This window comes from Cydia fagiglandana, chromosome 8 (genome assembly GCF_963556715.1).
Source record: "Cydia fagiglandana chromosome 8, ilCydFagi1.1, whole genome shotgun sequence".
Taxonomy (NCBI): Eukaryota; Metazoa; Arthropoda; class Insecta; order Lepidoptera; family Tortricidae; genus Cydia; species Cydia fagiglandana.
In genome coordinates this window covers 8,630,294-8,918,651 of record NC_085939.1, presented here as the reverse complement: position 1 = coordinate 8,918,651, position 288,358 = coordinate 8,630,294, and the positions used below count along the sequence as shown (strand labels likewise).

At 36.3% G+C, this 288,358-nt stretch overlaps 1 protein-coding gene across 2 annotated transcripts; it reads right to left on the bottom strand.

The window, feature by feature from the left end:
* Positions 1-163,382: 163,382 nt before the first annotated feature.
* Positions 163,383-268,814, bottom strand: LOC134666612 (uncharacterized). 2 transcript variants are annotated; one of them, XM_063523828.1, is made up of 8 exons: positions 268,540-268,814; positions 227,825-228,058; positions 187,646-187,869; positions 182,607-182,735; positions 181,818-181,911; positions 172,110-172,237; positions 166,549-166,717; positions 163,383-164,890 (listed from the first exon to the last, which is right to left on the bottom strand). In XM_063523828.1, exons 2-8 carry the CDS (start codon positions 227,901-227,903, stop codon positions 164,760-164,762), a joined length of 954 nt encoding a protein of 317 aa, XP_063379898.1. In that variant the 5' UTR covers positions 227,904-228,058; positions 268,540-268,814; the 3' UTR covers positions 163,383-164,759. The 2 variants fall into 2 exon arrangements, with proteins under 2 accessions (XP_063379898.1, XP_063379899.1); XM_063523829.1 differs by having other exon boundaries at positions 163,383-164,863.
* Positions 268,815-288,358: the final 19,544 nt, after the last annotated feature.

Genomic DNA, 288,358 nt, shown 5'->3' with positions numbered 1-288,358 from the left:
TAATAAATAATAGGTTTTAATATTACTATTAGAAGTATTAGAACAAATTAAATTATTTTCAGAAAACATTTTAATTTGTTTTTATCAACCTATATGATATATGGCATTTATATCAGTTTATAGGTTTTAATATTTGTAGCTTTTCTGTCACAAAAAAAAACCATAATTTACCTAGCTCTAAAACTGGGACCATAGGTACAGGAAATATGCTTTATAGTGTTTTGATTGAAAACTGAACGAAACCAATGAAATGTAATTATATCTCAATTAAATATGATTTTTACAATTGAATTTATAATCGAACTGAATAAGTAAAAGCGTTCTCAAGATTCCCGATTAGGACCGTGAGTTTTAAGAGGCTAAATAATATAAATATGTTTGTTGATACTTGTTTGAATGTTTGAAGCACAAAACAGTGTGTGGGGCGCCCGTCACTCAGGTGTAATGGCGTCACATAACGTCCCGAGCATTATTTGCATTAACTCTCGCCTGCTGCGCTGGAGCTGCGGTAAACGGAAGAACGGAACGCATAAAGGGTGACTCACGCTAGACCGGGCCGGGGCCGGGCCGGAGCTTCCGGCGCTTCGATTTCTATGCAAAACACATGTCATAGAAAATGACATATCGGACGCATCGGCCCGGGCACGGCTCGGTCTAGCATGAGTCATCCTTAATACTCATAGCGTCACTTCATCATCATCATCATCATCATCTCAGCCATAAGACGTCCACTGCTGAACATAGGCCTCCCCCTTAACAGCGTCACTTGGTAGGGACCTACTTTAGAGACATTCTTGTTTCTCATGCAGCTATTCAAATCTGAAAAGCTAACCCTCGATTTGAATTCCATACCTAACTTTAGATGTGAAGAATCCGACCAAAAATAATGAGAAATAATAATAATTGAACTATCTGTAAGTACCTAGTTATAATTATTATCCCCGTAATAAAAATTGTATTGTATGTTCCTTCTTAGTACACTTTCTAACTGTTATAACTAGTTCCGGATTTATAGTCTTGGTCACCCTTGATCGCCCCAGGCCCTGTAATAAGTACTTAGCTACCCCTTTGTCAACACCTACCATACTTATACATATAGTGCCGCCCCTAATGTCTGGCCGCCCTAGGCCCGGGCCTAGTGGGCCTTAGGGCAAATCCGTCACTAGTTACACATAGGCACTTATTCAATAGATAAAAATCAGCCGTTACTTTGTAGTAATCCATATGTGACGTCCCATGGTTAAATGTACCTTATGGCGGTTGGCGCTTACGCCATTATTAACGCCGCTCCAATATTATTGCGGCGTAAGCGCCAATCGCTATAAAGTACCTTTTGCCATGAAACGTCACATATTAATTGATTGATTTCATTGACGTTATTATTTCGCGGATTAGCAAAGTAATATTTTTGTTTTACCATACTGGGCTGGCTGAGATATAGGATCAGTCGCCGTTATACGCGCCACCAGCATGTGTATCCGAGGCACACGCCACCGTTTTAAGTCCACCGCCAGGTGGCTTGGGTTCGACGACGGTGCCGCCCTTCCACACATCGATTGAAACCACTTTTCTACCCTACCCACATATGTATTACCTAACCCTTTCTTTGCCTATGTACTTATGATTGTTTTAATGTAATAAATTTTTGGAATCATATTTTTGTTTTAACTTATTCCAATATTAATTAGTTGTTTAGTTGTTAACATTATAACCTGCCTCATTATTTCTGTAAAGATAAAGATATTCAAAAAAAGAAAAGATATGGCTTTGTCCATAATTGACAAAACCTTAGTAATTTAATAGTTAAGGCGGTAATTTTATTTTGCCGGTAATCTAGTGAGCAAATGATCTAATAAGCATATATAATCGTCATTAAACCCGGCTGGACGCAGAACAGAAGTAAAGCAGTAGTGTAACATTTTTATGGCGTTTAGTATAGAGGCGGATTGTAAAAGTAATTTTTGTAGGCACAGTAAATTTACTGGCATTTTTCGCCCACCTTCCAAAACTTTATAGCGGAAGCAGTTATAAAGTTGACCCAAAAAAATTTTATTAAGCTATGAGCTTCATCACATATGTTCCTTGAGTAATTCTAAGCATTTCAAGCCTGGGAGGCAATAAGAAATGTGTGTCTACTCGGATTTGTAATGGATTCAAACTTTCAACCCCTTTTTAACCCTGTTAGGGGATGAATTTTACAAAACGCTGAAATTACTTTTCCTGTCTTTTAATAATATCCCCAAATACAAAGATTCAAGTCCCGAGTTCGAAAATTTTTTTGATATCCATACAAACCTTCAACCCCTTTTTCACCACCTTAGGGGATGAATTTTCAAAAACGCTGAAATTAGTTTTCTTGTATTTTAATAATATATCGTTTTACGAAGTTTCAAATTCCTAGCTTAAAATAAAACTTGAACCCCATACAAACTTTCATCCCCTTTTTAACCCCCTTAGGGGTTGAATTTCTCAAAATCGCTTCTTATCTCTTGTACACTTTATAAATGTAATCTAGTGTGCAAATTTCAACTTTCTATCTTTTGTAGTTTCGGCTCCGCGTAGCAAAAATCTCCAACCAAATTTTTCACCTTTTTACGTTTTTCTTGTAAAATTACTATGAAACTGAAAAAAACAAATATCAGCAATGAATTCTACGTCTTTGGTTTATACGAAAATGATACCAAACTTGCCGTAGTACCCACCAGGATCAGAATAGATTTTTTTTAAAGATGACGGGTGGCGGCCGTCTTTGTACCCCACCCTCCCCCCCACTTCAGGCTAAAAATGCTTAGAATTACTCAAATATCAGATGTGATGAAGCTCATAGCTTAATAAAAAATTTTTGGGTCCTGTATGGCAGCGTTACATAACTGATTCCAGTATTAAAACGCGATGTGAATTTGATCTTTGTTCTTTCATTGATATGTGTTAAATTTGTTTAATGTCAAAAAGTGTCGCCAAATGATAGTTTTTACTCGAGTAGATACTCGAATATATGCCAAAACTCTATACTTAATTTTGGCATATATTGCTCCATAACTACGATGCATCCATAGTGTGAGTCCATAGCAATCGCTCGATAAGATGGCACCATAACAAATCTACACTGGTATCAACGTTGCTATTTAAATATTAATAAAATAAATTAATTAAAAAATTAACAACACGACTGCTGAATTTTAAAGCGAACTGAAAAGCTAAAAATAATGTTAATATGTTAGTTACATAAGGGGTCATGCACATTTATGACCGTGACTGTAAGTAGGTACGTGTACATTTAATTTCAATTACAGTCGGGGGACCTTCATTTACCTACTGCATTCTTTCATTCTAAAAAGGTCCCCCGACTGCAATCGAAACTAAATGCACGCGTACCTACTTACAGTCACGGTCATAAATGTGCATGACCCCTTATGTAACTAACATATTAACATTATTTTCAGCTTTTCAGTTCGCTTTAAAATTCAGCAGTCGTGTTGTTAATTTTTTAATTAATTTATTTTATTTTACACATTTTAGTGACAAAACTAACTAAAACTATTATTTATAAAGATTACCTACCCGGGCATTTAGTTTGTCCACAAAGTTCTCTTTATGTGGATATTAGCTCCTGGGACTGGGACATTTTAATTAAACTCACCGTTCCGGAATACCGGCGTCTTTTCTGTGGATAATATGTCGATGTGTTCACGATATGGGACATTTGATATTTTCCCATATAGCTTCTTAAAAAGAAGTAGAAGTTTTTAAAATGTCCATGATGGTTTGAAGGTCCACAGTAAAGACTCATAACTTTAACTCCCACTAAAAAAGTTATTGACTCAATTACCTTCGATGCGACTTTAGTAGGACGCACAGTCGCACATGGCCCTAGGCTAAATAGCACGTTGCTAGCAACAAATCGAACAACAATCATCTGCGTCAGATTGCATTTCATTATTCAGTAGTCTACGCGACGCTAACATCTTTATGTACGTGGCAGTAATTACTACCTACTTACAAATGATGAACTGGCGAATATAGGTAGGTAGCCCCGACAGACTAGATGCTGAGGGCCGACCTTTGCGTAGGGCCGAACGCCCAAAACGTTCAAGAGAAGCACGCTTCTACACGAGGCTCAAAGCCATGCTGCGGGACGTTAGAGGTGAAACACAGAACCATTGTACATGTGTCAAAATACGTAGACTGAAGACCGAGCTCTACGTAAGGCCCACGGGTGCAATTTCTTCAAATGTCTGACCGAGTTCCACGAGTACTAAACTCCCGCAGGTCGGTCTTCGGCGTCGCGTGGAATCGTGCCTTCCCAATTAAGATACTAGGGGAAATTGAGGATAGCGCATGTACCTGTCGGACGCTCTGGACCTTCGGCTTTACGCGGAGTTCGGTATACGGGCTTCGCATTAGACACTTGTAACATTGTATTGTTCTATGTTTAAATACTAAAGGTACGCCTCTCTCGGAGGCGTCGGGCATTCAGCCCTACGCGAGGTTCGCGGCCTTCCGCCTAGATACTTGTATTATTGTCTATATTATGGTATGTTGTTATTGTTTGAACACTAAAGACGGGTTTTTTTCGGATGATTCGGATCATTGGCTTTTTATTGGAAATTGTAGTAAGTGAGTTCCACCTGTCAGACGATCCTGGCCTTCGATCCTACCCCAGCTCGGACTTTGGCCTGCGCATCTAGACACTTGTTCTATTGATCCGTGTTTGAACACAACACTCTTGCAGCTTGGCCTTTGGCCTTCACAATTAAGATATTACTTAGGAGAAAGGTGCTTAGGGCCCTTGGACCCTACGCGGAGGTCACATTTCGGCTTTTGAATTTAGAAAAATGTCTGCTACTACTAGTTAGGTTAGGAATGAATAAAGGAAGGTTCGAAGCATTCGAGAAGGAAGGAAGAGATATAATATGTATAAACATTGTCACATAGATACTTCTTCTTTCTTCTTGGGAATATTACGCGAAACTCTGCGTAGGGGGCGCCACTATTACAATCCATCACAATCTCGCGCTGTACCGCGAAATAAGAAAATCGAAATTTCGCTATCATTCTTGCATATTCGGTAGAACATTGCAGTATCCCTATTATGAAAATTAGTTTAGTACAGTCAGCCAAGAAAGTGGTCTACCACTTTTCGACTCTATCATCTGATTGATAGAGTCGAAAAGTGGTAGACCACCTAAACCTACCTACCTACCTTCCTACCTACTAAAGTTAAGAAGAAATGATCGAAGTTGGTAGGTACCTACCTACGCACGTGTTAAAACAAAACCAATTTTTTTCGCAGGCGGGTTAAGTAGGTTTAGTGGGCAAGGATAATTTTATTCACAAGAAATATAAGAATCCAATAAGCCAGAAATTGTTCGAAGCCCATCGCTTAAATAGAAGTTCGCACGTTTAGATTTCAATAGCGCGATTTAGAACATGTTTGTGTTTAGTTCCTGTATTTACCTTAGGTATACCATATGATTTATATATATTTTATGATCAGCGGTAAAAACCCTTTCATTTGATAGCTCACTAAATAAGATAGAAGGATTTATTTTTCTTAGCATTTTTTGTGAATCCTTATTCTACCAAAATAAGAACTGAACGCGTATGTTGCATATATTTTTTAAATCTTCTTTCAAAGCTCTTCATTTTGAGGCCCCACTCGATAGGTTTGCAAGATTTTTTTTTCTAAACATCACGCAATATCATGTATTATGTCCGCCATATTGATTTTATTATGACGTCACATAGCCTATGTTAGTCAGGATGACGTAAGGATTCTAATGATATATCATTTATCTAAATCGGTTAAGGCATTCAGAAGTTATGGTGGAATAAAGAAACTCACATACAAACATGAACCCTGAAAACAATACACTCTTTTTGTTTGGGCAGTCGTGTAGGTTAAGTAGGTTTAGTGGGCAAGGATAATTTTATTCACAAGAAATATAAGAATCCAATAAGCCAGAAATTGTTCGAAGCCCATCGCTTAAATAGAAGTTCGCACGTTTAGATTTCAATAGCGCGATTTAGAACATGTTTGTGTTTAGTTCCTGTATTTACCTTAGGTATACCATATGATTTATATATATTTTATGATCAGCGGTAAAAACCCTTTCATTTGATAGCTCACTAAATAAGATAGAAGGATTTATTTTTCTTAGCATTTTTTGTGAATCCTTATTCTACCAAAATAAGAACTGAACGCGTATGTTGCATATATTTTTTAAATCTTCTTTCAAAGCTTTTCATTTTGAGGCCCCACTCGATAGGTTTGCAAGATTTTTTTTTCTAAACATCACGCAATATCATGTATTATGTCCGCCATATTGATTTTATTATGACGTCACATAGCCTATGTTAGTCGGGATGACGTAAGGATTCTAATGATATATCATTTATCTAAATCGGTTAAGGCATTCAGAAGTTATGGTGGAATAAAGAAACTCACATACAAACATGAACCCTGAAAACAATACACTCTTTTTGTTTGGGCAGTCGTGTAAAAAGAAAATCTTCCTATTCTGCTGTGTCAGTTTACTGTGTTAGTCAATTACTCGCGGTGTGATCTTGGCGCTGATTGCATATTGCACGATGCTTCTGTTATTAATGTATATTGCGCGTGAAATGTAACTGCTAATGTAACACGAGTAATCTTAATAAGGCGAACAATTGCTTCACTGTAGTAGTAACTGTGCTTATGACTAGGTACTTACACCAAATCTTGAAATGAGGCTCTTAGTACATACCACAAATAGTGGGTAAAACAATTTCAAATTATTTTGTAAGTGAATAAACAGATATCATAATTATGTACCTAGATGTAACTCCAGTCCATTCGACCTGACTCCTTCTTTCCGGGGTGCATCTGTACCTATTACCGACAGCCTGGAACTCCTCGGCATGGAGCTGAGTTCAGTCCTCAGCTTCGGCAGCTTCATTGAGTCTAAAGCACAAACTGCGGCCAGAAAGCTGGGCGTCCTAAATAAGGTGAAGCGATACTTCACACCTGGACAGCTTCTAACACTTTACAAAGCTCAAGTCCGGTCGTGTATGGAGTATTGCAGCCACCTGTGGGATGGCTCAGCTAAATAAAAACTCACCGCTTTGGACTCAGTGGAGCGCAGAGCCAGGAGAATGATTGGCGACAAGAAGCTAACGGCTAAGCTTCAGTCTTTGGCCCATCGGCGGAAAGTCGCCAGCCTGTCGGTATTCTACAGGTTGCACTTCGGGGAGTGTGCCCAAGAGCTACACGAGCTTATTGCACCGTCCCCATTCTACCATCGGACTTTAAGACGCACGGCCGGTTTCCATCCTTACTTGGTAGATATTCCACCAATTCGCACGAAGCGCTTTGCTTCTACTTTCCTTATGCGCACTGCCAAGGAATGGAATTCCTTGCCGGCGTCTATATTTCCGTGTTCTTATAACCCGGCAACCTTCAAATCAAGATTGAACAGGCACCTTCTGGGCGAGTTCGCTCCATTGTAGGCCACGTCTACGCCTCGGCTAGTCTGTGGCCATGAGTAAGCCCATTCATAATAAAAAACAAAAGAAAAATAAAACTAGGTTATTACAGGTACTTACGATATGTAACATATTGTACTTATTGTAAATTAATTTATACAGTATAACACATCAGATGACTTGCAAAACCTTAAATTAAAAACCCCGTTCCATTGCAATTGCTGAGCATTGATTTTAATTAAACTTTTCATACTCATATGTGCAACTGAAATAACGGTCGTAGTTTTCTGTATTATATCAGAATAATAGGTAATTATGTAGATAATAATGTAGAAAAAAGTAATATATTAATGCTGGCACCGTCCCACCTCCAACGGACTACTGTAAGAGCGGGCGGGGCGGCGGCGGAAAGCGCCGAAATTCTAAAACGTAACAAATATAAGAGCCTCGGTAGAGATTACCATTTTGTACCATTTGGAGTTGAAACTCTAGGTCCATGGGGTCCTAGCGCGCTTAAGTTGTTCGCAGAAATCGCGAAGCGTCTCACTATGGTTCGCGTAGAACAAGCTAGCTGGACAAAAGTCACTTTCACATTCCTTGGAAATTCTTATCAATACTGATAAACAAGACCCTGACGATAATGAGTCCACGTCTAATTATTGACATAATTACTTAATAAGGGAGTAATTAAGGTGAGTATAGAATGCATAGTGATATTTTTGCAGTAATCATTTGCAAAAGTGCGTTTGGATTGTCATCTTACTGTGTGTGTATTAGAAACCTTGTGAATAATTTAAGTGTTGAATATGGAGCATAAAGGTAAGGGCTATCTACTGATATTATTATTTTAGTAAAACTATTATCTATTATATTTTAAATCGGGTCATGTTTGCCAGGAGTAGTAGTTTTTTCCCTCTTTTTGAACTTCATTGGACAATCTATTACATGTACCCGCGTGTACCCGGGCCAATTTTTACATATATTGTAGAAAATTTTATCTACTTTCATATAAATGTAGTTTGACATTGCACACGAGAGTACAACATTATTTTTTTTATTTTTTTCTAGGTACCGTGTATGAAGTGTCAAGGAAGGACTTTTTTGAAGAATGGCTAAAACACTCAAAGTTAACCAGAAATTAAGATTTGTTTCGCTTTGTTTTATCAAGACATGACTTCAGTGGGGTTGCCGAAGAATCTATCAGAAATATAAAAATGAAAATTGCGAAAATTTCAGCTATTATTGATGAAAAATGGAAACACGCAGGAAAAAAACCAGAACGGTTTAAAAATAAGCACATAGAGTGGTTACAAGGTGCAGATTTATCTTTTGGAGTGTCAATAATACCTTGCTCCCCATCACGGTCATCAGATTGCACTGAAAAACCTGGTCAACCTAAGACAGATTTTTCAGATTCGAGCCTTAAAACTAAGCGTCGGCGTGTTGATGACTTGATCCAGACCCGAAATACCGACGAGTTAGTCTATGCTGCAGAATTATCAGTGCGTTTATCTGGCAAAAGAAATACCGCAAATGCTATAAAACATTTTAGTGAACCTTTCGAGTAGTAAAGAAATAAATAGTTCAAGTGAGCCAAGTGTAAATAGTCACGTATTGCTACGAATAGAGATTTACTTAATATGTTGTTGATAACCTCTGACCCTGTTATTAACAATTTAAGAGATGTACCGCGAAAAAAAGTTGGAAAGTTACCTTCTGAGGTTTTAGATTTACTAATATCCTCTAGTATATAGCGCTATCTAGTAGTAGCGGGATAAGTAATATAAGTTTAGATACTAACCATAATATTAATGTCAATAATTCTCACGATTATTCCCCAAATGATTCATCTGATGATAGTGATGACGGCTAACAATATTATTTGTATATTTAAGTAAAAAAAAATTGGAAAAATGCAGTTAGTAATATTTTTTCTATACATTTTTTATTTATTTTTCCAATAAATATATTTTTAGATGTATGTTTTCCATGTGAAGGAACATTAAATAGGTTAAGTATATTTAATAAGTTTTTTTGTAAATTTTTGAATACGTTTTTCCCAAAAAAATTTTTTTTTTCAATTAAAACCCTTAAATATAAAAAATAAAATAAAAAATAAATATAATAATACATAAGATATACATACCAACCGATATAAGTAATAAAATAATTTTGTCCAGCTAGCTTGTTCTACACGAACCACTGCGTCTGGTTGACGTAACTGGTGACCGAAGAGCTGGCGGCTACCTCGCACAACGTATCAGTATTGCGATACAGCGGGGAAATGCCGCCAGCATCCTTGGTACAATGCCTCAGGGGCCTATTTTAGATTTAAGCTAGTTATTAATTTCGTTTAGTTGTACCAATGTATATATATTGTATGTAAATAAATGATTTATGAAATATATTAATGCTTGATAAGATTCTATTTGGCTCTGTCAGGCTCTGAGACAGTGTCGCTAGAAGCAGGTTACATACATGCATACTGTAATACAGGCAAAAAAATTAAACAGTAGGCTGAACTCCTCATACTGACCAACCTTTGTTCAGCGACTTTTAAAAATAGCTTGTGTTTTGATTTTGAATACACTTTAAAGTTTAATTCTGTTATGGTTAAGGCGTGACGATAATATTTAAATTTTATGAAAAATAGCAAGTCTAAAGACTTTATAATTTTTAAAAGTTATTAAACAAAAGTGTCACCGTTTGAGGAGTACAATCTATGTTTTAATTATTTGCTCGTGTTACAGGCCACACGCGGTATAGTCAAATAACATGTCAGTACTGCTCGCTCATGTTAACGAATTTCAAAACATTGTTTAGAGGAATGGAACACAATGCCTACTTCTTCGTTGTGGCATTTTTGTGGTAAAATAGTTTACAATTGCGAAGCCTTTACTCCATGTTTACATCGGTGACAATCGAGGACTTTGAACTTCTGTTGTCAAAGACTCTCCTTGCTAGTAAAATATATTAGTACCTTCCAATGAAAATTCGCAACATGGCGAACGTCAGGGTATTAGGTTTAGGTATGCTTTAGTTTTTTTTGTGGCGTAAGCTGCGTCTGTGGATCTTCTCTAAACAATTCCAATACGAACCCAACTCAACTGTATTATGTTAAACCCAGCGCATCCTAGGGTCACGGCGGGTCGTTATCTTCTAAGATGGCTCGGTCAAATTCTCGTTTAAAACTACAAATCTAACAATAACACTCATGTCGCCATAATGCATGCTTTATATTCTGATCCGTGTAACAAGCGTTGAATTCCCATTTACATGGTAATAGTGGCATCGGGCCTTAATAATGTTTACGGTTAGTGTTACTGGATTGCTAGTGTAGCCACAAAGGCGTACGCTGTCTGGCGGCTTAAGCCAAAAAGCAATCACGACGAGAGCTATTCAGAGTATTCAAACATATCTACGGGAGCCGCATTCGAACTTTAACACGTACCTACTGTGTGCAGTGCAGCTGAATAAGAAATATACGCCCACGTGCAATATATCATCATAAAAGTGAAACAAGGTGCATGTAGTTGTAGCTGCCGGAGATCTTATCTTATTACACGTTGCCATGATTACGTTTTCCTGTGGGGCTAAGATGGTCGGCTCTTTATCATTTGCCACCATGCCTGTCACGTTCTAACAAATATGTAAGTGCGAAAGTAACACATGGCATGACAGGTGATAAAAATGCAACCATGATGATACCGATTCTGGGTCACCCTGCCACCCTGGTAAACCCTGCTTTTACGGCAGTTAAATTAATCAAATATAGAATTTGTGGGGGACAAGTAGAACGTTTTATATATTTTTTGTAATAAATTATACATAGGCCCTATATGTATATAGGTCCCTGAAAGGGATAAGTTCGCCTTTGTACTAATGATGTGTGTTCTTTCATGTTTTATGTTTCTTTTTGTTACAATAAAGTATTTTACTACTATGTACTACTACTACTACTACATAGGTGATTCACTCAAAACTAAATCGATGGACAGAGCGCATTTTTAACGTACCTACTTCTGCACTGGCGCTAATTATTGCTTGTCATAGGCGATATGTGTTAGTAAAAAAAATCTCGAGCTCAGACACTCATGCGAGCAGGTTTTGTTTTTTTTTTATCGCGGCAGGCGTCTAACACCTTAGTAACAGCTCGGGACAGAAGGCCTTGGTCACTTTACCTTAGTAGGTGTATGACATTTGTTTCGGTTTATAATTTACTTATAAGTGTTTCTATGTAGTTGAAATATTCAAATATACTTTAATTCAGTTTAATTTGGTAAATAATGATTCAGTTAAGTAATACCCCAGTCAATAGTTAAGTTAGGTAGCAGTTTAATTGGTTGTTGTTTTTAGTAAAACTTCGAACTCTCGTTAATTGAATTCAATAACGATTTGATTTGGTTTAATTTTTATTTCCATAAGGTACAAATCGTTTTCCTTATTGTCATAACTTGTTATAAAGTTAACTGTTTATTAATTTAGTAATTAAGTCCATAGTGGCTTGTTACTTTTTGGTGTCATACGGCAAATACCTCCCATGAAGTTACATACGCATTATTACATTCGCTTTATTATGTACATTAAAAATGTAATAAAATGAATGTTCTCAGAATTTCCCTATGAGATCGAATCAAAAATGATAAAAGCCACAGTCGGTAAAATGCGGCACAAAGCTCTCTTTGCTCTCTAACTGTCAGTTTACGTGGCGCAGGGCGTTTCGTAGAACCGGCGGCCATTGGGACAGAAAGGTTTGCAAAGCAGCTTAGGAAGGCCCACAAAAAGGAACCTCTAGATTGATGATTTAGTTAGTTTATTGAAGTTTCCAGTAGGGAATGATTTACAATAACAATAATGAGAATTGTATCTTTTTAAAATATTAAAGTACTTTCTCAACTATATTTTTTTTAATCAAAAAATGACTATCCAGTCAGCAAATTCTACCAGCCGTATACTCTTTCATCTGTACGTATAAAATTATCAGGGCAGAACTAGCAACCCCGATAAAATAACATTCATGAATATTAAAAACCTTAACGCGTTAACGTTTTTCACCCAGGCAGGTTATCTAATACTAGTATTAATTCACACGTGATCTTACTTATTTATACCGTTATTTATAGTCGGTCAAACACGTTTGTCAGTAAAAAAAACTTTGCCGCTCTTTTCTACTAACGGAAATGACAGACGTTATATAAACATCTGTAAATTCGAAAAAAGGTATTGAAAATAACTTTTAATTTTTCGTTTCTTTGACATTAAAAGACCGTGACGAGTTTAATTTAAGCATGCCTTATAAAAGTTATAATAAATTACCTACGTCTCTTTTGATGACGTAAAGCAAAATAAGCCGTTTTTCAATTTTACAAAAAGTCATCCCTTTTTAGCAAAAGGAAGGAAGTACTGGAATATACACGCTTTTGCTTGTCATGCCCATAGTACCTATCTATATTAAATCCACCTTTCAAATCCAACTTTTGTGACGGACGGCAAACTACGGAACTCTAGCCAGTTATTTAAAGTTTTATTTAGAAGAACTGATCAACAATAAAGTACAGTTCAGTAGGTATTACCTATTTTTTAAGGAATCATGACTTAGAATGATTATTTACAAAATAATAGTACATACACACGAACGTGTTAACTTGCAATTGCAAAGCCTGAAGTATAGTGCGACATAAAATAGTAGAAATTAAATAAAATTGAACTAAAACAAATCCATACTAAATTGTTGCCATGTTTGAGCATTTTACGTCAAAAATGTGACAGTTACGTAGGAAGTGGCGCCCTCAATAATTTTCTACATTTTCTTGTTAGAATTGTGCATCCTCGTAAAGTGATCTAAATTCAGGATTCTGCTGCTAAATTCTGCTTATATTATAATACCGATTGCAATAAAACATAGAACAACTGTTTCAAATGTTTTAATTAACGTTTATTATCGTCTAAACCTTATTGTAAAATATCTGTTCAATGCCCTTTCCAAGTCAAACTTTTTAATTAACTAGTTAAGTTACAAATAATTTTAGATAAGGTTCATGAAAATGATGAACAACGTTGTTTGATAGGTAAGTTTTCTCCCGTTTGAAGCGATGATTTCACATTATATTTTTTTTGGCATTTGAACAATATATCGGTATTGAATATACATGGTGTGTCTGACCATGGTGTGTGTCATGGTGTGTCATGGTGTGGCTTTAAATCCAGGGCTTGATTTTGCTCGCTAAACTGAGCTACTTTTACTATGGGACCAACCCTCAAATCGGGGAAAAATTTTTGGCTTTTCCATAGAAAACGTCGACATCTGATCAGCCAAAATGTATGAAAAAGTAAAAAAAAATCGGGATTTCGGGGTTGGTGCCATAGTAAAAGTAGCTCAGTTTAGCGAGTAGAATCGAGCCCTGGATTTAAAGCCCCCATGGTCAGATACACACTGTATAAAGTACCTGCGCGTTTGTCGGCCCATCGAGCCCTCGCTTACTTGTGCTACGTGATCAATCGGCGCCAGCATCCCGCCCTTTGTCCAGGAAACAATAAGCGAGAACTTCTCGAGAAAGATCTGCAGATATTTCACTAGGGTTTTGTCCGGGCGTAGGGCGAATTGAAAAAACCGAGCTTTATTTTGAGTACCGAAGTGGCCTGACCTTCTATTTTAGGTGTTTTATGTGGACTTGTAATAAAATTTAAGAAAGGGCAAATGGTGCCCTACGTGACAAATTGAGGCAACATACTTGAACGTAATTGGAGACTCCGGGAATGTTTAACCTGTGTTAGAGGTCAATTCGAACTTATACTGGGTCAAGCAAATCTTGTCAGTAGCAAACGGCGGCAAATTTGAAAAATCGCGGGTTAGCAACACTGTGTTCTAATAATTCGAAAATCGCGTGTCATCTGTGTTTTATCTGTGGAACGTGGATCGCGAATGACAGCCATCATCTTATTTGTTTACAAATGGTTTACAATGTTTACATTCTGAATCGATTCTATTTCAAGAGATATTTCTGCTGTGTCACCATTAAATACCAATATATTAAATAAGACTGTGCTTAATTAAAGCTAAGGTGCCTACAATGCCTACAGTGCCAACTGAAAAATCTAATAAAATATGAAAATCCATCTACATATGACATCTACCTGCTGAAGCAATGATTTTATTCATACATTCTTGTTTAACGGCATAGTCCACTTACAATTTTATTTTGAGATCTTCAAATTAGTTAATATCAACATCACACACTGCTTTTAAATCGTCCGTCCATACGTATTAATAACAATTTCAAACATTTTCAATAGAGAATCCGCGAGTGACAATTTGAATTGACGTACGTGACAAGGCGCGCTCAGCGGAAAAAAAAGTTTTGTTTCGATGTACATTGTACATTGCTGCTTTTCTTAGCGCAATACTACTCTTTGAGTGTTGCCCTACTTTAGTTTGCTTTACATTGCTACTGACAAGATTTGCTTGACGCACTATAGTTTTCGTGCGTGCGTCAATATATGTGGGGACGCACAAGTATGATTTTTGGGGTTCCGTACCACAAAAAGAAAAAAACGGAAGCCTTATAGGATCACTCGTGCGTCTGTCTGTCTGTCTGTCCGCCTGTCACAGCCTATTTGCTCCGAAATTACTGGACAGGGACCTGTCCACCCCTTCCCAGAAAAAAAGCCTTTAAATGGCTTCAGTCGTTTATCCAATAGCCCCAACGATTAGCATTCCCCTTGAATTGCTTACCAGTTTATTTGGCTTAGCACTAGGAAAGAGTTCCCTTTCAGAGATACTGCTAAAACGAAAGGGTTTCCCCTTCCTAATTCAAAGAATTATGTCACATGTCCTGTCAATGCGCTAGATACCCACTTTCACTTTAAATATAAACGAGCAATATTTGATTCTATTTTTACGAAGAGAAGGCTTAAAATGGCATAAGCGTTATAATTTATAATCGATACCCCTTCAAGAGGTTAGCGCTTAGGTATGGGTATTCAGCTACCCATATTAACAAGCGCTTAAAAAGTCAAATGAAAGGGTTTTAGTTAGCAACGGCTTTGGTACGCAAAGCCTTATGAAATATCCCTTCCAAAACCCTCGAAGTTGAAATACAGCAATTTCTAATATTTCAGTTATTTTTCTACGGTTGTAATGATATTAAGTAATGTGTAAGGTTTCTGTTTCAAATATGGCTAACACTTGAAAACACATAATCCGTAACTATGTACTTTATTGTCAGAATTCACCCATTATTATAAGAATACTTATAATATAACGTTCCTTTCAGATATGCACCTATTGATAAAGTTTTTGCATAAAGTTACCAAAAAAATTAATAAGTAACTAATCTGTTAAAAGCTAACCTAGAAACACAATTTACCTACCAGTTTTCACGACTATTATCGCTTCTGTAATGTCGTACCTGTCAAACAGTAGGCAAAAATCCCTGTTACCTATATAAAGGTGTAGAGCCAAACCTCGCTTGAGACGTTACGTGCAATTTCGCAGGAAATAAACTAAATTTTCTAGGAAATAAAACGTTAACGCGGCACCGCCTCGAGACAAACTAATTCTTGAATATTTGCCAAGCCGTGTTTCGCTGACCTTATACCGAATTCCCTGGGCCCGAATCGCCTCCAACACATAAAGTTGTAAGTCCCGTAATTTCCCGATAACATAACTCCCTTTCACCAAATTGGGGCAAAATTGCACGCTCGCGTTTGTTACAGTGTATGGCCGAAGTTGGGTTTCACTTTATGATACCGTTTGTTATTGATGTGGCTTGTTAAGTAAAATGTCGGGCAACCCATTGGGAAAGCTGGAATAGTTGATGCTTCCAGAAACAAATCCAAACGAGTGTTTCGTATCTGTTTGTGATAACATTCAGTACATATTAATGTAAGTATTTATGTAGTTACATTGTACCTATGGTCTAGTTTAGGTAGATAAAGCCATTCAGCATGATTTGCGATACTGCTCAACTAGAAAAACTATAAGTATATTATTTCTTGATTGTACACAGATTGTGTATAAATAAAAATACTATTTCATCGCACTCGCCCATTAAGAATACAATGTGTTTGCACTCAAGGGCTCTATAATTTTGTTTTAACTGTTTCAGTGTTACGCGGACAGTTGCTTGGTATAATTTTTATTCACTATGTACATGCGCTTAAATCCTACGTCATTTATAATTTCAGTTTTAATAAGTAATTAAAAAAATGTATTGAAAGAAGATACATTGCTTAGTGGTAACTAGTAAGTACCGTAAAATGGGGCGAGTTGGGATAAATCCGAAGTTCAATGACAATCTGTCGTTTAATTTTATAGATTCAACGATAAACAGAAAATAGTAGGAAATCCGTAGTCGTGGTTAGGGGGGATAGGAATTGAGCGAGATGGGATAGTTGCTAGAATTGAAACAATATTACAATAGCTTGACTTCTAAATATAATAAAATATTAACGTAACAATGTGATTACTCTGGTCTAAAAATACCATCTCACCCCCCTAACATCCCTCCTCACCCCATTCATAACCCAACTGCCCTCGTAATCCCTAGTCACCCCATTTTACGGTAGGACAGGGAAATTGCGAAGGTAGTGTTTCGTTATTTATAACTATATTAAACACTGCATAAAACTTACTATTTGCAAAAAAAGATAGCCCAGCCCTACTGGCATATTTTGTACTGAAAATGAACATAATTTTTATAATAAAAGTATACAAATCGTACAAATTTCTAATGAAAAGATTTTAATAGAGTGCAATTAGAGGAAAAATACCCGTCACCGGCGTGCCGACCATCAATCATGTTTTGTTGTTCAGAGGGCGCTTACTCGGCATTTTTCTGACAAATCTAAACAGCGAATGAAAAATTAAATAGACGCATCTAATTCATTATGTTTGCACAGTGTTGCCACTCTGATTTCAATTTTCTTGTATTCGGGCACAATTGTTTAGAGTACTTCCATCCATTCCAGTCCACATTTTATTATTCATATTTTCATACTTTTCTTTGTCTTTTTAGGGTTCCGTACCTCAAAAGGAAAAATCGGAATCCTTAGGATTGGATTGTTGTCCGTCTGTCTGTCAGTCAAACCTTTATCTCGGGAACGCGTGGAGATATCGAGCTGAAATTATAATCATATATTTTATACTCAAGACTAACAGTCCCTTGAAGCTGTGAAAAAATCAAACTCTTAGAAGTTCAGGGGAAGGCGGGGTAGTAACAATTGTGTACGGACACTTGGAAGGCGTGTACATCTGTGCAGAGGCCAACACGCAGATGCCTTTTAATTACTTTTTCACGCCACTGTTCGGAAATGTGGCAATAGATGGTCTAAAACCAAGCTGGAAAGTAGGCAATAGCTGTAGCACCTGAACTACCACTACTACAATGTTTCATTGTTATCATCATCTGTCATTGGTGACAGTTCGCTACAGCAATGAGTATCATTTAAAACATAAAAAACAATAAAAGGTCTTTTTTTGCGCAACTTTTTCCTTCAAAAATAAAATTAGGTTATTTATAGAAACCAATTTCTTGTTTAAAAAAAAAAAGAAATGACAAAACCATTCTCTTCATTTTTTTTTTAACAATTATCCATTCAGTTCACGCTTAAGGCGTTTTTGACTTTTGTAGCTGTTTGTGGTTTTTTTAGCAAAAACGCTACTAATTTTAGAGTCGGTTTGAAGGCAATCAACAGAAAAACGCCTCTTAAAGTGGTAAAAAAAGTAAAAAAGGCGGGATCTGAAAATAATTACTGAATTGGATAGTGTAAATTGTGTTTGACTAAAAAATATAAGAAACGCGTAAACGCTCGCTATAAAAATGAGTTCTTCTAGTGAAGAAAATGATATTCTTACGCTGACGCCTACCGAAATTCAAGAGACAGTACAGGCAGTGGCTAGTAACTTGCTACCAGAGAAATCGCGGGCTAGTACTTATAGTTATGCAAATGTTTCTTATTTCCTCGCAGTAGTCGTGAAAAGCACTATGTAATGCCTCGGCCGGAAACGCTAAAGATGGACTCGTATTATTCGAGGGCCTCCACTGACGTGTCGGCCCTCGAACTCACTCGTCCATCTTTTAGCGGTTTTCCGTCCTCTCCTACAATGTACTATAATGAAATGTAAGGGGTATACCGAGAGGATGCTATCCTTGCCTGTGCCACGAAATACACGCAGAGGCAGCACCCGTCAGGGTGTAAGGTCTATTAAGAGTTTATGGAATCTAAAATGAACTAGGTTATTGAGTGAAAGTGATGAATACTGGGATATAAAACCCGATGCCTGCCTATTAAGTTTGAACTTATTCCGATCCGCCTCTGTATACCAATTTGCTGACGACACTTGCCTTATAACAGCAAACTCTAATATAAAGATCGCGGAGAGTCAAATGCAAAGCGAATTTGATAAATTATGTAAATGGGCACATGATGTAGGACTATTCCTTAACTATAAAAAGACCAAAATTATGTATATCCACTCACCATATATTAAGGTTACCACAACTCCTAGAATAATAGCCCACGAACATTCGTGTATGCACTCTCGGTTATCAAGCTGCAATTGTGAGTCGTTAGAGATAGTTGAAAACCATACTTACCTTGGTTTAAAAATTGACAGAAAATTCAACTGGGGGCCTCACATTGACAATGTGTGTAATAAACTGAGGGCAATACTTAGTAATTTAAGTATACTCAAATACAAAATGCCATACAACACACTCCGCTTGCTATATATGGCCCTAGCAGATTCCATAATTAACTACGGTATATCTAGCTACGGACGAAAATACAATACATACTTGCAAAAAATTTATAATATACAAATAAGAATACTAAAAACCATAGTTCCATTAAAAATAAAGCAAAAGTATAAGCATAACTATGATAAGCTGTTTCAATATTGTAGAGTACTTACTATATTTAATAAAGTAAAACTGGCTGTGATTCTTGAATACAAAGACTTATTAGGAAAGCTGGATAGATACCATAGACCGACCAACCTCAGGCAATTACCCAATGAACCTCAGTTTATAGTCCCCAAAACAAATAATGAATATGGCAATAGAGTTTGGAATTCATACTTACCTACTATTCTAAACAACTTTCCTACGAGCCCCGATGCATATGTTTTCGTCTAGTTCCGCGCAACAATTTTGTTTATTTTAATAAATTTTACACATGAACATATAATGACCCAGTAATGGGAACCATAATAGCAATGTTTAATGTAGTTTATTTTGATCGGATAATAAAATTGCATAAGACTTTTATTGCTGAAAAAAAGGACTTTTCAAAAACGTTGTCCAAATCATATTGTCCTCTCTTACAGCACTGCTGCATGCATGGGCTCGAAACAAAATTGTCAGTACATTGGCAGAGCCCTATTGTTTTCCCTGGTAATAGCCCTTTTCACATATGTTGTAATCCTACCCGTCAAAAAAAATATATAAAATCATTATTTTTTTTCTTTCAGTACAAACGGTATTTCTTGTATTTGGATTTAATTATTGCAGAGTATTACCATATAAAATTAAATTACATTAGTATAAGCATTAAATATTAGAAATTATTAAACAAAAACATTAGTTTTGAACAAACGCGAGAACCTCAAAAAATGGGGTCACCTGACGAAAACATATGCATCGGGGCTCGTAATAGAGTATTACTAGAAATAAGTAATAAGCCTAATAAGATTAAGTATATAATAAAAAAAGAACTGAATACCATAGTACAAGAATAATTATTAGTTAAGTAAATAAATATAATACATATACCTACACATAAACATACATAAATACATAATGATAAGTAATAAATATATTAGAACTTAAGATTAGGGAATAAATATGTCCCCCTCATCCTAGTTACTAAAATCTTAAATATTAAAGATTATAACTAGGTTAAGAACGTGTAATGTTTTTTATTTGTGAAATAAACAGATTTAATTTTTTTTTTTATTTCTGTCAGGGTGACTCGCCCCTACAAAAAGCGATCTAAGATAGCTTAAGGATAGGGTAGGGGTGTAAAGGCTGAGGGTAGAGAAGTGTAACTGGCCTTGAAAAATATAGCCAACTTGCCATTAGTTTTTAGGGTTCCGTACCCAAAGGGTAAAACGGGACCCTATTACTAAGACTCTGCTGTCCGTCCGTCCGTTCGTCCGTCCGTCCGTCCGTCCGTCCGTCAGTCACCAGGCTGTATCTCACGAACCGTAATAGATAGACAGTTGAAATTTTCACAGATGATGTATTTCTGTTGCCGCTATAACAACAAATACTAAAAACAGAATAAAATAAAGATTTGAGTGGGGCTCCCATACAACAAACATGATTTTTGACCGAAGTTAAGCAACGCCGGGCGGGGTCAGTACTTGGATGGGTGACCGTTTTTTTGCCTTTTTTTGCATTATGGTACGGAACTCTTTGTGCGCGAGTCCGACTCGCACTTGCCCGGTTTTTTAATCTATTCTATTACGGTTCGTTGACTCTTTATCATGCATAATTACCTGTACATAATTGAAAACTAAAATAATCTGTTTTATTTCGGCACTTCATTTCATTTCATTTCATTTCATTTACTTATAATGTAATATTAGCATTAACTTCGTGTTATTTAAAACATTTTATTCCTTATTTGCTCCAGTTACTGTGGCTGGGTTAATAAAAATACCACTAGCAGATAGAAACCGGAAAACACAAGAAATTCCTTTCCAAATTGGTAGTCTCGTTCACTGTATTAATTCGAGGAAAAGAAAGTCGAGCTTATTCGTGAATCCGGCCCAGCCAGGGAACTCGGAATTTAAAGTCTTCTTTTAAACAATAAAAGCAAATTGAATAACGGCACGACTCATAGCAAAGACTAAAGCGGGAAAATTGTAAAAATATATATATTCATTGTACCTATCGTAAATTTTTAAATTACTTCATTAGTTACTAAGGTGTATTCGAGTTATGTCGAAAATTATATTGTTTACTAAACGGAACGTTACCAAAATGTGCTTTGGCATCTTTCTGATGTAACGTAATTTAACTAACTCTCTTCTTTATGCAATTTCCTTCCGGGAAATCAGGACGTTACGCGCTACCGGTGAAACTACTGAAGTAGTGGCGGTTCATTTGGGTAAAAGTGTGGTTTTTCTTGTCTGCAAATCGTCACCTACATCACCATCTGTCTAGTGTTGTCCCGTGAGTCCGATTGCTAATCCTCAATATTGGCATAGGTACAGCCAGCAGCAGAAGCTGCTAAGCGGGCCTGGTATTCAAAATGATCTTGACGCGGCTTTATTGTTAAGAGAATAAAAGCGTGTCAAGATAATTTTGAACACTTCGCCCGCTTAGCAATTTCTGCTGCTGACTGTACTAGTTTTTTCCAGAGCGACTGCCACCTGACCTTCCAACCCCTATGAGAAACTAAGCCCTATTAGGATTAGCCCGGTTTCCTCGCAGTGTCTTAATAATCTTATTTACTAAATATTCCGCTCTAATGTTCTCCCTTATCCACAATCTAGGTAAAGGGTATTTTAGACACTCGAGCGTTTTAATAGAGAATATTATGGGCCCGTCATTTTCGTTACCGATTATTACGATGAGATAGGGTAAGTTCATTAAATTCGACGTGGCTGGCATTTTGTGCTACCGATAGATTTATAAGCAAGTCTGAGCTCGGCTCTCATAATATTTACAGGAGTTAGTTAGGACAACGGGTACAATTAATCTACGTTGAAATATTTATACCATTATAAAATGAGATAAAAAAATATATAACAAGTAGATATAATGTAGGTTTTAAGCACAATGTATTTACCCAATATACCCCGATTGCGGTGTACCTACCATGTCATAATTTTTGGACATGTGAACTATTTTTTGTTTGTAATACAAAATACAACAGTTTCATTTCAGAAGTCTTAACATCAATATAAATAATATAATGATATAGGAATCCATTGCATATAACAGGCATAACGGATAAAACGACGTGGAGAAACAACAAGGGTTACGTGGGCCATACTGAAAGCTTCTGTATTCTGATATATGAGACGACTTATTTTTTCTAAGTGGCCAGTCCAGGAATTTTCAGTATGCCCTAAGTATTACGTTGCCTATGGAACCCTAAAACACGATGATAGACCTGCTCCAGGCATTTTATTGCGAGAATTGACCCTGACGTCAAAATGTAACGGTTTGAGCGCCTAATTCCGACGGGGTATCCGGGCGGATATTAAATTTTATTGCTTGTGCGTCATCGAAGGTATACTGTAGGATGATTACGTGCGAGAGCCGTTAATGGAGGGTCGCGTTCCGACGAGACAGGTTGCTAGTGATGTGTTGTCGGCGGAGTAACGTCACAGGAAGACTACACCTCAGCTGATTGCCCCGGCTGAATATTAGAGCGGCGTTAATAGTAGCGTAAGCGCCAGCCGCCATAAGGTATCTTTTGCCTTGGAACGTCAAATATCTTTACTATTTCATATCTAGTGAATCTCTAATTCATTTCCCGAATCGCGCCAACATTCATTGCCACTAAGTGCTACGGGTTACGCTCGTAGCGCGTAACCACGTCTTTGCCGTATGTAGCGCGTAATCAAGGTAATTGAATAAAATTCGCGTTAGACCCGTCTATAAATGTAAGTCAATAAGTATTAATCTAGTTGGAAACTCAATATTTTGTAATATTTTTATGTGTCGATATTTTTTCCGAGGATGGCACATCACTACCAGTAGACATACACGTAGGATTATGTCGTTCTAAGTAGAGCTTTTATAACCTTAATGTGCTTTGAGATCAATGGAAACGCTTTCAGAGAAAACTACAGGCCTAGACAGGTTATGTTATGGGTTAATGAAGTTGTGGTACCTATGGGCCCGATTAGGATTTTGAAAGAGACATCTATTAGATATATTTTAGACATCACCAAGATGCGATAACGATATGTTTAAGATCTAACCTGTTAAATTTGACATTTGGGCGATTCTGGAGATACTCTTGAACGATTTTCACAGGATATGACTTAGAGATCTAATTCACATCTAATAGATATCTTACTCTATCTAACGTAAAAGTGACATTGGTTGCCCGAATTGCGCTGCAAAAGAGAACTAGTTTATATCTAAACTATAACGTATCTAGAATGGATCTAGTACGTGTTGTCTCTTGTGAATATCTTGAAGTTCGAATACGGCAGTTAATTATTGTATGTATTTTTTACCATGTACTTAAATGCATATTTCAATATATAACGTTCTCATTATATCTGTATGATGTAAGAAAGACCCCGATGAATGATTTTGACGATTAGAGTAGGTAAGAGCAGTTAGAGAGAGAAATATAATTATGCATTATTAATTTAAATTGTTTTTTTTTTTTCATTTTTATTTTAATGTAGGTATGTATCATGTGATTTATGGAAATGGTTTTGAAATATATGTAACAGTTTAATAGGTACACAGTTACTGTAGGTATATGGTGTGAAAAAATAAAAAAAGATATATGTAACCTTAGTTTATAAACTTTAGTTAGTAATGAGTTGGAATAAAAGGCTTTTTTATTTTAAATTGTTTATACGACAACGGTTTCACTCACTTGAATTTTCCTTTTCGGTTTCACTTGAATTGTCGGGGGTCCTGAGGAAGGACCCCCGACGGGCCCGAAACATGTCGCCAATAGCGACTAAAAATTCAAGTGAGTGAAACCGTTGTCGTATAAACAATTTAAAATATGTCTCACGAAAGTTTAATATCGCTTTTTTATTTTATTTATTTATATGGTGTGACATCATTCCTTATGATACTCGAAACTGACATTACATAATCTTTTTCTAGTAAAAATTTCATTTTAGTTGCTAGTTTAATAAGGAAAACATATGAACATTCCACACCAGGCCTACATTTTCGTATTATATCAAATTCTTTCCCAAACTAACCTGAACTTTTGTAAGAATGGCTTACTTACATTTGCCGAGTAGAGATTCCTAACTTTTATAAATGTTTTTCTTATCTTTCCAATAGTTGGTTAACTTGATATTTTGTGAAAGATTTTCAATTACTTTTGACCCAAAACTTACTCCGACGAAAGAACTGACAATTACCTAAGATTTGTTGTCTAAACGTGATGATATATGACTAGCAATGCACGCACGAGAACTCTCCAAAGTTGCGAAACATTCCACATGAGAAATTCTCGGTAACTTCTGAGAATGTTCTCGAGAACGAGAATTTATTTATTTATCGTAGTTTATACCATGAATATTCACGATAGTTTAGGTGTAGTCCATACCCCCAGAAAATTCCGACTTTTGGTCGTCCGCTTCCGGTCAGAAAAATGTATGACGGCCCGGCCAAACGGTCAGACTTAGGTGGGGGGTGCTCGACCAAATGTCATAGACGGACCCTGGCAGTTTTTGACGCCGCCATTTTTTTTCAATATGGCCGACTTTTTTTTTTACTTTTTTAATTTTGTCCTAGCGCGCTGAAACTTTGGTCACGGAATCTCGGGGTCCCCTAGATACCGATGAAAAAAATTTTTTTGGAAAAATGCTACAATTGCGGGAAAACTGGTCATATAATATGACATATAAACATATTCACGCGGGCACGATGTTTCACATATCGCTTCAATAATACTTTGCAGAAAAAAAATACCTACATACCTACATCCATTCTGTTTGTACGAAACCATACTCATTTCACGCATTTAAATGTTTGTTTGTTATTGCGGATATAAAAAAATCCACACCGCTTGAATCGTAGGCATTTGAAGCCAATAAAGGCTCACTGTATGGAAATAACTGGAGAGCTTTATGGGAAACGTGACAACATTTCTATTGAGAAAAGACGCCGCGGCATTCGCTTGGAGACTACATCACGTTGAAAAACCAGCATGTTCATTACGTATTAACAGCGAGTAGTTGTTGCCTTGCCAACGATGCCTTGAATAGAATTCGGGATATACCGGGTGTGGCCTGTAATATGAGCAAAAATTTAAACTGTATGCTGTACTCCTCATACTGTCCAACATTTGTTCAGCGACTTTTAAAAATAACTTGTGGTTTGATTTTAAATACACTTTAAAGTTTATTCGAAGACGCAATGTATTGCGAATTTTGTTATGTTTAAGGCGTGACAAGCAACGTCAATCACAATGAAATGGCGTGGCGATGGCGTCCATTGAAGATAATATTTATTTTGTATGAAAAATAGGGAGTCTAAATATTTCATAATTTTTAAAAGTTGTTGAACAAAAGTGTCACCGTTTGAGGAGTGCAATCTATGTTTTAATTATTATTTGCTCATGTTACAGGCCACACCCGGTATATGAAAGCTGCGAAAAAATATGTACCTTTTGAGGAAGCATAATGACGTACGTTAGTAAGAACAGTTAGGTACTTAATAAAATAGATATATTAATAACGTTACTCTTCCAAAATATATCAGTTAATTTGATGATTACTTTGCCAGGAAAAGTGGAGATATCCTTTAGTAACCTGCTAACCTGTAACGTCGCCTTGTCAGCGATATTACAGCCTTATATTATTATATTTTACATAAACCAAAAAGATAAAAAGATATACATCTTTTTTTTTATTTACACCTACTGTCATTGAAATGAAAAAACAATGTAAAAGTACCACTCCAGTAAGTCAATTGTGAACAGGCAATGAAAAGCAGATACTAGTAAAGTGATTGTGTTGTTATCTTTGTACTAAGTCAAAGCTCTTTGCTTGCATCTTAGAGAGCGCCTGAGAAATAAGAAAATGTTATGAAATAACTATTCAGTTACATTCTGAATGCTCTTAAGAAGTAAGACCCTTTATTTTTAAGCAAAGTCAAAAAAGGGACTTTTTTATAAATTTTCTTAGAAGACTGAGTAAGTGAGTAATATACCTACATGCTACCAAGTTATATTAACTTTTAAAGTTTTGTTTTTGCAGAAATACTATTATTGGTACATAAAAGACAGATTATTTGATCAATAGTACCTAGTACTCATTGATAAAAACAAAGTGGAATCAATTAGAACTATAATAAGTACGAGTACATACCTTATTCACATAATGTCACTAAAACCCTCCATATACTAAGCTGGCTTTCAAAATTAAAGTTCCATTAAATCAACTTATAAATGTACTTAACTAGATAATGTATGGTCATATCAAGCAGAAAACATGAAACTATTTCGACTTGAGAACCCTAACTAAGGCGTCCGACATGTCATTTTCTATGACGGCTGATCGGTGATCACGTGGTGCTTTCCATAGAAAACGAAGCGCCGTAAGCTCCGGCCCAGTCCCGGCCCGGTCTAGCGTGAGTTATCCTCTATATTGAAATTTTCATGTATTTCATTCAAGATTAGTTAAGTACAAAAAAAGTTAAAATCGAGTCCCTCGTATAAATATTTCACAGATTCAATTATACTCATACTAATGTGCAATCACAGGGCAGGTTAAATGCTGACCTAGTTTCTGAGACATCGATAAAAGCCACTCTTCCTATTGAAAATAGGTAACCTAGGCGCTCTGTACCCGACTAACTCTTGACACGGAAAATGGGAACTCAAACTTTGAATCTGTTCTACATTGAAATGGATTTCATGGAACTTTAATTTTGAAAGCCAGCTTAGTATATGGAGGGTTTTAGTGACATTATGTGAATAAGAAAAATGTTTTATTTTAAATATATTATAAGTGTATGTTATATGTGTAATATGTAGGTATATTTCCTATGAAATGGTCTGCATAGAGTTACACCAAGAAAAGTCTGCATTGATTTTGATAGCCCACGCAGTGCAACTGTTATTTATACGTCATAATTTCATAGAAGTTTGACGTTTAAAATAACACTTGCACTGCGTGGGCTATCAAAATCGCTGCAGACTTCTTGGTGTGACTCTACCTACGGCCTACTTACTAAGTAAGGTAGATATTTTAATAAGTACTTGATGCTTTTAAATGCTTGTTGTTCACGGCCTCCTAGTTGATAGTGACCCTATCTACGAAGCAGGAGGTCCCAGGTACGAATCCTGGATAGGGCGATTAATATGTATGCTTATGACAGACTTGTTTATAAGTTATGGATGTTTTCAATGTTCTGAATCTTTTTCTATGGTCGTTTAAAAAGTTCTGTATTCGTTAATCGTTAATATGAATAATTATTAAATATTATTCATGAATGTAGGTATTTATTCATATAGTTTTACAATACAATACATTTTATTGCACACCTCACATACACGTAGTTTACAATAAATGTACAGAAACATAAACAAAGACAATAGAGGTAACAACAAAGGGGTCTTAACGCTTAATAGCGATCTCTTCCATACCTTTGGGTATCGGAGACAATAGAATTACTAATTTTACTTATAAATAATGTCAAAAATTGACGTTTTCCCAGTAATAAGACCTAGATCGATTTTTCGCCCCCGAAAATCCCCATAAAGCAAATTTCATCGAAATCGTTAGAGCCGTTTCCGAGATCCCCGAAATGTGTATATAAATAAATATACAAGAATTGCTCGTTTAAAGGTAAAGTGTCATTCTTTAGAACTTGCTAACTATGTAAACAAACCGCCATATTGAAACTGTCACTGAATGATGATTTCAGTGGCGGTTTGTTTACATAGTTAGCAAGTTCCATAGAATGACACTTTATTAGATAGTGTGATATTTGAGAAAAAGATACTCAGATTAATTAACTTAGCACTTTATTATATTTTTGTTTTTACATTCAGTCGGCCATTAATGTCTACGTTTTTATATGAACGAAGAGCGAGACAACGCGGCGCGATAGAGACCGCATATTCGGTTGCGTTCATTATGGATGCGTTCTCACACTCTTCCCGCCTTTAATACTTAAGTAAGAGTACAGCTTAAACCTAACATATTAAATATGATACAGAATTGTAACTTATTCTACACATCACAGTTAACATCTTGCTCTCCACATTCAAGCATTTGGTTAACGTGTCTTTTACAAACCGAACCATTGACATCAACTAAATATGTTGCTCCGGGTACAGACTCCTGGACTATAATTCCCTTAATCCATGGTTTGCATCCCTTCCTGTAATCTCTAACCATAACACTCTGTCCTATTTTAAAATCTACACTGCGGTCACCACTACTATAATTATTTTGTTTGATTTTATTTTCATATTGTATACAAGATACAGGAGGCGGTCGCAACAGTGAAAATCTGTTCCTCAGCTCTCTCCCCAGCATTAATCGCGCTGGCGTCACGCCATTGCTTTTGTGCGGTGTGGAACGATAATCTGCCAAAAAGAGATTCATTGCTGTTGTTATGTTGTACCCACTGTCCATTATTTTAGTTATATGACTTTTAAATGTTTCCACAAATTTCTCTGCAGCGCCATTGGTGGCTGGATGGTAAGGTGGTGAGAATGTATGTTTAATTTGAGTTAAATTACAAAACTGTTTAAATTCGGCGCTGGTAAAACTTGTGCCATTGTCTGTAACCAGCTGATGTGGGTAACCATACCTAGCAAATTAAATTTTTAAAAATTTCTATGGTGGTTTTAGTCGTTATATCATTCATGATAAAAGCCTCTGCCCATTTTGAATAACTATCAATAATTACCAGAAACATCTTTTTTTTATATGGTCCAATAAAATCGGCATGAAGTCTGTACCAAGTAGATGGCGCTACTGGCCACAATTTTACAATTTTTGTTGGATTTTTACTATTGCTTAGACAAGCCATGCAGTTTTTGGTAATTTGTTCTATCTGTTTATTGAGTTCAGGCCACCAAAAGTATGACCGGGCTATTTCTTTCATTTTTACAATCCCGAAGTGGCTTTTATGTGTCTCCTGTAATACCTTGTCTTGTAGTGAATGTGGAATTATGATGCGATAGCCCCAAAATAGGCAACCCCTATCTGTACTAATTTCATCCTTTCGGTTGAAGTATGGTAATAAATTAGGATCTGTCATTTCCTTACTTGGCCATCCATCTATTAAATAACGTATTACAGTTGACAAATTACAATCTTTTATTGTTTCTTTCTTTATTAATTTCCAATCTAGCACTTCCAATTCGCTACTATCTGTATAAAATGTATTCCCTATATCCCCTTCTTTACATAGTTTATGTAATTCTACATCATTTTGGCTCTCCTCAACGGTGCGAGACATATAATCTGCAGGGTTAAGGTTTGTTTTAATATGTCTTATCTTATATTTAAATGCAGACAAAAATATTGCGTAATGCTGCAATCTTTTAGCAGCCATTTTTGGTATTGACTTGTTAGGACCAAATATTCTGACTAAGGCTGCATTGTCTGTTTCCAGTTCAAAACTGCGCCCATAAGTATAGTTATAAAATTTAGTCACACCAAATATGATTGCGAGCGCTTCTTTATCTATAACTGAATACCTTTGTTCTGCTAAACTCAGTTTCTTACTAGCAAATGCAATTGGTCTGACAGTACCATTTGACTCCCTGTTTGAGATCACCGCTGCCACCCCCACATCTGATGCATCACATGTTAATATCAAGGGCAGATCTGGATCATAGTGTCTTAAATTTTGAACTGAAGCAAGTTTTAACTTGATTGCATTAAATGCTTGTTCACACTGAGGTGTCCATTCAAATTTATTTTTCTTTGTACAGTCATATAGGGGTGTTAAAATGCTAGCCATATTCTTTAAAAAACGCGAATAATAATTTATTTTGCCTAGAAATGATTTCAATAATGTTAAATTTGTCGGCGGCGGTGTTCTCAGCAGAGGGTCAATATTTTTTTTTATTACACTTATTCCATTACTATTTATTCTATAACCGAACACATCAATGTGGTTCTGAAAAAACCTACATTTTTCTGGTTTAAGTTTAAATTCACACTGTTTTAATTTTTCTAATACTTTACATAGTGTCTCCATGGTGGATTCAAGGTCTTTGCCTGACATATAGATATTGTCTATAAACACTATTACATTAGGAATGTTTGCCAATTTGTTGCTCATTAATCTTTGGAAAGATCCAGGGCCGGTGTTCACACCATATGGAAGATATTTGTATTTAAAAGTTCCTAACTCTGTCACAATTGTAGTGCATTCTTGTGACTTTTTGCTTAGTGGGGCTTGCAAATAAGCCTCTTTCAGATCTAGTTCGCAGAAGTATCGTCCATCCTTTAAACAATTAAAGATTTCTTCTACATGGGGTAGCGGATAATGGTCAATCTCTAGGTTAGGGTTAAGGGTTAGTTTATAGTCTCCACACAGACGCACTGACCCATCCGGCTTCAAAATTGGAACAACTGGTGTCCCCCATTGACTATGTTCTATGGGTTCTATTCTTCCATTAGCCAATAACCTAGAGATTTCATTTTTTACCTTGTCTCGAAGAGAAAAAGGCACCCGCCTTACCGGTAGACATTTGGGAGTGGCATCTGGTTTCAGTTTTAAAGTTATTTCCTCGCCTTCAAAGTTTCCCCAGCCAGGTGAGAATACTTCTGCGAACTTCCTTTTAATTAATTGTTCTGCCTCTGAAACAGTTTTAATAAGATTACATTCTTGAGTATTAAAGTATTGTGATTTTTCTTCTTCTTGACCCTTTAATTTAAGTGGCCATTGCTTTAGTTGGTATAACCAATCCCGACCTAATATACAAGGCATCACTTCTTTTCCCACAAAGCTAGTAGATTTAATACAAATTCCGTTAAATGTTATTTTAAGATCCTCAATGATACCTATGGGTTGTGATAAACTTTGGTCAAAATTTTTAAAAACTGTGTTACACTTTTTTATTTCTTTCTGTGGAAAATATTTTTTTACATAATTGATAGGTATTACAGTAACCTCAGATCCGCTGTCAAGTTCAAAATCTATATTTACACCATCTATGTCCAAGGTTAAATATTGTGCCGGTATTTTACTTACACCTAGTGACCTTACTTCATATTCTTGAAACAAAGGCGCTAATGAGCCATCAAAAATGTCTTCAGTGCCTTCATCTTCTGGTTTGTGCTCGTCCGTTGAGACCATGTTAGTGGAACGTCGCATCTTGTTGTTCGGGCACATCTTATATATATGCCCCTGTCGTCCACACTCCGAACAATATTTCTTTTGAAGTGAGCACTCTGCACGGATATGATTGTTTTTTCCACAGCAATAACACATTTTTGAATTTGCACCTGCCAGTCCGCCTCGGCCTTGTCCACGTCTGGTATTTGTGCTTCTATAATTAACCGAGGTGTTCTTAAACATTGGTGTTATGTTTTTTGATTCTGTAGTCTCTGTGGTCTTCAAAGCTGCTTCAATGCTGCGAGCCAAGATAACTAATTTTTCTAGTGATAATTCTGAATTTTTCAACAATTCAAACTTTATAGGATTTGAAGTCAATCCGTCAATAAATTTTTCTTTTATTTGATCTTCCATGTCCTTGAATCCGCATGTTCTAGCAATTTTCCGTAATTCTGTGATATATTGATCAATCGATTCACTTGCCGTTTGGTTCCTCTTTCTGAATTCAACTCTGTTAATTGATGGAGCTTTTGTATTTGTATAATTTTTCTTTAGGAGACTGCACAACTCATCATATGACTTTGTCAGTGGTGATACTGGTTCACAAATGTTAAGAATATTATCGAAAACAGTAGTGGTTAATTTTGTAATTAGTAGTGGCACTTTCTTTTCTTCTGGAATGTCGTTTACTAATAGTAAGCATTGCAATTGCTTTTCGAATGCTTCCCAATTTGTGCCATCGAACGGTTTGATATTTGTGTCGTTGTGTGACATTGTTTTCTGTGGTTTTTGGTCTTGAGATTTGAGTTTTTCGCTTATGAGTTTTCGAAGTTGATCCACGGTCTTATTAGTACTGTCAAGTTTTAGGTGGCTCGCTAATTGTAATAGTTGTTCTTTGTTACAGTAGTAAATACAACCTCTTTTTCCTTTGTTTAATTCTTCGATGATATCTTCAACACTACTATCTTCTGTGATTTTACTCATTAGTCTATTTTGTAGGTTACTTTTTCACATGAAACAATAGACAGTCACGCCGGTTCGAGCACTGGGTTCGACATAACACTTATTTTATGATTTGTGCACTGCAATTATTTGATTTTTCTTAATTTTATTGAACGTCCTCGTCGCCAATTGTGATATTTGAGAAAAAGATACTCAGATTAATTAACTTAGCACTTTATTATATTTTTGTTTTTACATTCAGTCGGCCATTAATGTCTACGTTTTTATATGAACGAAGAGCGAGACAACGCGGCGCGATAGAGACCGCATATTCGGTTGCGTTCATTATGGATGCGTTCTCACAGATAGATAGACGTTTCATTGTTTTAACATATGTATATTCTAATTATAAGAGAGATATTACGACTGCGACGCGTAGAGCGCGAGTTGTTTCAGCTGTCATGTCTGAGTTTCATTAAATATTTATTATCATTGTCAACACGGTTAAAACGAAACTCGGGATTAATTAATCATCTAACGAAATAGAAGAACGTTTGTCTAATATTTGTAGAGTTAGACCAAGAAAAGTTTGCAGCGATTTTGATAGCCCACGTAGTGCAAGTGTTATTTTAAACGTCAAACGTCTATGATATTATGACGTATAAATAACACTCGCACTGCGTTGTCTTTCAAAATCGTTGCAGACTTTTTTGGTCTAACTTTATGTTTATTTGACACGCTTTGCCTTTGCTTGAGGCACAGAATAAATAATAGTACTAGGTACAGAAGACTCACTCTCTAACAAAACGCGTCTGTCACGATCAGCATAGATATGGCCGCTAGGTGGCGACAGCGCCACGCGCGGCTTATGCCAAACCCCATAATTGGGGTCGAACGGATGTACTTTTAGCTACCTGTAGCAAAGCGACAAAATCGCGGAGTGAGCCACGCCTGCTTGAGGCATGTATGTACCTATATTTAAATGACTCCTAAGGGCAAATATTTAAATGACTCATCAGCCAACTCATACGGATAACAGTCCCTTCGAATTTATTATAAAGATATTTGCCACTCATCTCAGCGATAAGCTTATTAACTAATTAGATACTCGTAAATGGCTAGGCGAAGCTAAAACAGATCAGACACATAAAACTATCTATTTTATCAATCCATCAAATTTTCGTAAAGTGTGTTTATTCTAACCGTTAGAATCTAACGCATTCAACCTTATACCGCATGTATAACGGGGAGTGCTCCGCGGAATTGTTCGGGAGACGAAACAGGAGCGGACGGACAGGACGGAGGAGAGTTTTAAATACTTTAGGTAAATATACCCGTCTCGCCAACGGAAGCGGCTCCTAAAACTAGTGCGATAAGGACAAGGCGAAAAATCCTGCGTAAAAATCTCAAAAATCGAGGTTTCGTACTCGACTGTTTCCTCCTCCAAAACTTAACCAATCGTAATGGAAATCTAAATGACAATGAAATTATCTGTGTCGGACCGTTTTGCTTTTTTGGCTAATTGATATCAGTTTTGAATACTACGCCTCTCATTGCGGCATAGTCAATGAGGCCATTTTGGCCATTTTTGTAGGGTTCTAGCGCCTGAAAAAACAAAAATATCAAAAAAAGCAAAACGGTCCGACACAGATATTGACAATATTAATTTGTGTTGAAAAAATCATTGCTCTAGCATCAAGACCCACGGAGGAAACAGTCGAGTACGTTTGTATGGAGAAATGACCACTCCTGTTGGCTCTTAATGCCTGCCTCTTCTTTTCGCCATCGCCCTACGCGACAACATTACCATCTCCATCACTTGGATGGTTGGCAGTCCTCAACTGTGCGTTTCTCCAGAAACTTCCTGCCTCGCACAGCCAAAATGTGGAATGAACTGTCGCCTGCGGTATTTCCGGACCGATACGACCTTCAAACCTTCAAGAAAAGAGCGTACTCCCTCTTAAAGGCCGGCAACGCGCTTGCAACCCTTCAGGTGTTGCGGGTGTCCATGAGCGGCGGTAATTGCTTACCATCAGGTGATCCGTCTGCTCGTTTGCCTCCTATATCATAAAAAAATAACGGATAAAAAACTCTTAATACCCACTTACGGCCTCCAACGGATCGTAAAGCACGAACTTTTGCACTGTCATTTTAATATCCGGAGACAAAGACTATTCTGACCTTGCAAACACGTAAAAGAGCATAATCCACACGGGTTTTTAAGCAACATACGCCTTTTTAGACACAAGCAGTTTAATGAAAAAGGGTTTAAAAACGCAATTACGAGATGAAAGCTGTGTTTAATACTTTAACGTGGTCAGCGCAAACATGTAAAGCGACGTTAAGCGTTAAAATTACTCCATTAATGGGAAATAATACGGTTAAGGGAACTGGTACCGGAGCATGGCGTCTCGATCGGATCGGGGATTCGACTATTTCTGTCTCTATCTTTCAGCGTAAGAGTAAAGGAGACATATACTGACGCTCTATTGAATAACGTGCCTCTAACGTCATTATGATTGCTTGTATGCTACATTTAACGGTTCATTTAGATGATGGTTTATTGGTTTTATGGGGTGAAATAAAATGGCCCCTTTTTATTTTAGGTACATTTACTTCCTATAGGACTTTGAACTTGAGAGTTTTCGTATACCTATCTCTGTTTTGTTGTATAGTCATTGTCTGAATAAGATAAAAATAGGTAACCAGATTCCTAGTCTATGTTCAAAGGTAAAAGGAAGGAATCCTCTAGAACGAGTTTAGAGCAATTATTTCATGCAACCGATGATGCCAAAAATGCGGGGGTGCGCGGGACGAGGTGAGCGAAATCCCGTGCCGTGATTGGTCCGTTCAAAGACACGGACGTCACACAAAGGCACTTTCGACTCGAACATGGAGTAAAATTACCGTATGCGTGGCAGAGGGGGTAGCGCGACTATGCTCGGTCTAGAGGATTCCTAGATTCCTTTGGATGGCAACTGCGGCCTTGACGTTCGGTTCGGAACCGAAGGCCTGTGCACACCGGCTTGCGTGTGCGGGACGTCCACGTGCGCTAAAATGCTGGAGTTGCACTCGCACACGTCACGCAAGCGGTGTGCCGTCTCTCGTAAGGATCTGTATACTACAACGCCGCAGCCAAATAAAAAATAATGCGTCGTATGAGAAAATTAAAAGACTGGCACAAGAAATAAATTATTGGCGATTACTCCACCGAAAAGAGCAAAATTCTTAAGTTATGATGATGATGATGATGGTGATCATCATCACACCACGCAGTCTAGTCCTTTATTTAATAGGCGCTGTTGTTATTATTAATGCAACTTTTCAAATTATGTTACCTTACGAAATTACTTTGTATGTACAAGCGTAACGGCAAGGTTAACATTGTTTATTCCTGTACACGTTTAACGCCGTCTCGAAGCTTAAGGCGGTAATCCCCAGCGAATGGAACACGTTAATATTTTAATTAACTAAGGAAAAGTGATGTGCCGCGCGCGTGAATAATGAATAATCTCTTTTTGGGAATATTACATAAAATAAGAATACAGCCGGGTTATTCCATGTGAAGTTAATTGATGTGTGATTTTTATATTGATGTTTTAGTAGAGTAAAAATTGGAGTCGGACTCGCCCACCGAGGGTTCCGTGCTTTTTAGTATTTGTTGTTATAGCGAGCATTGTTGTTAACAGAAATACTTACATAATCTGTGAAAATTTCAAATGTTAGCTTTCACGGTTCATGAGATACAGCCTGGTGACAGACGGAGAGTCTTAATAATAGGGTCCCGTTTTTATCCTTTGGGTACGGAACTCTAAAAACTATACTATTTCAAGATGAGTTTGGTAATTTACTGGATGTTTAAGTGAGACTACCTACTAGTAATACTATTTAAGTATTTATATTTTTTTACTAACTTCTGCCTGCAAGTACGTCTACGTGGAATGATGAGTAGGTATGATTAACAAAAACTCTATGGACATAGGACCTCAAACAATTTCCCTGTTAAATTTCGACGCAATTGGTTCAGCGGTTTAAGTAGGGATTAGTAGGGAGTTGATAACAAATCGACTTTATGACAAGAAAAATAAACGTACACGTAAAAATACACGTTAAATTACAAAATGTGTCAAAATTATTATACTACTAAAACTAAATAATATAAGCTATCTATTGGAGAAAGAATAGAGAGTTTTTTTTTTAATTTATTGTGAAAACCAAACAGTCATATAAACATATCAAAAATACAATACAAGATGTACTGCAACAAAAGATACAATAAAAAAGACCTGGAGGTTCATACATTTTTGACGTGATAACGTCTTATAACTCGATGAACACCGGTGGTAGCACGAAAAAGTGTCACGTTGTGGATAAATCTTCATGGTAACGTTGTGGACATATCTCCATGGTAACGTTACTTTATGTAATTGTAATGTTTACTTATGACGTTATTACGCAAAATTATCGTCCGTAAATAGACTTTACAGACAACCAAATTTTTTTTAAATCTTTAAAGTTGCACAACAACAACAACAACAACGCAACGAAGAGCAACAACGGGAAAACGAAGGTTAAAAATTGGGACGGCAAAAAACGACACTTGTACTTTGAAGTTATGGAGTGGTTGATAACAAAGTAATCTGCATACTTTCAGGATTCTAAATTAGGCAAATTCATATCTTAAAAGTTGGAATGTGAAGGAATGAGTTTGTCTTTTTCTTTACTAAATCTTAGGGAAGGTCCCATTTGTCGATTATGTACGTGCCGGAAATCATTTCAAGACTGCGAAAAATCTATTAAAAATTGTTTTTCTAGTCTAGTTTTAGGTCGCCATCTGAGCCGAGCTTTTTGTCAAAGGGAGAATAATGTGAAAGGTGTCTCCTTCGTATTTCCTCCGAAGTCACATCACTACTACTCAATAGATATATAAGTTAGGTTCACGGTGTATATGCAACATTTTCATTATACAGTAAAAACGGCTTTACTGGTTATTAAACAAGAAAACGCTAAATTTAGTAATAATCTGTTGAAACACCGAGTAAGAGATTAGGGTCTGTTAATCTTGGGGAATGGATTAGCTTTATAGAGTTTTTAATGAATAGATGCTGTCAAACTAGTCAACCTATGATATAATCTACGCTTCATATTTTATAAAATTATTTTCTTCAATCCATCATATGAATCATTATCCATCAACAGGGTTTTTATAATTATTTTTTCAACAAGATCTTGCTTTCAAAAATGTACCCTACAGTTGGTAATTCGCTGAAAATTCACGAGTTAAGTTAAACACATGTGGTGTTATAATAGTGTCGTCATAAATATAACCTATTATGGCTTTTTATCTTTTAATTAAAAATATGAGTGTTACCATAATTCTTATACATTTGTTTACATAAACGAATTTAAAAAACCGGTGCGAGTCGGACTCGCCCACCGAGGGTTCCGTACTTTTTAGTATTTGTTGTTATAGCGGCAACAGAAATACATCATCTATGAACATTTCAACTGTCTATTAGCTATCACGGTTCGTGAGATACAGCCTGGTGACTGACGGACGGACGGACGGACGGAGAGCGGAGTCTTAGTAATAGGGTCCCGTTTTACCCTTTGGGTACGGAACCCTAAAAATGTCTTTAGTGCAAAAACATCCCTGAAGGCATGAAGGCAATGTTGGCTAGTTTGACTGTAGGTACCTACTATTTGTATTTATAAATCTCTGTATATTTATATTGGAACCTAATTAGGATAAAAATTATAATTTATATTAAGTTCAATGTGCGTGATTTGGTACTTGATAGTGCTGGTACAAGCGATATAAAAAAAGGATTCAATTCGGTTGACGGTAAATTTTCATTATTGTTTAAGAATTTCGTGTTGTTTTTTTTTCAGTAATATATTGTTACACTTACACGTTCACTACTAGTCGATTAGACTCCGCTGTCTCACCACGACATGCAAGCCCCATCAAACTTGCCCCGTCTGACAACACTTCTTTCACAATAAATGCCTACAAATTATTAAAAACCATACGCTATACGCTATAAAGTTTATTTTCAACCAGTACAAACCTTCACGGCGCTTCTTCAAAGCAGTTTATTTTTTAAACTGAATTGAGCCATAAAGAAAAAGCTTTAGAGTTCAGATTGACTTGCGTGGACCTACGTGTGGTTTTGGCCTGTTCCAATGACGTATAGGAGGTTGATTGTAGAATAGATAGCTCATGTTTGTCGCCATTTAACGGCTCATAAAATATGTACCGCGAAGTTTCAGTTTGATTTTAAATGCTTTCAAATTGAGGTCACGTTAAAATAGAGTAGGTATGCTTGCGCAGATTATATATCTACATTTCGTACCGAATATTAGTTGCACCGGTACCTACTTAAGCTGCAGAACTTGACATTATACAATCGGCTCGATTCGGAAAATGAATTAGATTTCTACTAGACTTCAACAAGTTACGATATGGATAATTTAAAGACATTTGAATTTGTAAGATAGATATTATATGTCAAATTTGACGTTTCCGCGATTCTGGAGGTCCTCTTGAACGATTTCGACAAGTTATGACTTAGATATCCAAGTCACATCTAGTCGATATCTAATGTAGATCTAGTTGATCTCTAAATTGTCTCTAGATCTTGTGATTATCTCGAAATACGAATAGGCCTGAATGACAAATACATATTAAAAAATGTATCTGTCCCAAATGTCTGCTTTGTGGCTACTTAGATAATCTGGTTTATGATTTTGAAATATCAATGATTGAGTCCAAAAGTCTTGGGTAGCGGCAAGCCGCCCTGCTCCTATAGGTACTACAATATTATTTAAATATTTTTTCATCTCTTTGTAAAACCTTTGATTGATCGGAGTTTTTTCGATTTGTTCACTTTGGAAAATAAGAAAAGTCCGTTAGAGTCTGTGCGGAAATAGAAGAGTCGTGGAATGTATGGTGTCCAATACATTCCGAACAAATTCTAACTTAGCATATTGGATTACTTATTACAACTTTTTGACACCAAGTACATACCTTAAGGTTAAAGTTGTTCAGTTATTGAAACCCACGACAACATACCTACGTAGTTGTGAGGGGATAGTTTATAGATTTCCAATTCACATCTCACTAACTTTCTCGAGAGCTCGACTCGACAGAACCAGTGAGATGAGAATACACGTGCCGGGTTCTCACAGTTGAGTGCCAGGTCGATTAACTTTTTACACGTCATTTTGATTTCCAATGTCTTACTGTCTAGAGATTTGAGCACATTTGGTGATTAGGTTTGCTTTGGGCGAGCTCGCTCCATCGTAGGCCACGTCTATGTCTCGGCTAGTCTGTGGCCATGAGTAAGCCCATTCATAATAATAAGCCATAAAAAACATAAGAAATTGTTACATCAGTTTTTCATTTAATAGGGTATTAGATGGAGTACTTAGGTATTATAGGTATACCAGGCAGAAAAGAAAATCAAGAAAGTCAGTCAGGTCACGGGTGCACTCGGCTGTTTATTGCATATTGTGCATCTTTGGCTGCCAGTATGGTTTTGAAAGACACTGCGAAACGTCGTTTCGCTCAAATATATGTATTTAGGTAGGCAGGTACTTAGGTACCTGGAGCAGCTCAACTTTGTGGTAGGCATCTCCATCAAATATTTTGAAGTCTGCTCTCATCAATAACCATTTATGTAGTCTTACAAATGTATGATTATGTCAAAACCAAAATCATACTGGAGGGCAGAATTGAGGAAAAAATAGGAAGAGGAAGACCCAGAATATCATACATGAGACAGATAAAAGAATGGTGCTGTAGCCACTCATATCAGGAGGTAAAAACGAAAGCCCAGAATAGGCTGGAATGGAAAATGCTGCAGCGACAGAGGGCCAGGCCGTCTTAATATTGATGACAAATGTATATTAGAAGCAATTCGTGCAGTAGTACGGTGATAAAATTGTAAATTACAGACATAAAAAGTTTGTATGAGACATTTATTCATAACTTTAGCCATATCTCTCGTATCGCACAATATAAGTACCATTACCATTACGCAATAAATATTGTCGGTAATTGCGATTAGTAAACCGTACATGAAAGCGTTAATTACGAGTACCTATTCTCGATTCTCGAATCTCGTCTCGATTGTGGAACTTTTATAAATTATCCTTATCAATGATAAATATTAATACTGACAAAATTTATTTTGTTCGGTTTGGCCCGAGATATCCTGGGAATATATAACGAATATAGGTATATATAACAAAGTCAGATTAGTTACACTCTTCATAACTCAAGAAGTCTGTGAGATGTGTCACAAACGCGGTTTTCTCCAAACCATGTACAATAACTTGAAATTAACTTCACAGTAAATGTTACAATCCAAGAAAAAAAAATCGGTGTATTTGAAACGGTGTGGTCCTGGTCCTCTAAGTGGGTTACTAAGGGATGAAATATGTTTTAATACAAAAAAGGAATTTCAACGTTTTTGCAAAATTCATCCTCTAGCGGGGTAAAAGGAGTACTTATGGTAGTTTTTATATGAATATTTTCTAACTGAGAGACTTCCAACTTTGTATACCTAATTATTTACTTTGTATCAGAATGAAATTAAGAATATTGGTTTAGTGTTTATGAAAATTTATTTATCCGAAACGAAATATTTTAATGAGATACTTGAAACGAGTAAGATACCTACTCGTAGATAGAGCTTTCGTCGAAATGCAAAACATAAATTCACCATTTTTTTAAATAATCCTTTGTGGGTTTAAAAGCGCATAAGAGTAATATTAACGAGGAAAGAGGGTTGTACCGGGAACGAATATTATAAATAATTGTGGGACTTTGTAACAGGCTTTAGTCAGAATACGAGAAATTTCAGAGATATAGTAAATTCCTTAATTACAGGGTTTCGAAAACATTCACAACGTTCAAAGGGCTTGCTAGATCCTTCCATGCTAACTACGCACCTACTTTACAGTTGCAATATACCATAGTACCTATTATTATTTCTGTCTGACCGTGGGAACCCGTTTATCCAGATTAACTATAGATATATTCACTTGATGATTTTTTCATATTCAAATATCTAAATACTATCAATAAATATTTAGATATTTGAATATGAAAAAATAAAAACCCTTCTCCTTCAGAATTTTTATGTTTGAATTTTGAGTCACTTCTATGCGGCACGTTCAAAACATTCTTGCATTCGACAACAATCATAATTGCATGCCTAGTCATTTGGACGTAATAAGAATCTGAACCACATTCCCGGGTCCCGGCCGTTGGAGCCTTCCACGCCTAATATAATGGGACTAAGGTGTTGTGGTCGCCGCACCGCTCGCCGCTTGTTAGATAAAGGCTAACGAGCCAGGGGAATCCCTATTAAATGAATTGCCATGCCCAAGTCAAGTTCGTTAAGCGGCCTACGCATTGCTATTGCTTAGCGTGTATGTGAATCGAACGGTCACATTAACCAGAATAACTTTGGCCTGGATATCTTTAACAACTATGCGTCACCAAACAGCGCAGTTATACTGGTGTGCCTGATCGTGTCGTTAGCAAGTGCTTGGGACCGAAAGTCACCAGAATAATCGTGAAGTCGTTGAAACCACCGGTTTTGTAAAGATTGGACCAAATCTCTGGTGCTTTTGTGAATTACTATACTGTGTTTAGGTAATTTGAATTATTGCCGGATTTTTATACCTCTATAATGTACATGACTATTGCAGCTCGAATAACACGCCAATACCTAGTATTGGGCACTTTCTACTATTGTACAATTACAGATATTTTTACATTTCCAGTTTAAAATGATCTGCCACAGGAAATATCACTATTCTCGTCCTTTGATGTGTAGTCTCATACACTGACCTGTAGATACTTACATTGACTTAAGTATTCGTAATTTTGTATTCACCTTACTTTTACATCACTTCAACATAAACATACATAAAATAAAAGACTGAAAAGATAGACAGACATTCTATGGTTTTTATTTGGCTATAGAGCGAAGATTATCTACTCTTAAACTTCAAAAGTTACGCGTATGTACAAGTCGTTCTAGAGTATCCCTGTCACAAATCGTCAATCGTCGAAATAGCACTAGAACTCAATTTTATTACGCTAGAAAACTTCATTGAATTCTGGGCAGAATAAATCAAGTATAAAAATTCCGAACACGTCCCGATAACGAGGCCAGTAGCAAAAACATCGGTCGAGTATCGAAGCTGCACCCGATAATAATTTCATGAAAGCAAAAGACAACGTAATCGACTGTCAGGGCAAGAAATGGATCACTGTGTTGCCGTTACATGACAAGAACATAGTATTATGGATTACCGTTTCTAAACCTCTTAAGTCACTCCTTAGTTTCATAAGAATACATACCTTATTCTTTCATATAAAAGGTTAATTTAGAAAGCGATGTAACAAAACGTATCTAGTTTAGTTGGTTAAGGATATATTGCGTGTAGCAGAATTTATATTATGTATTAAGTTACAGCAGCGCTATGCTAATGTGTGTTCGATGAAATTAATATAGGGTACCTATCTCCGCTCCGCCCCCCGCATGTTGATGTTTGCTGTCTTGGATTTTTAATATCTTGATATTGGGCAGAGCTGCGCAATATGACGCGCTAGAGACGCGTTTGACATTTATATAATAATGCATAAACAGCTAGATGTTGTTATGTTTTATATCTCGGTGTTTCACACAATATAATTCTAGGTATTTTCTATGTTTTTAGTTATTGATTGCTGCTTGTGAAAACTATGCTTTTTCCTTGTGTGAGCCGTAACTAATTTTTTTTTGCCTTAAGTCGTCAAACATTAATAAAAACAAATGCCAGCGTAAGCTACGTGCGATGAGGTTAGCTGATAACACAGGAAAAACCGTAATACCTGTATGTAGCAAAAGCGACTGCGAAAGGACAAACCGCCTGGCGGGTCGCTGGCAGCTGAATTAGTTAAATAAATATTTTACACCTGGCCTGGGCCGTAATAACATTTTAATAGTGTTTAAATATCGTTGAAATTATTAAGTAAGAATACCAACTGACTTCTCATTTCAAAGAAGAAAAGAAAAATATTTAACGTCAGAACGTTTCCGAAAAGTTGAATGAAATCAAAATAACAACCGGTATTTTTTTAAGTAGGTGTACGTCCTAATAATATGTCTATAGTCTAACCTCTAAATTGTATTCCTTTTTCTCCAAGAAAAGCTTTTTACATCGTATCTCTCACATTTTTACAACGGATGTCGAAAAATTTCATTTCGTTTAATAAAAACTTCGTTATATCTCTCACTTTATTATTTGTGACCTCGAAGCCGGCCGGATCTCATTTCGAGACACTCAAATGTATATTTATTTTAATATAAAAAGACTGTCAACAGAATAACGAAAATAAAAGGAGTGCTAGTTAGATCCATAAAATTATAGGTACCGTTACTCTTAAATACCTACGTAGGTACCTACTTTCGGTCTTCCTTAAATTAATAATGGCTTAATGTTTACAGATAATCCTTATAAAGTAAAGTTTCCAGGAATCAATCCAGAACTTCAGCGTAACTTCGCGGAATTTACAATTTGATATCGACAGTTAATCAACAGCTACCGACATACGTATACAACATGTTTGTATATTTTTGGCTTCAATTAGAGCTGAGAAACGAGTGCGTTCAAAGTTGTGGAGTATAAATCAAACGTGGCATGTAACCGCGGAAACTTCTCACCGTTTGCTCACGACAAGACAGCCTGGGGGTAACTCCTTCAACTTTAGAACTGAAAATTTATCTCTTTGAAAGGCAACATTCGGTTTTGTGGCGAGCATTTTGCTATTTTCCAAGTATTGAGCGAGATAAGGTTACAGAAAATACAATAAAGACATGGCTTTCAGACTCATTTGAATCAGATGGATTTGCTTTCTAATGGAAAGAAATATAGTGAAAAAGTTAGTAGCCTGCAGCGCATTTGTTAGTTCAATAACATAAAACTATGGGTAGGTACTTTTAAGTTATTGAACCTGATAGTAATTTCCTAGGCAGGCCTAGAAAATCAATAATTAGGATATTGCCATGATTCTAAGTCATGAAGAATCTAAAGTAAAGATACAATATGTGACTTAGAAATTTCTCAGGTCGGTAAAATTTATACACGTTCTTGCAAAAATGTTAAACTTTGCTTTTCACTTTAAAATATATTTATTTTTCAGAAAACTAAATGGCAAGCTAATTGAAATGAGAGGAAAACCCGGCCAAGTGTTGCATCGGACATGACAAAGCTATATGTATCCTTCATATTATATGCAGCGGAGGTTTAGTAACAGGGTTCTACATATTTAGGTAGGCTAAAAACCACACATTTGCATGCAAAATACATAATATAAAAAGTTTAAACTCATATAGTAAGGAATCTATACAGCTATGTAGGTATTTGATTACAGCAATAAATCTTTGTCAGAAGCTAACTTCTGGTAAAGATTTACCTGAATCTAAATTCAGTTTTGCTGATGAATAGGTTTTGAGTCCTAAGACAGCTCCAAGCTCTGCATAAACTAATTTAAAGTTTTAATGTTTGTTCAAAGAATATAAAATACGAACTACAGACTGGAGGCAGTCACATGAAGACACATAGGAAAAGTAGCAGTAGACGTCAGCTAAAAGTTTGTAAATATTGGTTAATTATTGACTTGGTTTTTTGTTGATACTCGTACGCAAAAAGGACGCAATGGGGCTGGCTGGTCGAAGTATTAAGCAGTTGGCGTCAGCATAGCTTGCCATGTCCCTAGAAATGAGTCATTTTTTTACTGAAATTTTATACCCTGCCTAAACCTCATAGATAGAGTCGGACCAAAAAAAGCCTGCAGCGGATTAAAATAACACTTTCACTGTGTGGGCGATCAAATCCGCTGCAGACTATTCTTGGTCTGACTTTAGACAAAGGGGCAAGCTATGATGGCGCCATCTATACAAGCCTTTGACAGTTGCTAACCCCACTAGAAAGGGGCGTAAAGTCGTGTTGTTTTGATTATGGTTAAGGTTTTGGTAAATGTGATGTGGATGATTGAATAGCTGATTAAATATTTTTACACAATTTTAATAAAATTCAAGGTTGTATTCTGGGTCTCTTCCTTACATGTCTTCACGTCAAACAATAAACAAAATGGCAGGCATTCTATTATAATTTTAACGTATTTAGCACTTATTTCACTTTTTTTTTCAATAATCATTTTGTGTAACACTGGAGGCATTAAAATTTGCCCATACACCTCCTTTATTGCACATGCATTACCTATATAACTGAAAACAGGCTGCCATAATATCGCTACTTTATTGAAATTGCTCTAATAAAGCAACTACAACAAATATGGAGCGCACCTGATAGAATCAGACAAAACGAAACGAAGTTATTTAAAATGAGCCAGAGTGGCTACCGCGAAAACCGAAATCCGCAAATTGCGTGGATCTTTCTCCTTCACTCCAACGAAGGCGTAATTAGAGTGACAGAGAAAAATTCCCGCAATTTGCGAACTTCGATTTTCGCGGTTATAGCCCTGGTACTAGCAGTACTGCTGGTTTAGTAAGCGTATAATGTCATGCCGAGCCGAGGCAGGTAAGCTTTGTCATCGCCGGAGGGCGCTTCTGTTTTTGTCCAGGAAGTACAGACCATTCACTATTTTTGTAGGGTTGGAAGTTGGAACTAACAGTTTTTCGACCAATTCAGTTCGAGATACAAAACTAAGCTATGTGTGTACCTACCTATGTGTGTGTGCATACAAGTGTATTTAAATTATTAATCAGTTTTATTTAATTCAATCTGGTTCGATGCATCGCAGAAAAAAAATAAAGCAATAAAATTATGAGCAGAAAATATGTGAAATACTTAGTGAACCTCTGAGAACTCTTTGTTAATTTTCTTGAAACGGCTGAGAATACGTTTGTGCCATCCGCCACTTACTCCTACATTGGCGACTTTTCGATCATAATGTAACATAATTTATCCACTATCAAGAGTTCTTGAGTTCTAATATATGGCACTATCCCTTTCGGCTATTTAAGGTTGTCAAAATTCAAGCCATTATCTTATCTGTGGTCGTGCACGCAAAGGGACGTCAAGTTGTGTCAACCCTAATAATTGCTCGGAGCAATGCTGAGCCGATCGGAGCCGAGTTTGGCCGAAGTCAGGAGTTTCGCATCCCTGGTAGAACACAGTTGGTGGGTTTCTCTGGTGAATTCTTCGGTTGTTAGAGTTCTAGTCCGGTTATAGTCACGTACGCAAGGTACTCTCATGAAAATTAAACGCAGCGTTTTAGCAGACTACACCAGGGGGACTCGTCGTCGGTGGGGTTTACGTAAGTAAATCCTTACATTAATAATTCGGAATGTATTTTGTAGCTACAAGTTTCTTACTGCCCGATTCGAACTTTATTATAGGTACGTCAATTAATCAATTAATAGATCTAGAAACGATATGGATTAGATGTGTCAGTGTCAAATGTGACGTTTCTCCAAACAAAAACTGACGTAACACCTTCGAACTGGGCCGTTAGTCAACTATCAACCATTGCCTTAACTGTAACAACGAAACCTCTATTCTGTACCTACACAAGTAACACTGAAATTTCTTAGAAAATACCACATAGAAATCATATTTAAATGAGAAAAGATGATATATAGTTGTGTATAGTTTATATGAACTAGCAGTTTTGTCTATGGTACAGTCACCTGCAATAATATGTTACACAACGAAGGCCGCAAAAATATCTGACACGATCTTATTTGTAGAGTCATAAGCACGTGTCACATATTTTTGCTGCCTTCGAAGAGTAACATATTATTGGAGGTGACTGACTGTACTAGCAAACATGGACGCAAAGTTCGACATGCTATACAATACAATTTTTACCATTTGGGAATCTAACCCTAAAACGCGTAAAATTAAAATTTTAGACCCGCTTAAGTTACAAAACATACATTTTCATGTACCTACTGAATGAAGCGCTACGTTAAATTGGCGAGTGTGTACGAGCTAACGAGCCGTGGCGAGCGCTATTCTTCCAAGTACACTCAGTCGGACCTTTTATTCCGCTAATAGCTGCGGTGGGCTTGAGACTTACCTACAGTCATGCGTATTTTTAGATTTTAATTTTTCTAACTCTATGTTCGTTCTTTTAGCATTAGAAAGAACTCCACAAAAGCAAGCGTGCAGTTTTTATCAGGCTCTTTAAAGGGGCCTACTGATTAACAGTCCGCCGGACGGTATCGGCCTGTCAGTACGAACAAAATTTTGACAGTTCCGAACAACTGACAGGCCGTTATTACCGCTATAAGTGTAGGATTTGTAACCACAAGCTTACTTCTGCGAAGTTCTTTCTAATGGTAAAAAAACAAACTATAACTAAAGGAATCAAGTGAGTTTGAAGCTATGTGGAAAAAGAATGGTTAGACGGGCGAGGGAGACAATAGGAAAAACCTGTAACTCGAGCTACCAAAGATTGACGAGGCTCGGAGCAATATGACCTAACTGGTGTGGTCCGTAATAACGGAAAAAATTGCTCGCAGATCAAGATAAAATTAATACAATAAAATTATAGTAAATATATCAAGTAGAGTCGAATAAATAATTATTCGACGCGACACGTAAGCATAGGTATTAAGTAAAGCGAGTTAGTTCATACGGCGCGATGCGGGAAATGAATTAGAGATTCACTAGATATGAAATAGTAAAGACGTCACGTCACGTTTCACGGCAAAAGGTACCTTATGGCGGCTGGCGCTTGTGTTATTATTAACGCCGCTCCAATATTCAGCCGGGGTAATGGTACCTTTTTCTGTGGAACGTCACATATCTTGTGATTTTTTTAATATGGGTACATGAGTTTATACTTTATGTTCCCTAAATATAAGTGCTCTTGTGGCCTATTTACTGAGCTAACAAAAAAGTACCTAGCTAAACCGTGTAATAACATTTTTATAGCAATATTCAACATAAGAGTACCTAAGTGTAGAGTTTTTGTTGCTATTCGGTCGCGTCCCGTCAGCTAGCCAAAGCAACAATAGTAGCACTGTTTGTAAATGATGAAAGTTATTATGCTAAGGGGCTGTCCTTAAATTGCGTCATGAATTTTTGAGGAATTTTGACCCCCCCCCCCCTAAAATCATCCAAAAATCATGCTTCGAATGACCCCATTTCCTCCTACTTCATGCTACCATCATCCGATGTCCAGACCTAATTTGAAATGACGTAATTTATGAATAGCCCCTAAGTATCTGACCCATTATGGAACGGCTTATAACTCGAATTTAAACTTTGGGCTTATAACTGCCATAAACTTATTTTAAATACAAAGTATAAAACCAAGGTTGCAAAAGTGACCCTGCGACCGTAACCATGGTAACGATCGACGAGTTGATTTACCCACACACTTACCCAGTTTAATAAATTAAAATAAAGTGTTAGACCAGTACCTTGTCCTGACACTCAAATAAATCATAAAATGCAGTATGGTCCATGCAGTGCTAATAAATGTTACCTATTGGTTACCTAGTCGGTCAATTTACCTTAGTATACCTAATCATCAATAGGTCGATTATAAAATAGTTAATATACAGTAGGTATCTACTCAATTAGCTTGCCAGACCCCGGAGCAATCCGTTCCAAGTCAATCAGCACTTAGTCGGTCCGGATATAGATAGCCCGCAAATGTCACCTGACCTCAGCCTTCCCGCTCGACCTACCAACCACACTAGGCACCTCAACTCATTACCAGTAAGAATAAACACAGCTCAATTTATATAAGGTGAGCAAGTTTTGTAACGGCTCAGGAAATGATCCATCTGCCAAAGCAAATAGATTGACAGCATAATTTTTGTGAGTAACCTTTGCTTTTTCTAAGGGTCAGATGATTGATCAGGGACCAGGGTCTATTTATTTTGTGACGTGCAAAGGTATATGCAAAAATGATAAAATACATTATAAAACGTCTTTGTTACTTTTGTATTACCAGGCGTGGCTCACTCCGCGATTTCGTCGCTTTGCTACAGGTAGCTAAAAGTACATCCGTTCGACCCCAATTTTGGGGAAAGCCATAAGCCGCGCGTGGCGCTGTCGCCACCTAGCGGCCATATCTGTGCTGATCGTAACAGACGCGTTTTGTTAGAGAGTGAGTCTTCTGTACCTAGTACTATTATTTACTATGTGGTATTACATACAAGCTTGTATGACAATGTTAAAAATAATAAAAAATATCTTTTGCAGCTTGAAGCAGTTATGAAATAGGATTCTATGAGAATTTCACAAAATCATTTGTGAGTATTGGCTTTTCTATTCCGTTCTATGTGTTACGTTTCTATTACGTTGTTATTCGTGGTTGGAAACTTGAACGTTGTGATTATTTATAGAATTCTATATTAAGTACCTACCCAGTGATTATGTGGTTACTTTTCAAGCAACACAGTGGTTGTGGCTAGCTATAGTTCGTTTTTTTAGCATTAGAAAGAACTTGCAAGAAGGTAAGCGATCTTAATATGACTTTTAGTTGAAAAACGCCTTTTAAAAATCAAAAACTATTACTTATGAAAGCAGAGTAATATAAATGATCGTATTAGATTCATAATTGTTACATATTTGCAGTAACTTATTTTTAAAATGTGTTTTTCAATTAAAAGACACATCAAGATTGTTTACCTTATTTCTAATGCTAAAAAAACGAATTATATTTAGTCTTAGTTTTTCCTTAAGCTGCCACGATCGTGCGATCTATTAGTGTACTACAGGAGCAAAAAATACTGCCTCACCCTACCGATAAAATTAGGTTACAATAATATTAATTCTATTTTAAGAGCCAAGTCACGTTCGTACCCGGTTTAAGCGATCTCCTGCGAACTTTTGCTCGTTATTTTCTTTCTTTTATTATTATACATCTTAGGTATATTGGTTAAACCAAGTGACCTTTCTTGTTTCGAAGTTAGTGGAGTTTTCTCAAGGTTTACTACACCTTAATTAGCACTTACTTACTTACTTATCGACGTACCATTAACATGTTAAACATTGAAGCGAGAAAAAGTGTTTTTACGAAATTTATAAGATAAAGGGGATGGGGGAGGGTAGTAAAAGCAACTTTGTTATATTCGAATTGTTTAATGTCTCTATTTTTGGCCTTCGTTTAATCCGTACTGGCAGCATAGCCAAGATGCCAATCGCTCACGCTCCGTAGCGATCGAAACGCAACTGTCACTGTCGCACTAATATGGAAGAGTGATAGAGAGACATAAAGCTTTTAGTTGTTGAAAGCGATAGTAATTGTAACCTTGGCTAGACCGGCTGACCGCAACACTATGTAGGAATTGTACAATATAAACAACTAAGCAATGTAAAATACACAAAGGTTTAAAATATGTAGATAATTCGGTTTAATTATAATTTAGTTTAAAGTACCTACTTTACTGATAATTGTCCAATACAATAGAGTGTGTATCACATAACTACAAGTCGATTATTTTTGTACTGTACCAGCTCGAGCATAAATCGAGCTCAGTAACTACTGAATCCTCTATTCGTACGAAAAGTCTGATATCGATAAAATAATCTAACATTTCATCTGACCGCACTCGCGGTATAACAATAACGGTTCCATTCGAATTTTACTCAATGGCATGAAATTCTTTGGCGTATTTTGAAATTCAAATTGTGTGGCGCATTCAAGGAATCTCAGAATTGACATCTCGTTTCGTTCGGATCAGCAAAAGTCAAGTGGGTTCTTTAGGCTTTCTTATAAGATAAGTAAAACGGACGGAGGAAACTTTATAATGAGGGCTTGTAATAATGTTGGCTTATGTGCATTGGAAATTTGATCTGTATTCATTTTGTGTATATGCGATATTTGCTTGCATATATACAAATCTGTGTATTCTTAGAGTAGTACTCTAGGTACTGTCACTTTTTGTTCTTGCTGTGGTGAACGGATGACCAGTATCGAAAAATGGGGCTGTACATGCTCTCGGAGACGGTTTTAAGTATTAGATTGTCTGAGTTTCTCAATCTCTCCCAGAAACCTGCTATCCTACTTCTGATGATGGCGAAGAAGTCGGGCACCCCTGCCTCTGCGAACATGCTCGATGCGCTACAAAACCTGGGTAACCTCAGTAGAATGCGGAAAGCGTCATTGTATTGAACCCGCAGAGTTGAAAATGCTTTTCTACTGAAGTTAACCCAAAGTTGACAGGTATACAAACACTGACAAAATGCTCTGAACAGAGTCACTTTGACATCATTTGTACACACCTCGCAAATTTGCGCGCGAGCATGTTACACCTGATGGACAGAGCTCGTCTTTCTCGTTCCATGTCAAGGTCATCTTTTAAGTCACTGCACAAGACGTGTCCAAGGTATTTATATGAAGAATACTTTTGACTTTGATATTTTTATCTGTATTCATGAGTTTAAAATTCAAGTTGTAAATAGACATTGAAAGACGGTAAAATTAATTCTCACTCTTTGTGTCAACTTTTGACACATCGGCACCTCTGTCAAATTAATATCTTCAATAAACAGGGAGCTAAAAATTGTTGACCATCACCAACACGACTTTTGAGCCGTGGGAGTAATTTATTTTGGTAAAGCAAAATCTTTCCTGGAAATTAAACAAAGAAAACATCAAACATAATGATTTAATCCTTTAAAGTGGGCGCAGCATGGTTCCATTTTTATCGCCTGTCACTATGCCCGTCACTTTCGCACCATAGTATAAATTTTTTATAACCTGACATATGTACTTATACTCGCATATCCCAATAAGGTTTACCCTCTGGGTTGAAACTTGAAAGGTTAGATGGTAGTCGCTTTCGTAAAAACTAGTGCCTACGCCAATTCTCGAGATTAGTTTCCATGCGGGCCCCAAGCTCCCATGAGCCGTGGCAAAATGCCTGGATAATGCGAGGAAGATGATGACGTACTTACATATCTCATAAATGTTTCCAACTTTATTTTAATACAAAACTTACCTACACAAAAAGAGATTTTTTGCTTTGAAATTCTAAGTTAGAATTTGAATTTTACTAAATTAAACAAATAAATTTAATAAAACCTCTTATGTCTAATGTATTTCAACATCGAAAAGCACTTATTCTGTCTAAAAATTAAATGAGGGCCCGATTCGGATTTTGAAATAGACATCTATTAGATATCTTTTAGACATCACCAAGATACGATAACGAGATGTTTAAGATCTAACCTGTCAAATTTGACATTTGCGCGATTCTGGAGATACTCTTGAACGATTTCCACAGGATATAAGTTAGAGATCCAATTCACATCTAATAGATATATCTTAATCTATCTAACGTAAAAGTGACATTGGTTGCCCGAATTGCGCTGCAAAAGAGAATTAGTTGATATCTAAACTATAACGTATCTAGAATGGATCTAGTACGTGTCGTCTCTTGTGAATATCTTGAAGTTCGAATACGGCAGTGAGACGGTGCGCCGGTATCTTTATTATCCGACTAAAAATCTAGTTTTTATTATCTGTTGTCATTGAAACATTTAATACACAGTGTAATGAACTAAGGCAGCTCATTCAATTACCTACTGATGGATGAAAATTGATATAAGTGCTTTTTTTTAATTTAAATACCTACCGCGCATTGGGCATTGGCGTTGGTAAAATTAATTAGCACAAGATTCGGTAATATATATCCGACATTTCAATCGAACATTGCCATTAATTTTCACCTTTGTGGAATTATTTTATTAATCGATCAAACTGTTTATTCATTAACCCCCGACGCAAAAAGAAGTAGGTTGTTATTTTCTTATTTTTATAAATATTTTGAAGTCTTTTAACCATACCTACCGGGTGTGGCCCTTAACAGCAGCAAAAACTTAAACTGTAGGCTGTACTCCTTAAACTTACCAACAATCAACCCCCGATATATGGGATATTAGTTCCCGAGTTGTGGTTGTTTTCTATATACATATGTAAGTATTTATATATTATATATATCGTTGTCTGAGTACCCACAAGACAAGCCTTCTTGAGCTTACCGTGGGGCTTAGGGCAATTTGTGTAAAAATGTCCTATAATATTTATTTAATTATTATTTATCAACATTTGTTCAGCAACAACAGAAATAATAAAGGATTTTAAAGCCAAGAAAGAGAAAGGGTTTACTCAATACTATTTACCCAGAAATTCACAAAATACAAGTAAATTTAAATATTTCTAGTCATATATAAAATATGAAGCGAGAATGGCTGTTATATCATATAAGTATAAGTATTTATGTTCATAAAGAGAATCAATTATGTCATATTACAGTATATTTCCGAGACAATAAAGGCGTACTTACGTTTATTGCAATAAAATTGAACTCCCGTTTGCGAGCCTCATAAAATGCTCATTATTAGCTCCTAAAAAAGATCACGTATAATGTGAAATGTATAATTTTCAAAGCTATGGCTACACGTGGTGACGTTTACACGGATACAGTATTCATTATTATCAAATTAAGCATTATGCTAGTTACATTACCCTATATTTATCGCCCCTTTATTAATGTCTTATCAACTTTTCTATGAAATAATCCACTTAAGAAACTGTTTGACTAACCAGGTTTTCAAATACATTCACCAACGCCCTTAAATAATACAACACACAATACCTAACGACCTTGAGCTCAATGATTAATGTACACCATCAAATTGAGAAAACACGTATCGAAGATCAATGTCTGTACGTTCAAAAACCTATATTTACCGCCCTATTATTAATGTCTTATCAACTTTTCTATGAAATAATCCACTTAAGAAAAGATTTTCAAATACATTCGCCAACGCCATTAAATAATACAACACACAATACATAATAACCTTGACCTCAATGATTAATGTACACCATCAAATTGAGTATTACACTTATCGAAGATCAATGTCTGCATGTTCAAAAACCTATATTTACCGCCCCATCATAATGTTTTATCAACTTTTCTATGAAATAATCCACTTAAGAAACTGTTTGACTAACAAGATTTTCAAATACATTCAACAACACCCTTAAATAACACAATACCTAATAACCTTGACTTCAATGATTAATGTACACCATCAAATTGAGTATACACTTATCGAAGATCAATGTCTGTACGTTCAAAAACCTATATTTACCGCCTCATTATGAATGTCTTATCAACTTTTTTATAAAATAATCCACTTAAGAAACTATTTGACTAACAAGATTTTCAAATACATTCACCAACGCCCTTAAATAATACAACACACAATACCTAACGACCTTGAGCTCAATGATTAATGTACACCATCAAATTGAGTATACACTTATGGAAGATCAATGTCTGTACGTTCAAAAACCTATATTTACCGCCTCATTATGAATGTCTTATCAACTTTTCTATAAAATAATCCACTTAAGAAACTATTTGACTAACAAGATTTTCAAATACATTCACCAACGCCCTTAAATAATACAACACACAATACCTAATAACCTCGACCTCAATGATTAATGTACACCATAAAATTGAGTATACACTTATCGAAGATCAATGTCTGTACGTTCAAAAACCTATAATTACCGCCCCATCATAATGTTTTATCAACTTTTCTATGAAATAATCCACTTAAGAAAAGATTTTCAAATACATTCACCAACACCCTTAAATAATACAACACACAATACCTAACGACCTTCACCTCAATGATTAATGTACACCATCAAATTGAGTATACACTTATCGAAGATCAATGTCTGTACGTTCAAAAACCTATATTTACCGCCCCAATCAATCTATGCGCGTTCAATAAATTTTACAGGCTTTTAGGGCGATGTATTGGTGCGTTCGGGATCGAGGCTAACGGTCTACAAATTGCCGCTAGTCCACTCATAATGTTGGATACGTGCTGTGGTTTTTGAACGGGCCGAAGACGGGTGTTTGAACGCGGCGTGTTTGGAGTTGTGCTTCTAATTTTGATTAGGCAGCGAACTGGGATTGAAATTCAATGGGATAGTTCTGATCTTGGACGGCAGTTATAAGAGGCTCTAAGATGTTGAAGCGTCATATGAACATTATGCCTGAAGTACAACTTATACAAAATCAATCAAATAATCAATTTGTGTAAAAATGTCCTATAATATTTATTTATTTATATTGAATATTGTTAATTCTTAAGCGCTGGTGGCTTAACGGTAAGAGCGTGCGACGTTCAATCTGGTCTGGAGGTTGCGAGTTCAAACCCCGTGTAATGTGGAGCGTTCGGGTAGCAAATAATACTATGAAAGTCTGCTGAATACTGAACTCGTTTATTGAGTAAATTGGTGCTTATATACTAGTGGCCTACGTGAGTGGCATTTAGGTGACCTTTATGAAATGTACTTAGAATTATTGTTTATTTTATTAAATATATTTTCTATTTATTAAATGTCACCTAAATGTCACATGACGTGTTGACCCTAATACCCAACACGTCATGTGCCTACTCACCGTACACCTTCCCCGTTTTTTTTTGAGACAAAAATAGGTTACAATATATTTTTGTCGTAATTTCAGTGTACATAATAACTTAATCTAAGACATTAATTTCAAAATATTCCAATACATGCCAACCTTACAATCTAAAACAAAACGTATATGCACATACAAATAAAGACACTAAAGCTACCTTTAAAAAAAAGAAACAAGCAAGGTTATTTTAAATATTAATTAGAATATGATTTTAATTAGGTATCTATTGTTAAATAAAATAATTTAACGGATCATTTTAATAAGTTGATTAAAGATAAATTACGGTTTAAACAATTAAAGGTTTACAATGTTGGAAATATTTCACTTAACATATAATAAATAAAAATAAAAAATTGGTTAACATATGACAGATTAATAGGTTCTTAAAATTATCTAGTTTATATTCTAAATGTAATTACAATACTTGCTTTTCACTTCCCGTTACGTATTTCTACTATGTTATTTAATTACAATAAACACCTTGGTGTCGTTGTTTATTATTTTGCTTATTCTGCTATTAATTATCCTAAAAGGTTACATGACTATATTTATCTTATAGCTAAAAGTGCGGTATTGACATTTAGTATGTGTCTTACAATTATTCCTATGTGACATTAGATATAATACTGTAAACAATGCGTTGCTTGCTTTCTTATGTTCTAATAAGGAAGATGGAGATCCTTTTATGGATTCTGTCGGCTTGGTAAGTTTAAATGTGATCGGTTTTCAATTGCATTTTGTAAAATAAGAAATGTGGATTGTTAGATTATTAGATCAGTTCTGTCGCTTACTTCGCGGATTTGTGTCGATCATGGAACTTGCAATTACGTTTGAATTTGACTTGTGTGTTTGTGTGTGTATGTGTTTCTCGTGTCTGGTGTGCCGAAGAGGTGAGTTTTAATGGTAATAGTGCTTTGTTCTGTTTTGGTGTGCAATGTTTTCTTTTCCTGATACTAATAATTTTAATGTTTGACCTTGGTGTTGTGCTACTGTGTAGGGTTCCGTGTATACTGGGTCCATGTTATCTCTATCTTCCTTTTTTTTTTTTTAATATTAAGTCTCCTACGTTATAGTTACATGAATGTTTTTTTTATATATATATATATTTTTTTTTGTATATTTTTGTTTTTTAACTTGTTTTGTCTTAATTAAATTATGTCTAGCGTCCTCCTGGGACTTTTGCGATCTATACTTAAGTTCTAGGGAATAAGGGTTAAAATTATAAATTGGGTCTTATTTGTTATATAAAATTACGGTTTAGTGTAAATTGATATTTTTAGATGCCGAAAAATATAATAATTTGAGAATTTGATATATAATTTTTATAATATGTCATTGACTATGTAATGGTTGCATTAATATGTGTGTTGTTTTATTTTAGTGCTGTATGACTGGGGGTTTTTTTTTTTACAATCTGTTCTTACTTAATGCTAATATTTGTTCACTGATTTTAAATAATAGTATATGGCTCTTTTATACATTGGGTAATAATAACATTAATGACTATGTGGTTAAAAATGATTTTTCTACATTGATGACGAAAAACTCGTATTGTAGTATAATATAATACTTTATTATTTTATTATTTGTATTATTTTATTTATTTTATGTTTGTTTGTTTTTTTTTTTTATACATTGACCTATTATAGGTATGGCAAATAGGTTGTTAGGTATCTTTGAGAATTCTCTTTGACAAGTAAACTGGTCATTAACTTATTATTATACATATTATGGACACAATACAAAGTGTATTTGTATTGTATTTATATTTTACACGTATGATTTTTTTTGCATTAATTTAACTTATTTTAATTAAGTTCGTTTTTTTTTAAATTGATTTGTTTATTATTATCACTGTATTATCAATTGTAGGTATTTATTTAATGTTGGTATTACGTTTTTTTATAATTAATGTTATTTGTCTTAATTTAGTTTTATTCATAAATATATTTAGTATATCATCTATTGTATTAATTAATTATTTTCTTTTCTATTTTGATTTATAGTTGATTTTATTTATTTATTGAGTATAATGCTATATTTGATATTTGTATGTATATAGGTATATATATATTTTTTACAGGCTGTTTTTAACACATGTTTATATTAATAAACATACTATGTGTCCAAGGACCTTCATGCTAGGTAACTCGACCGTATCATGATGTCTCAAGGATTCAGTGCTTGTAAAAAAAAAATGTTTTTCTGTGTTATAGTGTCTATTATTTTCCCTGGGGTTTTCATTTATTATTATTTTATTTTTTTTTAGAATTTAGTTTGCTCGTGATTTGTGGAAAATTTGTTTATTATTGTAGGAATTGATCGCCAATGAGCCATTTTGTAATGTCTGCATTGTGACCTAATAATGTAAGCTGACTTTGTGATACCTGTCACCTGTCTTTTAAAAAGTACACAGCGCCTTTCAATAGCGCTCTCGGTCGGCCGACCTTTTTTACATACAACATATTTATTAAGGATACAAAAATTTATTATTTATTATAGCGCGCTGATACATATTACGCGTAATATGCATTGCCAGACAGTTATTTTCACACATCGGAACAACAAAAAACCTTTCCGTGTGCCCAAGGACCGCTGCAATTGAGAGCTCGCTCGAATTGTTTAGGTTTCAAGGGTTATTGCCTGGTTGTATCCTGGTGTACCTTGCTTACATTATTTATTTCCACGAACTACCCCGTTTTGAAAGGAAATCATCACTTTGAAAACTTAAAGCATATAAGAGTCACAATAACTTTTAGTTGATCAGGCTAATTGTTGGTTGCAACACTTATCTGATTTAGCTCTTTCAATGTGATGTTTAGATGTTTCCTTCCCTTTTATTTTGTTTATTTGTCTTTCATTATATTTATTTTATACCTACTCGTATTACCTAATTGATGCCTTAATTTTTATATCATATGTTGTGAATAATTTTTTAGTTTAAAACTCTAATAATGCGTCAAATGTATGAACTGTTTATTGCTTTTTTTTTTCCTTAATTTATGTACTCGAAATTTAAGATGACATAGCATGTGTTGCATCCGTATTGGGTGACGTATGACGAGTACGCGTGACGCGGCCTTCACAAGGCTGGTGCATTCCATTAATCGTATTTTTAAATAGATTAGTATTTAGTGTTGTTATGTGTTACTTTGTATGTTTTGTTGTTATTGGCAATTATTTAGATGTGAATATTAATGATCTAATTAAATTTTTGTATTATTCTTTATATTTGAATATTATAAGGATATGAGAGTGGTGAGTGGCCGATGGTATTTTCTTATTTTTATGCAATAATTAATTAGTTAAGTAGTAGATTCGTGGCTTGAATAATATTGATATATAAATGTAAGTTAATGTAAGAATGTTATTTATTTACTTTAGGAAAAAAAAAATTACTCAGATTGGCTATACATTTTGATTGACGATAACCATGACATGTCATAGTAATAAGCTATACTGTTAATTAAAAAAAAAAAATGATGTCAAATTTTTAAATTGAGTGGATAGTAATAATAATTTAAAAAGAAATAGATTATAAATCGCATTAAAGGTATTAAAATATATAAAATAAAATTATTTAAATATATGAATTTTTTATAATATATTGAAATTATTATAAGTTGAAATTATTAGTCCTAATATAATAATGATATTCTGTGTAAGCAATGTTTTCATGTATAAAATATTAATGTGTTTTGTATTTAGGAATAAATTGTTGACATGTAAAATACTTCTATTTTACCAATAAAAGTTTGTTTGGTTAATAAAATTGCAATAGTGAAATGATTTGATTAGGTTTTTTTTTTTTAATTTTTTAAGAGGGCATTTGCAAAAATGTATTAAATATGTTACCTACTGAAAACCAAATGGTGTGAAAGCTAAATTTTTGAACGTTAAATTGGATAATAATTTGAATAGACCATAAGTGATGTTGTTTAATGTGTGGAATAGTAGATTCTAGTGTTTGTCAGTTAGTCAAAGTTACTGTTAGGTTTGTTTGTTAGTGGTTTTGTCTTTATGTTGGGAAATAGGTTTTGTTTTGAGATGTTAGGTTAGTTTGTTAGTGTTAGTGTTGGCTATTAGTGGGTTAGTGGGGTTTTGAAATGTTAGGTTAGTTTGTTAGGGTAAGTGGTGGGTAGTAGTGGGTTAGTAGGTTTTTGAAATGTTAGGTTAGTTTGTTAGTGTTAGTGGTGGGAGGTGGTTGGTTAGTGGGGTTAGTGGGTTGTTTTGTTTTTAACGAAGCTAAATAATGATATTATGATGTTAATGTTAGTGTTATTGTTAGTAACGGGTGTTTTTTTTTTATATTTCTTTTATAGTCTTTAAAATATATAATATACGTTAATTGCAAAGATGGGAATAATGGAATGCACCCCCGTGTTTGATATTTAATGTTGCTGATTGTGTAAAGTTTTTTGAGTTAACCATGCGACGCGTTATATGTGTATTGTTTGTTTAAATTTTTGTTTATTTGTTTTAATTAACGAATGATGCACTGGTTGAAATTATTGATGGATATCAGAAAATGTTTTTGCGTTATTAATTGTTTTAGTTTAACAAGTTTTTGATATTTAATGTTATCTATACGTACATAATTATATATATTTTTTTTTTACTGGGTTTTTTTTTATGTTAAATATTAAGTAGGTATTATTTAAATTTATTATATTTCGGCAATTACTTGGACTCGTTCGGATGTACTTTAAAATTAATTACTTGTGGTCAACTGGTGAATATATATTTTTTTAACATATATTCATGTTTTGCTTTTCGTCATCAAGTAGTAATCGTAAATTAATTATAATTAATAAATTAATAGATAGTAGAATTTGAAATATCGCTCATAGACGTATCTGCAATATCTGCATGTTTAAAGAATAGTTTATACATTATTAAGATTATAGATTTGATGCATAGATTATATTTAATGATAATTTTCGAGGGAAAGAGAAAAAAAAAATGTTTAAAGAAGATTATTTAGTTTGATGTGGGTACCTTTGTCCAGTCTTCATCCTGATCTTCTATTGAAGTATTATTGGTGGTTATGGTCGCTTGGATGTGACGTGTGGCTCGCCCTTTATTCTTCTTCCTTGACGTGTTGGCTTGGTGGTATTGTTGAGTACGCTGTACTGGCGGGGTTGGCGGTTGGGGTCGATGGCGGGTATGTGGCTGCTTCCTTGTCCATTGTGCTGTTCTTGTAGGCTGTCCATCAGTGTTTACCGTTATTGTTACTGTGATCTTATTGCCGCACTGGGCTGAAGCTGTGCTCGGTTCCATAGTTGTTCAGGGTCGTAGCTGCGTGACGCGGTCTAGTGCTGTGCTTAGTGGTGCTGGCTAGCTGGCTTGCTGGTTGACTGGGTGGCTGGCTGGCTGGCTGAATGGCTGGGCGGCGCAACTTAGACGATTCCGAAGGTGGTGATACCAGAACTGCTGAGCAGTTCCACTGGCAGGGTCGCCATGTAATGTGGAGCGTTCGGGTAGCAAATAATACTATGAAAGTCTGCTGAATACTGAACTCCTTTATTGAGTAAATTGGTGCTTATATACTAGTGGCCTACGTGAGTGGCATTTAGGTGACCTTTATGAAATGTACTTAGAATTATTGTTTATTTTATTAAATATATTTTCTATTTATTAAATGTCACCTAAATGTCACATGACGTGTTGACCCTAATACCCAACACGTCATGTGCCTACTCACCGTACACCCGGCTCGTACCAATGAGTTTTTCGAAACTTATGTACGAAATATCATGCTGCCTACTGACGCTCTGCCTCTCTGTTTACTGCCGTTCGGACTCCCCGTTGCCAAGAGAATCTGCTATAAGCTTTTCCTCCGACAGTTTTATGGGTTATGTCCAGCCCTAGCCACTATCTTTATGAATAAATACATTACAACTTCATTATAAAATATAAAGTAGTACATATTTACTTTCAAGGGTCGGCAACGCTTAAGTGGCGCCTGTGATGTTGCTTGTGTCCATGGGCGACGATGACCGCTTCCCTTCAAGCGGCTCGTCTGCTCGTTTGCTGACTATCACAAAAAAACTTCCAATAACAACACATTAAAAACTTCTCACCTTTTCGAAATTATAATATTGAATTCATATTAAGTATAAGTACTTGGGAGACCGAGCAAAGAAAACATATAAAAACTTAAAAATGCGCCTTATCGCAGAGATAAGACTTAGCTAGATGGATTTTTCGCCCCCGAAAAACATAAGGGTTGTTTTCATAGAAACAATCCTTATTGTGGTAACAAATCATTTCCACTGAGTTATAAAAAGCAAAGCCTACCTCAAATACCTCTTTCATCGACAAGTCAAATAAAACGTAATATTTTCTTTGTTCTGTTTCGTTTATATATTTATTGTCTTTATGCCCAGAAGGCCGTTATAAAAATTAGTTGAAGGGAATTGTTCAAAGGAATCTTAACACAATGTAATAAGTTTTCTGGGAACAGTTTCCAGAAAAAAATGCATCGGGATCCTTAAACGGCGAATTGCGTGACTTCACATAGCGTGGACTTATCGCAGATGTGGTCCCACGGCAATCGCAATAACGACATTATGACGTTTATGATGTTTACGATTTATGACGACAAACGGAATCTTTTACGTCAACGAGCGATTTTAACAACATGTATTTTGCTCCTGTGTTGTGCTATTCTTTTTGATGTATTTACCCGAGTGATGTGGAGAAATAGGTCTGGTAATGCATAGCTACGAAGTTTTAAGACCCTAACTGAAAACAAATGTTTTCGATATAAATCTCAGCCTCCTCAGAAGAAACTTTTTCTAACTGCTTAAATATTTTTTCTTGTTTTCCAATAAGTAAATGTTCTTGCTCATTTCTATTTTTAAAATCTACTTTCATATTTGTGTTAATCTATGTATGAATTTCATAAAATATTAACACCAAAAGTATAGGTTAATATCACCTTTCATAAACTTGAGCTATATGATGACGTCTTTGATGCATCCGATCCGCCCTATGATTTATGAGTAGAATCAAAATATACGAAGTAATCATCATGTTTTGTATGATAAATGGATACCGCACGTCATTGTATTTAGACACGCCATTAACCAGGCGGTACAAGACGCGTACAGAACTTAACCGTAACTATAAATCAAAACCTGTAACTACAATTATACCGCTCAAAACAATAAACGCTACGCACGTAGCACCTCTCGACGTAGACGTCTACGGCGTAGCAATCAACCAATCTAATGTTCGAATGCCATGTCAAAGGAATTCCATAAAACCGACTCGGTGGAAATACCTTTCTTTGGATTTGGACGAATTGAACGAAAGGTGAAAAAAAGTTAAGCGGCACTTTGCGTGACCAAACGTGGTCAATGAAAATTCGGTCAAGCATTAAAAAAATAAAGATTTCAGTAAAGTTATATAACACTCTACTTATTTAATATCTTAGAAACTTAGATTGTAAGTAAACCTTCTTTAAAGTGTTTGGTTTTGGTGTCTTGTATGTTAATGTCTTGTTGTTGTTGTGTTTTGAAGAATCCGTATTTTAAGGTGCGGTAACGATAATAAAATATATTTAATACTAAAAATTGTACTTGTGTATTAGTATAAAATATATTGACAGATTACATTTCATTTTCACCAAAATCCAGAACTTATTTTTTAAGTAACATGTGATCTTATAATTTTTTTTTAGTTAGAAATCACTAAAACTGTGAAGAATATGACTTTTGTTACCGTTTTCCCCAATTTAATTATGCAATACATACATGTAAGTTTAAAGATGCACGGTTTGCGGATTTATTATTTAAGATTGATTGATCCTGTCTATTTTTAATTTAAACATCGTTAATTTTTTTTATCACAACACCTAAATTTAGAAAAAATGCTGCGTATTACCATACCATAAATACTCGAGTCGGCCGTACCTACTTTAAATAATTATATTAGACCCCTGGAGTCTTAAGCGCATTAAAATAAGGGCCATTATTATTTTAGGACGCTTGAACGATCGTCGATCAAGTATTCAGATTTTAATGATTCAGGTTTTATGTTATTTATTTAGGTACACCCACTTTGCCTCGGGAATAAAATTGAGTTGGTGAACCGCGTCATTACAATATCTACTTATTGATTTTAATTAATTATCTAAGGTTTTTAGATCAGCTTATATTTAAACTAAGCGTAGTAACTAAGCGTAAAAGCGGTGGTGGCCGAGTGGATATGACGCCCGACTTTCAATCCGAAGGTCGCGGGTTCAAATCCTGGCTCGTACCAATGAGTTTTTCGGAACTTATGTACGAATTATCATTTTGATATTTACCATTAGCTTTTCGGTGAAGAAAAACATCGTGAGGAAACCTGCATACATTTGTGAAGAAATTCAAAAGGTGTAAATGAAGTCCCCAATCCGCATTGGGCTAGCGTGGGGACTATAGCCCAAACCCTCTCGTGCTTGAGAGGAGGCCTGTGCCCAGCAGTGGGACGTATATAGGCTAAAATATTATTTATTCAATTTATTTATCTTTCTTCTTAGGCTAGGTCATTTATAATATGAATATAAAAGTAAAATATAAAAACACTTACAAAACAATAAAAAATACATATAAACACATTATAAAAAAAACCTAACCTAGGGTGCCGCCGGCAGCGGGGCAGGGCCCAAGCTGCCGGTGGTCAGGGCCGCAGAGTGAGGAACCGACGTACTATACGCGGCGTGTCCAAAATTACCGCCTTCTGCATCTGACCCTTGATCCAGCCACCTAGCGAGAGTCTCTCTAGGTGTTGGTCGAGACTCTTCGCTATGAGACCGTTCGCTGACACGACTATCGGAACAATGATCGTCGAGTCAACATCCCACATGGCGGTAATCTCATGAGCTAAGTCTAGGTACTTGCTGGACTTATTTATTCTATTATTATTATATTAGGCGTAGTAAACTGTTAAACACTTCTTTTGTTTGAAACTCGCCCTACCTATGCCGACATTTCATTTTCACTAGATCTAATGAGGCAATGCCATTATCAGTGTGGCTCATTAGATTTTACGTTCCCTAATTCAGGCGACCTCATTTAGACAATTGTGCGAAACGAGTTTGACCTTTATGCAAATTTAATTATGACTACTAAAGCGGCCATTGTCAGCAAGTGAACTAAGTTAATCAGTTTATCGGTCGAGCAGAAAATCCCGTCAACAAAAGCCTTCCGTAATGCATATTTAACACGTTAGTGGAAGAGATGCTTTATGAGCTAACTCTCTCTCTTCAATCGGTCCCTCATTGCTGAGGATCGTGACTCCGTTTGATTCCGTCAACTAGTTGTCTCCATCGGTCCCGTTCTGTAGCTTGGTGGAGTGCGTCGCTGACAGGTATTTTTAGTTCCTCCGCTATTTGGTCCGACCATCGTTTGGGACTTCTACCCCTAGGCCTTTTTCCCTCTATTTTACCGGTCACGATAAGGCGTTCCAAATTGCTGGTATCCCTGCGTGCAACATGGCCAAAGTACTGCAATATTCGTTGCAAGCAGGTTGTGGATAGACGTTGAGTCTTTTCTATTTTTAATTGTTTTAGAATAGATATGTTGGTGCGGCGGGCCGTCCATGGTATTCTTAGCATACGTCGCCAGCACCACATCTCAAAAGCGTCGAGAGCTAAAAGCAGCGTTTTATGAGCTAAAAGCAGGTCATAATAGACATGAAAAATCATCAATATTACTAAGGACGTTTCCTGAATGGTGCAGTCAACTGTAAAAGAATGGGTGTAGCCAAATCTCAAAAATATGTCCCCATAGCTCTTATGTCAGCGAATTAATAAGTGTGGGACATATTTTTGAATAAGTTTGCTACACCCATATTTTTATAGTTGACTGTACCAGTAGTCAGGGAATGTGATTTGTGAAACTGAAAGCAGTTAATCACGAGGTTTTCGAATTTGTTGTTTGAGTTTTTTTTTAGAATTGGGCGATTATAACCCAAAGGACTAATTCTTGATAGTACCTCTCTCAGACGTTTTCAAAGTAAAATACATTTGCTACAATACGAGACTTAAATTGTCTCTGTAGATCTAATAGTTTCCGAGATAAAGCCTTTCAAAATTTATATTTAATCGACCTTGAATTCGTAGACTAACGGCCTGATTCGAACTTTAAGATACGTCAAATATCTATAAACGATATGGATTAGATTATGTCAGTGTCAAATGTAACGTTTCTTCAAACAAAAACGTCACTTTTGACACTAACACACTAAATCCATATCGTTCCTATATCTATTAATTGACGTATCTTAAAGTTAGAATCGGGCGGTTTGTGCAGTGAGTATAAATACCTAATAAATAGAGCGTAAATCCCAAAACACAATATTAATTTATCAAAGAGCCATCAATAACAGAACTCTGTTTGATATTCTCTTGGTTTTAAATTTCGAAATGATAAATTATTAAGTTAATCAGATCAGAACTACATACGAGTTGAAGTGGTACACTTCATTTGTGTTAATTTTAATGAACAAATATGGAAACATGATATTAATTTGTGGTGCGAAACGCTATAAAAGGCTGCCTATTGATTACTTGCCAATTAATTGAGTTTCCGTATTTATAATGAGGAACAGTAGGCGAAGATTTTAATTACGTATTAAATTATACATAGAATACTCTGGAATGGGTAATCCTACTCTTGTTTCATCCGCTTTCAGTTTCTAGGTCGCATTTAAATATAATCATTTCCATAGAGGTTTGGATTACTACTATTACTAGTTATTTTCTATTTACCCGGAAATTGGTAATCCGGGCTTACAGAAATGGTTAATATTGCGATAGGATACTAAAAGCCATGATCGCCAGTAGGACTAGCTAGGTAAATTAAGTTTCAAATTTTGATCTATATTTTGGCAAAAGTCGGTGTCAGTAAAGCAAAAGCAAAGACAATCATAGGTTACCTTACCATCGTATAATAATATACTCCGCCTGGTACTCTCTTCCCGTCTTTTCGTGGTCACGTGACTGACACAAGCCTACGTCATCATGCGACAGCGCTATATGGTAATATGCGTTAGTGCTATATATCGCGGCCATGTTATTGTGACGTAGGCTTGTGTCACTCTGGGAGGAGAAGACCATGTTTTATTAGACTATGGGTCCTTACTGTGTTTTACTAGTCTTATAGCCACAAAGAGAGAGATAGTAAGGTATCTGCCTCAGTTAATTTTTTTTAAGTATTTCTTTAATTGAAATGACAATGCAAATCCCATGTTAACATAGTGTTGATCTGATGATGCAGTCGGAAGGTAGCAAACAGAACTCAGCGATGGAAAAACACTAACAGTCGAGTTTCGGCTCATTAGTAAGATCTCGTTAACGAGATTAGTAATTTATTAATAAATACTCTACCGCCTACCATCAGTTTGGCATTGATATAAACGCTATCCTGAACGTAATTTACTTTCGATAGGTAATTTACCGTTTACTCGTACTAATTAAATAATCATTCTTGCTCTTTTTAGGGTTCCGTACCCAAAGGGTAAAACGGGACCCTATTACTGAGACTTCGCTGTCCGTCCGTCCGTCCGTCCGTCCGTCCGTCTGTCACCAGGCTGTATCTCACGAACCGTGATAGCTAGACAGTTGAAATTTTCACAGATGATGTATTTCTGTTGCCGCTATAACAACAAATACTAAAAACAGAATAAAATAAAGATTTAAATGGGGCTCCCATACAACAAACGTGATTTTTGACCACAGTTAAGCAACGTCGGGACGGGGTCAGTACTTGGATGGGTGACCGTTTTTTTTTGCTTTTTTTTGTTTTTTTTTTTGCTTTATGGTACGGAACCCTTCGTGCGCGAGTCCGACTCGCACTTGCCCGGTTTTTTTTAGTATAGTTAGAAAGGGACAGTATCGTTTGGAGTGGAGTGAAGTTACGCACATAAGACCGTAAAGAAACGTAAAACGTGCCGTATGTCACGTTTATTCACTGAAAGTAAGTGAAAAATACTCTGCCAACTGATGGTGGCGCGATTCGGAAAATGAGTTAGACATTCATTAGATATAAAATAGTAACGATATGTGACGTTTCAGGGAAAAAGGTATGCTATGGCGGTTGGCGCTTAGGCTCTATTATTAACGCCGCTCTAATATTATTGCGGCCATAAGGTATATGCCGTGGAACGTCAAATATCGTTACTATTTCATGTCTAGTGATTGTCTAATTCATTTCCCGAATCGCGCCGTTAGGTACTGTTACGTGGGCAATACTGAAAGTTTCTGGATTCTGATAAATGAGACGACTTATTTTCTCTAAGTGGCTTGTTCCAGGAATTTTCAGTATGCCCGACTCTCCAAATATAGAACGAGATAAATATTTACTAGGTATTTTAGGTTGCTACGCCTATATTTTCTGAATTCAAAGTATGTTTATAAATATTGTAACAATGTGATCTAAATTGCCTGCCGAATAAAAATGAATATTTATGAAAATTAAAATATTTTAAATAATTGAATTACTGTATTGCTCACATTGCGAACACAACTTCTAGCTATGGATGGAACCGGCTGGGCTGAAATTAATTAATCAAGAAACGTCTGCGGCAGGCGAGCCTTCGATTTCCTTGCCAGCCTTGCATTTGAAAATTTACTTGTTTCGTCCAACAAAGTTCTAAGAATTTGATATAAAAAGTTTTGCATTGCATTTGACTAATTTTTACCGTTAATTAAATTTGTTATTTACTTATTTTATTTTTAGTGGAATAGATAGATATAGATATAGAATAGACAAAACAACATCATGGGCACCTTCGCACCAGGGAGCGGTTTGTTTTGATAGATTTATGGTTTTGGTATTCATTTGTAAGCTTTATGTAGTTGTAAGTAAATTTGTAATTTGTATCCTGTGTAATTTTATTACAGAATTATAAGGTTATTCTATAAATATGTCAACAATTAATCTGTCAAAGTATCCAACAAAAATTCATCTACTCGTATATTGTAATAATATTTCTCATTTAATAAATGATTAACCTAATTTAACCTGACTTTATACATATTAAAATAAAATAATGATGTACGAGTAGGCATAATAAATCTGATGAATAATGATTAAAGGAATTAGGATTAGCGTATATACCTAGTATAAATTGTAAGAAAATATAATCCTGAAAGTTACATAAAATATTAATTTAATACTATTTATATTCCGATCAACAGCTGTCACGTTAATTATGGTTAGGGAGGCGAATAGGGGAATTTTCGGCAATACTCGAGCGTGGCAGTTTAAGATATGAGAGATACCTTAGACCTAATAGAACAACCTTGTAAAGTATTTAGCTCTATATGTAGTGACGCGCGCCTAGGATAGACGATCAGATTAGTAAAAAAAAATGGATAGTCTGAAATACTCGAGCGCGTCAGATTAAGATATTGGGGGTTGATTTTAGTGTTTAAAGACTAAATTTAACTAATCTGACGATAAGTCCTTGACGCCGCCGAGTTATAGGGTCTCGAACTTGTAAAAAAAAAACGTTAATCCGGCATTCTCGAGCGCGATTTTTATTTTTTTTATTTTGAAGAATATAATCTAAAACTTACTAAAAATACAAAATCTGCCGGTTTCCGCATGACCGGAAGTGTGGAGGAGCCATTTCGTCTTCCTAAGAACGCGTTGCGGCCTATAAGTCGCGAACGATACATTTTACAAAAAAAAAGTTTAAATAAACAAAAAAGGTAATTTTATTTTACACAAAAAAGGTCTCTTTACATAAGAAAGGAAAAAAAAGAAACCAAACCAAACCAAAAAACCTTTTTCGGTCAGATTAAGAGAACCCACCAACATTTTTGTCAGATTAAAAAAATATGCTTTCAGGATACCGAGATAAACCTCTTCTATGAAAATCTGACGCGCTCGAGTATTTCAAAAAAACTTTATTTTTTTGCATTTTCAAAAATTCATCGTAACTTATCGTCACGCCGAAATCGTCAGTTTTTTTAAAGGAAGCTTCCTTGGGGCCTACTTAACACCCCTTCCGAAAATCTGACGCGCTCGAGTAAATTTTTTTTTTTTGCATTTTTGACTACTTTATATGCCTACCCCCACCACGCAAACCGGCAGATTAGTATACCGTTGTTATCAGAGGCACTCGGGGCATACGTAGTATGAATATCTGACGCGCTCGAGAATGCCCAAGTAACTGTTTTTTTTAACATTTTTGAAAAACCGTACACGCCAAACCCACCGCTAAAATGGTTTTTGCCATACGAGCTTTTCTTTTCGAAATTATTTTATCTTTCGATTTTGATAGGTCTCGACGGCGCCGTTGAATTACGCCATTTAGCTACCTCGCCTCCCTAACTATTATTGTACTGGCACTCAGTTGTCTTCCATTTTTAAATTACTCACTAAATACTAACAAATTTTCAGCGATAGTTAATTAACCTTAACCGCATCGCTCTGTTGTCTAGTTCAGAGTTTGGTACAAAGTCTGAGTGACAGCGGGATTTGATAAATTAAATATTGAACTTAAAGGTGACGTTCAGATGGCAACTACAACTGCATTACGTTTGCGCTGTCACTGGCAGTTATTTTGATAAATTGACGGGCTTGTTAGAATTTTAGGTACCTAAAATGGGGTGAGTTGGGTGAAATTTGACTTTAAAACCTCGATAAAATGTTATTTTTACATATGAAAACTGAATGGTGTATATAATAAGTGGTTCGGACGTTTGTATTTTAGATTGTATTTTATTTTGGGTAGTTCCATTTCATAACTTTGACGATAAAGAGGAAAACCCACCTCACCCCGTAGTGCCTCGTATTTGGGGTGAGAGGGTTTTTCATACGAAGGTGATTTTGGAAGATTGTTGGATCGATCTTTTTTTATTATGCTTATTACTATAGCTCCATTTTAAATTGGAATACATTATTTTTGTAGCAGTAGTCTTAAAATTTCTTCTCACCCCCCTCTCAAACCTTCTCTCCCCATTCATAACTCACTTCTCCCCGCGAAACCTACTCACCTCGTTTTACGGTATTCGATCTATTTCCGAGATGATACTGATCTGTCAGTCAATTTTGATACTAACTTTGGACAATTATAGATCAGTATCATATCGAAAACAGATCGAATAACTAAAATTCGAATACGCCCGTTAGTGACGTTAGTGACGTTAGTGACGTTAGTAGCCGCAATAATGCCACGGTATGAACGTTATATAAGTCACTCATTTTATCAAGAAAATTACAGTGACAGCACCCACATCACGGCCGCCTCAGTAATGTAGCAACAGTAATGCAGCTGCTATTGCAAATTGACAGTTTTAGTGCCAGTGGCAATGCCACGGCAGTAATGCCGCAATAGTAACGATGCTGCATTTTTTATTAATTTACAAAAAATAATAATATTATTTAAAAAATGGCTTATTAATATTTAAGAAATCAAGAACAAATATTGTATATTAAGTATATTAAGCCACAAAACGAATAATAGTTTTTCAAAGTTTAAGGGTAATAACTAGTGTAACCTAAATTAATCAGTGTACAATAATGTTTATTAACATAGATTCACTATCAAATAATTATATACAATACTTAATATAAAATACAGTCCCCGTAGACAACATGCCAATGCTAACGCTTGGTAGCGAATGAAACGCAACTGTCACTGTCGCACTAATATGGAAGAGAAAGGCATAAAGCGATTCGATGGCGAAGCGCAAGCGATCGTCAGATTGGCTAGGCCGCCAGGAACGCTTTCCTCTTGTGGTAGACGCCATACAAAAACAATGAGCATTCGCGTGGGAGAACGTTACGACTCACAAACAACTCGCCAAGCAAGAGGGTACAAATAACAAGTCTTATTAATGCATATAATAAGATCCTTATTCTTTATACCGTAAGATCCAGAATCAAGTGATCGGAGAAGATCGATGAAAGTAATAAGAAAGGCTGGAATATGTCGAGAGATCGAGATATCTATGCTGTTAGTGGTAGAACTGGAACACACCCACGATAAACCAAGATTTATTTAGTATCGGTCCGCTATTTGTTTACGGTATAAACGGGTGTGATTAGGAGCTATTTTTACTCTTTTATTACCGCGGTAAAATCGTAGGTTATATTTACGAGTTCAGAGTGACCTACATTTGATTCATCATCATCATCATCATCATCATCTCAGCCATAAGACGTCCACAGCTGAACATAGGCCTCCCCCTTTGATTTATAGATAGATAGATTGATAGTACCTATCAAATTTAGTATTACTTACCTGTACCTATACAGGGTGGCCTAAGAATAATTGTATTCCTGTTGCCAGGGAGGTTATGGGATTATACTAAGCAACTTTTACTATGAGACCAACCCCGAAATCGCGAAAAAAATTTACCCTCACATAGACAATGGACCAGCCAAAATGTATGAAACATCCTTTTTTTTCGTAAAACTTATATCTTTTTCGGCGCAGCATTGTCGCTTTAAGGGGATCTGTTTACCTAATTGGAATTGATAATAGTACTATTATAAGTATTATGAGCCTTGACCATCTCACTAGAAATTGTTTATAGCAATTTCTTACGCTTGAACAAAATTGCCACAAAATTTACGAATTTTCGACTAACGTAATGTAGTGAACATATAATATGACCCATAAAACGTGAATAAATGGCAGCTAATTATAATTACCTACCTATGTAAGATGTCCCCGATATTTATTTATTTATTTATTTATTTATTTATGACTTCAGGTCAGACCCAGCTGGGAGAACGCCGAGCCAGCGATAGCTGAGGGCCCTTGCATAGCCCCCTTTGTGCCTTTGCGTTCTCTACTTGGTCCTCTCAATGAGTTGCTTATAACTAACCTCGTTTAATATACTTGGTTCATAAAAATCAAAGGCAAATTTCCTGGGAAACAAGAGTACATTAGTGTTTATTTATATATTTTCCAAAAGCTATGAGGGTAGATCAAGGTAGATTAAATCACTATCGAAACTAATTCATAATCAAAACATCGTTTATGCTAAGATATTTTAAGATTTAGGATTTTATGAGTACTTGAGTAGTCTTTTTAATCCACTACTTTTGTTCCGATTTACCCTATTCCCCAGTCTATTCTTCAAATCATACGTACATACATACATACGTACAGTGTGATGTAAATACAAGACAATTTTCGGCCGTTTGTCAAACATTCAAATTGCTAAAATTTAATTTTATTTATTTAGGTAAATATCATATTTTTTTATGTTTCTTTTAAATATAAATAAAAATGTAAAAACAAACGGAAAAAACTACTTCATTAATTAGTAATATAATTAAAAGAGAAACACAGCCACAGCCGCAGGGCAGGGGCGGCAGGGCCAGAAGCCAGTTCAATTAAGAATAAAAATACCTTTTTATCAACATTTTTGTAATTATTATTCTCTTAGTCAAAGTTAAAAGCAGAGCCCACCTATAACCCTATAACTTGAGCATTTATAAATAGATTCTTACATAAAAAAAGTAAATTCTAAACAAATCAGTAAATCTGTTCGTACGTTTGATAATTTGAAACAATATATGGGATTAGTTCTCCTTGCAAGAAATAGTTTTAAACTTATTTACCTAATTAAAGGGACACACACACACACACCCTTACTTACCCTTTGTACACATTTAGTGTATTCTCTCTGTGTTATGTACTTGTTTTGTGCAATAAAGTGTTTACTACTACTATTACTACTAAAGGGAGTCCGCTGGATGCGGGTGGCGCAAGACCGGTCATTGTGGCACTCTTTGGGGGAGGCCTATGTCCAGCAGTGGTCGTTCTCTGGCTGATATGGTGATGATGATGATGACCTAATTAAAGCAATAATAGTGTTAATACCATTAACATGCTGCTTTTTTCTTTTTTAATTTACTCTATAGTTATATTTCTCTCTCTGCACCAATTGTAGATATCTCTGTTTGGCCCTATGGTTGACTGGTAGAGAATGCCATTTGGCATTAAGTCCGCCATTTGTACATTGTTGTATACATTTTGTGCAATAAAGTTTAAATAAATAAATAAATAACATATATTAGGTAAAGCAATCTCACACTAACTCGTCTATAGTCGACTAGTCGTCATCATTTTTAGGGTTCCGTGGCCAAATGGCAAAAAACGGAACCCTTATGGATCCGTCATGTCTGTCTGTCTGTCCGTGTATGTCACAGCCACTTTTTTCCGAAACTATAAGAACTATACCGTTAAAACTTGGTAAGTAGATGTGTATTCTGTGAACCGTATTAAGATTTTCACACAAAAATAGAAAAAAGCGGCCAAGTGCGAGTCGGACTCGCCCATGAAGGGTTCCGTAACAGCAAGTAACATAATAAAATTGCGGTTTACGATTTATGACGATTAAAAAGAAACTGCTTACTAGATCTCGTTCAAACCAATTTTCGGTGGAAGTTTGCATGGTAATGTACATTATATATTTTTTTTTAGTTTTATCATTCTCTTATTTTAGAAGTTACAGGGGGGGGGGACACACATTTTACCACTTTGAAATGGTCTCTCGTGCAAACTATTCAGTTTAGAAGAAAATGATATTAGAAACCTCAATATCATTTTTGAAGACCTATCCATAAATCCCCACACGTATGGGTTTGATGAAAAAAAATTTTTGAGTTTCAGTTCTATGTATGGGGAACCCTAAAAATTTATTGTTTTTTTTCTATTTTTGTATGAAAATCTTAATGCGGTTCACAGAATACATCTACTTACCAAGTTTCAACAGTATAGTGCTTATAGTTTCGGAAAAAAGTGGCTGTGACATACGGACGGACAGACAGACAGACAGACAGACAGACAGACAGACAGACAGACAGACAGACAGACATGACGAATCTATAAGGGTTCCGTTTTTTGCCATTTGGCTACGGAACCCTAAAAAACAGCTGCTAAACTAGAGCTGAAACTCAAAATTTTTATTCATCAAACCCATACGTGTGGGGTATCTATGGCTATCCCATAAGACCTATGTCTTCAAATATGATATTGAGGTTTCTAATGTCATTTTTTTCTAAACTGAATAGTTTGCGCGCGAGACACTTCCAAAGTGGTAAAATGTGTCCCCCCCTCCCCTGTAACTTCTAAAATAAGAGAATGATAAAACAAAAAAAAATATATAATGTACATTACCATGCAAACTTCCACCGAAAATTGGTTTGAACGATATCTAGTAAGTAATTTTTTTTTTGTACGTCATAAATCGAAAACCGCAATTTTATTATGTTACTTGCTGCTACGGAACCCTTCATGGGCGAGTCCGACTCGCACTTGGCCGCTTTTTTCTTTTACTACTATAACGAACCAGTAGGTAGCGATTGGTCGTATGTAACTTAAAGTATTCATCAAGCTACTAAAAATCACTTTATTAAATCACTGACTAAAGTATTTATTCAACAGATACTTAAATTACCTATACAAATATTCGTTTTGTTAGGTGTGTAATATAAAGATAAGAGTACATACTACTTTTTCTGACTACTAATTAACAAAAAAAAGTATTAACAAAATAATTAAACTAAATATTAAAATTAAAACTAAATTCTAAGAACTATATACACATTTATTTACTACTAATTAACTACTTTTCATATTATTTATTCTGGTTAACGTTGGCAGTATTTACCGCCGCTATCGGATCTCAATGTTAAAGGTGCATTCAGGTTTCTATTAGCCCCATATCGCTATCAGCCGTCCACCTTGTCGGCCGGAGATTGCTTTCCTAATTACGTAGAAGGAGCGAGTCGTGCAATTTGTCGACTGACAACTCTGCTGATGCAATGTAGTCACGAGATCCTTGGAAAGAAATGTGCGATTCTTGTTTTACGAGCTTGTACATACTTCTCTGTATTTTTGAACTGTACTTGCTATCGTGCGTGTTAATAATATTTATCTTTTTTGCGTAATAAAATGCGTATAATACCCATTACAAAAAAGGGCGTCAGAAAGTCAACATCGCCTGAGGATGCCTCGTAGAGAGGCGAAACACGTGTCGAGTATTGTTGTTTTTGGTGGTGGTTTGTTATATTAATTTGCGTATTTATTTTTACGGTGGGAGGGCGGGAACATTATTGCATGTTAATACTCGTAATACAAAAGTACATATAATGTGTTAGCAACGATTGACTTGCATGTTATCTTTTCGCGAATTAGCAAAGTAATATTTTGGTATAAATTGATTCTTCTTGATTAAATATAACATTGTCAACAAAGCTTTAAATTAGAACAAAGTGCATGAGTAATTTACCTGAGTATAAACCAATAGAAAATCAAAATTCAGCGCAGTAATTATATCTACGTATAGTACATTTTATATGCAAAGTCCGGGAAATGGCAATTTGTGGAAGAGCGTGCGACTTTCAATCCGGCTCGAACCAATGAGTTTTTCGGAAACTACGAAATAATTATCATTTGATATAAATTTACCTGTCGCTATTCGATGAAGAAAAACATCGTGAGGAAACCGGACTAATCCCAATAAAGCCTAGTTTCCCCTCTGGGCTGGAAGGTCAGCTGGCAGTCGCTTTCGTATAAACTAGTGCTTTCGTCATTTCTTGGGATTAGTTGTCAAGCGGACCCCAAGCTCCCATGAGCCTGGCACAATGCCCGGATAACGCAAGGAAGAAGAAAAGATTTACAACATATTTCTTATAGATATTTTTCATTGGTCCTTACAATATAAAATTACCTACCTGGGAAAAGTATCTCTTCGATGTACCATTTCATATTTCAACAGGGATTTCTGTAGCATCAAAATGGCCAACATTTTCTATCCCTGATTTCGAATTCAGTTGGAACGTATCGAAAGGAAATGGAAAAAAAATCATACGTGCAATGTTACATTTTCCTTTTTAAATTTATACTATAGTAAGTGTGAGATATTTTCCCGATATTTATGATCAACAGACTTTTATACCTACCAAAAATTTGAAACATTTTATTCTAAAGAACAATTCATGCCGCATGGCTGAGCACTCTAACTTTATAATTATTTTGCTGTAATTTTAATTATTAATAATTGATTGCCTATATTTGATGTACTTGATTGCCGTCCTAAGTTGCTTGTATTGTCTTGGCAATCAATGTACGCGTTTGGAGTACCTACTGCATAAGATTTTACTCATGCTGAATGCCTCAGCTTGAAGCGCATATTATTATGATTAAAAATCCGCACTAAATCCAGTTTCAATTTCACAAAATACTTGCAAATCAAAGCATGTTAATGTTTGCTTAAAAATTCTACGCGCCGTTCAGAACAATGCAGATATGGATAAGAGATATCCAAATTATTCATATACGCCACACCGGTACTTACAGCAGTATGTTTACGCGGAACACTCCCCTCATTTGACATCCCACGCCATTGAGGCGTCAGGGTTCATTTACGCTTGTCACCAGTTTAACGAGACCTCACTGCCCTCACTAAGTCCTCCTCATATGTGCAGATTGTAAACGATACTGAGGGGAGGCAAAGGTCTAATAAAATCGGTTATGGCCTGACATCCTCGAATTAATTAGGCTCCCACATGCTTTTTATTGACGTTGAGATCAAATATGATTTTCATACAAGTTGAAGGTAGTTTTGGCAGAGCCTTTAAAACTACTTAATAGTTTATTGAAAGTGAAAAACAACTAAATTTAGATTTGTTTAAAAAAAATCTCCGAAAAATTAGGAAAAATTTGCAAGTGATAAGAAATAAATAATTATATTGTCGACATGTATGTGAGGGCATGGGAAATACTATAGGAAAAGGTAAAGTGGTCTGTCGGTAAATTCCGGTCGTATCTCAATTATAACATTTCTTAAAAACCAGTGCGTGACGACGATTCTTAGTTTAAAATCTCAACATGTTTTGTGACGGTTACTTGTAAATTAGGAAACTATAGTTAAGGGTAGGTACTTAATTCTTTGTAATACTTTATGTACTTAATAAATACATGCCTGCAATAAATAGGTGTTTAAAATTAGTTTGTGTTTCAACAGACATAATTAATTCAGACTAAGCGCTAGCTTAATTTAAAATTTATGTTATATGTTAATAGTATTAAGATAACTTAAAGTGGTAAGTAAGGTAATGCCTTATAAAATAAATAAGATAAAAAAACAACGGATTGTACTCCGGGAGTGCCGACAGAAGTAAAAACTCAATGACTAGTCCAAAATGTCTGCAGCACTATGTATAATTGACCCATCCTCCTTTCTGTTGAAAAACTTTAGTTCCGAAATTGCTGGTCAGTGAGCTTGTTTAAAATTCGAAATTAAAATTTGTAGCGGTAATTGTTTAAAATTCGAATAGAAATTGTTTGGTCATGATATTTTGAGTTTTATTCACCAGTACTAGAGTTCATTTTTATTAGCGATTTCATCAAGATGTAGCTTTATTGAATTATATTTGAGTGATATAAAGTTAGAATGTAACTGTGAGATCCTCGTATTTCAACCCGTACAACATTAGACCCTTTTTCATGTAGGTAATGTCATTGAGTTTTTATTTATTGATTTAAATGCCATCTAAATGAGTGGCCGTCTAAACGTCGTTACGGTCACGTGATCGCGTTACGCTGTCTCGAGTTTAAGTATCATTTTTTCCCCACCTCAAAAATTGCCCAGCGACGCTAAAGAAGTGTTCATCTTATTTATTTTTGAGGGGTTGCCATGTGATAATATTTACCATTTTTAAACTTATTTTACCTTTGTTTGCAATACACGTTTCATATTAGGTATAATTAGTTATATACCTACCAAACACAAGAGGTTTAATTTATTAAGAAAAAAATACACATTAAACAATAATGAAATTAATAATCATAGTAAGTAAAAGTTTATTTATGATCACTAATGTAAGACCGTTGAAAAGTAATCTCAAATGAAAATCTAATGGCTCACGGAACCCTGCTGGCGCAATCGAGTGTGGATTAATCGATTTTTATCAAACACTTGCTAGTCACGCGATTTTCCGGAATTCCTCGACAATCGATGCTTTGGAAATGATGTAAAGTGTTAGTAATCAGGCAATAAATGACTTGTGCCACATGTGCTGAAAAAAAAATTAAAATCAAATTAAGAAGTAGGTAGATTGTTTGACATGAACTAGGTACACCTATAGGTACAAGTATGTACAGAGGCGTTCAAAAGTGCATGTATAGATGTCGACCGTAATGCCTTAATATTACGGTTGCGGTAATTACGTTACGGTAATACATGCACTTTTAAATGCCAGTGTAGTTTAATACATGCACTTTTAAATGCCAGTGTACTTTAATACATTCATTGCCACTAAGTGCTACGGGTGCTCTCGTAGCGCGTAGCCACGTTTTCGCAATATGGAGCGCGTAGTCGCTACGAACAGTGTACCCGACAGTCGGGTTCTTGGCGCTGAATGTGTTAATTCCGCAATTCGCGCTTAACCACATCTGCCGCACCATCACAGACCTCAAGCCATCTGCGCCCACCAAGCTGTACCCACTAGCTGATGTGCCCATCGTATAGGTACCAACAAATTGTGGAAAAATGGGCTCAAAATTTTGGATGCCTTCAACTTACATACATAAATTGGGTACCTACGAATATTGCAAGTTAAATCAAAGCGTACAAAAAGTACCAAATCTTATGTAGAAATGTTAAACATTGAATGAATGAAACATGAATTTTAAACGGTACAAAGATAAAATAAGCCGGAATTTTGGATCACAATTTGAAAACACGATGAAAATGGAGACTACGGTAAACGGAGCCGGACAGGCAATTAGTGTTGCAAAATTTCAAGTAAAATACGACTTCGGGAAAAAGTCAATTCAGGATTTCCTGTCCCATATTTACACAAAGGTTTTTTTGGTCCGTTGTATTTATTTAACATCGTAAACATTGTGAAAAATACAGTGTAGAAGTTCAAAGTAAAACGGATATCCGAAAAAAAAACATATAAAGACAACTAAACTATTGAACAGAATACTAGAAAATAATGTTTATTGTATGTACATCCATTATTATTTCAAAAAAGTTGGCGGATGATTCTGTTTATTAAATGGCTACCTTTAATTTAGCACTGACATAAATGTAATCTACTTTAAACAAAAACTATTTTTAGTCATAAATGTCGATTATTTGTCGACTGAGTCTAGCTTTCCATGGAATATTTTAACATAAGTACCTACTTAAAGCGTCAAAATGAAAACAAAATCAAATGAAAGCGTCTCATTTCAGCCTTTTATTAAACAGACGTCAGTCATCGCCGGCTCGCCTATAAACATTGCTTTTCTCGACCTTCCTTTAAGAAGCTGCCCAAGTCATGGAAAAGGGCATGTATTCAAATACAATAATATACATATATTATTTTAATATGATCCACCTAAACATATTATGAATGTTACAAACATTACTTCCACTTAAATGCTTAAATATCTGCGGTGCCTAATATTAAATAAAATTAAAAATAACTTATTTGAAACTGTCACAATATACAGGGTGATCAATCTAAATGGGTCAGTATGGAGAAGTCAGAAACTATAAGAGATAACAAAATCTGTTCTTAGGAACCATGGCTTCGATTTTAGATTTAATCATAATGGCATTCAATTTTTTTTTAATTCTATCATACATAACCGGGATTCGAACATGGTCAATATTCTTGTTGTTTGTTTGTATGGCAACTTTTAAACGATGCGTGATAGGTGGGGGGTGCTCGACCAAATATCATAGAGGGCCCCGAGACAAAACAAAGTACCTTAAAAAAAATCAAAATGGCAGACTTTTTTTTTAATTTTTTCAAGTTGGTCCGAGCGCGCTGAGAATTGGCATGCGGCGAGCCTGAAGGCCCAAGATTACAATGTCAAAAAAATATTTTTGGAAAAATCCAAAATGGCGGCGGACACGGGCAAAGACAAATTTCCAAGTAGGTTAAGCGAGCCTGAAGGGTGAGCTTCAGGCCGGGAGGCCGAAGGCCGACCCCGGTGGAGGGCCGAAGGCCCGAAGCCTCCACCCCGACGCCCAAAAAGCGACTCCCAATAGGAAAAGTGTTGGGTCGTGTTTACGCTCCAACTTCCCTCTCGTGTGACGCTTCGGGCCTTCGGCCCTACGCAGAGCTCGGCCTTCGCAAGCCTCGACGCTTCGCCGTGCGGCTTCGGTCATCAAGACAGTTAACTTGGTAGAACGCTTGGAAGCACCGAATTCACGCAGTTCGGCCTTCGGCCTCGCATTTTGGGAGTCGGGGTGGAGGCTCAGGGCATTCGGCCTTCCACCGGGGTCGGCCTTCGGCCTCCCGGCATGAAGCTCGCCCTTCGGGCTCGCTTATCCTACTTGAAAATTTTACTTTGCCCGTGTCCGCCGCCATTTTGAATTTTTCCAAAAATATTTTTTTGATATTGTAATCTTGGGCCCCCAGGCTCGCCGCATGCCGAATCTCAGTGCGCTCGGACCAACTTGAAAAAAAAAAAGTCGGCCATTTTGATTTTTTTTATGTACTTTGTTTTGTCTCGGGGCCCTCTATGATATTTGGTCGAGCACCCCCCACCTATCACGCATCGTTTAAAAGTTTCCATACAAACAAACAACAAGAATATTGACCATGTTCGAATCCCGGTTATGTATGATAGATTTAAAAAAAAAATTGAATGCCATTATTATTAAATCTAAAATCGGAGCCATGGTTCCTAAGAACAGATTTCGCTATCTCTTATAGTTTCTGACTTCTCCATACTGACCCATTTAGATTGATCACCCTGTATATAGTTGAAAAGACATCAGAAGACTAGACAAAGAAAAAGAGACAACGTCCTGAATGGTGCCCGTGGCATTTAGGTACCTAAAAACCTAACTCAATAAAATCTTAGTCCCTAACTGCGATTGTTACTAAAAATTCAAAGTCTGTATTCTGGACATATTATTATGTTTTAGGTAAATTCGCTAGATATTTTTATCCTAGATGACCATGGGTCCTATCAATATACTACAGAATGTATGTAGCTAGCCGTATGCAGTATGACGCCCATGTCAAAAGTCTGGTACTGTTTAGTTTTGTAGGGTCGGGTGTTCATCAGTTAGCCACTAGTACACAAATAGCCAAGCGAATATCTGGCGAACGCGACGTTGCCGCTTGATGCAACCAAGGGCATTAGATACCTAAGTACTTGCCTGCCCTACTCCAGTTAACAGCTCGCTCACTCCATCTACGGACGAGTGAGACAAGAATTTTAATATTTCGTAACAATTTTTTGGGAAATCAAGGTAAGAATAAGTAGAGTAAGTTATTCTCAAACTCTTCCTTATTGGACCAGAGTCTATCTGACAGGCCGGTAATGGTGAAGTCTAACACGACACTTATTGCTGAAATAAATCATCAACCCACGGCCACGTTATGTTGAACCTTTGTGCGTTACTTTAAATTACTATTTTGTCGCTCAGTCGTTTCTGGTTGATCGGGCCTGGGAAACAATGGGGGCACGTGCGTCTGTTGTTACAAGCCAGTTAACTGACCTGGCCTGTGCAAATTGTTCCGTTGTTCTTAGTTATTTGCGCCTTTGTTTTATTCTGCCACGGTTTTTCTTTCGTTCGTTAGTTTGTCACGTCGTATGTCAAGTAAAAAACGATTAGATAAGTAATTTTTTTATTTGCCACTGCCTACCTAAAGGTGACAGTCCATTTCCAACGACAGCTGCACTACTGTTCATTTTACTATGGAAATTGACAATGACAGCGACGCGTTCAGTACCGGTAGTGCAGCTGCGGTTAGAAATGGAATGCTACCATAAAACTGAATAAAAATTGGTCACACTATTTCAATTTCTGTAGGTGGTTCATTGGGTAGGTGAGGATATAAATAAAACTTTGTATTGATCTAAAATGTCTGCTTCTACCGGGGTTTAACCCCAGTTAATTGGGTTAACGAATGATTCCCATTTTAATTAACAATCCTCAGAAAGCCGATATTGGAGGATAGGTAGATAACAAAATTACTTAGAGGGGGATTTAATGCTTCGTTCGCTCTTTCCCTAAGGAAAATATCGCTCTACATCTACATAAATACAGATAGTAAGTAGTTTAAGATTGTCGTAATATGCACTTCTAAAATTTACTGCGCGCGGTATCAGCATGGTTCCATTTTTGTCGTCCGTCACTATGCCTGTCACTTTCGCACTTACATACTTGTTAGAACGTGACAGGCATGGTGAAGGGCGATAATAATGGAACCATGCTGCCATCGCTGGTCCATATAAGTAACTCAATTGTTAATGATAAAATCTTACATGTAGGTTAAAAAAATCAATCAAATTAAAGTTATATCATATTTGAAATTTTTAATAAAGCGTATGGTTTGGTAAGACTCTGAAATTTAGTATGGAGCCTAGTATTTACATACAAAACTAACTTTCAACCTATGAAGAGGGTGCAGTTCTGTATAGGTACAAAACTAGTACTTAGGATACTTCCCGATGTCCTAGACAGCTATAAGATCTTACAGAAAGAAACAAGATCTCACCAATAAACCATAATTATTAAGGAATAAGCTGGAAAGAGAGGAAAACAAATACGGAAGTATTAAATTTGGTAGGTGAGAAGAGATCTCTGCTAAAAACAATTGAAAACAGAAGGGGAAACATGTTGGGGCACCTGATACGTCACGATAATTACATAAAGTCTATAATTGAAGGCAGAATAGAAGAACAAAGAGGCAGAGGAAGACCGAGACGTGCATATATTGACCAGGCTAAAGAGAAAATTAATGTAGTGACGTATCAGGAACTCAAAACAGTGGCAGAGAAAAGAACGGAATGGCGAATACTCCACCGACAAGAGCTAGGCTCTTAAGAACAATGATGATGATAACGCATTATACCAAAAAAACTTATGCCAAAAATTCCTTACATACTTATTACGTAATGCTCGTAAGTTGCTAAAGTAATATCACGGGTTGATATTTATATTTATACAAAGATATTGATATTTATTCATCCCTACGCGTCAAATATCGGCCGATATCAACACACGTGTCAAACCGCAATTTTCACAGCCCAATTCAGCATTCCTCATGATATAAACTTTATTATCATCCTCTAAAGCTCATAATATCTTGAATGTTGGATTGACATACGTGAATCCAAAATGACTTAGCCGAGTTAAACTTTTCGTCACTTTCCAATAAAGTGGATGTAAACAAAACCCTTCCAAACAGACGGCAAAATTACCGGCAGGCACGGAACTGTTGGCTAGAATAAATAAAGAGCCGAGAACCTCGGGTCTTAATTAAACAGAGCGTTAAGTTTGTGCAGCCCTAGTAATGGGAAACCTGACGCTGTCATACGTATATGTAGGACATGTACGAGTACGTAGTTTAGTTTAGCTAGGTAATAGAGTCGGACTAAGAAAAATCTGCAGCGGATTTGATAGCCCACGCAGTGCAAAGTGTTATTTTAAACGTGAAACTTCTATAAAATTATGACGTATAAATAATACTTGCACTGCGTGGGCTATCAAATCCGCTGCAGACTTTTCTTGGTCCGGCTCTAGGTATATTACTAGTAGCTACGTGAATGAATTAGGGTTATTTGTATTTCTTTTCAAGCTTGAAGTTGAAGCCATTTTAGGATTAAAGGGTAAACACGGGACCCTATTAAGTACTAAGACTCCACTGTCCGTCTGTCCGTTATAGCTCGACGTTGAAATTATCACACATGATGTATTATTTCTGTTGCCGCTATAACAAAAATAGATACTAAAAAGTACGGAACCCTCGGTGGGCGAGTCCAACTCGCACTTGTCCAGTTTTTCAGTTTTGTTGTGGTAGTGTCACGTGTGCACTTTGGAGCGATTAGTCTGTGCTGTTCATTGACAAATATACCTTTAACTTGCCTTCACCTGATAAAATATTGCAAAACGAGTAGTAGTTACTTAATTATTTGCCCGTTATGGAAACTTTGTATTTCTGCGAAAAATCGATAAATGGAATAAAGTTAAAAATTAAATTAAATGCATTTGTTTCCCTCGGTTCTAGTCCGTTTGTTATGTAGCGAATTACTTCTTTTATTTCCGAGAATATACGACATGGATTTCAGTTTTACATTGTATTAATATTAATAGTTAGAATTCATACAATACAATTAAACATAAGAAATAAAGAAACAATCAATAAAACCAGCAATCATCTAATACATCAAGATAAAGTTATATCATTCATTTATACAGGGTGATTCAGGAGACGTGAGCAGGACTAACACTGCGCGTTTCGTAAATTATAAGCAACTGTTTCGTATCAGTATTAGTGAGATTAACGTTAATTTTCTAGTCGTGTTAAAAAAAAAGTTATTAATTTATTTACGACATGAATGGTCACCCTACAATTAGAATACTTAACTACCGATATTCTGTGTCAAATTGAATGTCATCACGGTCTGCTTACTTTTGAAAACTCGTATCTCACTCAAGTTTGACAGTTTATTTTCTTCGTATTCATGATGCTGTCATTACGGTTAAAGAGGTTTTATGTTTATTAATTAGGTCTTGTAGGGTGACCATGATTGTAGAGAATTAAATTTGCCCTCGCCAAAAAGTTAAAAAAATAGGAAAAAGTGTGGTTGTTTCACCTAAATACGACGGTGATCGATCAATTATCAGTTACTGAGTGTGCAGGATTAGTCCTGCTCACGTCTCATGAATCACCCTGTATAACTAACATTTAAAAATAATCAACAAAATTTACAAATCTATGTAACTATTTTTAAAGCATTTATTTACATACAATATATATACAGTGGTACAACTAAACGAAATTATTATTATTTCCAAACTAAACCATAATGAGTTTTGAAACGTTGACGCGTAAATGATTCACGGACTGGATTATTAAATCTAGCTTTACTCACGTAAGATCTAAGCAATCTCATGGTCGAGTAAAAAGACTGCTTCGCATCGTCGCAAGCTGAAAATTTTCTCTTCATAGTATTTTCACTACGCGCAGCAGATCTCTCGCCCCAATCTAACGATGCGTGAAAGGTAGTTATTAATTACTCGTGAAGCTATACTGATATATATGTCACCATCAGGAAACCGGGTGACATGGTTAACATCATGATCTCCTACCATTGGCATCCTTATACGAATGTTTTTACGAATGTTGTCACGGCCAGCTGTTGTAAATAGTGAACCTCTCACGCATTAATCCGTCAAGTGTGTCGATGAACTTGGTACGTGCCGTATATCTACCACTACGGAGGTGATTGTGAGCGTCAGTCCAACATCACAAGAGAAATACCTGTTTTTTGCCGATGTAATAAAGTTTTTTAAATAAAACAATGATTGTGACAAACAGGAATACGGCCCGCCCGATGGTAAGCGATAACCGTAGCCCATGGATGCCTGTGACGTCAGCAACAATGAGACTTGTCGAATTGTCGCACCTGTCACGTTGGTGAAATAGACCTCGTATATGGTACTCTAGTTAATAATGTAAAACATGGAAGATATTTCGATTAGTTTAAATTATCCCGCAATTTGAATTGACCCCCTGCACCTTATTCATTTTTTAGGGCCAGCTCTCCGTCTAAAAGTGAAGATACCTTCTCCGACTGCTCTGACATGACTTGACGTGGGTTCTTATAGAGTGCTATATGACTGAGGAAAGGATTGTATCTCAAAATTACAATGTAAACATATCAAGTTCATAGTATTGTAACTGATATGTTTAGCTTTTTTAACTTACTTTTTCAGTAGGTACTAGAACAACCATTAAATTAAACCCTTCGTTTTACATTTAACCTTGTTTATAAAGGTTAGGTTAGGTAAAGTTGCAAAATTTAATGTGAGTCCGCTTTAAAGCGTGCATTTTCTCTCGGAAAGCACCAGAACAGCTTTCAATTTGATTGATATTTGGTATTTCCTTTAAATTGTCTGCAATTATACAATACTTTCGCACAATTTTAGTACCGGCATCCGTTTCCCGACTACACCAGTGGGCGCAGCATGGTTCCATATTTATCGCTTGTCACTTTGCCCGTCACTTTCGCACTTACATACTTGTTAGAACATGACAGGCATGGTGACAGGTGATAAAAATGTGACCCTGCTACCGCCGCAGTACGGCTTCCTCGAGTTGGCTTTTGAAATTGACGTTAGCGACAGTGTAAACTCAGGGCCCGATTCGGATTTTGAAATAGACATCTATTAGATATCTTTTAGACATCACCAAGATACGATAACGATATGTTTAAGATCTAACCTGTCAAATTTGACATTTGCTCGATTCTGGAGATACTCTTGAACGATTTCCACAGGATATGACTTAGAGATCCAATTCACATCTAATAGATATCTTACTCTATCTAACGTAAAAGTGACCTTGGTTGCTCGAATTGCGCTGCAAAAGAGAACTAGTTGATATCTAAACTATAACGTATCGAAACGTATAGAATCGATCTAGTACGTGTCGTCTCTTGTGAATATCTTGAAGTTCGAATACGGCAGTTTATCGCAGTCCATTTCGCTTAAACTAATGTAATGGTAATGGTGCGATAGAGTTCACGCAGCCTCTAATGTAACTATGAACTCGTGGTACGGCTACTGACCATTGTTGTGTGATTTTACCTATGCGACTATTCAATTCCTTGCGTCAATGAGGCTGTATTCAGCGACGGAAATTCAATAAAATACAAATTTCATATGAATACGACTTCGTATCGCTCGCACACGTTTAGCCGATAGCTGCTTGACTTGTGTTATGTATGTGTGACTCGCAGACCATGTACGTCTAGGATAAATCACTTGTGAATAAAAGAGATTACGAGTACATTAAACAATGATAGCTTGCGGATAACGAAAATGTGGAAGAAGACGAACCTCGTGGCTCAAAAACCTCAGGTGCTGGTTCAAGATGAGCACCAGATCGCTGTTTCGAGCTGCAGCGTCAAAAGTGAAAATAGCCCTAATGATAGCCAACCTCCGGCAGGAGACGGCACCATAAGAAGAAGAAGAAGCTTGCGGTTTTTAAATATAAATAAATATTATAGGGCATCATACACAAATTGACCAAACCCCGCGGTAAGCACAAGAAGGCTTGTCTTGTAGGTACTCAGACAACGATAGTAATATATTATAATATATTTAATATGTATTTAATACATAAATATTAAATATGTACTTAAATTAATAGGTAACAACCATGATTCAGGAACTAATATCTTCGGTTATATAGATAATGAAATGAAAACATTTATTTTCAGGCAACTATTGGTCCATAGATAAATACCTTAAAACTAGCATACATATTATTACAAAATATGTCTTAAAACTAAAAACACAATTATGGTTGCGACGCAGTTCGCAACCCCGCAGTGTCTAGGAGCCGGCCGCGGAACCGCCGGAACTTGACACCCTTCGGCCAAAACTCCTCCTTGGTGAAAGTCGCTAGATGTTCAGTCGGAACGAACGCTCAGCACAAAATAATTAAAATTCACATTGTGTCGAGATTCCAACTTCGGGGGATAAGGTCCACTACCCACTAGGCCAAACAGGCCGTCATAAATAGGACTGAAGATGTGATGTACTTACTCGTTACATAAGCAAATGTAATATGAAGCAACTCAATTAAGTGAAAAAAAATGGTTACGTCAAACTCACATTCCAGAATCAGGCGCCTGAAAACAGGAAAGCTTTTTTTCTAAATAGATAGCGACAAGGAAAATGTTGTTTCATGTTAGATTTGCAACGGGTAAATGGGGTAATTGAAATTGACGTGCCCGGGCGCTTTTTTTGGGCGGATTTTGTTGTTATAGGATATAAAATTTGTGTGCCTTAATAAATTAGGATTTGTGCTGAATAGGAACGCATATTAAGTGGCCCACAGTCCGCCGGACGGTATCTGCCTGTCAGTTGTTCGGAACTGTCAACATTTTGTTTTAACTGACAGGCCGATACCGTCCGGCGGACTGTTAATCAGTGGGCCCCTTTATATTGTCGTAACAAAATAAAAGTAAAATACTTTCCAATTAGTAACTATGGTAAAAGAAATCTGGTAAAATGTGAGAAGGACAACACAGAACTAAGGGTTCCGTTGAAAATTCATTCTGAAACTATATTATACCAATTGTTTGCAGGGGTGGAGTCTCAACCAAAGCATACTCATACCAGTACCACTTATAATAGAGTTGGCACGATAAGAACAAAATACCAAAGCATGTTTTTTACTCGTCGACTTTAACATGTATTAAGATTTCGCATACCAATCTATAATCGCATAATACTTGTAATTATAGGCTCCCGACTCAATTATAATTACTTTTAGCTGGCTGGGGGGTTGAGGGTACGTTGAGTTGAGGGGTCTGGGACTGAGCCATCGGAATGTTGGGAGTTGAGGAGTCAAGGGTTGGGAGTTGAGGGGTCGGGGGCTAGGAGTTAAGGGGTCTGGGGATTAATGATTGGGGGCGCACACACCGCACTGATCAGGGGTTGAGGGGTAATGAAGTTAAGAGACCGGGGGTTGACGGATTCGGCACGTATTGTAGACTTAATATAATGCTCATTTTGTCTATAGTATTATTATTTGGTTTATTTATTTAAATTGAATAACTACTCATTCTTAATTTTAGTGAAAAAATCGCTATATAAACACATTAAGTATACTGAAGAACTAGAAACACCATACTAAGGAACTAGGTATTTCATCTAAAACTGAGAATGAGAATTTGAAACGATCGGGTGTTTTTCCCGGTATTTTCTTACCCCACTTGGAATGTTAACTAAGTACGGCAAATAAATTAAACGGACCCGATGCGTCACTTAAGCATCTCAGGATCTGGCAGCTAACTCAGCCTTCCGACATTCAATCAAATACTGCTTACGAAGAAACTGGACCGCAAATCGCATCGGGGTAACCGCATTACACAGAATATATAAATGTTTTTCGGTATCGTCTTGGGTCGTCCCATTCGTTTTTCGTCAAGTTCTTAAATTAGTCCTATTCTGCTGTCGTCACTCATTCTACATTGAAAGCCACCGACGATTGTGACGAATGTAGAATGGGTGACGAAAGCAGAATAGGACTAATTTAAGAACTTGACGAAAAACGAATGGGACGACCCAAGACGATACCCGTTTTTCACAGAATATAAAACCAACTTGAAATTGTTACAGTACCTTCTTCTGTTACATTTGTAATCTACTTAGAGAGTTCTTTCATTTGATAGGTACCCTGTGGGTATCGGTATGTAAAATAATTAAAATCTTTTTACTGCCAATATTATGACGTCACAATTACTACCCCCACCATTTTTGCGCTTATAATATCATATATTTGTATTCAGGACATCATATTGAATCCATTGATACTACTCGTATATATGCTCACATCCAAGATGACTTGTGCCAAAATCGATTTCTAGAAGATTTTTTGACGAATTACCGATCGAAGTACTATACATTTACAGACATTAGCTTTATCGTTAGAGAGTGTACTACTAACCTGTGAATTAATGTAAAAGTAGTTATAGTAAAATAAATTCAGAGACAATCTTACACAGAGACCAGAACCCCAGCAAATCGTGTAAAAAATTATGTAAGTAGTACCTTGTAGTAGCTTATTGGTACTAGGCGTCGATACTAAAAAATATATGTTAAAAATATAAAAATAAACATGTATTATGATTATATAGAAAAATAAAAACATGCATTATTGGGATACACTTAATTTTAGCGCTCATCACACAAATATATGCCCCAATTGAGAATTAAACACCACCACTAGCTTTGTTTTGTAGAGACACGATAGCCCCTAACTAGGCGAAACTCAATGTTGTGTATATTTGTATGTCAATGACGTAACGTATTAGAATTCCAACGACATAACTTTTTTTTTAAGTCAAATAACTTTTATGTCATAACTAAAATAACACATAATTAGTAAATAGTTGCCATAAATGCCTTCAGATGATCCCGTGCATTACCTGCATGCGGATGGAAAAAAAAATACAAGTACGTACGACGGACAATCTTTTTGATGTACCCTACTCTTCCGATTTTCAATCTGTGTACTGTTTAGGGTCGAGGGGTGCGCTGACGTTGCGTAACTGGGAGCGTGCGTACTGGTGGGAGATTATCTGAATGTCTTATCTCTGAATCTTACTTTAGCCGCATTACAAGTACAAATAAATTCTCTTTGCAATTTTTAGTGTTCTTATTCGTCAAAAGCTCGAAGCTGTGCAATGCATACTTTTTATTACAAGCTTTTATTTAGTTTCACCTGACCGTTATCTGTCTGTCTGTCTGTCTGTCTATCTGTAATCAAATCTTCCAAGTTTTTGATCCACTTCCCGGTTTCCGATTGAGTTGAAATTTTGCATGCATGTATAAATCGGATGACAATGCAATATTATGGTACCATCGAGCTGATTTGATGAAGGAGACAGGAGTTGGCCATAGGAACTCTGTGATGAAACAACGCAACTTAATTGTGTTAGGGGTTTTTAGAATTGTCTCGATGAGTATTAGTTGTCTGTCGTAAGAAAAGTACAGTCAGCGATAAAAGCTTGTACCAAAAATGAAATTTTTGCCAAAAACTTGTTTTCAGTTAATTCTGAAATATGAATTCAATTTACCTATAAATAGTATACACCTAAACGCACAGCAACGAACAGAAACTAGATAATTGAGAATGGTAAAATGCCTGCCCTGCCGCAAAATTGTATTGCGACTTATTGAATGATTTCGTTCAATTCATCTATAAAGTGGATGCAATTTTGCAGCTCGCTGTACATTGTGATTACCTTTTTAGGGTTTCGTAGTCACCTAGAAACCCTTATAGTTTCGCCAGGTCTGTCTGTCTGTCTGTCTGTCCGAGGCTTTGCTCCGTGATCGTTAGTGCTGGAAAGCTGCAATTTGGCATGGATACATAAATCATGCATTGCGACAGAACGACAGACCCAATAGGGTATCGTTGGATAAATCTTTCAAAACGAATAAGTGTGTCCTAAAACAATTTTTTGATATAGTTAATATTTTCGGAAATATGTCATCATCATCATCATCATCATCTCAGCCATAAGACGGCCACTGCTGAACATAGGCCTCCCCCTTGTTATGGGGGGTGAATGCTATAATTGCCACGCTTGGCAGGCGGGTTGGCGATCGCAGTCGAGTAGACTGAATTTGAGGGACGCTGCTGCCCGTCCACCAGTGGTCTTGGACGTAGTTTAAGGACATACCCGGGTCGGAAATATGTGCTCCGAAAGAAAAATAATATGTGCCCCCCCTCTAACTTTTGAACCGCGGGTCCAAAAATATGAAAAAAATTGTGAAACAAGAGCTTAATAAATACTTTCAATGAAAACTATAGCATACATGATCGCTTAAGTCGATTGTGACTTATTGCAAAAAATCTTCTTTTCTTAGAAAAAAGACGTAATGTACAAAACGCTGCAAAGGTACTCCCCTTATGATACTTACTAATAGCCCCCGTTTGGCCTATTATTACAGAAGGGTAGCTACGAAACCCTACGCTGAGCATGGCCCGACATGCTCTTGGCCGATTATTTGTGATTAGTTTCAAGTATAGGAATATCAAAAAATTACTGTAAAACCTTTCTTTAGTTATTTTCATTGTGTAAGCAGTATACTTAGTAGACCGTCGGTTAGTTAGTTTAGTAGTAAACATTGCCACGCATGTTAAAAAAAAAACACTAAAGATATGTATATTTATACCTTGGCCGGGATAGGAATTACCGGCCTTGTGTTCGTATAATGGCCTCGCTACGCTCGTCCGTTCTTGTAACACTTGATCGGCAAGTTTCTTTGACGACCTTGACGACCGGTCTGGCCTAGTGGGTAGTGACCCTGCCTGTAAAGCTGATGGTCCTGGGTTCGACTCCCAGTAAGGGCATTTATTTGTGTGATGACACAAATATTTGTTCCTGAGTCATGGTTGTTTTCTGTGTATTTATATAAGGTGCTACTTTATTAGTTGCAGATATTTTAACAGATGATACTTTACTTTAAAACAATTAACTTTAAATAGAAATTAAGAATATTTAATTATTATTTTTTTGTTTTAATTTACCGAACAAAAAATTAATTAATAATTTCGCCTAAAAATAATCACCATGTGCATTTAACTGACAAGACGTTTAACACTATCTGTCATGTCACTCATGTCAACAATTGTTTGTCTTAAATGTCATTATGGTTCGGCGGGAAAACTGCAAAAGGTTATTAGGATGGAAAAGTAAACATTTTGGGAATTCAACTTTTGTTCCTTAAGCGGATTTTTATTTTGTGTTCGATTTTTTTTGCGTCAGATTTGAATTAAATTTGGTGGGTACGGGGAGTTCCTTATTCTACGCTGGATAGATACATAATCCCAAAAAAATTGTACTGAATTTTTAGTAAATCAGTGGAAGAAATTGAAGGACATACCTACTGGGGAATTGCACCTGCGTGTTAAAAATCGACAAGATAATAAAAATCCAGCCCTTAGGGTAGTTAACTAATACTAGCCTTTGATAAGTGAGTGGAAGGAATTTTAAAAGCAAGCATGAACAAAAGAAAACTTTTATTAACATAATTTTTTACAAAAATTGTTGAAAATGGCGACCCTGGTTTTCAATACACGATAATGCTCGCTTTCGGATGTTTCTATTCACACGCAACAAAATCTCTCTTTCCCTTTTCATGATTCCAAAAGCGTTGGTAATGCGAGCCCGTAATTCTTCTGATGTTCTGATCGTGTGACCGTCGTCTTCATACACAAAATCTTTGACTCGTCCCCAAATATGGAAATCGAGCGGGGTTAAATCTGGTGAGCGGGCTGGCCAGTTCAATGCACCTGCTTGAGCCCCACCGCGGCCTATCCATCGCAATTGAAATTGTTCCGTTAAGTACCTTCTTACATTACGATCGTAATGGGCGGGGGCACCGTCCTGTTGAAAGTACATCCCCCTACGAAGATCGACTGGTACGTCCTCTAGCAATTCCGGTAGGTCTTCTTGTAAGAATTGTAGGTACGTCCTTCCATTTAGGCGATTAAGAAACACTGGACCCAACAAACAGTCTCCAAGTAAACCTGCCCACACATTGACGCTGAAGCGAGTTTGGAAGTGATCAGGGCGAGCTAAGTGGGGATTCACTTCCGACCAAAAGTGTGAATTGTGCAGGCAATCCCACCCTTGTAAAGGTACACTCGTCGGTCCACAGTATCTTATGTCTGAAGTTTCTCCTAAGCCACTGGCAAAATAATACACGTGGTTCATAATCCTGAGGCTGCAGTTCTTGGATACGGGTGCATTGTAGTTTGCATCGTGATAACATGTTACCATGTTAAAATAATCATCGTCTGTGTAGCGGTTAGGCATTTCAAAATAATTTTTATGCAAACGACACAATCAGACGGCAAATAACATGACATTGACAATCAAGTATTTGATTTATCGACGTGAAGTGGCCAGACAGTTAGGCGTTAGGTAAAAGAGGTCCTAGAATCTGTTCAATGAGTTCACATTTAATAATCACATTAACAGGGTGTTTTTACGTAGCAAATTTGTTTTTCAGTTTTCTCCAAAAAAACATTGTATAAGCTATAATGTTTCATACTTAAATACACTCCAGGAACCGAGTACCATCAGCTGTATAAATATCTGCAACTAATAAAGTAGCACCTTATATATTATATATATCGTTGTCTGAGTACCCACAACACAGGCTTTCTTGAGCTTACCGTGGGACTTAGTTAACCTGTGTAAGAAAGTCCTATTATATATAAAAAAAAGTTCCTATTTCCCGGCCTTTTTAATAATGTACTCAAGGTGAATCACGATAATGATCTTCGCAGGCACCGTCGAAGCTAACTTTTTTAACTCACTCTAAATTGGGTCACCTATTGTGCCGATTGTGCATCTTGCGTCTTCAGTCGTAGATAATAACAAGGTTTCCGATCAATCAGTCGCTTCAACTTGTCAATATGTAACCTAACAACACTAAACCAATCTATCTATGTATATTTACAAATTTCTCAGTCAATATAATCAAACAGGTACCGGTATCTAGCCTATGTACATATTTCATTGCTACGTAATCTGGTTGGTATCGGGCAATAATGGGGATTCCAGGAGTGTCTCAAATATTTGAACTAGCGCAGGCCATCATCACGTTTACATAGGCTCGCTTGTAATTAGCAACAGTTGGTATGGTATCACACCAATTTTATTTAAAGACGAAGCACGAATAATGTTACTAAATACAAAGTACGAATAAATTATTTAATCTGTATAATATTTTAATTATTTAAACTGTACAACAAAAACAACTTCAAAAGGCAAACTTAATGATATAAATAAAGCATTCTCTAGTACCAGTTAAACTTTAGGCAAAGCAGACAAGTCATAGGCGGTGTAACATCATTCATCGTTGTAAGTATTAATACGATTACTTTGAGGACACAAAACAAGAAACCATAAAAATACACAAGCATATACATAAACACATGATATTAATACAAATATATAGAAAAATCAGACGTAACTTACAATATAGAAACGCTTAGAATTGTTGCTTGTTAAATATTTTGGTTTTGGGTAAAATCCAGCCTGGATCGACTATTACTCGAACAAGAACATGAACCCTGGACCTCCTGCTTCGAAGGCAGGTTCAGGTGGTAGCTAGGCTAGAAGGCCGTCAATATATACAACGTGTCCCAAAATTCAACGATAAGCTGGCATCAGAAGATGGACCTGCATGACTACTGGAAGAAAAAAAAAATAAAAAAAAAAAATGAAAAATTGTAGACATGGTCGTTAAAATACCACTAGGGGTGTCGACTTTAATTTTTTTTCTAATTCCATAATAAAATTGAGATATACTTTTTTTCTTTTTTTTCCTCTAGTAGTCATGAGCAGGTCCATCTTCTGGTGCCACTTATCGTTTAATTTTGGGACACGTGGTATATGTACCTATGTTTATCAACATATAAAAACAGGTATGTAATAATTCTATATATTCACCTAGTACTGAGTGCCCAAGTACAAGCTTAGCTTAGTTTGCAACTAGGTCGATATGTGTAAGATTGTACCCCTCCTCTCCCACCCCCAATAAAATCTAGTACACATTTAATTCGTAGTTGTTCTAAATAGAGAGAGATAAATAAATTAGTTCTAATTTTAGCACTCACCACAACCGGTCGTGCATAAAAGGCTATTATTTATTTGTATAATAGAGTATCGCGCATGCCCTTTATTTTCGAAGTGTTCCAAAACCAATAATGACGGAATAAAGGCCACCGCAACTGTTCCCGGAGAGTTATTGCCACATTGTCTGCCGCAAATGGGAATTTATCGACAATAAAACTTTTATTCACCTAGGTATATATTCGGAAACTGCAAAAAAGTGCCGCGATGTTTCCGGACTTCGCTCATGTTGGGCGACATTGCGCACCTTACATACGATGTCACCCGGCACCTCACCCGACGTCGCTGGCGACACATCGTGTCGTGAAGTAATAATTGTCCATAGTAAATCCGTGGTAGCTCAACTCCACTCAGTGACGTTGGGAACTTAGCCACCTGCTAACTACCACAATACAATTTATACTTAATTAAATAGTTACCTTGGGGTTATTTGACGCAAATCGATTTACAACGACCAACAATAGATTTTTATAAACGCCTGCAACCTAAAGGAGCTGTCATGTTTTGGCTGTCATACATATATTTGTTTGTTTGAAATGGCATTTATTTGTCAGTTGCCAATTTATGTTTAAAACAGGGTTAAACATACAGTGGGAACAGGAAGTACAGACGGACTTCTTAACCAAGACTTCTACAAGTCTTATTAATTGAATTTTATTATATGATCACGATCGACCATTGAAGGTGGTAGAATATCTTCTAGTGTATACACGCATGTACCTATAGGTATGTATAGGTGCCTAATCGTTTCTATTTATACTAAAAATATAGCGCGTTAATTAATCCGTATACCGTCTTAGAAGCCTAAAAGGCCAACTCGAACTTTCATTTTGAAATCAAAGCTACATAACACTTACATTACAGTTCGATTTGGCTTCTTGATTAGGATATGTTTAACCGTATAAATAAGCGTCGCGTTATATTCAGGAGTTAAATCATAAGTTAAGCGATAATTAACCTATCATATACCGAACGGGAATCCTCGTTATTAGAGCGCGATATTGAATTTAAATTAATTAGAACCCAGCATCCTTCTACGGATATACAGAGTAGAAAAAATTATAGGCACTGGAGGGAAAGTGCATTAAAACCTTAAGTTAGCTCATTTTACTCTAAGGAATCATTCTTAAATTTTTTTAATGAAACAAAACTGCATTCAAAGATTTTCTTTTTTCAAATTCGTTTGTCTAAAAATATTCTTGAGTACTAAATATTCTATTTTATGGATATTTTGTATGACAGACGAGTGTAAGACCTAATGTTTTTTGGAGATCATCAACATGAACTGTATCGACTAGTAGAATAAAATAGCGAGTATTTTAAAAAAATATTTATTTGATTCGATACCTGGGCGAAAAAAAGAATTAAAAAAATATTGAATGCAGTTTTATTTATTTCTTTCAAATGGGCCAAGAGTATGTCGGTCGAGAGTTCCGTAGTTGCTAGTTACAAAAGGTGGACTTTTATACTTAGAAGAGAGGTGGAAATGATATAGGAGAACGACACACTAAAATGTATGAGAACGTTTAATGTTTATACTTTGGATATTAAAAAAGTTTTTTTTTTTACTTTGGATATTATTAGTTTTATTTAAAAAAAGTTATTGAAATCAGTTTTGGTACGTTAGAATTCGACACGAAATATTATGCATGCTAAATTGAAGATATCTAGTAACTTACGATGACTAAACTAAATCTAGCGATTGACAGACAGGCAGGCCGACGGGACTAAAAAATACAGTTTTATACAAAAAATACAAATCCCAATTTAAAATGTTAGATATATTTCCACTGAATCTTTTAACAAACATACGAAGGCTCGGCTTCGTAATGAGACGAATTACGATAAATTCCTTTGTGGGAACACCCTGCATCCGCTTGTTGGAACATCAAACAGCCAATTGAGGTGCGGGCCAATTGTTTCACTGGCTCGTTATGTCTGAAATACAGACTGCAATTTGAAATATCTTTTTTTGTACAACTTTAAAGTGATGCCATTTCTGACAGCAAGCTGTAAGAAAAGAAAACGTTCCACCGCATTATTAACCAACTTCCTTTACCCGAAAGAGGAGGTTCTGTGTTCGGTTGTGGCTATGCATATTATTATTTAACCATAAATGTATAAGTGTTAGGTACTTACATTAAGATGGTGAAATAGCAACTGCAGTACCGCTGCGGCATTGAAGCGGGTGCTGTCATTATACTTATTATCGATAAAATGACGGATTGAGCGTCCTAATTGCGGCAGTAATGCGGTTACGAACGTCACTCATTTTTTTAACCGATTTTAATTCCAAGAAGAAACACTCTGTATTCGGTAGTGGCTATTTTGCCGTTCACCGATTCGGTGTAACTTCACCGATTGTTCCGAGCCCCGTGGTCCGATTAGCGTAATACATTTTTTTAAAGGATTACGCATTAAGGATTAAAGGATACGCACGCATTACGCAAAAAAATATTTTGGGTGGCCCAAGGTGGTCTGATATCAATTTCGTTTTGACTGATGATGATGAGAAATTACTTAATTAATTATTAAATTAGACACTACATGTATGGAAAGTTGGGTATTTTCTTAAGCAGATATCCTTTTTAAATCACCAATTTGATGGAGTGGACCTGATGATGAAGAGCACAGATGATATATATGGAACTTCCCTGTAGTAGTAAAAATTACTAAAGAGACTGAAATGTGAGGGGTAGGCGTGGGAGGTGAAGGCAGAGGGTGGTGTTTGAGGGGTCTGAAGTTCGGGGTTGAAGAGTTGGGGCTTGGCGGGTCAAAGTTTTAGGGGCTAGGAGGTTGAGGGGACGGTGAGCTGACGGGTCGAGGACAGAGGGGCCGGGAGGTAGGGAGTTGAGGGGCCGGGTCCGTTGGTGACAATTATTTTGAACATAATCAGGATCAAACAGCCTCCAACGTAGTTGAATGATATGCCATCTTGAACAGTCTTTTTTAGTCTAGTATATTATATCAAAAATAGACAAATACATATCACAATAGTGTATTAAAACAATTCTAAATAAATCCATACTAAATTTGTGTTAGGTATTTCTTATAGAATTATGCCTTAGGGCCCCCCCACATCTAGCGTCTTTCGAGCGTCGGCGTCTACAATTCTATGGCCGCTGCTCGACGCAACGTCGACGCAGCGTCGACGCAACTGCGCAGCGACGTCATTTTCCATAGCGCTGACCAGACGCCGACAGACGCCGACGCTCGAAAGACGCTAGATGTGGGGGGGGGCCTTACGCCGTTTCATTAACTATGGCCCAATCCGGATGCGACATGGGCGTACCCAGCATTTTTTAAGGGGTGGGGCAGAAGTAGGGGAGGCTGGGTACTTTGAAACAGGGTTCGATTAATCTGTCCAAAAATTCTTAGCTTCTGCTCAGAGACCAGGGTCGAGCAACTGCCCCACCTTGCCCCACCGTGGGTAAGCCTATGGGATGCGATGTTTTTTTCTACGATATTGTTCAAGGTCATTTATTAGATCTAATGCAACAAGATAAGTGAAATCTTCATTAGGCGTTTTTGGCCTTAATCTTGAAACTAGTTACATATTCATCGTACATTATTTATATAAATTGGCAGCGACCTGCACGTTACGGGCATTCAATATGAATTGCGTCACGGAAAACGAATTCGATTTATAAGCCATGTTGACAAACTCAGCGCAGGCCCGGGTAAAATATAGGAATAACAAGCCACGTACAAACAGGAAGCAGATCACCTGCCCGGGAAGCGGGCATGTGCTCGGCGCCTCTGATTTTGATTCCTCTCATGCATATTTCATATCGCACCCGGGTCAGGATGAATGGCTAAGTTTAGAATAAAGCAAAGTTGTTCGCAGTAGATTGCCAATTTTTTTTACTTATTTTATATTTACGTTTGTAATTGGGCAGGGTTTTAAACAACTTTAATTTAACCCTTAAATCTACGCCATATGGTTGTTTGGCAAGGCTGGAACCTTTGGGGTAAGAATACCTGTGTAGTTAAATACCGGTAACATCATTTCCTAATACAGGCAAGTGGGAAGGAAATAACATTAAAACGGCCCGATTCCATTTTTAAGATACGTGTCACTTTTGACACTGACATATATAACCCATATCGTTTCTAGATCTATTAATTGACGTATCTTAAAGTTCGAATCGGGCAGTTAGACTATCTTTTAAAAAATATGTGCGATCCCAGGGGTCTTTCTAATAAAAGAGCAAAGGTTGACGATTTACGATGCACCGGTTTATCGTAAATCGTCAACCTTTGCTCGTTCAATTTATTTATTTCAATCACAAAGCGACGGGTAGGAAGTAGGAAAAATTGCTTCATCCTGGGTTGTTAATGCACTATCTATCAGCAATATAAAATGTTTCAATGCCATTAGACGATTTTATCATATATAGTTCGTTTTTTCAACATTAGAAAGGAGATAAGTGATCTTGACACACCTTTTAATTGAAAAACGTTCTTTAAAAATCAGTATCTATTACTTATGAAAGCAGGAGAATATAAATGATCGTATTAGATTCATAATTGTTACATATTTGCCGTGACTCATTTCTAAAACATGTTTTTTAATTAAAAGACACATCAAGATTGTTTACCTTTTTTGTAATGCTAAAAATACGAACTATAGGTACTGTTATTTACCAGAAATAGGTTGATAAATTGTTTCGAAATTATAATACGTATACGTATACTAGCTGAAGCGCGAGAAAGTTTATCTTAGTTGTTGTACCTAATGATAATTACAAGTATGTAGTTCGTTTGCAAAAAAGTTCTAAGTTGTTTATTTCAGAATATAAACATAATTATGTACGAGTAAAAGGTACTTTGCGCATGCCTCAGTAATTTTACGCCCAAATTACTTTTCTTACTTTTAATTAATAGTCTCTACATTAAGTTTAAAGTTGCTCACTTGAAGTTCTGTACCGTCTCTATACAAACTTTTAACTCCTTTGTACAGGACACAGTGTAAAAAGTAACAGTGGACCGAGTTGATGAACGATAAAACGTTCCCAAAAGTTTTACGGCCTCATTTCTTCAACAAAAACGTCACTTCTGACACTGACAGATCATTCACGCTTATTAAAATTAGAATCAGGCTGTTAGTCTAGGCCAGCGGTCGGCAACCTTTTGGCAGCCAAGGGCCACATAGTGGTTAACGAAGATAACGCGGGCCGCACTTTGGTAATATTTGTGACTTTAGCAGACATTGTCGATCGTCAGTACTACATACAAAATAGCCAGGGAGACTCGCGGGCCGCAAGCGAGGTTGGCTGGCCGCATGCGGCCCGCGGGCCGCTGGTTGCCGACCGCTGGTCTAGGTAAAGACATATGTAACTTCGTATAAGATGAATAAAGTCTAAGGAAAAAACGTGCCTCAGAAATCAAGAAACAGTCATTATCGGATAGATGGCACACACTCCTTTGGCCTATGCTATATATATATATATATATATATACAGTGAAACCTGGTTAAGTGGGACCTGGATAAGTGAAAAACCTCTATAGCTGGGACTCATGGCGCGGTCCCGACACTTTAGCACTGAATTACCTCTGTTAGTGAGATAAAACGAACCTCTATAACTGGGATTAGTTGTTGTGATTTTAGAGTCACATTTACCTCTATAATTGAGACAGAGAGTGTATTTTACCTCTTTTACTGAGACTATATTTATAAGATTACATTTTCCTAATTGTTTTTTTTAGAATTTTATACGAATTACCTCTGTATCTGAGATAACGTCAATCTATGACCTCTCTAACTTGGACTTTATTGATCTATTTCCGTATACTTACTAACTCTTAGTTTATCCACAAATTCCGCATTTGCTTAATTGTGTCTAAACGACTTCAAGCTTCATTTAGTTACTTTATGTAGTTAAAACTATCAAAACGAAGCTGAAATCTTGATAAGTAACAAGAATAAACAAATTTTCATTTACTAAATTCCTTAAAAATATTTAGGGACAATGATTATTTTACCTAAACATTTAAAGATAATTACAAAATACCTTATTGACCACCTCTATAACTGCGATATATCCTGTATTCTCACCTCTATTAATGGGACCCTCTGTAAATGAGACAGAAATTTATTTGTACCTGGCTAACTGAGAGCCTGGGTAAGTGGAAAACCTCTTTAAGTGGGACAAATCTCCTCGTCCCTTGAAGTTTCACTTATCCAGGTTTCACTGTATATATATATATAATTATATATATATATATATATATATATATATAATGATAATTTTATACGTTTTCATTTTGAGTTTTAGTCGTGTGCGATAGATGGCAGTAAATTTACTGTGACTACTAAATTTACTATGACAGGACCCCTCTATACTATCTATTCTCTTTGGTCTAGGTGTCATCTTATTCAACGGGTAAACGGAACCTAAAACACTTATCTGAAAACAATCACTCTTCTTCTTAATAAAGCTTTAAAACAAAACGAAGATCACTAATGAAACTTCAGAATAACAAAATGTGACGTTTCTCCAAATAAAAACGTCACTTTTGACACTAACACATCCATATCGTTTCTAGATCTATTAATTGACGTATCTTAAAATATATCTTTACTATTCCATATTAGTGAATCTCTAATTCATTTCCCGAATCGTAAGCCAATCTGATATAAAAAAAACCGGGAAAGTGCGAGTCGGACTCGCGCACGAAGGGTTCCGTACCATAATGCAAAAAAAAACAAAAAAAGAAGTAAAAAAAAACGGTCACCCATCCAAGTACTGACCACTCCCGTTGCTTAACTTTGGTCAAAAATCACGTTTGTTGTATGGGAGCCCCATTTAAATCATTATTTTATTCTGTTTTTAGTATTTGTTGTTACTTATAGTGGCAACAGAAATACATCATCTGTGAAAATTTCAACTATCTAGCTATCACGGTTCGTGAGATACAGCCTGGTGACGGACGGACGGACGGACGGACAGCGAAGTCTTAGTAATAGGGTCCCGTTTTACCTTTTGGGTACGGAACCCTAAAAATGCATCTGACTGACCTTACGAATTCAATTTCGCGTCTATTTTACATCAAAATGTAACTGGCCACACAAAATATCGGCCATTGGCGCGCTCAATCACTCGAAATCAGTATGTACGGGCGTTTGGCTGATTTATCACGGGCTGGCACAGGCACAGACATCATAAATCCGCTTCGGTCGATGCCGTCATTTTAGAATACGAATGAGAGTGCGGGAATAATAGTTATTACGAGGATAGTAACCATATTGTGCCATCAATTTGAATATTGGTATTTTATTAAAAACATTAAAGAGGCAGATACAATCCGTTCTTTTTTTTCTAAATGCCAAAACCATTGAAAGTAACAAGTATTTACTAGATTTATTTATAAAATGATCAAAATAATACATTATGTTATACTGAAAATAATACAAATAAAATATAAAACAAATAATCTGATTTGTTTCAATCTATCAGTTATATCATGTAAGTGCTGTACCATACTTGACGGGTGTGTACGATCTAGCTATCGTACAGCGTAGGTATAGCGTACACTGTAGCAATGCCTTTAGGCAAATATGCGCACACGCGCGACCTAGATTATTTACTCAATCTACTGTATTATTATTAAGCACCAAAATCAGTGCATTAAAGACTATGATTAACAACAAACGTGTGTGGGTTATTTACGCATTCCTGGAATTCTGACAGTACCGTCATCTGGCGTGTACATGTTGGTCCTTCGAGCCGTGTACAGGGTGCAATTTGGTTTGACGTATAAAAAGTTATAAGTGGATGTCGAAAAACCACACCACCTTTATTGGAAAAGATCGCTCGCCAGCGATAAGACCGCCTGTCCTCTACCCCTATATTTAATCATTTTTTTTCTTTAAAACGCTGTATATTTTAACGACGAGGTGTGTCAATAAACAGTATTCTATCTATTTTGTGGTACTAAGCAGTCAGCCAGCGCAGTAAATTCCTTATTATCTTTTATTATCTTTTCCGAAACAAAAGTACCAAAGGCAAACTGCGACTGTTTAAAAGGAACTCTTGATACAAACTTACTAAAAAGTTTAACAACTTACGCCAACCTCCCACTTACTTATTATGGGACACGTCTTGTGAAAAAATATACTTCTTTATCGCTTCGGAGTTTAACCTAACAGTATGTTGCCAGATGGCGCCCCAACGAGTTTCACTTATGGCGGCTTGCGACATCAAAATGTTCGGACGCTCGAGTTATAAGGTAATAACACCTATTAACGAGGGATTTAAGCTAGTTTTTTGTAGAGGGAATTAGTGAAAGCTTAAAATTAAGCATATATTATCCAGATACCCTAGAAACTAAGAGTTTTTAGGGTTCCTACGTCAAAAGTATGGTTATTAAGATGAAATAAGTACCTAAGCAAATACAATAAAATAAGGAGGTTGCCTGTGTTTAAAATAAATTATTTTTCTCAAACATGCAATGAAATATTGATGTTATGTTCCTTATAATAGGCTGCGAAGTATGACGTTTCAGGTGCGGCTAGGACAAAAGGTCGTTAATGGAATTTCATACACATCTTGCAGGCCTAGGCCGGCAAAGTCCTCTTTTTTAATTTTCATTTTACAGATATTTGTGACACAACATCGTGGCATTCATCCATTAAAAAAAACTAGAGGCAGTATTTGCTTTATGGTTCATAATGACACTCTGCCACTACGCCTATAAAAAAAAACAAAAAACAATGTTTGCTATAATTTGCAGTTTTATTTGTATAAAATTAACATGAACTTAATAAATAATACATTCTATAATTATATAATTTGAAATTATAAATTTAACTACACAAATAAAAACATTTAAAATATTTCATCTAAACGTTAGCGGTAAAAAGGTCTACTCAAACACGCGTAGTTATATTTTTTTAATTGTTATGGAGGTAAAGTTGAAAAATATTCATTCTGTTTTATTGGATTTATGGTGCGTTGTTGATTTTTTGACTTTAATATGAGTTCCGACGAAATAATGAAATTAATATTAATTGTAATCGTAGGTGTTGGAATTGGCAGCGGAAGCAGAATTGATTTTAAATAACTTGCTAACTCTGCCGTCAAGTCAAAGACGAAGTATGTATATGGTAGCTTATGGCAATTTTATTATTTGAGAAACTAAGAAAAATGGCTTTTAGTTTATTAGAAACAGTTTTGTGGCATATTTTAAATGAATGTAACTACAAATTCGTCAACACTGTGGAAATTATACTTATTTACTCCATGCATAAAGCAACGATGTATGTGAAACATGATATCAACATGAAAGACTATGTAAACTTATGTGACGAAAACGACAGTCAGACGGATACAAGGCGAAAAAATCAAAGATACATGAAAATATACGGGTAGTAAAAATACACGACTCGTGTAAAACATACGCGTGATAATGGTACGTACGTGTTGGTTATATTTTGGGTGTAAATAGTTTACTTTTAGTTTTTTCTATGAATAAAACTTGGGTTTCGTGGATTATTTATTTTATTTATTTCATTGCATGTTTGAGAAAAGCACTATACATACCTCGGCGGGAAATGGGTCGCTCGGCCGTCTATATGTCTTCGGCCGGCAACCCCTTTCGTCCCGGCCTCTGTAGTAATGTACTATTACACAATGCACGAAATAAAGCACTGGAAAATGATTAGGAAAACGTGGACAGAATTTATTTTCTGAAATAATTTCTATTTAATATATCTGCTAAAGCTAAAAAAACTAGGTGACTTGACCGTGTGACTTCGTTTTCTATAAATTCCATGGTTGCTAATCCTTTTTATAGTTCGTAAAAACAAACGTGTGATCCTCCACAGCCGGACCACCTCGTCCGATTGCGCTCAGTTTTTAATGGCGAAATGTACCTCTAATGTACTTCATGTACCTCGTCGGAAATTGAACGTACCTCTGTAGTTTGGCAGATATATGCGTTTAAAAGGGGTCCGGCTGGGGAGTAAATTCTGCAGCCGGACCACGCCTGGATCCGATCATATCTGTTATTTTGAGATATAATTTAAATATCAGATGAATGTACCAGTTACGTACCTCCGAAGAAATCGTTTGTTTATTTAAAAAATGGTCTCATAAATGAATTTTCATACATTTCATTTTTTGAGTATACGCGTAAGCGCCTGTCGAAAAATAATAGCAACATAGTAGAAAACAAATGTATTCAATTCGGGCAAGTCGTCTAACGCGTCAACTAGATACAAATGTGGGTGGTTATAGGGAGTGTTTTAAACCGACACGAGTTGCGAATTACCTTTTCGCACGTGTATTGTACAACGTTTTACAGTACACAGTTGAAATTCGCAGAGATGTTGCCGCTATAACAACAAATACTAAAAAATAATAAAATAAATATTAACGTGGGGCTCCCATGCAACAAACGTGATTTACTTTGCCTCTTTGTGCGTAATTTATAAATAAATATTAAGTATACGGACATTCTTATAGTAGACCGGCCAGCGAAAGAAAAGTGTTCTAGAAATCGATTTCCGCTCATGTCGTCCGGGATATGGGTGAATATGGTATCAATGCATTCAGTGTAATGCCTTGAACCCAAATATATGAGATGACAAGCGCGAAATTGGTGGGGATAATTGCTGTGACGTCATAAAGTCGGCAGTACAAATATATAACGTACTGTAACATTTTCAATACTTGGTCTAACAAATTATTAGAAAACGTTCAAAAATTTCACAAACCACAGTTGACTTCGAACTGCTATAAATTGAAAATGGCTGAATGGATTAGTCCAAAATACATACCAAATGACTGTGAATATCCTTTACATAATGTTAAAAAATGATTAACCAGATATATCAAAAAATAAGAAAAGTATATCAAGTTGGAAAAAAAGTGTAGGTCTCACAGTGTTTTATAGAAGCCAAAAAAGTGACATCCTCATTTTATTGCAAATTACTGAAGTTTAGATCATTACAAATGCGAGACTTAAATTCCCGCGTGTCCAATTTGCGTAGTTTTTGTGTAATAATTTTTTGAAAATCGTGTTTTAGGCACCCGGATATAACGAAAAACTTAAAAAAAATTGCAAATCGTTTTATGAACTTTCCGTTGTTTAGTATTATTGGATAAACCGTTTGAAGACGCAAATTTAGAGGCAATTGTGACATCTCTAGGTATATTGGTTACAAATATATTAATGAATTTATTGTTTTTGGTTTTTATTTTTTTTCTTCCATGTTCCGCCGTAGTAGGAGCCCATATTTGTATGACAGCTTCATTTATACGTCTTCTATCTACACTATTTTTTACAAGACCTAATTCGGTGGAAGATTGAATTTAAAGCCAATTAAAATTTTCGGTCAGGGCTGCCACTACCAATATCCGGGTTCAGCCGGATATAATATTAACGCTGTATACACAGTATAGCACTTTTATGGGTGGTAAAAACAAACTTTAATATGTTAATAAAAACCTACACATATGTATGAAATAATAAGTTTTTTTAAGATTTAGTAATTTATTAGCTATAGATAACTTACAAATTCTTCCTCTTTATAATTAGGGTAGATAATATTTACATTTTGGTCGTTAGCTGTATGACAATCAACTACAAAGAGACGTATACACTTTTGGACCTCATTACCATGCAGTAAGGTGAAACACTGCTGTATATATCTGTTTTTAGTCGGGTCATCATTTTCTACTTCGAGGCTCTCTGCCCCATCTTGCACCTCGTAATAACTGTCGTCTGGACAGAACTCGGATGTTGGTGTTGGGGTTTCCTCCTGAGATTCCTGTGCCTGTGGTGATTGCGGTGCTTTCAATAAAGCTACTGCGGCAGATGGTAGGGGACGTTTTTTAATATATTTTATTCTCTGTGACATCTGTTGTTCGGAAATTACTGGATCTGATGAGACTAGTGCTCTGTGAAACAAATCAGACATTGTTTTTATCCTATCCGATTTCCGAGTATGGTGTTCTCGATCGTGACGCCAATATTTGTTCCGTGACTCTGCTGCTTGCTCGGAAAGCATACCAACTGGAACAGACGAGTTTCGAATGATTGCAGCGCCATGGGCCAAAATTTTATGTATGGTGACTGTCATAGGACACCATTTGTAAGTATTGACATATTTTTGGACTAGTTCTTTACAAAAATTGCCAAACTTCTCTGCGTCTATTGGAAGACCACTCGACAATACAACTAGAACTGTGTGGGGATCGTCCAGAAGCCACTTCTCTAAGCCAAGGATGTTTGCAAATGCTTCACGATGTTTGTCAGACAAAACTGTTCTCGCGGTATTGCCGTCATTAGTAGTGCCACTATTGAAACGTACTGCCCTAAATTTAAATTCCAATTATTAAATGTTTAAAAATTAAATTAAATAAAGTTAGGGTCAAGTACGAGTTGGAGTTGCACATTGAGGACCCGTGTCATCGTACACTGTATGACATGGTAAAATTTTTTTAGACCCTTCGTGTGCGAACCCGACTCTCACTTGCCTGATAGGTACTTACTAAATCAGTTCTCGAAGCAGTGGGATCACATTTTCTTCCATATGAAGTCGAAACCAGGTATCCCAAAGAAAATGGCGTATAAATAAAAATACCGAAGTGCCAACCCTAGCGGCCGGATAACCCGGATATAGTGTTTCGATGATTACTTGAATGTTTCACGGAATTAGGTCTTGTAAAAAATAGGGTGGATAGAAGACATATAAATGAAGCTGTCATACAAATATGGGCTCCTACTACGGCGGAATATGGAAGAAAAAAAATGAAAACCAAAAACATTAAATTCATTAATATCTTTATAACCAATATACCTAGAGAAGTCACAATTGCCACTAAATTTGCGTCTTTGAATGGTTTATCCAATAGCACTAAACAACGGAAAGTTTACAAAATAATTTGCAAGTTATTAACGTTTTTCGTAAAATCCGGGGGCCTAAAACACGATCTTCAAAAATTTATTACACAAAAACTATGCAAATGACTAAAATGAAATGAAAAAGACTATGCTAATGAAAAAGACTACTGACTAAACTCGTGTCAGTTTAAAACACTCCCTATAACCACCCACATTTGTATCTAGTTGACGCGTTAGACGACTTGCCCGAATTGAATACATTTGTTTTCTACTATGTTGCTATTATTTTTTGACAGGCGCTTACGCGTATACTCAAAAAATGAAATGTATGAAAATTCATTTATGAGACCATTTTTTAAATAAAAAAACAATTTCTTCGGAGGTACGTAACTGGTACATTCATCTGATATTTAAATTATATCTCAAAATAACAGATATGATCGGATCCAGGCGTGGTCCGGCTGCAGATTTTACTCCCCAGCCGGACCCCTTTTAAACGCATATATCTGCCAAACTACAGAGGTACGTTCAATTTCCGACGAGGTACATGAAGTACATTAGAGGTACATTTCGCCATTAAAAACTGAGCGCAATCGGACGAGGTGGTCCGGCTGTGGAGGATCACACAAAACAAACTGATTTGACTAGGTAGTAGGAAAGTAATAAGTAATAAATAAATATTACTATAGGCCATTTTAACACTTATTGACTAAGCCCCACGGTAAGCTCAAGAAGGCTTCTGTGGGTGCTCAGACAACGATATAATGTAACATATAAATACTTAAATACATACAAACCAATCATGACTCAGGAACAAATATATGTGCTCATCACACAAATAAATGATTTTACCGCGATTCAAATCCAAGACCATCGGCTTTAGAGGCAGGGTCACTACCAACAGTATCGACTAAGCCTGACCAACGTTTATTCGCAACGTAAATCTTATAAGAAACCTCTATGTCAATCAAGCCTTTTTCAATCTATTTCTATTGGGAGATCGCTGTGCTCTCATAAAGCCCGTGTAAACTTTCTATTTCCGGGTATAAAGGTGGAACGGGTCGAGGCATTCATCTTTTCAGTCCGGTATCTAAGCCCTGGGCTCTAAGCTCTGGATTACTACTTCGAAAATGGAGCCCTGAGTAAAAGTACGCGCTGGGTGACATTCCACCCATGACGAGAGAGTTGTGCGCTTGAGAATACCAGTATAATAACTTTCCAAATACGCATAGTTGTTACGGATCTTTAGGTCCTGTTATCTGTATACGTAGAGAAATAAACTGGCCCGCGCCTATGTAAATAATTTAATAAGGCCTGCATGGGCTTTGCCTGTGTGAGTGCCTCATCACTTAAGGCGATAGTTTAAGAGCGCAAGTCTTATTTGAATATTCCCGAGAGTGAAACGAGGAGAGAGCGCGGCGAGATTAAAGTATATTTTATTTTAACTTGCTTTAAAAATACACATCTCAGTTTCAATGAAAAGGTCTTATTTACTGCCTAACAATATTATTATACCTGACGTATCGGACCCTTAGAGAATATAACCGAACGGAGTGGTCATTAACAGGCGTTCCCCTCTGTCGAAAATAGGCGGCCAATGGTCAACTACATGTCAACCACATGTATGGACTGACGTTTATCTGACATCATGGCTATGTTTACGTTACGTATACATTTGATGTGCCCTTCCCCCGCAAAAAACGGCAGACTATTTTGTACCGAAAATTATAGACATGGCGTCTCCGTTGGTTATATTCTCTAAGATCGGACCCAAAGTGACGTTCATTTTAATGCATTCACACTGCCCGATTTGACCTTTAAGATACGTCAGTTAATAGATCTAGAAATGATGTGGATTAGATGTGTCAGTGTCAAAGGTGACGTTTTTGTTTGGAGAAACGTCACAGTTGACACTGACAGCCAGTGGGAGCGACCTGGGCCCTATTTCACCAACATGCCAAATGTCGCATTTGTCACAGGCCTCTATAGGCTACGGTAACCGCTTACCATCAGACGGGCGGTGTGGTTGTTTGCCACCAACATGTTAATTTAAAAAAAACTGCACTATATCGCCAGTAAATAAGTATTTATTTTGCGAAGCTAATGACAATTGTCATCATTATCATCATAAACATCACAAGAGAAATACCTGTTTTTTGCCGATATAATAAAGTTTTTTTAAATAATACAATGATGGTGACAAACAGGAATACGGCCCGCCCGATGGTAAGCGATAACCGTAGCCCATGGATGCCTGTGACGTCAGCAACAATGAGACTTGTCGAATTGTCGCACCTGTCACGTTGGTGAAATAGGCGGGTTGTCTTTTCGTATTAGGCGCCTTTAGCTACATACAAGTTTTCCCGTGTTATCGGCCACACTCGCTCCCGCTGGCACTGAATGCGTTAATATAATTTCGTTTTCATCAAGACAACTTGGTACGATTGATCTTAATTTAAGTGGAAAAAATAGTAGGCAGGTACATACTATACCTCTAAAAATAAAGGCTACCTAATGTAGGTACTTATGTTTAAATTGCGAATCTGGTCTCAAATATGGGTAACACCTATTTTTAATTTACTCTAATATGTTTTATAGATCTTATCTTCCTGAGACCCAGAAGCACATGTTTTGTTTTTGAAATTTGAACCATTAGTTACACAATAAAAGTTCAAAATAGATTTTGGGATATGCACAAAAATTGCACGCAGGGAGTTAGGAGGTTATACTAGTTTTCTCCGAAGGTACAGTCACCTGCAATAATATGTTACTCTTCGAAGGCCGCAAAAATATGTGACACGCTCTTATGGCTCTACAAATAAGATCGTGTCAGATATTTTTGCGGCCTTCGTTGTGTAACATATTATTACAGGTGACTGTACAGCTCTCCATCAACGTAACAAGTCAAGTGTAGCAGCTCACTTGCTAATTCCGACAGCCGGCTCGATTCGGGAAATGAATTAGAAACTCACTAGATATGAAAATAGTAACGATATATGACGTTCCAATGCAAAAGGTACCTTATGGCGGCTCGCGCCGCGAGTCGGGAAATGAATTATAGTTCGTTTTTTTAGCATTAGAAAGAACTTGCAAGAAGGTAAGCCATCTTGACATGTCTTTTAATTGAAAAACGCTTTTTAAAATTCAAAAACGATTACTTATGAAAGCAGAAGAATATAAATGATCGTATTAGATTCATAATTGTTACATATTTGCCGTAACTTATTTTTAAAATGTGTTTTTCAATTAAAAGACACATCAAGATTGTTTACCTAATTTCTAATGCTAAAAAAAACGAACTATAGGGATTAACTAGATATGAAATAGGTAGTGAAGATTTTAAATAATTAATAAATCCAATTTAAAACCGTTTATTTCTGATCATTGATCCATAACGTTACACGCAACGTTAACGTTGAGATACACGCAAGAATTAAACAAACTTTTCACCCGAAAATCAGTTTAAGGGCCATTTTTTGCACATATATGCGCGTGTTTTTTTCTATTCAAATACTGAATACTTAATAAATATTTTAACGCAGGACAGCTTGGCGGCGAGCTGTCTGAGGGCCACTTGCGCCATCCAGGGTTAGCCACTAACTCAGGGTTAATTAACTGGTTAAAGCAGAAGTTACCGGTACAGTTTAACGCTGTGGTTACGGTTAATTCTGAGTTAGTGGCTAACCCTGGTGCCTGTGGTGCAAGTGGCCCTTATTGAATGACTCGTAGGTATTTGTACTTTTGTCACGGCTAATTTGCCCCAAAACAACTATGAACGATTGAGTTTAAATATAACTAGGTAGTAGGTACGTATAATTATGTCTGTAACCTCATCCCAAAACGTGCGTATAATGTAAATAAATGAATTTAATTTTTTGGGAGGTTAAGTAAAAAAAAACCGGGCAAGTGCGAGTCGGACTCGCGCACGAAGGGTTCCCTACCATAATGCAAAAAAAAAAACGAAAAAAAAAGCAAAAAATAACGGTCACCCATCCAAGTACTGAGGACTCCCGACGTTGCTTAACTTTGGTCAAAAATCACGTTTGTTGTATGGGAGCCCCATTTAAATCTTTATTTTATTCTGTTTTTAGTATTTGTTGTTATAGCGGCAACAGAAATACATATAGATACAGCCTGGTGACAGACAGACGGACAGACGGACAGACGGACGGACAGCGAAGTCTTAGTAATAGGGTCCTGTTTTACCCTTTGGGTACGGAACCCTAAATAATAGGACGTTTATAAAATCTACATACCGTATTATGTATTCTAAAATAATATATGTAGTTTTTTTTAGTAATAATCATTTATTAACAAACAAAATGTATACAGTGGTATTACTAAAATAAATTAATAACTAGCTTTATACCTATTTAAGAAAAAAGGAGAAAATGGGCGATCTACTAAAAAAAAAAGCTATAGAAAGTTACGGAACCCTGGAAGCGAGTCCGACTCGCACATGGCCCGTCATTACTTAAAACTGCACCAACATTTGTGTCGCTTAACTTCAAACTCGGGTGAATCCATTGGACCCTCTCAGCAAATGTCTACCCTATTACGTTTTCTTAATACCAAAATCGCATAATCTGACAGATGGATTTACCCGAGATTGAAGTTAAGCGACTCATTTGTCTCTGTTTGACCCAATGGTTGACTGGTAGAGAATGCCTTTAGGTTTAGGTACATTTTTCCTGTGTTTGTGCAATAAAGTTTAAATAAATAAAATTATAATATAAATAACCTAACTAGTTACTGATATTATTTTCCCGGTATCCCGTGCAGTTGAGATAAAGGCCGTTACAGAGAGCTTTCATTAAATGTGCTTCGAATTAGGCCAAGCGCCTAATTAGTTACGGAAATTCCGTCCCAGGTGTCAGATTATCCTTCCAAATCCACCCTCCTGATGACCGAACAATTTCAATTTTATTTATCATGCATAATATATGTATTTTATAAATTTTCCATTTCGCCTAATGAGATAATTAGAAGAGGATGTTTATTGTTTTAAAATGGCTTTAACTCTTTGCCATTAAGTTCAAAATTAAATAAGAGTATCAGTGTATATTTTGGGATAAATTAAATAGAGAATATATAATAGGTAATACCTAAAAAAAAATTAAAAAGAAGCTTTTTTTTCAATAGTCTAAAAAGAAGAAAACAAACTTCAAATTAAAACCCATATTTTTTTTTAATACATTACACATTTTATAGACAAAAAAGCTTGTCGTGAAAGTTATTTTTTTTAAACATGTATTTCTTAAAATTATTTAGGTGTGTTAAAATGTAATTAAACGTATTCTCATTAAAAAAAAAACTTAGGTACTTATCTATATCAATATTGTATTATTGTTTGTCTACACAGGTAATTTAGTAATGTTTTCCTCTGCCTAAAACTGGCTAAAAGAGATTAGAAAATATCTATTGGTAATCCGAATTTATATTCCAAGAAATGAGGTGTAACGTACGTACCTAGTTATATTACATTATGACGTACAGTCAGCAGCAGAAGTTGCTAAGCGGGCCAGGTGTTCAAAATGATCTTGACGCGACTTTATTGATAAGAGAATAAGAGCGTGTCTAGGTAATTTTGAATACCTCACCCGCTTAGCAACTTCTGCTGCTGACTGTACGTTAGTTCAGATAAGCATAACAAAAGCATTTGAGCAATAAACACAGCATTTTTCAACAAAATACGCTGACATTATTACAGACTTACCGACAATGCAATTTTACTCTTTGTGTTTCACCCTCGACTGGGCTCAAAACATTGGTCGCCGTCGCGTAAACATTGTCTGGGATATAAATTTCAAACTATGTTTCTCATTACAAATTTCATTTTATATCTAGTAAAATGATAAATTTTTTATACACCTTTTTTATACCCTCTACTCTTACTGGCTAGTTTTTTAAAAGAAACCCGTCGCCTTCCAAGCATATTTTCTCTGAAAAGGGTTAAAAATATAAAAGTAAGTCTTTGTATTTATATTTGCCTGAAGGCTGGAAGACTCCCCCTATCCGTTTACTCAGGAAAGGTAAATAAACACAGATAATCTGAGTCTGGCCTTTGCTATGACGTCAACAAATATGGCTACTTTAGCAGGGAAGAAACATAAGATCACGTCTACTAATCCCCGCTCAGGGCAAACATTACTCAACAGTGTTCGCTTACACAACACTTCACGTGAAAAGGTTTTAGAGTTCCTTAAGTAGCCCGAGGGTAAGTGTGGCACGCGCAGACAAATAAGCCATGAGTCCAGCCTTGGCCCGTTTTTGGCGGCTATTCAAATTTAATTTAATTTATGGGACATTATTCCGATTACCTAAGCGCTATAAGCGATATATAAGCGAAGCGTTGGAGGCGTAGGTAAGAGCGTGTGACTTTCAATCCGAAGGTTCAAATCCCGGTTCAAATACCAATGACTTTTTCGGAACTTAAATACGAAATATCATTTGATATTTAGAATAGAATAGAATAGAATAGAATAGACTAGTTTTTTATTCGTAAACACACAGACAACAGACATACATAGAAAAAACATAGTGAAAAATAAAGTGTCACGAAATGGTCCCATTGAGATGGGACCACACCACGTTGCCACGTTGCTGGCGACTTCCAGCGCTGATCTTCCGATTAGACCATCAAGTGAGAAATAATCACGGAAGGTAACAGACAAAAAAATAAGTAAAGAAACATAAAATAAACCGAAAAATTGATTACACACATTTTACACAGCTAATATAAAAAAGAGATGAATTAAGTACACGGATTAACCGATCGAACTTGTACCATCCGGTCGGGTCACATCGTGGCGCGGCATTAAGCGCGCATAACTAGCGCCAGCGGTAGAGTCTGGCTAGCCAAAAATTGTTGACAGATATTTCGTTGTTGTATCACCAATTGTCTATGATTTAAAAAAAAAAGCTAAAAGTCAGTTGTCAATTAATGTCATTCATTCAAATTGTTTGCGGTTTATAAGGGGTTTATTTTAAATAATATTAATAATTTATATACTAAGTGAGATTTGCAAACTATTATTTAAGTTCGTAAATAATTACGACAATGTGCGATGTCGACGTGTAGCGTTGTATAACGAAAAACTGCAATGTTTACAAGTCCTAACCAAATGTAAACAAATTAGGAGGTTGGTGCTCTATAAATATTTTGATACTTTAAGTACTAGTTCTAACATTTGCCTATTACTTTGATTAAGTACGTGAATTTATTAATGCCTTAATCTCATAAACAGGACAAGTGTATAAAGAAACGGATAAATTAAAAGTTCTGAAAAATATCCATAAAATCTAAATATTGGAATGTAAACATATGTATTTGTCGTTGACTGTACTTTAAATAGTGGTAGAATTTATGTGAGTTACTTTGAGTGCACTTAAACATCTGTTTAACTTTTTTCCTTAGGTACCTTACTTGTGCACAGAAAATCAAAAATATTGTCTAGTATCAAAACTATTATTCCTACTACACAAAGTGTGACCAGCCCAATATTTTTTGAATTTCCCGCCAAACATTTGTGTAAAATTTCAGTAGCCAGACTCTAGCTACACGAAATTAAATTCGATGACAGATTTGACGAACAATAAAGTGAGTGAATCTAATATAATATTAAGTATGTAAAATCTCAATCAGTTTTAACTTTTTAGTCATGAAAACAATGTTACAAAGTTGGCTAAAATACATAAACAAAAACAACACCAAAGTTAAACAAATCGAAACGTAATGAAAATGACACAGATAAAAAGGATGGCGTGTCGGGAATGGTGTCGACTCCTATGCGGAAGGAACAAGAACATTGTGGTAAGTAACAAAATTTACAATACAATACAACAATAGCAAGAGTCTTGACTACAGGCAGCTGGTTTCTAATCTGCAGGTTTCCTGGTTTTTTACCATTCGCTTTTCGGTGAAGGAAACATCGTGAGGAAACTGGACTTATCCCGATAAGGCCTTGTTTACCCTCTGGGTTGGTAAGTCATATGGCAGTCGCTTTCGTAAAATCTAGTGCCTGCGCCAATTCCTGGGATTAGTTGTCAAGCGGAATCAGGCTCTCATGAGCCGTGGCGAAATGCCGGGATAACGCGATGAAGATAATGGGTATCAATTTATCAGTGGGTATTTTTCGTATTCTACTTGTTCTAAGATGAAAATTGACTGACGTAACTGACTGACTGACTTGCCACCCCTTTTCAAACATGGAGAAATACATTAGAACAAAAACGAGTGTTCTTCCATGATGATATAGGAAGATTGGGGAGGTCTACAACTTTGCTCGGAACTCAAAACCAAATTACAACTTCAGAAATTTGCGGAGACTTGAGTATTTATTACGTCAATTTTGGATATTTAATCAAAAGGGTAATATTTAAGAAAATTGTGTTTATTACAAAAGTTGTGATTAAGGGTGATGTTGAAGCCTACTGCGGAACAAATTGCACGAAATCTAATTAAGAATAAAAGTAATTAAGTAATTAAGAACTATTGACATATTCTGGTCAAACGCGCGAACTGTAAATTTTTCGGAAAATGTACAGTTCGCGCGAACACTCTAGTTTATTCTCCTGTGGGCAATAGTTAACAGCTTGTGGGCATGTAATTAATGATTTTATCATAGTTCTCTAAATAAAAGGAGGACCTTTTCACCTGGATAAGGGTTAAATAAGAAAATTAACCTTTATAGCCCTTAACTCTTGTGTATGTCTACAGGAAAGACTTAACACAGTTTTCTGTTTGACCCTGTATGTGTCAGTCATGTTTGAGTACAAATTACGTCTGAAACGTAGGCTGGCAGAATCTTGGGTCATCCCGCCAACCAAGTAAGTAAGTAGTAGTATTTTAATTTCAGGGATCGCCAGTACGTAAGCTTGAAAAGTAGGTAATAATCCTTGAGACATTCTCATGACGTCATGACTAACATTCAATCGCGGCGCTAAGATTTATTCACAGGCACGTACAACAGTTATTAGTTTCCCGTGGTTCATGTGCTATCACTGTGTTGAGCTATATTCATGAAATTATGGGTTCTAGTTAACCTTAAGAGTCTTAACAAATGAACCAAATTTTATGAATATGTAAAATAAATTTTGAGTTACGTATTAGGGGTCAAAAGTGGCTCCAAATGGTTCGTGTAATATAACACACGGCGTCTGCGTCGCCAGTTCTCTTCTTTTTGAACTTGGCTTGACACGCTGCCGCGTATCTACTATTCTAGATTTTGTATTCTATATGGTAGTCTTTAGTATTTTCCTCGAGGTGGTGTGGTGGAAAAACTGTTTTTACTCGGCAGCAAATTATGTTTATCCCTCGTGCCATGAAACCTTCGCAACGCTCAAGATTTCATATAGATTTTTTTTTAAATTTGGAATGTGTTACTTTTATCAGATTTCAAGGTAAGCTATAAAAGCTATATAAAGTGAGAAATCATTTTACACTATAATTAATTAATCATTACGTATCTTGTACCAAAATTCTTTCTCAATAAATTAAAAGAGTGATTAAACCAATATTGAACTGTATTACTTGATGAAATTTATTTCTGGCATTTAATTGAAACTGGACCCACAGACAATACAAACAGAGTGAAGAAAACGTTCCAATAATAAACAAGAGCCGAAAATGAAACCCGAAGGTTTATATTAAAATGTTTTACCGCAATTGTTTGGATTTAACCCTTGCCTTTAATATGGGATTGAAATTTAATCTCGCCATTGTTTTAGAGATATTTACGGAACCCATTCAAACTCGAATGAGATTAAAGTGAACGATTTGAGAACTAAAGCCGCTGGGTTTTTGTGTCTATTCAAACGCGAGAAATTGATTATTACAACTGTATTTTTCGTCGATCACTTTCAGTCTCGTACAGTCGGCTACAGGTAAATTATAGTTCCGCTAATATTATTAATAATACTAAAAGTAGTGTAATTATGATGCCTAAGTGGGTAATTAAAATGATCATTTAATTAATTTAATTTTCGGTCAAGTTGTTTAAAATAACGATGTAATATTCATATTTTTTTTCCAATCAACTTATAATATAAAGTTGACATGGTTCTGCCAGGGAGCATGACACTTCAAATTAACTGAATTATTTGGTACAAAACCTGCCCCAAAAGATATCCCGTATTTGTTTGAGCATTCTAATAATTGTTCATACTCGTATTATATACTACGGAAAAAAATTACCTTACAAAAATACTGAAGGACCCTACATTTTTGAAAAGCATTAACTGTCAAATTGTTTGTGCTCTCATGATTTAGGAACGATGGAATTTTATTAATGAGCCTACTATCTCCAGCTTGCGAGAAATAAGGCGACCCGAAAACAAATATTAGATACCTTTACCTACAAAAAATTGCTGTCCTCAGGCCAGGTAAGGTTGTCAAAAAAGTGCTTAGATTTTTACATTTTTTGTTGTTTCTTTGTATCCTCGTGTTTTATTGGCTAGATTAAGGTTTGTCGCGTTTGTTCGTAGGTTAAAATAATAAGAACTGAATGCTTTATTATGATACGAGTATATGGGTAGTACATATTTAGTGTGGGATTAATTGATAGACTTTTACACTACATATGGTGCTTATTCATTTACCGTCCTAGTACGGTAACTAGCACTATACGTGTGTATATTGAAAATTTAAAGGGCCATATATATCTACTGTAAAACTTTGTGATTCGCATCTCGTGTCAATTTAAAACACTTCCTTCGTTCGTCCTTCTTATCGCCACTCGATGCGAATTTTCTATTTTTCGCACCTGTATCGTGACGTACTATTTGATACAATTTCAAAATATTTGGTTCCCAATGATAGAAACATTAATTATGTACTAGAACAAACTATTTAGAAATTCATATCAAATTCCTTCCTTAATTTGGCTTTCACATCTAGCTTATCACGTTCATGTATTACTAAGTAAGATATTAAGCAAATCGAGTGGGCTGATAAAATATTTAATAAACCAATCTTAGATAGGTATTTCTTGCAAAAGTCATAAATATTTGTAAAAATAATATGTTTATGCTGCTGTCTTTACCTTAGGAGGTGGCATGATTTATGACGTTTAATAAGGCACGGTGAATTTCCGCGGCCACGTGCTTGAAATAAAATACAAGGTCTGTTTACCCTCTTAATAAGGAGATTCTCATTTTAGATCACACAGGATAGATGACAGTTTAATTTATATTACGTATACTTATTGAGCGAGTTGAGAATTTTTGGAATCCTTTAAAATAGGTAGGTATATCTAAGAATAATAGTAGGTACTACACATTCGGCTTTACCAAAGGTATTGACTAAATACATTTGAGTACCCGAATTATTATTAGTTATACAGTAGTCATTAGTAAAAACCGGGCAAGTGCGAGTCGGACTCGCGCACGAAGGGTTCCGTATCATAATGCAAAAAAAAAACAAAAAAAAACAAAAAAAAAAAACGGTCACCCATCCAAGTGCTGACCACTTCCGACGTTGCTTAACTTTGGTCAAAAATCACGTTTGTTGTATGGGAGCCCCATTTAAATCTTTATTTTATTATGTTTTTAGTATTTGTTGTTATAGCGGCAACAGAAATACATCATCTGTGAAAATTTTAACTGTCTAGTTATCACGGTTCGTGAGATACAGCCTGGTGACAGACAGACGGACAGACGGACGGACAGCGAAGTCTTAGTAATAGGGTCCCGTTTTACCCTTTAGGTACGGAACCCTAAAAATTGAGGGGTGACCCACAAAATGTGACCCAACTTAGCAGCATCCTCAGTTGTTAATCTCTTCACTACATACGTTCAGTAAATTATTGTTTTTCAATTTTTTCTTATTTTTCTGTAATAAAGTTGGTAATATTTGTAGGATTTACCTATCCACTCACTTGCTTGATATTTTTCAGTGACCTCTATTATTATAATAAAATAAGGGTGACAGCTGGTAGCTACAGTTACCAAAAGCATGTGAGTGGCTATGTAAACATAACAATACTATACAAATATCACTCTTATGCATATATCACACACACAAACACACCTTACACCTTAGGTATTGTCAACCCTTGGAAATAATTATTGTTAGCCCTTCGAAACAGGGCTGACCTTGAAAATATAAAGGGACCAAATTAATGTTTATGGTTGTGTGTAAATTGTAGTTTAGTAATGTAAGATTTCTAGTTGTTGTTTGCGCGAGTTTCCACGACTGCTCTGGCTATATTAAGATTGTTTCTCGAGATTTACTCAAGTGACTTTAAAAGGAATAGGTTTTCTAATCAATTTATTCGTTCGTTTATTCGCCATTGACATAGTAAAATAAATAAATATTATAGGATATTTTAACACAAATTGAGTAAGCGCCACGGTAAGCTCAAAGAAGGCTTGTGTTGTGGGTACTCAGACAAAGATATATATATAATATGTAAATATTTAAATACTTGCATAGAAAACAACCATGACTCAGGAACAAATATCTGTAGCATCATTCAAATAAATGCCCTTACCAGGATTCGAACCCGGGACCATCGGCTTCATAGGCATGGTCACTACCTATACTAGGCCAGACCAGAGGGCCTACCGCGAACCACGTTCGAGGTGTTGCTTCTCTGGCCCACTTGTAAATTCGTACGTAAGTATGATAGGGAGGCAACACGTCGAACGTGGTTCGCGGTAGGCCCTCAGTATTCAAATAGTAGGTACATAAAAACTACTATGTCAAGTAAATTATGGTCATTGTTGAAAAGGCAGACAAACTTTTAGATAGAAACAGTGCTAAGTATTCCCTGGTGTAGAGTGAAGTGTATTTGCAGGTGAATCAGTGCGGCAGAAACCGGGTGTATCCCTGGTGAGTTGACAAAGGCAGGTGATTGCATGTTGCCATTTCGAAACATACTTCGTCGCGAGTACAGACATGGCTAAATGTATTAATGGTGCGCGGTAGGTAATCGATATTACTTATCAAGATAATATATTCGATACGTCATATTCCAGATGATATTGAAAAAATACTGCATATAAATATTATATTTTTACTTATAATATAGGTAGGTAATTATAAAAAAGTGCGATGTACAACATGAAGTAGGTAGGTATAATTATTTTTTTTGTTTCATATCTAAATAAGTAATGTTGTTGCGCGATGATATAATTTTACAAAAGTTTTCTTGACGTGTGTTACCTCCTCCTCCTTATCCTCCTCCTCCCCGTGTCGTATTCCTCATTGCTGAGGGTCGTGGCCTCCACGAATTATTTTGTGGACTAACTCATTCCACTTGTTGCGATCTTCAGCAGTGTGCAGTGCATCGTGGATTTTAGATTTAGTGCCTTCGCGGATCTGATCTGTGTTACCTATATTAATGTTCCAAATCTAAAATTGGCCTGCTGACAAATTTTAAAATCCCTTTTATTATTGTCGGTACACTTGTACTGGTTCCGAAAAACACAATATTTCAGCTATACTCATAAGATTTAACATAAATAATTGGTTTTTTTTATAGCTAGTTTAAACCTCGCGCGAAAACGCCTCGCAAGCCATTTGTGACGTCATTAATTAGTTCGTTGATGGAAGGGTGATAGACATTGTTTGCATACTTACAGTTACGAATTTTTCCTTGAATCCGAATGATATTGTAAATTCAGCACCATATATTATGATTAGGAATGATAAATACATTACAAACATTAATCACAATAACTCATTTTATACAAAAACTCTCACACGGTTGCAATTTAAGATGAATTATTTAGATACGTGCAAATTCTGAGTGAAAATCACCAAGCGCCGGTTTTACTTTTTCATTTTTCATTTTTTCTGGTTACGACAGACAACATGGCAATGATAGTTCCATTCAGCCAAATAATTAAAAAAGTTTTTTGGTTAAATATCATATTATTTAGCATTTTATTTATTTAATAACAAATAATTATTTACTTTACATCGTGTAATAATTTCTGGACGTAATAAATGATTAGTGGCGAAATAACATTTTTTTTCTTTGGTGAGGATGTATGGATTACGGTCAATGAGGTTGTCTATGCTGCTCTAAGAAATACGTCATGGATTGATGACGTCACTCCTTAGGTCGCTTCTGATTGGCGTTTCAGTCAAAATGGCTGATTGGAGAATTTTGCACTTTTATTTTATTGAATATATTAATAATCCTAATGTTTATACTGAGATTGGGCCATTATTTAGAACCATATTAACATACTTATATGTTTCTATGAAACTATTATTTCCATGATTCTTTGTTACTGTCATCAGGCCAATTGTTTTAGTGAAAATGTTTTATCTATTCTGTATCATTCATTTTAATTAAATAGTAATAACATTCAAATTAAAGCCCTGTAGAACAATTAAGCTGTCATTTCTTCTCACGACAGTAACGAATTGTGTCATAAAGAGAGCAAGAGAATAACTTTTAATCATTGTTTAATTATACCGGCATTGTACAGTCGACGTCAAAGATATATTTACATTTTTCGCCTTATTACAAAGGAGTAAGGTGCAAAAGTGTAAACATATTTTTGAGGTCGACTGTACCTACTCTCTGTACTACCACGTAATGCCGCTGATTACGATTACTTCACCGTTTAAATGCGTTTTAAAGTATGTGCTTTTAGTTGGGTTTGATTCCTAAAAACCAATCTGCTATTTTTACCATGTATTAGGATCTGTATTTTTACCTGTATGCGGTTTTACTTAACAATAGACATAAGATTAGCGGCTCTAGGCCAGCTACAAATCGACAGTCTAACGGCACGATTCCTGAAATGAATTAGAAATGAAATACATACATACGTAAGCGCCGGCCACCATAAGGTACCTTTTTCCATGGAACGTCACATATCTTCACTATTTCATATCTAGTGAATATCTAATTTATTTCCCGAATCGCGGCGCCAGCCGCATTAAGGTACCTTGTGCAGTGGAACGTCACATATATTTACTATTTCATATCTAGTGAGTCTCTAATTCATTTCGAGCTGTATACCTATTTTGTTCGTGAGACTTATTTATAAATAGCTTATCTTACTTACCGGTTCCAGCGCTTTCGATTGGACTACACCGTTAATTAGCAAACTATGACAAAGGAAACAAAACTCCCTCACCTTGTTCGCCTTTAGTTTCAAAGTTGCTCATTAAAATAGAAACTTCGATGCTACAAGTAGTGATGTTCTTGTCCGTAAATATTTCTGTACTGAATATTCAAATGAATATGTAGGAGGAATTAACGCTCATACAAAACACACAAGTAACATAGGTACTTGCCTATAGCAGGCCTACGGAACTCTCCGCGCGAGCTCGGTTTAATACCTACGAATCCGCTCCCGTTCACGGTAGAAAAGCAAGCCAGTTGGTTGCCACACGCGCTCACGTACGCACGTCACCGCGCGCCGCACTGTCATTTTTTACGATAGTTACAAGCTACGTAGTAGATACTTAGGTAACTACCTACTATTCAATTTCTTTAATTAAACATGTAATGTTTATTATGTATGACAAATGTATAGTTTTAGATATCTATCTATTTGAAATAGGTAGCATATTTTTAATTTATTTTGGTAAATGTTTAGTTTAACGACAGTAAGTTAACTTTACACCGGAAAGTGCCTACTCATTTTTGCTCTGGTTAACTTATAATTAATTACCTATATTCATGGGGTTTATATTATTTTTCTTTATTGTGTAACATTAATCTCTATCTGGTTTTAAATTACACGAAGTTTTAAAATAATTCTTGCTGGGATTATTGCGCGGTTTATAAAACGGCGTAAACACTGCGGTTACTGCAGGGACATATGACCTTTTAAAATGACTATTTCGCAAACACGCATAATCGGAATATTAGGTATAATTTAAGATTTAGCTTTCCTTTTATTTCACTCCGCTGTTTAAGTAGGTATTTATTTATCATTTCTAAGCGTCAGCAACCCTAGCGTTGTGCCGGTGCGCGCGGTGCGGGGAGCGGCGCGTTGAAGGTCACTCCATTGTATTTTTGTGTAGGTATCAAAACGGTAGGTATTTGCGTTTTGTTTGAGAGAAAAGTATCTGTTCGTAAGAACTATTATATAATCTGTGCCTATAGTTCGTGTCTTTAGCATTAGAAATAAGGTAAACAATCTTGATGTGTCTTTTAATTGAAAAACACATTTAAAAAATAAGTTACAAATATGTAACTATTATGAATTTAATACGATCATTTGTATTCTTCTGCTTTCATAAGTAATAGTTATTAATTTTTAATACGCGTTTTTCAATTAAAAGACATGTCAAGATCGCGTACCTTCTTGCAAGTTTTTTCTAATGCTAAAAAACCGGCCAAGTGCGAGTAGGATTCGCGTTCCAAGGGTTCCGTACATTACTAAATTTTTAACAATATATTTTTTATATATATGTGAAACGCGAGTGAATTGCCTTTCAAAACCCGTAGGGGTCGGATCAAAAACTAAGTAATTGGTCCGACTCACACTTGATTACATATTTCTAATAGGTTTTCCTGTCATCTATAGGTAAAGACCTCTTTTATGTATTTTTTTCAAAATTTTAGACCCAGTAGTTTCGGAGATAAAGGGGGGGGGAATGGTCATTTTTTATCTATTTTCTTGAATTACTTCTAAACTGTTTATTCTAAAATTATAAAAAAAATATGTTTGCGATTCTCACATTAAGCTCTTTCATTTGATATGTAATACGATATAGTTTGAAAAACTTTATTTTTTTATTTTCTCATTTACCCCCCAAAAGTGGCCCCCATGTTTAAAATTCATTTGTTTACGATACATGTCCGTCTTTGGGTCACAAACTTATATATGTGTATCAAATTTCAACTTAATTGGTCCAGTAGTTTCGGAGAAAACAGACGGACAGACAGACAGACAGACGCACGAGTGATCCTATAAGGGTTCCGTTTTTTTCCTTTTGAGGTACGGAACCCTAAAAACGAACTATAATGTTTACAAGTTCCAAGAACTTATACTTATATTTGAAAATAATGTCTCCTATGAAAAGTGGCTTTATTTGTGTGTAAGTTATTAAATAAACAAATACATAAATAAATAAATATATTGGGGACCTTCTTACACATATCTGATTATCCAAGTAGGTATGCATTTTTGTAGTACCAAGTTATATAAGCCATAACGACAACTACAAAACATAACGTTGCACAATCTAACTATCACACTGAAAATGTATGATTAATACATTAATACAAATAAATGAATATGAATACTTATTATATTTGGCTTACGGGGCAAAATAACCCTAATAAATATTTCATTGACTCGGATGACCGACAACACACATCGTAAACCGTTCTTTATATGTATAAGAGCTTAACTAAATATCAAAATTATATATTTTTTATATTCAACTCCTAGAGAGATTAAAATAGGGTTGAATAAGCGGGCGGAGGCTAGTGTTATTGCAAAAATTATAACAAACAACCCTATGTTTTGCTTTTCATTTTTATTTTATGTATTTAACGTTATTTTGACTTAAATAATGTTTACGGGTGCATGAATACGCTCGGGGCACAACACTACCCACAAGAAGCTTTGTTTGAACGTTTCCGATTACATTTAACGAGGAAAATAAACACAGGCCTAGCGGGAAAGTACCTCCGCTACACAAAAATGTAATTTCTGAGTTAATTAAATGTCTTCGTTGTTCGTATCTGCTTTTCAAAGTTGTTGTTTATGAAGCTAATAATACGAGCAAACTTAATGACAAATGTTACTGATAACAATGATTTCTAAAGTAAAGATAGGCCCGTTCGTATAATTTTGTCCAAATATTCTCGTTTGGTGTTCCTAGGTGGAATGCTAATAGAAAGCGATGGGTTGATGAGTTTGCATCACGCGTGCGATTGGTCGCAACTAGTTGCGTTAGACTATTTGGATTGGCTCAAATTCGTGCGTGACAGCCAAAATGACACCGCTGAACTGGCACCATTCTTAGTGCCCCTAATGAGACCCGTCTTTACAAAGTAATATATAAATCAAAGACTTCTGGCTATTATAAAACGGCGCTAAGTTTTAGTTCAGTTTTAACACCAATATACCCTATGGGGCCGATTCGGATAATGAAATAGACATGTATTAGACATCACCAAGATACGATAACGATATGTTTAAGATCTAACCTGTCAAATTTGACATTTGCGCGATTCTGGAGATACTCTTGAACGATTTCCACAGGATATGACTTAGAGATCCAATTCACATCTAATAGATATCTTACTCTATGTAACGTAAAAGTGACATTGGTTGCCCGAATTGCGCTGCAAAAGAGAACTAGTTGATATCTAAACTATAACGTATCTAGAATGGATCTAGTACGTGTCGTCTCTTGTGAATATCTTGAAGTTCGAATACGGCAGTATGTGTAATATATAAGTATAGATCAAATCACGTTAAAAAATCGATTGTTGTATTACAATTTAATACAAATGAAAATATGTATATACATACTTAATATAAATTTAAGTAAATTGTATGAATTAATACGATGGTGAGATATATATCTAAATATTTAGCGACAAAAAGAAATTGTAGAAAATTGAGGGCGCCACTTTCTACGTACTTGTTACATTTTTGACGTAAAACATGTGACAATGCTTTAACATGACAACAATTTAGTATGGAAATTGTTTAGTTTCATTTTATTTATTTTCTACTATTTTATGTCGCACTATACAAGGTCATTATAAATAATAATTAAAAAAAAATTAATTTGTGATATTTCAATCTTAGGTAGAACAAGCATAAGGAAGCGCTAAATACTGGAAAAGGAAAACACATGTTTCTAATTTTGGGTGAGAGCAGAAGAGCCCGCAATCTTCTGCAATCATACTTAAAGGCATCTTGAGGTTAAGTTAATGAATTCGCCTTCTTTAAGTAGAAGTACTTTATTCATTTTGCCGTTTGAATCGTTCCCGAAATCATTAAGGTGCAGTAGGTTCACAAAACGAATTAAAAAAAAACGTCATTGAGCTTTTTTGGATCACAAAAGGCTGCCATAAATTTTCATCCCCTTGTTAATCTTCTACGGGATAAATAGGTATTCACGCAAGTATACTGGGAATACTTCTTATCCAAAATATTAGTTGTTTGAGATAATTGAATAGTTTTGTACCGAAACCTCTGTGCGCGAATTAACTCAACTCGCACTTTACCATTTTTTAATGAAAATGCGTCATTTCATATAACAGTTAGTTTAGGTTTTGAAGTGTCGTGACAATACTTACTCGAAATCTATTAGAACAAAAGCTACATAAAATTTTTAAAAAAGTAAAAAAAATATTCGAAAAACTTCTTAAACAGTAACCAGAACGCCCATATTTTATATATCTAATAATCAACATCCGTTACGGACATCTGCTACGTCGGCCAGCCCTTGATTAAAATTTAAATAGAATTACGAGAGAAACGCGACCTCAGAATTAAATGGATTATTTAAATGTTAATAAAGTTTACGCTGTGAGAAATGGCAACACAATTTTTGAAGGTCAACGCTTGAGTGTGTTTAAGGTTATGCAAGGATAACTCTTTCCAGCCGGCGGCAATCAACTCTCTTTAAGTAGGTAGGTCTATATGGAAATTACGTCGGATTTTGCTAAAATATTCAAATATTTTTCACCACACCTCTTGATTATTCGAAAACTAATAAGAAAGTTGAATTTCATCTACATGTGAGGCAAAGTAATCAAATGCAAATTTTGAGTTGTTTTCTTATGTTTGCTGTCTTTGACTTTTAAATGATGATTTTGAGTGAAAAATATTCAACAATATTAATTTTGAATCGATTTGCTTTGATTTTGTTTGATATTTTATAGTTAGTATTTTCCTTGTGTTGGTAGGGTGAAAAATGTTGTTATAATCGGGGGCAAAAATTGTTTAACCCTCGTGCTTTAAAACCCAACACTTAAGATTCCATTTTGCGGACCACTCTCTACACTCGTGGTGCGATATTGGAAACTTTCGCTTACTCGTGTAACAATTTACTTTGCCCTCTTGTAAAACAAATAACTATTATCGTTCCCAAAATAGACAAAGTCTTCACAGTACATTTTATATTATTTCAATAACCAAACAAATAAATTGGTATTACTATTTAAAGCAAAAATGCCGGTCTCTCTGGTCCGATCCATAACTACTCTAGTGGTACCTGACCCAGCGCACTAATGTGCTATTACGCTCAAATAGGTCTTTTACATTCCTTATGTGATGTTTTTTCAATGTAAGGATCGTGTCTATGCCTCTAATGGGAAATCTTGGCCGATGTTCCTTCGTATTGTAATGTAGAAATGATAAGAACCGGAAACGTTTTATTTGCAGATAAGTATCTTTGTCGGTAGTATGAGAAACGAAATAAATAATTGTCATTTACGAACTTTGTAAACAGTACAAAGAAAGTCGTCTCGTCGAATGTCTCGTGAATTCTTGATCGATGTTTGTTCTTATTCGTGTCTTAAACATGCAGTGTTGAGTCACGCCACTGTAAATTTATTTTATATTGTTGTTACATTACTGTTGCATTTAGCATGTTCAATCCATCATTCATTAATTTAACAAGGAAATTGTTTGTGGTTTTGTGTAACAGTGAAATCGCCTACGCCAACGCTACACCAGCTGAAAAGTTGCAATATTCGACACGACATCCAAATGTCACCTTAAAAGATCAAATACCGGCTGCGGACCGGGGTGGTACCATAGCCTATACGGATATGCCGGCGTATTATGGATGGCTTTATCCATCTTTACCCGCGTGATAAAATAACTGATACTTTTTAACACCGTCACTTTCTATCCCACGGGGTTAAAAAGTGACAGTTATTTTATCAAGTGGATAAATGTGGATAAAGCGATCCATAATACGCCTGTCACGTAGACAAGAACGACTGTCATATCCGTTGGTTAAATTTAGTGGTTAAGATTGACAAAGCCTGTTGTCGGATTACATTTTGTAAGTTGATGATGAAGCCTGTAGCTGATTTGCTTTTGTGTCCACTTAACGTACCCTACGTTCCTGATCACGAACTATACATGTAAGTACTATCTATATCTATACATATTGCTTACCTGAATAAATGTGACCAAATTATCTTTCAAATATATGTATACCAAGTAACATGATCTTTTCTCCACTCCATTTTCGCGTATGTAGCAAGGCAAGTATTCGATTAGGAGCAGATTAGCAAACGTCTAGTTTCGACGAAGATACATTGCATGCAATCGACAGGTGGGCATTGCAGCATGATTGATGTGCTGCGCTAAACACGCCGGGAGCGTTGCAAGTGGAAACAGAAGGGTAAGGATTTCACGATAAGGTCTCATCGTATCACGATAGTCCAAGCCAGACATACCTACTGTACCTCACCTACTCATTAGCGGAACTAAATGCTCTGTCCTATTTAACGCTTCTCTTTAGTAACTACTCGCCGTATTGTTTTAATAATATGTTTTTAGCGAAGTTTTACTATTATCCGATATGATAATACATTTGCCACTTCTGATAATATTCTGATCTATAGCGTTAATATTCTGTTATACTGATAGTCTATTAGATATTCATAGGACATGGGTTACTGGTTTGTACCAATCAGGGAAATGATTGCGCAATGCACAATTGCACATACCTATTAGGTTCGTAGATGACTGTGTTAGGTTATGTAATCTAAGATCAGACTAATACCTAATTGATCACGGATAACTAACTATGCTAAAGTACGAGTAAGGCAATGACAAGCTTAAAAAATATTCCTGATTTCCTTTTGGAGTAAATATTGAAGTACAGTAGCATCATTAGGGTCTAGCCTTTTGGGCGCTTACTTTTACTTTTATTCTTAGAAACTACTCTTAATCCTACTACTTTTATTCTTAGAAAGTTAGAAGACAAAAGGGTTTAATGTAAGCCGAAAAATATAGTGCAAACTGAACCGCCTGAGGACTGGGTTTGGTAACTGTTCGTACCTTTGGCACAAGTAGGATGGAGCGAGTCGGCGTCGTGCGAGTGTGAAAATCCGTAACAGACTAGGTATACTCGTACGGCTCGGTTACACGTGCCGAGTAGAGTGGCAAGACAGTAAAACGAAATATGGAATTTTTACTCGGCCGAGTAACAATTTCATACTTCGTTTTACTGTCTCGCCACTCTACTCAGTACGTGTGATCCTGGCAGTACACCACATGGTGTTCGAGTACCCCATCACCAAATACAACGGACCCGCTGAAAATTTCAAAAACCTAACGAAGAATGCGAGTTCATATCTGCTTTTATATGTATATAAATAATTCCTAAAAACAAGGGTCAATATTGAACTATGGAAGCTTGATATTGGAGACTTTCGTCCATTATTTGATGTACAATTTATCAAAACGAAGGCGTAAATTCATCGCACACGTTCTCTTCGTGAACAATGTACAGAATTAAGGCTCCGGAAAGATATTAATTTCTCAAGTCGGACGATGGAGAGCAATTAAAACTTCGAGTCGGAAATGTGCTGAACACTTACCAACTAGATAGAGTAAGATGGTGGTACTGGTGCTCGACGCGGTCCCAGTACATGTCATCATGAAACTTAAGTCATTGTCAATAGAGAAGACAGCAGGGTGTCATCTATTAGGCAATAGCATGTACTAGCACTAGTACCACCACCTTATTGACTGCTCGCGGTAAACACATTCGGCACTGCTTTACTTAGCTAATGTTTTGCTAATATGAAAGCGTATTAACTGCTCATTTTAGTTGCGTCCACAATTTTTATGTAACTTATATATTGACTTCAACAAAAAAATTTTAAAAATTGGTGAAAGATGCAGCCGAGTGGCGTATTTTATAAGAAAATGGAGCCTTTGTGTATTAACTTCGAGTATTTGAAAACGATTAATAATGCGAAGCCTGTCGGAGGTCGTCTATGTCAACTGTGAGTCGCAGAAGGAAGTAAAGTAACAATTCTTAATTCGTTCCATTTAATTTCATCTTCGGATCTCACAGCCGCTATAATTCATTGAAGTTCTTGATCATTCTTCAGAAAAGACAAAAGGTGAAGTGAATTTTTAATTAGCTTTTTTAATAATTTAACTGGAAATATTATAGGTAGGCACCTACTTACTCATTAAATGTTTTTTCCCGAATTAGATTAGAATACATAGTATATATATACTAGGTAAATGAAGTGTATAATAATATATGTACATATATTTAGGTGGGTACTAATATTATTAATGCATAAATATCATTACTCCTCTAGAATAATTGCAAGAATAGAACATAATGCAATATTCCAGCAGCGTAGGTATATTATGTATCTAAATAGAAGCTAAGCTTTCTATTTGTGTTTCACGTAAAATTTGCTTTCAAAGACTTAATGCAAAACATACAGTCTCCCTGTGGCGCTGTAACAGCAAATTGTTAATATAAGCAAATAGAAGCTATTACTATGCTACATTTTCACTAAACCCCATACAGCTTTCATATGTAAAGTAACTGTCAAAATTCCTACAAAACTCGATATGTTACTCCTTGGTAAACGTACATAGCCTGCGTTCTCGTTTCACAAAGTAATCATATCTTTAAAAGCAAACGCTTAAACTTTACAACAGCCTGGACCATACCCACCCCATTCCAAGCGCATCCTATTCGTTAGATACCTACACGAGAATTTAAAATAAGCGTGATTAGTGACAGGTTTCTGATTATTACAACAGCGTTACAGAGTTTAGTGACTAAATGAAATGCACTTTATATTGCATTTTGAAATCATCCTATACCAGTACCTAACACGAAGTCAATCTACTGGTAAGTATACGCATGAATCGCTCGGCAAGCATCGTGAGTAAACTGCCCTAGGGGGTGATAAATAGCCACACCTCGGGTCACTTTACAACGTGTTGCTTGAGATACAGAAATAGTTTGCTATTGTTAGAACTATGAAACACATATACAGTTAGGTATGTTCGTAATAAGGGCCAAAATATTATTTCAATGTTTTTCTTATTTTGTTTAACAAACAGCCGGCGTATTATGGATGGATTTATCCACGTGATAAAATAACTGTCACTTTTTAAGACCGCGGGATAGAAAGTGACGGAAAACATTTGGTCACGCTGTCACGTAGACAAGAACGACCATCATATCCGTACTGCCCACGACTTCGTTCGCGTGGATTTTCATATTGGATGTTGTAATTCTACATGAACTTTGTCTAGCTAAAAACAAATCAAAACACGTGACATTCTTGTCACAATTGTCATTTTCCAAAGTTTCAACTTCCTCAATCGAAATAAATATCTGTTCTCTTTCATTCCAGTCCCTTGCAGGAAAAGTTTCCAATTACTCAAAAACGTTTTCGATCTCAAAAAACAAAATACAAAATCTTTAAGAAAAATTTTCAAAAACACTGAAATGTTGTTGTTTTCGAACGGTGCGACTTTCTCCGACGTTACAAGTCCCTCAAAAATTTTTGTTTTTCATACAAACTTTCAACCCCTTTTTAACCTTATTAGGAGATGAATTTTCAAAAGCACTGAAATTACTTTTCTTGCTATGTAATATTGTGTCTCTACGAATTTCAATTTAGTCCGTAGATACTCTACTCAACCGCAGCCATTTCACTGACCCTTGCCGTTACCCTTGAGCCATCCACATAATTATAGCTTAATTAATAGATTTATGTAGCAGTTAACATCGAATTTACTAAATAAATATAATATGTACTCATAGTATAATTATTGTTCCCAATTTCGAAACAGCTTTTCGCGTCCAAAGGCAGAACCGTTAGTCATAAATATAATACAGTTTAAAGATTCAATCTAGATATCCGAAATAGTGCAGGTTTTGAACCACAATAGGGCATTATTTGCGGTCAGGCGACGTGGTTTGTGGTGTGCCAGAGCACAAATCACTGGCATTGTGTGTGGCACTGGCTACGTCTATTATGGCTCAATGAAGTGTATTGTGTCTCAGGTTTGGTGAGAGCCTCTACCTTCACAATTATCTTGTATCTACTGCAAGCTAAACAGTATTAAATCTAGCCCCAAGTTAATCGTGCGCTTATGTTGAGATAAGTCCAACTGACACTGTACTGTACTGTACTGTACTGTACTGGCAAGATTCTCGATAAGCGTTGTGAAGTTTTTAACTTTAAGTGTTATTGTATAATTATTGGAGTGGGTCAAATGATGAGCCAATAATGTTCCCCATGGTCTTCTAATACCTACCTATTTAGCTAGGTACAGTGAGATAGATTTATATCTGTTTGGAAACGTATTTCAGAGTGGGAGATACTATTACGGTGCGTTCTTACATTTGTTTCTACTCGTATTGATGCGGACTGTACTACATATGCCGGTTTAGGAAAATATAATAAAACTGCATGTATCGCCTGAGAATATTACCAATATAAATGCATTGCTTTAAATCTGCTGTCACCAAATAATCATTGAGCTAAATATTTACAAGATTTTATGTAACTTGCCCTATTAGTATGTTGTGTAGTAAGTTATTTTGTTAATGTCAGGTCGAATATTGGAAGCTAAATTTGATCCACTTACCGATTTCCGATTGACTTGAAATTGTGCATAGGTACATAAGTATGTAAAGCGGATACATAATTATGATAAACGGGTATATCGGATATTCAATATTATGATGACATGGAGCTGATCTGATGATGGAGAAAGGAGGTGGCCATGGGAACTCTGTGATAAAACAACGCGATAAGATTGCGTACCTTAATTATATCATTCCGATTTTCGTCACACTTTTGACATTTTACAGGCAATCTTGTACCAAACCCAGACAATTAGTTTACTCTATGAGCACCTCACAGATGTATTATCACATCACTATAGGTAAAGATCATTTTTAATAGCATTAGAAAAAGGCTAAGCGATCTTGACGTGTTTATTAATTGAAAAACGCTTTTTAAAAATGAGTAACTAATTATTACTCATGTACAGCAAACGAATGTACAAATAATATATTATGATTCATATTTTGTTACCTACATATTTGCCGCGACTCATTTTTAAAAGTGTTTTTCAATAAAAAGACACGTCAAGAATTTGTTTACAATATAATATTTAAAACTTTCAGTTTTGAATACATATTAACTCACATTTATAGACGGGTCTATCGCGAATTTATTTTATTACCTTTGTTTACCGAAGTTTTAAAATAAATTCGCGACAGACCTGTCTATTTATGTGTGAGTTAATAAGATTGTCTACTTTTTTCTAATGCATAAAAATAACTATAAATACATATAACACTTTTGTCACCTTAATAATAATATAGTTATTTACGATACAAGTGCGTAAAAGAGAAAATTCGAAACGAGTGGCGATAAATTAAAACACGACCGAAGGGAGTGTTTTAAATCGACACGAGTTGCGAATTATCTATTCGCACGTGTATCGTACAACGTTTTACAGTACATATGGCCCTTTAAACTTTTGACATCGCACAAAAAGTGCTATTTTACGCACTAGTGCGGAAAAATAGGACCATATGTACTGTAAATTACCTTTTTAGTCAACAAACATACTTTAATACTGTCTCTATTACGTTAATGTTCCTCCTGTGCTATGTACTGTGTTACTATAGATGCGTAACATGTGGATGTAGAAGTTAAACACTTTGAATGGGCACTCGACTCAGGAACGTTTCCAATACCCAATGCATCTAAGTGCCATTTGCGTAACGTGCGCTAGGTAGGTGTGCTACTCTCATTAATTGCACCATCTATTCAGGTTTGTCCGTGGTTGCACTATGCATTAAACTTGCCTCGGGTGCTGGGTGGTCGAATGCATAATGAAATAGTCCCAAACAATCTACGTTTGTAGGATTGGCAAGAAATACCTTTTTGATATGCCAGGGTTGTTACAAAACTTTATTGACCCACTATTTCTAATCTCCCATGACAGTGTGCCTCGTGAAGCCGTTGGAAGATTTTAGGCTTAAATAGTGGCATGCAATCAGCAATCAGCATAAAGGTAATATTCGGATTCAGACTGCATCAGTGACTGCGCAGTATTGCTCCAGTATTTACCCTTTTTTTCATAAAATTTAGCAAACCCTTGTTAAATTGTGTCTCTTTCTAACAAACGCTAATGTCAAAATGAAGTATGTATAAGGACAAACGAGTATCCAGGGATTGTTAGTTGTTAGACTTGATAGGCGCTAATGATAACGCCATTTTTAAACATTTCTTAAAGGAATGCTGAAGTAGTTTGCTGCACAGTAATACTACATACTATACGCGAGCCTTTTGGTCTTAAATTATCTACCAACCAGAAATCGCGAAAAAAAATTAGTCCTCCAACCTCCCGTAGAAAATGGACCAGTCAAAATGTATGAATCAGCCAAATTTTTTTTGCGCAATTTCGTGGTTGGTCCGATAGTAAAAATTGCTCAGTATATTTCGAAAACCTCCCTGGCAACGGGAATGCAGTTATTTTTTTGCCACCCTGTATTAGTGTCAAGCATGCTGGATTCGCGGGGTTGGGGACACTAACAGCAGACTCGGTGACGGCTTTCTTAATCAAGTAGACAGCTTCAGGTAGGTGTCTGGAAAGTGCAATATCATCCAAGTGTCATTTCAATCATTCTTCAGTCCAACAAAGCTGCAGTGTAATTAAGTAATGTACATAATTTGCATAAATATGCAAAGTATGTCGGAAGCAAATTTGTTTTTTGTTTGACGTAAGACGACATTTGGATGGCAACTGCAGCTTAATTACTTTTGTCATATTGTGGCATTCTGGGCATTTAATACTGCGGCATTTTTTGGATAAAATGAGTGACACTCTTTGCCGCATTACTACCGTGATTAGAATGCTCAATCCGTTACTATTTTATTATGTATTTAATTGATATGCTGCGGCCACACATAATCCCGATGTGTGGTCGCACCCATAGTGACGGCGCCTGCTTTAACGCCGAAGCTAATAAAATGAGTGACTGATTGATTGTCCCAATTGCGGCTGTAATGTGGCGGCAAAACGTCATTTATTTTATCAAGCAAATTAACCGATACAGTGGCCACGTGAAAACAGAAGCAGTAGGGTCGCAACAGTAATGCAGCGGCCGGCAGTTGCCATCCGAACGTTATTACAAATTGTTTAAAAAATCATATAAAAATTAACATAGGTTAACTGCACGAGATCCCTCTTAGGGTTCGCCTTTGTACTACATTTATGTTTTATGTGATGTAACCATATTCCTTTCTTTTCGTACAATAAAGTGGTTACTTGCTTACTTACTTTTTTATCACAAACAAAAAACTAAATTAAACGGTTTTATTAAAAAAGCGGCCAAGTGCGAGTCGGACTCGCCCATGAAGGGTTCCGTAGCAGCAAGTAACATAATAAAATTGCGGTTTACGATTTACGACGTATTAAAAAAAACTACTTACTAGATCTCGTTCAAACTAGGGAATGCAAATCGGTTATTTTTTGTATGGAAATAATCGGTTTTTAACCGAAACTGCGGTTATTTCCATACAAAAAATAACCGATTTGCATTCCCTAGTTCAAACCAATTTTCGGTGGAAGTTTGAGTGGAAGAAGATACTACTTACCAAGTTTCAACAATATAGTTCTTATAGTTTCGGAAAAAAGTGGCTGTGACATACAGACGGACAGACAGACAGACAGACAGACAGACAGACAGACATGACGAATCTATAAGGGTTTCGTTTTTTGCCATTTGGCTACGGAACCCTAAAAAGGACAATATTATAAATTATCTAGAGTATTCTAAATGATAAAATTTAAGTAGGCGGAGGCGGGTCGTACGTGCCAATGCTCTTCTTAATACTAACAGCATAAATAAACATGCTATTACAAATTTTATAGAAAATGAAAGAGTAAAAATAACGTGAAAGAATGAACATAGAAACACATAAATAGGTAGGTAGGTACTTACGTGTTATATTATCCATTACAGTCACCCTGTCAATCTATTCCCATTGTCTCTTTCATAATAATAAATAATGGTAAAACGAGAACCTAAGATTGCGAAATATAATATTACAGTAATGGCAAATGAGAATAGTTCCAAGGGCACAATTTAAGATATGCAATATCACAAGTAGTGTCTAGAGACAAGGGATGCAGGAAAAATATTGGGGTATGCGAGCCAAATGACTCCAAATGTCCATTCAAATCTGATCCCTCTTACTCATTATGGCCCCCCAGTTGCTCTCTTCGTTACTATAACTTTCACCCTCCGCGATAGCCGAAGGGGCTCAAATTATTCTGGCGTTTGTGCGTAGAATTTTATCTCTTGCAAAATGTTGAGTCTCATTTCATTTTATATTGATGTTACGTTGAAGTGTTAGGGTCGGGTTTCATTTTAAGTTTACCCTTCTTATGAGTCCCTTGGAGATCTTTAGTCGGTTATATTTTTGTTTTTAATGTAATGTCTTTTAAAGTCTTTGTCTACAGTCTTCAGTTTATTTTCCCAGCGTTTGTATTTATAAACTTATGCGTTTGTTTATTTTCAATAAGACCCGATCCAATTTATTTTGAGGTGAATAGTAAATGTTTATTTACTATGCACCTCAAAATCATTATATCTATTTAAATAATGAGATAATTATTGAAATGCTTGAATCATCAAATGGCTACAGTTGATATACATATACAGGATGATTTCGGGGTCGTGGAGCAAGAGAGCCAGACATCATACAGAATCCAAAGATGGGCCTAATGATGATGTTGTTAAGTAATTATTCTTTATCACCAATAATGATGATTATTTTCCAGATGACAAGTAGGAAAAAACCTTTTTGCATACAATTTGGTGACCCTACTCAATGTGACGTCTTGTCGCTTTCCATACAGCGTATGTCAAAAGTCATAGGGTGACCATAATTACTTAGTATAACATTAATTTTACTTGAAAAATAGGAATAATTAAAGTAATTATCTTTTAATCAAATACGATATGATAACGTGGATCATTTACAGAGTCAGAAAAAGTGGTTCTGGATCACGACCCAGAAATCACCCTGTATTATGTGCCTACATCAAATTGCGTTTGGATGCGAGTCCGACTCGCAATTGGCCGGTTATTTTTCATCGGGCCCTTTTTTTCCATACGTATATTATTTTATTACCTACATTATTTTGACTACATACTTAATTGGCGAATGTGACTGAATGAAACTGTCAAGGCGTCCACTGATCAACAGTCCGCCGGACGGTATCGGCCTGTCAGTTGTTCGGAACTGTCAAAATTTTGTTCTAACTGACAGGCCGATACCGTCCGGCGGACTGTTAATCAGTGGGCCCCTTCATATGTTTCATTGCTCTCTCTAGAGAAAGAAGGATATAAGGAAGAACTCCAGATCTTGAAACAGGTAGGCAAAACAAAGGATGACATTTTAGATACCGTAAAGATAATAAATTAGTAGCTAGAAGCTGTAGCGGTAACAAAACCACTATCAATCCACAGCTGTCAATAATAGAATCCATAACACTAAGGGCTCGGAACTTGAAGCAATCAATGGAGTTGTAATCCCGGTTGTTACGGACTACTGATATAAAGTTCCTCTGATCCCAACTGGATATACTAAGAGTACGTGAGGCCTGATTGGCCGGGGTCTTCCGTGCGATTTGGTTAATCGCTACTCGGTAATCAAACGTGCTGGTTCAATCAGCCGGGATGTGGGCAGCTGTAGGCGGTAGTACTATTAGTTATTCTGTGCTGTAGGGCTAGCTTTTATTGGAACGCAGAAATTTGTGATGGTGGTCGATGTCCGAGTTTTTGAAAACGAAACAGTTTTAATATTATAATAGTTATTACTTTTTCATGCACGGTTATTAATATTATGAAGATTAGACGCAGGTATTAAAGTCTGTACAAAGCGTCGGCGAATCCCAGGCTATTGATTTTCTCATTGCCTCCATATGTCCTACCGCTTGACAACCAGATGTGTCAGTTTTGACGAGCGAGATGCATCCAAACTAAAATTAAGCAGACGTAACTGTTGCAGATACCTACTTTAGATGTCGAAAGTTATCTCAGTTTGGAAAAATATCGAGCGTGACAAATACTTTTTGCGCGTTGTTTTAAACGGTTTTGTTGATTGTAATTTACCTATTTATTTATTTGCTAGAATCATGGTTAACACAGATGTTACATAGAAATATAAGTCCAGCACAATTCTGCCGACTTACGGCGTGCAAATTTTACTATACATACTTAATTACTAACATGTATTTACTCTATATTTACATTTCACAGATTAATTATTGCTTAATAACAATGTGAAATGTGATGCTGACTATATGTACCTACGTAATTTTTATTCCTTATACTCGTAGAAGATATTCTCTTAGAGGATGATGACCAGAATTATTTATGGTCTAATGTTATAATAGCAATCAAACTAAATATTTTATAAAAGTTTGTATCTTTTGCTAAACATTTGATATTTTAAACCAACATTCATTTATAGAGCAAAACTCAAACAATAACAATGAAACCGAATTTTACTGCACTGCAGTGCGCTGCCGTCTAGAGAAATAACCATAGTTTTATTACTGCCAGGCAAGTTCTTTAATTAAACATTTGACTCAGTATTCTTTTTTTACGTGTCAAGTTAGATTCTTCATTAACTATTGTTAAATTATCTTTTTTATAAAGTAACATGTACCTACTGGAGTAAGTTTATGTTATTGGATTTTTTTTTGATAAAAAAGTGTAAGCGGGTATATAACATTACAATATAACAGGCATTTTTTTTACTTTTGAGTACATAGCGATAGCGGTAGATAACAACGGGCTTCCGATACACACTAAAGCAGGCCACTCATGAGCCTTCCATATGGATGCCGGGTACCGTCTTGGGTCGGCCCATTCGTTTTTCGTCATGTTCTTAAATTAGTCCTATTCTGCTTTCGTCACTCATTCTATATTTGTCACAATCGTCGGTGGCTTTCAATGTAGAATGAGTGACGAAAGCAGAATAGGACTAATTTAAGAACTTGACGAAAAACGAATGGGACGAACCAAGACGATACCGGATGCCGTTACAATGGATTCATCCAAATGGACGGCATCCTAATATTAACATTGTACGTTTTTGACATTCACGGACCGATTTTGGATTGCAGCCACGCTATTTGGACTCTTGGAAGGCTCGTCAGTGGCCACTTTAATAGGTACTTAACCAGCAATTGCATTCTTCCTTGCCTCAATAATGTACTATCGACTACTCACAAAACCATATACTATAGCTATATATAAGATACACCTGAATACGTTCTCAGGTTTTTGAGTAAATTTACTGTGATTTACGGACAGGAAACGTACCCACAGGACAAAATGGTTTCTACTTTGATATTTACTGTTCAAAATAAAGTGTATCGTCGCTGTGCCTACAAAAGTCGCTATGTGATTTTTGACGATTTTTAGGTTTTAATGCCATTTTGTACCTTATTTCCATACGCATATGCTCCAAAAACAGCGTTGAGCTTATTTCACTATTTAAGGATTTAACAAATGTAGGTATGTGATGCCCATACAATGAATGCTCTTCCTATAATCCCTAACTGGAATAAATCACATAACTACATTAGCTTACTTCAACAGCAATTACAGACGTGCGCTCGCTATGTCATTCTTGACACATAGCGATATTTTCTACAAGTTTATTGAAAAATGATTAGATGCGCTTGCGCCCGATATGTAGTTCCTCGCACATAGCGATAATTATTGTACAAGTTGGAGTCGATGCTATGTTCCCAGACCGTGCCTGTTACGACACATGGCGGAATTTTCTTATAACAATCCAGTATCCAGTCTACCGTATGTTATTACGTGTGTGTACAAATAATTGAGTTTTGTGAGTTTTCGTTAGGTACAAGTTGTTGGCAGTTTTAAAGGTAACAAGTGAATGAAAAATTACATAAAAAATAGAAATATGTTTTGCCTATTGTATATTTACTTATTTAAGTACTGCGGAATGGAGTATCGAGACAAACCATTCTGGTTTACCGATGCTTTTGGATCAAAAAATTATGTAAGTTTGATTTATATCTGATAAAAAAAATGAATAAAGTTAGCGCAATGTACTTTATAACATGAACATGTAGTGCATTTATGCATTACTTAAAGAAAAAAAAATTTCATGTTATTTTATAGGACATTCTTACACAGATTGACTAAGTCCAACAGTAAGCTCAAGAAGGCTTGTGTTGTGAGTACTCTGAAAACGATATATGTATGTATGTATGTATTTACTTTATTGTACATAGAAATATAAACACGAGAGACACAGTTACAGAGTCAATATAATATATAATATATAAATATTAGTGATGTACCGACTATTGATTTGGCCGACTAGCCGACTAGCCGACTAATCGGCGCTCGAATGGCCGATTAGTCGGCCGACTAGTCGGCTAGTCGGCCAGATCATTAGTTTCGTATAAGTTCAGGTGAAAAACAATAGTTTTGCTCCTTTGGTTGCGCTATTCATCATAATTTAGCTTGGCTAAAAGGTGTTCTACTTCACTAAAAGGTTCAAAGACCTATCACAAGAATCTTCGTTCAATTTCTGTCTTTAGTTTTTTTACTTTGCGATCCTGAGCATACCGTCAGTACAGTTTGTAGGAGGTATTTCCAAGGCTCTATTCCCCGTACTTAGTCGCCAGTTAAGAACCTATCCCATGTGGTCAACGTCTTTACGAGCAACGTGCCCTGACTTAAGTCTCTAAATTTTGCAATAACATTAATAGTTCCTCATGACTCCACCATTAAAAAAACAAAAACTGAATTTAAAAAAATTACTATCGAACTGGCACATGAAGTTACACGAGTCAGTTGAGATCGACCTGTAGAGGAAGACATCAGTCCACCAACATACGATAACGATCAAACGGTCAATTATATGAAGTTTTCGTAGGTATGCACCCTGAATAGATATTTTAGTAATATAAACATAAAACATATGGTAAATATAGATTTTTTTTTCTGTTTTTCTTTCACTAATAAAGTGCCGACTAATCGGCCATTTTTGCCGACTAGTCGCCGATTAAACGCCGACTACAAATGTGGCCGGATAGTCGGCTTTCCCGACTAGTCGGCGACTAGTCGGTACATCCCTAATAAATATTTACATACATAGAAAACAACCATGACCAAGCCATGACTTAGAAACAAATATTTGTGTCATCACACAAATAAATGCCCTTACTGGGATTCGAACGGGGTCCTAAGGTCTCATCGCATAATAATTGATTGTCATAATGTAATGTTACGCATAAATCTCTTTTCGCATATTTTTTCTCCAACTGAAACAGAAAGTATTTTCGAAAATATTTTGCATTGCATTGCAAATGGTTTGTGTTATAATTTTTCAGAAATGTTAATATTTTCAGCACAATAACAATAATGCGAAATGAGTTTTATGCGTAACATTACATTAGGACAATCAATTATTATGCGACCCAATATGGACCCGATTCGAACCCAGGGCCATCGCCGTCACAGGCAGGGTTAATATCTTAAATACAAATTAGACATGTGTAAGTAATGCTCGTAATATCACAAATGAGATATCTCTCGAACACGTAATATGGCATTACGTATCTCTCCGCGAAATCAACCAGTACTTCAAACATCACGCATCACGCGAGCCGCACCGAGCGCGCGAGCGCCAACGACCGGCCGAAGCGCGCGAAATGGATTCAATTCCAAATACATTGACTCGCCGATTAATACAGTCATTATATGTTTTCAGACAAACAAATTAATATAGTTTTCAAACCTGTGTGACGTGATACGTCTAGGTGTACTGTTTAAAATACACCACTCTCCCCCCCCCCCCTCCACCTGACGCTCGACCCCCCCCACCTTGAAATGTGTCCCCGTTGGTAGTTTTTTGGCATTCTCACGAAAACTATAATAGATATCAAAAAAGTGTCAAGGACAGAATTAATCCTCATTAAATTTAGAACAAAAATGGTCTTATGTGTTTTATTATAAGTTGGACGGTATTCAAGCTATAAGTACTTATATAACCTTAAAATAACAAAATAACCATACTAGTATGACGAAATGCAGAATATCTTCAAAACGGCTAGACCGATTTTAATAAAATATACCTAAAAAATCACCGCAGTGAAGCCAGCTATCAAACAAAAGAAACTACATCAAAATCGGTTCATCCGTTTCGGCGTTACGAAGTCACAGGTAAACACAGAAATACAATTTTTTTTCAACTGCACCCAATAATTTTGTAAACCGATTAATTTTGATCAATTATTTTAATGGGATCATGTCCCTTGAAGTTTTAGCTTTACGAAAAGTTAAAAAACATGGAAAACGGCCCAGTATTTTTCAAATTATCGGCATTTTCCCGATTTGTGAGTGGTTTCGTGTTATCACGCGCACGAGTTGCCCTTGACCCCTATAAAACGGGGGGTAGGGGAGGGGTTGTTATCAGTCACTTATCAGAAGTTGACCGGTACACATATCCGCATATTTTCCCGTAAAGAAGACCTGTGAAAAATGGAAACCACTGAAGCTGAAGTCCGCCAAGTCGTCCAGCTCAGCTCCTGCAAGAGGGGCGTAGCCAACGTTCAGTAGCTGCCACGCTGAATTTAAGTCAATCTACAGTTTGCAGAGTTTACCAGAGGCTCCAACGGACTGGATCCTTTACTTCAAGACCAAGAAGCGGCCGCAAAAAGTGTACATCAGAGAGGGACGACCGCTTCATTGTCACAACATCTCTCCGAGATCGACACCTGACAAGCGTTGCCATCCAGCAGCGTCTGCGTGAGATACGAGGAGTGGCTGCCAGTGAGTGGACAATAAGAAGAAGACTTAAGAAAGCGCCAGCAATCTGGGCCCCGTTGCAGGCCTCCTGGGTGTCAAGTTCGCTTTCTTAAGTCTTCTTCTTATTGTCCACTCACTGGCAGCCACTCCTCGTATCTCACGCAGACGCTGCTGGATGGCAACGCTTGTCAGGTGTCGATCTCGGAGAGATGTTGTGACAATGAAGCGGTCGTCCCTCTCTGATGTACACTTTTTGCGGCCGCTTCTTGGTCTTGAAGTAAAGGATCCAGTCCGTTGGAGCCTCTGGTAAACTCTGCAAACTGTAGATTGACTTAAATTCAGCGTGGCAGCTACTGAACGTTGGCTACGCCCCTCTTGCAGGAGCTGAGCTGGACGACTTGGCGGACTTCAGCTTCAGTGGTTTCCATTTTTCACAGGTCTTCTTTACGGGAAAATATGCGGATATGTGTACCGGTCAACTTCTGATAAGTGACTGATAACAACCCCTCCCCTACCCCCCGTTTTATAGGGGTCAAGGGCAACTCGTGCGCGTGATAACACGAAACCACTCACAAATCGGGAAAATGCCGATAATTTGAAAAATACTGGGCCGTTTTCCATGTTTTTTAACTTTTCGTAAAGCTAAAACTTCAAGGGACATGATCCCATTAAAATAATTGATCAAAATTAATCGGTTTACAAAATTATTGGGTGCAGTTGAAAAAAAATTGTATTTCTGTGTTTACCTGTGACTTCGTAACGCCGAAACGGATGAACCGATTTTGATGTAGTTTCTTTTGTTTGATAGCTGGCTTCACTGCGGTGATTTTTTAGGTATATTTTATTAAAATCGGTCTAGCCGTTTTGAAGATATTCTGCATTTCGTCATACTAGTATGGTTATTTTGTTATTTTAAGGTTATACAAGTACTTATAGCTTGAATACCGTCCAACTTATAATAAAACACATAAGACCATTTTTGTTCTAAATTTAATGAGGATTAATTCTGTCCTTGACACTTTTTTGATATCTATTATAGTTTTCGTGATTTATCACTCATTAGATCACACATTAGATGTATCACGTCACACAGGTTTGAAAACTATATTAATTTGTTTCATTTTCCCATACATTGATTACATAGAATGACTCAATTAGATGTGACGTTCCACGGGAAAAGGTACCTTATGAGGGTTTCTAGTTTCGGAGATATGAAATGTTTTGTAAAGAGGTGAAAAAATGCTCAATTTTTTTTTATTGTGTGATCTGAAACCTTAATGCGTAACGTTTGTTTACCTGTTTTTATTTTTGTTATAAGTTAGTTATAAGCCTAGTAATGTCGTCTCAGAGTTTAGTCGAAAAGGTACCTTATGGAAAAAAGATTGAAAATTCCCAAAAAAAACTAGTCAATACGGGAAAAGAAGTTTGGTAGAGAACTGTATTAGCATTCTGCAAAACTAATTTGATAATTTCAGTTCTGGTTGGGGCGCCTAAACAAATATTATAACCGTACATCGACCGACATTACAAATCCAAGTAGCCTGCTATTATACCAAAGTTACTCTCGTCAAGTCTTTCTTAACTAGTATAATCTTCATTTAGTTTGGTCGCATGCAATAAATCAGCCATTGGTTTGCTGAAAAATGCCAATACCCGACGCATTACCTTATGGAATATCTGAGGTCATTGAACCTCAATGCCGCTTGTCTTCAATGGCAACCAAAATATATTATTGATAAGAAATAGACGATTTATACCATCTTTACCCCAAAATATTATTAGTTTATCCTAACTGTTCCATCATCATCATGCCTCATCATGTAACTTAACCACAAGGTACCTTTTCATTACATACAAATTATTGGTCTTTTTTAAGATTATTATGACGAAGAACTAATTAAATTTGTGTCAGTTTAATGTAAATTAATATTTTCTATTCATAAAAGATAAACTTCAATGTGATTGATGTTTTGTAGTGATGTATTATTAGATTTATTTCCATAAGGTACCTTTTCGTAAATGTATGGAGCAAATACTGTAATTGTTATGTAAGTTTAAAGTGGCATAAGGGGTTAAATATAGTATTTAGTTGGGGTTTTAGGATTTATTTCATTTGAATGACAGAATTTCTTTCATATGTGCTCAGAAAAATTGATTGTGTGTTACATTAAAAGTAAAAATATTCAATTTTCTGATTTTATATGAAAAAGTCAGAAAATACATTTTCACCTCTAAATCGGTATTGTTTTTTGCTTAAACTGTCTCTCAGTGTCGTTTTCTAATAGATACAATTTAAATCTTGAGAGCTCATTGCAATCAATCGTGAAAATGAAATAAAACTTTATTTTCAAGAGATTGGTTAGTATACACATAAATCAGTCGATATCAAAGGTTTCTATTTGCATTACAGAACAAGTCGCAACATTTTTTAAATCTCAGATATATAAGGTATTATTATTTGTAGTCAACTATGTAACTTACTTCAGGAACATAGTTTTTTAGGCGGCTAAACTTAAAACTTCTCTATCGTAAAGTTGCTCATTTCACAACATTATTTTCAAAAAATCATATCTCTGTAACTACGCAACTTAGAAGGTTGATCTTTTGTGTTATCGATAGCTTATTTATTGTAGATTACTGGGGTATGCATAACTCCATACCCGCCATAAGGTACCTTTGCCCGTGGGACGTCACAGATATGAACGGTCAGTTCAAGTCTACGCACGGAGCGCGTAATGTGTAATGTCACTTGTGATAGTGTCATGTTTGTTCGCCATGCCATGCCATCATTGCTTTGTTATCTCGCTCGCACTCGCACTCAGTGCTCGCTCGCTCTCGCTCTGCGATGCTTTCGGCTATCTTCGGAACCATTCGGATAGGTCCGCTCGGCCGATCGCCGCGGTTTAAGTTGTCACTCACTAATATCTTTACGAATATGATTTACTGCAATAGATTTAAAACTCTAATGCGTCCGCGTAGAGCTTAAAATGTTTTCTTATAATACAAGAAGGACGCGGTCAAATGGAGTAATTTATTTGCGATTTTGAATTTGACGAAAATCGTTTATTATTATTGTTGTGAAATGTTTGATAGTTTGCTTGACTTTCGCGGTTCGCGGCAAACTAAGTACGAGTTAATACTTGTTTATCCTTTAATTTAATTGACCGTAGTTATGCAGAAAACGACCAACTCATTTTTTATATCAATGCAGAAAGCGACCAAAGCTATTGAGTTAGGGTGTAAGTCACTTTGACAAAAATAAAAAGTTGGTCGCTTTCTACAGAACTACGGTCAATTGTGAATTAGTGCATACTGCATATCGAGACTGACTGTAGAAATTCGAGTTGTTTATAAAGACTGATTGAACTAAATTGCAAATACGAGTACCTATAGTTAAATTAAATTGTGAAAAGTGTTAATAATAGTTACGTTATGGCAATATTCTGATAATGTATTAGTGCTGGTGGTGGTGAGTAATCGCTTAATCGCTTTTTTACGGACTATTGGTGACTTTAACTTGATTGACCTATTTAAAAAAAAATGGCTATAAACGAACTACTTTACGGAGACAGAACCAAAGCGAGCAAAATGTACGCATTGTTATAGAATACTCGCCATATCGGGAAGCTCCATAGGCAATTATCTACCTCCGAAACTTACATACCATACATATTACATAATAAAATTATTTTATAATTTATAAGAACTAACAAAAAATCTTTCACATAAAGGTGACAAAACGCAACGCGTAATAAATAGATCGATCGCCGATACGGATCCGAGACGCCCTAGAATCACTAGAGTGCTGTATGCGCTGCGTAATTGTAAGAGATAGCTGTAATATGGCCGTCTCGCGCGCGCCCGAGCGCTGTTTCACGTTCGGGTCATGTTTCGAGTGATGAGTGATGTGATATCTCAGTGTACCATTACGTGTTCGGAAAAGTGATGTGATATAGCATCACTTTTCGAAGCACTGTTTCGCGCATGTCTAATACAAATGGTTTATTTTCAACTCAGCTAGGCAATATCGTGTCGTGTTTAATATTGTAACACAAACTTAGATAATAAATGAAAAAAAAGCAGTAAACATCAGACAAATACATTATTAATTATTCATGTCTTTTCAAAGAAAATAATAAGTACCAGAATATATGTAAAAGAGTCGTTTGAATTATTTTTTCGTATGCTGTGTTGGGAGAAAGAAGTTTAAAGAAATATTAGAAGACAACAAAATTTCAATTTACAAGCCACGCAAATACCGCAGTGACCCTTGTGTTGCCTACAAACAAGGAAATATTAATATGTAGTAATATCTAGTTATAATAAAAAAGTACGTAGACTATTCAATCATAATTAAATTTCCATTATATCGACTTAAAAGTTTTTTTTTCTGTTTTATTAAACACCCCCATCATTTTATTTAAATCTACCTATGAACAGGTTAAGACACTTAGCGGTTTTTACGACTAAAACAATACTCGCTATGTAACATATTTATAACAAAATATTTTATTCACACTATTGAAACTAAAATATTATTTCAGGTAATTCCGTAATATATGTTAAAGTGCAAATACTTTTATCATAAAAATTATGATTTGAATATGTTCAATAGTTATCGAAATAAACAGTTTTTTGTGTCTCCTGTAAAGTAGGTTAAAAACACATGGCGACTTTTGCACGCACAGCGACGGTATAAAAGATTGTAGTATATTATACCCATTCGTATGATATCCCCAAGTTGTATTCCCTAAGTTGAGTTCATTCTTAAACTAACAAGTTTCATTGCGGAAGGGCGGGTTCGCATCGGTTTATGTTATAGCTTTGACCTCGAACGCGTTAGGGCTAGGGCACAACAATGACAGCCAAGGTATTTTGAAGGAGATCTCAATTACTCCACCCGATTGTATTTCGTGCCCAACAATCAGTGTAACTATTAAATACGAATATATTAAGAACGGGTTACTCACGAATTTTAAGTCGATAAGCGCTCGACATGTTTCACTCCGTACCGAGTGGGATCATCAGGAGCTAGCGTTGACGGTGACGGACCGGCTCAGTCTGTGGGCCGCAGCCCTCCGCGCCAGATGACTCGAGTGACCAGTAAAATACGTGAGTGACCCGTGAGTGATCATCGCAACTGATCGTTAAGTTCGTATCAAAACAAGACCTAAACCTTAACAAATTATTAAATCAGAATCGGCCTTCAGATAGATATATTTTATATTTTTTTATACTCAAGAACTGTAATTAGTTAGTTTTTCCAACTTGATATTGATGAAATATTAATGGTAATAATGTACCTATTTATAGATAGAAGTGGGTTGTCACTGACGCAAACAATACGCGTTTAACTTCTAGCAACCCACGTATCACTGAAAAACTTTGAATTGATTAAGTACACATATTTTAAGATAAGATAAGATTTATTGTATAACTGTGTACAAAGATGGTACATAATACAATTAAGAACCAACAGTTTATCCATCACGGATGTACAATATAATTATGACTAACCTATAACTAAATAAAAAAAATAATACTTGCAGACACTATTATCATATCGTCAAACCCTTTCATGCTGTAGAAAACTACTAATGAGCCATTTAAAAAAAAATGGTTTTAAATTGTTTACTTTCTATAGACTTTATTTTCAACAGGCAAATTGTTAAAAACTTTTATTACTGCAATGTAGGCACTTCTATCCATAAGTTTATTATTGACTTCTAGAATACGATATTTATATTTTACTTTGATTATTCACCCTTTGCTCTTGGTGCATCACAAGCCCCTGCCGACGCCTGGTATAGCAAGTCACGCGGCCAATTTGGTGAAACGCCGCCAGTATAAGGAAATAGGCTCGGGCAAAAGTAGTAGATGGGGTCATTATATCAGACTTACGCCACACAGATTATAAACAGTAAATCACAATTTATAACGAATTGTATCGCTAGATGGCATTACGGAAATTGTTTACTGTCAACCGCCTATACTAGTAATGGCTATAATATGTTTGTAACGAAGAAGGCCGAAATTCTGCACGTTGAAGATTTGTATTTGCAGAAAAAATTGTTATTAGCACACATTTGTCTGCTGTTAAAATGTGTCGCTTAATTTCAAACTCGAGTACATCCATGCGACCCTCTCCGCAAATAATCTACCCTACCTAACTATTACCTTTTCTTAATACTTACCAAAATCGCTTAATCTGACAAATGGATTTACCTGAGTTTGAAGTTAAGCGAATAAAATATAAAGTAATTTCGATTAGTACTCCCACTGTATATATCTTGTATGTAAATATACGATTTTTTATCAAAATAAATCAAAAATATATCAATATTAAAGAGCAAGAAGGATTTGAGCCATCGAGATACGTCAGTTCACAGATCGAAAAGAGATCCGACTGTTTTTGAAAAAACAAGCAAGTGGATAGGTACCGTGAACGTTGTGTGTCGTGGACGTGATCGAGTTTCAAGTGAGTTTGCTGAGAACCAAGGGGCCAATTCGAACATAGACTGATATCAGAATGATATGTGAATGATGTCATTTAGTTATCATGCATTTCGTTCGTCGTACATGTATTGGCGCGAGCGGGACGCACGATTACCTACTAAATGACATTAGTCAGATATCATTCTGATATCCGTGTAGGTATCTACTATCGAATTGGCCTACAAATAGTTATGTAGCAGGTACTTTTGAACGCGAATGGTGAATATATAGCTGGTCAAGCAAATCTTGTCAGTAATAAAAGGCGCGAAATTCAAATTTTCTATGGGACGATATCCCTTCTCGCCTACATTTTTCAAATTTGCCTCCTTTTTCTACTGACAAGATCTGCTTGACCAGCTATATATACTATATTTAAAAAAAAGAAAAAGGAGGTCTCGTTAGTGTATCTGCTAATACTGACGCTGACAGTGCCTATACTTGAGAGATTAATGATCCTAAGATTTTTAAAACCTTTTAGTAAGAGATATATCTATTACAAATTATATTCGCTTCATACAAGAACATGCTAAAAGCATTCAGTCTAAGGTAGAGATATTCGTCGAGAGTGAGTCTTGATTATCGCTGAAAGGGTTAAAAAAACTCCAGCACGGTAAAATTTGCATTACTTTTGAAATTGACAAACTTACTAGTTCGAGACCGGGGCATGACTAGAATTTATTAGAACTCTGTAAATATATCTTTACGCTCTTAAATGAAAAAAGGGGAGAAAATTCATGACTATCCGATGGCACGTGAGCTTTTGTAAAGATTGTTTTGGCGCAAGGCAAACCAATAAGCGGAAAAGCAAATTACCTACTGATAAAGTTATTCGTCTTCTAAAAGTCTACATCGCAAACGGTCTAGAACACAAAATGACCACATATAGGTAGGTTAGGTTCGTTAGGTTTCTTCAAATGGCCGAAGGCCAAACAGCACAGAAATAGGAGCCCCGCGACAGCGGGGCTCCGTCGACATCGCTAACGTAAAGATATACCGACGATATGTAGGTAAATACAGGTCTAAATAATTGTAGCCATTTTGTGTTCTAGACAGTCCGAGACCAACCCTTCTAAAATATTAATTGGAAGCAGTTATGACTTAGAATTAGATGGCACCGCCGCCTATAGTTATTTAAATTATAAACTGACGGTACATAAGATTTTAAACTAACGGGTGCACAATCTTAGGGACAGTGTCAATACGGGTAGGTATATATTATATGTATTTGTATCTAAAACACACACTATGGGCTCGATTCGAATTTTGAAATAGATATATTTTAGATATCTTTTAGACATCACCAAGATACGATAACGATATGTTTAAGATCTAACCTGTCAAATTTGACATTTGCGCAATTCTGGAGATACTCTTGAACGATTTCCACAGGATATAACTTAGAGATCCTATTCACATCTAATACTTAATCTTACTCTATCTAACGTAAAAGTGACATTGGTTGCCCGAATTACGCTGCAAAATAGATCTAGTTGATATCTAAACTATAACGCAGTGTTTTTCAAAGTGTGGGTCGCGACCCCCAGGGGGGTCGCGGCACATGTCCAGGGGGGTCGCGAAACTCAGTCCTGAAAGAAACTTATGGAAAGTAGATAACAAAACATTATTAGATAGGTAAACTGTATTTTTAAACAGTTAAATAAGTTAAGATCTGTTAGACCAGTCAAATTAGATTTTTTCCAGGAATTAATTACCAGCAAGCTGGAAATCGTCTAAATACCTTAATTTGGTTCTAAATTAGTGTAATCCGAGTTTGCTCCATTCCAGGAGTTGCGGAGAAATTTCTGCTCTTTTTCAGTTTTTTGCTTGTAGTTCAAAAATGGTACGTCCGACGGAAAATTGGCTCTAATTATGGTAAAAATCGATATCTGAGGATCCGAAAATTACTTTAATATGAATTAGTACCTAGTCAAACATTGTAAAAAGTGGTTGCCACTTTGAATTTGTTTTTTTTTTGTAAAATCTTGTTAAATCCGAAATATTTTACCAGTGTCTGATCCCCAACAACCTTGCTGTTAGTTTGCTGTTAGTTAGTGACATTAATTTTGACGGTGGGTTCCTCTATTTCGAGTGGTTTTGTCAATCCAAGGTAAAATGTCAAGGCTTTCAAAATTTATCCACACCTCCTGGGATGGAGCAAACTCAGATTATTCTCATTTAGGACCAAATGAAGGTATTAAAATGATGTGGAGCTTGCTGGGAATTCATTTCACAAAACGCTTTTTTGGATCTCATGAACCGTGATAGATGATTTTCACAGATGATGAATTTTGATTTTTTTGCCAGTCCGACTCGCACTTGGCCGGTTTTTTTTATTTTGATATCGACCATTGATGGACGGTGAGAAAAGAGGTCGTAGAATGTATGGGACCCCATAAATTTCATTTCATCGATTTTTGAATTTCATGGAAAACGGCGAAATAATAATTATATATTTTTTTAAATATGAGCGATAGAAATTGGGAATCTAGTGGTATTGGCCACTCTTTTTCAATTCTATTAGTAGAATTTAAATGCCTAGTAGTGGAAATATTATTGCGCGAAATACATGAAATCGAGCGGTCGAATTTCAAAAATCGGCCCCGTGTTCTCTTTCCGCATAGACTCTATATAGATATAAAAACGTAGAAATGGGGTTTGGGGGTCGCGAAAAAATTTCGTGGTCATAAAGGGCCGTGACACCATAAAGTTTGAAAAACACTGTATAGTATAACGTATCTAGAATGGATCTAAACCTCCATTCACCATTAAATTCCATCAAATCTACCAAGAAATGTCACTGTCACAATGACATCTGTCAACGTCAGTATGACGGATCAGATGTCACCAACCTTTTTGTGATAATGTAAAATGAATTATCTAACTGAAGGTAAAGAACGTACTTAATAAAATCCCTTTTTGTATGGAATATGGAAGCTACGTCAAAATATAGACTCCATTGAGGACGACAACTACGAAGGACTCAATCCCCGGGAGCTGAGAATCTTCACTGATGGGTCCAAAACAGACAGCGGATCAGGCTCTGGAACCTTTTCAGAAGACCTGAACATGTCAATCACCACTCCGCTAGGAGCCCATAACTCGGTAGTCCAGGCTGAGTGCATGGGCATCATTAACGCGGCGGCTGCCATCACTGCAAGGAAGGTAGTAGGATCCTCCATCCGCATACTCTCCGACAGCAGAGCAGTCTTAATGGCCCTAAAAAGCCATATAGTCACATCCAAACTTATACACGAATGCCACGAACGACTAATGGAGGTATGTCAGAACAATAAGATCACCTTACAATGGATCAAAGGACACAGTGGATCCCGAGGTAACGACGCCGCGGACGAGCTCGCCAGACAAGGATCGGGTGCGGGAGCGATAGGCCCGGAACCGATCCTCCCGATACCGTTTAGTAAGGTACGCTCAATGCTGCTGGCACGTACAGGGAAACTACACACAGAACACTGGCTAAACCAAACTGGATGCAGACAGGCCAAGCAGGCCATGCCTAGCATGAGCGGTAAGCTCACAAGGGCGCTCCTTCAACTAGGAAAGGTTCGACTGAGTATGGTAACCAGTGTCATAACAGGTCATGGACTTTTTAACAAACATCTTTTTATAACAGGTGTCACAGACAGTCCCCTATGCCGTGGATGCATGGAGGAAGAAGAAACAGCCTCTCACGTGGTGTTGGAATGCAGCGGATTGGCCCCATACAGGGCAAAACATCTCGGATCCCCGAGTGACCTCCCCGAGGTCCTACTCAACATCAAAGGTTTGATAGGATTCCTCGAGGAGCTGGGCTGGCAAGACTAGCCCACCCCCTATCACGCAAAATAGGCGCAAGACGTCGAGTTGCGGAAAATCGCCCGAGCTACAATACAATAGACTCCATTTTTCATACCTTTACTGAAACGCAGTCAACGACATTAATGCAGGGCTTTCGTTAAATGTGTCGCCTATATTTCGACTCTTAGATATTTTTTTATTTATATAAGTAGTAAATATTTATAGCGGAGAGAGAAATATTCTCCTTCATGTGAGAGGGACCTGCCACAGGTTCCATTTTGCTTTCGTAAAAGCAAAACTCACGTTCGCGGTACAAACTTAACACAGTATTAGTATCAACAAAAAGAAACAACACAAACTTAACGAAAAACTTAACAAGAAACAAAAACTTAACAAAGCAAATCACCACGACGGGATAGGAAAACATTCGAGCGCTCAAGACAGACGTCAGGGCTATAACCGCGAAAATCGAAGTTCGCAAATTGCGGGCATTTTTCTCTGTCACACTTATTACGCCTTCATTGGAGTAAAAGAGAAAGATCCCCGCAATTCGCGAATTTCGGTTTTCGCGGTAGCCCCCCAGATGCCGAATGAAGTGACAACTTGACTTGATAAGTAAGTGTCATGGCCTCCATAAATCCATCATGGTACCCATAAGGCCGTTTTACACTATCCTGTACTTGTCGTTTTCGAATTTACGTTTTAAGGTATAAAAATATACGCGCATCGTAAGACGATAATGTTATTGTATTTAAACGGAATACCAAATGTTGTTTACACCTGAAGTGTTACCAATTCAATACGAACTTTTCTACCTCAAAATAGTTATAATTCAATATTAATTAATGGACAGCTTTTTTTAGAAGACTGATTATTTAAAATAAGCATTTAAATATTGTATTTAAAATTAATAGTAATTTAGTTACTTATGTGCATTCTTCCGCTGATAATATATTTACTATTAATAAAACGTTTCATTTTACTGGCAACACAGTGGTAGATTTGATGGAATTTAATGGTGAATGGAGGTTTAGTGCGTGTCGTCTCTTGTGAATATCTTGAAGTTCGAATACGGCAGTTTGTCCCATGGCAAATCACCAACTTGTCCGTGCTCTAACAATTATATATTAACGAGCTCCTCGCATCACCACCGGAATGTGATGTAGGTACTTGCAAGTAGTTGGATGGATCTGTGTAAAGAATGTATGAAGTTCTATGAGGTAAGCGTGAATCTTCTGTCTTATTTTTGTTCTGTTTGCCATTTCTAGAACTTAAATACTGTCTTGTATAAGTTTTACAGTGTATTAGTTCACTATAACGCTGTGTAAATTATGAATCAATAAAAAATATCAATCAATAAAGTATTTAAAGATAATTTATTTTATTAAAAGCATTAAAATATTACATAATACAATAAAATAGGGAGAGGATCTCTCTCTTCACCAGGTAGGTACAACAAGAGGAGGTTTGCGTAACTTAACTAAATAAATAAGTTCAAAGGTAACTCATTGTTTTTATTATTCTTAGATTTTACCGCTCTACCTTTGTTTGCATAAATATTTATAAGAAATACAACATTATGTAACTATCATATAAACACTTATTCTGAATTTAAAATAAGAGTCAATCTTGTTAAACCATACTGGTTTGCCACTTTTATCTCTTTAAAGAAACATAAGTGGTCTCGCTTTAACCTGTAACTCGCACCGCGGTAAAAGTCGTCTAGATAACAATTTTGTGCGTCTAACTTACTTACGTACCTACAGCATTAGGAAAGATTTTCTCGAGTATCTTATACAAGCGGCGAAAACAGGTTTCATTGGTACGGAAACTCAATTTAAGTCAGTAACTGGAGGCTTGTCCCTTTTAAGTCATTACGTTGGTATAGTTTAAGCTTATTTATAACATCAATTATGTACCTACCTCATTTTAAATAAATGCCATATAATCTTAGGCACTTGTTTAATAATATTGATCTTTGCTGCTGCCTATCCGCTCTTTGTCTGTTGGCTCCTCTACACGATGGGCCAGCGCCGGCCACTCCGAGGGACGCAGCCATGCGGTAGAATGAGATAGCAATATCACTCCCTCTAACGCATAAATGCGTCCGTTGGAGTGGCCGGCGCTGGCCCATCATGTAGAGGAGCCATGAAATGGTCTGTCCAGCGTCATCGTCAGTGTCGCCCTACGACGTCTGTCGTCTGACTGATTATTGTGTCGTCGTGTCGTTTTTGAATGCAAATTTCAGACAATTTACATCATAATGTTCCAAATATTTACGTCAGACAGTCAGTCGATATCAGGTCATCACTGAGGTTAGAAGCCCCGACAGTCGCCATTACCAGGCGTGGCTCACTCCGCGATTTCGTCGCTTTGCTACAGGTAGCTAAAAGTACATCCGTTCCGCCCCAATTTTGGGGAAAGCCATAAGCCGCGCGTGGCGCAGTCGCCACCTAGCGGCCATATCTGTGCTGATCGTAACAGACGCGTTTTGTTAGGGAGTGATTCTTCTGTACCTAGTTCTATTACTTATTCTGTGTAATTACAGAATTTTCTGGAAACATCGACCATATAGTTGTACAAGCAATTGCCCTGTTTACCTGTTTAGTAAGCTTATTATGATGCATTTACAACGCCTTTATCTTTATACTCTAATTGAAAAATGATGTAAGAAATAAAAACATTTATTTATTGTTTTGGTATCATAAAGTTAATGTTATAAGAATTGATAAATTGTAATTACAGAGTCAATCACAATTATGATCAACGATGATCAACTCTGGCCAACGCTGGTTTTAGTCCCACGATAAAAAAAAGGAAAAATATATTAACATTAAAGTTATAAAAATTGTCCGTTCGGCTTTATGAGCCTGTTAAATATTTTATTTTACGTAAAGTTAGAAGGTAATTAAAGGTTAGGTAAATAGTTACAGGTAGCAATCTCAAACTAGCTCTGAAATGCCTGTAATCAATCGATTTATTATTGCGTCCATTGCGTTGGGTGTTATCATTATGGAGTCACCCATGAGCACGCGAGCACGCAAGAATTACCAACCGGCACGACGCCGGCGGCGGGAAAAACGCCTACCAAATCGGTTTTCGTGTGAACAGGTAGCAAATGGAAACGGCTTAGAGGCTTACAAAGCGTAATACTATGAATCGATATCGATACGTCTTGCTCGCTCTGAATTATGTGTGCCGGCAGTACCAGCACTGACGTTGATACATATCTAATGCTGAGACAAATATATTGAAAAATGTATCAAAATTTTATGTAGAGTTCAGTTTCTATACTCTACTTAGGTTGAAAGATCAAATGGCAGTGGCTTTTGTAAAAAAAAATGTGCCTGTGCTAATTCATTTGATAAGGTTGCCAAGTAAACCTAAAGGGGCCCACTGATTACCAGTCCGCCTGCAGTCTCTGGCCTTATCGGGCGACCTGCCGTCCTAGACCAATAACGTCCACAAACATAAGCGATTATTGCCGGCCGGCAATGGTCTGCTGCCACCTCTGCGACTACAGACGAGTCGTCATTTTCCCACCGTACGGCCGCCTGCCGGCAATAGTCTGATATAATTTTGACAGATCCCTACAAATTGACAGTTCGCCGGACGATGTTAGCCTGTCAGTTAACCGCAGCAGGCCACACATTAACAGTTCTATTTCAGATTTTGGACTGACGGCTATTCGGACTACGGCTCGTCGATTCCGGTCAGCGTCGACAGATATCTGCCGGACAGTCCGTGGCCTGCAGGCCAATTTACACACACATTATCAGATAGCCGGCCGGTGGCCTGTTGGCCGTCATCTGTTGTCAGTCGAGAGCCTTCAGTTTCGTGTTTTTCAACTAGTTTAATTTTTTCCTCAAAATGGACTGTCGACGTCAAAGATAATGCTTACACTTTTGGACCTTATTCCTTTGTAATAAGGCAAAAAATGTAAACCTATATTTTACTACTACAGTGAAACCTGGTTAATTGGTTACTTGGATAAATGGAAAACCTCAATAGTTGCAACCAAAGCTCTGGTTCTGGTCCTTTGGAACCAAAGGTCCTCTATAATTGAAATTATGAAACCTTTTTAGTTATTTTATTAGTTACATGAAATTTGATTTTGATGTTTTTCTTATGTTTGCCTCCGTAATTGCATAAAGTAGTTACCTACTCTATAATTGTAACAGTTCCATTGTTTGGTCCTATTTATTATTTCTACTAGTAAAATAGGATGTACTTTAAATATTTATTTATTTCATTATTTTATACTTTATTGCACAAAACAAGTTAAAGGTACAAAAGGTGGACTTAATGTTTTAAGTTATTATTTACCAGTCAATTACTGGCCCAACCAGAAACTATTTTACAAGCTTTTATTACCTAACTGACTTTCAAATCTGAGGACGAAGGTTATCAATAGGGAATATTACGCGAAACTCTGCGTAGGGGGCGCCAGACCGTTACAGAAACGAAATACTACCAGAAAAAGGTGACGAAGTGGATTACTATATCTGGTGATGTACGTAATTTTTTTGTTTGATTTCTTGTAAATTATAAAAATCTATTACAAGGTATCAAACAAAAAAATCACTCGTAAACCGCCCAAGTGGACCTAATATTATGTAGTGTTATGTATGGTTTTAAAGAGTAGAATGAATAAAACAAAAACATAACAGTAAAGTATTTTCATTTCTTTCAATTTGGTATACAAAGATAGCACCTAAATAAGAGCCGGTGTAAGTAAAAGTAGGTTGAATCCACCGCTTGCAGCTTCTAACTCCATATCCTTTTTTTGTAATAATAGTCACATAGTAGGAGAATTGCAGGTAGGTAATATCGCCACGCCACGCTCTGTAACGCCGAACACAGTTTGCTCCAGATATTCTTTTAACTTAAAACGGAATGAATTAATGTTGTCATAATTCGGATCCAACTTGTAGCTGAAGAATTTCAGGCATAGATCTTATCTCTTGTCTAAGCAGGTACTTCGGTTAGGTTAGGTGAGGTATCTCCATACTTGCGCTAGTGTTCCTACCACGTGTCTTTATAGCGTACTTTATAGAATCAAATCGCACAATTTTTGCAGAATGTCAGTCATGAAAAAAATCAGAATTGTGATATTATGTTTTCGATTTTCTTATAAAGGTATTTTTCATAGCTAGTCTTTTCATTGCTAGCTGCCGTGAACGCCAACGATGGTATACCTCCCGGCGTTATCTTGAGAACTATTAAAATTTTAACCAGTGTTTTAGGTACCTAATATTGGGAGGCTAATTTCCCTATTTGAATCTTTGAATGCTTGCTCCTTTTTTTCTCGGTTACACTTCCAGCAATCAATAATCATGTATGTATTTTCGAATATATAAGCCACGCAAATACAATATGTCACATTTAAAATTAATAGAGAAAAAATAAGGTTTATGTTATAATTCTCTTTACGATATTTATTTTTGTCTGACAGTAAACAACAGTTGCGAGGTAACAACATGATAAATAAAGAAAAGTCTTGACAAACTAGATACATGCAACCTTCGCATTGTTGTATTCAGGCCTTAAAATTGTATAAATTTTATACTGACATCTGGTGACGTAGTTTGCACATTCGGAATAATTTTATTTCAATTTGACAGAAGCCCTACGTATTTAAGATTAATAAGGTCTACTGGCCGTAAATTGTGTATGAAATTACAAGCAAATATCAGCCTCAAAGAATTAAGTATTGGATCCGTGATGTTCGAAGACAAAAAGTCGTATGCTTATATTGCTTATTAGGGACTATGAACTCTTAAGTATTAGGAATAAAATAGAATTTACTAATGCTGTAACGTGTGTCGATCGCCGGCCGGCTACCTCATGATGTGTGTTTGACTGGACTCGAGGCCACGGACTGTCCGGCGGATATCTGTCGGCGCTGACTGGAATCGTCAGGCGGCCACACACGATCAGTTCGTGTAAGTCGTCAGGCCGAAAACTGACAGAAAACTGTTAGTGTGTGGCCTTTTGCGGTCAACTGACAGGCTGATATCGTCCGGCGGACTGGTAATCAGTGGGCCCCTTAAGTGAGCCGCGGAAAATGATGAAGTGATGATATTCAACATTTCAAATAAACTGTCTAGACCTAAATAAATTATGATAATCGTTAATCCATTTTTATTTACGATTATCATAATTAAAACCATTGTATTTATCACGATCATTATAATATATTAAGATTTATTATAATGTCAAAAGTAAGACTCGTAAGAATTTATGCATGTTGAAAGAAACATTCTACGAATATAGTCTGTCATCGTCTAGGCAACTCTTCCCTAGAGTACGCATCTGCAGCAACACTCATTTGTTTTATTGATCCATCCAAACGCCTCCGCAGTGTATGGGTGCGAGTAAACTTTCTTACTCTAACATATCCATATTAACGAAAATATTTTTTTGGCTTTTTTGAATAAGTATCACTTTACTCAAACAGAATTAACAATTCTTTTGGTAATTTTGAACTATAAATCCAACATTGCTTCTTGGAAAAATTATGTTATCTAAATTATACTCGTAATCTGAAAAGACGTTTTTGGTAACTTAATAGGTTACGTTACATTTAATTTAATCACTCAATAAGGGTCGTATTGTTGATCCTATTATAAAAAAAAATATATATATTATTGAGTATAATGTGAGATTAGGATGATTTGTATTACAAAACCAATTTTACTACTAATTATAATTATGAAAAAAATAATCTCCGTTACGCAGAAACTAATACATATCAGAATATATCGAAAAAAAAAAACAAAATTTGTTTTTTAATAAGAGATAAGAGCATTTAATGCTCTTATCCTAAAATTATCATTATCAAAAACTGGTGGTTGATTCAAACCCAGGATTCCAAATAATACTTACATTAGGTATTGTCGGAGCTAGGAAATAGTATTGTAGGAAATCTGCTGGCCGAGTAATAATATTAATTGGACGACCTTCGGAATACGTTGTATTTCATACGAAGCCAACAAATAAACAACAAACTCCAGCCGAGTAATGTACTCGTAATTTTCAATATGATACTTTTCTCAATAAAATTTATCTTATAAAATACAAGCTATCTAAAGGTTTCTACTGATCAGCGTTACTTTTTAATTTCCTTGAAATATATCATTAAATGCTAAAGTGAGTTCGTTTAGTATTAAATTAAACTTAACGTAGGTAATAAATGTCACAGTACTTTCTTGGAAATCGTTGACTTTATTTCTATTTAATTCGCTTCATATACCTACATTTCCGTCTTTTATTTTTTAATTAAAAAGTTTATTTTCCATTCTAAACGCAATACTGACAAAAAGTAACGATTGGTTGACTTCGTTGGCAAAATCGGACCTGAAGCATATTTGCCTATTTTATATGGACGAGTCAACATTATTGAAAATTTGCACGGCGACAAGTGATGGATTTTTTACATAGATAATTAAATATTTGGATTGACTCCATAGATACATACCTACATGTAATTACTTGTGTTCTTTGTCACGATGAAACTTAATATTCATTAAGCCGCTGACTGGACGCGACCGGCCCGAGGTTAGCGGCTAATCACTAATTATATTCCTAGTTGTGCTTATGTATTATTTTGTTTGAAAAATAAAACCTGATTGTTACACAAACAAACTTACCTAACAAAACAAAAGGTACCTATTTTAAGTTGGTAGGTTCACCTATTTAGACACTTGTACATACCGTGTGTGGCCTTTAATACGAGCAAACAATTTAACTGTAGGCTGTACTCCTCATACTGACCAACATTTGTTCAGCAACTTTTAAAAATAACTTGTGGTTTGATTTTTAAGACACGTTAAAGTTTATACTAAGACGCAATGTATTGCGAATTTTGTTTTGTTTAAGGTGCGACAAGCAACGTCAATCACAATGATATGGCTCGGCGATGGCGTCCATTGAAGATAATATTTATTTTGTATGAAAAATAGGGAGTCTAGATACTTCATCACTTTTTAAACCAAGTTGTTGAACAAAAGTGTCACCGTTTGAGGAGTACAATCTATGTTTTAATTATTTGCTCATGTTACAGGCCACACCCGGTAGGTATATACTTATCATATAGATTTTAGCGCCATATTTCATCTATGCCGCCTATTTTTCATCAGATTAACAAAACAGTCACAAGAATGAATAAGCAGTATTTGCATCAGTCTGTTTCGTATTTCTTATATGTAAACAGAAACTTTTTGTTGTTCAGAAGTAATATGAATCTATAATGCTTTATTCTTTTCCCCGTTTTCGCCGACGACCTAATGTTTATATATAAGCTAAGCCTGTCTTCTTTGTCGGAATAAATTTACCTTCTATCTGTCATCCCCGAAATAGAATTTTTCAGTTAAGCAACGGAAAAGCGTATGAAAGAAAAGTCATTTTTTTTTAAACTTTATTGTGTCTTTATAATATTCATTACACATGTAATTTATATTGTAACGGTTAAAAACCGTTCAGTATCATTATACAATACATACAACAAGTTTTAATACTATCATTTACCTGTATACAATAAACTTTTGACATAATAATAACTGGTAATATTATTCGAGATTCTGTTATTTAATTAGCAAAATTCAAGAAAAACCACGATAATCAATGTACTCAAAGTTCGCATCTATCTCAAATTTTAGTAAACTTTGTAAAATTGATTGGACAAGGGATTAGAATTATTTACAATTGGAAGGTTACTTAAATAAAAATTCACGATACAAACAAACCGGTAATTTAAAGACAGCATCTGTCTCGAAAGCACTTGATTATTTAAGTATCTGATGTACATATAATAGTTATTTGAGATCAAGGTCATTATTAATGAAAATATTATTAGGACGGGTAAATTGTCGAAAACATAGCGGGTATTATAGTAATTTTCCGTGAAACTACATCCTGTTTCCAAAAACACAACTCAAGAAATCTGGAATGAGAATTAATTTCTAACTATTTTTTTATGCAAAATTTATATTTTTTGTCTAAATTTATGCTTACATTACTATGTTATTCTTACTGTTTTTGTTACGGCGAGATGACTACTCGTATGCCGCAGGTCTCGATTTATTCGTATATATTAATAAGATTCAAATAATCATCTTCGGTACCTTTGTACTTACTTTCTATACAACATTATTTACAACATCATTGAAATCAGCAAAACATTCGCTAAACTTACATAAAATGTACAGTACACTTCTCACCACAGATATAGTAAAGCTAGGTGTAATGATTCGTATATTTTACTCGTTATTTTATTTACAGTTTTTCTTAACACTTCCTGTCATTTTTAAATAGTATTGTCAGCTGTTTATACATTCTGTCTTCTTGGTTTCCATCAAAGAAATACCTTCCAAATGCTTCTAATCTATTTAATAACAGGATCACATGCTTATCTATTTATTTTAAATCTGATTTTTTTGTTTGCAACAAATGTATAAATTAAAATTAAGTTGTTTAACATAATCGAAGTCAAGTAAACTTAACGCTAAGCTCCTTTTAAGAAGAAAAAGTAAAATTATAAAAATAATACTCAGATGACTTATGATACTATATACAGTTCAGTACTAAACAAGCGCTTAGCTACTTGCTCAGGGATTTAATATTATATTTTACAAAACACAACCCACACTATTAAATAGAAAATAGTTGCTCTCACTTCTTTTATTAACATTTGCTTCCCGCCTTCCTGTGGCTTATGAAAGCGTCAATGTTAAAAATAGAAGCTGTGTAAAACTGTATTTACATGTAAATGTCGGCAGGTATATGTCAGGAGAGCGCAAGGATGAGGCAAGCGGCCAGAACGAGGCAGTGTGTCGGAGACATGGGCGCGAAGGTCTGCCCGCCGCGCTGCATCGCCGCCGGGTACTCACCTGATAAAGGAAAAATCGAATTTGCTTCTTTGGCAAAAATTAAAACTGCTCTGAGAAAGGCCGTAACAATTTTGATACAGGGTATTATTTATAACTCAATACTTAAATGTTAAGGACACATTCACAGTAAATACAAAAATTAAAGGCGATTATATTTTAAAACTCTCTTCTTTCTTTGGAGAGCTATGGTGTGGAGTCGTTAACTAAGTATAGTACGAAGAATTTTATTGACAAATCACCCCGCCCCTCAAATGACACCTCTTTTATACATACATGTGATGTGCGGGCGATATTTGGAAAGATAACGGTTAATTTACTAAGTGCGCCCGTGTTTGGGCCACACCATTTTAAAATGGTTGAGAAAAAAATATCAAAACAAGTATGGGAGGCAATTAATCGATAAAACTCGTCGTTATTCTTACCTAGGTAATTACAGGCTTCACCATAGCTGTCCCAACAAATTATATACGTTATATGTATGTATGTGCTTTTTCAGTAAAAAACACTGTTTTACATAAAAATAGCGAAAGAGCTGCCGGACAGGTTCACGTCAGGCATTTTTAATATGCCGGCACTCCCTGGATGTTTTCGGTCGACTCTTTAAATTTTCATCGTATTTGCACCCTTTGGCCTATAAGTACATATCATTGCAGTGAATTTTTATGATTTGGTCGGAAATCTAGGTGATTTAATGAGAACGGTCGAATTGAAGACTCCGTTCCCGGTCTGGAATTCACTTTGGATGAAAACGAAAATTTATTAAAATATTCTTAAAGTAAATCATGTTTCCTACCTCTGCGCAATAAACGCATGAATTTACCTACAGTTCACTTCTTTGTGTTCGAATTTAAAATTTTGTTTAAAGCTCGACCTTATTGTGTAATTTTTTTGCTTAAAATTTATTGTGATTTTGCGAAGTAACTTTGTTATAAATATTGGCTAAAAAATACAATACCACTTAATACAAAAAGCTGTTTTTACGTAAATATACAGTATTCAGTGATGGCAGAATTATCATGAATTTTTATCGCCAAAACGGCCTCGGCAAATCTCTTACACAGACCCAGAACATAATAAAAACATTAACGCACCCATCTGAAAGACACGTTTCATACTTTTGATTTATCGCCATCGTTGTTTTAATGATAATGGCCTTTATTCGGGATTTTTACTCTTCCCTGGGATTTTAAAAATGTATTTCCTTTCTCCTATCTTACGCTCGTTTATCAACTAGATTGGGATGTCTTTGAGAATAAGGCGGCCTTGAGTTGCGGAGATTGTATTTTTTATATCGCTCCCTTTTTAAAGGATACTCGTAACTTTAAATCAAATGAACGAGTACCTAACTGAATCAGATGGAATTCCAATCCAAGAAAAACCTAAATATTTACATATACTAACAGTATTAAGAAAGCAAGCGGTCCCTGGCGCTAAGCCGGGAAAACGTTGAAGAAGAAGAGAAGTACTATATGAAGTCATACGAGATGCCAAAACGAATTCTCCCTATTTTTAGCATTACTTAAATAAAAACAGCTGCTTTGAATTTTATAAATCGAGGAATTGTTGTGTTATAAAAAAGAGTGAGCACAAAATCACTGAAGGATTACCAACATATCATAACATGGAGTAATCCATGTTAGTTAAAAAAAAAACTTTGTTGATGGTAAAAAGATAACCTAACTCACCATTAAGCACGTGCACAACGATACTCTTGGATTGTGCATTGCTCGGATTGCACTGGTAAGTGCCCGAGTCTGAGGGCCTGGCCTGCTGGATGAGCAGGAACGAGGTGGTTGTCTCCCCTTTCTCCGTTACCACGGACACTCCGCCGCGGGGAGAGTCATAGCTGATGATCTGTTTGAGAAACATACACATTAAACTCTCACCATAAGTACTCTTATACTAAATTGCAATCCCACTGTACCCCTTTAAATTATAGGATGAAGATATCTTATGTCCTTCCCCGGGATTTAAAGGGGTGAAAACACCCCCTTAAAGGGGTGAAAAAGGGGGTGGAATACAAATGTTAGATGCAATGCCGACTAAATCACCGGCAGAAGCTAGTATTATTATAAAGCTCATAAGATAAGATTGTAGGTATAATTTAGTCCTGTTACAAGTAGTATCCGTAGGTGCAATACTGATGTCCTTAAAAACATAAATAACAACATAATGATTGTACAAAGATATGGACGATTAAGAAGTAGCCGAAATAGCCAATCATTAAATTTAAATCTGTGCGAAACGCTCGCGTGACACCGAATCGTAACTTGATCGTCACATAAACTGCTATAATGTTAACATGATGATACGGAACATCAAAAGTCGCATGCAAATAACAGAGCAATTTGAATAAAAAGTGGTATCCACGTTTCCAATGTTTACTTTTCTAAAGCGAATCGGCCATTCTTGCAAGTGGCAGGCACTTTAAGCGTTCTTTTATGAATATTTCTCAGTAATATTTTACTTTAAAATATAACATAATATGCGATTTTTCAAATATTATTTAAACAGACGTAAAAGCGGTCGAGCACTTTTAGTAAACACACCACATAAAGTTACCACCGAGAAGTTTAAAATTTCAAATAAATATTTTTAATAAAGCTGTAGTGGTAGCTGTGTTAAAGTGTAAAGACTAAGTTCTATTTGTTTATTATCCGGATATATTTTTAGCGACATTGCTGAATTAATAAACAAACTCAATCAAGTCGCGACAGGTGAATAACATGACGTAAATTGGAAAAGTTCCCAAGAAACAAAATTTGTATGTACAAAATGTTAAGTAGCTGGGGGTCTAAGGTCCACCACCTTGCATTTTGGAGACAAAGCAAACCGCTTGGAACAGGTGTTCCTGGGGGTGATCTGAGCCGATTAAGCCCGGTTGCCAAGAGGTTCCACCCAGCAGGTGGGCAGGGGAGGGGGGGAAAAGTGGCTCCGGCGCGCCTCACTCTAAGCTATATATCTGCATACATCTAGCAACTATATCAAGTTTGGTGTCTTTTTCGTGTAATTCGAGGATGAAGAATTCATTTCTGTGACTAAGTTTTCACTCTTCGATACAAAAAAATCGAGAAATTAATAATTCCAAAAAAATCTTTCCACTTTTTTTTTTCGAAAATCCTCTACAAAATTAAAACTATGAGGACTTGCTCTAGAAAAAAAATACCTGTGAATAGCCCAGTTATCCTACTATATAGAATAGTAAACTTGTTAAACATTTTTTTTTCATAACTCTGATAAAAAAAATGTTTTGTGTCGCGCGGCGTACCTGCATTGTAAGAGCGGTATGCAGCGTTTAGGATTTTTAAGTATGTTTCGATGGTTTCTGATAAGTTGTTATTCTTCTGGTTGTAGAAAATTACTTCTGGACGTGATATATATACAAATATAAATTAAATGTATAAATATAGATGTTGGGAAAACTTTCGCCAATAGAGTTATTATAAATGTGATAAAATTAACAAAGCAGATGTTTGATTAAAATGCGGGTTAAAATACGAGTAAGATATATATTGTTCGCAATTGCCACTACATGCCCATGGGTCCGTGCATTTTAGTTTTTTCTTAACGCAGTTGCACCTCCCTGCGCATTTTGTTTTGCAGCGGCAACGAATAAGCTCTAAACAAGCAGCAGCCGCCGCAGGTAGGCTTGTACATATGGGCTCCCAATAACCATTTTGTTTGGACCAGCTCCAGTCAGCAGGACATGGTAGCTGTTGCTGAGGGGCTATAATCTGTCCCCAAACATAGCCTCTTTGGTAAACTGCACGGAGAATATGTTTACGTAGGTAGCGCATCTTCCATTGGAGGCAGATTCTCTAACTGAAGATTTATTTTTGTAAAAAGTACTTTTCGGCACTCTTTTACACTTGTACTTGTACCTGACCCGAACACTGTAACACAATGCATAGTATCAAAATAATGTCTAAGGACCAATTCACATCTCGTAATTCAAATCTGTTCAGATTTAATATTGTAAGACTCTTACTTATCATACAAGACAATAACAATTTTTTCCAAAATTGGCTGCTCAATGTTGTTTTGTTTACCGTATTTAAATCCCTCCGGAACATTACAAGGACCACTAAAACCAGGATTGTCAGATCCCTCATATTTCCCACTTTTCTGTATGCTGTATGTCTCACATGGACACTAAGGGTATCCGAAAAACAGAAAGTGAATGCACTAGAGATGTGGTGCTGGAGACGAATGCTGGGCATATCATGGACTGAGCATCAATTATTGAGGAGCTTGGCATTAAAGAGCGGTTGCTTTCTACGGGCAAAACTCGGTACTCAACTTCTTTCATGTGTCTCGTCGAGACGGAACATCTACAGAACGTCTAGTTGTGCAAGAAAGAGTAGGTGACAGGGCTAGAGGAAGATCTCTAATGAGATGGACTGACCAAACCAAATCAGTGTGTCGGTCACAGTAAGCGAATGCTTACGGAAAGCAGCTCTACGGGAGGAATGGCGACGTGTCGTTAAATGAGTCGCTCAAAAGTTTTCATAATGGCCACGACCACTCTATCAAGAGTGTAACGAAGAAGAAGGCCCTCCGTTACAGCAGGATATGCGCTTTAAGCTTGAAATACGCTTTTTTTCCCTTTCCACACACAAAATAAACTGTGTTGTAACCTGAAAAGGCGTGGAAGAATGGCAAGACTACTATCCTTTCTGGTCCTGTAAAATAAATCATATATCTATGAGTTACAAATAAAATCATATATTTAAAGAAAGTTTGCAGCACGTGACCATTAGCCCAGTTGACCTGTCTCTTATTGCGGTGACATATTTATTTATTTTATTTACAATTAATGGAAGAACTACAAACGTTACCTTAAGAAAATGCAATAGCATGGCACGAGAGGAACAGGTGATTCTTTCCTGTGCCAATCCTCCATTAATTGTAAATAAAATAAATATGTCACCGCAGTATACGAGACAGCTCACCAGGGCAATTGGTCAAGTGCTGCAAACTTTCTTTAAATATATGATTTTATTTGTAACGCATAGATATATAATTTATTTTACAGGACCAGAAAGGTCAGAAGTCTTGTGATTCTTCCACACCTTTTCAGGTTGCGACACTGTTTCTTTTTTGTATGGACAGGGAAAAAAGCGTATTTCAAGCTTGGAGCGCATATCCTGCCGTAACGGAGGGGTTTAAATACGGCAAACAAGGCAATATTGAGCAGGCATTGCCAATATTGATAAAAATTGTTATTGTCTTGTATGGCAAGTAAGAGTCTTACAATAGTAAGTATGGACAGATTTGAATTACGAGGTGTGAATTGGCCCTTAGACGTTATTTTAACAAAATGCATAGTATTTTGTTACTGATTTTACGAGTAGATCAGGTACAAGTACGAGTGCAAAAGAGTGCCGAAAAGTACTTTTTACAAAAAAAAAATCTTCAGTTAGAGAATCTGCCTCCAATGGAAGATGCCCTACCTACGTAAACATATTTCTCCGTGCAGTTTACCAAGGAGGCTATGTTTGGGGACAGATTATAGCCCCTCAGCAACAGCTTCCATGTCCTGCTGACTGGAGCTGGTCCAAACAAAATGGTTATTGGGAGCCCATATGTACAAGCCTACCTGCGGCGGCTGCTGCTTGTTTAGAGCTTATTCGTTGCCGCTGCAAAACAAAATGCGCAGGGAGGTGCAACTGCGTTAAGAAAAAACTAAAATGCACGGACCCATGGGCATGTAGTGGCAATTGCGAACAATATATATCTTACTCGTATTTTAACCCGCATTTTAATCAAACATCTGCTTTGTTAATTTTATCACATTTATAATAACTCTATTGGCGAAAGTTTTCCCAAAATCTATATTTATACATTTAATTTATATTTGTATATATATCACGTCCAGAAGTAATTTTCTACAACCAGAAGAATAACAACTTATCAGAAACCATCGAAACATACTTAAAAATCCTAAACGCTGCATACCGCTCTTACAATGCAGGTACGCCGCGCGACACAAAACATTTTTTTATCAGAGTTATGAAAAAAAAATGTTTAACAAGTTTACTATTCTATATAGTAGGATAACTGGGCTATTCACAGGTATTTTTTTTCTAGAGCAAGTCCTCATAGTTTTAATTTTGTAGAGTATTTTCGAAAAAAAAAGTGAAAAGATTTTTTTGGAATTTTTAATTTCTCGATTTTTTTGTATCGAAGAGTGAAAACTTAGTCACAGAAATGAATTCTTCATCCTCGAATTACACGAAAAAGACACCAAACTTGATATAGTTGCTAGATGTATGCAGATATATAGCTTAGAGTGAGGCGCGCCGGAGCCACTTTTCCCCCCCTCCCCTGCCCACCTGCTGGGTGGAACCTCTTGGCAACCGGGCTTAATCGGCTCAGATCACCCCCAGAAACACCTGTTCCAAGCGGTTTGCTTTGTCTCCAAAATGCAAGGTCCCCTTAGAAAACGGGACCTTAGACCTTCTGCTAAAGTCAACAAATCAAATAATGTGAGTACGCAAGCGAATGTACACGTGTTTACTCTGAATTATTGACAAATTTGTCCTCCACAAGATATTTATTACCTACATTTGAAATGCTCAACGATTAGGTATTAAACAATCAGCTGCTGCTATTCTAAGGCTTTGTAAACTGGTAAATGTTGGAATAAGTTCAGTCAAAGACTTTGTTACAAGCTTAGACTGTAATTTTATTTGTAATACATATACTTACCTACCTAAGTTAAAGATTATTAAAGTAAGTTACTATACGATAACTACAAGAAATTATATATTTCTTTTAAATTATCATCATTATCAAACTAAACATACTAACTACATACTAACCACCACCACCACCACCAAGGCACTTTGCTAAAACTAGTTTTGACTGAAAAATTCTAGAAACACTCAAACTCAAGGCACTTTGCAAAACTAGTTTTAACTAGTAAAAACGAGTCTTCACCAAGGCGATACGGAAAACTAGTTTTAACTCAAATTGTACCATCACGCGTAGGTAGTCGCTTTTTTTTTGCTGGCCTATTAAGGTGTCCCACTGCTGGGCAAAGGCCTCTCCCCTTGTCTTCCACGACTCCCGACATAGCGCCTGCTCTGGCCAGTTACTGAGAAATGTATCTAGGTCATCCCGCCATCTCCGTCTGGGCCTGCCGCGTCCGCGCTCTCCTTCTGGCATCCACTTGGTAGCCACACTAGCCCATCTGTTTGGATGCATGGAGTCGCTTTAGTCATACGAAATAAAAAACATTTACCGCGTCATTGTGATTCCAAAAAATGTAAGCAGGTGGCTCTGGAGAATACAGCACAACGCAGGTCAAGTTTATTGTGCTGCCCCGGTCTATGTACAGGTCTGGCCCGCCGATGATCTCCGTTGTAGGTTCTGGGAACAAATTGTTTGTTGAGAATAATATAAAACAAAGGTACATAACTCCATATATTATTATATACACAGTAACGTTACTATTGAATACCTACACAATTCTAATGGTATACTTAGGGCCACTTGCACCATCCCACTAAACCGGGGTTAAGCGGTTAAACCATTAACCCAGTGTCTAATTGTACTGGTAACCATGGTAGTTAGCTCCAGGTTTAATCAGGTTTAATTATTCTGCACGATAATTATTCAACTTTCGGGCGCGAGCCATATCAAGTCGTGTTGTTATCTTGTTTGGTTATGCTTATACGAGCTCAGGCGAATCGAGTTTCTGGAAGAGCCAATAATTTTATGCCGCAATTTGTAACAAACTAACTAAACGATCAGAGCCAGGAGCGCATTTCAAATTGTAAAATTTGGTATGGATTTTTATATTGGTAGGTATGATATGCTTATTGGTTCGAACGAAATGCACTGAGATTCGTGCCATATCTGTGGCATCTCATTATCAAAACAATGGAAAATGAATAACGTTTGAGTTCTTATGCTAGTCTCACCGAGATACAACTCTCCCACGCTCGACTGGCGAATGGAATGGCACCCTTGGACTCATATTTGCAATTAGCAAAGGTCGCCGTTGCCGGTCAAAGGATGGTTAACTAGCTTCTAATATTACGAAGTCAAAGGTCCTTTGGATATAGTTAGTGTTACAAACTAAAATCTACAAAAAACGACTTCATAAAGGGTAAAATTTAATAAATTCTTAAATAAGTAGTTTTTATTTTTTACATTTTTAGTTTCAAGTTCTTGTTATGAATGATGCAGGATTCGTTCCTGTCTGGCCAAACAGACAAGTCACTAAAATGTTTCGCGCTTTTGATATGTTTCAAGTTTCAAGGCCTGGATCTGAATCCATCAAGATTTGAGGAGTTCCCTAAAATCCTCATGGATCCCATCGTCAGGACTATATATTGACAAAAATGGAGCCAATCTGAAACTATATACTTTTAATTAAAAAAATACGGTCGAAATAATAACCGCCTACTTTAAAGTCGGTTAAAAATGACATTTACTGTAAGAGATTCTTTAATTTATAATACAACAAACACACAATCAAAATATATGTGACGTTCCACGGGAAAAGATCATTCTAAAATGGTATAGCACATGCTATTGAAACCTTTACAAATGATTAGGTATATAAATATACTTATTGCTTATCGCCACTTGCACCATTTCACCGGGTTAACCGGTTAAATCGTTAACCTAGTGTCAAATTGTACTGATAACCATGGTAACTCCAGATTTAACCGGTTCACCCCGGGTTAGTGGGATGGTGCAAGTGGCCCTTAGAAAAACAAAAAATAGTTCGATTACTAGACCTATTAAGTCCATTCTCTGGACCAGCCTAAGGTCACCTAAGGATAGGACTGTCGGTGGTTAGAAGTTTGTCCATTAATTACCGTACACCCTGTAGATCCTGAATTGTGTCCTGTGTGCCTATGTATGTGTGTCATTCAGGCCTTTAGCATCTTGACAGATGATTTATGCAGCGTCTGTTAGCGAGGAACAACGTCTCTCGTGGCTGTATAAGCCAATGCGGGACCGGCATTTGCGACCGCATTTATGGCAGCTGAAGCAAGGAGTCATGTCGGCATTATCCGGCGGGTTGTGCCGCTTTGCGCGTTTACGGGCAAGGTCTTGGAACCATGCGTTGTCGTGGATTTCGCGACCTCTCGCGATGGCACCCCTCCATCCATCGCAATCTGACGCGAGCTCCTCCCAAGTGTCCCTATCGATATCAAAAGCGACCATGTCGCGTTTGGCGCAGTCCTTAAAACGCAGCAAGGGACGTCCAATGCGGCGCTTTTGGAATGCTACCTGACTCAACATAATCTGCCTAGGCAAACGAGTGCTATCCATACGCTGCACATGCCCAAGCCACCGCAAGCGCCTTTGTTTCAGCAGGGCGGTGATGCTAGGAAGCTGTGCAATTTCCAGGACTCTCTCATTAGTGACCCTGTCCTTCCATGTGATGTTGAGGATACTCCGAAGACAGCGCATGTGAAAAGTGTTTAGTCGACGTTCCTGATTAGCGTACGACGTCCAGGTTTCGGCTCCGTACAAGAGCGTGCTCAGGACGCAAGTTTGATAAACAGTCATCTTGGTCCTGATAGTAAGATGTTTGCTGTTCCACACTCTTGTACGCAGCCTGCCGAACGTCGAGGCCGCCCTGCCGATGCGAAGGTCAACCTCGCTGTCGATGGAAAGGTTGCTCGACACGGTGGACCCTAAGTAACAGAACTTGTCGACTACCTCTAAGGGTACAGTCTCCAGGAGGATGGATGGCTGGTGAGTGTACCCTTGCGCTAAAATTACGGTCTTCTTCGTATTGATAGACATAGAGAACAGGGAGCACGCGTAGGCAAATTTGTCTATCAGGTTTTGGAGCTCATGGGGTGTTTCAGCTACGAAGGCTGCGTCATCGGCGAAGAGCAGACTGTCGACAAATAGGTCAACGCGATTACGACGAGATTTTAAGTGATTGATATTGAACAATCTTCCGTCTGCTCTCGTGTGTAGGTGAATTCCTTGCTGCGTGTCACCAAAGGCAACCTTTAGCAAAAGAGAGAAAAATTAGCAGTTACAGTCGCCGCGGTCGCCTTTCCCTTTGTATAAGGTCACAATGTTTGTATCACGCATGTCCTGGGGGAATAGCTCCCTCTCCCAGCACTTCCCTAGTAGATTGTGGAGCAGAGGTAGTATGCACTTGAGTTTTAGGACTTCGGTAAGAACCCCATCTATTCCAGGACTCTTACCACCCTTTAGCCTCTGAATAGCATTATGAAGGTCCTCGACTGTGGGTAGTTCGTCGAGTTCAGCCATGACTGGTAGGTTCGGAATTAAATCCAAGGCTACTGGGCTGATCTCGACCGGTCGAGAATAGAGCTCAGTGTAGTGCTCCACCCATCGACTGAGTTGACGTCTACTGTCAGTAATGACAGTCCCGTCAATCTCCTTCTAGGGGGCCGTTCTCTTTGGCACAGGACCTATAGCCGCCTTTATCCCAGCATAGACACCGTGAAAATTGCCTACTGCAGCACAATTCTGGATACTTTTACATAGATCTAACCAGTAGGTGTTTGCGAGCTGGCGACATGCTCGCTGAAGCGAAGACTTCGTTGTGCAGTACTCTGTGTGGGTGACTGGGCTGGGGTTTACACGGTATTTTAGTGCTGTATCGCGCTTGGCTTCTAAGAAAGGCAGGAGCTCCTGTAGATTGTCGGCAAACCAGTCTGGAACTTTTTTCCGAGCAAGCCCAAAAACCTCACAAGCTGTTCCGGTGAGGAGGTCTTTAATAGAATTCCATTCTACGTCTACCGGTGCGTCGGAGTTATAATAGCTACCAAATCAAACAACCGGTAGATTATTCTAATACTTAAGTAGAATATGGTAGAATACTAACCAGATATATTAAACTTTAAAAAGCAAATAAGGTGTTATAGCATAACCTTATCACATTTACTTACAATCATTTGAATGTCAACAACGTAGGTAATTTTATCTGTGATGTTAGCGAGAAATCGTAAAATAAAATTTACATGCCCTGGCATACACGTACGTCCAGATACGAGATGCGAGTAACTTTATACTTACTTGGGAAACATATTTTATCTCGGTAACTTTCTGGCATCTTCTTTCCAAACCGTCTGAAGTGAATATATATTTTTTGTAAGTAAGATTCTTTGTGATTTACGCCTTTAAGACTTACGCTGGATATGTATAGTTACCTATTAACATAGGTAAGGTCGCCCGGCATAAATGTAGCTGTGGGGTTATGTATGGGATCCGTCTATTAATTATTTCTCTAATACAATTGGTTGGAACGTTCTGTCTGTCTGTCCACCCGAAGCTTTGCTCTAAGTGAATATTTCACCCCTCCTCAGTAACTTTTGAATCATGGGTCGAAAATATCAAAAAATCATGAAAGTAAAAAATCTATTAAAACTATACATATAGAGGAAATATCAGGCAAAAACTTTTTCTTCCTTTCTTAGTATAAAGACGAAAAAAGCGCTGCAGGCAATTCCCCTTTTTATGGTACGTAATGATACGTTACGTTTAATTTTAATTTATGTTCATGGCAGCTTATTGTATCGAACGGGTAACTATGGAACCCAACACTGAGCAATGAGCATGGCCCGACATGCTCTTAGCCGGTATTTCATTTGCGTATAAAAATACACAGGTACAAAATAAATGTGGAATTCAATTGCTGATAATGCCCAAGGTCCAACGTTAAACTGCTCGTTAACCTTCAATATAACCACGCAGTATTTCTGCTTACCTACTATAAATTCTGATACGGCATCTAATCAAATATTTAACTGCAAATTGCTTCAGTAGCTTTTTTAATTGAGATGGTTTACGATTAAGAGCCAGTTGCACCAACCACAATAAAATTAACAGACTGATCAACGTCAAGCAGCATCAGAGACCTATGAAACTTTCCATACAATAAAATTTAGCGAACGCTAAAACGGTAAAAGACGGTTTGGTGCAACCGACCCTTAGTCATACATATCATACTCATTACGATATAAAACGAGCATTGAGCAAAAACAGAATATCAAATAAGTTTTAGCTTATTTGTATACCTAACACCATGCTAACACCATAAATTAACCGTTGAAGTTTTTCCCTGCAGGGTAATGCTTAAGGGTTACTAATATAATAATTCCTACTAGGCCTGGTCTAGCAGGTGCTTACGAAATAAGTTATTTTGCTTGGGACTTGTCTTATTGTCAGATGGAGCGCATTTCAGAGACGAATTGCGTAATAATTTTATAATGTTCCAGGCGTCCAAAAAAGCCAAAATATTAAAAAAAAATTGCCGCTTTAACTTAGTCTTCGCGCAATAAAATAAATTAATGCAACGGGTCCTGACGCTGAGATTTTTATATCTTGCCCGAGTTCTGGCCCGAATTTTATTACGTACAATAAAATTTTAATATACGTTGAGACAATTCTAAAAGGTTAAATTTAATATACAACAAAGTTTAAAAAAATGAGAAAATTTTTGGTACCTATATATTTTCAGTACTAGTTATAACTAAGGTGAAGTGGGGATAGGTAGTAACTTACCAGGTCCCACGGCGCGATTCGAGAAATGAATTAGAGATTAACTAGATACGATATAGTAAAGATACCTTATGGCGGTTGGCGCTTACGCTATTATTAACGTCGCTCCAATATTATTGCGGCGCTATGCGACGTAAGCGCCGGCCGCCATACGGTACCTTTTTCCGTGGAACGTCGCATATGTTCACTATTTCATATCTAGTGAATCTCTAATTCATTTCCCGAATCGCGGCGCCAGCCACCAATAAGGTACCTTTTTCAGTGGAACGTTACATATCTTTACTATTTCATATCTAGTGTATCTCTTACCTATTCATTTCCCGAATCGCGCCGCCAGCCTACCGAGTACCACCAGCCTTACCCCGGTTCGATGGAGGGCAACATGTACGTACAGTCGACGTCAAATATGTGTACAGTTTTCGCCTTATTACAAGGGAGTAAGGTGCAAAAGTGTAAACATATCTGTCACGTCGACTGTACAGTAATTGATGACCTAGATGTGGTACCTAATCATTTAAATATGGACTCGAGTGTTGTCGATACACACAATTCCTCAATCATAATAACAAAATTGAACCTGACTCCCCCTTATTAATAACAGAGTTAACACCACACCAATAGTGCGTAATGCACTACTGGTGTTATGTGCTATAATTTTATTAATCTTCTAATTGACATCTATCAATGACTTGAGTCATTTGGACAATCATCAAAATTACATTGAATAATAATTCCGTGTAATTTAATTGTAAATATGTACTACATATTTTTTAATTATTTAAAACGGTGATATGATACACCATAATTAAAATTACATTGAATAATAATTCCGTGTAATTTAATTGTAAATATGTACTACATATTTTTTAATTATTTAAAACGGTGATATGATACACCATAATTAAAATTACATTGAATAATAATTCCGTGTAATTTAATTGTAAATATGTACTACATATTTTTTAATTATTTAAAACGGTGATATGATACACCATAATTTTATCGATATTGACTTATAAATATCAGATCAAATTATTATCGTTAAAGCGGGGAAAGTTAATATTAACACTAATATGACTTTGATTAATATAATTGTAATAGCGGTAGGCTTATTAAAATTTCAGTACCTATAATGAGTCGAAGAGCTCGTAATATCAATTACAATTGAATTCAATCTCCAATTATGAAATCCCTAATAATGATTATTAGATTATTATATGATAGATAATTTAATTATAATTGAAAATAATGGTACAATAAATTAATAATAACTACGAACTTGAATCAAGAAGTAAAAGACAAACCATAACAGAAAATTAAATTTAAAAAATAAGTAAAAGCACTAAACTAAACAATCTACAAAAAAAAGCCTCTGTATCAGGAATGACCCAGAATGAGTGTCATGGGTGTCATAAACTGTGATTACTTTATTGTAATTTAATTCAAGGTTATATTCCGGTTATGAAAGCATTTAGGTACAGAGTTGTAGCTGCGGAATCCAAGCGATATCATTGCCAATCTTCCTGATGTAAAGGATTCAATGGGCCCGATTCGGATTTTGAAATAGATATCTATTAGATATCTTTTAGACATGACCAAGATACGATAATGATATGTTTAAGACCTAACCTGTCAAATTTGACTTTTGCGCGATTCTGAAGATACTCTTGAACGATTTCCGCAGGATATGACTTAGAGATTCACATCTAATAGATATCTTACTCTATCTAACGTAAAAGTGACATTGGTTGCCCGAATTGCGCTGCAAAAGAGAACTAGTTGATATCTAAACTATAACGTATCTAGAATGGATCTAGTACATAAACTAAGAATCCTCTAGACCTAGCAATTATTTCATGCAACCGATGATGCCAAAAATGCGGGGGTGCGCGGGACGAGGTGAGCGAAATCCCGTGCCGTGATTGGTCCGTTCAAAGACGCGGACGTCACACAAAGACACTTTCGACTCGAACATGGAGTAAAACTACCGTATGCGTGGCAGAGGGGGTAGCGTGACTATGCTCGGTCTGGAGGATGTTTTGTCTGTGATCTAGTACGTGTCGTCTCTTGTGAATATCTTGAAGTTCGAATACGGCAGAATAGCGACAGCGGCATCGCGGCATACGAGTCAGACAAATCCTTCCAACTGCAGGTAGCGACAGGATTGACGTGGAATATGTATACAATGTTAGTATTGCACACAAAATGGCCGTGCTCCACCCCGCCGTGAAAGGAACGACATATCCCACTGCCTTAAGATACGTCAATCAATAGATATAAAAACGACATATCTAATCCATATCGTTTCTAGATCCGTTAATTGACTTGTCTTAAAGTTCAAATCAGGCCGTGAGATATCCCCCCCCCTCACGTCGCTTAACGTCAGGACAACGTGACAAACCGTGGTTATTCAGTTAGTCGCGTCATTTAGGACCAGTGGCAATTTACTCATTTTTATTTTTGTCACGTGGTATTGTTTGTCGCTTAAAAACATAACACAAGGTCTTAGATGGTATGAATAATAAATCAATAATTTCAAAACTGACAACGCCTTATCTTGCAAGCCCTGAAAGATTGCAATCTGGAATATATGCAATATGCATGTCTAGTCAATGTCATGAATAAAGGAAGCACTAGATTTATGGTATAAAGGAAAAATGTCCGTAGGATACTCGTATTCAAGATTTCAGGGTTTTTGGCTCTGGCAATCTTACGAAATGTTTTAGGCAAGATACAAAGTTAAACCTTTTATTCTACTAATATGAACTTCGATAACGTCCCACATCAAGCATCTTTTTCTGCGGGGAAATAGACGGTAATTCCAATGTTGTAGTTAAGGGCATTGCTTAGCTAGCAGGATCTTGAATAAAATACACAATAATCATAAATGAAAAAAAACTTATCCCTAGTATTAAAACACATTCATAACTCGGGAAATAAACATCCCGTGCGTTATATGCAAATGAAAAATGCCCTTAATTACGGGGATTTGAACCCGGGAGCTTTAGCTTCGTAAGCAGGGGATCTTCTAAGCCAGCGGTTGGCAACCTGCGGCCCGCGGCCCGCATGCGGCTCGTGAACCTGTCACTTGCAGCAGTTGCAGCCCGAGTGCCGCCTTGGCTATTTTTTATGTAATAGTGACAAACGACAATGTCTCATAAAGTCATAAATATTAACAAAGTACGGCCCGCGTCACCTCCGTTAACTACTATGTGGCCCTTGGCTGCTAAAAGGTTGCCGACCGCTGTTCTAAGCTATGGAAGGCATTTAATAAAATAAAATTAATGCTTGTGAGTAAAACTAGTGTAGTTCTCAGACGCGCTTTAGGAGATACTTAAGGTGACCTTGGGATGGCAATTGCAGTAGCACTACCACTGCTGCAGAAGTGTTCATGCGGGCAGTGTCACTGCCAATATCATTGATAAAATGACTGACGGATTGAACGTTCTAATCGCGATAGCCATGCCGCATCGACAGCCAGCCGTATTCGAACAATGAGATACGTCAAATACTAGATATTGAAACGATATGGATTAGATATGTCAGTGTCAAACAAGAGTCAAAATTGACATTTCTACAAACAAAAACGCCACTTTTGACACTTGTTTGACACTGACATATCTATTCCATATCTTTTCAATATCTAGTATTTGACGTATCTCGTTGTTCGAATACGGCTGAGCGACGTGTTTGTCAAGGATATTACCACCCACCACTATTATTAGCACCGCCCGCCTCAACGCTGCAGTTAAGTAGTAAATAACGTAGCAACAATAAGGGCCAGGCCACGTAAACAACATGCCAATCGCTAACGCTCCGTAGCGAACGAAACGCAACACTCACTGTCACTCTTATATGGAAGAGTGATAGAGAGAAATAAAGAGATTCGATGGCGAAACGCAAGAGATTGTCACCTTGGCTAGGCCGCCAGTTGCACCAACCACGTTTAGTGGACTGATCTACTTCAATCCGCAATGAAGTATCATCTCATATAATAAAATGTAGCGGACGCTTTTAAAAAAAGTAAGCTAGTAAGCTTTAACAGTCCCGTTGTGCAGTTTGATAATGTTTAATACTCGTGAAAGTTTAAATCAGTGCTTAGTAAGCTTTAAGTCCTCAAAGTATTGTCGGAGAGCCTTGACTGCTCTATAACTAAATACTGGATCGAAGTGCATCGGCAGGGCCAAATAGGATGAGGCCGCGACCAATCGTGGGCCAATTTGTCATGTTTTGTTTTGTATATTTTCTGTACCTACTAACTTAGTTATTAAGTCAAAATTGTTACTAACACTATATGGATCTTTGATCTGCAATAAATGTTTTTTTTTAACAGTGACAGACGATTTGGTGCAACTGGCACTAAATCTGCTACAGGTACAGTCGCCCTCGAAATAAGCTTAAATATTAAAGTTGCTTGTAGTTAAAATTATGGAAGACTTACCAACGACATTCAAATGAATAAAATGACTCATGTGCGGCGTTGTAGATATTTGGCATTCGTAGATGCCGGAGTCTCTATGCTGGGGATATTTAATCTGTAACAAAAAATAAATAACAATATTGACATGTTTTTTGGCAGCTATACCGGGTGTGGCCTGTAACATGAGCAAAAAAATAAACTGTAAGCTGTACTCCTCATACTGACCAACATTTTGTTCAGCGACTTTTAAAAATAACTTGTAGTTTGATTTTTAATACACTTTAAAGTTTATTCTAAGACGCAATGTATTGCGAATTTTGTTATGTTTAAGGCATGACAAGCAACGTCAATCACAAATGATATGGCATGGCGATGGCGTCCATTGAAGATAATATTTATTTTGTATGAAAAGTAAGAAGACTAAATACTTCATAATTTTTTAAAGTTGTTTAACAAAAGTGTCACCGTTTGCGGAGTACAATCTATGTTTTAATTATTTGCTCGTGTTACAGGCCACACCCTATATAGTGGCTTTCAGAAGTATGTATTAAAATATAAGTAGATTGTCTTGCGGTAACGCTTTAGATATTTTACTTAAGTGTCCTCACTTTTAAAACTTAAATAAAACTGTGTACCCGTGATTTGGTTGGAGATAACATTTTGTATGCTACGATTTGATTTGCATTTGTAGCCACCGGACGAAGCATGCGTTGCGGATTTCTTACATTAAACTAAATAAATAAATAATAAATAAATAAATAATAGATAACGTAGACTATAAATGCTTTATTATAAGTAAAACTTATTTACCTGCAAGGTCCAGTCCTCGGAATGCGGAAGGTGAATGGCTCTAAATCGCTGATCGCTGGTGTATGTGTAGCGTCCCACAGTCAGCAAGTGGATGTCTCTGTGGCGCACCCAGGACACTTGCATGTTCAGCTGAAACAATGACAAAATTGACAAAATGACAGAATTATGTCAAATTGACAAGGATATCGACGATGTCGTTTCATATCCACAATACATTTATAATCATGTTAAGTTTATTTTTATATCGTATGATTTATCCTTACAAAAAAAATCTATTAAATGTTCTCAGAGAGTATTTGTTCAAGATTCGGAAGTAAAAAAAAATTATAAGCCAATGTCTAAAACAAGATCCAGACAGTAGTCTATATTACGCAAAAGTTATAACCTAAGCTATTAAAGTCGGGTACTTAATAGGTTAAAAAGACAAATTATTTTTAAATGTTCTTGTTTACAAAATACACAAATATAGTTTATTTCCTTTTAAATAAATAATATTTTATTTCTATTCTAAATAATACTTCAGGTACACGCCAGGTACATACATGCCAAGAATATTTTAACTATTAGAAGAAATCGTGGTATAATGTGTGTGGTCTCTCTCATTCCTAAAGCACGACTCCTTAATTTAATGTTTCGTAGATTGGAAATTTCCTTTTAGAATTTAAATCGATACCCTCATCACGGATGCTTCCCCCCACCCCCCGTCAAGGCTGCTTATCACCAAAAGGGTTAAATTTCGACTGCGAAATTACAGAAAATCTCTCTGGTTTCCAGCCCAAAAATACTGAACAATTTAGGTTGAATTTAATGATAAGTGAGTTTCACAACAACAAAGACAAGACTTAAGACATGATCGTCTAGCCAGATGTAATCGATTTTTTTGACAGCTGCCATTTTATTAACTTCTGAAAGGCTCTGCAAAAAAATCAAAACTTTCGCCCTGATTCTAATTTCAATATACGTCAAAACTTAAATCTAGATACGATATGGGTCGGATTTTTCAGTGTCACAAGTGATGTTTCTTAAACAAAACATCACCTTTGACACTAACTGTTACTACAATTTTGTGGTAGGTGTATACATATACACAGTGCACAACTACAAACTTAGATACCTAACGAAAAGAGACAGTAACACGTAACTTTCGGCCCGATTCGGGAAATGAATTAGACATTCACTAGATATGAATTAGTAACGATATGTGACGTTCCACGGAAAAAGGGTATATAGGGTGCTATCGCGGTTGGCGCTTACGCTATTATTAACGCCGCTCCAATATTATTGCGGCCATAGGATACCTTTTGCCGTGGAACGTCACATATCGTTACTAATTCATATCTAGTGAATGTCTAATTTCCCGAATCGCGCCGTTTGTATTATCATGAATATCATGATGTTGTATATTCATTTAGAAATAAGCTAAGATCGACATAATATAGTGATAATGACTAGACTAGAATTTCCGTAAAATCCATTAAAGCTGTGGAACCCTATAAACCTCAGAACCGCATACAGCTACAAACTCCGAAACTTAATAGTTGGCTGTCTTCACGTGAAAAATGACGGGCCACCTTAATCTATTACTTTTGTTTTCAACAACAAACAACATCCATCTACCAAATTGGCCTCGTGTTATTCCAAATTCAGGTGTTGTCAATCAACGACAATTTGATAACAGAAAGTTGCCACCCCTTAATTACTTTTGAAGATAAATCAAATTAATTATTAAAACAAATATTAAAGATAAATTGATTCACAATTAATTGCTTTATTTCGTCTCATTTCGACGAAAACTTTCTCAGATTGAACTTGGGAACTGGATCTTAACTTAGCACTTTAGCTTGGCGTCGGCAAATGTTCGTATAATTTTATGGAATTACCCTACTTTAACCGTTTTAACACCTTTTTATCGATATTGATGGGACAAAATTTATCTCTTTTTTTTACAAGCTTTTTAAGTACTACCTAAAATTTTACTTGCATCGTATGTACCTACATATGTAACTATGTTTGTACGAGTCAAATCTTGCAAGTTAAATTTGACCCACTTCCCGGTTTCCGATGAAGCTGATAATTTGCATACGTAAGTAAGTAGAGTGACAATACAATATTATGGTACCATAGAGCTGATATGATGATGGAGACAGGAGGTGGCCATAGGAACTCTGTGATAAAACCGCGCAATAATTATGTTTGGGTTTTTTAGAATTTTCTAGATGAGTATTAGTTGTCTGTGGAATGAAAAGTACAGCCAGCGATTAAAGCTAGTACAAAAAAAGAAATTTTTGCCCATAACATATTATCCAATAATTTCAAAAAAGGAAACAATTTTATAGACGTCTCGTTGCAGTCTCTTTTTGAACGAATAAATGGGAGTCGATAGGTACCTACAAGATGTCTGTCCTTTTTTTTGTAACATTTTATCGGATTTTTTATTTGGGTTCACGGGTTTTCAAAACTGTAGTGTGTAACCTGTGTTAAAAGGAAGTATTATAGTTTTATGACACAGGCCTGTTCTGCCGTAATAAGCCAGGAAGGCCGATGTGTATTGTGGTCAACAGCACAACTCCGCATTCAATATATTTTCCTTTAGTAGTGTTGCCTACACTGTAAAACATGACTAATGGTAACATTCCATTTCTAACCGCAGCTGCACTACCGGTACGGAACGCGTCGTTGTCATTGTCAATTTCCATAGTAAAATGAACAGTAGTGCAGCTGTCGTCAGAAATGGACTGTCACCTTTATGCTTTACAATAAGCTCTAACTAGACTTTTTAGGACACTGCTAGATGAAAAATACACGTAAAGAAAGATTGTGTCATAAACATTACTTTTTAATTTAGCACTTTGTACTTCAAGCTAAGCATTTCCCTCACTCGATTGCTTTTCATAAACAGCCGGAACATGGCTGCAGATTCAACGTGGCCGTTCCAAATGGCGTGCGAAAAAAGACATCAAGCTGAATATTATAATCTGAGGGTCTACCGCGAACTACGTTCGAAGTCTTGCCTCTCTATCGCACTTGTAAATTCGTGCTTAAATGTGACAAGGAGGCAACACGTTGAACGTGGTTCGCGGTAGGCCCTCTGGCGTCACGAAATAAAATAGCGATCATTACGTCAGACGCGTAGAATTTAAACGAGCATGGTAAATCTCCTTTTAAAAGCATCTGAGTGAGATCTCGTTAGTGGGTTGTTATTTATGTGGAAGATGTGGCCTAATGAGGTTTTTATTTATAAACTCCACAATAGCCTTAAAGTTGCATTGTCCCATTGTTGAGTTTCATTTTGAGCCAGAAGCTGTGACCGCTATGTAAATTGGGCTCGCGAAATACGAGTAAATGGGTCTCGTTAGACGCGTGTACCGTTTTAGTTGTTACCCATTATGAAGGTAGGCCGCGCAGTTTAGCCGTTAGGCTTTCGACTATATTTTACTAGCTTTTAACCGCGACTTCGTCTGCGTGGATTCACCTAAAGTAGATATAGCGCCTGGATAATGCTGATATCAATCATTCAATTCGCGCCTTGCTTACTTCAATTATTAGGCAATTCATTAAGAGCCCTTCAACGTGCACACTAGCGCCACTGCTAAATAATCGTGATTATTTAAATTTAACGACAGGTATTTAAAAATGGGGGCCGCTACGGACTGTATTGTGTATTTAAGTACCTTTTGAATACATCAAACTAGTTTTTATATTGCTGGATTCGTCGATCTAGGAACTCAAAACAAAAACGGCCGCTTTTACTTTGGACGCATAGATTGACGAATCCAGCAATACTTCAATATTATACTTCATAGAAAATTAAAATTATGTTTTGGAAGTTATTCTTCTAACGTGTGGATAGTGAAAAATGACATTTAAATTGCGGTTGTTATGTCGTCAACAGTTGGAAATTGCAGCCGGCACGCGCGAGGTATGGCGAAGACGGTAAGCAATATAGGTCGCCGCTATTAAAAGTTATCTTCCGTATACGTATAGGAAACACAGAACCTATTAACGCCACGTTCTACTACAGGGTGATTTCGGAGTCGTCCGTCTCGTCGTGGAACAAGAGAGCTATACATCATACAGAATCCAAAGATGAGCCTAATGATGTTGTTAATTATTGTATATCACCAATAATGATGATTATTTTCCAGATGACAGGTAGGAAAAAACATTTTTGCATACAATTTGGTGACCCTACTCAATGTGACGTCTTGTCGCTTTCCATACAGCGTATGTCAAAAGTCATAGGGTGACCATAATTACTTAGTATAACATTAATTATACTTGAAAAATAAGGATAATTAAAGTAATTATCTTTTAGTGGATCATTTACAGAGTCAGAAAAAGTGGTTCTGGATCACGACCCAGAAATCACCCTGAATAATGCCGGAGCCACACTAACGCGAAACGCCGTTGATTATCGGGATAACCTGACATTTTTCATATGGCCACACTGGGATTATCGCGATGATCCACGTTTCAGGGATAAATGTCACTGGTATACACTTGATATACCTATGCCTACATTATCCCGTTTTACTGCATGTATTTTTGATACGACAACATAATAAAAGCGAAGTTATTTTAGGTTATAATGACCACACTTTCATACGTAATGCGTACCTACGTATGAATTTGTTGTTATAGGTATTGTAATCTAGCATATCTGTAAAAATTTCATCTGTATAGCTATCACGGTTCATGAGATACAGCCTGGTGAGAAACAGACTGATAGTGTACTGTAGTCTTAGGGGTGACACCCGACCGTGAACATCAGTAGCCACCTATAAAAATTCGTAAAATAAAAGTGATGGAGTAAATCCTGAGCTATTTAACAAAAATTACAATTACTCTTTTTAAATATATTTTACAATTTTGATTGAATTTTGGGGTGACACCCACAATTTCCGCACCGGGTGCCACCGATGCTAGCTACGCCACTGGACATGGCTTTAGGTGTGCAGTCCCCTTACGAGTAACTCGAAGGTTCATAATATGCATAACATATATTATGCTCATAACAAATTCTGGCATCTGAAACTTACCGTCTTGTTTCCTATGTTCTTGACACGGCAATTCAAGTAAGCTGTCTTGCCGAGCAGAGCAGTAACGTTCTTCGAAGCGACTTGGTCAAAATACGGGCCGGTGCGGGGAGTGGGGCGCGGGTCGGCTGCCCCAGGTCGGATGGCGTTGTCCGCGGAGCCGGCCGGGGCGGCCGTCGCCGAGGCGTTGGCTGGTGCCTTGCCGAGCTCACGTTGGGCTGATGACACTGTTGACAAACAAGATAAAATTATTATTTTTCCATAAATTATTCTAGAATTTACAGAGACCAATGAATGTTACACGCAAGAGGCAATAGCGACATCCTTCACTTTTTGTTTTGTCCTATCCCTTTTTTGGGTGTTCCTTTTTGAAGTAGGTACGTATTTATTTTTTTAGAAGTTCAGCAAATTGCTAATGTAAATCGATTATCATATCGGTATTCCTAAGTAGGGTTTCCTTTCAAAAATTTCACACCTATATCCGATATTGACGATATAACACACGTTACTGAATATTTCATAGTAAAACGTTCTATCTGTGTAGCCAAATATACATTGGCAGACCTCAAAAACCGGGCAGGTGTCACTAAATGTAGTCCCAGGTATATTTAGTAGGTAATGTTACCCTCAGTTATCCTGCTCTGTTTCTCACGGACGTATTTTGCGAAAAATCTTGCAGAGTTAAGTCCTTTTGTATCGAGAAGTATTATCCGAGTTCGCTGGTGTGGAAACTCCGTAAAACCGATCACGCGTAAGCACATCTCTTCAGTACCGGTGACGTCATCACACGTGGAACGCTGAATGTTCCATAAAAATAAACCGGGGCATATTTTATAAAATAACATTTTAGTGATTTCTGTTTTTAGAATGGGTTTTATTGCCTTTCTGATTATTTCAAGTCATAAATTTGAATTTACATATTTACATTCACCGCTCATACTCGTATATAATATTACCGATCAACCGCTCTAGTTATTAACAATGCGTATATATTCTTTGTTTTGTATAATTTAAATAAAGTAGGAAATAACTATTAAGCTAGGGAATAATAATTCTGAAACTAACAAAAAGCTGCAGCAAGAGTCAAGAAGGGCGTTTAGAAATTTATAATTAGGTTAATCATTCAAGTTCGAATCGCCTGCTAGTAAATAAAAAAGTACAACGCCGCGAGAATCGACATCACAATGTTGTAGATGCTTTTATTGAGATTTAATTGTACTTTTGTGCATATGACAGCGGCCAGGAAGGTCTGAAATGGAAAAATAGAAAAAATGGCACACGATTAACGGTGTTGTATGGAGGTTGTCTGTCTTGTATTTAATAGTCTCTGAATACATTTTCCTGAGAATCTGTAGCCAACATATATTGCAACAACAACGTTCCTTATTTAATTAATACCTGTCTGCACGTCAGTTTGTCAAAATTTATTAAATTAGGTTCAGTGAATTTTACCTTAATAAATGCAAAACTTTATACTTATTTAGTATTCGTACCTTTTTAAACTTTTCTCATATCTAAATGAAAAGGGGAGTGTTTAACTCTGCTGAAAACACCCATTTCTGATAGGTTCTGGTTCTAAAATACCAAATGACATCTAATGTTAAGGATGATAATTTATGTTATATTGAGGTGATCGACATAATATAATTATACATAGGTATTAATAATATGTTAAAATAAGGAAATTTTCACTCACATTTAAATAACTTGGTACTCACATAATACTCGTATTACCTACCATTATTCAGAAAGCTCAGGTTTTATTCAGTGTCTAATACAGAGAAATAATAATACACTTAACTGTGTACTACAAGTATTCATGTTTGGAAAAGTGCGGTCGGGTCTAAAGGAACTCATATATCTACATTAATCCGATTATTACCCCGTTTTATATGCAAATCGTAGTGTCCCTACCCACTCCGTTATTCCAGTGTCCGAAGATTGCATTCCAATCGCCTTACAAAGCACGAGGAGGTTGATAATTCAGATTTTTTTACAGAGTATTAAAAATATGGTACAGTTAGAACAAGAAAAGTTTGCAAAGATTTTGATAGCACACCCAGTGCAAATATTATTTAAACGTCAAACTTCTATGAAATCATGACGAATAAATAACACTCGCACTGCTATGCTATCAAAATCGTTGCAGACTTATTTTGGACTGACACTACCTATACACGCACCCGACTCGCACTTGGCTTGGCTTGGCTTGGCTTGACTTGGCTTGGTTGGCTTGGAGTGCGAGTCGGACTCGCCCATGAAGGGTTCCGTAACAGCAAGTAACATAATAAAATAGCGGTTTACGATTTATGACGTATTAAAAAAAACTACTTACTAGATCTCGTTCAAACCAATTTTCGGTGGAAGTTTGCATGGTAATGTACATCATATATTTTTTTTAGTTTTATCATTCTCTTATTTTAGCAGTTACAGGGGGGGGGGACACACGTTTTATCACTTTGGAAGTGTCTCTCGCGCAAACTATTCAGTAGAAAAAAATGATATTAAAAACCTCAATATCATTTTTGAAGACCTATCCATACCCCACACGTATGGGGTTTGATGAAAAAAATTTTGTGTGAAAAAATAAGTGTGGGGGACCCCCAAAATTTATCGTTTTTTTCTATTTTTGTGTAAAAACCTTAATGCGGTTCACAGAATACTTACCAAGTTTCAACAGTATAGTTCTTATAGTTTCGGAAAAAAGTGGCTGTGACATACACGGACAGACAGACGGACAGACATGACGAATCCATAAGGGTTCCGGTTTTTGCCATTTGGCTACGGAACCCTAAAAAGTGATCGGAATCTACGGTTAAGTTTGGCAAGTTACTTATTCAGGCCTACCCTGTTAATACGTTACACTGGTTGCTCGAAATGTCAACTCGCCCACGCTCCGACAAAGGGAATATGCGGTCAGAGTTTAGGTTTGAATAATTAACGAACAATAATAACAGAGGATAGTCGATAAAAGCGTTTTTGTAATAGAATCAGTAGCTATTGGTCACGTCGGTCAACCGACGGTCAGGCTCGTTCAAACCTAGGTCACGTTCTATATCCTCATGTATAGATAATGTGAATATAACTTGTGAAAAAATTGTTATGGCAGGTGCCCGGACATCTTTACAATAACCCAGTCCCATTGTCTATCCTATGTTCAATCCATAGACCGGTATACCGTTCACTTTTTCTACAATAGTCCCGATGGCTGCTGAGACCGATTCATTGGCGTATATTGTTGCGCTTGTTGGGTTCCAGCAGGCGTTCTACATGACATTAAAGCTATCCAAAGGGCCTCTACGTGCTGGATCTATATCCCCACGCAATCACCTATCAAAAGACCGGGATTTACTTATAGGCACGTGAAATCCAAAATGTAAATATTATACAAGTAGAGAGTACTACCTACCACCCTGTAAAACCGGGTACCTATATGTAACCGGGTAGATCTGTTCTTAGCATTTTATCAGTATTAACATAAATATTTATGACAATTGTGAACTAAAACCATTTTATTGATGCAAGACACACCCGTTGAAAGATTGAAAAATATTATAAACCTGACCGCATATTTCACTACACTAAGGTGGCGACAGAATCCGCTATTTTTGACATTTACCTACTCCCACAACAGAAATGAATGTAAGTACACCTTATAATTCTGTTGAAATCCGTCAAACGGTGTAGTCTACTAAACTCGAAAAATATTACTGGCGAACAAAATCCTATTTATATACCCTGTACTAATTTACTTTAGCAAAATTAAAGGTAAATATTCCATTAACAATTCAGGATTAATCAGCCTACACAAAGGTACATAAAGTACATGGATGTAGGTTGTAGACCTTGTAGAAAAATGAGGTCCGTTTCTCAGGCTTCCAATGGTCGCTTTATTGGAACCTGATATCTTTTGATTTATTCAGCTGAATTCTCTTCTGCGCTGGTACAAATTTTTGATAATGTTTTTTGCTGTAAGAGTAATATTGTATAGTCAGCAGTAGTAAAAGTAGCTAAGTGTTCAAAAGTACCTGAACACAATTTTCTTTCATAAAATCTTTATCATTTAGAATCTTAAATAAGCTGGCTCGGCCTTCAGTTCAACATGACGCAATCTCGATGGAACTTACGGTCGAATACCTATCAGCAGCCATTATACTGTCATTAAGAGTGGCAGAGAAACTGACAAAGAATCCGATAAGGGTCAGATAATTATATTGTTGTAGGCAAAGAATGACATCCTGTAATTCAGTTCCAGTTATTTTTTGTAAAATAGAAATCAGAGCGCGAGTTTTACTCGCGTTTTGTCGGTTTTTGCAACAGTTACAAAATAAATGCTCCCAAAAGCGAAAGTGAAAGCTAAGTATTTACGTACCTATTTATTAACACGGTTCATTATTTATTATTATTTAAATGAGATAAAATAACAAAACTTGGCGGTGTAACAAAATATGGGGGTAGCGTATAGGTATGTCTTCTAGAGTGTGATTTTTTCTCATACAATCGTCAATCCCTAGTGTGCAATAAAGAGTATTTAAATTATTTTGTTTACTTCTGTTGAGGGGAAATTAGGTAAACCAAAAAAAGATTAGTAAATTTCATGGTTTTAGGGTTCCGTATTTACTTTAAACAAGCAATTCTTGTTTATTTATATATGTATTTCGGGGATATCGGAAACGGCTCTAACGATTTCGATAAAATTTGCTATATGAGGATTTTCGGGGACGATGAATCGATCTAGAAAACGCGCATTTTTGAGTTTTTATATGTTATCCGAGCAAAACTTGGTCTCCCAGATATTTCAAGTACCTATTTGACAATGACCCTTTGGACTCTCGAGGTCAGAAACTGGAATTCAACAAGAGCATTTTGTCACTATTACATACAAAAAACAGCCGATCTTTATTTAATGTAAAGGAATGTAGATATAGCCAATAAGTTATTACTGTCATCTAAAATTCACTGCGCTTAAAGACACCGCAAAACATTTCTCGCTGTTTCGCATACACGTATGTGGAAAATCGACGACGTTTAGCGCAGATTTATTCTACAAGAAGACGTGGCAAATTTTCCGAGCGCTGTTATTGTCGGTATCGAATATCACAAAATGGCGAATGCGAACAAGGGATCCAGTGTAACCGAAAGCGAAGCAAATAACAGGAAGGGAAATTTTATAGCTAAAACCCTAACATATTTTACAACCCGGAGGCAAAATACTGGAACTTTGTCACGCAGTTTGGTATAGATAAAATATATTCCGATCGACAAATTACTGTCGGAAATTCCGGGATCTTACATGGAATTCTGTCAGTTCATAATTAATTAATCAGATGTTTCATCATTTATAGAATGATAAGTTTTCTCAGACATGTGGTAACGCTCATGTCCTGAAAATGAATTTTATTCGATTTAATTGTAAAATGTATCTGGGCCTTTAAAAACGCACACTAATAAGCTAATAGTAATAGTTATGTACCTACATTGGACGGCATCAAGAATCAAACCCGTATTGTACAGTCTAATATCGATGTATGTAAAATAATATATGCCGCCCTTATGCCATGCAATGCAATTAATCAAGTAGTAAGAATGATCGAGCAATATATAAAACAAAACAAACACAATCGCAAACATCTCACTAATTACTATGTTGAAACGACTTGGAATAATAGCAGTAAACAAATAAACATTTATCACAGCACAGCCATATTCTCTAAGAGTAACTTGACGATAACTCATATCGGGCCGAATCGGGGCGTGGCGGGTGGAAGGGGGTAAGGGCGGGTGGGGTAAACGAATCAAATAAAATGGCCAACGGATGGGCGCAATAAAACTGACTTTAACACCAGTAAATAAAATCAAGTCTCTTCTAATCTGAATTGTGAATGTTTAGAATGTTAAGCTTTTAGTTATTTACGATATAGTCGTAATCAAACAATATTAACAACTCTATGTTTAAAACATTACTTAAGATTTATTTTGGGAATTAATAATGTATTTACATACAATAAAATAAATAAAATAAAATATCATTTATTTCAGGCTTTTAGCCCATAAAACACTAAGACAGATCACACAATACAAGTACTCAAACGACACAATAGCAAACAATGCATGTATATACAGTGGTACTACTAAACGAAATTAATAACTAGCTTAAATCTAAAATAGGCCCCTGAGGCATTATACCAACTATGCTGGCGGCATTTCCCCGCTGTATCGCAATGCTGATACGTTGTGCGAGGTAGTCACCAATTACGTTATTATTTAAATTAAAATTTTTATATTATTGTAATTCGATTTTTAAATCGATCTCTAATCGAAGTGAATATCGAACAGTAAGATCCTTTATCTTTTTACAAGCTTTTATTTTTCATATCGGAACAATTTATTAAACGATGGTGAAGTAAATTTTATGTTAAGTACCTATTTGTAAGGATCAAATGCCTTTAATATGCGAACAATTGTTTTAAAGCGATACTTAAATTAGAAAATTTGACTCTAAATCGGATGTTACCTTAAGGATTATAAAATCCGTCGTACTGAATGGCGTCACCTTATTGCAAGTTGTAGATAAAGACGGGTGGTAAGAAAGACAAATCACTTTGTGTTCAAAGCATTAAACGATGTAATTTTTTTTGACCTACAAATACCCTCTTTCGCTTATCGTGTGAGTAGGTAGAAATACACCAGCCAGAGTCGCAGCAATAAATCTTAAGTGGAATATATTCGGGCGATAGCTGACCAAATGCGCACAGTGTGTTGGCAACACTGGCACAAAGGTTGCGTATTAGGTTAGAGTTAAATTACGTTGTTCGTGGTTTTTAGGGCCCCGTGGGGACGAACCTTTATATAAATTCATGTGTGAGTGACAGCGGGGTGTTTGTGCGTGGAGCGTGTGGAAGCTTAGTTGAAACTATGAGGGCTGGTCCGTAAGTTGTTAGTGGCTCCAACGCTGCTCAAGCGATTTGAATATTACTTTTAACATTATAAGGGATTGTTAAGTAAGGCCAATGATATTAACACTAGCGTGAATAGTTTTTGACATGATAACGTCTTATAAATCGATGAACACCGGTAGCATGCACGAAAAAGTGTCACGTTGTGGACAGATCTCCATGGTAACGTTACGGCCACGTTTTCTTATGACGTTATCATGCAAAATTATCGTCCGTTAACCGTCTTTACACACAACCATATTTTTTACTTAAAACATTAGGATTTAGAAATTACTTAGACAAAAAACCGCCAAGAGCATGTCAGGGGGCAGATTTTTGAAAATCGACCGCTCGACCTCGTGTATTTCGTTCAATAATATCTCCACTACTATGCATTTAAATTCTACTAATAGAATTGAAAACGAGTGGTCAATACCGCTCGAGTCCAAATTTCTATCGCTCTTATTTCATAAATTAGCATTTCGCCGTTTTCCACCGATTTTCGAGTGGCGAAATCGAGCGATCGAATTTCAAAAATCGGCCATCATGGATCATGTCCAGTGTAGGGTTCCGTAATTACTCGTTCGCAATAGGCTGCCATGAACGAGGGCTATTAGTAAGGTAACATGTGCCTAAATAACAAGCAGAATGGGAGTACCTTCCGCAGCACTTTGTACGTATTTTTAATAAAAGGAGATTACTTTTTGCTATAACACAAAATCGGCTTGACTGTTAAAATATCTAGACACGCGGCAGCGTGTCAAGCCAAGTTCAAGCAAAGGAACTGGCTAGCCAGCGCCAAGTGTAATATTACACGAACCACTTGGTGCCACTTTTGACCCTTCTATAACTCAAAACATCTTTAACGTAAACACATAAAACTACGTGTGTTTAATTATATCCATAAGGACATCTAGAAGCCCAAATTTCATGAAGCTAGCTCAAACGGTTATAAAGATATGAAGGTCAAAAAGTCGTAAATTTTAAGACTGACTGACATACCTATAGTACCTAAACCTAATCTACTTCCAGATGACCTAGAAGGATGAAATTTGGAATCCAGCTCAGTTATTGTGTGAAAGCGTAGGAAAAAATCTAAAAATTAAAAAAAGTTATAAAATAGGGTGGGTCCCCATACAAAAAAACCATTTTTTATTGTGACTGACATATAAGTACCTAAACCTAACCTACTTCCAGATGACCTAGAAGGATGAAATTTGGAATCCAGCTCAGTTATTGTGTGAAAGCGTAGGAAAAAATCTAAAAATAAAAAAAGTTATAAAATAGGGGGGGTCCCCATACAAAAAAACCATTTTTTATTGTGACTGACATATAAGTACCTAAACCTAACCTACTTCCAGATGACCTAAAAGGATGAAATTTGGAATCCAGCTCGGTTATTGTGTGTAAGCGTAGGAAAAAATCTAAAAACAAAAAAAAAGTTAATAAATAGGGGGGGTCCCCATACAAATTTCTTTTTTATTGTGACTGACATATAGTACCTAATACTTCCAGATGACCTAGAAGGATGAAATTTGGAATCCAGCTCGGTAATTGTGTGTAAGCGTAGGAAAAAATCTAAAAATAAAAAAAGTTAAAAAATAGGGGGGGTCCCCATACAAAAAACCTGTAATACGCGCTAAACAACCGGCCAACGGTGTGTCGTTGGCGGCGCGCGGCACCACATAATTAATACAAAGAACAGAAGTAAAAAACATGCAGCGGAAACACAAGAAAAAACATTAAATCTCAATACCTGCCTAGTTTTCTTTACAAAAAGTATTGATATCCCATCAAAAACATAAATGTAAAAAAGGAGAGCCAAGTTCAATACAAAAATTATGCTTGGCTGTGGGGTTCGCCGCAAAAAGAATGGAGATCTAAATGAGTGCCAAGTTCTATGCAAAATCCAAATATGTATTTATAGGAACAATATAACATTATAAACAAGTATTAAACTCTATTTCTTTGCTTTATTGGATACCTATAACAATTGCTGTTATTTAAAAAAAATGTGAGATCTTAAAGTAGGTTAGATTTGGCTTGGCCAGTTTTTATCAGAATTACAAAATATATATGTTGAATAACTTTATAAAATGACTGATGTAATGAAAACTGGCCAAGTCAAATCTAACCTGCTTTAAGATCTCGCATTTTTTTTAAATAACAGCAATTGTTATAGGTATCCAATAAAGCAAAGAAATAGAGTTTAATACTTGTTTATAATGTTATATTGTTCCTATAAATACATATTTGGATTTTGCATAGAACTTGGCACTCATTTAGATCTCCATTCTTTTTGCGGCGAACCCCACAGCCGAGCATAATTTTTGTATTGAACTTGGCTCTCCTTTTTTACATTTATGTTTTTGATGGGTTTACTTTATCAGAAAGTATTTGTTTTAAAAGACATCCATTTTCAACGACACCCAACACCATAGGATAATAAATAATATTCAAATCGGACGAGTAGCGCCGGAGAAGGCTAACAACTTTCGGACCAACCCTCATAGTTCTAATGGCTTTGTTTGAAATACACGTATACGTTTCCACAAATAGTAAGCATAATGTAGAGTAGAAATTAGAGTAAAGAAAATATTTAAAAAGTGAGGATGGAAAAATTTGCTTAGGGGTTCATTTTCATCTGTTGACCGATTTCAAGATTTCGGAGGAAAAGGTTCGGAATTAGTCAAATGAGGACAGTATGAGGAGTACAGCCTACAGTTTAATTTTTTGCTCATATTACAGGCCACACCCGGTATACGTTATATATGTATCTATGTTTTCATAGCATACATAATTTTACGGTCGGTGTAACGTAAAGTTCTCGTGAAAATTAACAACTACACTCTTGAAAATAAAATGACCTCCGAAAACGACATTTAATTAGCTGAAAAATTATTCTTCGCCCCTAAAGCAAACATAATTCTGTTGGCAGAGTAATTACAGCAGAAATCATGATCTAATTTTAATAAATAAGCAGTATTGTGTCGACAGTGCATACTAATAATTCATTACGAATAATTTTCTCAAAATTATGAGGATAAACACTACTAACTAAAAGCAGCGAAAGCAATAAATTTCGAACTTGAACGTCATTGACGCAAAATAGGGTTTAAGTTATGGCTCCTCTACACGATGGGCCAACGCCGGCCACTCCAAAGGACGCAGTCATGCGGTAGAATGAGATAGCAATATCACTTGCTCCCTCTAACGCATAAATGTGTCCCTTGGAGTGGCTGGCGTTGGCCCATCGTGTAGAGGAGCCATTAGTAAATAGGGAATAAGTTTAGGTAATAATAAGGGAGGTAATAAGTCTAGAGCTTACTTATTCTTTTAGTTCTTGTTTCCTTTGTTGGACCCGATAGACCGGTGACACTCGGAACATTACCTACTGAGCTTACTATGTCCGTCCGTCCGTCTGAAGAAAAGAGGTGGCTTGGAGTAGTTTGAGTAGGTCCTTGAGTAGGCCGGTGCCGCGTACTCATACCTATAATGCCATTATACTTACCTGCATAATACTTAGGTATTCCGGACAGGCGAGAGTAGTACCTAAATAACTCTGACTTCTTGTGATACCTAAAGATTACATTCGGATGGCGAGGCGAATATAGCAACATTGCTATACTCTATCAAGCAATTTTTGTCAGTAGAAAAGAGAGACAAATTGAAAAAGAATGTAAGCGCGAAGGGTAAAATTTTCTATGGGACGAATATGAGAATATTGGTTTCTAATTATGTTTTAGTCCCTTAAAGTAATTACCATGACATTTTTGTATATGTATTTATATTGAATTTGGTATTAGCAGCTGTATTACGAAACAGCCAATTTGTTTAACAAAATTACACTTTATAGTTTCTATTCGATTTTGAACGTTATGATCTTTTGATATTTGGCCTCACAGCGAAGAAAAACGTCTTTATAAAACGTAGGTATTTATTTCTGAATAAAAGGAAAATGGGATAAGTTTTATTCGCCAGTCGGGACAACAGCTGTTTAAGTGGCTTGTTTACAATCGGACAAGCCCGATGAAATGAAAGGAGTGAGAATTAAGTTTGTGGAAAGAGGGGAAATAAACACGTCTATTTATTTCTGGACGGAAGTTAATATAATGGGGAACCAAGTTCAGCGAGAATTGGTTAGAGTCAGATCAAGAAAAGTCTGCAGTGATTTTGATAGCCCACGCGGTGCAATCTTATACCTTTACACGAGCAATTCTTGTATATTTATTTATATGTAGGTACATATATATATATATCAAGGATCTCGGAAACGGCTCTAATGATTTCGATGAAATTTGCTAATTTGCTGCGGGGGTTTTCGGGGCCGAAAAATCGATCTAGCTAAGTCCTATGGGACAACGCGCATTTTTGAGTTTTTATATGTTTTCGAGCAAATCTCGGTCTGGATATTGTTATTTATAAATACGTTATAATTTCATAGAAGTTTGACGTTTAAAATAACACTTGCACTGAGAGGGCTATCAAAATCGCTGCAGACTTTTCTTGGTCTAACTCTAGTCAATCTTTCAACTAGGTAAATATATTACCTACAGTTCACAGTGTTTGCTGTGTAATGGTTCCCCTCTATCTCCAATTATCCCCATTGGTGGTTACTAAAGCTATCTAGGGTTTCGAAATAATGTGGCTTTATGTTCTAAACTGTATTTACTATTTGAGACAAAACAAAACATGTTTTAGATGTTTGGATAACCGCTAATCTAACTTCTTCAAGTTAATATAACTTTCCTCGTTTCCTTTCCGCATGAACATATTTTAGGAAAGTCATGAATAATAATTTTATGGTAATAGCAAATGGATGTGCCGTTATTATTACTTAAACTTCGAAATTGGAAAAATAGGTAAGTACATTGATAATTGTTACCAATCATTCAAATATTTTTTTGAAAATATTTTAATTTGTGTTATTTCAAGTAGAAACACTACTACGAGGGGCGTTCAAAATATTCTCGGTATTGATATCTTACAACCTCTTCTTAAATTTCTTTCGTTACTGGCCGCTAAGGTTTATTCATTGACATTAAAAAAAAGTATAATTCGAACCGAGATGTTCTTTTGTTTTTCTGCAATTGCTGAACAAACATGAACATCACGTGCGAATTGACAATGTTAACTAAATTAGAACATCAATGCGTCATAAGATTCTCGACAAAACAGGGTAAAAATAAAAAAAAAACATAAAAGTGGAAATGGATTGTGTTTACCGTGAGTCTGCTCCTTCTTTATCTACCATTCAAAAGTGGTCAAGCGAATTTAAACGTGGAAGGGAGAGTATTGAAGATGACCTTAGACCTGGTCGGCCTGTAGTAGCTACTTCACAAGAAAATATTAATAAAGTGGAAAAACTTATATTGGAAGATGGTCGAGTGAAGGTAAAATCTATAGCTCAAGTAACCAATCTTTCTATTGGTATCGTACATGATATTATCCATGACCATCTTAATATGTCAAAAGTAATTGCAAGATGGGTTCCGCGAATGCTGACTCAGCTTCAAAAAGAAATGCGTGTAGCGTGTTGTTCCGATGTTATTGACCTGTGCGGTGAAAATGATGATGCGGCGCTGCAAAGAATAGTTACTGGAGATGAAACCTGGGTTCATCTTTATGATCCAGAGAGTAAACAAGAGTCCATGCAGTGGCACATTAAGGGTCCAGCTCATCCCAAGAAGTTCAAGGTCGTCCCTTCAGCTGGCAAGGTCATGGCCATGATATTTTGGGATTGTGAAGGAATGTTATTAATCGATTATAAAGAAAAAGGTATAAATATCACAGGACAGTACTACACTAACATTCTACGTCAATTAAAGGATGCAATCAAAGAAAAGAGGCGAGGAAAGTTAACCAAAGGTGTTCTGCTTCTGCGTGACAACGCCCCCGTCCATACTGCTCATATTGCCAAGGCAGCTATTGTTGAATGTGGGTTTGAAACTGTTACTCACCCACCGTATAGTCCGGACTTAGCCCCCAGCGACTTCTTTTTGTTCCCCAATCTTAAAAAGCATCTGCGTGGAATTTTTTTTCCTGACGATGAAGCATTGAAGGCGGCAGTGGAGGAGCATTTTTACACCAAAGAATAAAAATATTTTTATGAGGGATTAAATAAAATAATTGATCGATCTTTTAAGTGGATGAACATAGGGGGGGAGTATATTGAAAAATAAAAATATCAAACTTTTCGTACTTGTTTGTTTTCATTCTCATACCGAGAATATTTTGAACACCCCTCGTATATAAATTACAAATCGAAATAAATGTCATATACATACAAAGAAAAGCCCTCAAGAAATTGCAATTTGTTAGAAAAAGCTGACCAATGTCGCCGTGGCCCGGGTGGCCGAGGGGCGCAGGTACGTTACAACAATTACAGTAATTATAGTAATTTATCACACAAAAAATATTTCTAGCATAAAATTGCAAGTCAACAACCCCCAGCACGAGCTTCTCGTGCCCAAAATTAATTATTATTACAGATTCCGATTACGGACTGTCCGACAAAATGCAATGTATTTGAAACCATAAAATGATTATGAAGTTCATAAAATGTCGACATTCGTCATAATACGAGTAAGCTGCCGGCTCTGCTTTATGCTGCTGAATACTATTGAGGTGAAGTTCGGATGTAAATTTCCGCTACATTACTTGATAAACAAGGAAATTGACAATATAGGGGCGGCAACAACGATGCCTCAACAGTACCTAACGCAGTTGACATCCGAATGTCGTCTTTAGACATGACAATTACATATACAGTATGTAACAGAACGAAAAGCAATTGGTTACTTTCCTACTAGTCAAATCAGCTTCATTTTTAGAACTGTCTAAACGATTTGCTAATATGGAATTTACGTGTATAGTGACGTCACGGTCAACTCACATACTTTTTATATGTAAATCCAATTTATTAAATAGAAATTGTGGTTAAAAATAACTGCTATCTATGTTATTCTAATAATTGTCTGGTGTTTTATTTCGTGCACAGTGTGAAATATTTTATTTTAAGTAGAGGAAAGTACCCAATTACTCAAACCCGTTAATGTTTAGGCCATACTGAACAACTTTTACTATGCGACCAACCCCGAAAACGAGGAATAAATATTTGAATTTTCATACATTTTGCTGGTCTGATGTTGCGATTTCCTATGGGCAGGCGTGACTCACTCCGCGACTTCGTCGCTTTGCTACAGGTAGCTAAAAGTACATCCGTTCGGCCCCAATTTTGGGGTTTGCCATAAGCCGCGCGTGGCGCTGCGCTGTCGCCACCTAGCGGCCATATCTGTGCTGATCGTAACAGACGCGTTTTGTTAGAGAGTGAGTCTTCTGTACTTAGTAGTACTATTATTTATTCTGTGCTATGGGAGAGTAAATTTTTTTTCGCGATTTCGTGATTGGTTGGTAGTAAAAGTTGCTTAATATGACCTAAACATTAACGGGTGTAAGTACATCGTTTCGTTCAGTTACATACTTTAGGTATACACACTGTAGTGTAGGTATAAATACAAACAACGGTGTTGTTGAGATAGACGACAAACAAAGTTGCAGTAGTGTCGCTGTAATAGAAATGTTAAAAACTTACCCTAAAAACATCTTTATTCGTAAGTTTTATGTTTTAATATGTTAAATAGCAGTTAAATAGTTAGCTCCACCTCTGGGTGAAGGGGTATAGTTGCACACGATAAAGCGTGGTTAGCCTTCTTCACGCTAGGCGAGAACTGAGACACCAGCGCGCCGCTCTCCCACCTTCGTCACCGGGCACGGCATTCTCCTGCCAGCTATGCGCTCGTGGCTGCCGCTCTCGCATTGGGCTTAATAGTTATTTGCGGAAGTGCCGCACTTTTAATATAGACGCTGTTTAAACCATCATCTTATTGATGTGACAGGCCAATGATGATGATGATGATGAAATAGTTAGCTCATACTCTTTCTTATTTCTTTACCATCGCTATGTTTCACTCGTGAAATGTGTGCACAAGACAAATATTAGCCGCTTGAATTCAGCCATCTACTATTTGCAAAACTAATACACAGTCAATAATCAGCTTAACTCGTTGGCACCATCTCCGCGAATAATTCATTGTGCACACGGCATTACACGTCCCATATTTAGTTTACTGTGTTCGGTCGTGTCATATTTTCTGGATTATTAGCTACATATTGTTTCCGTGGCGTGTTATCGCGGGGTTTATGATATTGCTTCATATTATTTATAATCTTTTGGGGTTCGTTTATCACATTGATTTATTTGATCAAAGCGCGGCCCAAACAATATTTGTTTTTACCATATTCAATTTACTGGTTTCGTTTATGTTTCTAACTTAACCTAATCAAACAGTTAATTAATTAAACTGATATAGTACTTGATCAGTTTTGTTTGAAGCCTTGGTTCATTTTCTAAAGAAAAAAAAACAACGGGTTGCACTCCGGGAGTGCCGGCAGAAGTGAAAACTCAATGACATTCTAACAGTTTTTCGATCAGGTCACGTGTCCGCCTTACGAATCGTCGTACGTCTTACGTCTTACGCGCTCGCAAGTTTAACATTTTTTCCCCATCACAAAAAGTGCACAGCGCCGCTAAAGAAGTTTTCACTTCAAAAAAATGTGCGGGAGTCAGCTCCGACGCACGCCTGGAGTTTACTCCTTACAAACGTTTATAAAATACATTATAAATGATTAATAATAATTCACTAATAGGTATCACTTTAAATAAACACGGATGAAACAAAATTTCATCATCATCATCATCTCAGCCTATATACGTCCCACTGCTGGGCACAGGCCTCCTCTCGAGCGCGAGAGGGCTTGGGCTATAGTCCCCACGCTAGCCCAATGCGGATTGGGGACTTCACATACACCTTTGAATTTCTTCGCAGATGTATGCAGGTTTCCTCACGATGTTTTTCCTTCACCGAAAAGCGACTGGTAAATATCAAATGATATTTCGTACATAAGTTCCGAAAAACTCATTGGTACGAGCCGGGGTTTGAACCCGCGACCTCCGGATTGCAAGTCGCACGCTCTTACCGCTAGGCCACCAGCGCTCTAGGCTAGGCGCTAGGAAACAAAATTTAATCGAATACTATTAAAACAACACAGCGAAAATCATTAATCCTGTGTTGGACTTGAAATAATTTGTGGAAACGTGCAATTTACATTAAATGGAGCGACTGAGCACTTAATCCCTCTGTTTTCGTGTATGGCTTAACATCAATGACAGAGCAAAATGCATTCATTTAATGATATTTACAAAATTGCCTTTTATTTTTGCGCGAAGTAAATGGTCGTCTCAATTGTAAATAATATCAGTGTTAGGCACGTACGTAACTACAATAACGTCAAGTCTTTTAAAAATTGCACATTAATTTGAGATTTGAAAAAACTGTAAAAATCCAATAATGGACACCACGTTGGTGTGACTTACTTTTGACTTAAGATCCTATGTCCCCTAGATGGGGCAGAGGGCGTCCACAGTGACTCTCCATGTAGATCGATCTTGAGCTTCTCGCTCCATATCGCTCCAAGACTTCCCGATCTTCTTCGCCTCGTCTAACACCGTACGCCGCCAGGTTTGTTTGTTGATGTAATTATGATAATTTCCTTTAATTTGGTGTATTTAATTATAGCTAATTTACGGAAATAGTTGACGTTCGGAAGTGATTCACCGCTACCCGAATACATTTTATACAAAAAGATTAAAAAATACTGAAATAACTAAGACTAGTTGATAAAAAATGTTTCAATTAAGATTACAAACATATCAGTTCTTAACTATGATGCGTATTTTTTTTTATTCATCCATATAATTTACATCACCTACGACTTCTAATGATTTCTATGCGCATTCCCAGATGTCTTCAACAATTTTAGAACAACCACATTATAGCTTGCGTTACAGAAACTTTTATTACACTAGATAGGTATAATACCTTCAAAATGCCGCAACTCTGTAAGCCTTTCCCCAGCAATTTGGTTAATCGCCACACGACTTAGGTAACAGGGAGAAGGTAGGGGGGTCTGCGTGACTTCGAACAAACTTACTACTGAGAAACAACAGCCACTAATACTAAGGTAATTCGTGTTAAAATTGTGTGTACGCTAGTGAATTGAGAACTGAGTCACGAGACCTATTCTACTATAATTATCACGTAAATAATAATTAAGGTGGGCATTCAACATTTGATTGATTGTTTTAACTGTCGCCTATTAACGTTGTCATGGGTAAAACTTTCTCTTTATTTTAAACGTCGTTTGCATAATTGGTTTGTTAATACTTCCTTCAGCGATGAATTAGTAACTACAGTCGCCATCAGATACATCGGAGCGGCCAACGTGTTCACAATATCTTAACACGCACTCTAACGTCCTGACAATAGAGTCGTGTTCAGATATTTGTGAGCGCCTTAGCCGCTCCGATATATCTGATGGCGACTGTACATAGCAACGAATAAAACAATCACAATACCTAATTATGGTCAGTATACTCATATCAACCAAAATACCTTTAATGTCACTGCTGGAATTTTCTATAATAGCTGCTGTATATCTTGGATTTCAGTGATCTTAACCAGGAGGCCAATTCAGACTTACATTTCAATGACTAAACGATATCTAACTGATGTCATTGTGACATCGAAATTCGTGCACGTCGCTCACATCAATACTTATATATTAGGTCGTTTTAGTGGCCCACGAAGTTAGATTCTGACCTACTTCCATTAAACCACTGCGGACGACACTATACAGAGAAACAGGTTTAATAAATGTTTATTTTTGAAATTCAGGCTCGTTGAAATCCTGTAAAAAGCAACAAAATAGTTGCTCTGAGCTGATAGTTAACTCACACTTATTACTTGATATTTATCAACCAAATCCAAATTTAACGTTAATGCTAAAATTAAATTTATTTTCTACAGTTTAACTCACGTAAGTATTTCATTATTAACGTGAACCCGCTGGCCATGCACTTTTGCAGCTGGATGTAAATGATACTGTAAAGCAATGTTAAGGCACGGTTGTTTGATGTAGCTCTGCCTAGTTTAGTCGTCTGTGTAAAATAAAAACTGCCCGTGCTGGTAATAACTACTAAACCGGTTATATTATTATTCCAATAGTACCTAATTTCAGGGCATTGTTCCACAATATTATGACAAATAGTACGGCTTAGGGTTTGCGCATAATGAAATTCCAAAGAAAAAGAATTTGTGTTAAGGTGTTGTGTTGTATCAATATGATATTTACCTATAGGTTAAGGAAAAGTTCCAATTGTGCCGACATTGCCGCGCAACATATGTTGCTGGCTGCATTACAAACAAGAAAGGTCAACTTGAAAAGTGATAATCAATCATATAGTGATAACATTATGATCATGATCAACCTAGGTAGCGTCAACTAGCTTCAATCATGTAATTGGGTCTAAAAATTGCTTAATTCGGGGTTATAAGTGGTCAAAACTATAGTTTTCTTATCTTTTAGTTTTCTAGTAAAGTTGGTGTGACTTACAGACAACCGGACAGACAAACATGAAACTATACCGTTTTCGCTTTTGACATTTTGGCTACGGAACCCTTAATACGCTAATATTTCTCTAAACTCTGCTGGCTGAACGCACTGCACCTTAAGTAAAATAAAGAGTAGAGTATCAAAATAAGACCGTGTTGTGAACGGCAATATGATATCAAAACAGCTAATCGCCAACAACGGCTTCCCTGCCAGCCCTCCTCTGCAATAAAAAAGAAAACTCAAATACCTATGTACCTTCTAGTTAACTACCTATAGGTACGTATAGAGTGGCTTATAAGGCTTCATTGATTGTGGTGCTAAAAGTATAGTTAGTTATGGAACTTTACTTTTGGAATATTTAGTTGCATACCTAGTTTTTTGCATGTTCACTGCAGTTTTTGCAGTAGAAGTAAAGTTTACATCGCTAGTCCCAGGGAATATCCATATTGTTAAATTCTTAAGTCAGGTAATTAAAAAAAAAGTCTTTAATCGAGTAAGAAACGAAGCCTGAAAATCTGCGATAGTTTATACACTTTATACCGATAACTTTATTTAAGTTTTCTAAATAGCTAGGGATAGGAATAAACATGTTAAATATAAGATGTAATAATGTTTTGAAAAGATGTGTCCCGCCGAGTTTGTTGCCGGTCCCATATTGGGATACCCTCCTCCAATTGAGGGGGGATTTAAATCTTCTCGGGGCAGAGGTGTACGGTTGGAGCCGGTAAAGGTTTATTTGACGTTCATAAGCGCATTGTAATATGCCTACTTGAATAAACTATTTTTTATCTTTATCTTTAGGTGTAGATTAGAATCACTGTAGCGCTATAGGAAGAGCTAATCATTGTAATTAAAGCACTTTAGATGTATGTATCTACGCATTGAAGCCTCACGCAATATGTCAATTACGAGGGTACGTTATTACTATGCAGTGTATGTATAATACAATAATATTATAAGGCTACCTTTTAGGATGGATTGGACAACATTATTACAACAACACACAGCTATTTAAATATTAGGTATTACCTAATTTTATTTCATTAATTATTAGTACTAAGTTAAATTTACTCTCAGACTAGGAAAAGTCCACGTGTGGGTGTAGGTACTCTTCATTTTCGAAGTCCTGCATAGACTGGAGAAAGTCTTCGGGTTTAGCACCAACTTTAAACAGATCTGTTGTTAGCGCTTATCTCACTTCGAAAACCTGGACAAGATATTAACTGAAGTTATGTATATTATAAAGCAGTTTTGTTATGGGTGACTTATCCATAATAAAAATAAGTAACTTGCGTTAACAAGTGACATTCAGAACTCTGACAAGAGTTTAATCACTTCTACGAAAGAATTCTGTAAGTAATTAAGACTGCACAGACACACCGCCGTATTCGAACTTCAAGATATTCACAAGAGACGACACGTACTAGATACGATATAGTTTAGATATCAACTAGTTCTCTTTTGCAGCGCAATTCGGGCAACCAATGTCACTTTTACGTTAAATAGAGTAAGATATCTATTAGATGTGAATTGGATCTCTAATTCATATCCTGTGGAAATCGTTCAAGAGTATCTCCAGAATCGCGCAAATGTCAAATTTAACAGGTTAGATCTTAAACATATCGTTATCGTATCTTGGTGATGTCTAAAAGATATCTAATATATGTCTATTTCAAAATCCGAATCGGGTCCCAAGACAAGAGTTTAATCACTTCTACGAAATAATTCTGTAAGTAATTAAGACTGCACAGACACAGACAGGCTCCTAAATTAGTAATTTCCAAGTTCCTAATTAAGTGCTTTAGTGCACGTATCTTAGAATAGTTAAAGTTCGTAATGAGGATACCTCTTTAAGTATTTGTTCACGTGGATAGTAGTTTTCATTACCTACGTGTTCACCAACTACTTTTCATTTTGACGTACATTATGTACTTTGTAGGACAGTAGGTATCTTTGTAGGAAATACATAAGTAAAATTTACAGCGATGGTTAATTACATCAAAATTATGTAAACATATTATATATTATGTTCTATAATGTTAATACACAGAGAGGAGGGGGCTATGTTTGTATGGAAAACCGATTGTCCCCTTTCCTGAACAGAAAAAGTACGTATATAATTATATTACTTATATACGGTGGCCAAAAAATAACTGCATTCTCATTCGGGGTTGGTCCCATAAGTAAGAAGTTGCTCAGTATAACCCCAAAACCTCTCTGGCAACGGGAACGCAGTTATTTTTTAGCCATCCTGTATATTGTATCTTTTACCTTTTCGACATGCATGAGCGATATGATTAAGCATTTTGATTAGAATCATATGATTGAAGAAATATTGTTTATTATAGTTCGTAGGTTTCAAATAGAGCCCGACGGCTAATACTATTGTCTATTGTTAAGTAAAACCGCCGTGCCACGTGCCACAACCACCTGCATAAAAAGCACAGTATTTCGGTTACTGAGTACCGGCGAGTTGAACGCTACAGAACCAGTCTAAAATGTGTCATCGAGATGCGTAACAAAGGCGCGTTATCGGAGAGCGCACCTACACTGGTTTTTTGAGCGTTGTACTAGCCTGCGCTCAGGTGCCAAATAGAATACTTAGGACCATTTTTTGCAGGTAAGTAGTGTGCGGTTTTACTTAACAATAGACAATAGGATTCGTTTCCGGCTCTATTTGAAACCTACGAACTATAATTTTGTATATTGACAATTATGTCAAGTAAAGCTTACTCGAAAGACATTGGTATCTCAAAAGTGCGCCGGAAAAGCTTCCCTTCAATTTATCGCAAATCCCGGTGATGATCTAGATTTAGCCCCGCGCACGTGCGAGAGCCCGGAACTCCGGGTGTAATCCAGGGTAGACGGTTAATGGTACGTCTTTATAGTGAAAACTTACGACGGGGCTTCCTTCTTTTTTAATTCCTCGTATAGTCTTCAGCGTTCAACTCTTACATAATACTTACTTATGTACTATCTGAGTTACACACTATGGGCCCGATTCGGATTTTGAAATAGACATATATTTAGATATCTTTTAGACATCACCAAGATACGATAACGATATGTTTAAGAGCTAACCTGTCAAAGACATTTGCGCGATTCTGGAGATACTCTTGAACGATTTCCTTAGGATATGACTTAGAGATCCAATTCACATCTAATAGATATCTTACGCTATCTAACGTAAAAGTGACATTGGTTGCCCGAATTGCGCTGCAAAAGAGAACTAGTTGATATCTAAACTATAACGTATCTAGAATGGATCTAGTACGTGTCGTCTCTTGTGAATATCTTGAAGTTCGAATACGGCAGTATGTGTTGTGCAAAAACAAGCCTTCTGAAGTTAGTGCAAAAATATTTAAAGTAAAAAAGAAGTAACGTAAGATCAACAGCCATACTGAACCATACTAGTAATAAAACAAGTTTTTTTGTGCAATTAGTAACTTTTAGTTATCACCTGAAGTTATAAGTAATAACAACATTAAGGGCCACTTGCACCATTCCACTAACCCGAGATTAACCGGTTAAACCTGGAGTTACCATGGTTACCATTACAATTTAACACTGGGTTAACGGTTTAACCGCTAAACCCCGAGATAGTGGGAGGGTGCAAGTGGCCCTGAGCAATGTAAGGGTAAAAGTATACTGAATTTCAGTCTGATTATTGAATTTAGAGAGCGTACATTAAAATCTCGTACCTAACCTCTCTCGTTAAACCTGCACACAGTGCACAAAGCCGATTTAATTGATGAGCTAGCATTAAGGTATGCTGGGGTAAGTGCGGATCGGGAATAATTAGAGCGCATCTATATAACGAAGTGGTATTTTCGATTGAAAGCCACACACCTTCCAACACCATTTTTTAACATCACCACCTCCCCCTTTTTCATGAACAACCATTACACGAATAACCCTACGACTAACCCAATGACTATTCCCATTATTAAATTCCTATCACTCGAATTCCAAAAAATAACGGTACTTTTAATAGTCTTTTGATGGGTTTCGAGTGAAAGACGCGAGCGCTAAACCCAAAAATGGGGCCACATTTCCAGTCCAACTTCAAACTAGTTCCCTAAATTTAACCTATTGTTTTATATTTTAAGTTTACCTTTTGACTAGCCAATATTGACATCTGGGATCAAATATATTATGTGACGTAATATTGGTCCAAAATAATTGAGTTTGTACCTAACAGGACGAAGAAAGGTCAGATTCATATTGCTATAAATCATGCATCTAAAGTAAACAGGGTTGGTTATAGTTAGGACATACGGCGCGATTCGGGAAATGAATTAGAGTTTCACTAGATATATTATGAAGTAGTAAAGATATGTGAAGTTAACGGCAAAACGTGCCATTGTCCCGGCTGAATATTGGAGCGACGTTAATAATAGCGTAAGCGCCAGCCGCTAAAGGGTACCTTTTGCTGTGGAACGTTACATATCTTTACTATTTCATATCTAGTGAATCTTTAAATCATTTCCCGAATCGCGCCGATAGTTCGCACTTTCCCTATCAAAAAAGAGTCAAACATTAACTTTGACTGTATATAAAGTAAAAACTTGCTTGTTTTTTTTCTATGCGCTAGAAATACGGGCGGCCGGTTGCTCTTTGTCGGATAGAAGCGGATATGTGATGTGTCTAGTAGAAAAATTGCATGTAGTATGTTGAAAAAAAAATATGAATAAAAAAACCCTTGTGGCCTACGGTTACGCACACATATCCTATTATAATCACAGTCTAAAGCCTGCCTTCTACCGCCGCTGTCATGTGGAGCGAAATAGCGCTGACCCGCTGGTGACCTATTTTGAAGCGGGTTCATTAACGTGTGATAAAAAGTTAAAAACCGTATATACCTATATTTTTAACAGCTATTAATCAACGCTTTTGGAAACTGAAAAGGTTTTTGGTATAGGTATGCGTAGGAGATTGTTGTTACTAGAATTAGAAAAAATTAAGTAGATACTGTTCAGTACTAGTTAAACACACTTTTATAATTAAAATATTTTTTTCAAACAATGCTTAAAATTTTAGTATCAAGTAGGTAGCTGTACTGATAAATCCGCTAAGTACTTGATCCGCATGTGGACTTCGAAAATAATAAGCATGTTGGTAACAAAATTGATTTATGTAGTGAGCGCTCTATGCTTACTTATTACTCAATGACATATTAAGTCACCAAGTGCTCTAGACATTAAACTACCTAATACCTATATTTAAACCTCTCAATTTTATTCCTATCCATTATACAAGCTTTTTGGAAAATCGTGTATTTTTGTATTGCCCTATTTTATGTTGCTTGCCTAACAAACTAAAAACAAACAGTAACTTTGCAAATAGTAAACGTAAATAGTGAGTGTTCCAATTAAAAATGTAATAAATAAAAGTAAATACAGCATCTAAAATTACATTAGCTTGCGACTTTAAATACATACATAATTGAGTAGAGATTAACAAATGGGAAACAAAATTGTAAATAGTTACATTCGTCATGAAATAGTCGCAAGTGGCAATGTAATATACACGAAAATTAAAACAACTCTTTACAACTATTTTTAATCAAATAACAAATGGGAATCCCTATTATTTTCCGAGAAATTTTGATCATGTTCAATAAATACTCTAAAGGGATTTCCCGTAGGTAACTGAAATAGTTTCAGTTGAAAACTGTTGCGGCGTGATTAGGGTACGTCGGTTTAGGCCCATAGGGAAATACCCAATTAAATAAAGCAAAAGTTTGGAATTCGACGATGTTTAATCTAATAACGCACATTGTTGGCTTTGTACGTCTTGGCGAATTAAAAACACACATACCTTGAGCAGCATTTGATTTTTTTTTTTTTTATTTATATATGAGATCAAGATGACATGAGATGTTTTGAAATTGGAATGTCATTCTAGAAATAACTTGTAGGTTCGTAAAAAACGATGATTGCGTAAAAAATTCAATACGAAACTCTATCATATGTATTTTATAACTAGACATTCGAATGTCATTCTAGAAATAACTAGAAGGTAGGTTCGTAAAAAACGATGATTGTGTAAAAAATTTAATACGAAACTTTATTTTATAACTAATCATTTTCGTGACACGTTTTTGCCATCCTGTGTCTCCAATGTCAAACACTAAAGGTTTACTTTTATACAAGCACTGGTTTTCTCTCGTCCTTTGTGGCCACGTCAGAACGATACCAAGAGTAAAGGTAATTTTATTGAGCAATGCAATTTCGGTATATATTGCTGCAGTAAATATCAAAATCAATATCTCCTTCTACATAAATCCAAGCCAATATTTGTGCATTGATATGTATTTGAACTAAAACATCGTGCCAAAAGCATCAGCTATCAAATCTCTCGCAACCAATATTCGGAAACTATATAGGCACTACAACAAAAAAAAATCAATCGACGCAAAAATATCAGCGAGCCGCGAAATTTGAGCTGTATTCCCGTCGCTTATCGGGCGTTATAACTAGGCAAACCAGTAACTTTACGAATTCTGGAACAATAATATCCTATATAAATAAATAAATAAATATTATAGGACATTTTTACACAAATTGAATAAGCCCGACGGTAAGCTCAAGAAGGCTTGTGTTGTGGGTACTCAGACAACGATATATGTAATATATAAATACTTATATATGTACGTATATATTATGGTAAATAGAGCTCTTTCTGAGTTTTACTTTCTTACATAAAATAAAAATAACTCTAACACTTTTCATGAGAAATGTGCAAGAGATAATAATTAATCTACTTCCCCCCCCCCCCATTTAGAACGAATGTCGATAAAATATTAGTATTATAAGTAATTATAACTAAAGTCAAGCCAGTGAGAGACAGCAGATTGGTTGCAGTCTTGGAAGGTAATAATGGTGGAAATACAAGCTCTATTGAGCTTACTGTTGCACTCAGTCAATTTGTGTAATAATGTCCTCTAATATTTATTTATGAGAAGGATAAGTACTATAGATGTTATTTCAGTTTAGAAAAAAAAACATATATTTTCTGAATATAACTTTTTAGTAGCAATAAATTTTGTATTAATTATTAATCCTAAAACCGGTTCGCCTCGCAACCAATATTCGGAAACTATATAGGCACTACAACAAAAAAAAAAATCAATCGACGCAAAAATATCAGCGAGCCGCGAAATTTGAGCTGTATTCCCGTCGCTTATCGGGCGTTATAACTAGGCAAACCAGTAAATTTACGAATTCTGGAACAATAATATATCCTATATATTATGGTAAATAGAGCTCTTTCTGAGTTTTACTTTCTTACATAAAATGAAAATAACTCGAACACTTTTCATGAGAAATGTGCAAGAGATAATAATTAATCTACCCTAATTAGATCGAACGTTGACCAAATATTAGTATTATAAGTAATTATACCTAAAGTCAATCCAGTGAGAGACAGCAGATTGGTTGCAGTCTTGGAAAGTAATAATGGTGGAAATACAAGCTCTATTGAGCTTACTGTTGCACTCAGTCAATTATCAATCATTTTGTAATAATGTCCTATAATATTTATTTATGAGAAGGATAAGGACTATATATATTAAATTAATTTTAGTTTAGAAAAAAAAACATATATTTTTCGAATAAGGTTGGACCAAAAAAAGTCTGCAGCGGATTTGATAGCCCACGCAGTGCAAGTGTCATTTATACTTCATTATTTCATAGAAGTTCGACGTTTAAAATAACACTTTTACTGCGTGGGCTATCAAATCCACTGCATACTATTCTTGGTCTGACTATATAAGTTTTAGTCAAAATAAATTTTGTATTAATTATTAATCCTGAAACCGGTTCGCCTCTGGCCGTCGATCGCATGTGGTTGGTACAATGAAACAATCAGCCTTCGCCTGTTACTGACACTGCTCACAACACGCCACTCCAAAAAGCTCACTAAAAACTGCAGAAACGTATACCGTAAAATGGGGTGAGTTGGGTGAAATTTGACTTTCAAACCTCGATAAAAATTTATTTTTACATGTGAAAACTCAATGGTGTATATAATAAGTGGTTCGGAGGTTTGTATTTTAGTTTGTATTTTATTTTGGATAGTTCCATTTCATAACTTTGACGATAAAGAGGAAAACCCACCCCACTCCGTAGTGCCTCGTATTTGGGGTGAGAGGGTTTTTCATACAAAGGTGATTTTGGAAGATTGTTGGATCGATTTTTTATTATTATGCGTATTACTATAACCCCATTTTAAATTGGAATACATTATTTTTGTAGCTACTGCTACAAAAATAATGTATTCCAATTTAAAATGGGAATGGGAATGAAGCTATGGGGCTACTGCCTTAAAATCCCTTCTCACCCCCCTCTCAAACGTTCTCTCCCCATTCATAACCCAACTCTCCCCGCGAAACCTACTCACCCCGTTTTACGGTATCGAATATTATCGAATAAGCTCCATTGATCGTGCACAGGCTTATCTGCGTGAAATTACAGGTAGTTAATACAAGCTAAAAGTAATTCAAATACGCACAGTGGAAATATAAATTTAATACTTTTTAATATAATTAAGAATTGTTTACTCGCAACCGAATAGCCTACAGAGTGGAAAATCTACATAAATCTGATTCCCCTAAATGGCCAGAAACCAAATATTAACACCTTAACACGATCCTTACTAGAATCTATTGAAGCAAAATGCAATTAATTTTTCTGTTGATTTTATTTATAATTGTCTTAAAATAATAATTATCAATGTCGTTAAGCAATTCCAATTTAATTCATTGAATTGAGATTTTCATTGGGTTATTTATGCTTAAGATAATTGAACGCCCGAAAGTAAAATATACTAGGTAGTTACTGTAAAAAAAGCAATTGTATTTCTTTAAATTGAATTCACTTAATTTCTTTTGAACTTTTTATTAAATTTAAAATGCATTCGATTGTAACTTATGTAACAACTTGATTGTAACTTGGGCTATGTATTTATATATTATATCTCATGAAAGTAGCTGTATATTTACCATTATTAACATACGGCAAAAGCTAACTTATTTATTTTAAGACTTCGACAATACGCCTTCCAATTTGCCAATCAACAAACACGGGCTACCCGAGAATAACTTTAACGTAAAGTGTCATTCTATGGAACTTGTTAACTATGTAAACAAACCGCCATATTGAAATTGTTTCTGAATGATGAATTTACAAGTGACTTTTGTTTACATAGTAAGCAAGTTCCATACAATGACACTTTAAGGGGCTACCCCACGCCAATGACCTTCAATCTGAATCCCTTAGTTTTCTAATATTTTTTGTAGCTTATTATATTAACAGCAACGGCTTCAAGCAATATACTATCTCATATTTACTTCAAAGTTTATTGTTTTCGATATATTTGGCATCAAAGCTGAACAATTTTAGGCTAAAAAAACTGGTTTTCTGGCCATAACCTTTGTGTCAATTACTTAGCTTAAAATTAAAACCCTGGACACGTTTTTCGAGACGTCAAAGACGAACTTAAATATGTAGATTTCGTTCATGTAAGATCCTTCACTGCAAACTAGATACGAAGAAAGTATTTTAAAGACAATTAAAAAAAATATCATAAAAAATAAAAACAAAAAAGGAGATTCAAAACTGGTCAAAAATCGACGAAAACCTCGGGTAGCCCGAAGAAAAGAATACGAACGTCTTACGTCATCCGCATGCTTCTCTATCCTGACATATAATAACTATTCCGCGTCTGCAGCTATGAAGTTCTCCGGCTTTGAACGTGACTTGACTATAAAAAGAATCTATAAACATTATGTTTTTGTTCACCCTTGAAGGCCTTTGCCAACAGAATAGATACAATTTATTTTTGTTTTATATCGAATTCTATTTTGGAACTTTGCTGACAATGAGCTCATATTAAGAAAAAACCAACGGGTTGCATTCTGGGAGTGCCGGCAGAAGTGAAAACTCAATGACATTGTAACAGTTTTTCGATCAACTCACGTGTCCGTCTTACGAATTTTCAATCTGTCGAATCCGTCGGTCACGTGACCTGTCGCGAGTTTAACATTTTTTCCCCACCACAAAAAGTGCACAGCGCCGCTAAAGAAGTTTTCACTTCAAAAACTTTAATAAGACACTTGGTATATCGCGAATACTCCTGCGAATAGAGATATAACATCGACTGAAGTACTTCAACGCCACGCACGCACTGAATTTTCAGAGTTGGGCATGGAAACATAAAAGGGAATGTAATATTCTGAGAAATATTCGCAAGCATATTTCTAAATTCGCTTAGAAAAATACCACGGCAAAATGGCAAAAGATTTGGAAAACATAAAGCGAAAACATGAGAACATAAGAATCTTAAGAACGTAAACTTCCATGGAGCATAAAATAAAACAACACCCTTCTGGATTCTAGAGGAAAGAATGTACATGACGTACCTGTTCACTTTTTACCGACAGACCGCATACGAAAGACATATCTCAATAGGGGTAGATTTTGGGTGACAGCTAGTGTCTACGCCTCGGCTAGTCTGTGGCCATGAGTAAGCCCATTCATAATAATAATAAAAAAAAACGATTGTGTCAAAATTTACTCTAAAATTTATGAATTGGTTGTTAGTTATGCTTTTCTGTTATGCATAAGTTTATTATTCACACAACGCTTTATCACTATTTATTTTAAACTTTATTGTACAAGAACAAGTAAATACCGGGCAAGTGCGAGTCGGACTCGCGCACGAAGGGTTCCGTACCATACAGCAAAAAAAAAAACGGAAAAAATGCAAAAAGAAAACGGTCACCCATCCAATTACTGACAACGCCCGACGTTGCTTAACTTTGGTCAAAAATCACGATTGCTGTATGGGAGCCCCACTTAAATCTTTGAAATACATCATCTGTGAAAATTTCAACTGTCTAGCTATCACGGTTCGTGAGATACAGCCTGGTGACAGACAGACGGACGGACGGACGGACGGACGGACAGCGAAGTCGTAGTAATAGGTCCCGTTTTACCCTTTGGATACGGAACCCTAAAAAGTACAAAAGGCGAGCTTAATGCCTTGCGGCATTCTCTACCAATCAACCACTGGGCCAAACAGAAATTAGATAAGGTTACTATTTGGTGAAAATATAATTAATGCAACAAGATATTATTTCTCTTACCTAACAGTTCCTCTAGACTGGACACACATAGGTAAGTAATGTTTGTCCAATTCAACAATGATTTAATAAGTCGAGTTAAAAATATAGACACAAATTGCAATTCAATATAGTTCTTGTTGACGGAACTATATTGAATATAGTTTATACAAACTAGATAACGAAAAATACACGATGCGTTGAACAATGGTCCATCGCACAATCAAACACTCCACTAAATTGGGTTACCTAACGATTGTTTGTGAGCAGGAACTATCACAAAATGGCGGCTAAATTAAACTTACGGCGCGATTCGGGAAATGAATTAGAGATTCACTAGATATGAAATAGTAAAGATATGTGACGTTCCATGGCAAAAGGTACCTTATGGCGGTTGGCGCTTACGCTATTACTAACGTCGCTCCAATATTCAGCCGGGGCAATGGCACCTTTTGCCGTTAACTTCACATATCTTTACTAACGCTGCTCCAATATTATTGCGGTCGCCATAAGGTACCTTTTTCTGTGGAACGTCACATATCTTTACTATTTCATATCTAGTGAATATCTAATTCATTTCCCGAATCGTGCCGTTAGTAGGCCACACATCGGTAGCTCGTGGCATTTAGGTAGCACTTAAAAGATTACTTAGTGATGATATACGTTTTCTAAAAGAGTCTATGGAGATCGTATTTAAAATTGAAAAGTCACTTTCATTACTGAGACTGCACCACAAAGGTAAACTTGTTTATCAAAACCTAAAAATAGTGTTATCAAAAAATCCAGGATATCTTACAACAAAAAATATCAATAACTTACAAAATAAAGAAGTTGAAATCAAGGAGAATATCAATAAAATACGCTACAACTTTACAATAAAATGCTTTTTTTAGCCCTTACGTCAGTGGAGGTTGAAAGATCGTTTTCTTACACAAAATGGATTTTCTCAAGTAGAAGACGTAGGCTGACTTGTCGTAACTAAGAGGTGAAAAGCATCGCAAAGTGGCGGATCTGTGCACAACTGGTTGGACTCCATGTATCCGAATATGTATTCACTTATTAAATAATTAATTTACATAATATTTACAAAAAAATTGTAACACTTTAGGGTAGGCACCCAGTGTTATAAACGTCTGAATGTTATTATAGATAGGCACTTTATAGGTTAGAAAAGTAGATGTTTGTTTGGTAAGAATTTGGTGGTTGATATACGTTCTACACGGGTATTAGAGTAGATAGGTCAAGGTCGGAGACCAGTAATGTTGTTTTTAATCTTCACATATACGCTTTTGGCTATATTTAGAGGATAAAACTTACCGGAATGGTAGGTCATCAATCATCTATGAATCGTCGCATTTAGCGCATCCATTTTTCGTTCCTGCATTGTGCTGGGACATAAATACTTTGTTTTCTTTGGAGATCACACATTTCACCAGGGAAGTACATTTGTACATGGTTATACTACATATAAATGGCTTTAACTTGGTAAAACGGGTTGAAACAGTGTTGTTTTCTGTCGTCATAAACATTGACGTCCGTCAATGACAGTTGGTTTGTTGTCTGTGGTTTGGCACAAACAATCAGTCATACATAAAGAGTATTTATGAATAAACATTTAGTATGTGTTCTTTTATATTTTGCAATTCGTAGTTATAAATAATGTCCTTATTTTTAGCTTTCGAAATTAGTAATTCTTTTTATTTTTGGTGACTTCGGTTTTCTGTAAATTGGATCCGGTCAGTTGCGATGTCATTGAATGGGAGGTTTTCCATTCACCACTTTGTCTGTGGCTTTTGCCATTTGATTTTTCGCTTGATCACTGGGATATTCCGTGACAAGATGTAAGACGTAATTTCGACATCAGGTCGGCAATTAATTCATGGGGTATGTATTTTATTTAAAGATTGTATTTCCTAAAACTCGGTTAAATTCGGTGTTCAATGTTTTAATCGTTGATATATTTTGTTCCAGCTTGGCCCAAAATATGATTAACCTAGCTTCCTATGCGCCGGTAATGGCGGCATAACCTTTTCACCTCTTTCAAACCAACTTGGTGAGTTGTCCACACTTTCTAAATATACGGAAGGAAAGGCGAAGTTGTTTATTGTCAATTGCAATTAGCTAATGTCGTGTTTTGGTGTGATTTTCCAGCAATCCCTTGACAAAGATGAGACATCATTTTGTTTCACCGCGTGCGCATACGTCGCCACGTCTGGTGTCTAATATAAGGGACTCGGCTTAGAAACCGGTAAGGATTTTTTTTTAATCTCTTATTTCCGCAAGCTAAATCGCGCGTTGTCCCAATTAAATATAAATATAACTTTTTATAACATAACCTCTCTAAAACCTAGAACATTCTCTTTGTTTCTAGGGTTCCTTTGGCTAGGCCTGCCTTTTGGCTAGGCCTGTCCTTTGGCTAGGCCTACTTCTTGCCTTGGCTTGGCCCTTGGTTTGCCTTCTTGGTCCCTTATTGGCCCTATGGCTTTTGGAAGATCTAGGGTGGTGTCGCACCATGCTAGAGGGGAAGCCGTCTTCTCTACTTAATTTTTGGACTCGAGGTGAAGTGTTCATTCGATAAAACTGTGAGTTAAAAACTTATATTTACATTAATGACTGTGTTCCTTTGCTGGAAAGGATAAACAATATTTAAGTCTGAATTTCTTTTTAACGTGAACTTTCTACATGGTAAATTCTATTATTAATATGAAACCTGCAATTCCTATGTAGGATTTTGTGTGTATTACAGGCCCAAATATGCCTGAGATGTACTTAAGTTAAATTCAATTAGTAATAGTTATGGTACGTAATTTAAATGTTAAGTCTCGAGGCCGTAGCAGGTCCTATTGTGATGCAAAGAGAATAAAAGTGTTTAGTAAATAAATTTGTATTTTCATTTGGATATGTCATACGTTTGATGAGTATAGTATCCTGGCGTCCTATTTTAAATATTTGGATATCTATTCTCACTCCATAGTGGCAGAAACCACGACCCTATCTATGCTCGTAGTTAGCCGTAAGCATTTTTGAATTTTTAAGTAGGTAGATCTTGGGGGTTCTGGACCACTTATCCAGAGCTCACCCTCACCTATTACAGTGGCGCCCAACGTGGGGCCTATGGAGTATGACATTTCCAAGTGAAACATTTTAGAAATATTTTAGTATTAAGGTTTTTTATATGTAAAGGGAATTGCAAGTTGTTGTTTGAAAGTGTTGTTTGTGTTGGAGGTTAAACTTATAAATTTAACCAACTTATAAATAAAGCTATACTTTATACGCTAAATAATTAGCTATACTTAAAGAGATTTTCTCAATATTTTAAAATACTTTAAAAGGGTTAAAATCTAATAAAATTTTAACTTATCTTTAAAATATTATAACTCTATACTGACTTACTTCTGATATTACATATCAATCTCGAAAAATGGATTTCATAAAAGCTGGTTGTAAAATCACCCATTTACATAAAGACGAAATGTCACATGAATTAGCGATTCGCAGACTTCCGGTTAATCCCATATCACGTAGATCCAGTCTGTGTCAAGCGTTAAAACAGACTGCAGATTTAGCCAAAAAGGGTAGTCTAAAGTTCCAGGACTTGGTAATAAGTAATGAAGCTTCCGAATTAGAACTCTGTCAGCATAAGGTAGAGGAGATAGAGTTAGAAGCAAAAGGAGAATTATCAGCAGCGGCGATCGACAGGCTATCCTCGCGTTGCAAATATCTATTGTGTCGTATTTCACGGTTGCCCCAGGAGACCGAAGCGGTACTTCTGTTGAAAACGTTAATTACCTCTTTATTGGATCGGTTAAATGAGCAAGGCTCTTCTGCGTCGTCTGGTTCGGATGATGACTTTCAATCTCCTAACGAATCTCGTATTGTTAGGGAGATTATTTACAAAACGGATAAGACTTTTAATATAAATTCTTTAAATTTGAAATTTAAAGGTGACACTTGTGTTCGTACTTTCCTGTCTCGCCTCGAAGAGTTGCGAGATGCTAGAAGAATTTCCGAAAGCCGAATATATAGAGGTTTTCCTGAGATTCTCGAAGGTCCTGCGTTGTCGTGGTTCCGGTCGCAACGTACGAAACTTACTACTTATAAAGAAGTCACCGCGGCTTTACAAGATGAATTTGATATACCTGATTTGGATCATCAGTTGTTACAGGAAATACGGGCTAGGACTCAAGCCAAGTCTGAAACTATTGTTTATTTCGTATCGACCATTCTAGGAATGTATGAGCGTCTTGCAAAAGAGGTTCCTGAACAAGAAAAGCTGGATACTATGATGAGAAACATTCGTCCGGAGTATTCCAAAGATTTAGCTTTACATGACATAGGATCGATTGAGCAGTTGAAGTCGTTGTGTAAACGCATAGAACTAGCTCAGGTTAAGGCTAAACAATTTCGTGAACCGGTTTTATCAAACCAGTCAAATAATTCTTCATCAGAACATCCACCAAAGAACGTTGAACCTAGGAATAGGTCCTTCCAGTCTCGTTTTCCTAATTCTTCCAGAAACTTTGTTGCTGCGGCAGCACAAAGCTCTTCTCAACTAAAATGTTTTAGATGTGGTAGGTCCAACCATAACACTAAAGAGTGCAAGAGCTCTAGAGATATCGTTTGCTTTAAATGTGGAGAAAAAGGGGTGAAAACTCCCGAATGTGTTAAATGTAACTCCAAGACAAAAAACTAAATAAGGTCTTTTCTGTTAATAATAAATGTCGACCTTCTGCTCCCTATCGCGCAGAAAAGACGATTTTCTTTAATCCTCCAAAGGGAGACAATAGGGTATATGCGCTATTGAATATACTTAACTTGAATTTCAAGGCATTGTTAGATTGTGGTGCCAGTGTTAGTTTCCTGGGCCACAACAGCCATTTAGTATTCGCCACAGGTGGGATTCCTATTCAAAAACATACGAAACCTGTTATGGTGAACGTAGCTGACGATCATCGAATCGTATCTACTGAATATATGGTGTTACCAGTAAATTATAAAGGTCAAGTTAAACTTATACACTTTAATATTCAACCGGAGATTGCCACTCCAATGGTACTTGGTTTAAACTTTTGGAGAGCCTATGGATTAGCTCCAGGCCTCATTACTGATATAGAAAAAACTGATTCTCATTATATTGCTAGTCTTGACGCTTTACCGTCAGAGACAGGACTTACTACTTATGACTCTTTATCCTCTGAACAAAAGTCTCGACTAGAGACTACTAAATCTCTTTTTGATCAAATTGATACTGATAAGGTTGGTTTGGGAAAGACTCACTTAATTGAACATGTTATAAATACCGGAGATACTCCTCCGATAAAACAAAAATATTATCGACTTAGTCCTTTTAAACAAGCTGCACTAGCTAAAGAGGTAGATCGTATGCTGAAAGAAGGAATTGTCGAACCTTCTCATTCCCCATGGAATTCTCCTGTCGTTATGGTGGAAAAACCTAACGGAGACTTAAGACTTTGTTTAGATAGTAGAAAAGTAAACGCAGTTTCAAAATCTGATGCGTATCCCGTACCACATGTTCAATACATACTGGATAATTTACGCGATGCGAAATTCCTTACCTCTCTTGATTTGAGTGCGGCATATCATCAGATTCCTCTTAGTGAAGACTCCAAGGAGAAAACTAGTTTTACTGTACCAGGAAAAGGGTTATTCCACTATAATAGAATGTGTTTTGGTTTGGTAGGCGCTTCTGCGACTATGCAACGTCTCATGGATAACCTCTTTACTTCACATTTTGATCACAAAGTCTTCTGTTATATTGATGACATAATTATTTGTACTTCCGATTTCGATGAACACATAAGATTACTTAAAGCGGTTTTTGAAAAATTAAAATCAGCAAATTTAACTATTAATATGAAAAAGTCATCCTTCTGTAGGAGTGAACTGAAATATCTAGGATATTTAGTTGATAGATACGGTCTGCGAACCGATCCATCTAAAATTGATGTAATTTTAAATTTTCCTACGCCTAAAGATGCTAAGGATATTAAACGTTTTCTTGGAATGTGCGGTTGGTACCGTCGTTTCATTAATAATTTCGCAAAGATAGCTCGTCCCTTATCTCGCTTAACGAGTAAGAAAGTAAAATTTGAATGGACAAATGAAGTTAACGATTCTTTTAACATACTTAAATCTGCCTTAGTTTCTTCTCCTATTCTTAAATGCCCTAACTTTAATGAAAGCTTCTATATACATACGGATGCATCTTCTTACGCCGTAGGCGCGGTCTTGACTCAGTCTTATAATGGGATCGATCATCCGATCGCATACTGCAGCCGTACACTTAACCAACCAGAGACGAACTATTCGGCTACTGAGCGCGAACTCTTAGCTGTGATTTATGGTCTCGAGCAATTTCGTGCATATGTAGAAGGGAGAAAATGCTATATTATAACTGATCATGCATGTTTAAAATGGTTCCAAAACTTAAAAAACCCTACTGGACGATTAAATCGATGGGCGTGTAGATTAAGTCAATTTAACTTTGAAATTATTCATCGGAAGGGAAAAGAACATGTCATACCTGACTGTCTTTCTCGTATTCATGTCAGTTCTATAAATTCTGTTACTACTCAAGACCCTTGGTATCTTGATATATATAAAAAGGTATCTGAAAAACCTTCTCTCTTTCCCAACTTTAAAATTGAAAATGATAAACTTTTCCGTTACTCTAAGAATAAGTATCGTCTGACAGCTCAATTTGACTGGAAGCTGGTACTCCCTTATGAGCACCGAAATGAAATCTTAAATAAGTATCATGATGATCCTACTGCCGGTCATTTTGGCGTGGCTAAAACCCATTCCAAAATAGCGGACTTATATTATTGGCCTACGTTGTTTCAAGACGTGAAAGAATACGTCGATTCTTGTGAAATTTGTAAAACTTATAAACCTGTTAATTTAGCTCGTCCTGGCTTGATGGGTAATCCCCGACGTATATCGTCACCAGGCGAAGCCATATCTTGTGATATTCTTGGTCCCTTTCCTCCGTCTTATTTGAGAAATCAGTATCTTTTTGTATGTGCTGATTATTTCAGTAAGTATGTGACTTTGTTTCCACTACGCAACATAACTGCGAAAGCTATAGTTAAGTGTATGGAAAAAGGGATATTTCTTATACATGGGGTTCCTAAATATATATTCTGCGACAATGGTGTTCAATTTACTTCAAAAGACTTTCGAGACTTAATGTCCAAATATAATGTCCCTCATATTTTCTATAACCCTAGATATCATCCTCAGACGAATCAAACGGAACGAGTGAACCGTGAACTTGTCAGAACTATTGCTTCATACGTGCGTTCTGATCACCGTAACTGGGATAAGAACATATCGGAAATACAATGTGCATTAAATACAGCTCGTCACGAAGTAACTAAAGATACACCGTATTTTCTAACACATGGTCGTCAGATGATTCTAGATGGTTCTCTTTATAATAGTGAAGGTCCTATAGATCAAAACGCGCTCGAATTAGATACCAGTGGTGCTTTTTCTGAAAAACTTAAAGAGCTTAAAACTATATTTCAAAAAGTGCGTAACTCGTTGATCGCCTCCCATGAACGTAATGCTAGGTATTACAACATGAGGAAGCGTCACGTAGAACTAGAAGAAGGACAAATCGTTTATAAAAGATGTTTCCCATTGTCAAATGCAGCAAAACATTTCTCAGCTAAATTAGCGCCCCGTTATGACAAGTGTGTCATTCATAAAAAATTAAGTCCTCTTGTATACTCTTTGAAATCCTTAGAAGGAAAACTTCTAGGTAACTTTCACATAAAAGATATTGTACGTCCTGGTGAAGCCGAGCCGTCTTCATAACGGTACTCGTCTTTTCACTTGTTGGCTCAATACTTAAATTTGAAATATCCTATATGATACTAAATACTGAACTTACCTACTGAACTGAATGCAGCCTGACGCAAGCTTGTTTTCATCAGACCGGGTAATCGTTCCATGTATTTGATTCTATATATATTGGTACCGGATGCATACGGACCAATCTTAATCTTTGATATGTCCTTATAAAGACATAAAACAATAAATAATCTGAATAAACTACAGAAACTTACTTTACTTATAAACCCTTAAGTGGGACTACTCTATAAAACGTTATTAAATCGTGAAACGAGACTACGTTCTCAATAAACTCTGTACTGTGACTAAACTTTTGTTTGTCGATATAGGAATTGTGTATTGGCTAGATGATGCAGCTCTTTACTTAGTTCCACCTTTGTCGGTGATAGGCAATTTCTTTAATAAAGGGAAAGTTTTTTTTTCTCGGGTTGCCGTCTTTGACATCCTCTTCTAGATTTAGGTAAGTATTCACTAGTAATAAGTAGATCCGGTTCAAAATTAGTTGTTAGATTTCCTTGGTTGAATTGGCCATTCACCAAGTCATAGGTATAATTTTTGTCATAAGGTGTTTTCTTTACGGATTATCTGTGTTCTCGTGGTTAAGTTTGGTAAGTTAAGGTGTAACTTCATATTAGACGTATAAATTAAAAAAAAAAAAATTTTTTTTTTCAAAAAAAAAATTTTTTTTTAACCCAACTAAAGATGAACTGTAACACTTTAGGGTAGGCACCCAGTGTTATAAACGTCTGAATGTTATTATAGATAGGCACTTTATAGGTTAGAAAAGTAGATGTTTGTTTGGTAAGAATTTGGTGGTTGATATACGTTCTACACGGGTATTAGAGTAGATAGGTCAAGGTCGGAGACCAGTAATGTTGTTTTTAATCTTCACATATACGCTTTTGGCTATATTTAGAGGATAAAACTTACCGGAATGGTAGGTCATCAATCATCTATGAATCGTCGCATTTAGCGCATCCATTTTTCGTTCCTGCATTGTGCTGGGACATAAATACTTTGTTTTCTTTGGAGATCACACATTTCACCAGGGAAGTACATTTGTACATGGTTATACTACATATAAATGGCTTTAACTTGGTAAAACGGGTTGAAACAGTGTTGTTTTCTGTCGTCATAAACATTGACGTCCGTCAATGACAGTTGGTTTGTTGTCTGTGGTTTGGCACAAACAATCAGTCATACATAAAGAGTATTTATGAATAAACATTTAGTATGTGTTCTTTTATATTTTGCAATTCGTAGTTATAAATAATGTCCTTATTTTTAGCTTTCGAAATTAGTAATTCTTTTTATTTTTGGTGACTTCGGTTTTCTGTAAATTGGATCCGGTCAGTTGCGATGTCATTGAATGGGAGGTTTTCCATTCACCACTTTGTCTGTGGCTTTTGCCATTTGATTTTTCGCTTGATCACTGGGATATTCCGTGACAAGATGTAAGACGTAATTTCGACATCAGGTCGGCAATTAATTCATGGGGTATGTATTTTATTTAAAGATTGTATTTCCTAAAACTCGGTTAAATTCGGTGTTCAATGTTTTAATCGTTGATATATTTTGTTCCAGCTTGGCCCAAAATATGATTAACCTAGCTTCCTATGCGCCGGTAATGGCGGCATAACCTTTTCACCTCTTTCAAACCAACTTGGTGAGTTGTCCACACTTTCTAAATATACGGAAGGAAAGGCGAAGTTGTTTATTGTCAATTGCAATTAGCTAATGTCGTGTTTTGGTGTGATTTTCCAGCAATCCCTTGACAAAGATGAGACATCATTTTGTTTCACCGCGTGCGCATACGTCGCCACGTCTGGTGTCTAATATAAGGGACTCGGCTTAGAAACCGGTAAGGATTTTTTTTTAATCTCTTATTTCCGCAAGCTAAATCGCGCGTTGTCCCAATTAAATATAAATATAACTTTTTATAACATAACCTCTCTAAAACCTAGAACATTCTCTTTGTTTCTAGGGTTCCTTTGGCTAGGCCTGCCTTTTGGCTAGGCCTGTCCTTTGGCTAGGCCTACTTCTTGCCTTGGCTTGGCCCTTGGTTTGCCTTCTTGGTCCCTTATTGGCCCTATGGCTTTTGGAAGATCTAGGGTGGTGTCGCACCATGCTAGAGGGGAAGCCGTCTTCTCTACTTAATTTTTGGACTCGAGGTGAAGTGTTCATTCGATAAAACTGTGAGTTAAAAACTTATATTTACATTAATGACTGTGTTCCTTTGCTGGAAAGGATAAACAATATTTAAGTCTGAATTTCTTTTTAACGTGAACTTTCTACATGGTAAATTCTATTATTAATATGAAACCTGCAATTCCTATGTAGGATTTTGTGTGTATTACAGGCCCAAATATGCCTGAGATGTACTTAAGTTAAATTCAATTAGTAATAGTTATGGTACGTAATTTAAATGTTAAGTCTCGAGGCCGTAGCAGGTCCTATTGTGATGCAAAGAGAATAAAAGTGTTTAGTAAATAAATTTGTATTTTCATTTGGATATGTCATACGTTTGATGAGTATAGTATCCTGGCGTCCTATTTTAAATATTTGGATATCTATTCTCACTCCATAGTGGCAGAAACCACGACCCTATCTATGCTCGTAGTTAGCCGTAAGCATTTTTGAATTTTTAAGTAGGTAGATCTTGGGGGTTCTGGACCACTTATCCAGAGCTCACCCTCACCTATTACAAAATCAGGGATTGAATTAACTTACCATATTCAGGGCATATGATGCAGAACGCCACAGCCAGGAAAAAGCCAATCACCTCGCCGGCAAAACCTTGGAAGGCCATTTTTTCCTTTTGCTTAACCCACGCTAGCTCGAACCGACATTTTTACTTTTTTCTTGTCCAATTCAGTGTACACTCATTCTTTCCATTGTTCTGGGTACTATCGATTTTTTCGTCGACATCTTTCTTTGTTAGACCAGAAGTCTATGCGGTCACATCTGAAAAAAAAGAAACAAATTGGTTAGGTATATACAAACTAACACGCTGGAATGTTTAGAAGTTTTGTTTTTCAAACTATAGTGTTTGAATAATAATTTTTATAAAATTATTCAGGCCTTCAACATCTTGACAGATGATTTATGCAGCGTCTGTAAGCGAGGAACAACGTCTCTCGTGGCTGTATAAGCCAATGCGGGACCGGCATTTGCGACCGCACTTGTGGCAGCTGAAGCTGGGAGCCATGTCGGCATCATCAGGTGGATTGTGCCTCTTTGCGCGTTTTCGGGCAAGGTCTTGGAACGTTGTCGTGAATTTCGCGACCTTTCGCGATGGTACCCCTCCATCCATCGCGAAAAAATTTAATTTAATTTTATAAAATGAAGGTGGCAAAACGGACGTAAAATACTTAGCTGTGGCCTGTAAAAACCATATCACCCCCCTGGCATCCCTTCTCTCCCCATTCCTAACCCAACTCTCCACGCAATCCATAATAATATTTATCCATCTTACTGTGTTGCGTGTGCTGTTACGCCGTGACCCATTGGAAGTAAAATGCGTAGGTACTTATGAAGGTGCCTACTACTGAAAATAACGTGATTACAGGCTACAAATAAATTTGTCGTAATTAGCACTTCCAATTATATTATATCAAGATGTAATAAAAGTATGCAGCGCTGACGAACTAGGTACTTATTTTGTCCCTCTTGCCGTGGAAACCACTGGCTATTGGTGTACTGAGGCCAAGATCTGGGATTTGGGAAGTGGGCAGACGTGTGCGAGAGAGTGGTCATGATCCTCGCTTCGGGTCGTTCCTTAGGCACTGGTCCCACTGCGAGCTAGTAAGCTATGAGCTATCGGCTATAAACACGAACAAAAGATAAGCACTCCCGTGTAAATAAAAGAGACACGGCGATATTTATAGCTCACCGCTGGGCGAGTAACTATAAATATCGCCGTGTCTCTTTTATTTACACGGGAGTGCTTATCTTTTGTTCGTGTTTATAGCCGATAGCTCATAGCTTACCAGCTCGCGGTGGGACCAGTGCCTTACGCAAACGTTGTCTATCGCTGTTCAACGTGGAAACGCAGCGAGCGTGATGGTCTCCTTTGCCTCTGATTTTCTGCTTGTTAGTTAGATTAGGATTTAATTTAATTTGGGTTTAAATTTTTGTAATCTGTATATCGTGTAATAATATTTGTTGTACGTACAATACTAGTAGTACGGTATGTACCCAGTAAATAAAGAAAATGTGTTGTGTTAGAACTATTATATCAAAACTACATATTATTACTTATTCCCCCACCCACGCACCCACCACGCATGAGATGAACTGATGCTGTGAAGAAGGTGGTTGGCGGCAACATGCATTGCCTGACCCATATAGCCTATGATCGCACACTGTGGAGCCGTAGCATACAAATGGTCGCGATCCTCAGCAATGAGAGATCGAGGAAGAAGAGGATTATTACATATTAGGTAAAATATCAAAACATTACACAAAACGCCATTAAATACTCATCCTAAAATTAAATGTATACTAATCTCAGATTGTAAAAAATACACTTTGAAGTAAGATCTCAGTATACGAGTAAATGCTATCGAGGTAGCGCAGTAGAAGGCTTGCGGTTAAATTAAATTACAGTAAGAACGGCATTCTATAAGTCTTCCTGGTATAAATATTAAGAAATGGCAATATGACAGAATTGTACTTAGGATTAAGTCATAAACTATAAGAAACTACCATAAGATTGGCTTAAAATATTTATTATTTATTAGTCAAATAAGTAACACAGCATTACAGTAAAACCAAGGAACTGTGAAACTACAATATAAAATACAATACAAAGAAACTACAAATAAAAACCAAAGACAAATTAAACATTAAATTTGGGCGACGATGTAACAGCGTGGCTCCGTAATATGAAATAACAAAAATGATTTTACAAATGCAAACATGAACATTGTAACCACATCAAAGAGCTTTTCATATGCTTCCCAATATATTACTTATTAGTACATATTCTATTTCGTTATTGTAAATTTCCCATTCCGTATTCAACCTCTGAGATACTTCATTCAAAATCCAACTATGTATCCGTTAGCTACATTTTAGCTGCACGTGTAGCTATAAAAGCGGCATAATTTGTTTGAGTACGTTACTGGAACTGACCTGAAAGGGACGACACGTATTGTGGGACGACGTCCGACACAGAAGTATTGTGCAAAGGCTTTCGACACAGAAATTGTATTGTGAACGGACGTTTTATGCCCGCCGCGGCTGTTGCTACTGTTTGTCGTGTACCCGTCTCTATTCTTTAGCGTGTCACCTACTTAACTGAAGCGGTTGTGCACCTTTTGCTTGCTGTTATAATATTTATTTGTACTACGCTTTGTTTGTGGCGAATTAAGATTCACAAAGGGTAAATATACATATATTTCTGCAACAATTGAATAGGACTTAGCAATACTCGTATTCTCACGTAACCAATCCTCTTTTTTAAATTAGTGAATCCTCGGTTGCATTTTAAAATACCCTAAGATCTGCTTTGAAAATATAATTCCAAGCATTAGTGCAAACAAGGGTAAACTTGAGTTTAATTAACCTTCTAACATTACCCGTAACAAATACATAAATCACAATAATAATTTGGGATAGACCGCCTGTTGTTGCCTACTCTTAAACTTGTATTTCGTTTTCTGTCTTAAATTTTATAAATTTAAACTCGGTGCACAAATAATATATTATGAAAATCATGGCTACAAAATAAATAAATAAACATTTAAAGGGATAAGTTCGCCTTTGTACTAATGACGAATGTTATTTTTCCTGTTTTGTTTTGTTTTTTGTACAATAAAGTGTTTTACTACTTACTATTTAAATTACAAAAAAATATTACACTACTTGTCTAGTGGGTAGTGTAAGAGTGACATTCCATTTCCAACTGCAGCTGCAATACTGTTCATTTTACTATGGAAACGCGTCGCTGTCATTGTCAATTTCCATAGTAAAATGAACAGTATTGCAGCTGCAGTTGGAAATGGAATGTCACTTTAAGTGACCATGCCTGTGAAGCCGATAAGGTCCTGTGTTCGAATTTCGGAAGGTAAATCCTGACTCACGGGTGTTTTCTATGTATATAAGGATGTATAATTATGACGTCGCCTAGTAACCACAGTATAAGTTTTGCTTAGTTAAGGGCTAGGTTGATCTATGAAAGATGTCCCAAAAAAATATATTTTCACTTCTCATGCTCAAAAAGTGCACCTTTATGTCGTGCGTAGACGACTTAAAATCGCATTTAATGCTCTAGAGCATAAAAGTAAAATTTTCTTCTAAGACCAAGGTAATCGGTCTCAACAGCCAAACAGTTAAAACATATTGCACAATTTTACTGAGCAATAAAATTGTGTAGATGACAAAACTTGTTATATATTATTTTATTTTTGCTACAATTTATTAGAAATTCGTATTTTCTGTCATTAAATTTAGTAAATCACATAAAATAGGAGTCGATTATCGTTCAAAGATGCTCCGAAATGTTTGATTTGGCAGAAAACCAAGTGTCTGAAACTCTGATCACATGTTGAAAATTAAAAAGTTAGTTGGCGGGAATTGGTTATGTATTATGTTCTTTCGCTTTACGACAATTTCGTGGTGTAAATTGCCGTGAAAAATATAATTATTTTCCTCGCAATTGAAGTGAAAAGCAGAGTGTACAACAAGGGCATAAATGTCCATTTTTACCCTCGTCTACTATTTTGCCTCGGGTAAAAATGAGTCACTTTATGCCCTTGTTGTACAATCTACTATATTTTTTTGTTTATTAGCTTATTATTAAAATAAATTATGACAAGCGGTTTTAGTACATTTGAAAAAAAATGTGTTATTTCTATTCAGAACCACGAGCTCTTTCGATCTTAACAGGATCTTAACTTATAATAATTTAATATATTCTTATCTTATCGAAATAATGAAACTAAAACTAAACATTCATTGTTCAAACGCGTAACCCCGTAATAAAAAGCGCAGGCTTCTATGTTACCAATTTGGATAATCTTAATGAAGTAATAAAAATAAGGACAGAAAAGAAATAAAGAACTGGAGCTTGTGATTACTCAAAGGAGGAACGAAATCCTATCATTATTTTTCCTTGCAATCTTTTCTTCAATTTACTTTGAAAGTTAATGCAGGAAAATAAGATTTTGTTTTTGACCGTGATGCCTGACTCACCTAAGCCTAATTTAACAGCAAGATGTAATGTTAATGTTTGGCACAATTTTTTAAAGTATGGTCTTCGCACCCGCTTTCGCATTTACCCCAATGCAGGGTGCAATGCAGGGTGTAAATGCGAAGGCGGGATAATTCCGAAACTGGCAAATATCTACTAAACTAGAAACAGTTCATACATTAGCAACACTTACACCGCTGCAACGCTTACATGGCATCTTGCGTACCTACTGTTGCTAGTTACAGTAGAAAGTGTTTCTAGTTTAGTAGATATTTGCCAGTTTCGAAATTACCCCGCCTTCGCATTTACCCCAATGCACCCTAATAAGTTTATATGAAAGCATTTTTGTTTTAATTTTTGGCAACTATAATTTTCTTCAGTCATAGGTATGTATAGGTACGATTGTAATAAATCCAAACTGAACTACGTCGCTTTGTTTTATCACCTTTTTTCTATGGCCACCTTCAGTATCAATCATCATTTAGCTCTGTCATCAATCATCATATTATTATATGTCGTTGTCACCGGTCTTGGTCAAACATCCCAAAATTTTGCTTATGTATTAATAAAATACAAGCATTGAAGGGAACCTACAAACGAAGTGCAAGTTGAATAAAAACTTGTACACAATTATAGTAAATAATGTACAAATTGTTTACGTCAGCAGCAGCAGCGATTTTAAAAAAATACTTTGATCATCATCATCATCATCATCTCAGCCATAAGACGTCCACTGCTGAACATAGGCCTCCCCCTTAAAAAAAAATACTTTGATGGTATATGATAAAATTAAGTTGTCATTGTAAAATTCGCAATTTATTAATGTAAAAATTTCAACGTAAGAATCTTTGCTTAAATGAATGTCAGTTGAAAAGGACCCCGTACCTAAAGTATGGAAAATGTGGTTTCAGTTAAATATCTTGTTATTTTGATATGTTATAGATTTCAGAGTCCTGAACAAAAGTCTCTAGGGGTACTACAACTGTTTCCGAGTCCCTTTCAAAGTTTCGACTGATTTTGTACTAAATAACAAAGTATTGGGGTTCTTTACTAGTTTAATTCGAGTTCAATGCTCTGCCTAAATGTCATTCACACTACCTAATGTTATAAAACGTGAAAGTAATTTCGACAAATGACATAGTCTTAATTCATTATAACTCCGTGGTTTTATATCTAGTTCAGTCGCTTATTTAATGTCACACTCACAGATACCTACAAAATCTAGAGCATCCCACATTCCTCAAGCCAAAGCGTACATTTCTCATTTTGGTGTCATATAAACAGACCATAAAATAAACTTTTGTATCTGGACATAAAATATTTTATGGTGCGTCTGCAAACAGTTCCAACTACGCGTTGTACGAGTATTACCGGAAAGTTTATTGTTTTGTGACATCCTTTTAGGTGAGCACTCTTGGTGCACTCTGTACAAACTACGTGTCCGAAAAATTTCACTCCAATATCAGGGCACTGCGCGCTGTCCTAATTTGATTACAATCTAAAGGTAATTTTCTACAAAAAATATTTATTTTATTACAGGTATATTGTTATTTTTACGACATTTTTGTATATTTTATAATTATTTTACCCGGTTCTCTGTTACTTTACATACCAAATTTCAGGGTATTTGACAGTAAGTATTAATACATTCAATGTAATTTGCTTTATGAACACTATTTTTTTTAGTTGACTGAAATTCAACCTATTGTAGCATTTCATAGCATTTTATACCGTAATGCATCAACACATTATAATCTAAGTACATACAACAGTTATTAATCGATTTTACACTCAGTTAAGATTGGCGGGTTAATAGTTATTGCCTTCACCCTTATTAAGTCTACGAATACTGTCAAAAGCAGCCATCTCAAAAGCTTGAAACTCTTGTTAACTGGACAACCGCGAACCTATTAACTGCTGGGACTCCATAAGATTAAACCTGTCACGTCTAGCCACGAAACTGGTGAAGATTTAAGACGACGACCGCCAAGTTACAAAACTCATTTGCATTATAACACGGTAAGTTGAGCTGATGTAAAAACTTTACGATCCGGCCGCACTAAGTGAATTTATGGCGGCAATATCTTTGCCTTAAATGCAGTTATTGTTGTGGATTTTTCTCGGTAATTGTCTGCAGTTACGGCATTGGCCGTTCCTCTGCAGTTTGAAGCGAAATTGTTCTACGACGGAATGTGCGCCGTTTAGTTCGAAGAATGTTTGTACATGTCTGTTGTTTACGGACCAAATATAGCAGAGTCCTGTATAAAAGTAGGTATAAAGTGAATTTTATTTAGGTACGCCTAAAACCTTTTAACAATTGGAAATCTTGTCGACCAGTAGCTTTAATTATTAATGTTTTATTGCGAGAGTTATATAGAGTATATGTGGTTGTCAAAAGGCACCCCATTATATAGATAATACCCCACATAGCTTACCCTCGCCAACAAATTATTTGTAAATGTTAATTGAATGATCAGTTTGTTACAAAACGTTCACGAAAGAAAAAAACTAAAATGATATTAGTTATTTATGAGAATTTGAGTAAAAATATATACCTACAAAATAAAGCTACATAATGACACTTAACATCCAAAAACATGGTACGCATGAAACCAAATGTTCACGCATACAAAATTCAATTAAGGCATAATCGCTTGACAGAGACGAGCTCCAAGGGGCTCACTGTAACGACGTAATAATGAAAGTCGTCTTGTTCCGTACATTATAATATGTAGCTTCTTAATAAAGAGTCAGGTTGAAGATTTGCATGTCTTCGCTTGGTTATATTGTTATTAACTCACATTTATAGACTGGTATATCGCGAAAGTTTTAAATATTATATATGGTTTTTGCCTGTATGGAGTTAATTATATATTGACATAACGTATAATTTTAGTTAATATACTAAACAACCAATAAGTACATTGTATAATTAAGCATTAATCTTGACGAGTATTGTGCCTAGTTCTTTCTCATGTACTAAAACATTAAAATAAGAGTAGTCCAGGCATTAATTAGGTAAGTGGCATTAAAATTAAACATATATATATATTTTACTAAGTAATTTTTTCTTAAGTAGGTACATTTGATTCGAAAGAGGTTTTTTATGTCAATAATGAAATAATATGAATATTTATAAAAAAGGTATTTATTACCGTAAAGGCTTTACTTTACCGTAAATGTTTATAGTGAAAACGAGTTTTCCCTAGATAAAACTAGTTTTCCGTATCACCTAAGTGAAAACGCGTTTTCACTAGTTAAACTACTTTTTAGGGTTCCGTACCTCAAAAGGAAAAAACGGAACCCTTATAGGATCACTCGTGCGTCTGTCTGTCCGTCCGTCTGTCACAGCCAATTTGCTCCGAAACTACTGGACCAATTTAGTTGAAATTTGGTACACATATGTAAGTCCGTGACCCAAAGACGGATATGTAACTTCAACAAATGAATTTTAAATATAGGGGCTACTTTTGGGGGGTAAACCATAATATTAAAAATCAAAGTTTTGCAAACTATGTCGTGTTACATATCAAACGAAAGAGCTCATTATGAGAATCTCAAATATATTTTTTTTTATAAATTTACGATAAAAATTCTAGAAGTTATTATAAAAAATGACCATTCCCCCCCTCTATCTCCGAAACTACTAAGTCTAAAACTCAGAAAAAATACACAAAATAGTCCTTTTCCTAAAGATGACAGGAAAACCTATTAGAAATCTAGAGTCAAGCGTGAGTCGGATTTAAGAACAAAAAAGCGGTTTAGGTTTTTTAGGGACACAGCCGCAATGGTTTAAGTGAAACGTGATGTATTAGAGTTCTAGACAGCTATTGCGAAGGCCCTAGGCCGAAATCCGCATAAGGCCGAAGACCCGAAGCGTCCCGAAGAGACGTGCCTTTAGCTTCAAGCGTGAGTCGGACTTAAGATAAAAAATGCGACTAAGCTGTATCTGGCACACAGCCGCAATGTTACTTGTAGTACTGATTGATTAGGTTACTAGGTATTGTCACGTGTTTTAAAAAGCACTATACATGGTGGCCAAAAAATAAACTAAGTGTATTTCCGTTGCCGACGTGCAACCCCGAAATCGCAAAGAAAAATTTGGCTGTTTCATACGTTTTGACTGGTCCGTTTTCTACGGGAGGATACATTTCTTTTCGCGATTTCGGGTCCCATAGTAAATGTTGCTCAATAGGTAGGTATAATCCCAATACCTCCCTGGTTACGGGAATGTACTTATTTTTTGGCCACCCTGTAGGTATTATCTCTCTTCGGCCTTCGCTTTTAAAACACTTGCGGAAGTTGTAGGAAGCGCGACCCATTGGACGCTCCGAGTTTCAGCCCTACGTGGAGCTCGGTCTTCAGTCTTCGCATTTAGACACTTGTACTATTGTTCGGCATTTAATTTCCTATCTAGAAGCTACTTTGCATATTTGCAGAGATATAAGCCACCACGCCAGAAAACTTCATGTTACATGTGTTGAAAACTTGATTGACTCATTCGGGTTTTTCAAGGCGTTTCACTCACGTCACGTTACACTTACAAAAATTTTTTTTGAAAATTGTGTGATGTACGGAACCCTTGAAACGCGAATCCGACTCGCACTTGACCAGTTTTTTATGTATGTTTTCAGTCTAAACTAGTTTTCGCAAAATATCAAAAACCTAATAATGTAGACAAGTCACATTCAATGTCTTTATAGCCATTATGTAAGTCATGGATGGTTACGTATATAATATTCTGAGTCTTGACAATCACTGCTGCGTGCTCAAACACCACAAACGCTGCTATTAAGGGCAATTATTATAAAGAGAGAGGGTCGCTAAGCTTCATTACGTTAAATGCTATTTTACATTTTGAATTCCCTTTCTAGTGTAACTTTGAAGTCATAATTAAGTGCAGTACTGAATTCTAATCGTAATGATTATTTTGCTATTATTGTTACATAAGTATAGGTAAACATATAACTGAAGAAATGTCTCGAGGTGCAAACTTGACATTTATACCTAATATGTTTATTTGGAGACGCAAAAGTGGGAGAAGGGAGCGAAAAATAATAGAACCAGAGAGAAATTTCATGCTTTCTGCCGGATATAATACTACTTTTAAATTTAGTTAGTGGTCTGAGTCGAAATTTTTGAAATATAGTAAAAGTTTAATACCGTGACCTATGTTCTGTTTAACCAAGTTATTACAAATTGTCAATTTTTAATGACCAAACTATTATGGGGTTAGGGGCATAGTATAGCTGATGAGGTACATCAAACTGCGTAAAAATATTTTGTAGTTTGTACAGAGTAAGAAGCAGTACTATAGGTACAGAGAGGAAAACAGGGACTACGTGTTTATGGAAAACCGGAAGCCACTATTATTTTAATTACCCGTTAATAATTAATTACTTTTGTACCAGTAACCTCGGATCGCGTGGAAAGAATGAAGCAAAGTCTAGTTCAGGCGCTACCCTTTTTGTCTTCCGATATGAGTCCTAATAGTATGTATAATTCATTCTTTCACACTTTTATGGAACATTATAACGCGATATTTACTTCAAAATCGGTCGTAGTTAGTGGTGCATCTGTTTTTAGTGAGTGGGCTACTGCGGACTTACATCAACGGAGACGTGAACTGTATGCTTTGTATGAGGAACGGCGGTTTAATACGAGTGATGAATTTAAAGAACATGTCAAGGAATATTCGAAGAAGTTTAAAATAGATTGTCATATAGCTAAGCGGAGTTATCTAAGTCAGAAAATTAAAAATAGTCCGGACATTATTAAAGCAACTTGGAAAGTTATTAATGTGGAGACTGGTCGCTCGAAACACACAATGAAAGAACTGAAACTAAATATTGATAACAAAATTATAGATTCCAATTTAGAAGTAGCTACTGAATTTGAAAAATTTTTCACCGAGGTACCAGTATCCACAACTAAGGATTTAAATTCATCACCCTCATCTGCTGTTACATTATTAAAAGATAACGCTCCAGAGTGTTGTAGAGACCTTCATTTTGAACATGTTTGTACCTCAGATGTAATAAAGGCGTTTAAATCAATTAATGTCAAAAAAACGAATGACCTCTGGGGAGTCTCTGTCCATGCTGTCAAATCCTTAGTAGAAATTGTAGCGCCTGACTTGGTAGTTATATTTAACAACAGTGTCGATTGCGGCGAGTTTCCTGATTTAATGAAACATAGTAAAATAACTCCTTTGTTTAAATCTGGTAGCAGCTCTGACCCCACTAACTTTAGACCGATATCTGTGCTACCAACATTCAGCAAGATTTTTGAAAAATTAGTTCTTTCACAATTAGGATTGTTCATTTTTTTTCAAATGTTCTATTTCGAAAACCATTTCGAGATATAAGGTTTTTAAACAGTTTCCGACATTTGCTGCGATATAATAATTGAGGATTGAAGATATTTCAACAAATATCCTTATGACCTTAGTTTGACCTTCTCCTGGGCTGAATGTAAAGTCATTGCATAATAAAAGTTATCGAACCATAGTAAATAAATCCGTCACTCACGTATTGTCAAAGTTATCATTGTCATCGATTGTCATAACAAAATTTTTCAGTTAAACCGCTGCGCTTGTTTGTTACAATTTGATTTATAATTAATACCTAAACAGTAGATTTCGTTGCTTAATAATATATCAAAAACCTTGTTCCTATGTGTGGGAATGATTCACAAAAATAATAGTTCGAATCCACGAAGACCTACGACGTGAAAGATGGTGCCGTGAATTAAACTTGAAATACCTACCTACTTCACGTGTTACACACAGTATTGCTGTGAGAATCACGTCGATGTAAGTATAAAATTAATATTAATTTACTACAATTAAGTATTTAAAAGCTCACTTTATTGGTAGGGTCGTGGTATCTATTTATTTTCTGTGGTAATGTAGCCAGAGTATCTAAAGGCAAACCGTTAAACAGAGATGGTGCCTACTAGAAAGAAGGAATATACAAGAATACATAGCCATACTCAAAATTCAGCCTGAAACTGCTTTAAAAAGATATAATTTCTAATTTCCAGGTACATGTTGCAGTTCAAGCTGCTGATATCATGGTGGACAAGACTTAATAAAGAGTTGTGAATAATAAAACATGTTTTTGTTTACCTACTTTTTTATTAATTTGGGGAATATGTTATATATGTTTCCAAAAAAAATAGTAACTACATTAAATGTATGTTAATCATGTTCTGCACGAGCATCTGACAATGAGGGCTTCTTGTTGACCATCCAGAAGAGAAGTGTATGGTTTGTTATTTACTCTGTTCCCAGGCATTATTTACGGTCGTAAAGTATTACGACGATTAATAATTAATATGACGGTTTCAATACAAAATGCTCAACTTTGTTCTGGGCCCAAGTGCAGTTACATATCTCACAGCTGTATCTAAATAGGAATCACGATGACCTGAAATAATAGGATATAATTAGCAAAATTGGCATGTTCCTAATATAGTAGTATAAGTATGTAGTACAATATCCAAACAATGGTGACAAGCCGGTAGAAAGCACCCACTGGGTGCTAAGCTACCTTTAGCAATGGACGCTTGTAACGATTTTATGAATCCAATCTTCTTACAAATCGAATCAGTTAAAATATATATGATGTAGGTAACTTACATTTGTATTTTTGCTCCCTTGATTTCAGCCAAGTTATGGTTGGAGTTGGATGCTATATGGATACATACTCCAATAAAACTAAGTTATATTATATAACATAGGCAGATTTCTGGAATCAGCTTTCTCAAATTTATAGCGTAGGTATTTTGAAATTAATGATTCAAAATAAACGAGTTTTCCATTCCAGACGATTGTTATTTATAGAAATACGTGACACTGACATTGTCGACAGGTGACATTACAATCAATTGACAATGACAACTATTTTTTTAATGCTTGTTGTTGCTTGTGCATTATCCTAATCAGCCGACGACATGTAATTTACGAGAAGTCGTATCTCATATTTTCAATAAATTATAAATATTCAACCGAGCCACGAATTACTAAATCATTCAAATTGGTATCTTAAATTAACCTATATTTTCAGAAAATAAAATAAAAAGGGGGGTCTAAAAAAAGTGAACAATCCTAATTAGTACGACATTTTAACGGCAATAATTTAATGCATAATAAGCAGTTTAGTTTCACACGGGGTCGCTCAACAACCGAAGCTGGTGTTGAGCTAATTAAGCATATTTTCGATGCCTGGGAGGAGTCACGAGATGCTTTAGGTGTCTTCTGTGATTTGTCTAAGGCGTTCGACTGCGTTTGTCATGAAACATTGATCAGGAAACTACACTATTATGGAGTTAGAGGATCGGCACTGAATTTACTTAAGTCCTACTTAAATGGTAGAATACAAAGGGTCGATGTGAGTGGACAGCGATCACCGGGGTCATTGGTCTCTATGGGTGTACCACAGGGGTCAATATTGGGGCCTTTCCTGTTCCTTATCTACATAAATGACTTGCCATTCCTTGTAAAGACCCACCATGACATAGTATTGTTTGCAGACGACACCTCACTTATTTTCAAAGTCAAACGACAGCAACAAGCGTACAATGATGTAAACGATGCTATTTCAGAGGTAGTAAATTGGTTCAATGTTAATAATTTATTGTTAAATGAGAAAAAGACTAAATGTATTCAGTTTGTCACTAGTAGTAACGTAAGGCATGTGCAAACAAGTGTCATTGTGAAGGATGAGGAATTGGAATTAGTTGATAGTACAGTTTTTCTTGGTATAACTTTAGATTCTAAACTTCAGTGGGGTCCCCATATTGCTACTCTTTCGAGTAGACTGAGTTCTGCAGCTTTTGCAGTGAGCAAAATCCGTCAGTTAACTGATGTGAAAACAGCTCGATTAGTATATTTTAGTTACTTCCATAGCATTATGGCATATGGTATTTTACTGTGGGGCGGTGCTTCAGAGATAAATACCATTTTTGTTCTGCAGAAGCGGGCTATTCGAGCAATATATAAATTGAACCATAGAGACTCACTTAGAGATAAATTCAAGGAAATTGACATAATGACAGTGCACTGTCAATATATTTATGAGAATATTCTGTATGTACATAAAAATATTGTTAATTTTAGGAAAAATTGTGACATTCATAATATTAATACTAGAAATAAACATAAGCTCGCAGTGCCCTTCACACGGCTCCATAAAATTAAAAAATCATTCATGGGTAATTGTGTAAGATTTTATAATAAACTTCCAAACCATATTACTGAATTATCAATTAATAAATTTAAAAATTATGTAAAGCGTAAACTTTCTAAAGCTTATTATACCACACAAGACTACATGAGTGATAAATCAACGTGGGATTAATGGTGACTCGAAATAGATAACTCAATGTATGTACTTCTTTGTTAAGTTTTATTGACATTTGTTATTGACATTTAGATTTTATTCTAGAAATATTCTAGACTAGTATTTTTTATACAATTTTTTTTTAATGTTTGACGATCTTTTTGTGAAATTCTTAGTATTAAATTTGATCTGTATAATAATCCAATATTACTATGGAATAATATTAACTTCAATAAATTGCTCTGATAATTAGCTTAAGATAATATATTATTATGTAAAACGTTCATAAGTGCTTGTTACTAGGCCTACATGAATAAAGTATTTTTGACTTGACTTGACTTGACTAATGAAATTGAGATGACGATATTATTTTCGCCGAAATACGTTAAACTCCTATGCCTGGGTTCTAAATATGTCTCGGTAACGATACCAAATTATACGAATACGAATAATCATTATACGAATAATGAGCATAGCTAGTATATTAATCCTTAAATTAATTATAAATAAATAAATATAAATAAATAAATAAATATTATAGGACATTTTTACACAAATTGACTAAGCCCCACAGTAAGCTCAAGAAGGCTTGTGTTGTGGGTACTCAGACAACGATATGTATAATATATAAATACTTAAATACATAGAAAACAACCATGACTCAGGAACAAATGTCTGTATCATCATACAAATAAATGCCCTTACCAGGATTCGAACCCGGGACCATCGGCTTCATAGGCAGGGTCACTACCCACTAGGCCAGACCGGTCGTCTTAACAATTATTATATTTAACAATCTACAACATGATAACCAACAGAGCGCCCCTAAAACAATGTAAGGATCTCATTATAATAAAACCTTTGAATGTTTATTTCGCGCTCATACTAAAGCAACTTGGAGATTACTTCGGGAAGAAGCCGCTGAAATGGCAGACATTATTCAAGGAACCTTGTTTTCTGTTTAAAAGTAAGAAGCAAAAGAGATACAGGCCAATTCGAACGTACATTGACACCGAAATGATATCTAAGACATGTCATTTAGTTATCGTGAATTTCGCTTGTGCTTGTTTAAACATGTATTGGTGCGAGGGAGACACACTATAACTAAATGACTTTATTATTTAGATACCTATCATATCATTAAGATGGGATTACTTGGAATCAATGTTCACATTTACCGTCAAACCTGGTTTATAGTTAAAATACGTCCCGTAAAACTAATTGGACTTTATTAAGTCCTTCGTTAACTTTCTCCAATATTTATTAGTCAAAACTCATCATTCAATTCTAAAATTAGATTTAACTTCTGTTCAAAACTAATTTCTGTTAAAATTACTTCTGAACTTCTATCTATTTAAACAAGTTTCGACGCAAAAAAATTTTAAGGTCAAGAATAATACTTTAAATACTTAATATAGTAACTGTAACGCTAAAATATATACATTTTCTCCAGGCTTTTTCAATCTCATCTTAAATAGCCACAATTTTTCACGATTTAGTCAAGCGACTAGCGGCCCGATTCGAAATTTAAGATACGTCGAATATGTGTTACGGCAAGATACGATATGGATTAGATATCTTCAAACAAAAACGTTACTTTAGATACAGACATAAGCTGATCCGTGTCGTATCTCACTAGTCGTAATATTTGACGTATCTTAAAATTCGAATCGTGCCGAAATTAAGTATTTTTTAATGCATTCTAAGTTCACGAGTTACAATAATGCAGAATAAGCCACCAAAACAACCTTGTTAATTAGAGATGCCGAAGAAAGGAGATTAAGCGAACGACACGTCGGTGAGTGAATTTTATTTCATATTATTTTCGAGCGGGCGAGCGAAATGTACTAAATGACGCAGTTCTTTTGTTATTTTTCTGAGTTCATTGGCTCTTTTCTGAGCTTAGTTGCACATAAAAAAACAATGAGATGCATAGATTAGTGAGGATTTTGTGTTTTAATTTAATTTGTGTTTTTATCTTAGCTTTGTATATATTTTTAGGGTTCCGTGCGTTCCCTAAAAACGGGACCCTACTACTAAGACTGCGCTGTCTGTCTGTCTGTCACCAGGCCGTATCTCATGAACCGCGATAGCTAGGAAGTGGAAAATTACTAAAAACTTGCCCGGTTTTTTTGTCTAAATTACCGCTACTGTGTAGTTAGGTATTACCAAAGACTTACTGATTGTATTGCATATTGAGTGAAGTCTAAGATAAAATCGTGTTTTGATTTAGTTCTCAAAATTCGATAACTCAGCACATTGTCAATGTTTTTTTTTTGATTTGAAGCATATCTATTATATGTATATTATCAATGAATACGTATAAATCTGCAAAAAATAGAAATGTTTATTTGGGGGCTCACTGAATCTTTACAAAATAAAGGTTAACTGTTTTTTGGGAACACATTTTGTATAATATTAAAAAGGAAGTGCTTGACTATTTTTTATAAATTGATCTGGCTACACGAGTCGATTGCATAATGACCTGTTATTTAGTAAATAACATGTAATTACCTACCTACGTACCTGTAGCTCGCCTACATCAAGTTGGTTATTACGGTAAGTAGGTACCTAATTGAAATCGGTTGGTTGTCAGTATGACGTACATATGATGATCCTAAACTATCGAAGGAAGGACGGGAAATTTAAACCTTATTAATTCGTTCTTTGAATATAATTTTCTTTACCTACAAAATGTACTTCTACGAACCATAACGTAACCTTTTTCGAAACAAATCTAACCTTATAATAATAGCGTAGGACGTCCACCCACAAGATGGACGGACGACCTTGTTAAGGCCGCCGGAAGACGCTGGATGCGGGTCGCTTCCAACCGGTACGAATGGAGGTCCAAGGGGGAGGCCTATGTTCAGCTTTGGACGTCTTATGGCTGAGATGATGATGATGAATAATTGGGTCGTTATTTTACTTGCCCTAAAATAGATTGGGCGTTACAAACATCTATTATTAGAACGATTATATTTGTGGGTTCTCCCCTGAAGGGTTGTTTTTAGCCTTTTCATTTATCCATATTATTATGCCCAGAAAGTACTTATTTCCAGTCAAGCAAGCGTAAAAAGTGATTTATGAAATATGTATAATAAAACGGGTCACTAACGTGGGCATTAAGTTGAAGATGCTCAATTAAATACAAAAACACGAATTTTGCATGCATTTGACTGGATTCTAGAAAAATCTATTCCCTCAGGGACAATGATTATGGGTCTCTTTGTGTGACATTTTAATACAAGGTGGCCCGTTTTCATTGTCCGTAATTATTATGCTGGAACTACTAAAATTGTTCATTTTCACCTATCTTATTTTGTTAACGTGGTTTATACCTACTAATGAATCTCCAAATTTATTTGTTCTTTATCTCTGGCTCTATACATTGTGTACAATATAATGTAATATGCTTATTACGACTGTTTGTGTTCTAAATAAATATAAATAATAAAAAAAAAGGATTAAGCTTAATGAATATTTAAATATATATACGAATATTATAAGTATGTCTAGATAATACTTTCATATCAGCAGCACAATACAATAATAAATAAGTATTTCCATTTCTGACCGCAGCTGCACTACTGGTACTGAACGCGTCGCTGTTATTGTCAATTTCCATAATACAATGAACAGTAGTGCAGCTGTCGTTGGAAATGGACTGTCACGTTAATGCATTTCGCTCGCACCGATTAGCATAAGTCAAGGTCTAATATCAAAATAAGATCAATACCGTAACAAGTTGTTAAACCATGAATTGGCCTCCAAATCAAACCTTAACGAAAATGGTGCGTGTTATTACACTTAAAACAACATGAGTTTTATGATTTATAATCGTCTCGCTAGCCTGAAATTGGCCCCCAAACAGCTACAATACAGAACTAACCTACATTTAGAGCAATTAATATAAATTACTTTGATTAACAATCCCCTTCGGGAGCTAAATCGTTGTTATTACCCTTTGGAAAACATAAAGGCTTGTTTCAACGATTTGAAGTCTTCTACGTTAATTTTATTATAGTAGGTACATAACTATACAAGTGCGGAAAATAGTAGTTATGAAACGAGTGTCGTACAATAACAACGTTTTACAATACAGATGGCCCTTTAAGGTTTCGACATAGATACGTAATATGCTAATTATCGCACTAGTGCGGTAAAGTGACACTGCTGTATTGTAAACTATTTTACTAAATTGAGTTACGCATGGCTTTGTGTGAGATTGATTTAATAATGGGGTTTAATTGTTACGTGAGACGAAATAGTAATTAATTGGTTGCAATAGGAGGAAACCTACACTTCGCAAGCTGATATTGGAAATGGTATCTTTTAGGTATGTATCCTAAAATAGTTGGTAACAATTATACCTACTAAGTCTTCATTGTTGAATAGATTAATTAGGTAAGCTCTATTATTTTAAAACATGTGCGACAGTATTTAATAATATAGAGATAATATTTGGCGTTCAGAATGGATTTCCTATGAGTTTTATGATTGTGCTTATACACGTTATTTGACAGAGTCCGGTTTAATAATATATTTGGAAATTTGTACTATATTATTGCTTATTATGATATAATAAAAGCGATGGCTCGATGTCGTGAAAGCAGATATGAGCGTGAACGGGCTCACACAGGATCGCGCAAAGTGGAGTGAAGTAAGTAGGAAAGCGGACCCAGGCAAAGGAGGATAACGCTAGGTAGAAAAAGAATAATTATAGGTACATGGGTAGACATTTAACGTTTCCTGTTCACCGTAGCACTATCAATTCCCAATCCACACAAGCGAGCTTCACTTTTATCTTCGCCTTCAGGTAAATGCGCGACAGGATGAGAAGTGACCCATTTCTGTCAATGTACGGTCCGCAAAAGTGTCGCGCACTCAGTCAGTCTTACCGCGGGGCAGTTACAAATTGCGTTACTAGGGGGATAAAGCCTGTTTTTGCGAGCACCAGTCCTGTTGGTGAAAAATTTACGCCATCTTGGACGATTTAGACATTTTAGAGTGTCTTGAAATGAGACTTTTTGAAAAGATTAGTTTGAAGAATACTTGGGGAAGACGAGTAGCTAAAACTCTTCGTTAATTATGTTTTCATTGGTCTAAAACAAAGAAAGCTACTTTTAAAAATTATAGAGGCAATATAAGCAACCGTTTTGGAAAGCAAAATAATGTAAGAAAGTGGTTATTGCGATTTATATATAAGATAATTAGCGTCAAATAATATATGAGTAAATAGACAGTCGAAGAAGAACCATAAAATCAGCTGAAGACGAAAAGCATAGAAAATATTCCACGGCCTGTGAAATGCGACATGCAACGTTCACCCCACTTGTAACATCTGTTGACAGCGTCTCGTCTATGCACCCCAAATGTCCTCCTTTATAAAACATATGGCAGAAACCATATCTCAACGGTGGAACCGTTCTCTAAGCACCATACTGGGCTGGCTGAGATGTAGGATCAGTATCGCCGTTATACGCGCCACCAGCATGTGTATCCGAGGCACACGCCACCGTTTTAAGTCGACCGCCAGGTGGCTTGGGTTCGACGACGGTGCCGCCCTTCCACACATCGATTGAAACCACTTTTCTACTCTACCCACATATGTATTACCTAACCCTTTGCCTATGTACTTATGATTGTTTTAATGTAATAAATTTTTATTAGAATAGACAGTCGAAAAAAAAGAGGAAAGATAGAATAATTTTAATAACGGGTTACTTTGTATGTAAATTTTTATAGAAAGTGGTAAGTTTCATTAATCTGCATGGAGTGTAAATCGAAACCATAAGGTATGTATACTTTCCATAGGCAGAAAAATTATCACTCAATTGCATTTTGGCACAGATTATTTTCTAATAAACGAGGCTCAAAGCAATAAAGCTAGTGACTAAAGTAAACAGGATCATAAAACGAGAATAAACGGATTTATTAACAAGTATTGGAATGAGTTTGTGACCTTACAGCGGCCGGGGGTCACATTGCTCACGCGATTCAATGACGAAATGTTAATGGCTCCTCTTCACGATGGGCCAACGCCGGCCACTCCAAGGGACGCATTTATGCGTTAGAGGGAGCAAGTGATATTGCTATCTCATTCTACCGCATGGCCCATCGTGTAGAGGAGCCAATAAGCGATGTGCCAGACACTGTTCGTTTCACGAGTTAAGTAATGCTAAAATATAGTGCTAATTTAATTAAAGGTAGTTTGACATGGATCCTGCAATACTATTATTTTTATAAACAAATGAATATTGGGGACATTTTAAATACATAGATCGACCTAGCCCCAAACTAAGCATAGCTTGTACAGTAGGTATCATGGGTATACTAGGCGACGATACACATACGTATATACATAGAAAACCATGACTCAGGAACAAATATCTGTGTTCATCACACAAATACATGCCACACACAAACAAACAATTAACAAACAAACAAATATTTATAAAATAGGCCCCAGTTCTTACGGCGTGTACAATGAAATTAGATCTATGTATTTTGTGAAAAATATGTACCTATGCGTATTACGTATCGGCCATTAACAAATCTGTCATTTTGCTCATTTTTTTAATTACAGAATTGACCTTTCTATTTAAAACTTGATTGGAAATGGCACCATTTTCATTTCATTTTATATTCATTTACATTTTTAAACTCTGACAGTTTTACTAAATGGTATATATGTAAGTATATTATCGTTTCCGCTGGCGGTACCCTCCGTCGCTGTGTCAACTCATCTCATAGCAAATATGTACCAGGCAAGGGCTCCTCCAGCGCTTGTGAAGGCTTGTACCCTTTACCTAAATCCACTTTAAAGGTTTTTGAACTCCATTCATACAATGTTTCCTTTAAGCCTATTTCGTTGAGAAGTTTTGATGTTACATCTCGGGTGCACTGACCTGGTAAGGTTTGGCGGAGTTTTATTTGAATGGTTATCCGAAAAAGGTTCTTTAGAAAGTTTATATATTATTATTATTTTGAGGCCCTATCGTAAATTTAAAAAGAAAGTATGTAAATGTTTTCCGACCAATCATTGTCTATGGAAATATAGTTTCCTTTATAAAAAGTACCTATGTGATAGGCCTCCTAGCTGTTTGTTTCATATTTGCCTATTGCAAAACTTATCTAGTGACCTATGTAATAATTAGAGATGAACCGGATATTCGGTTACTATCCGGTATCCGACCTATCCGGCCACATTTTTACTAACCGGCCGGATACCAGATAGTGACCTACTATCCGGCCGGATACCGGATAGTAACATAGCTTGATTTCGGAGTAAACAAATCTGATCTAAGAAACAGTCACAGTCATAATCGTATCCATTTATTATTTTAAATCAATTGTTATTTTAAATCAATTGAAACATTCCACTTACTTGCACGTTTACTACGAAACAGGGAAAACCTGCACAATACGCACCTGAAAAACTGAAATATAGGTATAGTTCCGCCGGCCGAATATTCGGCGGCCGGATACCGAATATTCGGCCGATGGCCAGGCCGAATATCCGGTATCCGATATCCGGCCAAACAACTATCCGTTGCATCTCTAGTAATAATACGATGACTCTTTCGATGTCCGATAAACTTCCAAGCTTGCAGAAAATGCTCAAAGTATAAGGTCCTTAATACAACTACCTAAGAACGTAACAATACTTTCATAAAACTAATACAATGCCTCCGTTGTTATCCAAACAGCGTATGTCCATAAGTACTCTCATTGGAGATACGACTTTATGGATTTCCCATGGAAACTACTTTGTCCTAGAGAAGAATATGAAAGCGTAATGTGAGAAAGTTATTAACTAGTTTACCGAAGAATGGAGCCAATGAGCCGTAGAAAAGGTAAATATGAAACTGGACTATCCAGTACGGATATGATGGTCGTATTTGTCTACGTGACAGCGTGATAAAACGGTGTCCGTCTCTTTTTATCCCGCAGAGTTAAAAAGTGACAGTTGTTTTATCACGTGGATAAATGTGGATAAAGCGATCCATAATAGGCTTGCAGGTTAAATAAAATGAGTCGAAGCTTTTAGTTTCCTCCATAACACCTACTTGTATCATCAGATCAGAAGTTGCGTAAGTTTTGGGTCAGAATCCACAGATCCATCATATGAGATACCTATATTATATGCTCTAGTTTTATCTGGGACTTGTTGTTCGATTTTTTAAAGAAATTTTGCATATTGCGCTTGGCCCTTGCGAGCGCAAGTTATTACGGCGTCAAAATGAAGATCTAAATATGGTAAAAGCATTTCGGTTTTAGGTCAGACTTAATAACTACTTTCGGTAGCTATAATTATTTTTAAAGACCTATTGGCCACATGTTGTTGTACATGTTGATAATCTTGTAACAACAAGTTATGTATGGCCGAAGGCCGAAGCAACGTAATTGATACGTCACGTGACGTAATTTTCAAACGAATCCTCTCATTGGATAGGTTTGGCCCAAAAGTCATATCTAGTATCCTAACCTAGTTGTATTTATACTCTTGACTTTAACACTCAGGTCGAGCGACTCAGGTACATGAATTAAACAATTTATGCGCAAAATCTACACCTACTGGTATCAAAACATTAAAAATATTTGTTATTATCAGACATCGTAACTTTTACAGCATTTTTAGTGTAGCGGAGTGGTGTTAACGGAATTGGTATAGATAATTCCAACTGAAATTGTAAATTAAGGTTTATATTAAAGTAATTAAAGCTAATTAATCATTAGGGTTGAAATTGTTTATACCGATCTCCGTTAACACCACTCCGCTGCACCAAAAATGCTGTAAAAGTTACGATGTCTGGTTATTATGATCGCTTAATATCCTTGACTTTTTCAGAGACGAATATCATACAACCTTTAATCATAAAGCACCAAATGATGTCGTTTTCAATGCCCCAAAAATCTTTCAATTAACTAAAAGTAGCCATTAGCAGTAATTGGTAATCAGTGATAATGGATGTCCCGTTTGCGTTTTGTGCCGTATCATGAACTACTGATTTCACAACAATTTTGTAGTGCGTGAAGATCACCTTTCTAGCTGACTTCGAAAATGTCGTTATTTAAAAAAAAAAAAGTCATTTATTGTCGCAACAAAACTTACAGCAACAAATCGAACAAAGAGAAAACAAAAAAGGTTACAGCTTACATTATAAGGTTAAAGTCCGATAGGGTTGTTGACTGTATATAAAATATAGAATATATGTAATATATTTAATTAACGAGATATACAAGGAGAATGTAATTTTAACGTGACGTCGTGTCGTGTGTACGTTCATATACACTCCATAGTCGCTAAGCGTTCCGACACGTCGCAAAAAAAAATAAGAGAACTTGATTTGACTTGACAGTCAACCACCCTATATAAGGGCAATAAGCATTAATTACAGCACAAAGCAGAATAGCGATAAGTATACATACATCTTTTAATAACTGTAAAGTTGTAAAGCTGTAAAGTTAAATGTTTAGCATTTGGATAGTCGCGCCCTAGTTTCAAACACTTATAGTCGCCAAGGGCTCCACCACAGGTCCCAGTATATACGCATGTTCTTTCTTAAATTTCAGAAAATTTAACGATCATGATATTATACCTAATAATCAAGAGTTTGTCATTAGCGAAATATCGCAAGAAATAAAAAATAATTACAAAACTTGCTTCGTTTTGAAAGTTTTTTTACACTTGAATTTCATACGCTAATAAACTGAATAAACTCTTTGTATCTACTTTTCTAAAACTAGTATTATTGACTCATAAAAAATGACACCAAGATATATAAAGCCTGACCGGAATATAATTATAATCACGCGCCATGTTGCGGAATTTCACTGGAACTAGTTTTTCATACTATACCCTATAGGTACATGAGAAAAAAAAACAGCGCCCTCTTGACAATGATCATATTTTATATCATCATTAGGCTTTATATGAAAACAAAATCCGTAAATACACTCTGAAATTTACCTATTAGAGAATTAAATCAGAAACTATTATTTTCAGATTCAGAACATTTTTAATACTCTATTAAATTTGTTCGTTAATAAAATTTGCTATGTAAAGCCTTAATATTAGCAATCTTTTATGCTTAAAAATTGGACGCGGGAAGAGATTGAGAAAATGATAGTAATATCGTTTATTTATTATTTATTTATTTATTTAAAACTTTATTGCTTTATTAAACTTTCAAATAAAAAATCCAATTACTTACTTATTTAGTAGGTATTTAAATAGATATATTTTATGGTAGTAGGTATTGTTTAAATGTTTAATAAACTAGCACCACTAGACTAGCACCACTTTAGAAGCAATAAAAACTCCTATTTAAATTCCTAAGTTCTCTTAGTTAGAAAAAACAATAATTTCATTTGTTACTTGTAGGTAAACCAAATAAAAAAACAAGCTATGAGAAATGAAAACATTAATGTACACCCAAAATAGCGCGTCACGTTTTGTGTTTTTCTCACAGCAGTCACAACCAAGAATGTGACGTCATCGGTCTCATGTTTGTATTATCAGAGCTATAAGCTATAAAATTTTCCTTTTCGAACGCCCGGGAGTTTCTCTAAGGAGGCAATATCCTTAAGCTAAATTTCATGAGCCATTTATACTTCACGTATCACATTGCTTTCCATCGTTTATTCAACTCATTTTCCTTTTAACTGGCCTTTTGGATCAGATTCAGGTTACACATTACGATAATAGAGATCTATTTTGCGGGTTTCGGCAGCGCTCGGGCCACGTTTGCTTGCGTAGTCAACAGGGTATTAGATTACGTTCTGAAAGGACGTTTTTTTTCCGATCAGGCCTTTCAAAGATATTCGCAGTTATAACTACGTTGGTCACCGACACTGCAAAATTTTTGGGCTGCGAAAACAATAGAGTTTATGTAGTTTAGTTTATGAAGTTAAAATGTCAAGAAAAAACGAAATACCTAAGTGAAGTCAAAAGGCCTGATTCGGATTACGAAATAGACATCTATTAGACATCACCAAGATACGATAATGATATGTTTAAGATCTAACCTGTCAAATTTGACATTTGCGCGATTCTGGAGATACTCTTGAACGATTTCCACAGGATATGACTTAGAGATCTAATTCACATCTAATAGATATCTTACTCTATCTAACGTAAAAGTGACATTAGTTGGCCAAATTGCGCTGCAAAAGAGAACTAGTTGATATCTAAACTATAACGTATCTAGAACGTGTCGTCTCTTGTGAATATCTTGAAGTTCGAATACGACAGCAAGTCATAAAAGCAACGGGTAAGGATCGTGTAGCGTGCTAAGTCGAATGTGATGTAAAATGTCTAAGACAAGGGTTCACAGTCGGATGCACTGAAAGGCCAACCCCTTTAAACCCGTTTGCTTCCGCATCCGTTCTTGTTCCGCAACCCTGAGCATTGTTACAAATGGGTCTATTCACAACCTCAACAATCCGCATTTGACTATGAACCTTACATCTGTAAATAGGGATTGCAATCCAGCAGCGTTTTCAATCCAGCTGGATTTTTGCTGGATCGGTATCAATCCAGCTGGATCCAGCGCGGATCCAGCAGTTTACCGATTTTGCAAAAAAAGACACATGGTGCAATTCTACATGTTTTTTTTTATTAAAATGAAATAAACCAAACAAAGGGAGGATAGTAGGGCGTAATTTAAACTTAAAACATTTTTATTTCTTTTGAGATCTCTGAAAGTGAGTACTAGTTTATTTGTAACTGTTGCTGGTGCTGCCGGACGTAAAATTGACACAGTGAATCTTCTGTAAATAACCTTTTAAGCCTGTGGTTGAACGGTTACATGTTCAACATTAGAATCGGAATAAAATAAAATAAAATCATTAGAATCTTTGAGCCTAGCAGACAGCACTCCGGCCCTCATATTTTTTGTAAAGTAATCCCATAGTTTTTTATCACATCCTCGTCCATTTTAACGTTCATATTAAATGATTTTTGTATAGGTACCTACACAAAACTTAAATTTGAAACGAAAGTTCACACGCGGTTAAATAATCTAGCAACACTAACGATAGGAGCTAGAAAGTCTTGGAGTAACTTACTGCAAAATAAAACGGTCAAGCAGATGGCATCGCATTCTCACGCCGATAAGGACCCGACAAAATATATAAATATATATTATACAAAACAAAAAAAAAACTAAGATTAGGTAATAAATAGTTACATTTAAAAATGTTGGCTAACGGCATATTGCATAATAATACGACGGTATTGTCAATAATGCAGACGTGCAGATGGCACGCAACAGTAAACTTTAAGAAATCATCTACATATATTCGGGCGAGTATAGCCTATAAGCAAATTTACCTACACTAGTAGATTTGGGATGGGCTAAGCGCTGGAACGCTTAAACCAACGGTTGCAAAGTTGCGTGTGTAGTTTTTTGATGATTTTTTTATTGCGGATCCGCAGCGCTGGATCCAGCGCTGCCTGCTGGATACAGCAGACCGAAAAAAGCGCTGGATCCAGCTGGATTGCTGGAAGCTGGATCCAGCAATTGCAATCCCTATCTGTAAATCGTATGTGTGATTTGATTTCCTTGTTTGATTTATATTAATCAAAGTAAGGATTAAAGTGAAGTTAAAGTTAGATTCCCGTGGGCGCGGAAATTGGAATGCGGATCCACACACAAGTGGAATTCTAATTCTGTATAACTTTTTTTTTATATATTTAAAGTTGCTCACCATTTGTGATTCGCCCAGATGTGATGGTAAACTTAAATTTACATACCAAATCTGCTACAGATTATTCTAGTGAAACTTAATGATATAACTAAGTATTTAGAGTTAAGTTGCCAAGCAGGTAGAAAAACATAAACTTTTTAAATTTAAACCGTGCACACAATGCGCAGGCAGAGAGACTAATCTATATACAATTTTTCTACACAGTTTTTAAAGTGATTTTTATTTCATTAATACATCAACTAACTTAATAATTTGAAGTCCACACGCACCTTTATGCTTATAGTCGTTTGTGATTATTTGCAAAAATAAAATAACATTATCCAAAAAACAAAGTAATATGTTTGGTAGGTTTGAGTATAAACAGTATAAAGCTTACCTACTTTTTCCATGTTAAATCCCACAGCATTTTATTTCGCCCGTTTGTAACACGCCGCACTGGCGTTTGCATAAAAGGGCCTACGTACTAAGAATTTCCTATCACAATACGCTCTTCCCTTTAAGCTAGCACGGAGTTATAAGCATCATAACGTTTTGTAAGCTAAAGCGACGCTCACGCATCGCCGTAACTACCCACTTAAATAAATGCGTAATTTGCGCATACATTATTATGTTATCGCTTATTCCGTGTATTAGATTTTTGTTGTGGATGCGAAATTAGGGTTAACGGCTTGTTTACATTTAACGTTTGAATATTGGTTGAAGGTAAAAAACTTAGATAAAGCCCCTATTGCTTGTGTAACTAATGTGTATTAATAGACGTTCTATATTAAAATTTTGTAATATGACGGTTTGCAGATTCTTTTCATTATCTTTACCTAAGTAAGAAGCTTCTTAGCTAACTAAGAAGGATTTTATACTTCGTATTGCGCGACCTTAAGGACCTGTACAGAGAGACGGATTACAACCCCACTGTAACTTGTATGGCAACTACAACGTCGGCGTGCAGTCGGCGTGCAGTTCCCATACAAATTGCAGTCGGGTTGCAGTTCGGATGTATCGGCCCTATGGAAAAAATAATATAAACGATTTTAAGCAGCAGTCAGGATCTTAAATTTCAATTAAATTAAATGAAAATTAGTATTACGTTATGAAACAATTTTACACTCATTAAGTCATTATACACTTTATAAAAGAAGTAAAACACGAAACAGTATGACGTTGCGGTTTGTTCTGTTTTTTGCAATGTCATGTCATAAGTCACAATATATTGTGTTATCAATGTGATAGAAAAAACAAGTATTTTTTTTATTGATATCTTAATAAATAATATTGTAATTTATTTATAACATACAGTCCACTTTACCAAACATGTTAAATTGAGCGTCTACAGATAAATTAATGGAAGTGTGTATGGAAAGTTATAATTAACTGTACAAATTATGAAAACACCCTCACTGCCCCTGTTTCTCCGTCGAGATAAAATCAATAAGTTAGCCAAATTTAGCAACAGGGAAAGTCCGGCCGGGTTTCTACTAAAGTCTGTATCTTTAGGTATATAAATAAAGTAAACAAAATCTACCCTCAAATAGCTTCTTAAGCCAATTGAGGGTAGATGAAAACATTACACGATCAAATAATGTACCTAGGTTAAAGACAGGTCGTTCAGTGACAGATCCAGGCGGTTTTGTATTTGGTTGGGTAACCAATAACAAATGTTATAATTATAACATGATTATGTCGTTTATATCTCTAAATGATATTTAACACAATAAACACACGGATCATAATTAATTAGAAAATATTATTCTAGATAAACGTATGATTAGACCATGAAGAGGTAGATTAAGATTTTCCAGATTTCTATCGAAGAAGATTATCACATTATGATTGGAAGACGGGACGGCCTCTAGTTTGCGATACCACATGCGTTGACACCCTCGCGCTGTCCCATCTTTCGGGCAGCAGGGAACAGCATTGATGCTGGTCATGCCGCGTGAGCGGAAGACCGTTAACTCCGTAAATAGGCCGAGGGTGGCGACCTTCGGCAGGAGTTATAAATATTTTTGAGACCTTTAGGGTTAAAACGTTGAGGCTGTGGGAGCCAAGCGCGTGTCGGCTATATATAGTCTCTAACAATTAATTTTGTAACATAAGTAATTTATTTATTTGGCTAAAATAGATAATTATCTGCGATGGTGACCCATGGCCTCGCCGGAAGATCAGCGTTGACTTTCGGGTCAGTTTTATGCTGAGGCGAGACAATTCGTAGTAAGCTTTAACTCTTACCAATTTTATGCATACCTACCTACTTGTAGTTTTTAGTTATACTTTTGTATGTAATTTTATTAGTTTTAAATTTATCACGAATAAAATACAAAAATACTTGATAGGTATCTAATATAATCTTGATTATTAGAATAAAAAAGTTTATTTCATAGGAAAAAGTCAGTAGAAAGACAAATAAATAACTTATGAACTAAATACATCTATAAATTGAATTGTTAGATGTCACATTTGCATTTCAACACGATGTAGGCTTCATAACTACACATACCCTTGTCAAACGTTACGTTTACGCAATTACCTAATGGCCCAAAAGTGTCGTTTCAGTTTAAATCAGGTAAATATCCCGATTACACCTCTCAGACTGTAACATAATACCACTCTGTAAAACTTCCAAACATCCACCCCGATAACCCTCCGCGTCCCACTCAAACAGGAGTGCGCGATAAGGTTACTAATGTCGAGGCCTGTATACGTCCGCTGTAAGGGATAACATAATCAATTTAATTATTAACCGATTTTGAGGACAACATTAACAAACTTTGAATTTAGTTTATGTAGTTAGTTTACTATTTACTCTGATGTCCAAGAGCGTCATAAAAAAATATTCCGTGATTAGGGTAATATGCCAGTACTGACCGATTGTAGTAATTGGCAACCAAAATGAATTCTATTCACCTATAAACAGAATTCATTTAAGTGTAAGGTTTCAGTAACTTTCCAGCCTTCAATAACTAGCCGCCTTATACTTAAATGAATTATGAAATTAATTATGAATAGAATTCATTTATAGTTTAGGGCGGCCAATTATTAAAACCGGCCAGTTGCAGACGAATTATTATTCGGATAATAATATGCGCCGGACCTGGGATCACCGCTTTTTTCTCGGAGGCGTTGACCTATTTCTTATAAAGTTTTTTTGCGTCAGGGCACCAAGGGCCGCTGGTCTCTATGGCTACTGGTACAAAGTCGAAAGTCGGCTCCAGGTTTGAACATTTATACTTTGAATAATAATAAAATGTTTAAAGTCCCCAGTGAATGTTTTTCACCAACGTTTCTTTAGTAAGAAATAACAAGAGCACTGTCAACTAAACTTTAACAGGTCACGTGGTATCGAGGTAAAGACAATACATTAATTTTTCTATCTACTTGAGGTTGTTCTCAATGATATAGCAAAAGTATTGTATTATTCTTAAATCATAATTGTAACTAATAATAATTGTAGGTACCTAGTTATAAATAGTACTTATGTATTATTTACTTAGTATTTATAACTAGCTACTTACATGTTAAATGCATTTATTACAAAAGCTGCATTTTGTTAACATAATTTAAAGACTTTCATAATGATCACCAGTTTCAAAAAATATTTCTTAAGGTGGGATCCATATCTACAGTAAAGTAATTATTATTGTTATAAAAGAGTATCAGTAGTGGCTAAATTTAAGCTTTCCATCTTGTCCTACCTTACTTGTATACAAGTACCTACAAAAAAATTAGAAATTTACTTAAGCCCTATGAACTTTATTTCGTACTAACTAGTTCTAACATCCATAGTCTGTATACTGTATACCATTAATTATACGAAGCCATAAAAAGCAATTAACAGCCATAAACTGTTGAAACAAGTTAAAATACCTACTGAAAAAAAGGTTTCGTGGCGATGAAAACATGATTCACCGCTTTACCAACCAGTATTACGATGCAGTTTTCATCAAAATGTATTCAGTGAGATTATATCGCTTTTATGTTGCCACATTAAAAACTTGGTGTAATTATGATGTTGCGTAATTGAAAGTTTGCATCATAATTTCATAAGATCAGGTTACCTAGTGTGTTGTAGTAGTTTTAATAAATGAAAATTAAAAACTGTTACGTAGGTAGTAAATATATATAAAGCAAAAATATACGAAATACCGGTTACAATTGCGCTATTCCTTTACAATGTTATGAATATGTGATGAGAGCATAATACAGGGTGATTCAGGAGACGTGAGCAGGACTAACACTGCGCATTTCGTAAATTATAAGCAACTGTTTCGTATCAATATTAGTGAGGTTAACGTTAATTTTCTAGTCGTGTTGAAAAAAAAAGTAATTAATTTATTTACCACATGCATGGTCACCCTAAAATTAGAATACTAAACTACCGATAATCTGTGTCAAATTGAATGTCAACACTGTCATCACGGTCTGGTTACTTTTGAAAACTCGTATCTCACTCAAGTTGACAGTTTATTTTCTTCGTAATCAAAATGCTGTCATTACGGTTAAAGAGGTTTTATGTTTATTAATTAGGTCTTGTAGGGTGACCATTGTTCTAGAGAATTAAATTTGCCCTCACCAAAAAGTTAAAAAATAGGAAAAAGTGTGGTCGTTTCACCTAAATACGACGGTGATCGATCAATTATCACTTACTGAGTATGCAGGCTTATTCCTGCTCACGTCTCATGAATCACCCTGTATAATGTAACTAATTCATATATACCATCATTAAAAACACTATTTAGGATTTATGTAAAAAAAAGTTTTCTAAACGAATCAGCACACAGCTTAAACATTTCATTAGAACGTTTGAGATGTGTGCTGTTTGAAAGACTGTAGCAGAAAATAGTACCTAGTTTAAATGTCGGGATTGTTTCAGTGCCAACTTTATAGTAAACCGATGGTCGCGTTGGCCAACTTCGGACACTTGCAACCACACTTTATTTCCAACTTTTGGACATAACAACAGCGAAGGGTCATCAGAAACATTTTCAATGCATAGCGCTAACAGACCGAAACAGGAAGTCGTAAATAAGCTGCTATTTGGATTGTAGCTGAAAACAAGCGTTGTGTAAAAATAATAATGCCCGTGGGACATGTTTGTACATATGCATGTACGCGACAATTTAAACATTTAAATAAAGTGTCCTGCAGCATTTCGCCAGCAACGGGGTCTAGATTCTGCATCCTGTATTTTAGATCTATGTATAACTTTGCCCCGCTCCATGTAAAAGGAGTACGATCTGCTTATCTATACAGATGGCATCTGATATTGGGGCTATAAAATACAAGGATGGATTACTATTTTGGTCCAGTATAAAAAATGTATTGCGGTCATTAGTTTTTGTGTAGTTTTAGAAAGCAATGTGTTATGTGCGACGTGGGTGCCTGCGTGTTTATTCAAAATAAAGCGATGAATATAGAGTAGAGGTGACAATAAATGTTTGGTCAATACCGGTAGCCATGCTACAAGGCATACATTAGCTCCTATTCGGGAAATGGTTAGGAACGTGGCTGGTATTCATGCATTACCTGGAACTTAATTATTATACAGAGCCCACTGTGTCCCACTGCTGGGCAAAAGCTTCCCCTCTCTCCTTCCAGTCGTCTTCCTTCCCTACATCTGGCCAGCCTCTCGAGAATGAGTCCAAGCCATCTCACCATCGCCGACGAGGCCTGCCGGCTCCCCGGTGAAACTCGTGGGGCTCCCACTCTGTGGCTAACTTGGCCTACAAGTCGTCCGGCATTCGGCAGACATGACCAGCCCAGTCCCATTTTAACTTAGCCGCTTTGCGAGCTACGTCTATTATTCGAGTCTTAGAGCGCTGCGCTCCATAGCTCTAAATTTATATTATTATAAGAATAGTATAACCGACCGAATGTTGAATTTTGTTCCTTGTGTTTCGGCCAAAAACCATTCAGATTAAAATGTGCAACAGCACCCTAAATAAAATAAATTCTTTAAAACCAAACCCACGGAGCTTTAATAATAAAGATGCATAGTAAATATATAATTGATTGATTGATTTTTTGGAAAAATCGTTGTTTTACGTCTAGCATTGACAACCAATAACTGCTAATCGCAATAATGTTTGTTTCGAAATAAATGAAATGAGCTGACAAAACTTTCCATATATGTGGCATTTACCCTAGCTCCACGTTAAATGTTGCCAGCATTCCCGAGAGAATATTCCAATTACTCGGGATAAAAATATATCATCTTTTTTTTCTATTCCTGGCAACCTAAAAAATGTTAGTTATTAAAATGTAACGGTATACATTACTCGTTAACGAGCAACGGATGGTATAATTTTATGTATTTTCACTACATTATACAATTTTCACGTGTGAGTTTGTTGTTTAGTTGAAATATAATGCATTTATTTTATACTTTTTTTAGGTAAGAAAAATCATCGATCGTGCGTTTCCTAAAAAAACTATTTTAATACTGGTTACGTACCAACGTCTTATAGAGTCTGTGCGGAAAGAGAAGAGTCGTGGGATTTGAGGGCGCGCCAGTGCTATTTTATGGTTTTTGCTATGCTGACAACACTGGTCACGTGATTATAGTACGACACTAAAGGTCTTGATACTTGAATCCCTTTTGTTCTGGTTTTTTACCACGGCTTACTAAACGGAGCCTGGTGGTGGTGTCGGCTCGTCAACTCAATCCCCTGATTTAGCGCAGGCACTAGTTTTCTTTTTAAAACACACTTGTTTTTATGTCTCTGATACTAAAAAGTGACAGTGCGATTGACAAAACTGCTCAAAGTGGTAAAACTAGTTAAGAATCTGCCCAATACAACTGTAATTTTAGTACCAAACAAGATAGAGTCTCATTTATGTACTGCCTAATCTGTGCAGTCCAACAGTTATTAAAACCGGGTAGATCGGGTAGAAATTGGGCAATAGAACTGTAATTTTATCTGGGATATATTTCACCCATTGTAAACTTGACTTGTAATGTATGTGTACATTATTAATAATAAATATGGATATGAATAAAAATAGTGCATAAGGGATCATCCATTAATTACGTCACACGAATTTCTAGGTTTTTTGACCCCTCCCCCCCTCCTTGTCACACTTGGTCACATTTTGAAAATCTCTCCCCACCTTGTGTGACGTCACATTTAGGCAATTTTGTTTTCAACGAAATCGGCAATACTAACTCGGCTTTATTTTTTTTATAAAAAAATATTTTTTGTAAAAGAAATATTAGTAATTTTATAACGCAAAACCAATTAGGAACGAAAATTACCTACCTACTTCCAAAACCTCATTATTTAAATGTACAGCGATTAAAAAAATATAAATTAATTTTCGGTTACTGATGAATATTGATGAAGTTAAAGTCACGTCACAATGTTTGTGACTCCCCCCTCCCCTATGTCACAACATGTCACATTTTCTTGACCCCCTTCCACCCCCTAAACGTGTGACGTAATTAATGGATGGCCCCTAAGTAGGTAGGCCTTATTGGGATATGTCCGGTTCTCTCATCTCACGATATTTTACTTCACCGAAAAGTCACTGCTAAATATGAAATATAATTTCGTAACTAACAGAACCTACAAATAAAGAAATATTTTATTAGAAAAAGTTTTATTCTTTGTAATCGAAGTCTGAATTAAAATATTCAATGTCACTTATGTTTGAGCTAGCTTCAGAATAACCAGGGACACTCATAGAACTATCTTCATCTGAACTGGATGTGCTTGAATCCGGCACGTAGATTACGAATTCTTGCATATCACCTACTTAGCGGTCTTTTATTCGAGGTACCGTAGGTACTTTTACACAATCCTGAAAAAAAAAATACATATAAATATGCATAAAATGGCAAGTATCAAGACTATTTGTCAGTTATTTTAAAGACCATGAATGACCTGCATATTTATGAAAATTAATATATTTTGAATGAATATACTTACCGATTATGTACCGGAGACAAGTTACTTAGGGGGCTTATTAAATAGGTAATTATTTAATATTAAATACAACATCAATACCCGCGAATAGCGGAAACACGTTCTGCGACTTTTTGTAAGTCGATAGTCGGCTTTTAGCCGTTTTCTTCCCGCTGACAAAACCGAACAATGTTAAATATAATTTTCTTTGTGGTTTTATGTACGGTTTTATCGTGTTTTGAAAATATTTTATACATAAAACTTGCGGTTTTTGTTAATAAATAAACAATGACAGAAGTTTGTTTACTTTTTACATGACAAGGTGTCAAAGGTTTGATTGCCATATAAAATTTAAAATGTTAGTTCCCGTTTCTGCCACGACTCTTCTCTTTCCGCACAGACTCTATTTTTAATTATAATAAATAATAGGAGCAATGTACTCTTAAAATGTATGTAGTAGGTTTGTAAAGCGAGCTTGTTAAGTCTAGTGGCTCTGATTGTCAAGCGACGTTGTTAATCCAAGGTAAGCCCATCTAGACTCGGTTACGTCAGTAGACTACCTAATCGCTCCGTTTCAAGTCTCTTGAGAAATATCCACGAGGCAATTTAGATGAAACAAATAATATAAATGACAGTCATTTGAATACCACAAAAATTTTGTAAAATAACGTGCCGTATTGGATTCTAATTTTTTATTTTATCACTTTTTTGGCGTGCTTTCTAGTAGGTAGGTAATAATGATTTCTGAGCTATTTCATGGACTAACAGACGGGCAGAAAAACCGATATTGAGAAAATTAGTTTCTGATTATTAAAATTAAAAATACTGCCGCAGGCTGTAAAAACATGCTGAAATAAAAATAAACTCTCCAATTCACTTCATGAAATGAAGCGCTGCCTGAAATGTTTCGCTTAAAGTTCGTTGTTTCAGGCACGCATGCTTGGCGTAACGTCCATTTGTGAAATCAATTATTTTTTCTTTCATATTCAAATTTGTAATAATACAGTTTAATACATCGCGTTGTTCGTTCGATTCGAACTGAAGTTAAGGCAAAAAAAATTAACAATTTCAGCAGACGTATTATGGATGGCTTTATGTAGGTGATTAAATAACTGTCCCTTTTTAACACCGCGGCATAGAAAGTTATACCGTTTTATCACTCTGTCACGTTGACAAGAACGACCACTATATCCGTGCAATTCAGCAATGTCGATAATTTTACTTTATTTTTAACTAACCTACTATAAGTTTTTGTCTTTCAACTTACCTACCTGTTCAAAATCGAATACAATGTTATTTGGTAGGTATAAGTCGCGATGACCCATCCGATTCCGACTCGGATCTATTTGAAATATTTGTGGTCTTTCGCGTACTATTACTTAAGTTAACCTGTATAATATTTGAAACTTTCGCGTTTTGAACACATATTAACTCACATTTATAGACGGGTCTATCGCGAATTTATTTTATTACCTTTATTATTTACCGACGTCTCAATACAGGTTTCACTGGTCGTGGTCGCGGCTAACGTCAGATATTCCCAGCAAAATGTCCAAACTGAGATTTGTGCAACTACCCAACGAACGCGCGCTACGCGATATACCCGTCTATAAATGTAAGTTAATATTAACCAGTTAGTTACATTTGAAATAGACATAGATTTTTTTCGAAATATACGCACTAAGAAAACTACGTTTAAAGTGAATTTATTTTCAAATTAACCCCCGTACACTCACATACCTACTCAAGTTAACCGCCGTTTAACCACAATTAGTTCCCGGGTCGGTGATAGCCTACCCCGGCGTATTGTGTCGAACTACGGTTGCCCATTTTCCCAGTTTACTTATTTTGCGACGCGACCCCAGAACCAAATGGTTTCCGCGGTCACCGTTGCTTGCAATTCCACATTTTGTTTGTGCTTTTTCTTTTCGAATTTGTAAATGGAAACACGATGGGTACCTCCATAAATCTTTTGTTACTGCTATTTGTTTTACATATTTTCACACGGCGCGCATGCCATTACAATCAAAGATAAATATCAGCATACATAGTGGTTATATATTCAGATATTGACATGTATAATACATGTCAATATCTGAACGTTTCATGGTATTTCACAATGAAACTGTTTTGATATTCACATAGTTTCGTAGTTTTATTTAGAACGATGATAAATTTTTGGGTATATTTAACGTAACCATCATAATTGCATGTGGTCCTTTGAGGAGTAATTTTTATTCTTATGTATGTGGACCTGAGGATGCCGAAGACCGGGCAAAGTGGAGAAGACTAAGCAAGAAAGCGGACCCTGGCACTAGGCCGGGAAAACGCTAGGTTGAAGAAGATGTTTGTGGACCCAATATCATCGGCGAAACGAAATCCACAGAATTCGCTGGTTCGGTCACCTATTAAAAATGGGAGAGGATTGGGCTGCCAAGAGGGCGTAGATACCTGGGAAGACCGACTGGTGGCCGCCCGGTAGGTCGGCCCAGATACCGCTGGGGAGACAGTGTGCATAAGCGGATCTGCGTCAGTTTCAAGTCGATAATTGGCAGGAAAATGAGCAGGGTCGGGAAAAGTGGCGTGCTCTCGTTTCAAAGGCCAAGACCCTCTTCGGGTTAACAAATCAAGTTTTTCATAATAGTAGTACATCAACCATATCAAAAGTTTGCTCTAATTTAAAAGCCCAGAATAAAAAAGAACTAGTTAAGCTTCTACGTACTTGTAATGTAATCAAATTGGCAGGCGTCCACTGCATAAAGTAACGGCAGCTAATACGAGTACGAGGTCAACTTTGAATATCCCAGACAGCGGTTATTACACCAAGTCTTGTATAAATACTGAAGTTTGACGTTTAAAATAACACTGGCACAGTCTGTGCTATCAAACGATGTAGCTGTGGTAAATACTTAGTGTGATTTATGTTAGTAAAGTTATTATTTCTGTTTCAAAAAATATTTGAATTTATATAGGTTTCTCTGTCCATGAATAAATTTAGAGAACTTTGGTTCATAATTTGCGCAAAAATAATACAAAATTTTATTAATGATTTACGAGAATTAAAGTAAATTTTTCATAATTTGTTGGTGTTCTGGTTGCAAAGGATTACGGAAAAGATACCTAATAATTAGTATAAAGTAGCTTAATGGTAACATTCCATTTTTAACCGCAGCTGCACTACCGATACTGAACGCGTCGCTGTCATTGTCAATTTCCATAGTAAAATGAACAGTAGTGCAGCTGTCGTTGGAAATGGACTGTCACCTTAATACTAATCGCATGTACAGTCACCACGCGGGATTGTTATGCCATTTAGGGTTCTTGCTAATTTAGAAATTCTATATATTGAACAACCAATGTAGCTATGACCCTAAATGGCGCAACAATCGCGGAGCGTGTTGGTACATACTGCCAACTTTACCTAAGGATTAGGAACTCAAATCCTTTACTTTTTTACGGAACAATTATTTCTAAAAAACTTGACTTTCGATATTTATTACAAGTAGGTGTCTATATTTTTTTACAATGCCTTATGTACCTATTAACTACCGGCGCGATTCTGGAAATGAATTAGAGATTAATTAGATACGATATAGTAAAGATATGTGTCGTCCCACGGGTAAAGGTACCTTATGGCGGTTGGCGCTTACGCTATTGTTAACGCCGCTCCAATATTATTGCGGCGCTATGCAACGTAAGCGCCGGCCACCACAAGGTACCTTTTTCCGTGGAACGTCACATATCTTCACTATTTCATATCTAGTGACTCTCTAACGGCTCGATTCTGAAAATGTATTAGATCTCTACTAGACCTCAACAAGTTACGATATGGATAATTTAGAGATATTTGTAAGATAGATATGTCAAATTTGACGTTTCCGCGATTCTGGAGGCCCTCTTGAACGATTTCGACAAGTTATGACTTAGATATCCAAGTCACATCTAGTCGATATCTAATGTAAATCTAGTTGATCTCTATATCGTTTCTAGATCTTGTGATTATCTCGTTTCCCGAATACGCGTGTTATTCATTTGAAGGTTCAAAGATGACTCTCGGCACGCTGTGCCTCGCTGAAGGCTGGCGTATTCTCAAAGGACTTAGCGCTCATTTCAACTTACTGTTCAAGCAATGTCAGAAAAATCCTCACGGATTTTCGGGGTTCGCTAAACTTACTACTTACTTAAAGTTTACTACAAAGTAATCAGTTTCTAAACATCAGCGTGTTGCCAACCGACAGGCGAAATAAGACCGTTAAGAAATCGTAGTGTCGTCCCTTTTAAATCAATCTAAGTAAACGGGACGACACTACGATCCCCCAATTTCCCCAAAACTTCATACTTTTTTTGTTCGTCCGTTCTGGCAGTCATTAGAAGATTGTATTGAAAATGTAATTAATCATGGGCCAAAAAATTGGGGACATTATATTCTTAGTAAGAATGGAAAGAGCTCGTGATTCTGAGTAGGTATTCAACACAGAAAACCGATAAGTAAAGGTGATTGGTCTGTGTAGGTGGTAGGTGTGGAAAAAGGTGTGTGTAGGTGGACTAGAAATAATATGAAAATTCCCTATTCTAACACAAAAGTTGGCGGCACAACTTTAAATAGAACCCTGATAATAGAAAGACTATTAAATATTGTCTGTTGTCACCTGCTGGTATTCACGTGAAAATCATGTGCTTATAATTGGTCACCAACCGAATTTAGTTCATATAGAAAATTAAATTATTAAATATAGACGAGGATTTAATTACTGGTGCGCGCTGGTGGCCTAGCGGTAAGAGCGTGCGACTTGCAATCCGGAGGTCGCGGGTTCAAACCCCGGCTCGTACCAATGAGTTTTTCGGAACTTATGTACGAAATATCATTTGATATTTACCAGTCGCTTTTCGGTGAAGGAAAACATCGTGAGGAAACCGGACTAATCCCAATAAGGCCTAGTTTCACCCCTGGGTTGGAAGGTCAGATGGCAGTCGCTTTCGCAAAAACTAGTGCCTACGTCAAATCATGGGATTAGTTGTCAAGCGGACCCCAGCCTCCCACGAGCCGTGGCGATATGCCGGGATAACGCGAGGAAGAAAGGAGGATTTAATTACTTGTTAATTTTAACCCCGCCCACACAGAAAAATGTACCTAAATGATTGCCGTTCATGCTATTTTTAAATATTGTTGCTATGGATGTAACAGCTACCAAAAGTGACATTTCTGGTTAAGAATTCTTATCATAAACAAATCCAGATCAAATTATAACCTGTTATTACATGCAGAATACGCCTCTTCGATAAATGCTCCCCAACGTTCAAGTATCTCCACAACGTTCGTGTGTATAATAGTGTCAGGATATCTCTAGTTACGCCGTCAATACCCTTGCTGAGGATCCCGTATGTTGCGTCTTTTGGTACGTGGTTGTTACCCAAGAACTTTTCAGTTCCAAATTATATTTGCATCATATTTTATTTTGCTAAAACCGCTACGTTATGTTGATCGTAACGTGTGCTACGAAAGATTCGTAGCAGCTGGACTGCTACGGCGCGACCGCCATTACGTTTTGGAAGTGATGTTGTAGCACCTGCTACGGATTTACGAGTTGCAGTGATTTTGTATGTATTACAGTGTAGTATAAATCATAAACCACTATACTAGAAGTACCCATGTATGTTTCAATTAAAGCAAATAAAAATGAAAATACCAAAATAATACAATTTCATAGTTAAAAAAGCGGAAATCGAAGAGATTCAGTCGAAGGGGCAATAGCTTAATATTTATACATTAACTATCTAAAAAAATTATTTAATGTTAATACTCATCCAGAGAGAAAAATGGGGACTACGTTTATATGGAGAAGCGGTGATGCACTTTTCTCTTAAGTGTTTTTAATTTTTTTGTGCAAACGAAATGCGCTGACACAACAGATTTTTAAAGCTCGGATACCGTTCTAGTTATGTTTTAACGATCGTTTAAAATTCTAAAGTGCTTTGAGTTCACTTTAAATAATTGTTCAATAATTCTGTTGCGGTACCGCGCCGGTCAGTTCAAATACTTAAATGTTCTGAATAATAAATGCGATGCCGCATTGGGTCAAAAGTTTTCCTAAATCAATAGTCAGTAAAGTTTAAGCCAATCAATAAGGCCGTTTAGTAATTAATCCGCTGAAACATGTGTCTGTATTCCTAATATGTTGTTTCTGAATGCGTAAATTAAGCGAACCTGCATAAATTAAAGATAACATCGGCCAAATAAACAGCAATCCCGTTACCATGCAAATTTTACAACTAATAAAAACTAGGACTTACCTAAAGCAATTTCAGAGATTGCAGAGTAACCACCGTCCTTAAACTCGCTCCGAACTCACTTAGTGGCACGCAATCACACACACAAGTCACTCGTCCACTATAATCAACTCGGTCACAGCACACGCATGTGCAAGCACTGATCACGTCACTGGCACGGTGGTTCTGATATTTTTTAACCGGGTGGCCGCGAGTACGCTCTGTGTGACGCCGCAGCCTCGACTGGCTGGGGAGACCCCAACGCGCCTGTCCCTACTGCCTCCCCTCTCTCAACCCGCTTACCTCGCGGTACGAGCAAATAGATATTAAGTATGCGCTGTAAGGACGAACGTGAAGGAAAAAACGGATCCAGAAGCCTGTAGGGCGAGTAAGGTACCGGTTGAAGACGTTTTTGGATTTAGTTGAGTTTTTCTGCAGTGACGCCGCTGGGAATACAACTTAGGTATACGTAGTATGTTGATCAAGTAACTTCAAAGGAACAAGTTTTTTCATTGATTTGTTTGGAACTTTCGCTTTTATTTTAAACGTGTTTAAGTAAATTGGTACTATAAAAACCGTCCTTTCTTCGCTCTCAAGGGTAGATGTTCCTCGACCAAACGTATACTTTTTTATTGATTTTAATTTTTATTATCATCAGCATACATACTGAATATTTAACTATAAATGATATATACTTAAATATATCCTACACACATTTATTACGATAGAGAAACGAAGAATTACAATTAAAATGTATGAGTGTACAAATGAATGTCAGCTTTGCCTTAGGTTATTTGATTTTCTTATGAATTGCTTCACACTAAAATGGGTAGACATGCAGCAAAAAAAAGAAAATGTTAAAGGCGAGTTGTTGCTCCATGAAGATTGTCGGCCGTATTCGAACTTCAAGATATTCACAAGAGACGACACGTACTAGATCCATTCTAGATAAGTACGTTATAGTTTAGATATCAACTAGTTCTCTTTTGCAGCGTAATTCGGGCAACCAATGTCACTTTTACGTTACTTTTACGTTAGATAGAGTACGATATCTATTAGATGTGAATTGGATCTCTAAGTCATATCCTGTGGAAATCGTTCAAGAGTATCTCCCGAATCGCGCAAATGTCAAATTTGACAGGTTAGATCTTAAACATATCGTTATCGTATCTTGGTGATGTCTAAAAGATATCTATTTCAAAATCTGAATCGGGCCCCGAAACATGTCGAGCGTTTTTTGACTTAATTGTGTATATTTATGTACGTAAGTAGCCCGTTTGAAATAATTTCAAAAGGGGCCTCTGTTTGGGATGTAGGTAAAAAATTTTGTGGCTGAATGTTTTAAAAAACAAATACAGCCGAAAAGAAAAGGAAAAAACAAATTTCAGTAAAATGAATGGTTCGAAAGTTACATGAGTAACATTTCTCAAAAGGACAAAGGTATTTGAAATTGGAATAAATACAAGTAAAACGCTACCGTGACCATAATATTATACAGTTAATCGAATCTTTGCTGTTTTTTCCCCACGTTTACAACTTTCCTAAGTGGGCACAATGTTTACATCGATTTTCATTTGCGAAACTGCTAACTGGCTTAGCAGGGCAGTAAATATATACATATGGTTTAGAAATCAGACCTATACACATTATATTTTCTTTTTAAATTCGTTTTTAGGAAAAAAAAAACTTCACAACTAATTTCAAATTGCATATGCAGATATAAGGAATAAATTTCTTAATTTGGTTTGATCCTAAATATGTTTCAAAAATTTCGTTACAAATAATTGTCATTTTCCTTCGAGTGATACGATTACAGCAAGCTTCTTCTATGATCTCATTGTTAAATACTATCTGTTACAAGACCTTTAATTACCACTTGGTCAGCACACGAACCACATTAAAGCGTTTGCTCAGCGAATTCTAAAGTCAGTAATCCTGAACTGATTAAGCGATTCTTAATGAAATGAGTAACGCTTTTACATTTCTCTCGTTAGACTAGAGGTTATCGATTAAAAAACTCAAATGTGAACCTACAAACTGATATCAATTTAACCTAATGTTTTATTGACATCAATTTAATACCTATCACTTGGTGCAAGCTCGATTCGCGGTTATTAGGTATTAATAACATTTCAGATACGATACAGATATTTAAGCTCAAACGCAGGTAAGTACTTACTGGTTATTTTAAAGGACATCTAACACTTATTAAATGTAAAGATATGTATTTAATTTATATCAAAAAGGATTATCTGCTTATACTTGTGTTGAGCAAAATTATCACTGGTTTAACTTTAGGACTTAGGTGAGTGATAAAATTACTTGACGCGATGTGCCACATATATTTATGTAAATTAATTTTATATAAGCGAGAACGTAAAGTAAGTAAATATGACAATTCTCTTTGATACTCGGGTTTCCTTGAGGGCACGTAACCTGTAAGACATGAGACGGCCTGAGGCGATGAAAGTAATGCAGCTTGTTTTATTATAATAAACGCACAGTGCGAGAATAGCTCTTTACCTTTTATGTAACTTTGCAGAAAAATAAAATTCCACATTGCGCTGCATATTCTCTTCTCTCACTCAAAACGTAAACCGACCTGAGGCGATGAAGCCTGTTTTATTATAATAAACGCACAGTGCGAGATTAGCTCTTTACCTTTTATGTAGCCTTGCAAAAAAATAAAATTCCACACTGCGCTGCATATTTTCTCTTCTCTCACTCAAAACTCGAAACTTAAACCGACCTGAGGCGATGAAAGTAATGCAACCTGTGTTATTTGCAAAAAAATAAAATTCCACACTGCGCTGCATATTCTCTCTTCTCAAAACTTAAACCGACCTGAGGCGATGAAGCCTGTTTTATTTTAATATACGCACAGTGCGAGAATAGCTCTTTACTTTTAATTTGGCCTTGCAATAAAAATAAAATTCCAGACCGCGCTACACAATACATATCTCCTATTAAAAATTCGAGCATTTAATTTAGATAGTAATTTTTATTATTATTTCCTAGCCCTGGGTTCCGAAATTATAGAATGCAGTAGTATTTTATTTAAGTTTTATAATGGAAAACAGGTGTGTTTAATACTTTTCAGCTGAAATACCTCCAACGTGTATACGTACAACACAGCTGGTTAACTCTACTGCTGTGAATGTGACAGAGTTTTAACAAGTTTGGCCTGGCCAGTCACATAAGAGCTCATAAGAGGAAAAACCCTTGATTGCTGAGGTCGCCGTCATCGAAATCGGTGTGGAAGAAGATATATAATATAAATTATATAATAGCTACAAAAGTAGTAGTACAATATTCTAATGCACATAAAAGCCTCAATTTAAGGGATTTCTTTCAGCTTATTTATTGAAAAATAAAAAAGTTTCGCAAACTGATGTATTCATACCAATATACCTATAATATTTATCTTTGACCAAATTCCAAAATATCATTCTTTCATTCGAAAACTACCTTCCAGATATTCAATTGTTGGTACTGATATATTTACTTCATATAGGTATCTATTAAGTTATTTGTTAGACGCTGTGGAGGCATTTTCGTTCATTAAGCTGGTCTGTTCTAGTAATTTATTTTGACTGCGTACCGAGACATTAGTAGAATTCTGAATAAGGGAGCTACCTAACTTAAAACTCTTAAGAGTGATTAGTTGGTCAGTCGTGACGGAGCATGTTGGGCCATGCTCGATGTAGCTATTCATAATAATCATGTATATTACAAGTGAAAGAAAGTATCTTCGCTGCGCTTTGTAAGTCTTTTTAATATGAAGGGAAGACTTTTTGCAACAGCTCAAAAACGGCTTAGTCAATTATGTTTGCTAGTTGTCATTAAAAATATAATTTGGCTTTTCTGAGATGATTTTTTATGCCCTTGGTTCAAAAGTAAGAAAAAACGCATATTTTTTTTCCTTTGGGCCTATTATTATTTCCGAAAAAATTCACTTTATCATAAAATGGTTTTTCACAGTTCATAGACCCCTGTTTGTTTTGATATTTTTATCCAGCAACATTCCACACCATAGCATAGGATAAAGCGAAAACCCCATTTTACGTGTTGTTACGTAAGGCATTAGGTACCCTAAAAATGTTTTACCACTTTGTCGCCAATATCCATTTTGACAAAAATACTAATTCTGATTCTAATACCGCTGAAATAAGTACAAGTAGGTTATGTAGTACTTGGTTTTTACCATTTAGAATGAAACTGAGAGACACTTTTTAGCATTATTGATATTGAGTCCCCTGTCAGACCTATCAGCTTATCCTTGTAATGGCCGACTCACTGTTTGTCTTGGCTACGCCGTAACAACGGTAATTCGTAGCTGTGCTACGTCAGCCACGGAAGAGTCGATTCAGAACAAAATATAGTCAGATTTTTACATCATTAGACACGGGGCCAGATTCAGATTTAACAAGTTTTTTACGGTTTTAATCTGGTTTTGATACGACCTTAATTATCGTCTTGGTTAAGGCCAGAACACACCGGCTACGTGTGCATAGACGCGCACGTGCGCGTGCCCTAATATGTTAGAGGCGTGCACGCACACATCACGTAAGCGGTGTGCTGTCTCTCATAATGATCTGTATATTACAACGCGCACGTACACGTCTATGCACACGCATCCGATGTGCACAGGCCTTCACGCCAACTTTCGATTATCAAAATAAGATCAAAACAAAATCATATTCGTGCTTTAATAGTTATACACGATACAAGTACGGAAAGTAGGAAATTCACGAGTGGTGATAAACTAAAACACGACTGTTATGTTGTCGACACACGGGTGAATAGGTAATTCTCAACTTGTGTCGATTTAAACTTTCGTACTTTCCGCACTTCTATCGTAAGTAAATATTACAAACAGTAGCACATCTCGCTCGCAAAAAAAAATTAAGCACAAACGAGATACTTTTTGGGCTAGTACTTAATGAGAAAACTATAATCTTAAGTTCAAATCAGTCTTCTGAGACGTAACATGCAGACTAACTACATAGTTACACTGGTATTGATCTTACATTTAATCTTATTTTGCGTCTCTGAATACACGCTACAAGGTTACTGACATCGTTTTCGATTTAAACTGATTGGATATTTAATGCATTCTTTTAGGTACAGTCGTAAAGCATGTCGCTGCATGAAACGGGTTCTTTGAAATATTAACATGTTTGCCGTGGGAGTGGGATGTTATGACGTATCGCTGGAATCTTAACAAGGGTCGATGTACCCCTATTTTAGTAAAGCTTGCTTTGTTGACTAAGCGGCCATAAAAGCTTTCAAGTCATTTGACGTATTCAACTAAGTAAACCAAGTATTTGAGTGGTCTACAATTCATCATGTATTGTGTGCGTGGTAAATGAGAAATACCAAGAAGTGAACCTAATGTGTAAACCTCGAATTAGGCCGTTTTGACTGTCAGGATTACTGATTTCGATATCCGAGCGATTATTATTCATTAATTTCCTCGGCATTCAAAGTACATCGTTTATTATTATGTAGAAATCGAACAGAATACGACTGACTCTGACTCATTCAGTCGTTATGTTACCATGCGGCTCATACATAGGTCGCTTTACACTTTAATTAATATTAGATTAATTGCGTTTGTGAAATAGGCTCCAGATAGCAGTAAATTATCGGCACTAATAATCTGACTTAAAAATAGATGTTAATTAATCCTTAATGAGGCCCGGTTCTCTTGCTTCCTACATAATTTTTAAAGCTATTTTAAAACATTCTGTTGTTTAAATCCGGTCCGGAAGTAAATAAAGGGAGAGTTTAATCAAATTTAATAAAATTGATAGATAATCGTATCGATCCATTATCTGTAGTGTAGGTACACTACCGAAATGCGGGCGTTGACATAATTTGAAACAGATTATATTCAAATTCATTCTGTAGAGTCTTTCTAAAGATTTTTTTTTCTATTCGGGTTCAAAATCGGTTACGGTGGTGAAAATGGGGTAAAAAGTTGTTAACGACGTCTGCATGGGATTTAAAAGTATATTTACGATTTAATTTCGGTTTGATCCAGGGGGTTCGAGAATAGAGCCCCGGCACGCACGGTACTAAATTGAATTAATAAAGGGCTATTAATTAAGCTCTGGCAGTCCGATTTATTTGATCCATCGCGAATTAATTCGATCACTTTGTTCACAGTTAGACTTTCGACTCGATTTTCTGAGCAGTACCAATATATCTAGGATGTTGTGACTTTTATCGGTCTGGTGCAAGAAACCAGCGGCCAGCTTATGGCAGGTGTAAGTACCTGTTACTGGTGAATTCCTACTATGTATAAGGTGGTCAAATTAATCTAACAGATGGATTTACCCGAGTTTGAAGTTAAGCGACTCAATTGTAACCTTAAGGACCCTACTCACTGAAAGCTGTAAGGAACACAACATTAAGTAAATGTATACATAGTATTATAGGGACCTAGCCTCCTAGACCTATCAGTTTGCATCATTTATAGTCGGTTTTTTTAAAAACTTGAGGCTTCCAAAAATAATTTTCTACAACAATGATACGAAAAATGTTAACTCATAAAAAGGTAATTTGTTTCATTGTGTTCCTCGCATAAAGTGAATTGAAGAAATCTTGTTACTTACACCTCTCGTGACGCAACTCTGTGACCAAGAAGTTTAAAATCCCTTTGTGGAAGCATCAATCTTGCTTTGTATTCCGTTTACGGCGCTCGGTCCGGCTGTTTATCTGTTTCGCCAGATGGTCTAAGAGCTAGCTACGGAAATAAGTTTGCAATTTATCACCATCATCATCATCATCGTATCAGCCAGAGGACGTCCACTGCTGGACATAGGCCACCCCCACACTTCTAATGCCACGAGTGCCACAATGACCGGTCTTGCGTCACCCGCATCCAGCGGACTCCCACAACCTTTACCAGGTCGTCAGTCCACCTTGTTGCAATTTATAATCACCTTGTTGAAATCCCTCTACTGTGCCAGACTATCATAATTAATTAATCCGGGCGCCTGGCAGCGGTGGGTGTGACAGTGGTTGGGCAACAAAGGGGCTGTAAAAACAATTGAAGGTGTGGAATTTATAGAGGGCAGCGAAAACGGGACCTTATAGTAATACGGTCCCGTTTTCACATTTGGGTAACGAAACACGATAAAATTTGACCCGGTAAATGAAATAACTTGGCACTTTTTGCGCATCTTGAACGTCACCTGGCACTACTTTCCCCCCAATTAAAACGCCTGGCAATGTTATATTCGAATTAAATACATAATTAGCTATTATATCACACCAAATTTGGAGCGCTATAAATTGTACACCTTCAATTTATTTGACACCTCTCACACCCACCGCTGAACAGCCACCCGAATGAATTAATAATGATGGTATGGCACACTAACTAGAGTGATTTCGCTGCTCTATAAATTGCTAACCTATTTCCGTAGCTAGCTCTCCGTCTAAGAGGGTTGAGAATGTTGAGATGAACTAACACAAAGTATTTTGTGCGACAATCAATTACATTTTGTTTTCGTTAGGTTATTTGTATTGACGGAGACCCAGGGCCTGAGTTTCCTACTCAATAAGCAAGATTGATTTCAATGCGGATATTTAGAAGATCTATTGTCACTGCCGTTTTTAGAATGTAGGTAGAATCACAGGTAGGTAAAAATTGTAACAAACTTAACTTTTCAAAATTCTAAGTGTGTATAATCTTGAACCACAATATGAATATTTAGTAGTTAGGTACCTACCTATGATAAATCTCTATAATGTTATAATCACTAGGCCGGTTTATTATCTTGTAATTTTAGATCTTTGCCATTTATTTAGCCACCAATAAAATGCTTGGATATTCTGAGAGCGACGTTAATCTACTTTATCGTGAGTGAATGCGCTCCCATTTATCCACTTAGGCTAGCTTGTGCGCCATTCGAAACGAGTATCATCGAAGTTTATTTCGTTACGTATTTCCTAGTGTTATGAGTAAATCCCAACCGCATGTTATGCACTATACTATAGCTCGTTTTTTTATCATTAGAAAAAGACTACGTGATCATGACGTGTCTTTTCGAAAGTGTTTTTCAATAAAAAAACACGTCAAGATTGTTCAGTATTACATTCTAATGCTAAAACCCCCTAAAATAAATAAATGCTAAAGTCCCCTGAATATCTCAAATCCTTCTTTCACTTTTTGGGTGACTCTCGTGACCGTAAGCTTCGCTCTACCGGCAACAGAGCTCTGTCCATCCCTCTTCATCGGACGGGTTTTATGTCCGATTCTTTCTCCATTCAGGTGGCCCGCCTCTGGAATGGTCTTCCCCCTAACATTAGGAAAGCACCTAACAAGTATACTTTTAAAAAATCTGTGCGTGATTTCTTTGCTGGCAGTTCAAAGAAGAATTAAGTATCTGTCTGACAAGTCGTATAATATCTATATATTTTATATGTATGTATATATATATATATATATATATATGTATGTATTATTAATCTATATTTATGTATTAATGCCATATTTATTAAAGAATCGTGTGATATATGTATGTATGTACATTGTATATATTTTGTTTCCAGATAAGTTCTCTTTTGGTTTTCTAATGCACCGCCTACAATATTTTCTGCTTGGCCTTAAGGTTGACTGGTAGAGAATGCCTCATGGCATTAAGTTCGCCTTTTGTACATTAAGTTATTCTTTTGTGCAATAAAGTTTTAAATAAATAAATAAAACGAATTATATGTAAATGTACTGTGATAGTTCTAGATTGCCAGCCATCTCATACAATCGTATACAGGCATTTCGATTATTGCAGGTATTGTATTTTTACACATATAAACATACATACTTATACATGAAAATAGCCGAGCCGGTAATAAAATTTTTCTCAAAAATGGACGTCAAAGTCGACTTTGCCGTTTAAAAAATAGGTCGCGAAGCGCGGAGTTTATGGTCAGTCAAAAATTAAAAAGTTAAAAACATTGCAGTCTCGATTTTAGGACTGCAATGTTGCATACAAATTCCATTATTTGTCGAGTTCCAAACTTTTTAAAAGTTGAAATGGCCATATCAAATGAAGGCACAGGCCCATTAAACAGCCAAACAGATGATTAGTACCGCGACTATTTAGCTGTCTCAAATAGGTTGGCGTATTTTCGGCAGAAAAATACACTTCTATTTTTTTATTAAAAAAAATAAAAAGGCGGCAAGGGCTTTGTTCTGTGAAAATATATACGTAAGAATGTTGCTTTTGTAAAATATTTCTATGATATTTATATTTCTTGCACCATTTTTGAGAAAAGCACTATATATGACTCGGCTGGAAGTCTACTTGCTGGCTTCGGATTCAATTAAACGGACTCCCAAGGTCGTCCGTTTAAAACGAATCCTCAGCCTGCAAGTAGCTACTTCCGAGCCTCGACAATAATGTACTATTATTAGTCACAGTTTCCTGGGCGATATTTGGTAAAGTGATTAAGGGAGACATATAAATAATATAGAATTGTGACTGAGATACACTGTGTAAAACAACTAAATTCGCCCAACCACGTAGAAAAATACCTAGCTGAGATTTTTTTCAAATTATTAAAAATAGGCTATTTCAAAGACTAAATTATGCGTCAGTTGGTAGCAATTTTAATATGCACGGTGGCCAAAAAATTGCTGCATTCCTGTTGCCAGGGAGGTTTTGGGATTATACTGAGCAACTTCTACTATGGGACCAATCCCGAAATCACGAAAATAAATTTTACCCTCCCATAGAAAATGGACCAGCCAAAATGTATGAAACACATTTTTTTTTCGGGGTTGGTCCCATAATAAAAGTTGTTCAGTATAATCTCAAAACCTTCTTGGCAACGGGAATGCAGTTACGTTTTAGCCACCCTCTGTAAGGCCTAAAGTCGCTCCAGCGATGTAAAGCACCTTATGCAGTTATTAGCCTCCGAATGGGATTTAAAATTCTTTGCAATTTATAGAAAGTAACAGTTTATAGAAAAAAAGTGTAACATTGTTCAGATTTTCAGGTTCGAACTGCCAGATCATGCCTGTATTACCTACATGAGTCCATCGCGATGGGCTGATCATAATCAGATCACAGAGGGAAAGCAACAAGTTCTATTACGTAGCATAGACTACCTTGAACAGGACCGATAGAAGCCAGATAAACGTACTATCCAGAAATACGTCATTCGATTTTCAGACCTACCTACTCGCATTTAGAACAAGTAGCGCTTTTTGTTGTCCATAATTTAGTCAAACTTACTTGTTTAGGCACTGGTCCCACCGCGAGCTAGTAAGCTATGAGCTATCGGCTATAAACACGAACAAAAGACAAGCACTCCCGTGTAAATAAAAGAGACACGGCGATATTTATAGTTACTCGCCCAGCGGTGAGCTATAAATATCGCCGTGTCTCTTTTATTTACACGGGAGTGCTTATCTTTTGTTCGTGTTTATAGCCGATAGCTCATAGCTTACTAGCTCGCGGTGGGACCAGTGCCTTATGAATAAAGTAAAAAATATTAAGACCAGAAAAAAGCAAATGGCAGATATTACTGCTATCAGTACGCCTATCTTTAACATACTCATACATTTCCTGCATTTAATAAGTTCAATACAAGTAAATATTCATAATACGTACCTATGTATATGCCAATTACAAATATCTATCGGAGAATCTGCAATAGATGCGCGTTACTTCTGGCATTGCAGGCATCCATAGGCTGCGGTGACTGCTTACCAGGCTGGACGTATGCTTATTTACCACCTGCGTGGTATAAAAAAAATCTATTGTAATCTGATCGTAACTGATTTGTCAAATGAACGATAAATATGATGATATATTGTTATTATTAGACACTTCTATAACACTTGGCCCGTACGAAATATGTCAATATTATAGCGTGGCGATTGTGCCCGGGTGTGATATTGACACTTGGTCCTCCAGATGAAATATTAATAACACACGTGAAGACTGTCCATGAGGGAACGTATCGGAAACAATTTCTCTATCCCGGATCACTTAAGTTTCGCGAGCTCATAACTGACTCTTTTCGCATAAAATAGAATTCTCATATGACCTAATTGAGTTTGATTTTGTATGAACAAATAATTATTAGGTACCTACTTACAAGGTGTTTCTTATAGTATAGGGTCATCATAGTGTTCTGCAAAAATCGTGTAATACATTAGTTCGAAGATAAGATGTAAGTACGGCCTGATTCGAACTTTAAGAGACGTCAAATGTTTGCTAAAGATACGATATGGATTGGATACTTCAGTACGTAGTGACGTTTTTGTTTGAAGAAAGCAACAAAAATTAAGAAATGAAAATATTTGTTGAGAATAACTGCAAAACTAACGTTGAAATGCTAATAAATGCAAGTCATTAAAAAAACCTTATCTATAGGTATACTTATACGTTATTGAAAAAAATCATTAGTAAATAAGGCTTTCAAATCCGTCAAAAACAAAAGCACCCCCCAGGACTTTTTTCTCGAGCTAAGGTTTATTAAAGTGTATTCTAATTTACGGGGTTAAAGTTTCCAGCAGCTGCAGGGTTAAGCTCCGACAATAGCACGCCTGAACGCGCGCCACCTAACTCGCTTGATAACGAATACTCTCAGTTTTTGCCAGCTATGCTATCGGGCGAATTAGTTTCGAATTGTCTGTTTACTTGCAGCCGTATTCTAACAATGATATACGTCAAATCCTAGATATTTAAACGATATGGATTGGATATGTCAGTGTCAAACAAGTGTCAAAAGTGACGTTTTTGTTTGAAGAAACAAAGAAAATGACGTAAGTATGTCATTGTTAGAATACGGCTGTTGTTCTTGATAGTGGCGATTGCTTATTTGTTAAGTAGGTACATAATTAAGAAATATTTCTTTCAGTCTTGGCTAAATGAAATCAGCTAATGTAAAAATTAACATAGCGAGCAACGAATTTTTTTCAATATCCACGTTTATGGTTTATTATTAATAAATTGAAGTCTTCGGTCTAAATATTACTTTTGAATTGCAACTTCAGCAGCGTTATAGTTGAATTTTTTTAAGCTGACCGTTTAAGAAAATGAGAGCTCATAGTTAAGGGTCAAACAGAAAACTGTGTTCGCGTCTTTCCTGTAGACATACACAAGAATTAAGGGCTAAAAAGGTTAATTTTCTTATTTAACCCTTATCCACGTGAAAAGGCCCTCCTTTTATTTAGAGAACTATGATAAAATCATTACTTACATGCCCACAAGCTGTTAACTATTGCCCACAGGAGAGAAAACTAGCGTGTTCGCGCGAACTGTACATTTTTAGTACTGTACAAGGAGGACCTTTTCACGTGGATAAGGATTAAATAAGAAATTTAACCTTTATAGCCCTTAACTCTTGTGTATGTCTACAGGAAAGACGCGAACACAGTTTTCTGTTTGACCCTTAAACGGAGAGCTTCAAAAAATCAACTACTTCAACGTTGAATAAGTATACAATACATGTGTTTTATTTTACACAAAAAGTGCAAGCGGGATGAATAATATCTAAAGTTAATTCTATTTGAATCCTCTGACTGCATAGGCTTTTTGTAGCTCAAACCAAAAACATAGCTATAGTCATTCCAATGGATAGATTGGCTGTTGTATCACGGATATAATAGTTCAACAATCCAACATGTGCCTACCCACACATACATGTACGAGCATGTACCTAGTGCATTTGATAAACACCGAAACAACCTAACATACCGAGAGCGATAAATCGGTTCCGCTCCCGCGCCCGCTCCGCTTCCCTCGACGCTAGAAGCTGTTAATTTCCGCTAGCTTAAATTGTATCGGTTGAGTATAGTAGCTAGTATTATTACGCCTTCCCAGCAGTTTGCGACTTGTTATATAACATTCATTAGGTTTAGAGTTTAGTGAGTAAGTTAGCGACACACTTCACACGGTAATTTGTATAGTACCTCTACATTAAAACTAGTATAAAAAATTCGATTAGATCGGTTTAGAATTTCATTAAAACCATTAATTTATTATGGTTTTAATGGATTTCTAAACCCTTCATTCATAATCCTTAACAAGCATCAATTACTTATTGTATTATTCTTCCCTTCCTAAGAAACCTAACAGTTTAGGTATAGACAAAGTGTTCAGAAACGTTCAAAAATGGATTAATTTTTGATCCTTTTTCTTAAGCTCAATTTTAATGTCGGCAATAAAAATCAGCTTCACAATTTTTAATATAATTTAATTTTATGTAAACAAATAATCATAATTATTAATGTTATTCAAATTGTCTATTTTTTAATTAAAATATTCAATGAAATGTATAACTCCAATCTTAATTCAATCTCTCTATGTTTCAAATTTAACTATGGCAATTTTTATATTCAAAGCTTTGACAGTTAGACAGTTATAGAGCTTTCAAAAACTTACTTTGTCATCTCTTGAATCCCAACGACACTCCACTTTGCCACTTTTTGTATTTTTGTAATTTTGAGAGTAAACCAGCGTTAAACTACAGTCCACTTATTATTTCACCACCTTTACAACACCTGAGACCAGCGAAGATTTTACATGGTCCTTACGAAGCCTCTGAATTGCGAGAAGGCAGGATTGTGGCATCGAGTCGAGCTCCATCTATTCAACGGACCTTCTCCAGTGAAGCCGTGGGTCATCCAGGTTGGCGCAGGGCACATCCAGCTACGTGCAAGTTCCAGAGCTGATATTCATCGCGTCCCATCAGTCAGGACAAAGCAGCGACGGACACACGAAGCATCCCATTGGAGTGGGAATCCAGCCGTAACCATCAGTCAGTTACGGAATCCAGCCTATTCAGCACCAACCAGACCAGTCCAGGAGCATCCAGTGGGAATCAACTTCAACCAAAATCCAGATTCAGAATCCAGGAGCAGTCAATCCAGAAGGAGAACTAGGACAAGCACGAAAAAGTGAGATCGTTCCTTTTCCTTTTATTCCATTTACATTTCCTTTGTTTTCCTTTGTAGCTGCACCATCCATTCATTTCAAACATATTCACTACTTTTCCATCTAGTGCAGAAAGTAGATTCATAGTCTTCATTGCCACTATTTTGATTCAGTTTAGCAAGTAGATATTCAATTCAATAGTATTTATTAGCGGTATTCATAATTGTAGGCAAATATAACCTCTTAGCACATTTCATAGCAATACATGAGATTTAATTTCACAATTTCACTTTCATCTTGATACCTAACTGTTGTTACCATTATTATTTTAGGGGGCTAATTAAAATGGAATAAAGGAAACTAGTACATTACTTATAATACATTTATTTGACTAAACGACAAATATCTAAGTTTGGAAGCGTCAAATGTTAACTTATGACATTATAATATATTAAATAGCCTCGGCTAGCTTACTACAGACTTAACTAAAAATATGAGAGCAAATGTGGGTTTGGCGGCTACATTTCTTATGTGCCCTACCATAAGGGCACTCTGGGTACGTGGTATAAAAAATAGGGAAAATTATTTAAAGTAAGTTGGGCGCCTTGGAGAATATAATAAATTGGTTGTCTCTGACCTTTTAAGTAGTGACATTAGAAGGAAGGTACCACTGCCGACACACTAATGGAGACTCATGTCGCAGTGCCTCTGCATCCATGGTAGTTGTAGTAATAGCGAACAGGCCCCGACCGCCGGTACACCAAGCTGGCTGGGGGCTGCCTTACAGCCAAACTGTAGACTAAGTGGTAGGCCCTGTAACGAGTTACAGGTAGTAAGACAGGGTTCACAGACTTTTGACAAGCTGGAACCTAAATAAAGGAGAAAAATCGGTTCATGATTTAAAGTGCGGACCCCCGCATGGGCGTAAGGATTACGAATTCAAAAACAAGTAATTAACTTACCCATCGAGGAGAAGCGGCATACGTGGCCGGGATTGACCAGCATGTCGACTCGATGAGGCCTCCACCAACGACCCATCGTCTCACACGACTTCCATATAGGATACAAATCCGGGATTAAAAAGGAGATGTCTCCCGATGGGATGTATTATAGCCATTAAACGGCTTTCATACGGCGAAACACCGCAAAAGAAAACGATCCTCGATCTCCATTTTGACAGGAAGAATAATGACAAGTCAAATGGCAGAGTTGCCACAGCCCGAACTGGATTCGTGCAATCCTAGGTGATTTTGAAAAGAAAACATTACCTTTCTTCTTTACTTATTTGGACTAATATTAAATAGAAAGAAAAAACAATATTTGAAGACAATTTTAATTTACAAACCCCTTTCGATTAAAAAAAATAAACAAAATGTAGGAAGGCACCGAAATTATTTTTAATCTAGCAACCCGGACCATGTTGTTATCGACTGGGCTCGCTAGATGGCGGTAAAGGTATCAAACGAAGACGGGTCACGTACAAAACAGTATTGAAAAAATGAAGAATTAAAATTTTGTTGTTACAGTGCTCCCCTACCCGAAGAAAATTTTGACTACGGCAAAATTTTGAGCTGGCCCCCAGCTCGCAAAACCACCCTCTTATTTTCTAGACGAAGTCCCAAAAAAAAAATCGACACTAAGGCATAAAGGAAAGCAACGACCACCCAATTCGAACCCACGCATTAAACTATAATAAAAAAAATAAGCACAGCCGAGCTGTGCACAAGTTACCACCTACAAACTATAATATTACTGTACCGTAATATACACTACGATACCCTAAACGTATATTAACCTAAACGAAACTAAACGCTAATAAGCAAAGCTGCAAAGCTCCCTACCTACGCACTGCATCGCTGTATATCTTGGCGGCGCAGCGAGCGACCTGGGTCGCGGGCTGCACGTCCAAATTATATGGCGGAATGGGTGTAAGGTAACAGATTATTCAATAATCTGCGGTAATGACTGAGTACAGTCAATTACCCATATGAGTCAAGGACAGTGTCTGATAGCTCGGCTAAAGAGCCACTGAGCTAGCAGTCGACACTCCTCACAGGAACACTGGCCCTGCAGTGCGAAATCAGGGATTTCGCCCTGCACTGCCAACGCTCACTGTGGATAGACGGCTTATAGCCAATGAAATTTAACTAACTAATATCGGTGACTGCTACTTTACACCATTCAAGTAACGCGCATTTATCAGGCCGTGCCTTAAGTCGACACAGGTCTGGACGCGGAAATCAAACAAAAACACAACACAACGATACGTTGACCAGCTGTGTCTGAACGACAGGCAGACGGTAACGTTCGAAACAACACGAGACACACAAGGAAGTCGACTGTACAGGCTCCATTTCAGGCAATGCAAGTCTGTCAGTCTGACATACAAAAATCCGATGTTTGCGGACAACGCTTTAAGGCGTGTACCGCATAACAACCCCCTAACATCAACATTAACGTTCACGCATATGATTTAAGTCATACCGCAAAGCGTTAACAAAAGAAGACGGCACTGCTATTAAGAGCTTGACGGTTTAAAATCCGCCAAAACCCGACCAGCCAGTGCCGATTGGAATACTGGTTTAAAACGCCAGCACCCTGGTAAAACACGCGAAGAGTCTTTAAATCGTCCTCTTCGCCCACCAACAACAAACAAACCACGTGACTGAGTTACGTTTGCTCAGACACGATCGAAAGAAAGTAATACGTAAACAAAACTCCTGCACGCAACCATAAAAAAAAACTCCTACCGAACATCAACAAAAAAAAACGCGCAATCACCGATAGTTAACTAATAAGTAAATATTTACTTCACCTAAAATAACAACAATAAGGAAAAAACTCGATTTAAGTCGAGACAATAGATAAGGAAAAGTAGGTAATAAACATAACTCCCGTACGAAACAATTGTGAAAACTACTACAATAAGATTCGACCTTAAAGGTAAACCGCTATTTGAATATCGGTAAGTTATTTAAAAAAAAAACGTAAGTCAACAACAATAATTGTGACTGACTGTACCCAACCACGTCAAGAAACTATTTAATATTAATTTTATTTATTTTAAACTTCAACTCTAAATATCCCGTAATAAACTTAATAAATGTAAACTCCTGCTGACTGTACTTCACTATAACCTCCAAATTTGCTCCCTTTACATTATGTAATAAATTTATAATACGGTCCATCCTTTCAAACAAGATTACCATAGTAGTACAATTACCAGTAACTAATCCTTCACATCAAGTATATAAAAAAAACAATGGCAATTAGGTATTACATTTTTAACACTACTACTAACCCTCCAGCAAATCATAAACTTTTGTTTGAAAACAAGTCACCAAAAAAAAAAATTGAAAGTAAAAAATAAATTAAAGTTTAAGCACTTAAGTACCTCACTACCCGGTAAGGGTTTAACCTTCTGTGAGTGACTCTAAAACATGATATAAATCACAAAAACAAAATACAATAGTCAAAACATAGTGTGTCTGCTATCCGGTAAACTACAACGTCTTTTATGAAGTAAAACTTTTAACATTAAGAGATACTAAGGAAATACATTTATAAAATAAATTGTCAAGTTTACGACAATTGTCTAAAATTGCTTTAAATTAATAACATCTGGAGTTTTTAAATACCAGCAAATGAATAAGTAATTAGACTACAACTCCTTTACAGTACAACATAAGTATATAAGTAGATAATTGACAACATGTGGCTGTCCTAACCACAATTAAATAGTGTTAATTATTTTGAATATTGCAGTAAACAAAGGTAGGTACAATAAAGCAAACAGGATGTCCAACCATAAGTTCCTTTAGCTAACTTATATGTGACTAAAGGGTGCTCGCCAAAAGAAAAGCCCCGCGATGGGTGACACTGTAACCATTATTATTTTAGGGGGCTAATTAAAATGGAATAAAGGAAACTAGTACATTACTTATAATACATTTATTTGACTAAACGACAAATATCTAAGTTTGGAAGCGTCAAATGTTAACTTATGACATTATAATATATTAAATAGCCTCGGCTAGCTTACTACAGACTTAACTAAAAATATGAGAGCAAATGTGGGTTTGGCGGCTACATTTCTTATGGTAGGGCACTCTGGGTACGTGGTATAAAAAATAGGGAAAATTATTTAAAGTAAGTTGGGCGCCTTGGAGAATATAATAAATTGGTTGTCTCTGACCTTTTAAGTAGTGACATTAGAAGGAAGGTACCACTGCCGACACACTAATGGAGACTCATGTCGCAGTGCCTCTGCATCCATGGTAGTTGTAGTAATAGCGAACAGGCCCCGACCGCCGGTACACCAAGCTGGCTGGGGGCTGCCTTACAGCCAAACTGTAGACTAAGTGGTAGGCCCTGTAACGAGTTACAGGTAGTAAGACAGGGTTCACAGACTTTTGACAAGCTGGAACCTAAATAAAGGAGAAAAATCGGTTCATGATTTAAAGTGCGGACCCCCGCATGGGCGTAAGGATTACGAATTCAAAAACAAGTAATTAACTTACCCATCGAGGAGAAGCGGCATACGTGGCCGGGATTGACCAGCATGTCGACTCGATGAGGCCTCCACCAACGACCCATCGTCTCACACGACTTCCATATAGGATACAAATCCGGGATTAAAAAGGAGATGTCTCCCGATGGGATGTATTATAGCCATTAAACGGCTTTCATACGGCGAAACACCGCAAAAGAAAACGATCCTCGATCTCCATTTTGACAGGAAGAATAATGACAAGTCAAATGGCAGAGTTGCCACAGCCCGAACTGGATTCGTGCAATCCTAGGTGATTTTGAAAAGAAAACATTACCTTTCTTCTTTACTTATTTGGACTAATATTAAATAGAAAGAAAAAACAATATTTGAAGACAATTTTAATTTACAAACCCCTTTCGATTAAAAAAAATAAACAAAATGTAGGAAGGCACCGAAATTATTTTTAATCTAGCAACCCGGACCATGTTGTTATCGACTGGGCTCGCTAGATGGCGGTAAAGGTATCAAACGAAGACGGGTCACGTACAAAACAGTATTGAAAAAATGAAGAATTAAAATTTTGTTGTTACAGTGTTCATTAATTAATCACAATATTCATTAATTAATCAATTCACTAGCTTAATTTCAATTTAAAACTAAAATAACCGCACGTGAACACGTTAGTCAATCGATTTTTATAGCGAACTGCATTGTGCCGGGAGGAAGTAAACAAAGTAATTAAGTGATTACATAATTTTATTGCACCTCCGATCTATATTGCATTTACATTAAGCGCCTGTCAATTTCGCAGAGCAAATTTTGTTTAAATTCATATTATTGCTATTTTATTTGAGTAGGATTGTTACTTTATACCTTGATTTACAATGTCTGCGGAACAAGATTTAAAGAAACTAAATTACAAGCGCAGGGTTATTAAAGGCAAACTTACTACATTTAAAAAGTTTGTTTCGAATTTGGCAGCCGAGCCCCAATTAAGTGAATTGCAGCTTGCCGAGTTACAATTAAGATTTGACAATACAGTGCCGATATACGATGAATTCGATGCATTACAGACGGATATCGAGATGTTGTCTGCGTCTACAAGCGAAGGGGATATCGGAGAGGAGTGGGCTCTCTTCGAAGATACCTACTTCGCGAGCATGTCGTCTGCGCAAGTGCTGATTCAGAAGCATTCGCGACGTAATTCTGCCGTCAATGAGTCGGAGGTAAGCGCTGCTAATACTGTTGTCAAGGCGCACAATTCGGACTTCATCAATTTACCAAAAATCAATTCACACGAAATACCGCCAGATTCAAATATTCACGTCCCTCTATTTCGGGAGTTAGATTCAATTGTTCCTAGGCTCAGCTTGGCGCCAGAACAAAACGCTTGTGAGGAGCAGTTTACAAAAACTGAGCCTGACGGGCAATTCAAAGTATCCATGCAGTT

What these genes read in the sequence shown, in the direction of transcription:
- LOC134666612 (XM_063523828.1), bottom strand. Translation starts at nt 227,903, where the DNA reads ATGGCCTTCCAAGGTTTTGCCGGCGAGGTGATTGGCTTTTTCCTGGCT. An exon ending in TATTCATTTGAATGTCGTTG is followed by an intron (nt 172,238 to 181,817) that starts GTAAGTCTTCCA and finishes ATTTGTTCCCAG; the next exon opens with AACCTACAACGGAGATCATC. An exon ending in TTTGGAATCACAATGACGCG is followed by an intron (nt 166,718 to 172,109) that starts GTAAATGTTTTT and finishes TTTCTCAAACAG; the next exon opens with ATCATCAGCTATGACTCTCC.